General features: G+C 44.0%; 9 protein-coding genes across 24 annotated transcripts; 5 read left to right on the top strand and 4 right to left on the bottom strand.

Moving 5' to 3' along the window:
* Positions 1 to 107,805: 107,805 nt before the first annotated feature.
* On the bottom strand, positions 107,806 to 109,405 carry LOC121565260 (transmembrane protein 182-like). The gene is made up of 3 exons (XM_041876046.2): positions 109,033 to 109,405; positions 108,675 to 108,908; positions 107,806 to 108,279 (listed from the first exon to the last, which is right to left on the bottom strand). Exons 1-3 carry the CDS (start codon positions 109,316 to 109,318, stop codon positions 108,035 to 108,037), a joined length of 765 nt encoding a protein of 254 aa, XP_041731980.2. The 5' UTR covers positions 109,319 to 109,405; the 3' UTR covers positions 107,806 to 108,034.
* A 7,972-nt stretch (positions 109,406 to 117,377) lies between these two features.
* LOC121534223 (inositol polyphosphate-4-phosphatase type I A) lies at positions 117,378 to 162,432 on the top strand. 12 transcript variants are annotated; one of them, XM_045205651.1, is made up of 25 exons: positions 117,378 to 117,507; positions 141,032 to 141,093; positions 141,430 to 141,682; positions 141,932 to 141,976; positions 142,087 to 142,205; positions 143,747 to 143,863; positions 144,180 to 144,259; positions 145,494 to 145,608; positions 145,766 to 145,856; positions 146,485 to 146,632; positions 146,807 to 146,937; positions 147,096 to 147,200; positions 147,289 to 147,397; positions 148,127 to 148,144; positions 148,906 to 149,092; positions 149,897 to 150,115; positions 150,425 to 150,725; positions 151,138 to 151,170; positions 151,458 to 151,630; positions 152,296 to 152,419; positions 152,513 to 152,780; positions 153,625 to 153,722; positions 154,093 to 154,205; positions 154,389 to 154,543; positions 155,791 to 157,564. In XM_045205651.1, exons 3-25 carry the CDS (start codon positions 141,577 to 141,579, stop codon positions 155,969 to 155,971), a joined length of 3,036 nt encoding a protein of 1,011 aa, XP_045061586.1. In that variant the 5' UTR covers positions 117,378 to 117,507; positions 141,032 to 141,093; positions 141,430 to 141,576; the 3' UTR covers positions 155,972 to 157,564. The 12 variants fall into 12 exon arrangements, with proteins under 12 accessions (XP_045061586.1, XP_045061594.1, XP_045061589.1 ...); XM_045205659.1 differs by lacking the exons at positions 141,032 to 141,093; positions 155,791 to 157,564 and adding an exon at positions 161,158 to 162,432 and having other exon boundaries at positions 150,425 to 150,569; XM_045205654.1 differs by lacking the exons at positions 141,032 to 141,093; positions 155,791 to 157,564 and adding an exon at positions 161,158 to 162,432.
* A 1,304-nt stretch (positions 162,433 to 163,736) lies between these two features.
* LOC121534221 (inosine-uridine preferring nucleoside hydrolase-like) lies at positions 163,737 to 170,221 on the top strand. 2 transcript variants are annotated; one of them, XM_041840798.2, is made up of 8 exons: positions 163,737 to 163,904; positions 164,927 to 165,035; positions 165,195 to 165,483; positions 166,218 to 166,417; positions 166,562 to 166,741; positions 166,950 to 167,061; positions 167,373 to 167,509; positions 169,482 to 170,221. In XM_041840798.2, the coding sequence occupies exons 1-8, from the start codon at positions 163,843 to 163,845 to the stop codon at positions 169,830 to 169,832; spliced, it is 1,440 nt and encodes a 479-aa protein (XP_041696732.1). In that variant the 5' UTR covers positions 163,737 to 163,842; the 3' UTR covers positions 169,833 to 170,221. The 2 variants fall into 2 exon arrangements, with proteins under 2 accessions (XP_041696732.1, XP_041696731.1); XM_041840797.2 differs by lacking the exon at positions 163,737 to 163,904 and adding an exon at positions 164,132 to 164,651.
* On the bottom strand, positions 170,130 to 175,446 carry unc50 (unc-50 homolog (C. elegans)). Its single transcript, XM_041840799.2, has 6 exons — positions 175,372 to 175,446; positions 174,451 to 174,719; positions 171,331 to 171,451; positions 170,954 to 171,093; positions 170,753 to 170,860; positions 170,130 to 170,615 (listed from the first exon to the last, which is right to left on the bottom strand). Exons 2-6 carry the CDS (start codon positions 174,713 to 174,715, stop codon positions 170,479 to 170,481), a joined length of 771 nt encoding a protein of 256 aa, XP_041696733.1. The 5' UTR covers positions 174,716 to 174,719; positions 175,372 to 175,446; the 3' UTR covers positions 170,130 to 170,478.
* Positions 175,447 to 176,321: 875 nt separating this feature from the next.
* On the bottom strand, positions 176,322 to 186,023 carry LOC121534220 (CRACD-like protein). Of its 3 annotated transcripts, none has more exons than XM_041840794.2 (11): positions 185,825 to 186,023; positions 182,270 to 182,346; positions 181,897 to 182,053; positions 181,640 to 181,775; positions 181,381 to 181,542; positions 181,063 to 181,131; positions 180,738 to 180,932; positions 179,111 to 180,596; positions 178,780 to 178,824; positions 176,904 to 177,505; positions 176,322 to 176,728 (listed from the first exon to the last, which is right to left on the bottom strand). In XM_041840794.2, exons 2-11 carry the CDS (start codon positions 182,316 to 182,318, stop codon positions 176,564 to 176,566), a joined length of 3,066 nt encoding a protein of 1,021 aa, XP_041696728.2. In that variant the 5' UTR covers positions 182,319 to 182,346; positions 185,825 to 186,023; the 3' UTR covers positions 176,322 to 176,563. The 3 variants fall into 3 exon arrangements, with proteins under 3 accessions (XP_041696728.2, XP_045061795.1, XP_041696729.2); XM_045205860.1 differs by having other exon boundaries at positions 179,258 to 180,596; XM_041840795.2 differs by lacking the exon at positions 178,780 to 178,824.
* Positions 186,024 to 188,893: 2,870 nt separating this feature from the next.
* Positions 188,894 to 195,592, bottom strand: LOC121534218 (testis-specific gene 10 protein). The gene is given in 21 exon segments (XM_041840790.2): positions 188,894 to 189,122; positions 189,239 to 189,391; positions 189,523 to 189,627; positions 189,812 to 190,014; positions 190,124 to 190,291; positions 190,513 to 190,698; positions 190,792 to 190,821; positions 191,116 to 191,226; positions 191,618 to 191,786; positions 191,944 to 191,999; positions 192,184 to 192,338; positions 192,439 to 192,532; positions 192,534 to 192,555; positions 192,722 to 192,873; positions 192,991 to 193,068; positions 193,203 to 193,388; positions 193,511 to 193,666; positions 194,603 to 194,811; positions 194,993 to 195,149; positions 195,271 to 195,336; positions 195,453 to 195,592. Coding segments are annotated over 18 exon segments (2,136 nt in total). The 5' UTR covers positions 194,684 to 194,811; positions 194,993 to 195,149; positions 195,271 to 195,336; positions 195,453 to 195,592; the 3' UTR covers positions 188,894 to 189,091.
* Positions 195,593 to 196,867: 1,275 nt separating this feature from the next.
* On the top strand, positions 196,868 to 198,182 carry lipt1 (lipoyltransferase 1). The gene has a single exon (XM_041840793.2). It carries the CDS (start codon positions 196,999 to 197,001, stop codon positions 198,136 to 198,138), a length of 1,140 nt encoding a protein of 379 aa, XP_041696727.1. The 5' UTR covers positions 196,868 to 196,998; the 3' UTR covers positions 198,139 to 198,182.
* Positions 198,183 to 199,542: 1,360 nt separating this feature from the next.
* On the top strand, positions 199,543 to 219,322 carry eif5b (eukaryotic translation initiation factor 5B). The gene is given in 23 exon segments (XM_045205648.1): positions 199,543 to 199,669; positions 206,549 to 206,671; positions 206,827 to 206,893; positions 209,530 to 210,244; positions 210,377 to 210,406; positions 210,856 to 211,070; positions 211,160 to 211,390; positions 211,392 to 211,526; positions 211,746 to 211,815; positions 211,921 to 212,219; positions 212,305 to 212,523; positions 213,193 to 213,260; positions 213,348 to 213,489; positions 213,723 to 213,854; positions 214,385 to 214,567; positions 214,897 to 215,058; positions 215,587 to 215,718; positions 216,133 to 216,264; positions 216,391 to 216,467; positions 216,596 to 216,760; positions 217,495 to 217,633; positions 217,765 to 217,926; positions 218,123 to 219,322. Coding segments are annotated over 23 exon segments (3,741 nt in total). The 5' UTR covers positions 199,543 to 199,634; the 3' UTR covers positions 218,231 to 219,322.
* Positions 219,323 to 219,987: 665 nt separating this feature from the next.
* Positions 219,988 to 248,597, top strand: arhgef7b (Rho guanine nucleotide exchange factor (GEF) 7b). 2 transcript variants are annotated; one of them, XM_045205646.1, is made up of 21 exons: positions 219,988 to 220,462; positions 222,501 to 222,584; positions 227,552 to 227,636; positions 229,150 to 229,283; positions 229,457 to 229,664; positions 231,751 to 231,839; positions 234,215 to 234,309; positions 234,514 to 234,609; positions 234,968 to 235,090; positions 237,527 to 237,665; positions 239,778 to 239,837; positions 240,266 to 240,412; positions 240,579 to 240,665; positions 242,263 to 242,341; positions 242,662 to 242,816; positions 243,390 to 243,611; positions 243,747 to 243,930; positions 244,646 to 244,831; positions 245,964 to 246,063; positions 246,221 to 246,275; positions 246,509 to 248,597. In XM_045205646.1, exons 1-21 carry the CDS (start codon positions 220,298 to 220,300, stop codon positions 246,629 to 246,631), a joined length of 2,616 nt encoding a protein of 871 aa, XP_045061581.1. In that variant the 5' UTR covers positions 219,988 to 220,297; the 3' UTR covers positions 246,632 to 248,597. The 2 variants fall into 2 exon arrangements, with proteins under 2 accessions (XP_045061581.1, XP_045061582.1); XM_045205647.1 differs by lacking the exon at positions 244,646 to 244,831.
* Positions 248,598 to 270,363: the final 21,766 nt, after the last annotated feature.

Here is a 270,363-nt window from a genome sequence, read left to right as displayed (position 1 = left end):
AAGACAAATATAAAAAAAAATAACTACATAATCTAATCTGTTTTAGAATTGTGATATATTTTATGTCATATACAACTCCAAAATAATGTGATGCAGTAGAATATAACACATTAAAATGTATTTTTTATTCATGAAAATAGTAGCAAAAGTCAGACTTTGTATTAGTCTGCTTTAACATCAAGGATTTCTTCTGACAAGTTTCCAAGATAGTCTAATTTAGGAGAGAAGATTGTCGGTGATGTAGAGATAATCCTAGGTACCATGCTGAGTGATACACAGTGAATGCTCCAATATGTTCTCTGTCCTCGGGCCAAATAAAGAAATTAAATAATGACAAACACAAGTCTATTCTCATACTGTTGCTTGCATGGCAGAAGGTTCACATAATCACATTGGTGTCTCTAATCTACTATAATGACAGTGACCCCTGCCTGTGGTGTGTGTGTGTGCGTGAGTGTGTGTGCACATTGCGTTAGTTGTGTGTGTTTATGTCTGCGTATACAACCTCCTCTCTCTCTCTCTCTTCTCCCACACTGCATGTGTGTGATGTGTTCCCCCCCCCCAGCCCCTTGCCTCCCTCATGCATTTGTAATGAGGTGTGGGCTTTATTGACTAAGAGTGTAGATATGATTATCCCTCTCCCCCCCCCCTCTTCTCTCTCCCCTTCATTAAGAGGGGATAAGGCATGTTTGCTATGTGTATATTGATTTGTGTTGATTGTGAGGAAGGGGCCCCGAGTGAGCCTCATTACTGTTCAAAGATGGAGGTGGAGAATGTAAATCCCTGCAGGTCTGGAGTATAGTGATGTGGAGACTAGAGTCTAACATCAGATCCAGCGTCTGTCCCTGCAGGCCCTAAGGTCTGGAGTATAGAGGTCTGGAGACTAGAGTCTAACATCAGATCCATGTCCTCTGGATGGTGAAGGTACAGACAGACACTACTGTGCCTCAAAGGGCTGGACTGGGGGAGTGTCTGTCTTTCATTTTGTGGCAACGACTGAAGAACTTCAGGCTAGCTCATATAACTCATGTTACCATATATTACCTGTCATTTTCAGAGAGCTAATATCTTCATCTATACTCACAATGTCCAATCTTATTTCCTAACTTAAATGTTATCTTTTGTTCTGCCTTTTATGGTTACAATGCAAAAAATGGTCCATACTTTGCACTTGCGTAAACACTATGTAAATCGATCCCTTTGTCTTGAATAGTGCTCTACTTTCAGTATGATGTGTTTGTCTCAGTGTAGTGATGATGTGTCCCCTGGGCTTGCCCACTCCTCCCAGATATGAAGGAGCTAGTGGACTGGCAGTGTTGGAGAGGCCATCCAGACGATGCCATGTTGTGAGCAATCTGACCCTTGACCCCACACAGAGCTGCACCGCAATACTTCAAAGCTATAATGGCTGTTCTTAACCAGAAGAGCCCTCCAACCATCATGGAGTAGAAGTCCATCAGAACACAGCAGTTGTTGTTAATTGTACATCTATAACTTAGGGGGGACAACGCACTCTGCTAATTTGTTTGCTGGCAACATTGCTTCGTGTCTCTAACAACACTGTTGACATGGTTGATACCTATTCTAGACTGAGGCATCTCGCTTCCTAATGGCCTACGGTGGACGTCCTCTCGGGTACTCGGGGATAGAGCTGGAGAGTGATAGTTTTGGCAGGGCGGCTCCTAACCGCCTGTTACAGTGGCACAGTTTGCAGGACACATCAATTTGTTCCCTGCTATTGTGAGAGGGGATCTTTCTGGCTGGGATCCAACCACGGGTCCCACCTCATCAGTATTTCTTTGTTATCGGGCCGGAGCTGGTTCTGTGAGCGATACTGTAGAGTTATGCGCCATCTGGGTTCCGTTTGCTTCCCCAACTGCCTTCACCACCCACAAATTAAAACTCAACCTGGAAAAAAAATCACAGGCAAAAAGAAAACAATAAACATATTTTTAATCTGTCTCTGCCTTCGCCGGCGGTTTTCAAAAGGCCTCGTTATAAAACAATGTCCCCCCTCTTTATTTTTTCTATCCGTTCTTCTTTAATGACATGAGCACTGATGGAAGCAGCTCTTTGAGGTTGACATTCAAATCATGACATTTGAATGATGTCTGTGTATCAGAGAGATAATAGCCCAGTGGTGCTTTTGTTGTCCTGACTGGCTGTCTGATTGTGCCTGGGCTCAGGTACAGGAGAGGAAAGCCTTCTGTCCGTCAACCCATTTCAAATCACATTGATACGCCTAACGGGACTAAAAAAGCGTTTAACTGTTAATTGTTTGATAAGAAATAATGATGAACTGTTTAAATGTCACTTTACCAGGAAAGTCATCAAATAAAAACATTACTAATGGTGACTAATAACATGAATAAATAAATACCCCATAAATATCCAGTCTATATTGTGTTATAACATACATTTGACCCCTTAAAGAACATCTTGAATGGCTACATCATTAATCATTCATTATAGTGAGATTTACTTAATAATATAATATATCATAGAACATGAAATATCTTAGTTGAGTATCATTTCTAAGCTGTGTATGTATAGTTTGTAGGTTGTTGTTAGGTGTATACTATGCTTTGAGTAATGCATGCAGTGTGTTGCATTTCAATAGAAAACTCCAGAACATGTTAACCTTCAGCTATCATGCACTTATTCTGGATAAAATATGCATTGGGAAGATGTATTGTCTATCAGTAAATGGTTGTAATGTAAAACAAAAAACACCATATAGTAGGAGAATGAGTCCTTTTTTGCTTGTCAAAGTTGGGATCTAAAATCAGAATAATCCATCATGTTGGCATATGAAAAATTATTGAATTCACTTGGAGGAAATGTATTCACGAATGACGCGGAGTAAACTGTGGTTTTACAAAGGCATTCGAAAGTCAGCATTAAGTGAAGGTCTGCAAGGTGTGCAAAACAAGGAGCGGAAATAGGAGTGATGGAGGGGCAGAGAACAAAGAGAGGGAGAGAGAGGTAGAGCTCTGCCCTCCAATTATCAGACCCAACCATCTGAGGGCCTGTTCCAGAGATGCTAGAGCTGCATATTACATACCACACGTTAAATATTTAAACATACACGCTGCATACATATTGAAACCACCAACTAGGCATTAGGGCTATTAAACATAATCTGTAGGTGGACGGCAATCAATAACATTTCGCCATTGATTATTGGGATGTTGGGGATTTTTTAGTAAAGAAGACCAAACAAACTCGTGGCTACGAAACTGAATTTTGTCAAGCAGAAATGTAACCTTTTTTACAGGTCGGTGTTACAGTTTCTGGCTTCTCTATGGTTTGACACAAATAGCTATAGGTACAAAGCACCAGTTAGAAACTACAGTTCAACTCCAACATATGTATGCAAATGACTGACCCCCCCTCAATAATACAGATTGAGGAATGTGAAAGGGAGACGAAGTGGAAAAGGAGATGATTGGTATGTTCGGTATGATAAGCTGAAATTGTGTTTGTCTAAGAAGTCCTCGCAGGCACCATCCATATATATTTCACTATCCTGAACCTCTTTAGAACCGTTGATGATAGGCCCAATACATAGTATTGAGTTTCTTTACCATTATTGTTTTACTTAAAGATATCAGAATTGTACTCTATCGTATATTAAACTTTATAATTCATTTCATTTTCTATTAGAAGACGGCAGCGGAATTAAATGTTTGGAGACTGAGCTGTACATGCTAATCTTTTTAACTCTCCATTTTAAACATGCTGCCATTTTGGACCAGGTCTCTTTTCTAAAATACATTCAACCTCAATAAATTACACTTATAAATAAAGGTTAAATGAAATATAATAAAACATTTAAACCGGTCTGGAGATGCAGAAGTGATGGTGTCGGAGGACCTACTGTAGGCTACCTATCCCAGAAGGCAGTAGACCCAGCGTGCTCTGAGTGCCTCATCATGTTCACAGCATAGGGCCATAGGAAGGCCCTCGTAACAGCAGGGAGCTCTCTTGCTGTTACTGGGTTAGCAAGAACCAGGGGTGTGGAGTGGACAGAAACATAACCACAGAGTACTGTGGTGGGGCAATACTCAAGCATATAGAATAGAATAGAATAGACTAGACTATTATAGAATAGACTATAATAGAATAGAATGGATTAAAATAGATATCCGACAGGGCACAGTTTGGGAGAATCTCAATTGCATACTCATCGCGTCCTCTCTCCTCGCCTCCTCAGAACCCATTGGATGAGAAAGCCAGAGGTCCCTCCCCTCTTCCCTTCTCATCCAATGGGTTCTGAGGAGGAGGCAAGGAGAGAGGATGCGAGGAGTATGCAATTGAGATTCTCCCTTTGTCTTTCTATAGCATCTACGGTAGAGTGGGACAGACACTGAACTTGACCAGTGTTTCTAGGTTCATCCCTCATTATATAGAATGAAATACATCATTTACAATTCTTCAATTCATATTGATTATCATCAAAATGCTAATGAAGTCAAGGAGTCCAGCTGGTCTTGTGGTTGGTTGTAGCTGTGTTCTTTGAAGCGAGGGGCAATGCCACCTCACTAAACTAATAATGTTGTCCTTCAGGTCAAGCCCAAGGTCAAGGCTCTATACACAACTGTGTTACTGAAAACACTAGTGATGGGGAAAAACATTTATACAGTTACATACTGCAATTTTATTTTGGAAGATATATCGATACTTTGACTCCAAGTATCGATTTGTAAAATATATATATATATACAGTATACATACACTGAGTGTACAAACCTTCCTAATATTGAATTACACCCCTCCCTTTTGCCCTCAGAACAGCCTCAGTTCGTCGGGGCATGGACTACAAGGTGTCAAAAGCATTCCACAGGGATGCTGGCCCATGTTGACTATAATGCTGAATGTCCTTTGAGTGGTGGACCATTCTTGATACACATGGGAAACTGTTGAGTGTGAAAAACCCAGCAGCGTTGCAGTTCTTGACACAAACCGGTGCGCCTGGCTCCTAATACCATACCCCATTCAAAGGCACTTAAATCATTTGTCATGCCCATTCACACTCTGAATGGCACACATACACAATCCATGTCTCAATTGTCTCAAGGTTTAAAAATCCTTCTTTAACCTGTCTCCTCCCCTTCATCTACACTGATTGAAGTGGATTTAACAAGTGACATCAATACGGGATCATAGCTTTCACCTGGACAGTCTATGTCATGGAAAGAGCAGGTGTCCTTAATGTTTTGTACACTCAGTGTATATTTATACTGAACAAAAATATAAACGTAAAATGTTGGTCCCATGTTTCATGAGCTGAAATAAAAGATCCCCAACATTTTCCACACGCACAAAAGCTTATTCATCTCAAATGTTGTGTACAACATTTTTTTACATCCCTGTAAGTGAGCATTTCTCCTTTGCCAAGATAATCCATCCACCTGACAGGTGTGGCATATCAAGAAGCTGATTAAACAGCATAATCATTACACAGGTGCACCTTGGGCTGGGGACATTAAGAGGCCACTCTAAAATGTGCAGTTTTGTCACACAACACAATGCCACAGATGTATTGGCATGCTGACTGCAGGAATGTCCACCAGAGCTGTACGGAATGTTCATTTCTCTTCCATAAGCCGCCTCCAATGTCGTTTTAGAGAATATGGCAGTACGTACAAACGGCCTCACAACCGCAGACCACGAACGTGTATGGCATTGCTGATGTCAATGTTGTGAACAGAGTGCCCCATGGTTGCGGTGGAGTTATGGTATGGGCAGGCATAAGCTACAGACAACGAACACAATTGCATTTTATCGATGGCAATTGGAATGCCCAGAGATACCATGGTGAGGTCCTGAGGCCCATTGTCGTGCCATTCATCCGCCGCCATCACCTCCTGTTTCAGCATGATAATGCACGGTCCCATGTCGCAAGGATCTGTACACATTTCCTGGAAGCTGAAACTGTCCCAGTTCTTTCATGGCCTGCATAGTCACCAGCCATGTCACCCATTGAGGAGTGGGACAACATTCCAAAGGCCACAATCAACAGCCTGATCAACTCTATGCAAAGGATATGTGTCAAACTGCATGAGGCAAATGGTGATCCACGCCCCTACCTTGTTTTTAAAGGTATCTGTGACCAACAGATGCATATCTGTATTCTCAGTCACGTGAAATCCATAGATTAGGGCTTAATTAATTTATTTCAATTGACTGATTTCCTTATATGAACTGTAACTCAGTAAAATCTTTGAAATTGCTAGGTAGCGTTAGCTAGCGCTAGCCGGCTGTCCCTGTGCCAAAACTCATCCAATAGCTTGTTCTATGTCTTCTTTTTAAATTGTGAGCCGACATGTTTTCAGCACTTTTTATTTCCATGACTGATCAAAACTCATTTTCTCATGCTCTCTCATGTCTCTGCAGAAGATTTACACAGAGTAAACTGTTTAGAACATCGAATCGCAATAAAATCACAGTATCGAATCGCAATACATATAGAATCGTGAGAATCACAATACATATCGTATCAGCACCAAAGTATCATGATAATATTGTATAGTGAGATCACTGGCGATTCCCAGCCCTAGAAAACACACAACACTCTCTTTGTTCTGCTAACTCTGGGGCCACTGATCAGATTTGTTGAGACAGTTTTGTTGTTGTGAGATGTCATCACCGATTCTCCCAAAGATGATTTTGTGAATGAAACCAAATAAAACAATTGTAGACCTCCACAAGTCTGGTTCATCCTTGGGAGCAATTTCCAAATGCCTGAAGGTACCACGTTAATCTGTACAAACAATAGTACGCAAGTAGGGTTTCGTTGTGCCAGAATCGCTGTTCTTCCCGCGTATCTGTCGATGTCCTTGCAAGCACTTCTATTGCTCATGTAATCGCTCGGATCGTCTCTGTAATGTAAGTATAAACACCATGGGACCACGCAGCCGTCATACCGCTCAGGAAGGAGACGCGTTCTGTCTCCTAGAGATTAACGTACTTTGGTGCGAAAAGTGCAAATCAATCCCAGAATAACAGCGAAGGACCTTGTGAAGATGCTGGAGGAAATAGGTACAAAAGTATCTATATCCACAGTGAAACGAGTCCTATATCGACATTACCTGAAAGGCCGCTCAGCAAGGAAGAAGTCACTGCTCCAAAACCGTCATAAAAAAAGCCAATCTATGGTTTGCAACTGCACATGAGGACAAAGATTGTACTTTTTGGAGAAATGTCCTCTGGTCTGTTGAAACAAAAATAGAACTGTTTGGCCATAATGACCATCGTTATGTTTGGAGGAAAAAGGGGGTTGCTTGCAAGCTGAAGAACACCATCCGAACCGCGAAGCACGGGGGTGGCAGCATCATGCTGTGGGGGTGCTTTGCTGCAGGAGGGACTGGTGCACTTCACAAAATAGATGGCATCATGAGGAAGGAAAATTATGTGGATATATTGAAGCAACATCTCAAGACATCAGTCAGGAAGTTAAAGCTTGGTCGCAAATGGGTCTTCCAAATGGACAATGACCCCAAGCATACTTCCAAAGTTGTGGCAAAATGGCTTAAGGACAACAAAGTCAAGGTATTGGAGTGGCCATCACAAAGCCCTGACCTCAATCCTATAGAAAATGTGTGGGCAGAACTGAAAAAGCGTGTGCGAGCAAGGAGGCCTACAAACCTGACTCAGTTACACCAGCTCTGTCAGGAGGAATGGGCCAAAATTCACACAACTTATTGTGGGAAGCTTTTGGAAGGCTACCCGAAACGTTTGACCCAAGTTAAACAATTTAAAGGCAATGCTACCAAATACTAATTGAGTGTATGTAAACTTCTGACCCACTGGGAATGTGATGAAAGATATAAAATCTGAAATAAATCATTCTCTCTACTATTATTCTGACATTTCACATTCTTAAAATAAAGTGGTGATCCTAACTGACCTAAGACAGGGAATTTTTACTAGGATAAAATGTCAGGAATTGTGAAAAACTGAGTTTAAATGTATTTGGCTAAGGTGTATGTAAACTTCCGACTTCAACTGTAGGATGAAAAATGATGTTGGGACTGGACCTGTTGTATTGTGTTTACTCTGCCTAGTGTGGCCTGCCTTTGAAGGAAGGAACACTTGTCAATAGTCTCACTGTAGAGAAAACAAATGATTATCTCGTCCTTCACTAAAACAAGTGGGACAAATTAAAGGAGAAAAAAAATAAGTTGCATAATTATTTGTATGTTGAAATTGTAGCCACAAAGAGGTATAACAGTTCTGAGAACAGCCATTTTAGCTCCATATAGTTTAAATGTAATATGCATGTGAAATCATTGTACTGTGTAGCTCACTACTACACCATTAGCTATGGCATTGTACTCCCTCTTGACAGACACCTTTTTGAATGGTAGTGTGGTTGTGTCCTGAAGGCTGGTGAATCACACACACAGAGGTGGTCGCAAATTGGAGAGCTGAGGTGGTGGGTTTCCTGCTACTTGATTGTTTCCAGCATGCCGCAGCTTGCACACACACACACACACACACACACACACACACACACACACACACACACACACACACACACTGCTGACTACAGCCCCTCTCTGACCCCCCTGCTCCTGCTTCATGTGCGAGACAAATTTAACATCTCTGATTGAATTTCCATTTATAACAGGCTAGACATGTCTGCAATTCGCAACAAAAACTCAGCTGATGAGATTTGTCTGCCAATTACCTTTGTGGAAACTGTGTTGAAAATACATGAAGCGTATGGACTGTCCCTAGGTTTCAAAATATTCATTTAAAAGAAAGAAAATAGCTTATACTGGCCCTAATACTATATTGTACTCCATTAATTTACAGTGACTATAGAGGTATACCGCAGTGTGTGTGTGTGTGTGTGTGTGTGTGTGTGTGTGTGTGTGTGTGTGTGTGTGTGTGTGTGTGTGTAACCCAGCTGTATCAGAGCCCAAGCCAGAGGACTGTGTAGACAGCTAATCTCTCACAGTAGGTCAACCACTCAAGTCTCTGTGACCATTATTGGCTTCAGGTTAATGTTATTAAACCACTCAGTAGGTCCCTGTTGTGTGGTAATGGGCTAATTTGTACCGACAATATACAAAAAATACAATCAATGATATGGTTTTATAAAGAGGCCTAATCAGATAACAAGTGAAAGGCATCGTGGGTAATTACAACCAGGCATGGGTTTGGAGGGTTGGAAGTGGACCAGTCACACCCTTTCCTCCGTCTGTCTGTCTGTCAGACGGCTAGCCCGAGTGCACCGTGGGAACGCGGGTCGGAGGTCAATTTCAAAATTAGTTAAGCCTGACGGGCTGCCGCTGACCTGTACAGGTGCTCCCACTTCCCCCCGCCGCTCGCCACTTCCTGATGCTAGCCCAGGTCAGGGGTCACACACACAGGGCCCCTGAGGCTCCTGAGTTCCTACACCTTCGCCCCGGCCCAGCTCCCCGCTCCCGTTCCCTCGCTCCAGGAGGAGCCAGAGTCCATTAGTAGAAGCAGTGTAAACCCCAGTCCTGCTGAGACGACACTGGGAGGGAGGGAGGGAGGGAGGGACACACTGGGTCAGAGTAATGGAAAGTTTCCCCTCTCTGAAGAGCTGGAACAGGGGAAGAGGGGAAATAAATATACCTTATAGTCCAGCTACCTTGCCATTGTTGCTTGATCACCAGTTTGGACCACTTAGAACTGTATGTCTCCATCATAGGACCTTCAACAGGAATTTTGACAATACATCAAATAAAATACCCCCCACCCCCCTCAACATACAAACACCAGCTCCTCATCCCAGACCTCTGCCTCCTCTCCCTGGCCGTGTTGTGGATTGGTTTGGGTGTCTGTTGTTCTTGCCAGACCCCATGGAGGCCTTGTTTTCCAGCAGCCTGCTGTATGCAAGGCTGTGGTGTGGTGTGGACCCCCGCTGCTCGGCCTGTCATGTGTAATTAAACATTTGGCCTCCACAATTACTCAGCAGTGTACACATGCCAGTGTTCAGCTCTGCACAATATGCATTTCAAAGAGCACCGATTCCCCCAAAGTGCTGAACTGACAGGAGCAGAGAGGAGCAGCCTGAAGGGAAGGAGGCGAGGAGGGAGGGAGAGGGGGAGGAAGAGGGGGCTGAGGTTGGGATGGAGTGATTAAAAAAGAGAAACTTCAAGCAGAACCTTAAACTGGACCAGACCGGTGGCGGTGGGGAAGGAGGGGTGGAGAAGGAGTGGTGGAGTCCTCAGCCTGCATCATGGCTCCATTGATGTCACCGAGCCTCTGGATCTGGCTGCTGCCACACGGCTGAGGTGGAAAACATTTGGGGAGTGACGCGTCTCCACATCAAAACAATCTTGAACCTGTCACCGCCCTGCTGTTCACCTTGCAGACGGTAATGAAATTCACTGAACCTTCCTCATCTGGCAAGAGCACGCCGCAGAATACCATGCAAATACATACATAAACATTTGACTCTGTGTGTCCATGGGTTAAAAGGTCTTTAATTGCACCCAGCCATCACAAACAGCACACTATTTATCTCCGGGCGCATCCAGACTTTTTCATTTAGTAGTGATTTTCCAACGTTCTAAGTGTGTAATTAAATGTACAATTTAAATTATTGTATCAAATGCAAAATCATAGTTTTCAAGTGGATGAAATAACTGTATATTTTTCCCTTGTCAGGTCATGTGGTCAGGAAAAACTCTGGTCCAGACCAGGAGTCTCTACAGATGGACTGGTGAGGTGCTGTCCCTGTCTGCTTAGTGTCCAGACCAGGTGTGATGAAGTGGTGTGGAAGGAGTCAGGCGCAGGAGGGTAAATCACAGAATAACAGGCTTTAATCCGCAAAATACAGGTTTACGCAGAAATGCGTCAAACACACTCCAGGGCACAAAACAGGCGCACTGGAAAATACAAGGCACACAGGAAATCTCCCGTCGATACAAAATACATGAGCTCCATCGAGCTTCACTAACCTCCACAAATAAACAATCACCCACAAGGACAAGGGGGCAGAGGGAACACTTATACACAGACTAATTAGGGGATTAGAACCAGGTGTGTGTGATTGACAAGACAAGACAATTGTGATGATGATTGGGGCGGCAGTGGTTAGTACTCCGGTGACGACGAACGCGAAGCATGCTCGAACAAGGAGGGGAGGCAGCCTCGGCCGAAGTCGTGACACCAGGAGTCTCTACAGATGGACTGGTGAGGTGCTGTCCCTGTCTGCTTAGTGTCCACACCAGGAGTCTCTACAGATGGACTGGTGAGGTGCTGTCCCTGTCTGCTTAGTGTCCACACCAGGAGTCTCTACAGATGGACTGGTGAGGTGCTGTCCCTGTCTGCTTAGTGTCCTGACCAGGAGTCTCTACAGATGGACTGGTGAGGTGCTGTCCCTGTCTGCTTAGTGTCCACACCAGGAGTCTCTACAGATGAACTGGTGAGAACCTCCACTCTCCACATCCAACAGTGATACCCAGGTGTTATATGACCTCCCGTGACCCCCAGATTACTGACACACACAACTACCTGCCCATCTAACCTACTGAGATGAGACAGTGACACGTCTCATCAGATGACAGGCGAGTCGCTGAAGCCTCTGCATGATAGCTCGCACAAATAACACACCAGAAACTAGCCCCGACAAACATGGTATTATCCCCGGAAACAGTCACACTAGCATCCAACTGTCAGCCGGAGCCTCTGAGAGTTGAGATACCCCAGATCTGTTTATTTTTCCCGGGTGTCACACTGTAATTCCCCCCCAGTTTACCTTGACAAATGCAAAACTGTCACTTCCCTCCACTTGATAAGACGTGTCAAGAGGCAACAGCTCGGCGCAATAAACCAAGGTAAGCAGTAGAACTACTTCACCAGAGACAGGGAGTGTGGAGAGTGTGTGTCTGTGTGTGTGTATGCTTATGCTTGTGTGTGTGTGTGAGCGAGAGAGAGAGAGAGAGAGAGAGCTTTCCATCTCTTCAGCCTCTATAAAAATAGCAGGCGCACAAACCCTCCTTCCTCTGGAGCCCCCTGAACAATGTGGATTAAAAAGAAGAACCCTCTTGCCAGCCCCTTGTCAGCACTGAAAGCTACAGACGCTACAGGGCTGTGGAGATGTTGGCAGCAGCACCTGCCTGTGAGGCCCTGTGTTCTCCTCTCTCCCTCGCTCCACGACAGCCTCTTGTGTGCCATAGAGGTGGCTGTGTCCGTGTCCCTTTATTGTGGCTCGTACTGGAGGGGTTATTGTGAACCTTGTCAACGGCACTGCCATCTCCGTGCCAGCTGGCTCGCCGCAAGTGGTGAAACAATGCAGGGATCTGTGCACAATGGTCTGCTGAGGATCAGGGTATTGTTAGAAGGGAGGAACGTCCATGCCAGCCTCCCCATGTCGCCCGCCTGCTTACTGAAGTCTCTTCTATGATACAGCTACAGTGGTCCGCTGCAGCAGGCTGCTACAGTACCTCTCTGAGGAGAAGCGGAGAAGGACAGGACAGGACAGGACATCCAGGAATATGGAGGTAGTAGAAACAACACTGGTTCTAATATTTTACATTTACATTTTAGTCATTTAACAAACGCTCTTATCCAGAGTGACCTACAGTTAGTGCATTCATCTAATTAAGATAGCTAGGTGGGACAACCACATATCTCAGTCATAGTAAGTACATTTGTCCTCAATAAACTAGCTATCAGCGGGTTTAGAACAGGGAAGAACTTAGTACTAAGATGCAGAGGTGGGTCCAAGTCACTATTATTCGAGTCACAAGCAAGTCTCAAATCACAAGGTCCGAGTCTCAAGTCGAGTCCCAAGTAGAACGGGTCGAGTCTCGAATGAAGTCCAAGTCATGCATTCTATGAGCAAGTCAAGACGAGTCACAAGTTTTTTCAAGTCATGTGTCAAGTAAAAAAAAATCAATACATGCATTGACTACAAATCTTTGTATATTTATTGAGGCCACACAACCCTTTTCATTATTTTGTCTACAATATATTTGATTAAATAATAATACATTTTAACAACAAATTCCAAATGCAAGCTTCACAAGTAAAATATCAATTTCAAGCAAATTTTGACATACCAAAAGACCAGTAGGCATATGCTAGTAGCCTAAGTGTTGCTTGATGCCCCATTGCTGGTGAGTTTGCAAAGTAAACAGTTAATATTCTTGATCACCAAACAATTTCTGGAGCTGCATATTTATTATGGCAATCCTCTTTCCGTACAATTTAGCGTTTGCACTGCACCCGATCCTATAGCTGCACAGAAAATCAGCAATCTCTTCACTAGCTCAACCGACTTGTGTTGATTGACAGTTTGCTGGTCCAACCAGAGGGCCGAGTGTGCATTTCACTAGCCAATCTGTTGCACGCTGCGGCTACGGTCTCTGGCTGCATACAGAGTAATCCACAGAGACTCTGTGTCACGAAATGAGTGACAAAATGTTACAAAACCTGGCCAGATAATTTCAAGTCATCAGTCAAGTAAAAGTCAAGTCCCGAGTCTTGAGGCTCCAAGTCCAAGACAAATCTCAAGTTATTTTATTTTCTATTAAGTCGAGTTTCAAATTTGTGACTCGAGTCAGATTCGAGTCCAAGTCATGTGACTCAAGTCCACACCTCTGATAAGATGACTTGAGATGGTTTCCCCCTCTTCCTTCCTTCCTTCTTTCTCTCTCTCTCTCTTCTTTCTTTCTTTCTTTCTTTCTTTCTTTCTTTCTTTCTTTCTTTCTTTCTTTCTTTCTCCTCTTTCTTTCTTTCTTTCTTTCTCTCTTTCTTTCTTTCTTCTCTCCCTTTTTCTATCCTGATCTCTCTCTTTTTCTCTCTGTTACGCACACACTCTCTCCTCCTCCCTCTCCCCCGCCCGCTCTCTCTAGTTACTTGGTAGAGGGAGGGGGTAAGGAAGGGGAGAGGCAGAAAATGTCTGGAATCCATCTGAAATTGAGAAATCCAAAAATCATCATTGGATCCAATTGAATGCGGCAGGCCTGGGTAACACGCTTGGACATGGACTTTCTCTCCCTTTACCACCACTACGCAGGCCGGGCCATGTGGTGGGAGCTCCATGCCAGGAACGCATGTCACATCTCATCACAGCTTCAGATGAATATTCATGCGCCTGGTTCTGTGGCTTTTTTTTCTTCTGGCTGAGCTGCTTTTCTCTTCCCAGCAACCAGGCAGGCAGGTTCCTGTCGGAGCGAGCTGGCTCTGGAACCTCAGCAGCCGCGGAGGACAAGACTGGGGCCCTCTGTTTCCGACAGACGCAACGCTTGTAACACGCTTCGCGGCGCCCAGATGACGAGACCTGCCGGCCAAACACAGCCTATCCCCGCTGACCCTCTCCCTCCCTGAAGACCAGGAGCTGGGACCTGGACTGGGAAGTTTACACACAAAGCCTTGCTCTGGGTCCACACCAACACAAAACCTGGCCCTGGCCTAGCCTATTCCTGGCATGCCAACCATCCACAGATGTCTTGGCTGTGTCTGCGTGTGAGGCAGCGCAGACCTCCTCGCCTTTGATCGTGTGGTCTGGTGTTGGGAAAGGGCGGGGCATTGAAATGCAAGGCAGGTGTACTGTCACTTTGTGAACCCCAGTACGATTTGAGATCCAATCGGCCCCCTGACCTTTTAAAAGTACATTCAACAATATTCCGTATTGAGAGGGATATTAACGGGACGGTATTGGTACTTTATTGGGATGGTTGGGATAGTTCACCCCATTATAGTTCAGTTGGATGGATATTTGCACGCCTCAATCCCAAATGTATAGGGAACATTGACACAGTGTGATCACATGGAGTTAGACACTGCCAAGCTTTCCCATTCATTTGGGATTGAGGCCTGAGGAACTCCATCATGGGACCGACACAAAAGATGGAGTGGAACATGGACGCTGCTCGACTTTAGGTCACTTTTAGACATGATGACATATGCTGTGTGTCAGGCAAACCTATACTGTCCCTTTAATGACAGGAGAAAGAGGATAAATATACTACCTTAAAGGAAAACAAACCAGATGAATAATATTGTAACGTAAATGACAAGAGAAGTGTTAGCATTGGGGCCTTGATGATTCAAAGCAGCAGTAGTACACTGCAAAAAGTAATTCATTATAATAAATAATCAGACGATTAAGGTAAAATATCTTAAATAAGGTAAATTACTTTTTAGGTTAAAATAAGCAAAATTATCTGCCAATGACATTAGATAATTTAGCTTGCTAAGAAAACAAACACATATTTTAAGTTAATTATCATTCAATATAAGACATTTAGACTTGCTTACATTTCACTTGTTGTAGCGTATCTCAGTATCAGTGTTATAATCATGGCGTCTGTGGTTCTGTAGCTGTATGGATGTAATTAGACTGATATAGTGACACCAGAGCTTCCCTAAGACAATCTGTGCTTTGCCATTACCTCAGGATCTCAATGGGGATCTATTAGCTGGCTTAATGGACTGAGTTATTACACAAACCGCTGGAGAGAAAATTGCCCACTTTTCAGAATTCATATTGTGCTGTCATACTTTATTCACCATTTCCAGTGACATTTTTCATCAAGACGTGAATCACTATAGTATATTGGGTCCAGAGGGAGTCTAGCTAAGTACAGGAGGGATTTCTGGGTAGAAGACAAACTGTCAAGCCATCCAGCAGCCTTCTCTCTCTCAGGATGGTGATACAGAATAATAATGAAAGGTTATCAATTTCTTCTAGTAACAGTATTTGCTGTACTTAAGATACTGTATGATACTGTAATCCACATCCAGTAGTACTCACACACAAGTACTTTTCCACTTGGACTCATATTATATTATTTTTGTGCACTCAGTAATCCACAAATAAATATAAACCGCTTTTAGCAGAAACGAATCCAAAATGACTGAGTGATGCCATTGAATACTATTCCTTCTCTCTCTCTCTCCCCCAATACGTTATTGAGTCAGTAACTTATTGTACAGACTGAAACCCACGGGTTGTTAATAATATCACCACCCATCTGACTCACTGCTTCCCACTGTACTGTATGCAGGAGGTATTGTACTGCTGTATTATTCTGCAACCTCAGCATTCTCCTTTTGAAGTTTCATCTCAGCAAAACACAATGAATTATTCCTATCTGCACATCTTAGATTATTTAATAATAAAGGAATCCCCACTCTATAAATATAAGTGAATTAATGCGCTTGGAGAAATCTGTTAGCATTTAAAGTTATTTTTGCAGGAACTATAAATGTTAATGGAGTGATATGACATTTTTTGATTTTTTATATTGTATTAGGAGGTTGTAAAAGTGATTTGTTTGTTAGGATTATTTAACATATTTAATACATACGTCTACTTACCCTTATTTGCATTCTGTTGTCCTAAACTGTCTTATACGAACATTTAAACAAGAAAGAAAAATACAGTAAGTGAAAGAGGACAACAAATGAACCTATGAAAAAGCCTATGGTACGCTCATATAACATTAAATTAAGGGCCTCAGGTTTCCGTTGATCAATAATCAAATTCTGACATAACTGTTTACCATTTTCATAGGGTTGTTGCTTTTACTTGTTCATATTACTTAAACATGCTATTCTTATATCTAGGCCTATATAAAACATTTTACGATTCAAAATCTACACAAAACGTTTGAAATGTAATCCAGAATAAACATTTGAATAATATGGCATAATATACAGACTGGAATAAACATATTTAATACTAAATGTGCTAGGTTTTACAAAGATTAAGAATGGATATCTAGCTGAAGCCCAGAGTAACCTTGTGTCAAGGTGATTAATGACATCATAGAGCAGAATTAGCATTCAGCTAATCAGGTCGACAAAACAGAGAAGGAATAATATTTGTTTCAAGTGTTCGTTTTACTTACAACCATGTGGCCCCGCATCAGAGGTGGAAACATATTTAATATCTCATAAGAATATCCCTGAGGACCAAATTACCCAGAAGGAAGCTCTGTGTTTGTAAAGTGCAAGCTCTTGTTTTTGTGGGAAGAACTTGTAGCACCTACGATACATAAGCCCTGGAAAACATGCCTCATTTTGCGTTAAAACACGGCAGTACGTTTATTCATTGAATATGTCTGTTTCATGGTGAAATAAGTCCTAAATGGGTCCCATTGAGGTAAAAGCTACGAGGGAACTACTTGAAATTAGAAAATGTCTTAACCCCTAATAAAACCAAAACAAACTCTGGTGCTCCGGCCACACACGGGACAGGAAGTAGAAATCACATCTAATCAGGTGTTGCCATTAATCTTGTTTGCGTTGGAGTTCTACCCTTCATTTAACACGACCCGTCTACCAGCCAGAAAATAACTGCTTAAATGTGACTTCTGACATGAGTTTGATGAATGATAGGAAAACATGGAATCCTAGCCCCGCGGAGACCCAGTGACTTCAGAGTTCACTGTGACAGTTTGGGACTGGAGGTGGGGAGGCTGGGGTCGTAGCTAGGGGGCGAGTCAGTGTGTGACAACATCTGGCTGCGTCGATCGGTGTTGAGGGTGAGTGGATCAGGTTTGGGGGCTCAGATACTTTGGGTCAGAGAGCGGGTTCTTTTCAATGCCCCTGTGTATATCCCCCTCCAGTGGAATATTTAGCTTTCCACTTCCTGTGAGTAGGTTTTCGGGGGTCTGTGAGGTGCAGCCTTCACACCTGCCAGCGCTTTCCTCTCATTTATTAGCGGAGGGTGGACGGAGAGGCACGAACGTGCCCCGAAACCTTTAACCTGCAGGTCCACACCCCTCCCAGGGAAAATACATTAGGAGAACCTCGCCATTTCACTCTACATTTCAATGAGCGCCACAAAGTAGAACTCCTTACAACATACAATACCGCCCCACTAAAGCTAACTGTATAGACGCTCTGGTCAGTAATAAAATTTACTTAATGACCCCATACTTTTTTATTGTAACATTTGAAGAACTAAAGCAGCACAAATAATATCAATGTATTCAAATATTTTCAATATAGAATATGCATGAATTTAATTAAACTTGAACTTACTGGTAGAATACAATAAAGAAGAAAAGCCAACAACTGTAAATCCTCCTTCCTTGTTGTATTTCATTCATTATTATCGAACTGCTAAAAAAGCCAACATTAAATAAGACATACAATTATGGGGAGAGAATTTATTTTTAATTTTTCAAACATGCATCGACAAGCTTGGTAGCCTATGCCTAACCAAAAATACCCATCTTGGTTTGAATCTTTTAAACCATATTGATTGCAGTAGTGCCAAATAGAATTTCGAGCTCCAATCAAATATGTTCAAAGAAACAGATTAGTTGAAAAATGTACAGTCTGTGTTATTGGTGATTTAGCCAAGGTGAGGTTGCAACGACTACTGGACCCAAACAGGAAATTGTGTGTGTGTGTGTGTGTGTGACTGTCAAATCAAAGCAAATCAAATCTTATTCGTCACATGCATCGTAAACAACGGTGAAATTCTTACTTACGGGCCCTTCCCAACAACGCAGAGCGAAAGAAAATAGAGAAATAATAGAAAAGTAAAACACGTAATAATAAATCCATAATGAGTAACGATAACTTGTGCAGGGGTACGAGGTAACTGAGGTAGATATGTACATTTAACTAGGAATTACGTGACAGATAGTAAACAGTAGCAGCAGTGTATGGGATGAGTCAAAAGAGAAAGTGCAAAAAGGGTCAATGCAGATAGTTAAATAGTCCGGGTAGCTAACTACTTAGCAGTCTTATGGCTTGGGGGTAGAAGCTGTTCAGGGTCCTGTTGGTTCCAGACTTGGTGCATCGGTACCGCTTCCCGTACGGTAGCAGAGAGGACAGTCTATGATAGGAGGACAGTTTACCGTGTGTGTGTTTTTCTGATATTAATCTGGGTAGGTTACCTGGGTAGTACACAGCAGTAGAACATAGTTCATCTTAGTTAAATAAGGACTGTCTAATTTCTCTTTCATCAGTGAGCTAAAGGTTTCCTTTCTGTTCTCAGTAAATTCCTTTACACAGTGTTCCAATAGTATCCTAAACACGATGGTGTGATGTCCATCATTCAGACTGACTCACACCATTCACACACAGCACAGGAAGTGAATGAAAGGCCTAAATCTCTTTACTGCTTTTCTGTTTTTCTCCCTCTTCATCATGTCCCTAGTGGATTTCTCCTGCCCCTCCCATCCTGCTCTCTCTCCCTTCATTCTCACCGTCGTTTCATCTCTCTTCCAGCTATTTGTCTGTCTGTTTGAGGAAAATGAAGCCTTTCTGTGGGAGATGGATGGGCGAGGCAAAGGAAAACACATGCATGAGCTGCCCAACCGCCAACCTCCGGCCCGCCAGGCCACCCAAGGCAAAGCCTCTCAACTCAACTTAGAAGCCACTTCAACTGCATTTTCTAGCGCTCCAGATTTTTTTGTGCAGGTAAAGATTAATAAAGAGCATCTTGGCAACAAAGCATTCAATCACTTCCAAGTAGCCTAGTATCAAATGTGTCCACTCCTCTTCCATTTACTTTAGGGAGCGCAAGTCTTTCTTCTCTTCTCTTCTCCTCTCCTCTTTCTTTCCCTCTCTTTGCCTTGGTCAGCCTGGACGGCCTTTGAAAAGGGGGTCTCTCTGTTCCCCTCAGTCTCCTGTCAATCTAAAGCAGCCAGGAAACGAGCCCTCTTTGTAGGATTAATTAATAGCAGGAGCTGGTCACCACGCAAGAGGAGCTGTAATTGCTACTCCGCGGAAGAAGGGGAAAGAAAAAGTTTGGGTTTCATTTTTTTTTAGGTGGGGTGGGGGACAGGGTTCTGAGAGGGGAAGGAGCTTTGAACTGAAGGGCTCCGGTGCAGTGGATTAAAGTGAGATGGGAGAGGGGGGGGGTGCTTTGATGTCTGAGAGGTCTTGGAGAAGAAGTAAAGTTGGGTGGTAAAAATTCTAGCTGGCAACATCAAACACTCTTATCGCCCACTCACCTGTTGACACCCAGGGGTGAGAACACTATAGATACAGACAGGCAGACAGACAGGCAGAGAGACAGACAGGCAGACAGACAGAGACAGACAGCCAGACAGGCAGAGAGACAGACAGGCAGAGACAGACAGACAGGGAGGCAGGCAGAGAGACAGACAGGCAGACAGACAGACAGGGAGGCAGGCAAAGAGACAGACAGGCAGAGACAGACAGAGAGATAGACAGGCAGGCAGACAGGCAGAGACAGACAGACAGAAATACTGTAGCTGCTACTATGGTACGCTCCTCCTTTCTCCTCCTCTATCATCCCTCATCTATCAATATCTCCCCCCCCTCTTTGTAATGTGGGTACCATTTCTTCAATCTTTGTTCTTATCAGTTTTGTTTGAGTTTTTAAAGAAATAAATAGATAAAATATCATGTCAGTCTTTGGTGATTGTGTATGTGCAGATATTGTTGTGTGAGTCATGCCCACAGTGCATTAGGATTTTTTATCAATTCATGTTTTCGGCCCCCTACTCCTACACAGTCACGTATCTGCCAGAAGGTTTTACTTTAAAAGTGCAGTTCACAGAATGATTGGAGAACACCAGCACCTTCTGAATTTCAAATCTGTTAATCAAAACCCAAAGAGTTGAACTCTTCTCCTACTTAACCATTCTCACACATAACTGTCTTTTTAAAACAATGCAACTAACAGCCTAGTAATCACAACATATTATTTTGTTAAGAGACTAGGTATGCATCCGTAACAGCCAATTCATTGTCATGATTATCTGTAGGGTACAATATGTAGATGAGATATCAATTATCAAGTTATTGTCATTTTTGACAATAACATTGTTTATTATTTAACCCTATTTATTGGGTTTTAGGACAGATTATATTTTTTTGGCACCTATAATTATTATGATAATAGATCGCATTTGAAAGTTACAGAATGGCCTCATACTTTACAGTCTTCTTCCTCTCAAAACTAGATTTACTTCCTGTTTTATTGTATTTGCTTTCTGAAAGTGACTCTGTTCTAAACTCATTGAGGCAGTGAGGTGAGTTGGAGTAGAGTAGCGGTATTGAATGCATAACTTTATTTGGAAAATGACTTCCCTTTATTGTATTTTCCATTGTTCTTTAATGGGCCATGAAAACAGAGTATACTTCTTCTCTAGGCTGCTCTCGCTCTCTCTCTCTCTCTCTCTCGCTCTCTCTCTCTCTCTCTCTCTAACAGAAGGGTTTATGTAAATTTGCAAAAACTTGCAACTGGTGATTCTGCTGAGCGGCGAAATTATAGTTAAAACTCCCATGCGAAGAATTTGTTATCAATAGCCTCTTTACTCCCGCATAAATTAGTCATTGTGTTGAGAAACTCTGTGGAAGTGTTCCTTTGGAAATATGAAATGAATGACCTTGGTCGTTGGGGAGACCACGAAGACTATGTGGTTTTTACCAGGCGGTATTCAGATAAGGTTGAATCAGTTGTCTTTCAATATCTAGACAAAAACCTGAAATGCAAGTAAGAAAGCCTGCACGTGGAGTTGAATGCACACTGGGCTGTTTATTATAATAGTAAATATTATTACTAAATGAAGCTGAGTTGACCTGAAATGACCTGAGTTTATGTAATATCACTTTATCGTTGTTATTATTAATAGAAGAAGCAACATGTTACCTTTCCAGCAATTTCATGACATTCACACTGAGAGGCATTGAATAAGAAGAAAATACTTGGGTAAGCGTAGATGAACAACATTGCCCACTATGAGTTTTTATATTATATAGCTCTGAAATCTCCAAATTCCTGAACAACAGTTTCCGTACCCAAGAAGACATGACAACGGCTTCTGTGAATGTCAGCGAATTGAGGTTTCTCACAAACCTCTGATTATCCAGTAAAACACTGGTGGGTCTGCGTTTCAGATCAGTCTCTACCTAACCCTCATCTATACGTCCCCTTTTCTGTGGCCTGTATTCTAGAAATACATATTATTGTTGGAAAGCAACACTTGTGTTATAGCTGGCTCATAAAGTTACAAGTGTATGTTCTAAAAGTCTAAGATTTACACTGATACTGTAGCAGCCCATGCATGCATATCCTGCAACAGAAGACTCAACTTGAACATTCATTTATCCATCCAGCCTGCCATCCGACTGGCTTCACACTTTGGAGATGTATCAAAAACACCAGAGAGAACCTTGATTTTATGCAACGCCTGTTCAAAATTCAACAATCCTTGAGGCGCTTGTGCAACACTTTGCTGATGTCTGGAGGCCTGTAATTGTGCACACACATCAATTATAGATCGGGGCTGTGCTCTCGGTGCTCCAACGTTCCAATCAGAGGCAGCGGCGCCACGCTCCCTGGGTGCTTTTTGGAGCGGTTTGATTACAGGTGTATCACAGACTGCCTTGTTAGGCCCTCTCTCCTTCCACTGGAGGAGGGAATCCTCTCTTTCCTGTCTGTCCGGTTGAGGGCTAGACGATGTGTGTGTGTGTGTGTGTGTCTGGGGTAGGCTGCCTGTGTCGGCCATCACACTCCGTTAACAATTTCTGTCAGGTCTCGAGAGGTTCTTTAATGAGCCCCACCGACACGGCCGAAGGCGAGATCCGTGCACCGGCCCACTGAAGTGAGAAGCCAGATCGGCGCCTAGCAGCCTTGCAATAATTAATCAGACTCTCTCTCTCTCTCTCTTCTTTTACTCAAGTCTATTCATCACTAGTCAAAGTGCTCCCCTCTCTTCAGTAACTAGCTAACCCTCCCATTGTCTCTGATTCCTTTACATCCAGCCTTCAGAACTGAGCCACCCACACACACACACACACACACCACAGCTACACATCCACTCCCTCCTATTGGCAAAGCAGATGTGTTCATAAATCTTTCGGAGTGTGGCACATGTATCCACGAAGCAGTGAGATCGTTAAGCATCTTTTAGGGAGAGATAGAGGAAGTGAGTGGGTGTTCCACTACAGTTACATCTCAAACTGCATCAGAGAGAGAGAGACAGAGAAAGGGAGAGAGAGACAGAAAGGGGGGAGGGAGAGAGACAGAGGGGGGAGGGAGAGAGACAGAGAGGGGGAGGGAAAGAGAGAGAGAGGGGGAGGTAGAGAGAGAGAGAGAGAGAGGGGGGAGAGAGAGAGAGGGAGGGTAGAGAGAGAGAGAGGGGGGAGAGAGAGGGAGGGAGAGAGAGAGGTGGGGGGGAGAGAGCAAAAGAGAGAGAGAGAGAGACGGGGGGAGAGAGGGTGGGGAGAGGAGGGGGGGCGAAAGACAGAGCAGGGGTTCTGGGTGGCACTAATAACAAACCTGACTACTAAGAGTGGTCATTAACACACCAGACAACCTCCAGAGGGTCCATGTTGGTTGGTTGGGACAATATTCTTTTTTCTCTTTCCTCTCTGTGAAAATGGGAAGGTTTTTCCTCCGAGTCTTGGTTGAATTGGCCCAAGGCGAAGACTGACCTTTGCACTGTAAAGGTGAAAAGCTGTGTTCTCATTGGTTTGAGGAAAACTGCCTCCAGAAGCAACATTTTTCTCGCCTCACATCTCATCTTTTCATCCGCTATTGTTTTTTTCTTTGTTTTTTTTTCTTCTTTCTGTTGAGCGTAAATCTCCCTCAGTCCCTGTGCTGCCCAGTATCTGACAAACTCCTGTTATATTTCTATCACCTTCTCTCAGCCGTTCAGTACACACAGGACTACACAGAGGACCGGCTAGCTAACATGTAGTGTGTTGGGTTGAGGGAGAGAGAGGAAGATTGAGTGTAAGTGCTTGACAAAACAATGTTCAGGTATTCCTCAGGGGTCATGGGGTCAGTGTTGTGGCTTAAGGTTGTGACCTTACCAGATGCAGCTAGTTGACCTGTATGAAATTCATTTTTAAAAGAAGGCCCAAAGGTTGACTGAAACACAAAGTCATTATTTGTTGTTAATAATAATTTTTCATACAGAAAAATGCTAATGAGGTAGAACTTTTAGTATGTTTTTCTGAATGATGCAATGATTCATAAATGAATGAGCTCAAACTAATATTGTGACGCAATGATGCCCAGCACAAACCATATGTTAATTCACGCTTGAACTTAATGTAATACAAGTAACATTGGAGAAATGGGGTGAGATCAACAACATTAGACCTCATCCCTTCATCTTTGAAGAGCTCTCTCTCTCTCTCTCGCTCAGGGTTGATTGATGAATGTAGGCTAAAGCCAACAGTAGGTGGTTTTAACGAGAGCAGGGGGCTTCTAATGAGAGGTGAAGACAATACCAGCGTGATGAAAGAAAAACTCTCTCTTCTGGGAGTCAGAATTAGAGGCAGGAATCGATCGCTGGAGTCTAAAAGCAATTGTTAAAATCAAAATGAGGTCACACTCTCTTTATCTCATTCCCAAACTACAGGGTTATATGTACAAAGTAATATTATCAAAGTAATTACTCTGAAACTAACTTGGTGATAAATTGGTTCTATCTATTTTTTTCCCTCTTTGCTATATATTATTTATGTGTACACTTGAATCTGGCTTCTTTGTTACTTTAATTAAAGTTTTTTTCTTACACTTTTAAGAGCAAAGAACACCTTTACTTGTGTGTGTACCGTTGTTGGACATATTCAGCATGTGGCTGGTATTTTCCAAACTATCAATATTGTAAATAATTTATGAGAATTAGTAGTGGAACAGTGCTTTTTGGCATCTGCTGTACTTAAGGTTTAAAATTCAGATGCAAAAAAAAAACTTTTTAAAATTCATAGACATAAACTTTTGTATTTTTTCACCTACAACGTTTCCCCCTAAATGTCTTTCAAGGAGAGTTAGTAAAGAGAAACAGAAAAGGGAGCGAGAGAGCTGAGAGGTAGAGAAAAGGAGAGAGAGAAGACATTGAACAGAATTAAAAGTAGGCCGGGTAAACCCAACTCTTCAGTTTATCAGATGCAGGTTCAGCTGAACATAGGGGATACTCACCGTCAGTGACCAAGACACACTGGCAATGGAGAAATTGTATGGAGGAACATTGTCTTCATGGAGAAACAGATTTAGGATAATAAAGCAGACAACAATAAAACTCTACATTCTTTAACCATGAACGTTCAGTTGGCTCATGAAAGTACATTATATTGGATAAGAGGAATTTCAAGTTATTGTAAGTGAGAAGGTTTGTACTTTTCTTTGTGAATTTTGGAAATAATGTAAAAGAGCGACGGAACATGGCGATGAAGAGAAATAACTGCAAAAAAAAAGAAGAAAAAATGATTTGTATATATTTTTTTACATTGTGGAGTTTGGAGTTTCCCAATGTTCTTGAACTTGGGATTCCATGTGAAGAACAGTTTGTACTTTCTGGTTCAAAACAAAACTACTGTACCTGGTAGCAAACGATGCCTAGTGGTGCTTGATTTAATTCATTCCAAAGAAACAAATTCATAAGTTAGTAGGCTACTGTGTAGTATCTATAACTATAGTATGATCTTGAATATGATCAACTCCCCAGTTATCTGCCCCTGCCCAGTACAGGTACTGACATGTAGCATCCCCAATTAAATGCAATTTATAATGACTCTGATTATTAGTATAGCGGACATGATTTCAGTCATTGGAGAAAGACAGGTTCTGTATTTTTCGATGTCCTTTTCAATAAAAAGAAAATGGTTGGGAACAGGATACAGTTACAGTAAACAGATTATAATAACGCACCGTCAGCCTCATGTGAACACAACATTATGTTAAATCTAGAAATCCAATATTACCATTCCAGTGGAATGGCTACACAGAGAGGATGACAGGTCGGTAAGTTTGTTGACTGTTCTATTGTAATAGATAGGAAGCTGCTGGTTCAACATTTAAACAACGTTAATTAAATGTTGCGAACGCAGTGTGATACCTTGTGAGAAAACGACATTTTATTTTATGTCTGTAAAATATATATATATATATATATATATATATATATATATATATATATAATATTATAGACTCCAGCTACTGTTTTATCCATATAAATACTTGATATAAAAATAGAAAATCAAATTATTTACTTCAACTCTTGCACCATGAGGTTTTAACAACTACTTTGTGATAGCTTAAGAATTTAGTTTGGGGTTTCTATTTGTTTATGTTCATTATAAATAGAAATGACAAAAAATTCAGTCATTGTAATATAATTTAAATATTTGAAAGTTTCATAAAAACATGAATTATACCTATTTGGCCATTTTCGTGTTAGGTATTCTACCATGAAAGGAGAAATGCCAAATGAGTGAATAAACTAATAATTTACTAATTTTGTTTCTAAATCAACACATCACATACCTGTATAATTCATATTGCTCTCATTTTAATCATATAATTAATGAGCTAATCTTAATAGTTGAATATGGTATTCAAAGATAAACAGTGAAAAAAAATGAATCATGTATCTAATATTACCCACACTTCTCTGTCCTGTGGACACGTCCAATAGCCCATGTGCGGTTTTGTGTTTCCAAGAACGAGAGTGTAAAAACGTGTATGTGCGAGGGGTGAGTGTGAGTGTGTGTACGTGTGATGGAGGGTGAGTGACTGCCTGTGTGTCGACTGAGAAGGGCGGGGGGCTGTTGGGTAGGGGGGAGAGGGAGTAGGGGGTGGAGGGGAGTGGGGTGGACGAGAGGCAAGGGGGGGCGGTGGCCCTGCTGTTTGGCCATACGCTCCTGCCTCCCTCCCTGCCTTTCAGCCTGGCTGGCCAGAGCTCATTTGCATGTGTAGATTTTGCTCGGGGCCTGCATGTCTACTCTACTGTTACAGCCAGTGGCTGGGGGTGGCAGGGGGGACCAGGAGGGGAGGGGGGACGAGGGGAGATGACACGCTGGCAGAGAGGACGTGTCACATTCATGTAGCTCTGCTAATCAGCTCGGCTTGAGCCAGGGCCAGGTCCAGCAAGGTCTGGCTAGCTGGCTGCACAGGCTGTGTTCACTGTGTAAAGAAATGTCCATGCTTTATTGGAGAGACTGAGGCTGACAAACGTCACGCTATGTGTTGGATGTGGGGAGAGCGGTGGATGTGTTAGCTAGCCATTGCGTGTGTGAAGGGGAGGGGGGAGTGTGAGGAGGACACATTTGTGCGTCCTTGCTTGTGTGTGTGTGTGTGTGTGTGTTTGTTGTGTGGGTGTGTGTGTGTGTTTGCACGTGTGTGTGTGCTGGTGTGCTCTCTGACAATCCAAAATCCCTTTTTTCCAATGCAAATTCACAGTGATTTGGTGAAGTACTAGTGACCCCTATGGGCCAGATGCTGAGGTAATGGGCTATGGATGGATGTCGATTAATCTGCACAAAAACATACAAACCCAACCCACAAAAACACTGGATGTGATTCTACACCAAATAATCCCAATTTGAAAACCATCCATGTTGTTCTTCCAGAGCTGTTAGCTGAATAACTAAACTCCTGCTCCAACGAAAATCTGTGGCAGTTTGTGGAGAGCAGCAGCCTCCTCTCCACATACACCCAGTCTGGGGTAATGCTGAGGCAGCAGGGTTACAGGGAACCTCTGATAGGTTCCTCACTGCATGAATGCTATCTGGGTCTGATGGAGAAATGGTGATTCACCGTACCTCTGGCCAGCTTCTTCTCTACTGTCTTTAGCACACTAGTAGAGAGAGAGGAAGGCCCTCAAAATTGTCAAAGACTCCAGCCACCCTAGTCATAGACTGTTCTCTCTGCTACCGCACGGCAAGCGGTACCGGAGTGCCAAGTCTAGGTCCAAAAGACTTCTCAACAGCTTCTACCCCCAAGCCATAAGACTCCTGAACAGCTAATCATGGCTACCCAGACTATTTGCACTGCCCCCCCACCACATTCTTTTTACGCTGCTGCTACTCTGTTAATTATTTATGCATAGTCACTTTAACTCTACCCACATGTACATATTACTTCAACTACCTCAACTAGCCGGTGCCCCCGCACATTGACTCTGCACCGGTACCCCCCTGTATATATAGCCTCCCTACTGTTATTTTATTTTACTTCTGCTCTTTTTTTTGTTGTTGTTTTATTTTTACTTTTTTTGTTAAAAATAAATGCACTGTCGGTTAAGGGCTGTAAGTAAGCATTTCACTGTAATGTCTGCACCTGTTGTATTCGGCACATGTGACCAATAAAATTTGATTTGATTTGATTTGAGGTAGAGAAAGCTAGAAGAAAAGAGAGACAGACAGATGTAGAGAGGTGTTGACAGAGAGAGAGAGGTAGAGAGAGAGAGGTAGAGTGAGCGAGAGAGAGGTAGAGTGAGCGAGAGAGAGAGAGAGAGAGAGAGAGAGAGAGAGAGAGAGAGAGAGAGGTGAGCGAGAGAGAGAGAGGTAGAGTGAGCGAGAGAGAGGTAGAGAGAGAGAGAGAGAGAGAGAGAGAGAGAGAGAGAGAGAGAGAGAGAGAGAGAGAGAGAGAGAGAGAGAGAGAGAGAGAGAGTGAGCGAGAGAGAGGTAGAGAGAGAGAGAGAGAGAGAGTGAGCGAGAGAGAGAGAGGTAGAGAGAGAGAGAGAGGAGAGAGAGAGAGAGAGAGAGAGAGAGAGCGAGAGAGAGAGAGAGAGAGAGAGAGAGAGAGAGAGAGAGAGAGAGAGAGAGAGAGAGAGAGAGAGAGAGAGAGAGAGAGAGAGAGAGAGAGAGAGAGAGAGAGAGAGAGAGAGAGAGAGAGAGAGAGAGAGAGAGAGAGAGAGAGAGAGAGAGAGAGAGAGAGAGAGAGAGAGAGATGCAGAGCTGTGACAGCAGCAGTATCAGTTAAGCTCCTCTCCCGTCTTCCTGGTGCAGGTCTTCAAAAGGGGCCTTCGCCAGAGCTGGAACCTGCCTCACTAATCCCATCACACACACCAAACAAAAGCAGGAGAGAGAAGAGAGAGAGAGGAGAGAAAGTGAGTGTGTGGAGAGAGGGTAGAGGGAAGGAGAGAGACAGAGGGTAGAGGAAAGGAGAGAGAGAGGGTAGAAGTGTGTGCGTGAGATAGAGGACGCGAGAGAGAGGAGAAAGAGGGTGCCAGGTAAGAGATATTCATGCTCTCATTCCCGGAGAGCTTTCTGTGTTTTTCTTTTTGTCACACATATCCACCTTGCACTATGTTAGTCATAGTACACAGCCAGACGGGTGAGCAGAGGCAACCGTGGCAACATGTTCCTTCTAACCCAACCCGCCCCCTTTCTTAAGATGAGGATCAGACAGATTTCACTTAAAGAAAAATATAATGTATTCCAAAAAATGATATGACACAAAGGGATGATAAATAGCTGGATGAGGTCTATAATAAGCTAAGGAGCGGGGTAGTGCAGCAGATAATAAGCCAGAGAGGATGGGGAGACCGGGGCCTGCGTCTCCAAGCCTGGCCCGGTCGCTAATCCCGGGCTTTGGGGGGAGCTGAAGTTTGGGTAAGATGCATTACTGTCTTCCACACATGTGCTGCTTTCCTTCCCCTAATCCCTCTCAGCAGCCTTACTGAGCTGCTCAGCTTCTCTCTCTCTCTCTCTCTCTCTCTCTCTCTCTCTCTCTCTCTCTCTCTCTCTCTCTCTCTCTCTCTCTCTCTCTCTCTCTCTCTCTCTCTCTCTCTCTCTCTCTCTCTCTCTCTCTCTCTCTCTCTCTCTCTCTCTCTCTCTCTCTCTCTCTCTCTCTCACCAGTGTTAAATCCCTGTGGGCTGGAGTGACAGGCTCCATTCAGTGGTGAGCAGAGGGGTGACAGCTGGTGAGAGGCCCGTGTGAAACAGCGTCGCCCAGCGAACCTGTCCCCCCCTCTCTTCTCTGTCCAGTCCACCAGGACCACAGGGCCCCAGCTGAGCACCCCTTGCCCATCACCCCTGCCTGTCTTCCCCAGTCCCCAGGCTGGCTGGAGGGGGCTAAGAGGAGTCCTGGAGGGAAATGGACAGAGGACACTGGACAGTCACAGGAACCAAACTGTCACCTAAACACCTGAACACTATTCATGAGGGTTAGAATAGTGGTGTGAGTGATGAGATTTGGTGGCATTGCAGGGCCTGTGTGTGTGTGCGCGCATGTGTGTGTGCGTGCGCATGTGTGTGTTTGGGCGCATTCATGTGTTTCTGTGTGTGCCTTCCTAACGAGGGCGCCAGCTCCCTGGCCCATATGTGACTCCCTCCCTCATTAAGGGGCCATATGACAGGGACAGAGGCTCTGGCCTGGCCCAGGTCCCAGTGAGGGGATGAGGGGTGACATGGTGGCTCACTATCCCCCCAGACGCCAGGAGACACTCTCTGTGATCGGCCACAGAGTTAGGACCTCCTAATTACAGACCTCTCCTCTCTCTCTTTCTCTCTCGCTCTCTCCCCCTCCCCCCTCCCTCCCCTTCTCTCCCTCTGGTTTGAAATGATAATGGATTAATTTGTGTTTTAATTGGACAGGGGTAGCTATAGCAGCGCTACTGAACTATGACTCTTCTGTTACTGTTGTCCGTTGTGTGTCAAACACCTGAAACCAGCCTCTCAGTTTGTGGGCAGGCAGCATCCCAGGCAGTCAGTGTGTGGGTAGGCAGCATCCCAGGCAGTCAGTGTGTGGGCAGGCAGCATCCCAGGCAGTCAGTGTGTGGGTAGACAGCATCCCAGGCAGTCAGTGTGTGGGTAGACAGCATCCCAGGCAGTCAGTGTGTGGGTAGGCAGCATCCCAGGCAGTCAGTGTGTGGGTAGGCAGCATCCCAGGCAGTCAGTGTGTGGGTAGACAGCATCCCAGGTAGTCAGTGTGTGGGTAGACAGCATCCCAGGCAGTCAGTGTGTGGGTAGGCAGCATCCCAGGCAGTCAGTGTGTGGGTAGGCAGCATCCCAGGCAGTCAGTGTGTGGGTAGACAGCATCCCAGGCAGTCAGTGTGTGGGTAGACAGCATCCCAGGCAGTCAGTGTGTGGGTAGACAGCATCCCAGGCAGTCAGTGTGTGGGTATGCAGCATCCCAGGCAGTCAGTGTGTGGGCAGACAGCATCCCAGGCAGTGCAGACAGGCCTGTGAAGCAGATAGCTCTACACCAGCTAGGTCTTTGAGTTAGGAGAGAGAAGTTACTGATGTACTCACTGCACTGCTCTTTAGTGTCTGTCATCCCACAGCCAACACACTCAACATGCTAGCTCCCTCATCATCAGACGATCGCTGCATCACAAACACACACTGTCTCTTGTTCTCATCATGCTCAGAGCAAATGCAGAGGGAAGAGAGAGGGGGGAAAAGAGAGAGAGAGTAAACAGGACTGACAGAAGGGAGAAATATCCTATTTACAATAAAACCTAGTCTTGGTCCTGCACTCTACTGTAAGTCAATCTGTTGTTCTATGTGCTGCTTGTAATGAGTGACACCCAGACAGACATCCAGTCACTTCTCTCCGAGAGACTTGTCAGGTCTGAGACACTAAACTGCCAAGGCGGAGACACAGACAGACATACAGACAGACATACAGTGCCGTGAGAGGCGGTGCATCTGTTTTGGTGTAGACCTCACACTATGTACAGTCAATAGTAGGTGAGAGATGTCAATGCTTTAGGCAACCAGCACAGGCAGCACATCAGATCCCATTCAACCCCCATCACTGGCTTTACTGTAGCAACATGCTAACTTCTGTTGGTCTCCTAACCACGGTATGTGTTTTTGGATACCTGGAGTGTTCTTCATACATTGTTTTCTCACAAGCCCCGGGTGTGATCGCCGCAATTGTTCACCAAGTCCCACGTGCCTGTAGCAGATGGTAGCTGAACCACACCAGGCTAGAGCCTGAAGGACCCAGCGCCATAGAAAAGAACAATAAGAACAGTCAGAGGTTTGGTCTCAGTGTGGGTTGGGGGTGATCACATCATTATCATTATCACAATACACCGCCTCCATATCACAATACATCACCGCCGTATCACAATACACCGCCGCCATATCACAATACACCGCCGCCATATCACAATACACCGCCGCCATATCACAATACACCGCCGCCATATCACAATACATCGCCGCCATATCACAATACACCGCCGCCATATCACAATACATCACTGCCATATCACAATATATCCACCCAACAGTGCAGGCGAATGGAAATTGATAAATCGAATAAATTAAAGGTTGTGTAAACTGTGTTGTTCTTATTAGTTATTATTAATTGTTTGGGGGTGTTTTCCCCAGGCAGAAGGCCCAGTATTTATTTCCCATTGTTGGCATGTTTTTATGTATGTTTTTGAATTGGAATATGTGCAATCATTAGGTATTGTATTGTAAAATGAGTCATTCCAACCTTGTCATTTTTTTGTTTTGTTTAGTAAATTACCATAAATTGGGGATTTTAACCTCTCATAATAATAATGCCAGTTTTAATCAGAGGTTGATTTCACAGAAAGAGGAGAACAATGTTTCTTGATTAGGTATCATGACCATTCATTAAAAAAATTCATTTTTTGAGTTTCGTAGTTTTTTACATCGCATATCGAAATCCATGTAGCCTTTTTTTTGGTCAATAGTGTCATTAAAGACTCTCTAATGAAGATTGATTCAAGATTTTCTAATGATTCTGCCTGTCCATCCATCCAGCCAGACAGACAGCTTGTGTCCAACACAATAGGCAACAGAAAGACAAATGACTGCGTCCCAAGGGGATTTGAACCATCCAAGCTGATATCCTAGTTTCCCTAGCAGGCCTCAAACTGCTTCCTGGTGCTAGAATGATGCCCCTGCCCAGACAGAGTTGACCCCAGACAGCCATTAAACCCCCGGCCGTCCCATTGTCCTGGTGGGTGGTCAAAATGCTACGTGGATAGCTGTTAGCATTTACATACAGCTCCTTCCTATATAGAGCCCATAGAAAACAATGATCTATGACGACTAAGTGAGTGAGTATGTGAGTTTTTGACTACAGTACGTAAGTAAATACATGAGTAGGTACCTGAGCGAAGGACACAGAGGTAGCAGCAGCAGTTAGGGGACTTCCTCTGAAGCTAATCTTCCCTCCTCCAGCTAAACTAAAGACACACAGTGTTAGTGAGGAGTTGGAGCGCAGTGAGTGTCTGACTGGCTGAGCTTTCTTCCCCTTTCTAGACCCAACTCTCCACCCTCTCCCGTGTCTCCCTGGAACCTGAAGGCCTTCAAATGATTAGGTGACGGTCAAAATAAAAGTGAATTTTGTTTTAACTCATTTCCCTCCTAAATGGGTTTTCCGGCAGCTGGTCGGCACGGCGGTGGAGGTAGGGGTGGTGGTAGCAGGCGGGCTGGTCATGATAACGGTTATCAGCTGGTCTGTGATTGCGCTCCAGCCTCGCTCTCTCTCTCTCCCCCATCTCCAGCAGGACACTTAATGGGCGGCGAAATGGAAGTGCAGTCTCCCTCACCGACTGTGTTTGAGGGTCATTTGTGACGCATTCACTTTACTTCCTGTTTTGATTCTTTTTTCTCTCCCCTCCTCCACCTTTTCTTATATTAGTGTGTGTGTGTGTGTGTGTGTGTGTGTGTGTGTGTGTGTAAAGAACAGAGGGAGTACAAACAATTCAATAAAAGAAAGAAGAGACCAATATGGAAATGTGGTGAAAAGACTCAAGGTTGCTGAGCGGTAATGAACCTATACCTGTGTCTTTGTGGCCATTGTTGGCTGTAATTGCAGCGGTGTTCATCTGCGGGTGAGAAACACCAGAGACACACGCTCAGACAAAACACCTGCCTCACTGTTATTTTACCGCAATATTTCCTCCCCGACAGCCCCGCTCGCACGTTGCGTTTTCATCCGTTTCCTTGTGAACGAACGCAGTCCAATGATAGACCATTATACACCTCAGAGAGAGAGAGAGAAAGAGAGAGAAAGGGCTCTTGGGAGACAAAGGGAGAAGATGATGATCATTAACATGGAAGAAAGGGTCTATTCAGTTGTGATTCAGCAACAAATAATACTGGCCCTGTCACACCGCTGAAAACAGTCCTAACCTTTTGTGTGTGTGAAATGTTTATGTCGATTTTTCTTTTATATCTCTATCATGTGTTTTTCCCCTCAATCGTTTGTGTTAATGCTATTTACCTTGTAGATATACAGCACACTATAATGGCTTTTCTACGATTTCATGTAATCGCCCATATATTCAATATAAGGACTACTGCTGTCTATTATGTACAATCCGTAGGTGTTAATCTAACTATATGTGTATTCTACATCATTATTCCTCATATGTTGCAGTTGATTTGAACTCTATTGCAGCATGCCCAGAGAATCCCTTCACTTGTTGTGGGAACAAGGAAATACAATCAGACTACAGTGACACTAATGCAGAGTCTAAAGATAATTATCTTATTCCAGAGCCTTGCCTGATTAGCCTCACTGTAGAAGACCTATGACCACTATGAAGAGTCCATGCAATGCGGGCCTAAAGGCTTTTCATTCAGACATGACTTTTAATTCAGACACACAGCTGTAAGAGCACTGTGAGTGGAGAGAGAGGCCATGAGAGGTTTCTGGAACCCACTTGTTGTTTTTCCATTAGTACTCTGTGTGATTCTGGACCAAAACAAGCATACATGGTGTAGTCAAGCTAAGTGCTCTGGCTAGCAGGCCACAAGACGCTGCTGGGGGTACTGAGATGATGGAGCCACGGACCGTGAGCGGTGGCCAGGTCGTACTAGCAGTGGTGCATTCTGGGAGAGCGACAGGGGGAGCTGGTCGGTCATGCACTCTCCCTCTCCCTGTGCTTCTCTCTGGGTCTCATCACTTCATATAAAAGGTAGAGCTAGAACAGCGACATGCAGAGAAATGTGCTAAACGTTGTTATTCCATGTCCGAATAAATCAATGACCTTAGTTTGACCCTGAGTGGATAGGCTTATAGGTAAAGACAATATCTAATGTTGATTTGTCTGGTGTAGTGCCACTGGAGCTGTTTGTCAGCAATAGCTCCGGCGTTCTCTCTCTTTCTTTCTCTCTCTCTCTCTCTCTCTCTCTCTCTCTCTCTCTCTCTCTCTCTCTCTCTCTCTCTCTCTCTCTCTCTCTCTCTCTCTCTCTCTCTCTCTCTCTCTCTCTCTCTCTCTCTCTCTCTCTCTCTCTCTCTCTCTCTCTCTCTCTCTCTCTCTCTCTCTCTCTCTCTCTCTCTCTCTCTCTCTCTCTCTCTGGAGAAAGCCATGGTCGGTACCATAGTCAGTCTGTTTCTTCTCCACATGCACCTGCTTGTAATTACCATGGAGAAAGAGAAGTGTGTATAGAGTGTAACCCAGCACTAAAGGCCTTTCTCTCTCCCTTCTCCTCTCTTTCCTCCTCTCTCTCCTTCCTCACACCCCGAGGCTGCCCAATTAAAGCTCCGAAAGCTGAGGATCTGTCAGAGTGAATCAGGGGCGGTAAGGAAACACAACGTGGGGAGGCATTTGTTTGCGATGCAAACACTGGCTGGGTACTTAGCTGGTGCTGCAGAGGAGAGAGTATGAGTCTCATTTATTAATGTATGTGTGCAGGTCAGACCACTGCGATTAATTGCAGCGATTCTGTTTAGCGTTTGGATTCGAGGGAACTAATACAAAAGCTGCGAGGGAATAATTTAGGTAAACCGCCTTGTTTGTTCTTCGGCTTATATGAGCATATTTATTCTCTCAGCAACATTGTAATCATGAGAATAAAGCAGCTTTGTGCATTTTTACTAAATTGGGTGCTCTCTAATAAACAGGACAATGAAGCAGCTAGAGTGAAGGTCAAGAAAAGTTACAGAAAAGTTGTCACTCCAAGTTCTACCATCTTTCTTCCTCCTCTTCTATTTCTTCATTTTCCATCTATCCATCCCCAGGACTGGCTTCAGAGGATGGGGCGTCCCCACTCCCATATGCCCTGCCAGCACCCAGCCTCTTTGAGAATCACTTTGTCACTCTCCTCATTCTAGAGTTGCAAGACTTGTAAAGCGATGTGGCGAGATGCAAAGCACTCTGGGAAGGTGTCCCGGGCCCCCGACAGTGATTAATACGCTAGGCTAGTCAGTAATCTCCTTGAAGAGTAGTAGTGACATCATCATTTCAGGACACAACCACACAAATTACTATGGGTTTGGAAAAAAATTGAACAGCACAATAATTATTTGGCTTGCTGTTGCATATGTAATAGGGATAGTTGTAATTAAAATGTTTAGCAAAAACACATTATTCATAACCTTGAACTGTATGGGCGAAACTTGGTACTTTTCCCTTCTGAGAGTGAGTGTGGGACTTTGTCATAGTTTATAGAGAAAGGCTACCATCACTTTTTTGTCATGTAATTTCTCCAAGCAGAGAGAAGCTCCCATATCTTTTTTGTAATGTCATTTCTCCAAGCAGAGAGAAGCTCCCATATATTTTTTGTCATGTCATTTCTCCAAGCAGAGAGAAGCTCCCATATCTTTTTTGTGATGTCATTTCTCCAAGGTTGAGTGACCGGGTGGAGGGAGAGAGAAAAGGAAATGATTAATGATAAGAATAGCTTTTGCACACTTGCTTAATTTCCAGCTAAAAATATCAGACTACAAAAATAATGGAAAAAGGAAACAAATGAATTGGGAAGGGATTTAGGAAGGGGGATTTAAATGTTTCAAAGGTTTTAGGAGCCTTGGCTGAAAGTAGAAGAGTCTGGCTGTGCATTCATTAGATCCAGGGCTGCGTCTGAAATGGCACTCTTATTCCTTATACCCTATGGGCTACTGTCAAACGTAGTGCACTATTTAGTGAATAGGGTGCTATTTCAGACAGAGCCCAGGTTAACCTGCCAGTGGCTGAGGTCCTGGTTAGTCTTTAACAGAAAGCATGGTCACCTTGAGCAGGGCCAGAGATCGTGTGTTTTCAATGGTTGGTTAATATGAGGGAGCGCACTGAGTCACCCTGCCTAATAAGAGGCTAATTAAAACTAATAGGAGGGAATAATAAGCCTGCTCTGGGCGCCCTGCAAGTAACACCTTCTGTCTATTGTTGGGGCTGTGTGTGTGGGGTAGTGGTGTTGGGGAGGGGTGTGTGTGTGTGTGTGGTGGGGAAGTGGGGCCTCCATGGTGTAAACAGTAACAGAAATCACAGGTGCTTCTGATATATTGCTCTCCCTCCCTCTCTCCTCTCTCTTTCTCTCTCGTTCTCTCCCATGGGCTTTATTGGCATGGGAAATATATGTTTACGTTGCCAAAGGAAGTGAAATAGATAATAAACAAAAGTGAAATATCTCTCTCAATAAACACAACTTTACATTCACCCAACAGTTAATTTAAACTGAATATGTATTAGTTATTATTATGACACAAATCAAACCTCTCTTAAGATCTACACTACCGGTCAAAAGTTAAAACACCTCCTCCTCCATGCTTTACGGTGGGAAATACACATGCAGAGATCATCCGTTCACCCATACCACGTCTCACAAAGACATGGCGGTTGGAACCAAAAATCTCAAATTTGGACTCCAGACCTGAACTCTGAAGCATTCATTTGGGCTGCAATTTCTGAAGCTAATGAACTTATCCTCTGCAGCAGAGGTAACTCTGGGTCTTCCATTCCTGTGACGGTCCTCATGAGAGCCAGTTTCATCATAGCGCTTGATGGTTTTTGCAACTGCACTTGAAGAAACTTTAAAAGTTCTTGAAATGTTCCGTATTGACTGACCTTCATGTCTTGAAGTAATGATAATGAAGTAATGATCGTTTCTCTTTGCTTATTTGAGCTGTTTGTGCCATAATACGGACTTGGTCTTTTACCAAATAGGGCTATCTTCTGTATACCCCCCTACCTTGTCACAACACAACTGATTGGCTCAAACACATTAAGAAGGAAATCAATTCCACAAATTAACTTTTAAGAAGGCACATCTGTTAATTGAAATGCATTCCAGGTGAAGCTGGTTGATGAAGCTGGTTGAGAGAATGCCAAGAGTGTGCAAAGCTGTCATCAAGGTAAAGGGTGGCTATTTGAAGAATCTCAAATATAAAATATATTTTGATTTGTTTAACACTTTTTTGGTAACTACATGATTCCATATGTGTTATTTCATAGTTTTGATGTCTTCACTATTATTCAACAATGTAGAAAATTGTAAAAATAAAGAAAAACCCTTCAATGAGTAGGTATTCTAAAACTTTTGACCGGTAGTGTACATAACAGTCCCATGAAAATCCCAGCAACATACGCTACTCCCTTACACATATCATTATCAACCTCAACCCCGCCATCAAAACCCCTGCTACCAACAATCAATCGAACCATATAGAAAAAAATGCAAAGCATTGAATAAACAAGCGGGCGTGACAGGACGATTATTGATTTACTGTCAGTGGCTGGCTTGGGCATAAGTCTCAGTGGTGCACCATTAATACGTCCTAAGTAGAGTTATTGCATTAGACACCTTCTTCTACTATGTGTAGTTAACGACCATGTTATAGGAGGGAGAGAAGAGAGGCTGGGGAAGAGATAGGCTGAGTCAGAGGAGAGGCCTAACACTAATGATGTCATGATGTCTGGGGAACAGAGAAGAAGAGAGGAGAGAAGAGAGAGAGGAGGGGACAAGGGGGAGGGAGAAGAGAGGTGAGAAGAGAGAGGAGGGGACAGGGAGGAGGGAGAAGAGAGAGAGGGGAGGGGACAGGGAGGAGGGAGAAGAGAGAGAGGGGAGGGGACAGGGAGGAGGGAGAAGAGAGAGAGAGGAGGGGTTAGGGAGAAGAGAGAGCGGAGGGGACAGGGAGGAGGGAGAAGAGAGAGAGGAGGGGACAGGGAAGCGGGAGAAGAGAGAGAGGAGAGGACAGGGAAGAGGGAGAAGAGAGAGAGAAGAGGGGACAGGGAAGAGGGAGAGAGGGGACAGGGAAGAGGGGGAAGAGGGAGAAGAGAGAGAGAAGAGGGGACAGGGAGGAGGGAGAAGAGAGAGAGGAGAGGGGACAGGGAGGAGGGAGAAGAGAGAGAGAGGAGGGGTTAGGGAGGAGGGAGAAGAGAGAGAGGAGAGGACAGGGAAGAGGGAGAAGAGAGAGAGAAGAGGGGACAGGGAAGAGGGAGAGAGGGGACAGGGAAGAGGGGGAAGAGGGAGAAGAGAGAGAGGAGGGGACAGGGAAGAGGGAGAAGAGAGAGAGAGAGGGGACAGGGAAGAGGGAGAAGAGAGAGAGGAGGGGACAGGGAAGAGGGAGAAGAGAGAGAGGGGAGGGGACAGGGAAGAGGGAGAAGAGAGAGAGAAGAGGGGACAGGGAGGAGGGAGAAGAGAGGAGAGAAAAGGAGAGAAGGGAACATTCTGAAGGGTCAAGAAGTCAAACAAGTAAGAAGTAGATTTTAGGTTACACCCTACATTTCCTTTGATCAAGGGCATTTACTGTACTGTAATAAACAGAGCTTCCTTGCAGGTTTCCTATCTAAACTGTATAAATGCCTCTGTGCACAGTGTAGTCCAGCCTCAGCTTCACAGTATACTGTTCTCCCGAGTGGCGCAGTGGTCTAAGGCACTGCATCGCAGTGCTAGCTGTTCGAATCCAGGCTCTGTTGTAGCCGGCCGCGACCGGGAGACCCGTGGGGCGGCGCACAATTGGCCAGGGTATGGGAGAGAATGGCCGGCAGAGATGTAGCTCAGTTGGTAGAGCATGGCATTTGCAACGCCAGGGTTGTGGGTTCGATTCCCACGGGGGGCCAGTATGTAAAAATAAAATAATAATGTATGCACTCACTAACTGTAAGTCGCTCTGGATAAGAGCGTCTGCTAAATGACTAAAATGTAAATGTACTGTGCTGCAGAGTACAGAGCTGCTGTTTCATTACAGAACCCCTAGTGGGACCTGGGAGATGGGAAAGATGAGGGGAGAGGGGGAGAGAGGAGGGGTGGCCAGGTGCCAGGTGTGTGCTCTGCCTGTGATGGGACTCCCCGTTGCCATGGTGACAGGGGTCAGGGGGCATGGGGAGGTCAAGCGTCCTGACCAGCATGGTGGCCCATCTTTAAATGCATGAATTACCCGCCTGCAGAGCCCTAGAGTCCCCCATCATGCTGGGACATTAAAGGAGAGGTTACTACCCAGTGGCCCTCACAGCTCTATAGAAAACACTACAGCTCGTATGATTCCTAGCTCCTTCTCTTCAAAACATCCATTCTGCAGAAAGCTTTCAAGGAGGGACTTGGAAAGAGACGGGAAATTAGATCATCTTTTGTGGTCGAACAGAGTTGAGGTGTACCACAAACGAAACACAATGAGTTTGAAAACAGGGGAGGGGAGAGGGAGAGGGAGAGGGAGAGGGAGAGGGAGAGGGAGAGGGAGAGGGAGAGGAGAGAGAGAGGAGAGGAGAGGAGAGGAGAGGAGAGGAGAGGAGAGGAGAGAGGAGAGGAGAGGAGAGGAGAGGAGAGGAGAGGAGAGGAGAGGAGAGGAGAGGAGAGGAGAGGAGAGGGCTGTGGTGTCATTGTCAGCCAGCCTGATGTCACTTCCCTGCCAGAGCCTGCAGTTTGGTTTGGTGTGATCATCATCTGAGAACCTGACTCACTCACCCCCTTCATCTCCCCGCATCTGTCTCCCCCCCACCCACCTAATGAGACAGCTGAGAGAGAGACACACAGCAGTTGATGAGTGACTTTCAGGAGGAGGGCAGAGTTGGTCAACTTCTGGATGTGTACTGAGAGAAGTCATCTAGTAGCCTACTGGTATATGATGTCTGAGGATATCGGGGGTCATTTACTAGGTTAGTCCAGTATTGCATTCATGTGTATTTCAGATGATAATCAACGTGATTGGTAATGATAAATATGTCTTATATTTACCCAAACATAGATGTCAAGCACAAAACTGATGGTGCCACATAAAATGTGGTGATAATGGATTTGTCCTACATCCCAGACCAACAGGCTTTACAGCGTTAATCAGAGCAGCATCCTACCTGTGTGTGTTGACGAGGAGCTGACAATAGAAACATTTGGGGGCTTTAATCACGGTGAGAATAAAACATGATGTGTGATTACACACCAGACCATCATCAACATCCCGCCACCTCCTAATCACACTAAGTAAACAGGGATTTATAACCCTCACTACTCGTCTGGATGAATAAATTACATGACTCAAACACATATACACACACACACCGTATGCACAGGTATACATGCATGCACGCATCTCTCTCTCTCTCTCTCACACTCACTGTCTCTACTCAGTATGCCAATATGGCGCTGTGCTTAAATGTAGCTCTCTGGCTTTATGACCTTGAGTTCCATCATATCGATAAAGTTTTGGTAATAGTTTAAGTCTGTTCTCTTTTTTCTTCCTGTAATTGTAATAACCTTGATTAGTGTTTGTGTTCAACAGTAAAGTTAGAAGGAAGCTCTCATCGGTGTTGTAAGAGACGTTAAAGTCCAATAAGGACCACACACTGCCACTCTATATCAAATATAATATATCAAATATATAATATCCACTCATTATGGCAAGTCTTATTTTGTCTTTTGAAATCCCAGCCCACTCTAGGAATCCATTAGGTTGACGTTGTAGCTGAAACCGCCAGCAAGAAAGACATCCATCACAGTAGAACACACATAAACAATGACATACCCCTTTCCTTTGCTGGTAATAATCTCAACTTTTTTAATCTACTTTCATGTTGGCCCCTTCTATCTTATTTACTTGGACTTCTTTCATTCCATCTTTCCATCTCTTTCTTTCTCTCCCCTCCTTCTCTTTGTAGAGCTCATTACCGTAGGGCCGGAGACTCGCCGTGTTTTCCACACAGGGAAATTCTAACATGACCGGCGACAGCGCTCGTTAGCGCGCTTGTCAATCACGGGCGGGCGTGGGGAGAAGCAATCGAGACGCTGGCGCGGAGGGGTCACCGATGAAGATGTTCATTTTCCATTCATCCATCACATCTCCCCGGAAATCAATTTACAGCACATCAACTGTATATCGCCTTGACAACACTGACTGGTGGTGGGGAGCCTTCAGCAGCTAGGAGAGGAGGAGGGGGAACCTCCAGAAAGAGAGGAGAGGGGTAGAGACATTTTGATCCAACCTCCTTTGTTTCTCCTTACTGAAAATGTACTTCCAGTCCTTTGTAACTTTCTGAACATGAATGATGTTTTGTTGACTAATAAATATACTTACGTTAAATTGTTGGTAAGTGTAATGAATAATTAGAGAAGACTAATAAAGACTATGTAAGTTGCTTAAGCACACACACACACTACCCGTCCTGCATGCCTGCCCGTGGTAGTTAGGTATTCTCTTTGAGATGCTGTGTGTGACTGACAGTGGGAAGGCTGAGATGTGATGTTGCTTCTTGCATTCATTTAGTTGTTGGGTTCCTGCAGATGTCAGCGCACCGCTTCATTAACGGTGTTTGTTTTAAGAAAACCTGAAAAAAGGAGGATAAAAGAGGAGTACAGCTGAAAATAGAGAGAACAAGACGCTCTGAGAATAATTGGCAACGAAAATGAACAAAAATGTCTGTCCAAAGACACACGCCACAAAATAACTACTTTGAACATCCCATGAAAAATTACACGTGGACATGCTTGCTTTGGACACCCTTAGAGAAGAATAGGACAGGAGACAGAGATACCATAGAGACGGAGAGGGAGAGAGAGCGAGAGAGGGGGAGAGAGAGAGAGAGAGAGAGAGAGAGAGAGAGAGAGAGAGAGAGAGAGAGAGAGAGAGAGAGATGGACAGACAGAGAGGGAGAGAGATAGCAACTAGAGATAGCCACAGTGTGTGTGAGAGGGGAGGAGTGAGGGGGAGAGAGCTTTCATTCCAGGAGATGTCATGCTGTTCCGGCAAACGGTTCTCTGTTAGGCCATCCACAGCCTGCTGTTGGTGCCGCCACCCCCGCTGTACCCACCATGCCTTGTGCCAGAGCCCGCGCCGCCACTGTTGCCAAGAGCAGCCAGTCCGTCCCTCTCCCTCTCTCCGGAGCAGATGTCACTCAATCGGCCCCTAACAGACAGACAGCGACTGTCGAGCCAACACACACCCGACGTGTGAAGAGAGGGTGACGGGGTACACGATAGGGGGCACAAGAACACAGAGTGGCCAAATATAGACTGTTCTCACCCCCCACCCCCCACCCCGCACCCCCTTCCCTGCTAAACAGACACTTTCCTCTCTCAAGAAGACACCCCCTGCAGGCCCATGGAATATTCTAATTCTGTATCCTGAGTGTGTGACATCTGAATTGTAATTAGTAGCTCAGGGGTGAACAGAGAGCGAGACCCCTGAAAACATCCAATTCTGCCAGACACACGCACACAAACCTTAACTTACTTCCTTTGTTCCAACCCCACTCCAGAACCAAACCAGGAAGGATCGACTGCAGCTTGGCCATGCAGGCCGGAAGTGATCCCAGCCCCCCCATTGGTCCATTAGAAGCCTGTGGTGGTTCTCTTTCTTCTCTAGCTCCCCAGTCCAGGAGCCCCTTTCGATAACCCTAAAGCCCCCGCCCCCCCTTCCACAAAGGCCTGGGTGACGGAGGCTGGCTTCAGGGACAGAAGATAATGGGATTGAGGTGGTACTTAAATCTCAGTGAACCACAGCAGCTCAAGTCATTAGTGAATAGGATCCATACTGGGGTTGCTAATCATGGCTAATGCAACCCTGGGCTGCTGGAGCAACCACCGAGGATGGGAATCTCTAGCTCTAACTCTCTCTCCATCTCTCTCCTTTCTATCTCTCTTCTCTCAGGCCTTCTCTCTAACTCTCTCTTTGTTCTAACTCTCAAAGAGGAAGAGAAAAGACTGGTTCCTCTCTCAGTCAGTTAGCCCTAAGAAACATACAACTTATGACCGGAGAAAACGAGGGAAGAGAGAAGCGAAGGGGTGAAAGAAAGAGAGGATGGAATTCTAATTTAGCGTTGGTGTCAGAGGACACAGACGAGGCCCTGTCCTTCCATTGAGGGATCATTAGAAGAACAATGGTGTCTCTGCCATCTAATTAGGAAAGGTTAATAAGCAGGAGAGGGCCAACCTGCTACCCAGGATGCACTCTGCTTGGGCCAGAGAGGTGACTAGAGGTCTGGCTACCCACGGATGCTCATCTTACCGGGAAGTAAGAAATTACATGGGTACATGTTTGTAGAACCTTTAGATGCCAATACTTCCTGTAAATCACTATAATCCTGTTTCATGCAATTATCACAATAGCTTATTATGCATATACCTTCAAGTGGACCCCAAAGATTGGACTTGTTTTACCATTAGTCACCACTGTTCCAACTCTGTATCCCCCCACAACCCCATGTAGCCATTACAATTCATTGGTCTAAAGCCATGCTCACTTGATTGGAAAATAACATTGTTTTAGAACTGGCATGGATCACTCTGTAATTCATTTATGGAGCATTAACTGCCTCTGTCAAACAAATAGTGAAGTAGTGTTAGTCCTGGTCGGTCCCTGGTCTGGTCCCCCCCAAAATATCCCAATGCCCCGTGTAGGGTGCCGTCTTTCGGATGGGACGTAAAACGGGTGTCCTGACTCTCTGTGGTCACTAAAGATCCCATGGCACTTATCGTAAGAGTAGGGGTGTTAACCCCAGTGTCCTGGCTAAATTCTCAATCTGGCCCTCATACCATCATGGCCACCTAATCATCCCCAGCTTCCAATTGGCTCATTCATCCCGCCTCCTCTCCCCAGTAACTATTCCCCAGGTCCTTGCTGTAAATGAGAATGTGTTCTCAGTCAACTTACCTGGTAAAATAAGGGTTAAATTAAAGAAAGAAATAAACAACACGCACCCAAAAACACAAGGTTAAGGATCCAGTAATGAATCCAGAAGGTGTGAGACAGAGAGTGTGAATTCACCCTAAACACACATGCCAGGTTAGGGAGCGGCTCTGCTGAGATAAAAACTATGATAATGGTTACATGCTCGCCTCAGAGAAACAGAGGGTGCATTTCTTTAACACCAAAAGCTGTGTTTACAGACAGATGAAAACATCTAGAGTGTTCTGTTAAAGGAGTGAGACACAAAGGATAGGAGAGGCACAGCGATGCTATTGCAGCAACACACACTGGAGTCTCTGAAGGAACAAGATTGCATTATCATACTATGCATTGCATACAGGAAGGAAACTTGCATCGGAATATGGATTTGCATACCTCTGGAAAACATCATACCTTTAATGTTTTTTTTCACTTTAAAGTGATATTGTAGATAGTGGTACAATAGTTATACTCAATGAAGAGTCATCCAATGCTCTAAATATTTCACCAAATACATGCATGAACCATTAGACTATAACCTTTAAACAAGTCAGACAACACCATGACAAAGATGATTTTACAAACAGAACACAAAAAACCTTCTTTAACCTTGACATTCGTTTACTCAGAAAATGGATTCCCATGCTTGCCAAATATGTAATGGTGTACTATTATAGTACATTACCAAATAGGTGCATGCATTTACCGCAGCACAGTCACATAGACTTTCAAATGGCTTATTGTGTGGGTATGTTATGTGATTTTTATACAGTTGTGAACAGAGATGTAATTTTGTTATTTCAGAACAACAGAGTCGCTGAGCATTAGTATAACCCCAGTGGAAAAGGTTATTGCTCTCCCTGTAGCTTCAGTCTTGTGAGCACACACACAAACACACACACACACACACGCATGCACACACGCCGCTCAGCCTGTGATAATGTGCCAGTGATGGTCAGACAGTGCTAATGACAGTAATGACCAGTGTGATTATGGCAGCAGTGTGTTCTGTATGCTTATCTATGCTATTGGCAGCTGTTCACCATCCATTTTTCTGTTCCGTTTACTCCTCAAAGAGAAGCAGACAGACAGACAGACAGACAGACATACAGACAACAACAACAACAACAGACAAAAAAACAAAACAGAGACAGCACGACAGACAGACAGACAGACAGACAGACAGAGCCTTCAGAAAGTATTCATACCCCTTGCCTTATTCCACATTTTGTTGTGTTACAGCCTGAACTCAAAATGAATTAAATATGTATTTTTTTCACCCATCTACACACAATACCCCATAATGACAAAGTGAAAACATGTTTTTAGACATTTTTGCAAATTGAAAATGAAATAGAGAAATATATAATTTAGATAAGTATTCACACCCCTGAGTCAATACATGCTAGGATCACCTTTGGCAGCGATTACAGCTGTGAGTCTTTCTAGGTAAGTCTCTAAGAGCTTTGCACACCTGGATTGTAAAATATTTGCACATTATTCTTTTAAAAAATTCTTCAAGCTCTGTCAAGTTGGTTGTTGACCCATAACATGATGCAGCCACCACCATGCTTAAGAATATGAAGAGTGGTACTCAGTGATGTGTTGTGTTGGATTTTCCCCAAACATAACGCTTTGTATTCAGGACATAAAGTTAATTTCTTTGCCACATTTTTTACAATTTTACTTTAGCGCTTTATTGAAGCAGGATGCATGTTTTGGAATATTTTTTATTTTGTACAGGATTCCTTCTTTTGACTCTGTAATATAGGTTAGTATTGTGGAGTAACTACAATGTTGTTGATCCATCCAAATTTTTCTCCACACAGCCATTAAACTCTGTAACTGTTTTGAAGTCACCATTGGCCTCATGGTGAAATCCCTGAGCGGTTTCCTTCCTCTCCGGCAACTGAGTTAGGAAGGACGCCTGTATCTTTGTAGTTACTGGGTGTATTGATACACTATACAAAGCGTCATGAATAACTTCACCATGCTCAAAGGGATATTCAATGTCTGCTTTTTTTGTTGTTGACCCATCTACCAATAGGTGCCCTTCTTTGCGAGGCATTGGAAAACCTCCCTGGTCTTTGTGGTTGAATCTGTGTTTGAAATTCACTGCTCAACTGAGGACCTTACAGTTAATTATATGTGTGGGGTACAGAGATGAGGTAGTCATTCAAAAATCATGTTCAACACTATTATTACACACAGAGTGAGTCCATGCAACTTATGATGTGACTTGTTAAGAAATTGTTTACTCCTGAACTTATTTAGGCTTGCCATAACAAAGGGGTTGAATAGTTATTGACTGAATACATTTCAGCTTTTCATTTTTTATTAATTTGTAACAATTTCTAACAACACAACTCCACTTTGACATTATAGGGTATTGTGTGTAAGCCAGTGACACAAAATCTCAATTTAATCCATTTTATATTCAGGCTGTAACACAACAAAATGTGGAAAAAGTCAAGGGGTGTGAATACTTTCTGAAGGCACGATCGATTAGATAGATACCGTTTCAAATACATCCCTTTCTGTTGCTTGTCTAGGATGAATTGTTGCAAATGTTCTTGTCAACTCTCCGTCTGACAAAAGAAAAGCAACAGCAATTACATTTGTTGACTGTTTCCTGTGCTACGATTTACATAACCTTACTCTCGCTTCCCCGGAGTTTCACCTTAAAATGACGGCACCAAGAACTAAACTGACATCCCTGAGAGGGTGTTAATCAAACAAAACCATTTCTTCTATCCAACTTTCCTCCATTCAAGTCAAAATGACAACACAACACAAAACAGCAGCAAACGCTGCCTGCCTTTATTCCAGGGACGTCAGCATGCTATTCTGTTGAAATATCAACTTCACAAGTCGGTGGGGAGGAAAGACGTTAGCATTTTGTCTGCCTTTGTTGGTTCGGGTTTGATATGCAGTATGTGCCTTTCAAGACATTTGTTAGACTCAATTTCCCTCTGTGTTACATCGGCAGATTACATTTCAAACCAACAAGCAGCAACATAAAACCCAAGAACATTTATTATAGCGAGAGAATGACAAGACATTCAGATAGAAAGAGAAGAGACATAGACGAAAAGAAAGAATACGGTGGAAAAGAAAAGGAGAGAAGAAGAAGAGATGAGAGAAAGGAGGAGGAATAAGAGGACTGAGAAGACACCTTTATTCTCCAGTGTGGGTTTGTGGCCCTTTGTTGTGTGTCCGTGCATAAGGGCCAGGAAGGCAGGCAAGGACAGGCAGCGATTCATGTGCCCTAAGCTCTCTCTCTCCCTCCCTCCCCCGTCCCTAGGACTCTTGAGCGTGTGAAAAGCCACTGGCCTCTCAAAGCCATGCAGGCACACACACAGAGAGACAGAGAGAGACACAGAGACACACACAGAGAGAGAGAGAGAGAGAGACACAGAGAGAGAGAGAGAGAGAGAGAGAGAGAGAGAGAGAGAGAGAGAGAAAGAGAGAGAGAGAGAGAGAGAGAGAGAGAGAGCAGTGCTTTGTGTCCTAGAAACACTGCAGGAGAGGACAGCTGTACACAGCCTCTCCTCTCCTCTCCTCTCCTCTCCTCTCCTCTCCTCTCCTCTCCTCTCCTCTCCTCTCCTCTCCTCTCCTCTCCTCTCCTCTCCTCTCTGTGTACACACATAGAAAGAAAGGAAAGAATAAATAATGGGAAGTTACACAATAATTCCTAAACACTCACATGTATTTGCTCAGAAAAGTGCCTCTAATTCACACAAAATCTCACACCAGATCTCACACCAAGTCTCACACCAGATCTCACACCAAATCTCACACCCATCTCACACCAGAGATGTAGCCTATAATTCTCCTAGCTGTATAATTCATTTTTCTTCATGGTATGATTCTGCATGTAGCCTGTTATGCAATAAAGAGGAAGGGCTATGTTAGTGTCAATTCCTCTTGTGATAACCCAGTGCTCTGATGTGCTGTAACTACTAGGCCAGGGCTAGGGCCCAGTGTGTATGTAGACGAGGGATTCACTAATCACACACTGCATTAACCTACATCGCCATCTAGTGGCTCCCAGCAGTAAGACGTGTCCTTGACAGCTTTGCCACTGCTCTGTTCCAAACAGTGTTGTTCCTGTACAACTGTCATGCAACTACAGTAACCAGCATCTGATCTGAATAAAGCACATTGCATATGTGGTGACAGAGAAATAGCATGAATACTAGTGTGAAAGGGGTATAATTATACAGCTTTGTGGCTGAATAGGGTGCGGATGAAAAATGTGTAACATCTGTTAGAATAACAGTAAATATTGCATGTTTTTGACGTTGGATGTGTTAGCTAGCATTAGTGTACAATGTCTACATGGTGGATGTCTATGGTAGGTAGGTGTGAGTATGTTTGCTCGTGTGTGTGTGTGTGTGTGTGTGTGTGTGTATGTATTCACCTTACGTGTGTATATGCGTATGTGTTCGAACATGGGCATGTTCATTTATGTGTGTTCGCACATGTTTGTGAATGCGTGTCCGCACGTGTGTGTGTGTGTGTGTGTGTGTGTGTGTGTGTGTGTGTGTGTGTGTGTGTGTGTGAGCGTAGCTGCTAGCTGTAGACGTGCTGTGTTCTGAGGCCGTGCTCCTCACCTCTCTGTAATGAAATCATCCAGGTCAGTGAGGCCAGGCGAGCATGCTGCCCAGGCAGGTCACCCAACGGATCGGAACTAAGCTGCTTTGACCCAGCCTGGTACCGCATGCCAAACACACACACACACACACACCAGTACACACATACTGCTCGCAGCACAATGGGACCACTGTACAGGGGAGTGTGTTAGTGATTAAATACACACCGTGCACCATACAACCACACACACACACGCTGTCAATACACACACACACACACACGGGCAAGCAAACACACACAGCACCCGGCTCAACGGGGCCGGGTACATAACAATAAGAATGGTATCTATCAAAGGTGTCTTTTAACACCTACAGTATCTGTCACTTTTCTGTCCCAGATGCTAAGATATTTCCTCATAAATTCACATTCTCTTCTCTCTTATATACACGGTATATATATATCAAATTATATGCCGGGAAGGGAACAGCTAACTCAAAGTTAACTCCAATATTTGCATAGTGTTGTGAGTTGTTTAATCAGCGCATAGCCAAACCAATGAGAGTATTGTTGTGATTATGAGAGAGAGAGAAAGTTTTAATCATGTGTCTTCTATTAACTAAACGCCTCATGTATTGCCCTGGGACTTCTAGTAGAATTAAATCAAATAATGGAAATGTAAATATTGACAACATGTGCATAATTGTTTATCATACAGGAAAACAATAATTATATATTATGCCTCTGTGTGAATACATAACTACATGCATTGGTCTATTATGGAAATCACAATGTTATTATTGGGAACATAGTGTATATTAATGTTATTATTGTGTATTATCATTGTTTTAATTGTTAATAGTATATTTATCATAATGATTGTTAATTAGAATAATAATTATAATTTGTATTATCATTCATTTATTTATTTAATATAAAAAAACTATCATATCTATATTAAATACACAGTTTCTAAGAGTTTCATTACAAACATAATAATGAAATACAGCACATTCAAATGACAATATTAGATATTTCTAAATGGTTAACCGTATTATAAGGTTCATTCTTGTAATGAATAGTTTGAACTACAGTACACACGATTAACCCCGTCTTGCCTGAGCTCCACTTCCATACGTCTCAAAGAGCCTACAGTACATACACATTCTCTACCCCTATATCCCTCGAAAGGTCAAGAGTCAACAACAGCAACACCGCTGTCTTCTACAATCTGTTCCTCTTTACAAGAGGCTAATCAATTATCATGTGGCTAATTTCATGGACATCCCTGTTCACTGATGTTTCTTCACATCACACTTACATTTGCGTCATTTAGCAGACGCTCGTATCCAGAGCGACTTACAGTAAGTAGTGAGTGTTTACATTTTCGTACTGGTCCCTCATGGGAATCGAACCCACAACCCTAGCGTTGCAAGCGCCATGCTCTAACAACTGAGCCACACGGGACCACGTCACATCACTCCTGGGAGTCCTGGCTCTGGCCTACGTAGCTGTTAACGGTATACAAGTTCACAAGTCCAGAGTTAAGCATCTAATTAGGTGAAGGGCTGGAGCAGCCTTAGTTACTGCTGCTCCTTCACTGTCAGACAATGAGAAGGGAGGCGGGGCAGGGGAGAGAGAGGACATCACACATGCACATATTACAAACGCAATTGTCTTTCCGAATGCGGGCGGTTGTTTGGAAATTTACTTTTTGATTATTCAGTTAGTACAATAATTAAATATTCAATGCCCTGGGTTCCTGGAGTCACTGAACCACAGTGAGGATATTTAACAGGGCCTGACAGATGTTTTAAATCATGTTTATTTATCAATACTAATATAAGGTGCCCTAAACTGACACTCTCCTGTGACCCTGGTGGCTCTCCTTTCTAGGTCTACAGTTTCACATCACAACAACAACATTTACATTTTAGTAATTTAGTAGACGCTTTTATCCAGAGTGACTTACAATTAGTGCATTCATTTTAATATAGCTAGTTGAGACAACCAGATATCACAGTTGTAGCAAGTACATTTTCCCCCAATAAAGTACTATAGAGTTCTACTTGAATTTTGAAGAAGTTTTATTTTATTTTCCAAAGTTTTTCTTGTGCTGAAAATAGCAAAAGAGAATGCGATCAGAGACATCGAGAGAGAGATGGAGGGGTGATGTCACCTCGTTTGATGAAGAACAAATACAATTCAAATACCATTCATTCCTGTGTTTTCGGACACAGTCTAGACCCCTGATTTTGACAAGCTAGATAATTATTAGAATTGTGTGGCATCATAGAATCATCCTTTCACTGAAGTTTTGTTTGTCCAGATAAAATAACCATCCAAATGTATAAATTAATAAATGAATACATGAGCACACACAAATAAATATCTAGTCAGATGTATGAATTAATACATGAATACATGACCATATTTATTCCCAATCTCCATAGCAACACACTCACTGGCCCCAGACGATGTGAGAGCGAAAATATCATTATATTTTAATTAGACTGCCGTTTTCCATCGGCCATTATGAAAATATGAAACATTCTATGCATTAACATTTAAAAATGTCAATCCCATTCAAAATCATAGAACAATTTGCAAGTCATACAATGTAGGAAACACATCAAGTGATGCAATATAAGACAAAAACCAAAGAGTTTTGCGGTCTTTAGAATCCTCATCCCAGCAAGGGAGTACTGTGTACATACTGTAGCAACGCCAAAGTAGGAAAGTAGAGTGGAGAATCATTTCCTAAACTGCAGGATACTTTAGAGGACACGGACTATTGATTTCAACCCAACAGTCTTGGCAAAGGCAGGAAGCAACAGGAGAGTTGCACTATGAGGTTTTCTCTAGCATTCCTGGGTAAGTGTTTCTTCTCTCTCTGGGAGTTTGGTTTTAATATGTATCCAGATAATATCAGTCGATCAGTATTCAACCTTACACACACATCTTTTTAACATATTGTACGTCCGGTTTGAAGTTTGATATAACCCTCACCAGAGGAAGTTGTCCTGGGATAAATATTTGGCTGGCCATTTGAACTAGAAGAAAGACTAGTCTGTTTAAGAGTCTGCTCAGGGTCAGAGAACAAAAGATGCATTGGAAATGTTTGACCAGTTCCCATATTCAGATTTCAGTCATCATTGTTGTTTCAGATAACATGTTTCATTTTGCTTCCCTGAAATAAAGAAGTGTGCTTTCCTCTCCAGTCTCAGATGTTTTTATCTTAATAGAAACTGTGAGCTGTAGCCAATCCATTTGTTATTTTTAACCAAATACTCTAAATAGCTTTACAGTGAGCTGGTTTGGGGTACATGGCTGCACTGGACAAGCATATTAAAAGGAGATCTTTCAACATAATGCAACAACATAAAAAATGCCTCCACTCAATGAACAAACACTGACCAATGAGCCTTTAGAACCACAAATCAGAACAATAGTCTCCTTTAGACTTTTGAGTTTGAATCCGTTTACATGGCAACAGGTAGTGCTTTTCAACAGAGGGCCAAAGTGTCTGGATGGCAGTTCATCTTCTACTCTAGATCAGAGAGTTTCAGTGGGGCTCAAGGAGAACATTGGGAGAAGAGAAGGAACGCTTTTGTTGATGCACTGCAATAACTTCTAGTGATCCTTCATCTGCCTGTGTGATGGACGTTCGAGGGCCACTCGTGAAAGTGTGTGTGGGGGGGGGTTTGGTAGGAAGAGAGTGAAGGGAGGAAGGGGGGTGTCAAAACCATGACCGTTGGGGTGTGTTCTAAAGCACTGTAGTAAAAAATAAACAAATCAAAAAGAATTAAGAGTGATCTTCTCATCAAACATTCAACGGAGTGCGGAGCAGAGCAACCCTTCCGTGACAAGCCATCAGGCCAGCTCCCATCTATTTGACCATGTCCCGAACACATGGAGATGTGTCTGCCACTTAAATCAAATTAGCAAATTGAATCAACAATTAGAGCAAATGAGCTACATGGCATTATCGTCAGTTCAGTCATGTTTGTCATCCCATCACTAAAACAACTCCAGAGTCCTTTTGTTTCCCCCAGTCCTCTCCGAACCGCTCAGCTGAATGTCAAGGCTGCTGCTCAGGGCGTCAACCCCGTCGTACGCCACGGTCATCTCCGGCTACCAGCTGGGGTAAGAGTTGTTTTCGCCAAGCTAAATGTGTTTTGTTTACTCGGATGGCTCCGGTGGTTGCCCCCTCTCTCTCGGTCTACTTTATTTGTATTGACGGTTCTCACTCCATGCCTCTTAGTTGGGCATGTCAAAAACATTGCTGGCGGAAATGGAAGTATCCAAATTATGCAAATGTCGGTTCCACTGATAGGCATGTTCTGTTTTATAAATTACATCCCTTTGTCAGGAGTCAAATTGTATTTGAGTAACTTCAGAGGAATTGTCACCAAGATTTGAATTTGGGTGCCTTCAATGCCATTTTAGATTTAGTCACTAATGTAAAAATTGTTTCTTTCTCTAAAGGGGGTGCATGATTGTGTTGTCAAGAATGTTATTTAAATCAACTGTGTTGCATAAGCATTTATTTTGTGCATTTTTTTAAAGAATAGAATAAAATGGTTAGCATCTGAATAAATACATTTCAATTTCATCGTTTTTAATAAAATATGATAAATAGCAGCAGTTAGTGTATATTTATCAAAGATCTTCCGCTTGCTAAGATACCAGTCACAAAGAAACATGACAGGTCTTCCTCCAAGGATATATTAATAATCATGTTCAATTAAGTCACCAAGAAACACAATGCACAATTAAGAATGTAACTTCATAGGAATAATGGCCTTCAGTATGTCTAAAGGAAAAAGATCATGTTTAGTCTTTTGAGGGAAATAATAACTAACAATATAGAAATATAGGAATAGTCAAATTTTACTTATTTGTTCTTCTACATAAAAAGTACCTTTAAAAAATAAATATACATTAATATTTTTGTGAGATGTCAAATTTGACTTACTTTTACTGGCAAAATTGTCAAAGAATATGGTTGGACCTTCTCTATACCACGGACCACACTGTTCCGACTCACAAGGATTGTGTGGTGTGATCAAATAATGGATCATGTGTTCATGTGTTCACCCTCTAAAATGCCTCCAAACCAAAAGAGTATTATCTATCCCACTTAACGGCTGTCTTCAACAAGATGTACCCTCCAAACAACAATCCAATGCTTATAATGGAAACACCCATAGATCAAAGTGACAAGGAAAACTCCTTTCAATTCTGTCTGGATTGGTTACATGTGCCTCCATAGCTCCATATCTTCCATCACTGTTACTGGAATAAAACGTGGAATAAAACATGGAGCGCCTCAAACATCTGACAGTAACAAATACAAATGGCGCCAACAACCTCCCTATGAAAAAAAAACCCAGAGAAAAGGAGAGAGAGGCTTATTTTAATATTCATGAATTTTTCTACAAGCTCAGTTCAGCAGTTTCGATTAAGCATTAATTAGCAGCCGGAGGGTAAACTAACAAAAATAAGGAGCTGAATCGCTAATTAAGGTGGTTGGTGGTTGGGATGTGGGCAGACTGTGATGCCACTAATGGCTTGGTGTTGGGGAGCAGGGGCAGGCCAGGCCTGCTGAAGGTGTGGGTGGAGGGATCACCTAGTACCAACTCAAACCCCCCACTGATTGTAACATACCTCACACCCTCACCACCTCAGTAGTAATCAAACCAAAACCACACTGAACTGAACCTGAATATCACAGCCACACCAAAACCCACCATAGGAGCAGCTGCCCCCCATTTTTTTTGCCAGAATATTATCATGATCTATTGGGTAATTTGTCATGTTCAATGATTAGTAATGTTTTGAGCTAGTCTGTATTAAAATAAATATATCATTTTTTTCTATATGATATAATAATGAACAGATTGCATTTTACACCCCCTCCCCATCACCACAAGATTAATGGTTTTGACCACTGGACCACGGGAGTTTTGCGTCACTCCCGCGTGCCACTGTTTTGGTTCAGTGCCGTTAGAAAACACTAGTTGCACCACTGGTGTTTAAAATGAATAGGCACCTGCAAAATAACATGTTTTATCCATTTAGTTGTGCTGTTGTTACATTTGTATAGTTGTTTCATGTCCGATGCACTCAGGGTGTGATTACATATCATTTTAGTGGTGTGCACCACGAGCAAATTCATTGTATGATTTCACTTCGCCTGTAAGAACCATGAGGAGCTTGCTGACTACACTTTTGTTATTCCTCATACTTTTCATGATTACTCTGTTTCTTCACGATTTGTATTAAATATTTAGCCTACTCACTGTGGTAGTTGTTCCAAATGCCACTGCAAAACAGAATGCCAAATTACAAATAATTGGAAAATAATTGACCCTAGCCTCGTCCTGCAGGATACAGATCTGTTCAAATGTAAAACCCTTTTATTTTCCCTCATCTTAAAAAGGTAAGATTCTCAAAGTAGGCTACAGTAGAATTATCTTTGTTCAAAATGTGTGGTTTTAAGAACCAAAACGCAAATTACATGATGTATCCAGTGCTGTTCTTAGTTTCTATTCATCAAATTAGACCTACACAATAACTAAATATGCAGGCTGTATATGAGTATAAAGTAGCTCTTATGAAAGAACATGTTGGAGATCCCTGCTCTAGCCCAAACCGTTCAAATATTACCCATATTACCGGAGCTACATTTTAGTATTTTTATTGCAGATTTGGGGCCGCAATTTATCTGCCAAAAAAAAATGAACATTTGATAATGATAGTAAGTCATTAAAACACTTTTTCCAATATAATTTATTGTGGTAAAACCTAAATTGTGCTATGTTCATAAATATGGATTACCCCTGTTAAGAAACAGTGTAGAATTGCAGGACATTTTTAAAATTACAAAAACTAATCTGGGGTAGGTCCCCCAGAACCCATGCTGTGCTACGGTGAAGAGAGGAGTGTTTAGGTTGAGGTCAGAGTGATGTGTGTTGAGGAAATAAACTGGGGGATATAGCTACAGTATCAGATAGACTCACTGTTTGGGGTATGGGCACAAATACAGCTGTGGGGATGCAAGGATATCTGGGCCATTCTGTCTAATGATGGACACGTCTTCTAGTCATTAACTACTGAAGCATCGACACACATTTTAATCCTGGGACCTTGACCAGACATTTCAGTGTCTTCACTAGGGCTATCAAACGATAAAAACATTTAATCGAGTTAATCACAGGATTTGCTGTGATTAATCAGAATTAATGGCAAATTCAGAATTTGCTCAAATTTAGCTGTAATTTATACAAAAAGCATTACAAGAATATTGACGTCTTGATTTTGTCCAAAGTAACGGCAACCAAAATCAGGTAAATTGATGAAGCACACTTTATTTAACCTCACTAACAATGTTTCCATTCACATATCTTTATTTATTTTTTATCACGAAAGCTGTGACGGAGTCAGGAAGTTTCGGTACAATTTTATAAATGATGACAGATCATTTGTTTGTTCGACATGGTGGGAACTTTCTGTGTCTGTAAAATGTATTATGTGAGAAACGGCGGTGGAAACGCTTTTATTAGCAAATATAGATAAAATAACCATCATATTGAAGTAAACATGGAGTCACGTGATGATATGGTGTGCGGTCCTCCCACTACAACTCCATGCAGTTTATTAGGCTACAGATGAAATAAGTTATGATGAAGTTCACAGGGTGGTGAAAGTGCACAGTGATGAGCTTGATGCTTCAGTCCTTTCCAATAAATATCGAGGGTCTTATTCTGGTGACATGTTTATCAATACTTGACTGCCGTTTGACAAATAAAAATATTCTACCTCTTATTCATAAAAATCTCATCATGTAGACTAGCCTTTCCGCTGTATCTGCCAGCTGTTAGCTAGAGCGCAGTGCCAAGACCAGAGTAGGCACATTTGCTATATAACGTAACAGTTTTTGTAACAAAACTATCGGTAGTTTAAATGCGATGGAAACACATTGAACTTTAGATTTTTATTTGGTCAATTAAAACTAAAGCGAAAAAGTATATTTTGTGTGACCTACGTCATCACGCACTGATTTTTATCCCCAACAAGTCAGTTTGGTTGAAACACACCACTGGTGAGAAAATTTGCATTTTTCTTTATGCAAATTTTAGAATATTTCCATGAAAATCTGAACAAATTGGATGAAAATCGAACTATTGTCAACTTGTTTTGATATCGTACATTTCTTTTTAGCTATATAGATTATGTATTTTTGTTGTTTTCAGTGTTATTTGAACGCTTTCAGACAATAAGATTAATAGAGAAAAATAAAAATGTACTACATTTTTAAAAAGTTAACTTGAGTTAAGTGATTAACGCTGACAACACTAGTTTTCACCAAAGCAGCTTTTAAAAGAACCCTATTTATGGTCATGGATAGGTTTGCAAAAGGAGGGTATATTACTGGAAACTTTCTAAGTTAACCAGTAAACTACCAGAATTTTCGTAATTTTCAACCTTTTTTAGGATTGTTTTTAGATGACATCTAGTGGCCTTTTTGGGTACTTCAGATTATCACAGGTGTCTGTAATTTTCTCTGGCCCTCTGTGTGGCCTTATCACATGTAAAATATATAAAATAATCAAATAAGATGATTCACAAATAAAGAAATGTAATGACAAAGCTGTAAAACATCCTAAATATAGACCATCAATTTAGTGAATACCATAGGTGTTAAATATAAGGTTTTCAGCTGAAATATCCTTTATACAGTGGGGGAAAAAAGTATTTAGTCAGCCACCAATTGTGCAAGTTCTCCCACTTAAAAAGATGAGAGAGGCCTGTAATTTTCATCATAGGTACACGTCAACTATGACAGACAAAATGAGGAAAAAAATCCAGAAGATCACATTGTAGGATTTTTAATGAATTTATTTGCAAATTATGGTGGAAAATAAGTATTTGGGCAATAACAAAAGTTTCTCAATACTTTGTTATATACCCTTTGTTGGCAATGACACAGGTCAAACGTTTTCTTTAAGTCTTCACAAGGTTTTCACACACTGTTGCTGGTATTTTGGCCCATTCCTCCATGCAGATCTCCTCTAGAGCAGTGATGTTTTGGGGCTGTCGCTGGGCAACACAGACTTTCAACTCCCTCCAAAGATTTTCTATGGGGTTGAGATCTGGAGACTGGCTAGGCCACTCCAGGACCTTGAAATGCTTCTTACGAAGCCACTCCTTCGTTGCCCGGGTGGTGTGATTGGGATCATTGTCATGCTGAAAGACCCAGCCACGTTTCATCTTCAATGCCCTTGCTGATGGAAGGAGGTTTTCACTCAAAATCTCACGATACATGGCCCCATTCATTCTTTCCTTTACACGGATCAGTCGTCCTGGTCCCTTTGCAGAAAAACAGCCCCAAAGCATGATGTTTCCACCCCCATGCTTCACAGTAGGTATGGTGTTCTTTGGATGCAACTCAGCATTCTTTGTCCTCCAAACACGACAAGTTGAGTTCTTACCAAAAAGTTATATTTTGGTTTCATCTGACCATATGACATTCTCCCAATCCTCTTCTGGATCATCCAAATGCACTCTAGCAAACTTCAAACGGGCCTGGACATGTACTGGCTTAAGCAGGGGGACACGTCTGGCACTGCAGGATTTGAGTCCCTGGTGGCGTAGTGTGTTACTGATGGTAGGCTTTGTTACTTTGGTCCCAGCTCTCTGCGGGTCATTCACTAGGTCCCCCCGTGTGGTTCTGGGATCATTTTGACCCCACGGGGTGAGATCTTGCGTGGAGCCCCAGATCGAGGGAGATTATCAGTGGTCTTGTATGTCTTCCATTTCCTAATAATTGCTCCCACAGTTGATTTCTTCAAACCAAGCTGCTTACCTATTGCAGATTCAGTCTTCCCAGCCTGGTGCAGGTCTACAATTTTGTTTCTGGTGTCCTTTGACAGCTCTTTGGTCTTGGCCATAGTGGAGTTTGGAGTGTGACTGTTTGAGGTTGTGGACAGGTGTCTTTTATACTGATAACAAGTTCAAACAGGTGCCATTAATACAGGTAACGAGTGGAGGACAGAGGAGCCTCTTAAAGAAGAAGTTACAGGTCTGTGAGAGCCAGAAATCTTGCTTGTTTGTAGGTGACCAAATACTTATTTTCCACCATAATTTGCAAATAAATTCATAAAAAATACTACAATGTGATTTTCTGGATTTTTTTTCTCAATTTGTCTGTCATAGTTTACGTGTACCTATGATGAAAATTACATGCCTCTCTCATCTTTTTAAGTGGGAGAACTTGCACAATTGGTGGCTGACTAAATACTTTTTTCCCCCACTGTATATTCTTTTACAACATTTTATTTATTTAACTACGTTAATATGTCTTTGTTGTAAATGTGTTGGCGCCAAACTAGTGGCAGTTGTAAACAAGACAATAGTAGGAAGAGTTGCAGAGTTAATTGAAAATAATGCCATTGTTGATTAGGTGCTTTTTAAATTAAATATGCCTTTTCTCTTGAACCATATGGTCTATCCACAAGGAACTCATGGACACAGATATAACCAATTCATACTATATGTGAATATATATATATTTTAAGTTAATCAACTATAAATTACCAAAGTTAGATAGATTGCCATTGATTACCTGTTAATTACCAAAATTACATAAGATTCTGGTAAATTTAGTAAATTACCGGTAGCTTTGCAACCCTAGTCATGGGAGAAAGTATTGGTCTGTAATTCAGTCTGTTAATCTCTACATCTGAGTCAACAGAGCTGAGATCACTACAGATAGTGATTCAATAAATTATTGCTTAAAATACTCCCTTTTCACCCTACTTCAGAGAAAGATCCCCCGATTTACATATATGTAAATAGATCAAGTTTGTATCGCTATTGTATTCAACAACAAGTCAGAGAATCAAACATATTACAGAATGATGTATAATTTATTCAAATAGATAATGTATTTTTACTGTACTTCTATGTTAATAATGGTAACGTTATTTAAAACACACTTGCCTAAAGGACTACACTAATATAGGTCATCATTAATAGGACGCAAGAGCGCAACATTGTATATGTATGACTTTGTGCTAAAAATGAATATATTCGTCAAATCTAAATAAAATGCATACATATGAATGTAGCCATTTTAATTCATCATTGTAATATCCACATAATGTCAGAAGTAGATGTTAAACCATACAAATTGCTACTCCCATTATTTATTCGCTCATGTCTTAAAACAATGACATGTAGCAACAACAAAAGAAACAAAAACAGACCAATTCAAAATATATATATTTATATTAAAAATCTAATTTCTTGCTTCACAAAAAATAACTGAACACATTTCTAAAGAAATGCTAGAAATTGACAGATAAACCCAGCTGGCAAACAGGGAAAACAACGAACCAGGTTCTATTTGTTTTGATCTGTTTGGTGAAGGCTTTGTGGTCTCCTCTCCCAGTAAGACGTGGATAAAGAGTACATGGAGAAAATAAATGATATTGCTACAGAGGCATTATCCCTAAGCCCCGGTATCATATTTGAATTGTATTGGTGAATTGTAATCAGGTATTTTAGCTTAGCAAAGCTGGGGCCCCACTGTTGAATGCCTGCCATCTGTTTGGAGCCGAGTCTGACAGACATTGGGGGCTTCCATGGGGGCAGGAGGGGGGGAGCAGCCCCAATTCTCTTTCCAGAAAGCCCCATGACATGTTTCAGAATCACTAAATCTACGCATTGTAATGTAAGTCCACAGACTGTAAAGCCAGAGCAAACAGTGTCTGTCCAGCTATAGAGGTCCAGCTTATCCAATGATAACCATCAAGTACAGTGGATGGACCTATATCGGGTGAGTCCAGAGCCCCCAAAAGTTTACGGTCATCTATAGTGAATAAGGATTTTAAGAATAATCCTTAAGTAGCAGTGTCCACTTACAATAAAATGTATGCACTCACTTACTGTAAGTCGCTCTGGATAAGAGTGTCTGCTAAATGACTAAAATGTAAAAGTAAATGTAAAATGTAAAATTATACAATACTCCACAATAATTGAACACCACCACTATTAGTTGGTAACATTTATACTGTTGTTCTGTCCAATGTTTCCTCCCTGTAACAGACGTTTATGTAGAGAGAGGAGGCAGCAAGGGGCCACGGACTCATCAGGACCAGAGCTGACCCCTGACCTGCCCTGTCTGATGACACTCTCGTTTCCAATGACGACCCTCCACAGCAGCGAGTTCTGTCCCCGTTCCCGTCCCTCTCGGCTGAACTGAAGCACTTCAGTCTCTCTCTGTTGGAGCCGCAGCTCGAGTGCCCTTCACCTACTTCACTGACCGACCAGCCGCTTTTCGAGTGACCAACTGCCACCGCTGTCCGACCATTGCCTGCACAGAAGACCACAGGCTACAGTGGCCTTTCAGGCCAAACTGTTTGTTGTTTTGCTGTTCTGTTGTCTGCCATGTTCCCAGGAAAGAGCAGGAGGGATGAATCATAGTGTTGTTGTCCTATACTGATCTGGGGTTTTCACTGGCTCAGAATTCTCTGGAAAAGTTAAGCTGCAAATCGATTCCAAGTGTGTACAGACATTTCACAATGAGCCAGTTCTCTACAATTGGTTGTGTATGTCGGTTCACCCTGTCTCTCATTCAATTTCCCTCTCTTTTGTTCCACGGGGGAATTATACACACAAATGGCGTCTTTGGTAAGTCTGGGTCAAACCGGGAGGCACAAAAGTTTTTTACAATAACAGGAATCTGACAACGGGTGTCGTGACAATTAACAAGGAGGAAGAATCTCTCTTTCTTTCTCCCTCCCTCATCTACCTATCACAATCCATTACCACAAGTTAGGGTTAAATGAAACTGCTATTCAGAGATAATTAGGAGCTGGTTTTGTGTTGGCGAGGGTTGCGTGGTGACCGGGTGGGGGAGGGGGGTCATGGCCGACACCAAGGGTCTGCAGCTGGGGCAAGTGAAGTGTGACACGGGGCACCCCTGAGCCGCCCGCCCGCCCGCCACCAAGCCCCCTCCTCCCAACAACCCCCATATCCCCATCATCACCTGCTGTGAGGGGAGCTGCTCCAAATTAAACAAATTATTTCAACCCTCTCTCTGCTCTATTCTCTCTTTCGGAGGGGCCTGTGCCACAGCAAACCTCTGTTCAATGATTCCACCTAAGGCTGAGGACTAACAAGGCTAGGAGGGAGGGAGGGAGAGAGGGAGGGAGGGAGGGAGAGAGGGAGGGAGGAGGAAAATGTGCACTAAATTGGCTTAGGTTTGTCTTTCATTAATCAACACGTTCCTGCTAGCACAAGCTTCCTATCTTCACGTTCGGGAAGGAGTGAAATATTTGCCGTGGTGACAGGATTTGCCTCTAAGCATTCATATTTAATTGAGAACAAACTTAAATTTTCCTGCTATTCATTCTGTACTATTTCCTCAATTTGACTGGCCTTGGCCTTTAACATTGGGTTTCAGGTCTTCTATTTGGACAATTCAGAGGATAATTTTGACCATCAACATTTTGAAACGGCTCAAATTAGCTGGAACAAAAGAATCTGTCAAGGTTTCGATAAGACACTTCAAGCTTTTTAGACCACTTTATGTATAAATGACCTTCATATTGTTGTTAACTTAATCTGAATTGTTAATATCACAATTAAAGACAGAAATAAAGTAAAATATGATTTTCTACTTAAACCAAATAATAAATATTATCATATCCAACTACAGTAAATATTCATATTCAAATAATTTTGCCGGGCTTCTGTTTAACAACGTAATAAGTAAAAAGGTTTATGTTAAATATAATAACAAACTAAAAGAGTGTGAATCTTCTTCTTCACTTCATTAACAGATGTACAGTGAGGGAAAAAAGTATTTGATCCCCTGCTGATTTTGTACGTTTGCCCACTGACAAAGACATGATCAGTCTATAATTTTAAATGGTAGGTTTATTTGAACAGTGAGAGACAGAATAACAACAAAAAAATCCAGAAAAACGCATGTCAAAAATGTTATGAATTGATTTGCATTTTAATGAGGGAAATATGTATTTGACCCCTCTGCAAAACATGACTTAGTACTTGGTGGCAAAACCCTTGTTGGCAATCACAGAGGTCAGACGTTTCTTGTAGTTGGCCACCAGGTTTGCACACATCTCAGGAGGGATTTTGTCCCACTCCTCTTTGCAGATCTTCTCCAAGTCATTAAGGTTTCGAGGCTGACGTTTGGCAACTCGAACCTTCAGCTCCCTCCACAGATTTTCTATGGGATTAAGGTCTGGAGACTGGCTAGGCCACTCCAGGACCTTAATGTGCTTCTTCTTGAGCCACTCCTTTGTTGCCTTGGCCGTGTGTTTTGGGTCATTGTCATGCTGGAATACCCATCCACGACCCATTTTCAATGCCCTGGCAGAGGGAAGGAGGTTCTCACCCAAGATTTGACGGTACATGGCCCCGTCCATCGTCCCTTTGATGTGATGAAGTTGTCCTGTCCCTTTAAAACACCCCCAAAGCATAATGTTTCCACCTCCATGTTTGACGGTGGGGATGGTGTTCTTGGGGTCATAGGCAGAATTCCTCCTCCTCCAAACACGGCGAGTTGAGTTGATGCCAAAGAGCTCAATTTTGGTCTCATCTGACCACAACACTTTCACCCAGTTCTCCTCTGAATCATTCAGATGTTCATTGGCAAACTTTAGATGGCCCTGTATATGTGCTTTCTTGAGCAGGGAGACCTTGCGGGCGCTGCAGGATTTCAGTCCTTCACGGCGTAGTGTGTTACCAATTGTTTTCTTGGGACTATGGTCCCAGCTGCCTTGAGATCATCGACAAGATCCTCCTGTGTAGTTCTGGGCTGATTCCTCACCGTTCTCATGATCATTGCAACTCCACGAGGTGAGATCTTGCATGGAGCCCTAGGCCGAGGGAGATTGACAGTTCTTTTGTGTTTCTTCCATTTGCGAATAATCGCACCAACTGTTGTCACCTTCTCACCAAGCTGCTTGGCGATGGTCTTGTAGCCCATTCCAGCCTTGTGTAGGTCTACAATCTTGTCCCTGACATCCTTGAAGAGCTCTTTGGTCTTGGCCATGGTGGAGAGTTTCGAATCTGATTGATTGATTGCTTCTGTGGACAGGTGTCTTTTATACAGGTAACAAGCTGAGATTAGGAGCACTCCCTTTAAGAGTGTGCTCCTAATCTCAGCTCGTTACCTGTATAAAAGACACCTGGGAGCCAGAAATCTTTCTGATTGAGAGGGGTCAAATACTTATTTCCCTCATTAAAATGCAAATCAATTTCTGACATTTTTTACATGCATTTTTCTGGATTTTTTTGTTGTTATTCTGTCTCTCACTGTTCAAATAAACCTAGCATTAACATTATAAACTGATCATTTCTTTGTCAGTGGGCAGACGTACAAAATCAGCAGGGGATCAAATAATTTTTCCCCTCACTGTAATTTCCAGTCACATATGATCCCTACTCGTTTAGTGGTGTTAAACACTACGTATAACTATAATTCTGTATACATTTCAAATAGCTATTCCATCTAGGCTTGTATCTCTCTCTCCCTCTTTCTCCATCTGTCTCTCGCTCCTATTGCTTGCATCTCTTTCTATAATTCCATTTTTCCTGTATGACTGATGACTATCTTTGTTGCAGCTCTCTGCTGTTGTCTGTGTGCAGACTTTTATCTCCCTTTGCTCTGTGTCTCTTGTTTTCTTTTGTTATGTATTGTTTATTTAACCAGAGGTCACATTGAGATGACATTTCTTTTTCAAGTGAGCCCTGGCCCAGACTGAGAGCATCATACGTATAGTTCCACATGAGACAGAACAATGATTCTAAGTTAAAACAGTGCAAAGTGCATGAGTGAGCTTGAAGGAGCAGGTTTAAAGACATGTGCAATCTGTGGTCAGCAGCCCTCCAATCCGGGATTTAAAATCAATCAGAATAAAAATGATCTAGTCTTAAAATCCTTCTACAAAGTGTTCCGATATGATGGGGCAGCCAAGCTAAAAGCACTCTTACCAAACTCAGTTCTTGTGTTGGGAACATTCTATAAAATACAGCTGTGTGATCTCAGACAGTAATGTCCATGAGTTAAATATGTTGGCAGCTGCCTTAAGACAGCCTTCTAGACAAACATGTACCAGTGAGTCTGTCGCCTTACAGTTAAGGATGTCCATCCTGTGTCCCCTCCTGTCCCCTGTCCTCTCCAGCCTGCCTGCCTGCCTGCGTCTGGCTCCGGCACAGCTCTACTGGAGGGCAGTTCGTGTGAAACGGTCACTTTGGTCACTCTGCATCAGTGTCCAAGTGGAATGTGGGCCTTGGCCGCACACAGACACCACTCTGGGGGATGGGGGGGTAGCTGGGCAGGTGCACTGTCTGGAGGGGGGTGGAGGGCGATGCAGGGCGATGCTGGATGCCCCTCATTGTGACCAGGGGACAGGGACACCAAGGCCCCCTGGGTAGCCCCTCTCAGAGGTCAGTGTGGCAGGCAGATAGGGATCCCACTGTGTAGTCGGGCCTTTAGTTATTAAGTGGATCTATGTCAGCTCTGCCGGTTAGCGCCACAATGCTACAACCCAACCTGTTCTCCACACAAAGGCCCTGGTAAAGAGACACCACTGCTCCCATTGACTGACCCACTCCGCTGTGTGTCTTCCACTGCTAGCAACCAGCAACCAGCCGCTGTGAACAAATATAGCAAAATGATACCTGAGGTGTAGCGTTCCTTCCTTCTCCCCCTCCCACCATCCGCCACTCTGTGAAAGAAGGCCGTTACACACCAAACAGCCTCTCTGATCAGCAATTATACACTTTAGAGGTATTTAATACAGCTGAAGGGGGCGAGGCGGCCCCCGGAGACCACCGGCAGTCCATGAATACACCACTGCTCTCTGCAAATGGAAGGAGAGACGTGCCATTTGTACACATTATTCATACATTAAACGCCAGCTGAAGTAAAACAATTACAACTCATTTCAGCTGTATTTCCACACGGCTGTGTCTTGTCTGCAGTGTTGTTTATGCATGTGTACAAAGGATGACAACCCTCGTAAGTTATTCAGCCGCGTGTGTATGTGTGTGTGTGTTAAAACTCTCTCTACATCTCTTTTCTCCCTGTATCTATATTTACCACTATAACAGGTCAGAGTTGGCTCATTTCAGAATCATGATCTGGCAAAGGAGATTACCATCAATTAATATTCCATATTACTAGTCCTCGTTCATATTCACAATATGCAGATCTCCATTTGTCTTTTAAAGTAATGTAGTTTGGCAATCCACCGCTCGTTTCTAATGTATGCTAATGTGGGCAAAAACACTTTAGAATGTCTCAGAGGAATAAAAGCCATATCACAATTCAACACAGGCTACACAAGCCATTTTGGGGGTGTCAAGAAAAGTTCAAAAGCCAGCATGTGTCAGAAACACTTTTTTCTCACAATATGGTTTCTGAAGTTCTCATAATGAGCTGAAAAAAGTGTGTGGGTAGCAAGAGAGTCTGTTAGTTGGACCAGGACTCTGTCATCAGTTAATTGCAGCACTACGTTTATTCTATATGACTTTATGTTCGCATTCTTATCTTTTATAATTTCTTATTGTTGTTGCATTGTTGAGAAGGAACCTGCAAGTAAGCATTTAGTTGAGACGGGGTATACCATGTGTATCCTGTACATGGTATCCTGTACAAACATCCAAATCTGCTAAATCAGGCCAAAAGAGTTAGGTTCTACCTCAGCCCCATTCCAGGACAGGACTGTATAGAATGCAGCGCCTATACTTTACCCCAATCTCTAGTCCAGCCAGATCTTCTTAACCACCCCTCTGACCCAGTGGACCACTTAACTAGAACCAGCTAATGTATATATTAGCCTACTGTAAAATGGACACATTTCCTGTTTTGGCATAGTTTTATGTAACGAGAATATAGGATGGATACTAACCGCCTAACAATGTGTTCAGGGTGTCATCTATGACAAAAAAGAAAAGAAAAAGAGGTTTGAAATGTGAAATAGGTGAAAATTCAAATCACACCGCAGGTCATTTCCTTTCACATATATTATCACTTATACCATGAGTGAACGCAAGAGTGAATTCTAGAGAGTTTTAAAGTTTCACTGCTCTAGGTACAGTTAGCCGTAATGTGTAGGAAGCCACATGCCAAGAGTGTGCAAAGCTGTCATCAAGGCAAAGGGTGGCTACTTTGAAGAATCTCAAATAGAAAATATATTTTGATTTGTTTAACACTTTCTTGGTTACTACATGATTCCATATGTGTTATTTCATAGTTTTGATGTCTTCACTATTATTCTACAGTGTAGAAAATAGTAAAACATTTAAGAAAAACCCTTGACTGAGTAGCTGTCCAAACTTTTGACTGGTACTGTATATTATCACTTATACCATTATATGTTTCAAACGCAAGAGTGAATTCTAGAGTGAATTCTAAAATTTCACTGATCTAGGTACAGTTAGCGTACCGTGTAGGAAGCCACAGCCAAAACCATCATTCAGTAGTTTATCCCTGAAAGTCCCATTGTATGCTGATTTTAACCCTTCTCTACAGCCTTCCCATCCAAATCCATGTTAGTAACATGCCGTCTTTCCACCTCGTAACAGTGAAGGACAATGGCGTGTCAGATCCAGAAACATTTTGTATACTTACAGTAGATGGCAATGGGTGCAGCCTGCCTGCCTCTCCACCACAGACGGCTGGTGGCACATTAATTGGGGAGGACGGGCTCATAGTAATGGCTGGAATGGAATAAAAATGGCATTGACACATCAAGCACTTGGTTTCCTTGTGTTTGATCCCGTTCCATTCACTTCTAGTCATTATTATGAGCCGTCCTCCCCGCAGCAGCCTCCTGTGCCTGTTCATGCTAGTGCCACTGTATCCCCTCAGAGAGAGGCCCTCTCTCTCACCCAAGAGAACTTGAAGGACAGGCCTCATGATTCCCTCCGTGTTGGAAGAGGCAGCGAGAGGAGTTAAGTGACAGGAGACAGTGTCTCCGCATTGCGTCAGGCAATAGTGTCACACCTGTCACCCATCAATCTGCTGCCATGGTGCGGAACCAAACACCTCGCTCACTCATATCAATAGCTGACTGCCAAACATGCCCTTAGTGGTGTCACCCCAGCCAAGTGCCTCCGTGTTACACCCCACCCGGCTCCTGTCATGGGGAACGAGAGAGAGGCATCGCCGGTGTATTTACATACTGAAAGGTCACAAATAGCCTCCAGGCGCTGTGCTAATTACACAGTGCAACAACAAAAAAACTCCAAAGATAAATTAAAAAGACAAAAATGGAGTAATATCTAAGTATGTTTAGGTGTTGAAGGTGGAGAAAAAGAGAGATGAAAGTGAATGAAAGTAGTACGGGACACAGAGGATGCTTCTGGTGTTTTGGTTGAGACAAGGGAGACCAAATGCAGGATTGCAGAGTGGGAGTTTGGTTGCGAGATAAGCTTGAGTTGGTCGAGTGAACATGCCGTGACTTTCAGAAGGGTCTCTGTCCGTTTGAGGTTGGCCTAACTTCAGAGGAGCGTCCACTGTAACTCTGGCTATCCCAGTTAGCCTAGCTCTTTCACTGGAGACGTTGACCATATGATGATATTCAGATGACCGGGCGTGTGTGATCGCACTTAGCCAGATAAGCGAATCAACCTTTATAATTCAATGTGACAAGCTGACAAGGAAAATGAGTGTAAAATGATATACTTATATGAATTTGTGTGTCACATCGCCGTCTGTGCACTTGTTTATCTCCGTGGCCATAGCCGAAGGCTCCTTTCTCCACGGTGCGAGAGCACTTTGTTTCCCGGCCTTCAGACTGATCCCCCTTCGCCCTGGTGAATTTGCTGATTAATTTTGGATGCTCTCCTTAATTAACACCCCAAAGGAAGAAGTGTAGATTTCCTAGCCGCGCGTAGCAACCACCCAAAACAAATGAGTCTGAGGGAAGGATGGGAGGACCCTTAGGGAGACAGACGTGCTGATGTCCGAAATGACATTACAGGAGCAATCTAGAGTTCCCCTACCCGATGTGATGACGGAGACCTGGACGCAGGCGATGCCTCGGGAGCTCCATAGACCTTTTAATCAGCGGCTGGCTGGAAACTAGCTTCCTATTAGTCTCATTGCATTTGCTTTACCGTTGATGAAGAGCCGGCCTCACAAGATGCCACCCGACGCTTGAAACATGCTGCACCAGTTCCAGGGAGGGCAGGGCTGGTGGTGCGTGGTGCCGTCGGCCCCCGGTCATTAATTGGTGGCACTCTTTCTTCCAGTGAAATTGGCAGATGATGGACGCGGGCGAAATAAAAATGCGATTTGTTTTAGAAAATCGGAGAGGATTTGGCTAATTGGGGTGAATTGCGCCCATCTCGTCTGTTGACAGCCAAGTTGAAATGCGTGAGGAGCTGCAGGCATGCAGCTTGGAGGGCTCTCACCCCTCTCATGCCAACTTTAAAGACACTGACAGGAGGGGGCTGAAATAACAAAAGGCCAACAGAAATAGCCAAAAGCATACAGAGACATGGCATAGAAGTCTATGAAGCCACGCGACCTTGAAAGGCCAAACCAGCACTGCCTCACAGAGACCAACTGGGTAGAAACTTGATTGGTCAAACATTATGCACCAAGAAAGTACACCAAACTTAAACCATAAGACAGGTCTGAGCTTTGGCCCCAGTATGGTTACACCACAGAGAGTATATGGGTTAGACCTCCATATCAGGAACTGAACAAAGTCAAGCCATGTGAAATGGACTAAACGTTATGACAGGACACAATCTTGAAAAACGTTGTGCCAAACACACTCATTTAGCAAATGCAAAGGACAGAAGTTGCTAAACAGTAGCAGTAATGACAGCATAAACAAGATCCGTGCAGCTAAAGAATCCATGATGCCCAGATCAATAACATTGTACATGATCCACAGCAGCTGTAAAATGTCCGTTTACATAACAGTGGCCTGATAGTGTTCAATTGAGGCCATTAACAGCACATGCGATCCTCTAACTTCCTGTAAAACAGACATGCCTGCTTGAGCACATCGTCTGGGCTACTCCACTGGACAACTGTGTACTTTGTGCTCTTGGTGTACAGAAAAAAAACACACAGGGAGAATTCCTGTTACAAAAGGACAAGAAGTGCGGGTGTAATTGGGATATTTGGGAGCGTCTCGTTTCAGGGCCAGGTGAACTAACGCTGCTGAAATGAAGCCGGTAAGGGTAGAGCCCTGGTCCTGGTCTCACTGATTGGCTGGCTGGAGATCTTGGCCTCCCTCTACCCTCTCTCCCGTCAGTCTCCCCCTTTTCTACCCCCCCTCTCTCTCTCTCTCTCTCCTAGCTGACCGTGACACAGCAGCAGTGCCCGGCCAGGGCTAGGACTCTCTTTGGGACAGGCCAGCAATGATAGCAGCTTGATCGGGGAGGTATAAGTAACAAATTAGATCAATTAAAGTGTCCGAGAGGGGCACCTGCCCCAGAGTCCTGTTACACTAAACAATCCCCTCAGCTTTGTTTCCTCCTGCAGGATTCCATTTGCAACCTCATCACTTCCAAAGGCTCCACAATGGTCCTGTTTGTTCCCTAATGGAGACGGCCCTGGAAAGGACTGACCCCTTTCCCCTGGAACCCCTGTGTACCGTTACTATCAGACCTCCACACTCGGGAACTCGGGACAGAGGCAAGCTTGCAGAAACCAATCCCACCCGCCCCCTTAGCCCTCCTCCACCTCTTTGCACCCCCGTCTCAATTTTAGCGGGATCTCAACAAGCTTGATTTGTAACAAATTTGTAACTCCAACTATCTTTAATTGCCTGAAAGTGGCTCAAACAAGGAGCTGATTGAGACAAATAATGGTACCGCTGAGGATAGCAGAGCTGGGAGTTAGAGAGCGCTCTGGTCTGGTCTGTCCTCAGCTCTTATTCACTACATAGTACTGCAGTGTGTTTATCACTACCCCCAAATGACTGGACAGCAGAGCAGAGGAGTTCAGAAGGAGCAGGTCACAGAATGTCAGGATTGTTTCTCAGACCAGAGGAGTTTAGAAGGAGCAGGTCACAGACTGTCAGGATTGTTTTAGACCAGAGGAGTTTAGAAGGAGCAGGTCACAGACGGTCAGGATTGTTTGTGATAACCTCTGTATTCAACTCTTTGCTAGCGGAGCAGGCTCTAAGGAATCAATTCAATCCAACCGGCACTGCCATGTTCATACAATTGCATTTGATATACCTTTTCCCTGTGGTCAAATACAATTGATGAATGGTAAAAATAGCAGGTAGATCCCGTCCAGTTATCAGAATAAGACCAGTGTGCGTAGGCAGTAGTGTAAACAGAGATAGTGAAGCAGAAGCATTAGTATTAGTTAATGTAATGGACACAGCAAGGCCATACAGTGCATTATAATCCCATGCCACCACAGTCAACCTGTTTGTGCACATCAGTTTCCATTCATTTTCAATACACCGTAAGTCTGCACAGAGTATTATAGACATCATGTGAATGAACCAAGGTGCACCTCAACATCATGATGATCAAATGAGTTGGTTCATATTGTTAATTGGTTATTAGCCCCAAATCCTCACAGGTTGTGTCTATAACCTGGTTATTTATTTGTATTAGGCTTACAACAGTTCTCAAAATCAGCCGGACCATTTGTCAGTCACTCTTCAAGCATCTATTAAAGTGATTTCTCCAGTGATATAGCAGCACAGCTTGATGGTTAGAAGCATGATAACTAGGTAAAGGCCTGCAAAAACCACACCAGAGTAGAATGGCCAATTATCAGGAGAGTTAGAGAAGCGGAGGAGGCTGGGACAGTGGCCCCAACTATTGCACCCAGCCAGGCAGACAGGCAGCGAGTCTGTTTGAATCTGCTGGATGAATGTGATGGGTACTCCTCTCTCTCTCCCCCCGCTCCAATTCATCGGGAGTGAGCAGTTAGAGCGGATTGTTTACTATAACCTTGTAATCAACCTGGCTGACAGCACACTATTACCCATGATAACAGCCCTAGCTGCAATTTGGGGACTGAAAGAAAAGCCCACCTCCTAGATGGAGCCCTTCTGATGCTGTACTGATAGAGCGCTGCCCTGTTCTCTTTCGCCCTAATTTGTTTTCAAGAACTGTGATTTACATTTCAGTTGGATTCCACCTTTTAATGTTGCAGCACAGGGACGAGAAGCAGGCCGGCGTTTCACCGGGGCTGAATGTTATTCCACATCTCCGGTTGCAGGGTTTCAAACGACGGCAGGAGCATTTCCACAGTCCTCAAGTGGAGAGGATTACAATTAAAAATCAAAAGGCGGCGTGTCCATCAAACGATCGCCCATAAACCTTTGTGTACCACTAAATAATGTGGGCTCAGCCAGTGAAGGGGCTGGCAGATGCAAAACGTTTTCCAGCTAATCATAATGTACTAGTGGCTGAGGCCCGCTCTCATTTGAATATTACGCAATGAGTGTTATTTCAGAGAAAAGGGCAGATTGCTAAAGAGCATGCAAATGTAAGTCATTTGGCAGCAGGTAAAAGAAAATCCATGCCCACCACTATTAAAACAATAGAGGGAGGCTTATTGCTAAGTTCAATTATCCTTTGCGGCGGTCCTTTGAAGTAGGGCGGCAGGTTATAGGAGCATCCCCCTTCCATTTGATGCACCCCTTCATGTTGTTACCATAGATTTCAGTTGGTGAACAGGTTTTCTAGACAGGTATGTATTGAAGCATAATGGTCTGTTTTATTCAGTATTCTGGTTTGGAATCCCCAAAACATTACTGTTGAACCAGGGGGGAAACTTGCATGGAGAAGAGATATCGTTTCACTGCCTACAGTAATAGGCCATATTACACAAATAACACACAGTCACCGCAACTACTTATTTACATTGAGACATCAATAGAGAGAGTGCAAGAGTGTGTGTGTTTTCTAAATGTGTTCTAAATAAATTATTAATTGAATGTGTTTCTAAGGTATTAGATTCATATCACTGATGCACAGTATGTTTATCTTGAATGACAAGTTGATTTTTGTTTTAGCTTCTTGTCATACATTATTTCTTTATTTTAATTCAATAGGCATTTGAACATACACAATGTAGGCTATATAAAGTAGTGTAACCTAGTACTGTATTGCCATGATAGTCCCCTTCATAGATCCTTAACATGCGTCTTGATCATGTGCTCTTCTTGTTATGCAATTTAGATTGTGTCATTTTACATAAACCATTGTTTATTCATTTTTTTCAATCGTCACTGAAATTATGTAAAACAACCTCTCAAAGCTTGCTCAGTTGTAATAAAATGCAGACTTCATGTTATTCAAATACCTTCAGTTACTCGAAGGCAAATTATATTCATTTAAATTAGAATTGCACTTAAATGTCACATGGGTTTATCAAAAATTATGAAATGTGTATTTATTGCATTAAACTGGATTGTAAAGCATGTTTGGGGGAAATAAAACGAGGAATATGCTCCTAGCAAGATTCACAGACTAATGAAAATGTAAATTGTAAACGTTTTTTTTATTATTATTATTCTCCCTTAAACAGACATGGCACCTGACGATTTGGTTCTTGAATAGAAACTGCCAACGAGACCGCAAGTAACAATTTACTTTTATTCAAGTGATTATATCAAACTATTAGCCGCAGTCAAAAACCTGTGGGTCATTCAACGGTCTACCAGATAATACAATCTCTTCAATACCTCTTGATAACAGCTCATAATTATATTCCCCAATGAATTAGCTTGTAGGAAGATAATACAACAACCGTTATTCAGGACGGAGAAGTCGAGAAATCACGCCTCGTGCGCCGTGATGGGAGAGGGAAAGAGGAGAAGAGCCTCTTGTAGGTTGTGTTATTCCGGGGCAAACCGTGGAGATTGCAAGGAGAGGGGAGAACAACTCGCCTACCTCATCAGACGCCTTTCTGGGAAGACAGCATTCGTGGTGCAAGTCAACATTGCAAGGACGTGCGTGAAGAAGTTGTTCGAACTCAATCAATGTGATAGGTCTATCTGTCGAGACAGTCGAGTGTTTAGTTAGTTCAGCTTCTCTCACACACAAAGTGAAGTGAAGATGGCTATTAGCAGTTAACTCACCTGACCATCTTTTAATAACATTGCAAGTATTTAGCATCTATAATGGTCAAAATATTGAACACCATCTGCCACAACACAAAAACTGTTTGTCTGTCACTTCCTGTATCAATAAAATTTGTATGCCAATAATGCAATGGCCAATCACAAAACAGATCATTAGTTACCAGGTAAATAGTAGCCTACAAAACACCTGTTTCCATACGCTTTAGAAAATCATAGAGCCCAGTAATAATGCTCATGAAATAATCTTACTGCAACATAAAACATAGCTTGTTTTAAAATGCGTTGTAAAAAGAAAAACATAAGCTGAGTCAATTAAAACGGGCAAGAATACATTCCTTTTCATTTTATATATATAGTCCTATGTCACAATATCAGTGCATGAAACATTAGATTGGTTACCTGTTCCAGATGTTAACTCTCCATTTGCCCAGCAGTTTTGTCCATATGTGTCTGCATTATGGCGATAAACAGAAGCATGTGCGTGTTGATGCTACTCAAGCATATGGGCATTTTACAAAAGGTTACCCCGAATAAATTGGGTTGAATGACAATCTGTTTGGGAGACGTGATCTAGGACCTACTATGGGAACTCACTGTAAGGATGCTACAATAAATATTTAGGTGTTACAACTTTTTGGTCACAGGGTCTTGGATCCCTTTCACAAGGGGCACCGCCAATAGAGTATGATAGAGTAGAGAAGGAGAAGTTATTGCCTGCAGTCAGCCACTCACTAAAACGAATTGTATTGTTGCAATCTCAAACAACATAAACAAGTAACAATTATAATCTAGACCGAGCGAGAGAGAGAGAGAGAGAGAGAGAGAGAGAGAGAGAGAGAGAGAGAGAGAGAGAGAGAGAGAGAGAGAGAGACTTTTGTTGGGTGTGCAATTTGTCTCCCAACTTTCCTTTCTGATGACCGGGAGAGATGGAAAGCTTATCAGCAAGTCATTTCAATGGACTTTATCATTTCTCTGAACTCCAGGGGTTTCTCCCCCCCCCTTCATCTCAACAATGCGCTATTCAATCAGCCACTGCCTATTGTTTATCTAAGCAGATCGTTCGGGATGTTATTTTTTTGGGGGGGGCTCATCAGATCATTGGCCGTAGTTCAGTCTTTCTGATTGATCCTTTGAAACTCAAACTCTTGTAAAGATTATGTTTACGTTTTTTAGAATGTATGTAGGATTCTCAGCATGTCTCCAAAGGATATTATTATATGTCTTCAGTATGAGTCTCAGATAGAAGGAATACGACTCTTAACTACAAGAGAGCAAGTGTTTTGATGAGTTGCTATTTGTTTGGTTTCATAAATATATTCTAATGATATTCTAATGTCAAAGGAATAGATTTGAACACTACAATATTGGTAGACATGATATACGTCTGTTGTATAGGCCTTTGCTCTGTCACTTGCACTTAGATAATGTCGATTTTATTTTTCCCCATGTCTTATAGTGACATCTAGTGGCCAAATAGTGAACTTTCTTCAAAATGTCCAATCAGACATTTGTATTTATTTTATTTATTTAACTAGGCAAGTCAGCTAAGAACAAATTCTTATTTACAATGACGGCCAACCCCGGCCAAATCCTCCCCTAACCCGGACGACGCTGGGCCAATTGTGCGCCGCCCTATGGGACTCCTGATCACTGCAGGTTGTGATACAGCCCCGGATTGAACCAGGATCTGTAGTGACGCCTCTAGCACTGAGATGCAGTGCCTTAGACTGCTGTACCTCTACTTTTTTGTTACTTTATTATTATTATTATTATTATTATTATTAATATTATTTATTTACTCCAGAAGTGGGATACGGCACTTTAGACCCCTTCTTCACTCTAATATTATCTTCTGGACATATGGATGGATGTGCTGTATGGATCTGTATATGGGCCTGGTCTCCTTAACCCCAGCCTCGGCCCCTCTTCATCATCTTTAACCACCATCTCACACACACACATCTTCCTCAATCCTCCAGCACAAATAACACCCTTCCTCTGATCCGCCTGTGTTTGCTCTCATCCAGAAGTTACCTTGATCATGACGCCCAGGGTTTTCAATTGATTAAAAACAACAGCAGCTGACGATGCTGTAATAATTCACCCAAACAAAGCTGCAGCCTGAATCAAGAGGGTCTGTGATGGGGGGGGAGGGAGGATGTGGCTGATGTCGCCGGTGCGTCGTGTTCTGAAGTGGGGCTAATTTATCCTTTGTGGGCCAGATCGGGAGGAGGGGAGGTTCAAAGACAACGTTGGAGCAACAACATTGTGTTTCATTATGAGGACTTGGGGTGCTTTGATGTGAAGCCACTCATGTAGCACCTGTAGCTTTGATAGTGAAGGTCACAGAGAAGGGTCGAGAGGGCTCACGGACCAAGGTACAGTATAGCCTGATGGGATAGCAGGGAGGGACACTGATTAGGCCCAAGAACAGGCCACTGGACAGGCCTGAAGTGGGAAAATCCATATTCATCTCTCCCTTCTTCATCTCTAATGAACATTTGTTTTTGATGCCGCATAATTCTGTGCCAATTTAATTGTTTCATTGGTAATTGGTCAGTCCTAGCAGTTGTACTTGTGATGTCAAATAACTGGCAAACGCCACCTCCAATTTGGTGGTGCTCCTTGAGGACATGATAACTCTTTCCTCGTGGTATTACAGGTGACGTGGTCAGTGATGAACTGAGGTTGAGGGATCCGTAAGGCCCTTTTAACTGGAGATAAAGCACTGCTTAGATAAATGTCTTCACCTTAACAAGGTTCTCTTTTCTCTAAGACTGACACTTTCTCTTAGTGTAAATAACCAGTGACACTTAGTCAAAGCAGCCCTTTGGTTTTGTCTTTACCATCGATGGTCCCTAACTCACCCCTTCGCTGGCCTTTCACTGGTTACGCTTTTGTTCTGCAACATAAAAGGAGAGAAGCAGGAAGGGGAGCTACATGGGGGGACTTTGAATTAACTGCTGATCAATATTATGCCCCATCTAGCAGTACGATAATGGGAAAGACGGATGCTCCATGGATCTGGAGAGCAGGTCATTGTGGTGTCGCTACATGTACAGTTCATGGGCTCTTACTTTTAGTTGACCCTGGAGCTGAGTTCAAGTGCTGTTCTGTTCAGTTGCCCGTCCAATTGTTACAGTCTGAATCTACTGTCTAATGACAACTTGTACCTCATGCTGTTCTATCTGGGCTGGGGATAGTTCTACCTCATGCTGTTCTGTTAGTCTGGCCTGGGGATGGTTTTACATCATGCTGTTCTGTTAGTCTGGCCTGGGGATGGTTCTACCTCAAGCTGTTCTGTTAGTCTGGGCTGGGGCTGGCTCCTGTTGAGATGGCCAAACACAGAGGTCATTAACAAATAAGCATTGAACCTATGTTTAGATCCTTCCATCTTCAGTAGGAGTGTTAGTCTTTACAAACCCAACCAGCAAGGAACAGCTAACATCCTACCCCTACTCCTTTATTACAACACTGTCTAGTCTAGTAGCGTGACTGGAGTGAAGATGTGTGCGGTGTGTGTGTGTGTGTGGCACCATTAGAGAAATATCAGTGTTATGTATCGCTCCTTTCACTCTGATGGGCAGAGCAGTGTGTTGCCTGCTGCAGAGTCTGTTGTTGGCTAAATCCTCCCAACAGCAGTCTGTGTAATCACACACCCCAATTAGCCCTGCTCTCCCTTTCTCCTTTTCTTTCCCCTGTTTCCTCTCCTCCGCCAACACAGCGGCCTCTCCTCTTCTCCTCGCTACACGCCGTAATTAGCTTTCATCAGGCGAAGCGTAGAACAGGAGAATGAAAAAGAGCACCTCAGCGACTCTCCTCCCTCTATCTCTCTCCTCGTATCATAATCACCCGCAATTTCAATCAGATGGATTTTTATCGCTGACACTAAGGAGAATTGGCCTTTGTCCCAGGAAACCCCCTCACAACCCCCTAAACCCCCCCTCTGAGTGGTTGCCTGGTGAAGCCATCACTTAGGGTGCCTGAAGGACACATTGTCTTCGGAATGAAAAGTATATTTTGTCACAGTGACTCACGGACCAACCAAGGTGTACAGTAAGAAATAAAGAATCTTCTTTGAGAGATAATCAGTCGCTTTTGGAGAAAAATGGTGGACACATTTGATTGAAAACCCCCATTTTACTCTGTCTGAATGTCTTTAGTAGATCCTAATGTATGTGCTTAGACAAACTGTCCTGTACTGCTCTGTTCTGTGGCTTAATGCTCTCAATCATCCCACCAGAACAGAGATGGTATTATTCATCAGAGATGTGTAAGACATGTCATCTGCTCCCCCAGATGTTGGATCAGGGAAGAGCTGTACTGTGCTGTACGCGTGCACCTCCTTAACTGTATTTCTCAGGTGCTTGTTAAGACAGCAGATGCTAAGGCAAATCAACCGTGTGTTTATCAGAGGAATTATTTTCTGGTGATCAGTGGAGGCTCCTAGAGGAGGAAGGGGATGACCATCCTACCCAGTGAATTTAATAAAAATAGTGAAACATTAAAAAAGTTTATCCTTTTTAGATAGAACTATAGTAAATATATCCACGTCACCAAATAATTGATTAAAACACACTGTTCAGCAATGAAGGTCTACAGTAGCCTCAACTGCATTCTGTGGGGTAGCACCATGGTGTAGCCAGCGGACAGCTGAATATTTCACTGTTTGTCACCTTGATTACACCAATTTTCTCTCGACCTGTGCACCTACGTTATAAACTATGATTTGTAGGCTAGGTTGTAGCAAGCTCATGATGGGTATAGGGCAAATATCGAGTGTCATGTAGTAGCCTAAACCTATCAATGTTACATTGAGCTGGGTGAATGGAATATGAATGACAATCATCCAATATGCTGTAATAGAAATAAGGCCATGCTCGTTAAAAAAATATAGTCCTCCCTAATCTTAAACGGCACCGACTGCCACTGCTGGTGAGGTACTGTTCAATAGTGTGACTGTTCACACAGGTAATGTTAAATTAGCACCATACTGTATTTTGGCGTTACACAGTGTACAGCTCCAGGAGGATAAGGTAGCAGCTAATCATTGTTCACCCATGCATGCGGACTGATTCTTAATAGTACCACTCTCTGTATTTGGCCGTGGTTGACATTTACTTGATAATGCGTGTTTAATCCTGTTCTGTTTCTGAGGCGATTTGCAGGTGGAACGAACAGAGACCTTCAGTATATAACCATAGAGGAGAAAAGACAGAGGAGAGAGGAGAGAGGAGAGAAGAGAGAGGAGAGATGAGAGGAGAGAGGATAGAAGACAAAGGAAAGAGGAGAGAAGACAGAGAAGAGAGAAGGGAGAGGAGAGAGATGAGAGAAGACAGAGGAGAGAAGACAGAGGAGAGAGGAGATGAGAGAGAAGAGAGAGGAGAGAGGAGAGAAGACAGAGGAGAGAGGAGAGAAGACAGAGGAGAGGAGAGGAGAGGAGAGGAGAGAGAGAGAGAGAGAGAGAGAGAGAGAGAGAGAGAGAGAGAGAGAGAGAGAGAGAGAGGAGAGAGAGGAGAGAGGAGAGAAGACAGAGGGGAGAGGGGAGAGGATAGAAGACGGAGGATAGAGGAGAGAGGAGGGTGAATAGAGAGGAGAGAGGAGAGAGAAGAGAGGAGAGAGAGGAGAGAAGAGAGGATAGAGGATAGAGGAGAGAGAAGAGAGAGGAGAGAGAGGAGAGAGAAGAGAGAGAAGAGAGAGAAGAGAGAGGATAGAGAGGACAGAGGAGAGAGAGGAGAGGAGAGAAGAGAGAAGAGAAGAGAAGAGAGGAGAGAGGACTGCATCTGGATTCCTCTCTCACTGACTCTATCTCTCCTTCTCTCTCTCTCGCTCTCTCTCTTCATCTCTCTCTCTCTCTCTCTCTCTCTCTCTCTCTCTCTCTCTCTCTCTCTCTCTCTCTCTCTCTCTCTCTCTCTCTCTCAATTCAATTAAATTCAATTTAAGGGCTTTAATGGCATGGGAAACATACAGTGGGGGAAAAAAGTATTTAGTCAGCCACCAATTGTGCAAGTTCTCCCACTTAAGAGGCCTGTAATTTTCATCATAGGTACACGTCAACTATGACAGACAAAATGAGAATTTTTTTCTCCAGAAAATCACATTGTAGGATTTTTAATTAATTTATTTGCAAATTATGGTGGAAAATAAGTATTTGGTCAATAACAAACGTTTCTCAGTACTTTGTTATATACTCTTTGTTGGCAATGACACAGGTCAAACGTTTTCTGTAAGTCTTCACAAGGTTTTCACACACTGTTGCTGGTATTTTGGCCCATTCCTCCATGCAGATCTCCTCTAGAGCAGTGATGTTTTGGGGCTGTCGCTGGGCAACACGGACTTTCAACTCCCTCCAAAGATTTTCTATGGGGTTGAGATCTGGAGACTGGCTAGGCCACTCCAAGACCATGAAATGCTTCTTACGAAGCGACTCCTTCGTTGCCCGGGCGGTCTGTTTGGGATCATTGTCATGCTGAAAGACCCAGCCACGTTTCATCTTCAATGCCCTTGCTGATGGAAGGAGGTTTTCACTCAAAATCTCACGATACATGGCCCCACTGATTCTTTCATTTACACGGATCAGTCGTCCTGGTCCCTTTGCAGACAAACAGCCCCAAAGCATGATGTTTCCACCCCCATGCTTCACAGTAGGTATGGTGTTCTTTGGATGCAACTCAGCATTCTTTGTCCTCCAAACACGACGAGTTGAGTTTTTACCAAAAAGTTATATTTTGGTTTCATCTGACCATATGACATTCTCCCAATCCTCTTCTGGATTATCCAAATGCACTCTAGCAAACTTCAGACGGGCCTGGACATGTACTGGCTTAAGCAGGGGGACACATCTGGCACTGCAGGATTTGAGTCCCTGGCGGCGTAGTGTGTTACTGATGGTAGGCTTTGTTACTTTGGTCCCAGCTCTCTGCAGGTCATTCACTAGGTCCCCCCGTGTGGTTCTGGGATTTTTGCTCACCGTTCTTGTGATCATTTTGACCCCACGGGGTGAGATCTTGCGTGGAGCCCCAGATCGAGGGAGATTATCAGTGGTCTTGTATGTCTTCCATTTCCTAATAATTGCTCCCACAGTTGATTTCTTCAAACCAAGCTGCTTACCTATTGCAGATTCAGTCTTCCCAGCCTGGTGCAGGTCTACAATTTTGTTTCTGGTGTCCTTTGACAGCTCTTTGGCCTTGGCCATAGTGGAGTTTGGAGTGTGACTGTTTGAGGTTGTGGACAGGTGTCTTTTATACTGATAACAAGTTCAAACAGGTACCATTAATACAGGTAACGAGTGGAGGACAGAGGAGCCTCTTAAAGAAGAAGTTACAGGTCTGTGAGAGCCAGAAATCTTGCTTGTTTGTAGGTGACCAAATACTTATTTTCTACCATAATTTGCAAATAAATTCATAAAAAATCCTACAATGTGATTTTCTGGATTTTTTTTCTCAATTTGTCTGTCATAGTTGACGTGTACCTATGATGAAAATTACAGGCCTCTCTCATCTTTTTAAGTGGGAGAACTTGCACAATTGGTGGCTGACTAAATACCTTTTTTTTCCCCACTGTATGTTTACATTGCCAAAGCAAGTGAAATCGATAATAAATAAACAATAAAAAAATGAACAGTAAACATTACACTCACAAAAGTTCCAAAAGAATAAAGACATTTCAAATGTCATATTATGTCAATATACAGTGTTGTAACGATGAGTAAATAGTACAAAAGGAAAAATAAATAAACATAAATATAGCGATGTGCAAATAGTTAAAGTACAAAAGGGAAAATAAATAAATATGGGTTGTATTTACAATGGTGTTTGTTCTTCACTGGTTGCCCTTTTCTTGTGGCAACAGACCACACATATTGCTGCTGTGATGGCACACTGTGGTATTTCACCCAATAGATATAGAAGTTTATCAAAATTGGATTTGTTTTCAAATTCTTTGTGGGTCTGTGTAATCTGAGGGAATAATGTGTCTGATATGGTCATACATTTGGCAGGAGGTTAGGAGGTGCAGCTCAGTTTCCACCTCATTTTGTGGGCAGCGTGCACATAGTCTGTCTTCTCTTGAGAGCCAGGTCTGCCTACGGCGGCCTTTCTCAATAGCAAGTACATAGTCAAAGCTTTCCTTAAGTTTGGGTCAGTCACAGTGGTCAGGTATTCTGCCACTGTGTACTCTCTGTTTAGGGCCAAATAGCATTCTAGTTTGCTCTGTTTCTTTGTTAATTCTTTCCAATGTGTCAAGTAATTATCTTTTGTTTTCTCATGATTCGGTTGGGTCTAATTGTGTTGCTGTCCTGGGGCTCTGTGGGGTCTGTTTGTGTTAGTGAACAGAGCCCCAGGACCAGCTTGCTTAGGGGACTCTTCTCCAGGTTTGCGAATCGCTTCCTTTTAGGTGGTTTTAGAATTGAATGGCTCTTTTCTGGATTTTGATAACTAGCGGGTATCGGCCTAATTCTGCCCTGCATGCATTATTTGGTTTTTTACGTTGTACACTGAGGATATTTTTGCAGAATTCTGCATGCAGAGTCTCAATTTGGTGTTTGTCCCATTTTGTGAATCCTTTGTTGGTGAGCGGATCCAAGACCTCACAACCATAAAGGGCAATGGGGTTCTATAACTGATTCAAGTATTTTTAGCCAGATCCTAATTGGTATGTTGAATTTTATGATCCTTTTGATGGCATAGAAGGCCCTTCTTGCCTTGTCTCTCAGATCATTCACAGCTTTGTGGAAGTTACCTGTGGCACTCTTGTTTAGGCCGAGGTATGTATAGTTTTTTGTGTGCTCTAGGATAACGGTGTCTAGATGGAATTTGTATTTGTGGTCCTGGCAACTGGACCTTTTTTGCAACACCATTAGTTTTGTCTTGCTGAGATTTACTGTCAGGGCCCAGGTCTGACAGAATCTGTGCAGAAGATCTAGGTGTTGTTCGAGGCCCTCCTTGGTTGGGGACAGAAGCACCAGATCATCAGCAAATAGTAGACATTTGGCTTCAGATTCTAGTAGGGTGAGGCCGGGTGCTGCAGACTGTTCTAGTGCCCTCACCAATTCGTTGATATATATGTTGAAGAGGATGGGGCTTAAGCTGCATCCCTGTCTCACCCCACGGTCTCTCTCGCTCTCCATCTCTCTCTCTCTCTCTCTCTCTCTCTCTCTCTCTCTCTCTCTCTCTCTCTCTCTCTCTCTCTCTCTCTCTCTCTCTCTCTCTCTCTCTCTCTCTCCATTTCACTTTCTCTTTCTCTCTATCTCTCCCCATCTTTCTCTCACCACCTGTTTGTTCTCTTATCTCTCCTTGTCTTGAATGAATCAATGAAGCCCTCGTTAGGCCTGGGACACTCATCAGTGGCTGCCTGCTCAGCACTGAGGGGATGGGGAGGACAGGTGAAACAGAGGGAAAGAAGGGATGGGGAGGACAGGGGAAACAGAGGGAAAGAAGGGATGGGGAGGACAGGGGAAACAGAGGGAAAGAAGGGATGGGGAGGACAGGGGGAACAGAGGGAAAGAAGGGATGGGGAGGACAGGGGAAACAGAGGGAAAGAAGGGATGGGGAGGACAGGGGGAAAGAAGGGATGGGGAGGACAGGGGGACAGAGGGAAAGAAGGGATGGGGAGGACAGGGGGACAGAGGGAAAGAAGGGATGGGGAGGACAGGGGAAACAGAGGGAAAGAAGGGACGGGGATGACAGGGGAAACAGAGGGAAAGAAGGGACGGGGATGACAGGGGAAACAGAGGGAAAGAAGGGATGGGGAGGACAGGGGGGACAGAGGGAAAGAAGGGATGGGGAGGACAGGGGGACAGAGGGAAAGAAGGGATGGGGATGACAGGGGAACAGAGGGAAAGAAGGGATGGGGAGGACAGGGGGACAGAGGGAAAGACGGGATGTGGAGACAGGGGAGATGGGAGGACAGGGGGGACAGAGGGAAAGAAGGGATGGGGAGGACAGGGGGACAGTGACAAAAAGTGAAAACGCAGCTCTTCTCATACCTGCATGTCCCATGTGGACCTTGCAAGCTGAAACCAATAAGCTTGGAGGTTCACAATGCAGCCGTATCTTAGGTCTGTAAGACACAGAACAGTCAAAACATAACACAAGTCAAAACGGAAAAAACTAAATTAAATACGACTAAAGAAGAATCAAACTTGTCATACAACATTAAGAATAATGTTATTACACTACTATGCAAATGAGCATTGCTTCAGGCTGGTGATCATGGTTGCTTATGTATGAGCAAATCTAAGATGCTTCTCCCGGTGTCTACAGAAGGAAATGATGCAGGATTCATTTGGACTTGTTTCACACCATGAATATGTATTTGAAATCAAGGAAAATATTACTGTTTTCATAATGATTTGTTATTTACACACAATTTCTATGGAATGATTAGCCTATTTTGAATAAGAAAGAGAAATGTCTTGGAAAAGTTTGTCAAAGTAAGGTAAAAAAAAAAGTAATAAGAGTTATTTCCTGCTGATGGTAATGGTGAAGAACAGACATGGATAGATAGACCGTTCAAGTGTTCATGTCTTTTGATGGTATTGCCTTATAGCGGAACAATGTTGGTAAAGAAACCCATAATGGGTTCAGAAACACATTAATAATGACACTTATTTTATGTATTTTAAATGATGATAGAGCACGTCTTGTGCAATTGGCATCCATTGTCTGTGTGGCGATTCAAAAGTGGGTATCTGGTATCTGTGAGACATCTTGCTGATTTTCTGGGTCACCTCTTTTAAAGGGGATACAGAAAGCAGGTAGGTTTTATCGATGGCCCTCCAGTGTACCCACCTCACATTAACCACACACCTGGCTCCTGCTCAGGTCAATGGAGATGAATTAGCCTGGGCCAGAAGCCAATGGCAGGACAGTGTGAGAGCTCTGAGAGAGTGTCGACCCCTTGCATGTGGGAACGGCTTCCGCCCTGCTTCAGACTCCTTTCTGGGCTGGCTACATAGAGCAGCTTATCCTCTTAATAAATAAACCTGGAACAGGGAATCCGAAAACACAGGGATCAGTGGTTGGATCCAGCTGGCATGCAGCTAGCTCTCCTCTACTCGCCGCGTTCCGCTCCTCTGTGGAACGAGGGAGGGATTATCCCTTTCACTTAGCGCCGCCGTTAATTTCTCATGCCAGGTTGAACTCCCAGAATGCACCAGGGGGATTGGCTGGCTGTCGACTCTCTCCCGACTTTCTTTGAGGCAGCTAGAATAGAGCAGGAGATGGAGATATAGAGTTTGCTCCTGTCTTTGATGCTGTTTTATACATTCACCCCACAAAGCCTTGGAGAGAGCGCTCTGAGACCAAGCATTCTCCAGTCTCAGCCCAACAACGTATGTCTCTGTTTTAAGTCATCGTTACAAAAAAAACATTTAAAAAGTGTTGGATCCCTGTTTTAACATATAATGCATCTGTTGTTTTGTTGCTCGAACCCAAGATTTCTTAAATCTGTTTTAAACCTGTCGTTAACAGCATAAAAACTTGTGTTGTGTCTCTAACAACATACTGTAGCGTAGAGACACTGTTGGAACTAGAGATGGCTTGGATGCCAATATACTCTCAAAGGACTAATAAAAGCATCCATGTTGGATCCCATGCTAGAGTTTGTCATCCAGCCCAGGATTGTATTCAGTCAGGAGAATTGTTAAAAACGTTGCAGATAGAGAGTTCTATACCATACAACACACTTCTGTTTGAACACACTGTAACGTTGCACCATGCAGGGCCTCTGTTCTCTTCCTGTTTTGTTGACATAGTGCCATCTTGGGCTCTACAAAGGGCCCAACCTGGCCTCAGGGCAATTCGTATTATTTAGGATGTATCCCTCCATTTAGTATGATATGTTATGTTACGTTACGTTACGAACGGAATAGTGGTCGTACAATATCATACGAATTGGATGACGTAACATATCATACATCTTGCAGGATGTCTAGTATTTTGCATCTTTCTTTGAGACCAGGCTGCTTGTTGCGTCATAACAACAAAGGTTAGGAGAGATTACATTGCAGGTTAGGAGAACTAAAGACAAAGGTTAAGAGAACTAACAACAAAGCAGTGGAAGCTCCTCAGAGGAGGAAGGGGAGGGCCATCCTACTCAATGAATTTCATAAAAATGTAAATAGTGAAACATAAAAAAAGTTTTCCTTTTTAGATAAAACTATACTAAATATATTCACGTCACCAAATAACTGATTAAAATTAAGGTCTAAAGTAGCCTCAACAGCACTCTGTAGGGTACCACCATGATGTAGCCAGAGGGCAGCTATTTTCCGTCCTCCTCTGGGTGCATTGACTTCAATACAAAACCTAGGAGGCTCATGGTTCTCACCCCCTTCCATAGACTTACACAGTAATTATGACGACTTCCAGAGGACGTCCTCCAACCTATCAGAGCTCTTGCAGCATGAACTGACATGTTGTCCATCCAATCAAAGGATCAGAAAATGAATCTAGTACTGAACTAATAAGCTACAGCTAGCTAGCACTGCAGTGTATAAAATGTGGTGAGTAGTTGTTTCAAAGAGAGAGAAAGACAATAGTTGAACAGTTTTGAACAAATTAATGTATTCCTGAATGAAGGAGAAGCAACAGAAAGAGTGAGAGATATTTTGTTGTATATTTATTTATTTCACTTTCGCTTCGTTTCTGTCTTAATTAACCAGACCATTATTCAATTTGTAAAGTAGCGGTACACAAAAATATGTTCCAAAGCTTACGTCTGTTTTAATGTGAAAGGGGTGAAGGGCCATGTTGTTTCTCTGTGAGATGAGACTAACCAGGACAAACCAGGTGAGAGGGGTGTGAGAGGGGAGAGGGAAAGAGGAGCGAGGGGGAATGGGATGGAGGATGAAGAATGAAGAATGAAGAATGGAGAGGGATAGTCAGCCTCTCTAACCTGGAGGTATATGGCACTGTGTTTCCCATCAACTCTAGGGCACGGCAGGAAATTACATTACTGTTCAGAAAGGCAGAAACGTACTACATATATAATATAGAGCCATATTATAAGGGCTATATGTATGATGAAAACCAGATTGTTCGTATCCTTGGCCCATGCTCATCAATAATACAGTCATACTACTGTAATAATGTGTTGTCAGTGATGATACTGTATTTTTATTTTACCTTGATACTTTGTTTCCTGTCTTCGTTTACTCAGCAGACTGGGGTTGTCTCTCAGTTCCCAGTGATTTTTCTCACCTTCCAGATGAAGCTAATGAGACTCAACGCTTTGTACCAGGAAATGGATTAGCCAAAGAATGAAGGTATCATGTTTATAAGCCTATTCAGCAACTTTCAGAGCTATTCACCACTGTCATATGATAATGGAGAGGGAAGATATATATTATTTTTTTCACAGTCTTATTTTTAACGAGTGTATGTTGGAACCATAGAAAAAGAGTTTGGACATCTCAGTGGGACAGCTTGGTTTGGACATCTCAGTGGGACAGCCTGGTTTGGACCTCTCAGTGGGACAGCCTGGTTTGGACATCTCAGTGGGACAGCCTGGTTTGGACCTCTCAGTGGGACAGCCTGGTTTGGACATCTCAGTGGGACAGCCTGGTTTGGACATCTCAGTGGGACAGCCTGGTTTGGACATCTCAGTGGGACAGCCTGGTTTGGACATCTCAGTGGGACAGCCTGGTTTGGACATCTCAGTGGGACAGCCTGGTTTGGACATCTCAGTGGGACAGCCTGGTTTGAATAAAGGCTAAATAAATAAAAACAAGTGTCACAAAAAAATCACACTGCCAAGAATGTACAGCACAAAATGTCTCAACCAATGCAAAAAAATATTATTTGATTTCTGATACTCTTCTCTTAGTCCTTTTCTCTCCTTGTCTGACCCTGCATGCTACCCAGTCCTTCTAGAAGCCTCTGGAAGTGTCTTCTCCTCTCTGTCAACCTTGGCACCTGAACGCAGCCAGCATCACAAGTGCCACGCTCCTTCTGACTCCCGTCTCCCCCCTGCTCGCCACCGCTCTCTCGCTAGCTCGCTGCTGACTGTTTGTTTAGGAATCTGGGCCCGAAAATTTTATTCCATCGACCATGCTCGCTATCAACACACAATTATCTGGGTTAATCATGTGGAACAGTGGCAAATTCACCTGGGGCTTAGGAACTAATGACATTCTCGTCTGGCCTGCTTTAGTGAAATGGCCTAGCACCTGCAGCAGAAACAGGGAGATTGCCAAAGAAAATGTGGTCTCATTTCGTCCTCCCTCCCCTCCCCTCCTCACCCCCAACACCACCAACCTCCCCCTCCCCCTGGCCTCCACCTTCCGATTCTCTTTCTCCTTCTCTCTCTCTCTCTCTTGCTCTATCTTTCTCTATCTCTATCTCTTTCTTTCTCTGTCTCTGTCTCTCTCTCTCTCTCTCTCTCTCTCTCTCTCTCTCTCCTCGCTGGCTCTCTCTCCACACCTATACTATCTGTCTCTCTCTTCCTCTCTCCTGTACATATTAATCTCTTTCAGGTTTCCCTCTATTGTTTTGTTTCTCTTGTCTCGCTTTTCATTCCACAGCTACAGAGACACTCCACTGTTTGTCTTCAAAGGCCAAACTAATGCCAGTCATATCAAATCAAATCAAATCAAATGTTATTTGTCACATGCTTCGGAAACAACAGGTGTAGACTAACAGTGAAATGCCCTTCCCAGCAATGCAGAGAGAAAAAAAGAGAAATAATATACAAATAATAACACAAGGAATAAATAGACAATGAGTAAAAATAACTTGGCTATATACACGGGGTACCAGTATCGAGTCTATGTGCAGTGGTACGACGTAATTGAGGTAGATATGTACATATAGGCAGGGATAAAGTAACTAGGCAACAGGATAAATAATAGACAGTAAGCAGCAGCTTATGTGATGAGTCAAAAGAGAGTGCAAAAAGAGTCAATGCAGATATTATGAGTAGCTATTGGTTAACTATTTAACGAACTATTTAGCAGTCTTATGGCTTGCGGGTAGAAGCTGTTCAGGGTCCTGTTGGTTCCAGACTTGGTGCATTGGTACCGCTTGCCATACGGTAGCAGAGAGAACAGTCTATGACTTGGGTGGCTGGAGTCTTTCACAATTTTTAGGGCCTTCCTCCACCTGGTATAGAGGTCCTGGTTGTCCACGATCAGCTCCTTTGTCTTTCTGATGTTGAAGGAGAGGTTGTTGTCCTGGCACCGCACTGCCAGGTCACTGACCTCCTTCCTATAGGCTGTCTCATCATCGTCGGTGATCAGGCCAACCACCATCCTGTCGTCAACAGCTTTAATGATGGTGTTGGAGTCGTGCTCGGCCACGCAGTCGTGGGTGAACAGGGAGTACAGGAGGGGACTAAGCACGCACCCTTGAGGGGCCCCCATTTTGAGGGTCAGCTTGGCGGATGTGTTGTTGCCTACCCTCACCACCTGGGGGCGGCCCGTCAGGAAGTCCAGGATCCAGTTGTAGAGGGAGATGTTCAGTCCCAGGGTCCTGAGCTTAGTGATGAGCTTTGAGGGCACTATGGTGTTGAACGCTGAGCTCTAGTCAATGAACAGCACTCTGACATAGGTGTTCCTCTTGTCCAGGTGGGAGAGGGCAGTGTGGAGTGCAATAGAGATTGTGTCATCTGTGGATCTGTTGGGGCGGTATGCGAATTAGAGTGGGTCCAGGGTTTCTGGGATGATGGTGTTGATGTGAGCCATGACCAGCCTTTCAAAGCATTTCATGGCTACAGTTGTGACTGCTACGGGTGATGGTCATTTAGACAGATTACCCTGGCGTTCTTGGGCACAGGGACTAGGGTGGTCTGCTTAAAACATGTAGGGATTACAGACTGGGTCATGAAGAGGATGAAAATGTCAGTGAAGACACTTGCCAGCTGGTCAGCGCATGCTCTGAGTACACGTCCTGGTAATCCGTCTGCCTTGTCCGGAACAGCTGGTACTCTCATGCATGGTTCAGTGTTGCTTGCCTCGAAGAGAGCATAGAAGGATTTTAGCTTGTCTGGTAGGCTCGCGTCTTTGGGAAGTGGCTGGGTTTCTCTTTGTAATCCTTGATAGTTTGCAAGCCATGTCACATCTGACGAGCATCAGAGCTGGCGTAATAGTCCTGTAGTGACGTGTTGACTGTTTGATGGCGGAGGTCATAGCGGGATTTCTTATAAGCGTCCGAATTAGTGTCCTGCTCCTTGAAAGCGGCAGCTCTAGCCTATAGCTCAGTGCGGATGTTGCCTGTAATCAATTGCTTCTGGTTGGGAAATTACGTCGTTGATGCACTTATTAATGAAGCTCTTGACTGATGTGGTAAACACCTCAATGTTATCTGATGAATCCCGGAACAAATTCCAGTCTCTGCTAGCGAAACAGTTCTGTAGCTTAGCATCCGCTTCATCAGACCACTTCCGTATTGAGCGCATCACTGGTACTTCCTGTTTTGCTTTTAAGCTGGAATCAGGAGGATAGCGTTATGGTCAGATTTACCAAATGGAGGGTGAGGTAGAGCTTTGCATACGTTTTTGTGTGTGGAGTAAAGGTGATCTAGAGTTTTTTCACCTCTAGTTGCACAGGTGACATGCTGGTAAAAATGAGGTAAGACGGATTTCAGTTTCCCTGCATTTAAATGACCACTAGGAGCACCGCCTCTGAATGTGCATTTTCTTGTTTGCTTATGGGCCTATACAGCTCGTCGAGTGTGGTCTTATTGCCAGCATTGGTTTGTGGTGGTAAATAGACAGCTATGAAAAATATAGAGGAAAACTCTCTTGGTAAATAGTATGGTCTGCAGCTTATCATGTCACGCCCTGGCTCTGGGGACTCTTATATGTTGAGCCAGGGTGTGGATTTTCTATGTGTGATTTTCTATGTTGTGTTCTAGTTCGTGTTTTCTATGTTGGCCAGAGTGGTTCCCAATCAGAGGCAGCTGATTCTTGTTGTCTCTGATTGGGAACCATACTTAGGCAGCCTGTTGGCACTAGTTATTTGTGGGATCTTGTTCTGTATAGGTTTGTGTTGGTGAACCTTTAGACTTCACGTATCGTTTTGTTGTTTGTGTAAAGTACTCATTAAAAGATGTACGCCTATCACGCTGCGCCTTGGTCCGGTTCCTATAACGATCGTGACATATCATGACCTATTCTAACTCAGATGAGCAAAACCTTGAGTCTTAATTAACATTGTTTTAACCACTCCTATGTAAATGGTAGATTATCTGACACTCAAGATGAAGGTCTGATCTCATTATTACTGAAACAGGATACAAGTGGAAAATATAAAGATCCAGTCCATTAAAAAAATTGGAGGCCCCTTACACTTCAGTGTTGTGATGCAAAAATTCTAGCAAAATGTATAGCGCATAGAATTAAAAAGGTATTGTCGGATATTATTCATTCTAATCAGACAAGTTTTTTTACAAGGAAGATACATTGGAGATAATATAAGGCAAGTATTGGAAACAATAGAACATTATGGAAAATTCGGAGAAACCAGGCATGCTATTCATAGCAGACTTCGAAAAGGCATTTGATAAAGTACGACTGGGGTTTGTATATAAATGCCTGGAGCATTTCAATTTTGGTGAATCTCTTATAAAATGGGTCAAAATCATCTATAGTAACCCTAGGTGTAAAATAGTAAATAATGGCTATTTCTCAGAAAATGTTAAACTGTCAAGAGGAGTGAAACAAGGTTGTCCACTATCGGCATATCTATTTATTGTGGCCATCGAGATGTTAGCTATTAAAATCAGATCCAACAATAATATCAGGGGATTAGAAATCCAGGGCTTAAAAACAAAGGTGTCATTGTGCGCTGATGATTCATGTTTTCTTTTAAATCCACAACTATAATCACTCCAGAGCCTCATAGAGGATCTAGATACATTTTCTAACCTCTCTGGATTACAACCAAATTATGACAAATGTACTATATTACGTATTGGATCAATAGAAAGTTTTACATTGCCATGTAGTTTACCAATAAAATGGTTTGATGGTGATGTGGATATACTCGGAATACATATCCCAAAGGAAATAAATGATCTCACTTCAATAAATTATAATAGAAAGTTAGCAAAAATAGATAAGATCTTGCTACCATGGAAAGGTGGGTGCCTGTCAATTTGTGGAAAAATCACCCTGATTAACTCTTTAGTATTATCCCAGTTTACCTATTTGCTTATGGTCTTGCCTACGCCTAGCGAACAGTTTTTAAATATATATGGAAAAAAAATATTCCATTTTATGTTCAAGAATGGCCTTTTTCCCTTTATTCAGATTACAACCACTCACTTTCAGTTATTTGAAAAGGAAATCATCTCCCAGATATCACTATTTCTAAAAAAAGCCATATAAAGTTGGTTGCAATTTCAATTGAATCCTCCAGAAACGACAGAACAAATAATGCAACAAATGTTGTGGTTAAACTCAAATATACTAATTAACAAAAAAACTTTTTTTTTTGACAAAATGTTTAATAAATGTATAATCTTTGTAAATGATATCATCGGTAGGACTGGTGGAGTTATGTCGAACATGCAGCTAACAAAAACATATGGAAATGTCTGCTCTACCCAAAATTACAACCAAATAATTGTAGCCATACCGCAAAAATGGAAGAGGAAAGTGGAAGGAGGAGAAAGTAAGGAACTTGTCTGTCGGCCTTGCATTAAAGAACATAATTGGTTAAGGAAAACTGTGATAAATAAAAAGGTATATCAGTTTCATTTAAGGACCAAAGGATTGACAGCCATCCCATATAGATTGCAAAATAGTTGGGAAGAGATTTTTGACGTACCGATCCCATGGCATAGTGTTTATGAACTGATACGCAAAACGACACCGGATTCAAAACTTAGAATCTTTCAATTTAAATTATTATATAAAATTCTTGCTACCAATAGAATGTTATTTATATGGGGGATACAATCTTCCCAGCTCTGCTGATTTTGCTGCGAAGAGACAGAATCATTAGATAATTTGTTTTGGTACTGTCCATTTGTAGCTTGTTTTTGGACACAGGTCCAGGAATGGCTAAAGGATTGCAATATTTACCTGGAGCTAACCCTGCAGATAGCACTACTGGGTGATCTGAAAAGTCATAGTCAATCGATCAATAACATAATAATACTATTAGCAAAAATGTTTATTTTCAATTCACAATCTGTAGAAACAATGAGAATAGAAAGGTTCAGAACTTTTGTAAGACATCACAGTAGAGTTGAAATATATATGGCAAATAGAAATCCTATATGGATGGTGTTAAAAGATAGATGGGAGGTGTTGAATGGAATTGAAGGATGGGACTAATAACAACTAACAACAAACAATAACAAGATAACTAATAATGTAGGCACGCTGTGTCCATAATAAGTGTATGGGTTGTAGGTTGGGAGCTTTTGTGAAGGAGCACAGTTAGAAAGATATGGCATATAGAAGCAAACCAGATGGACATCATGAAAATTATCATAGAGGTTGAGAGTAGAAGAAGTTCAGGAGAAAGAATAAACAAAATATAATTACTGTAAAATTGACTGTGTCCATAAAATGTAGATAGTGGGTATGGGCTGGAAGTAGAGGCCTAGGCGTTGTTGTTCACTAGTTTACTCCAAGTGGGGAAAGGGTGGCGGGGTTGGAAAGTAATAAAGGGGAATATATATATATTTTTAAAGGATATGTATGTGTATGTGTATGTGTATGTGTATGTGTATATATATATATATATGTATATGTATGTATGTGTGTATGTATGAATGTATATATGTGTATATGTATATGTATGTGTATACATTTACATTTACATTTACGTCATTTAGCAGACGCTCTTATCCAGAGCGACTTACAAATTGGTGCATTCACCCTATAGCCAGTGGGATAACCACTTTACAATATGTTTTTTTTTTTTTTTTTTTAGGGGGCGGGGGGGTAGAAGGATTACTTTATCCTATCCCAGGTATTCCTTAAAGAGGTGGGGTTTCAAATGTCTCCGGAAGGTGGTGAGTGACTCCGCTGTCCTGGCGTCGTGAGGGAGCTTGTTCCACCATTGGGGTGCCAGAGCAGCGAACAGTTTTGACTGGGCTGAGCGGGAACTATGCTTCCGCAGAGGAAGGGAGCCAGCAGGCCAGAGGTGGATGAACGCAATGCCCTCGGTTGGGTGTAGGGACTGATCAGAGCCTGAAGGTACAGAGGTGCCGATCCCCTCACAGCTCCATAGGCAAGCACCATGGTCTTGTAACAGATGCGAGCTTCAACTGGAAGCCAGTGGAGTGTGCGGAGGAGCGGGGTGACGTGAGAGAACTTGGGAAGGTTGAACACCAGACGGGCTGCGGCATTCTGGATGAGTTGTAGGGGTTTAATGGCACAGGCAGGGAGCCCAGCCAACAGCGAGTTGCAGTAATCCAGACGGGGAGATGACAAGTGCCTGGATTAGGACCTGTGCCGCTTCCTGTGTAAGGCAGGGTCGTACTCGCCGAATGTTGTAGAGCATGAACCTGCAGGATCGGGTCACCGCCTTGATGTTAGCGGAGAACGACAGGGTGTTGTCCAGGGTCACGCCAAGGCTCTTCGCACTCTGGGAGGAGGACACAACGGAGTTGTCAACCGTGATGGCGAGATCATGGAACGGGCAGTCCTTCCCCGGGAGGAAGAGCAGCTCCGTCTTGCCAAGGTTCAGCTTGAGGTGGTGATCCGTCATCCATACTGATATGTCTGCCAGACATGCAGAGATGCGATTCGCCACCTGGTTATCAGAAGGGGGAAAGGAGAAGATTAGTTGTGTATCGTCAGCGTAGCAATGATAGGAGAGGCCATGTGAGGATATGACAGAGCCAAGTGACTTGGTGTATAGGGAGAATAGGAGAGGGCCTAGAACTGAGCCCTGGGGGACACCAGTGGTGAGAGCACGTGGTGCGGAGACAGCTTCTCGCCACGCCACTTGGTAGGAGCGACTGGTCAGGTAGGACGCAATCCAGGAGAGAGCCGCGCCGGAGATGCCCAGCTCGGAGAGTATATGTATATGTATGTGTATATATATATATATAAACATGGGGGATTGGAAGTGATGCAGACAATTACATTGATGGAAGTTACAATCTATTTGCAATATTAAGCTGATCTACCCCAAAACAAACAAAAAATAATAATAATAATAACATTAGAGATCGCGCACCAGCTGTTGTTATCAAAGAGTCACACACCTCCCCCTTAACCTTACTCGAAGCTGCTGTTCGGCTGCTGACGATGCATAGAAAAACCAGCTAGATGTACACTACATTTTACATTTACATTTTACATTTAGCAGACGCTCTTATCCAGAGTGACTTACAGTTAGTGAGTGCATACATTTTCATACAGTCAAAAGTTTGGACACCCCTACTCATTCAAGGGTTTTTCTTTATTTGTACTATTTTTTACATTGTAGAATAATAGTGAAGACATCAAAACTATGAAATAACACATATGGAATCATGTAGTAAACAAAGAAGTGATAAACAAATTCAAATATATTTTATATTTGAGATTCTTCAAATAGCCACCCTTTGCCTTAATGACAGCTTTGCACACTCTTGGCATTCTCTCAACCAGCTTCAACTGGAATGCTTTTCCAACAGTCTTGAAGGAGTTCCCACATATGCTGAGCACTTCTTGGCTGCTTTTCCTTAACTCTACGATCCGACTCATCCCAAACCATCTCAATTGTGTTGAGGCCAGGTCATCTGATGCAGCACTTGGTAAAATAGCCCTTACACAGCCTGGAAGTGTGTTGGGTCATTGTCCTGTTGAAAAACAAATGATAGTCCCACTAAGCCCAAACCAGATGGGATGGTGTATCGCTGCAGAATTCTGTGGGAGCCATGCTGGTTAAGTGTGCCTTGAATTCTAAATAAATCACAGACAGTGTCACCAGCAAAGCACCCCCACACCATAACACCTCCTCCTCCATGCTTTACGGTGGGAAATACACATGCGGAGATCATCCGTTCACCCACACCGCATCTCACAATGACACAGCAGTTGGAACCAAAAATCTCCAATTTGGATTCCAGACCAAAGGACAAATTTCCACTGGTCTAATGTCCATTATTCATGTTTCTTGGCCCAAGCAGGTCTCTTCTTCTTATTGGTGTCCTTTAGTAGTGGTTTCTTTGCAGCAATTCGACCATGAAGGCCTGATTCACACAGTTCCCTCTGAACAGTTGATGTTGAGATGTGTCTATTACTTGAACTCTTTGAAGCATGTACACTGCTCAAAAAAATTAAGGGAACACTTAAACAACACATCCTAGATCTGAATGAATGAAATAATCTTATTAAATACTTTTTTCTTTACATAGTTGAATGTGCTGACAACAAAATCACACAAAAATTATCAATGGAAATCAAATTTATCAACCCATGGAGGTCTGGATTTGGAGTCAGCCTCAAAATTAAAGTGGAAAACCACACTACAGGCTGATCCAACTTTGATGTAATGTCCTTAAAACAAGTCAAAATGAGGCTCAGTAGTGTGTGTGGCCTCCACATGCCTGTATGACCTCCCTACAACGCCTGGGCATGCTCCTGATGAGGTGGCGGATGGTCTCCTGAGGGATCTCCTCCCAGACCTGGACTAAAGCATCCGCCAACTCCTGGACAGTCTGTGGTGCAACGTGGCGTTGGTGGATGGAGCGAGACATGATGTCCCAGATGTGCTCAATTGGATTCAGGTCTGGGGAATGGGCGGGCCAGTCCATAGCATCAATGCCTTCCTCTTGCAGGAACTGCTGACACACTCCAGCCACATGAGGTCTAGCATTGTCTTGCATTAGGAGGAACCCAGGGCCAACCGCACCCGCATATGGTCTCACAAGGGGTCTGAGGATCTCATCTCGGTACCTAATGGCAGTCAGGCTACCTCTGGCGAGCACATGGAGGGCTGTGCGGCCCCCCCAAAGAAATGCCACCCCACACCATGACTGACCCACCGCCAAACCGGTCATGCTGGAGGATGTTGCAGGCAGCAGAACGTTCTCCACGGCGTCTCCAGACTCTGTCACGTCTGTCACATGTGCTCAGTGTGAACCTGCTTTCATCTGTGAAGAGCACAGGGCGCCAGTGGTGAATTTGCCAATCTTGGTGTTCTCTGGCAAATGCCAAACGTCCTGCACGGTGTTGGGCTGTAAGCACAACCCCCACATGTGGACGTCGGGCCCTCATACCACCCTTATGGAGTCTGTTTCTGACCGTTTGAGCAGACACATGCACATTTGTGGCCTGCTGGAGGTCATTTTGCAGGGCTCTGGCAGTGCTCCTCCTGCTCCTCCTTGCACAAAGGCGGAGGTAGCGGTCCTGCTAATGGGTTGTTGCCCTCCTACGGCCTCCTCCACGTCTCCTGATGTACTGGCCTGTCTCCTGGTAGCGCCTCCATGCTCTGGACACTACGCTGACAGACACATCAAACCTTCTTGCCACAGCTCGCATTGATGTGCCATCCTGGATGAGCTGCACTACCTGAGCCACTTGTGTGGGTTGTAGACTCAGTCTCATGCTACCACTAGAGTGAAAGCAATGCCAGCATTCAAAAGTGACCAAAACATCAGTCAGGAAGCATAGGAACTGAGAAGTGGTCTGTGGTCACCACCTGCAGAACCACTTCTTTATTGGGGGTGTCTTGCTAATTGCCTATAATTTCCACCTGTTGTCTATTCCATTTGCACAACATCATGTGAAATGTATTGTCAATCAGTGTTGCTTCCTAAGTGGACAGTTTGATTTCACAGAAGTGTGATTGACTTGGAGTTACATTGTGTTGTTTAAGAGTTCCCTTTTTTTTTTAGCAGTGTATTTGGGCTGCAATTTCTGAGGCTGGTAACTCTAATGAACTTATCGTCTGCAGCAGAGGTAACTCTGGGTCTTCCTTTCCTGTGGTGGTCCTCATGAGAGCCAGTTTCATCATAGCGCTTGATGGTTTTTGCGACTGCACTTGAATAAACTTTAAAAGTTCTTGAAATGTTCCGTATTGACTGACCTTCATGTCTTCAAGTAATGACGGACTGTAGTTTCTCTTTGCTTATTTGAGCTGTTCTTGCCATAAAATGGCCTTGGTATTTTACCAAATAGGGCTATCTTCTGTATACCCCCCTACCTTGTCACAACACAACTGATTGGCTGAAACGCATTAAGAAGGAAATAAATTCCACAAATTAACTTTTAAGAAGGCACACCTGTTCATTGAAATGCATTCCAGGTGACTACCTCATGAAGCTGGTTGAGAGAATGCCAAGAGTGTGCAAAGCTGTCATCAAGGCAAAGGGTGGCTATTTGAAGAATCTCAAATATAAAATCTATTTTGATTTGTTTAACACTTTTTTGGTTACTACATGATTCCATATGTGTTATTTCATGGTTGTGATGTCTTCACTATTATTCTACAATGTAGAAAATAGCAAGAAACAAGATGTCACGCTCTGGCTCCGGGACTGTGTATTTTGAGCCAGGGTGTGTTCATTTGGTTGTGTTGTATTTGGTTGTGTTTCATTGTTTGGACGTGTGACTCCCAATCTGCGGTAACCAGTGTCAGCTGTCGGCTCGTTATCTCTGATTGGGAGCCATATTTAAACTGTCAGTGTTCACCTTAGTGTTGTGGGTTTTTGTTCCTTGTCAGTCATTGTAACGGAGGACTTCACGTTTCGTCATTGTTTGTTGTTTTCGTGTTTAGGCTTTAATTTAATAAAGTCATGTTCACCTTCAACGCGTGCGTATTGGTCCTCCTCATTAGACGATCGTGACAGAAAAACCCACCAAGATGGGACCAAGCAGTGTGTCCAGGAGCCGCCGCCAGGGAGATCCCTCACAGATCTCCTTCGCCCTGGACCGGGTCGAGCCGAGTGAGGAGGAGAAGGGCTTGACACTATGGCAGAAGGGCGAGAGGCTGGCGAGGGATATGGAGACCTGGTCCACGGGTAGGAGAGACGCCCCGAAAATTTTTAGGGGGGGGCTCACGACGTCGGACCAGCGGGAGGCCGCGATAGAGCGGTCCAGTGGGTTGCCGGAGAAGGCCGCCGGTTACGGGGGCCACTGGTCGAAGAGGGGATGGAGGAAGTAGAGGGCACGGCAGAGGTACTGGCGTGTGTTGCCAGTCCGGTCCGGCCCGTTCCAGATCCCGGTGTAGGACCAGTGGTGTGTGTCCCCAGTACAGTCCGGCCCATCCAAGCTTCCCGCACCAAGCCAGTGGTGTCAGCGGTGTTCGTCGTCAGTCCGGCACGGCCCGTGCCTGCTCTCCGCATCAAGCCTGTGGTGCGTCTCGTCAGCCCGGCTCTGCCCGTTCCTGCTCTCCGCACCAGGTCTGTGGTGCACGTCGCCAGCCCAGTCCGGCCCATTCCTGCCACTCGCACTCGAAGTCAAGGGTGCGAGTCGCCGGGATTCAGCCCATTCCTGCTACTCGCACCCGCCAAGCGGGTGCGAGTCGTCAGCCGATTCAGCCCATTCCTGCTACTCGCACCGGCCAAGGGGTGCGAGTCGTCAGCCGGATTCAGCCCATTCCTGCTACTCGCACCAAGCCAAGGGTGCGAGTCGTTCAGCCGGATTCAGCCCATTCCTGCTACTCGCACCAAGCCAAGGGTGCGAGTCGTCAGCCGGATTCAGCCCATTCCTGCTACTCGCACCCAAGCCAGGGATGCGAGTCTTCAGCCTGGTGAGGCCTGTTCCGGGCTCCACGCACGCAAGCAAAGGGTGCGTATCGTCTGCCAGGCCCGGTCCATTCCTGCCTCACGCGCCAAGCCAAGGGTGCGCGTCGGCAGTCCTGATCCAGCTAGCTGGGTCAGATTGGACTGGGCGCACTAGGGGATTGTAGAGAGAGGGTGGTGGTCAAGCCCCGGAGCCGGAGCCGCCTCCGAGGAGCAATACCCACCCAGCCCTTCCCTATTTGGGTGTAGGCGCGGTCGGAGTCCGCGCCTTTAGGGGGTACTGTCACGCTCTGGCTCCGGGACTGTGTATTTTGAGCCAGGGTGTGTTCATTTGGTTGTGTTGTATTTGGTTGTGTTTCATTGTTTGGTCTGGTGACTCCCAATCAGTGGTAACGAGTGTCAGCTGTCGGCTCGTTATCTCTGATTGGGAGCCATATTTAAACTGTCAGTGTTCACCTTAGTGTTGTGGGTTTTTGTTCCTTGTCAGTCATTGTAACGGAGGACTTCACGTTTCGTCATTGTTTGTTGTTTTCGTGTTTAGGCTTTAATTTAATAAAGTCATGTTCACCTTCAACGCTGCGCATTGGTCCTCCTCATTAGACGATCGTGACACAAGAAAAACACTGGAATGAGTAGGTGTGTCCAAACTTTTGACTGGTACTGTATATTATCCATGTCCTTGTTCAGCCATGACTCAGAGAAACAGAGGATATTACACTTCTTCAGGTCCCATTGATAGGATAGTCTCAAACGGAGCTCATCCAGTTTGTTCTCTAGTGATTGTACGTTCACCAATAGAACGGAGGGTAGAGGCTGTTTATTAACTCACCAACGTAGTCTCGTCAGGAAGCTCGTTTGCCTCTTTTGCGCCGTCTCTTCCTCTTTCGAGTCCCGGGGATTAGGGCCTGGTCAGGAATGAGCACTACATCCACAGCTGCTGACTCGTTGAAGTAGAAATCTTCATCCACATCGAGGTTAGTGATCACTGTTCTGATGTCCAGAAGCTGTTTTCGGTCATAGGAAATGATAGGGGAAATATTATGTACAAAAAAACACACAAAATAGCAGAATTGGTCAGGGGACCGTAAGTTGTCAGCTATCCACTGCAGCGTCATCTTGTAGATGCCCCAACCCAATACCTTACAGTACCTATTATCTTCATAATCATTATCATCACAGTCACAGAACACGTACACCACTGTACTGTAAGTCTGGAAAAACAGAAAACAGAAAAAGCCAATGTGCAAGAGGAGAGGAAGAGGAAGAGGAAGAGGAGGATGTGTTTGTGATGAAAGGAAGATGAAGAAATGTCTGTTGATGACAACGTGTCTATCACACTCACACACACGGACACACACACACAAACACACAAACACACGGACACACAGACACACAGACACACACACACAAACACACAAACATTGCAGACGGACAGTGAGTGAGCAGTGTGTTCTGTTCTCGCTGCATGATCAGGTGATGATTGAGTGCAGTCAGCAGATCTCTTTCTTTCTCTCTCTCTCTCTCCAACACCATCTTACAGCCTTCTATGATGTCATTTCAGACGACTTACAGGAAGCAGAACTCAATGCTCATAATTATATATCAATACCAACATATGTTTCCCATCACCGCTGCCATCCATGTGTGAAATGGGTGTCTGACTGTTGGGGGTCTCATTATACTGTGGAGGTATGTAGTGTAGCATAATGGATGATAGCTACACTGGTCACACTGACTAACATGGTTATTCTGATAGCTACACCTTTCTCTCTCTCCCTGGTCACACTGACTAACACGGTTATTCTGAAGATAATCTTGGGGCGAGGCACTTGAGATGTCGTAGGATTTTGCATACACCACAGACATTGGTTTTTGGTTGTATTTGAAAATGATTGTATATGATGCTAGGTGAGAATGGAATCCTTCCTTCCATTTGGACTGTGGTAGGTCAATATGGTTTGATTACTTATTCACTGAGCACTGCTCCGGACTGACTTGAATGAGTATCTTGTTGTTTTCCTGCTTTTGGGTCTATTTCATGTCTTTGTCATTAGATAAAGGCCAATACCAGGCAACTGCGAAGACTTGAGCCGTCATGAATACTTGGCTTACTTCCTGGTTAATTTCCTATTATGTCCAAATAAGGGCAAAGGTCAATGGGGGTGACAACCATTAGAGTGTTTAGCTCCGCTGGTGAGAGCCGGTCAATGGAGGGGACAGGGAAGCTAAACCCCACTTAGACAACAGCAGGATGCTCCGTTTAAATGACTGCATCTGCATTTAAGCTTCTGTTCACATACATATGGGTGCATACAGACACACACACACTGACTTGCGCGCGTGCACACACACACACACACACACACACGCTGTCAAAGAGAGAAATAATACGTGAATACCAAGTTTATACAGGGCCATGTCATTCTTCAAGGTAATTGTAACAGGCACCCAAAATAATCGAATTTGGAGCTTAAGGATGCATTTTAGTCCACATAAGGAACAGCTAGAGAACACTATAGGGAGCCCTGTCTTGTTGCTCCAAAGTCCATGACGTGGCTTAATAGTCTCACAGAATTCATAAGACGCCCCTGAAGGCTCCCATAATCTCTGCTTTTTTCCTTCTTAATAGGAGATAATACAAGTGTTGCGCCCGATGAATCAATATGCAACAGCGGCTTCAGTTTGATAATTAATACCGACGTTGGAAATAGATTTGTGTGCAGGTCTCATAGTCTGATGCTGGAGCTGGAGCTCCCTCTCTCTCTCTCTCTCTCTCTCTCTCTCTCTCTCTCTCTCTCTCTCTCTCTCTCTCTCTCTCTCTCTCTCTCTCTCTCTCTCTCTCTCTCTCTCTCTCTCTCTCTCTCTCTCTCTCTCTCTCTCTCTGTCTCTCTCTCTCTCTCTCTCTCTCTCTCTCTCTCTCTCTCTCTCTCTCTCTCTCTCTCCTCCTCCTCCCCGTGCCTCTCCACCCGCCAAGCCCTCGTTCCACGGTTCCAGACCCGTATCCACATCCCATTGAACTAATCTCATTTTTTCAATAGCGTTAATGCTTTGACTAAAGCCTGTTATCTCATTATGGGGCCCACGATGGGATTTGATGGAATCCTGACATCTGTATTCATTTGCCTCGAAATTAGTCTTGACACAAATTTAATGAAAAAACACTTGGAACAGTCAAGATTAGAAGTCAAGCCAAGTAGCTATCACAGAAGAGGGAAATGTCATTTATTTTTTGGTTTTGGTTCCATTTTTGGGAGGGTGGATTAATAATATTCTTTGACAATGTTTTTTATTTTGTCTTGTTTTTTGGGGTTTTGAGTTACTTCAATATTTTTTCATGTAAAAAAAGAGAAGACCTGCCGAGTGCCGACCTATGACCTATGACCTACGCCAATGATCATGTACCCTGTGCCATTCTGTTTTTATTGTATCACAATTCTCGATCCGACATGGACCCCAACCAATACTGAGATGAGAAGAGCGTTCCATCTCTGTATCGACAGCCACCTAAATTACCACCACCTCCTCCCCCCTCACTCCTCCCTCGCTCCTCTCTTCCCCCTAGTAGAGGTTGTATCAGTAGCACCACTGATAATTCCCTCAGTTTGAAAAAAGAGATGAAAGCGTTCATGGATGAAAGATATATTTTTCTCCCACCCTCTCTCTCTCTCTCTCTCTCTCTCTCTCTCTCTCTCTCTCTCTCTCTCACCCGTTCTCTCTTCCAGCACACTGTGTTGATCATTTTCTTTGGAAGAGGAGGAGGAGAGGGAGGAAGAGGGGGAAAAAATGAGAAATGGGAATGAGTGAGAGAGAGAGAGAAAAAAAAGGATCAGGCTTATGCCCATTTTGGTCTCCAAGGAGGAGGTGAGGGTGAAGGAGGTGGCGGTGTTGAAAACTAGCTAAATATAATCAGTTTACCTTCTCTAATCTACACATTGACCTAATGGAATAGTGTCCGATGGAAGAGAGGGATGGGAGCGAGGGAGGAAGAGAGAGAAGGAGGATGAGAGAGGGACAGATGAAGAAAAGCCGTCGTCTCTCAGGCTCATCCTCCCCTCCTAATGATAAGTGCTCCACAGTCAGGTATTTGTCCTCACAAGTCATTCTCCTCCTGGAGAGGTGAAAGGGACTGTCAAAGAAAAGGATGACAAGGGACCCGTGAACACAGACTAGATAGAGGGAGAGAAGAGGGGGAGAAAGAAAAAAGAGCAATGATAGCAATAGGATGAGAAGGTAAAAGGAGAGGTGGTGAGAGAGAGGTGGTGAGAGAGAGAGAGAGAGAGAGAGAGAGAGAGAGAGAAGAGAGAGATATATATATATATATAGAGAGAGAGAGAGATGGTGTGAGAGAGAGAGAGAGAGAGAGAGAGAGAGAGAGGGAGAGATGGGTAATAGGATTTACTGTAGATATCAATTGGCAGGTCAGAGCAGGACAAAAAGGTTCCCATGCCCTTCTCTTTACCCTGCTCCTCTCTTCCTCCTTCTTGGCACAATCCAGCCTACAGCCCCACATCTCTGCCAGGGCCAGTGTCATTTCTAACAGCTGCTTTTTAATCCACAGGATCTTCATTGACCCCCAGGAAAGAAGCAGAGGAGACAGGAAGAAAGGAGGAGAGGAAGAGAGGAGAGAGCAGGGCCAATCGGGGAGAGGGCCACAGAGCAATCCCAGACCTCATTATGAACACTGAAAGACCTGATGAGATAAAGAGGAGAAGAGTGAAGTAGGGGGGAGAAAAGGTGAGAGAGAGAGAGAGAGAGAGAGAGAGAGAGAGAGAGAGAGAGAGAGAGAGAGAGAGAGAGAGAGAGAGATGTAATGTTAGAAACAGAGCTAAATAAGAGGATGTGATCAGGATGAATAGAAAACAGTAATACAGCATGCAAGGGAGCAATGTGAAGAAAGTGCCATGGAAGAAAAATGATAGGACATGCTGTAGTGTAGAGTCCAACAAGTTATAAACATCAGATCTATTCATACACTTATGGATCAATCGCTGAAATCCATGAAGGATTTCTGAAGAGTGTGATTCTCCTCTATTCCTCATATTTATCATCCATCAGTCCAATATTTGTGTCTCTCCAGCTCCTAGACACTTCTATTCTTCCCTAGCCACCCGAGGGACAGTGAAGACATACAGCCTGCAGGCTACAGCTCCACAGACCCACACCAGACAGACAGAGCATGGGCTGTATGAGTACAGTACAACAGGGTCCAGCCGCCCAGCCTCATATTTATGGAAAACACTGGGTCTGGAGACTGGAGGCACGGGGGTCATAATTGTAGCCAAGGCAGGGGGCTTCAGCCTGGGGTCCTGATTCAGGTTAGAAGGTCCTGGATCTGGAGAGAGGGTAATTTCTTCTACTTGGCTGAGCAAAGGGATGAATAATTGTGGCCCCTGGGTGGGCCCTGAGGCCCTGGGCTGAGTGGACCAAACCAACTGGGAGGACAGGGTGTGTTTAGGGAGGATGTGGAGGATAGGAGGGAGGGGAACTATGTCATGATTGTACCCAATAATATGTGAGGGTGATTTACACTCACACACAAAAGCAAATCATGCAAGTATTGATTTGCTGCTTGTACAGGGCCAACCAAAGAGCTAAGGAGTATTTGTAGAAAATACATTTAACTTGAAAACAATCGTCTCCATTTTGTAATCTGTCATGTGACTTACATTTGATCCACCTATTTTCAGGGAGGGAGGGAGGGAGAGAGAGAGAGAGAGAGAGAGAGAGAGAGAGAGAGAGAGAGAGAGAGAGAGAGAGAGAGAGAGAGAGAGAGAGAGAGAGACTCTGCATGCAGAATATCCTCTGTGTACAACATAAACACCAAATAATGCATGCAGAGCAGAATTAGGCCGATACCCGTTAATGATCAAAATCCAGAAAAGAGCCGTTAAATTCTACGACCACCTAAAAGGAAGCGATTCCCAAACTTTCCATAACAAAGACATCACTTACAGAGACATGAACCTGGAGAAGAGTCCCCTAAGCAAGCTGGTCATGGGGCTCTGTTCACAAACACAAACAGACCCCACAGAGCTCCAGGACAGCAACACAATTAGACCCAACCAAATCATGAGAAAACAAAAAGATAATTACTTGACACATTGGAAAGGATTAACAAAAAACAGAGCAAACTAGAATGCTATTTGGCCCTAAACAGAGAGTACACAGTGGCAGAATACCTGACCACTGTGATTGACCCAAAATCAAGGAAAGTTTTAACTATGTACAGACTCAGTGAGCATAGCCTTGCTATTGAGAAAGGCCACCGTAGGCAGACCTGGCTCTCAAGAGATGACAGGCTATGTGCACACTGCCCACAAAATGAGGTGGAAACTGAGCTGCAATTCCTAACCTCCTGCCAAATGTATGACCATATTAGAGACACATATTTCTCTCAGATTACACAGACCCACAAAGAATTCGAAAACAAATCCAATTTTGATAAACTCCCATATCTATTGGGTGAAATACCACAGTGTGCAATCACAGCAGCAAGATTTGTGACCTGTTGCCACAAGAAAAGGGCAACCAGTGAAGAACAAACACCATTGTAAATACAACCAATATTTATTTATTTTCCCTTTTTGTACTTTAACTATTTGCACATCATTACAACACTGTATATAGACATAATGTGACACTTGAAATGTCTCTATTCCTTTGGAACTTTTGTGAGTGTAATTTTTACTGTTCATTTTATATTGTTTATTTCACTTTTGTTTATTGTCTATTTCACTTGCTTTGGCAATGTAAACATATGTTTCCCATGCCAATAAAACCCCTTGAATTGAATTGAACTGATAGAGCAAGACAAGAGAATGAGAGAACGAGAGAGAGAGAGAGAGAGAGAGAGAGAGAGAGACTTTATTGCTCTTGTAGTAATTGTTGTGGACAGTCCCATCTCTCAGGGACAGAGACCCAGGTGACAAGAGGGGACCAACAGCAGTGTGTGAGCAATCCTTGGGTGACAGTGACACATAACACTGAATCTGGAGGATGTTGGATTTTGGGGTGGGTGGGGGTTGGGGGGGCACATACTGGAAATGAATCTGCCAACAGAATCTCTTTTTCTGAAAAATAAAAGATTGAAAGCAAGAGATGACTGAATCAGGCTCTCATTAAAATCTCTCCCTTTTAAAACGAGCAGCTCGTGGCGGTGTGGGTTCAACGCAGGCGGGTGGTGATGGGGGGTGTAGGTAGGGGGTGGGGGGCACAGAAGTGAATGTGACAAGCTCAGGTGTAATTACACTCACCTTGTTCACAGCTCAGATTAGGAAGGGAGGAGGAAAGACATTAAAAGAAAAGAAAAACACACTGATGAGACACTTCACCTCTTCTCCTCTCCTCCTTTCCTCCCCCAGTCAGCCTCATCTCATCATTGTCTTACTGTCTCAGGCCCTAGCCACTGAGAGAGAACTCATAATGTTTGCCTTTTCCAATTATAAAGGTGTGATGGTGGGCTTTCTGTATCAGTTACTTTAATATGGAGTTAACCATACTGTACAGAAGAAGGAAAAAAACTGAAAATATATTATCTTTTGTTTGGTAAAAAAAAAAAAAGGCAATTGAATAAATTATCTCACATATTTCTTCTTTCCCCTTTTTAATCCCTCTGCTGTAATCAAATATGAACGATGCAACTTCACATTCGCTGTGATACGTCTGTTCCCATTGAAACGATATAAGCTCTCTGAGATGGCTTGAAGTATTTGGGTTAGAAATACTGTAAACAGCGTGTCTTTTTCCTACTTTACTACCGTTAAAGCAACACTGCTCTCTAGTGGTGCTAGTGGAACACAGCTATAGTTTCATTCAGATGTGTTACAGTTGATTAGGAACCCGCTGTCCCGTCCATCATGATTATCCCAATAGATAATGACAATCTAATTCATTACCCTCCATGACTGGACTGTCTGATAGAGTCCAGATCTGGTTGCAAAGAAGCAGTGGAATCAAATTTAGTCACAACTCCCAATGAGAGCGACTGATGCTTTTTTATTCAAAGTTAATCACAGTTGATTATTCCAAATGTATTTAATATAGTACATATGTATTACTCTGTGAGTCCCATGAGAGTTGACCACAGTATCAGTCACTACTGGCTCTTGTTATAGACTGAACATAGAGGTCTGGGCCTTTATGGCACAGGAGTCACCGTATGGTTTAATTCCCAACTTCCTCTCTGGCTGTTTCCCCCTCTGTCACTACACTGGCACTTTGTGATGGCACGTCTGCACTGTTCGTCCAATCAGGATGAAGAGCAGTGCAGCCAGCAGGAATAAGAAGACGGAGACGGGAGCAAACAGGAAGGAGAGGCCGTAGTGGACGCTGAGGTGGTAGACTGTTGGACATTGAGAGGAGTGTTGTCGCTGGGCAGCATAGCCCTCCAGAGAGTCCAGTACTTGGGTCCAGACTACATACATAATTACTACAACTAGGAGACATAGGCCTGGAGAGAGGAGAGGGGGAGGGGGGAGAGAGAGGGAGAGGGGGAGGGTGAGGGGGGAGAGAGAGGGGGAGGAAGAGGGGGGAGGGGGGGGGGATAGGGAAACATTTAAACTCAGTTAAACTTCATAGAACTTAAATGTGTCTCCTGATTTAACTTTGAGCTTCATGTAAAGTTGAGTGGACCCAACCATGGCTAGCAACTCATGATGGTCGTGTTCCCCTGCTCTGATCAGACGATGCATACATCAACCAACGGTTGCATGCCACGTCATCAACTGTGCCGCCGGGCACCAGATTGCTATAACATATGATGTGGTTAGCTGATACGTAAAAAGACCTATCCAGGCGTTGTAAGATCTGGCATGCGTCAGCAGTGGAACACCACCGATAACTCACCTCCAGTGAGCAAGAGTGCCCCGCCTACTTTGTAGAGCCTGTGGCTGGCCAATGGAGAGGCACAGATGATGACAAACCCACCAATCATAACATTGACCACACCCACTAGAAGGAAGACGCTCCAGAAGGCCCTGTAAACTGCAGCGTCTGGTGCCTGGTAATCCGTGGTTGGCTCAGAAGCAGAAAATGGGAATAGGTAGGTGGGCACACAGGTCTTTTGGTGTGGTTGATTGGCTTTGGGGAAAAAACCATTGTACTTTTATATTACAGTTCAGGTCATTCTTGGCATGCATCAATTAATATTGTCCGCTACAATATTTATATTTCATAAATCTGTGAAAATACCTCTCCTACTTACTGATCCAGAAGTGCCACACCGTGTCCTCCTCTCTCCTCCCCCTGAAGGAGCACCTCCAGAAGAGGCCCTGGTGGAAGAATGTCACAGTGTCCTGATCCTCCATCTCCTCCTTCTCAGGTCTGAAGGCCCCAGCCTCCCAGGCCTCTGAGGCCCCCCCAGGGCCACAGGTCTCCAAAGCCAGCAGCCAGTAGTCTGTCCCAAAGGAGAGCATCAGGGACAGGGCCCCCAAGCCCCCGAAGAACCCAGCTAGGAAGAGGAGCACACTCAACCTCTCAGCAGGAGACATGCCACTAGTGAGGCCTGTCTGTCTGTCTGTCTGTCTGTCTGTCTGTCTGTCTGTCTGTCTGTCTGTCTGTCTGTCTGTCTGTCTGTCTGTCTGTCTGTCTGTCTGTCTGTCTGTCAGTCGGTCAGTCTACCAGTGTGTCGGGTGGTCGCTCGGTCTGTCCGTCGTACTATCCTGCGTACTGTAGCAGACCTATCCCTGATTTCCATTAGTAGATCCTCACATACTTTGTCATAGGGGTGTGGCCAGGGGCAGAGCAAATTTAACCGTCCAATGACCATCCAATCGGAAGTATCGTGTTTGACATGGAGGCTTCTAAACAGGAGCTGGTTATTTATGCTCCCTGTATTCCCCAGCAACTCCCACTCACCAATCAGATGTTGTGGAGAGACCTGTGTGTGTGTGTGTGTGTGTGTGTGTGAGAGAGAGAGAGAGAGAGAGAGAGAGAGAGAGAGAGAGAGAGAGAGAGAGATGGTATAGAAATAAACACTGTCGTCATGAGTGTGAGACGTCCAGTGATACTGTTACAATGTTTTTATACACATAGAAATAGAAGGGGGTGTGTTGTAGTCAAAAGTGAAACGTCTACCGTCTGGCATTCAGACCTCTGATGGAATCCTTTATCTGAGTTTTGTAGCAACTGCTTTTGTCCCCACAATTCAACAAAAATGAATAAATGTCTTATAAAGCGTTCATTTTTCAAAATAGAAAAAAACATGATGGAGATACATTTACAGTGCATACTGTATACAGTATTCAGCAAATATTCACACCCTTTGATTTATTCCACATTTTGTTGTGTTATAGCCTGAATTCAAAATGGATTCAATCGATTTTTTTTCTCACACAGTACCCCATAATGACAAAGTAACATGTTTTTAGAAATTCTTGCACATTTATTGAAAATGAATTACAGAAATATCAAATGTACGTAAGTATTCACACTCCTGAGTCAATACATGTTAGAAACACCTTTGGCAGTGATTACAGCTGTATTTCTGGGTAAGAGCTTTGCACACCTGGATTGTACAATATTTGCACATTATTCTTTTCAAATTCAGTTGAAACTGTAACTAGGCCACTCAGGAACATTCAATGTCGTCTTGGTAAGCAACTCCAGTGTATATTTGGCCTTGTGTTTTAAGTTATTGTCCTGCTGAAAGGTGAATTTGTCTCCCAGTGTCTGTTGGAAAGCAGACTGAACCAGATTTTCCTCTAGGATTTTGCCTGAGCTTAGCTTTATTCCATGTATTTTTATCCTAAAAAACTCTGTAGTGGTACTCAGTGATGTGTTGTGTTGGATTTCCCCCAAACATAACGCTTTGTATTCAGGACATAAAGTTAATTTCTTTGCCACATTTTTTGCAATTTTACTTTAGTGCCTTATTGAAGCAGGATGCATGTTTTGGAATATTTTTATTCTGTACAGGCGTCCTCCTTTTCACTCTGTCGTTTAGGTTAGTATTGTGGAGTAACTACAATGTTGTTGATCCATCCTCAGTTTTCTCCTCTCACAGCCATTAAACTCTGTAACTGTTTTAAAGACACCATTGGCCTCGGGGTGAAATCCCTGAGCGGTTTCCTTCCTCTCTGGCAACTGTTAGGAAGAACGCCTGTATCTTTGTAGTGACTGGGTGTATTGATATACCATCCAAAGTGTAATTAATAACTTCACCAACCTCAAAGGGATATTCAATGTCTGCTTTTTTTTCACACATCTACCAATAGGTGCCCTTCTTTGCGAGCCATTGGAAAACCTCCCTGGTCTTTGTGGTTGAATCTGTGTTTGTAATTCACTGCACGACTGAAGGACCTTACAGATAATTGCATGTGTTGGGTACAGAGATGAGGTAGTCATTCATAAATCATGTTAAACACAATTATTGCATACAGAGTGAGTCCATGCAACTTATTATGTGACTGGTTAAGCAAATATTTACTCATGAACTTATTTAGGCTTGACATAACAAAGGGGTTGAATACTTAATGACTCAAGACATTTCAGCTTTTCATTTTTAATTCATTTGTAAAGATGTCTATAAACATAACTCCACTTTGACAATACGGGGGTATTACAGTGACACAAAATCTCAATTTAATCCATTTTAAATTCAGGCTGTAACATAGCAAAATGTGGAAAAGGTCAAGGGGTGTGAATACTTTCTGAAGGCACATCTTAAATATCCAATATATTTTCATATTATTATACCCATTACACTAAAAATACAAATATTAATACAAAGATTTTACAGATATTTTAAAGTGGTTTTATAAATGAGAGGATGTCATACTATCTATCATTGAGGTTCATAGTTTCTGACTCACTACGGTCCCTGATCTGTTCAGAGAGCATGTTCATCCTGCACTATAATATGATATGTCCAAACTGTAACACCCTGCCTGGTCAGCTGGCCTGCTCTTCCTTCACCTGGCCCCAGTCTTTCTCCTCCGGTGCTTTGGTTCTCACGGGGTGGGAGGAGTGTGAGAGCCCCTGGAAGACTGCCTTAGGAGGGGGTTCTGTGTCCCTGGCCCCCTGGTGTCCTGATGCTCTGGAACCCAGCCTGGAGGTGGAAGCAGAGGAGTATCCAGAACCTCTTAACCAGGCTCCTGGTCCCTGAGACCAGGGTCACCCCTCTCAGAGAGCTTACAACGTGGGGAAGGGTCTGGATCTTTCCTGGCTCTGGTGATCTGACGACCAGACCCCAGACGCCGAGGTTGCAATATGTATGTCACTGTGTATAATATTTACATACACTGTACATGTGTATTACATTTAGTTCCATACAGTTTAAACAGATCAGGTCATCCATCAGTTGTCTCATATCTCATTGTTAAGGTTTCATAAACAAATGTTTGTGTGTGTTTACAGTACAATAGTTTTCATAATATTTAAAACTAACCTTACACATTTTTACCAATGTTGCAAGCAGCACTAGAGGGTGATTTCAAATGGCCCAAGTATCCGAGGGTAGTCCATGGTGAAAACGGGGAGATTCACTTTCTCTGGATCTAGGAATGCTTGTGGCCCATCGTGGAGGGCTTTGTCAGAAACAACTCAATGATGTACAGTTGAAGTTGGAAGTTTACATAAACCTTAGCCAAATACATTTAAACTCAGTTTTTCACAATTCCTGACATTTAATCCTAGTAAAAAGTCCCTGTCTTAGGTCAGTCAGGTTCACCATTTTATTTTAAGAATGTGAAATAATAGTAGAGAGAATGATTTATTTCAGCTTTTATTTCTTTCATCACATTCCCAGTAGGTCAGAAGTTTACATACACTCAATTAGTATTTGGTATCATTGCCTTTAAATTGTTTAACTTGGGTCAAATGTTTCGGGTAGCCTTCCACAAGCTTCCCACAATAAGTTGGGTGAATTTTGGCCCATTCCTCCTGACAGAGCTGGTGTAACTGAGTCAGATTTCTAGGCCTCCTTGCTCGCACACGCTTTTTCAGTTCTGCCCACAAATGTTCTATAGGATTGAGGTCAGGGCTTTGTGATGGCCACTCCAATACCTTGACTTTGTTGTCCTTAAGGCATTTTGCCACAACTTTGGAAGTATGCTTGGGGTCATTGTGCATTTGGAAGACCAATTTGCGACCAAGCTTTAACTTCCTGACTGATGTCTTGAGATGTTGCTTCAATATATCCACATAATTCTCCTTCCTCATGATGCCATCTATTTTGTGAGGTGCACCAGTCCCTCCTGCAGCAAAGCACCCCCACAGCATGATGCTGCCACCCCCGTGCTTCACGGTTGGGATGGTGTTCTTCGGCTTGCAAGCTACCCCCTTTTTCCTCCAAACATAACGATGGTCATTATGGCCAAACAGTTTCATCAGACCAGAGGACATTTCTCAAAAAAGTACGATCTTTGTCCCCATGTGCAGTTGCAAACCATAGTCTGGTTTTTTTATGGCGGTTTTGGAGCGGTGGCTTCTTCCTTGCTGAGCGGCCTTTCAGGTTATGTCGATATAGGACTCATTTTGAAGGTAGGCCTTGAAATACATCCACAGGTACACCTCCAATTGACTCAAATTATGTCAATTAGCCTATCAGAAGCTTCTAAAGCCATGACATCATTTTCTGGAACTTTCCAAGCTGTTTAAAGGCACAGTCAACTTAGTGTATGTAAACTTCTGACCCACTGGAATTGTGATACAGTGAATTATAAGTGAAATAATCTGTCTGTAAACAATTGTTGGAAAAATTACTTGCGTCATGCACAAAGTAGATGTCCTAACCGACTTGCCAAAACTATAGTTTGTTAACAAGAAATGTGTGGAGTGGTTGAAAAAATAGTTTTAATGACTCCAACCTAAGTGTATGTAAATTTCCGACTTCAACTGTATCAAGGTTCAGTCATTGATAGACCTATCAAATGTTGACATAAGTTATGTCCATCCAATGGAATGTCAATATGAAAATAAATAATGTGCATGACATAATTATGCACAATAAAGTTGCCTTTCTAACATTATCGCTGCCATGTCTGTCACTCCGTATGAAAATATGATAGACTACAAGGTTACTTTAGGAGGTGCTCCCCACCTAAGTTTATTAGCTTTCTAGTGCTGTAGGCTAGCTCAGAAAGCACAGGAGCTTGGCTGAATACAAAAACACCAATTCCTTGAGTTCACTTTGCTGAAGAAAATGTTCATACTATTCAAATCATATTGTTTGTCAGTTTTAAAGGGAAATGATTACAGCATAATACATCATTATCAATCACAGATAAACACAGTACACTCTTAGAAAAAAGGCTTACAAAAGGGTTCTTCAGCTGTCCCCATAGGAGAACCCTTTTTGGTTCCTGGTAGAACCCTTTTGGGCTCCAAAAGGGTTCTACCTGGAACCAAAAGGGTTCTACCTGGAACCAAAAATTGTTATTCAAAGGGCTATTCTATGGGAACAGCCGAAGAAGCCTTTTAGGTTCTAGATAGCACCTTTTCTTCTGAGTGTAGAGACCACAAAATTTGAAAGCTGCAATTGCAAACTGTGGCCACATGTTGGTAGTACAGCTTTACCTAACTGTGAACGGAAGAAGAACGCATATATAGTAATAAGCAGTGATATGCTCAGATAATGACATATGATAACATTTGAAATGACTGTAATAATGACTGTCTATGCAGGGCAGGAACATAATGCTGGACCACGCTGGTAGCCAAGATGTTGCAAAGATAGACTTAAAACCAGGATTTAGCCTTCCTACAGGATTTAGCCAGGATTCATCCCAGGCCTGACTGACCTACAGCATCCCTCAGCCATGAGAGAGTGCAGACATTTTTATTTGAGATAGATCACTTTTATAATAATAATAATAATAATAATAATATATGCCATTTAGCGGACACTTTTATCCATGTAAGTGTATTTGTATAAGTTCAATCATAGCATAGACTCATATCTTCACCTTCCATCAGTAGAGGATGCCTGGTTGTTCTTTCAAAAGTAATTTCCTCTCAATCTTAAATAAACATGCCCCATTCAAAAAATACAGAACTAAGAACAGATATAGCCCCTGGTTCTCCTCAGACTTGACTGCCCTTGACCAGCACAAAAACATCCTGTGGCATACTGCATTAGCATCGAATAGCCCCCGCGATATGCAACTTTTCAGGGAAGTTAGGAACCAATATACACAAGCAGTTAGGAAAGAAAAGGCTAGCTTTTTCAAACAGAAATGTGCATCCTGTAGTACTAACTCCAAAAAAATGGCTTCCTCCTCCCAGCTGCCTACTGCACTGAGGCTAGGAAACACTATCACCACTGATAAATCTACAATAATCGAGAATTTCAACAAGCATTTTGCTACGGATGGCCATGCTTTCCACCTGGCTACCACTACCCCGGCCACCAGCTCTGCACCCTGGACCCTTTCTTTCTAAAACTAGCCGCCGACATTTTCGCAACCCCTATTACTAGCCTGCTCAACCTCTCTTTCGTAACGTCTGAGATCCCCAGAGATTGGAATGCTGCCGTGGTCATCCCCCTCTTCAAAGGGGGTGACACTCTAGATCCAAACTGTTACAGACCTATATCCATCCTGCCCTGCCTTTCGAAAGTTTTTGAAAGCCAAGTTAGCAAACAGATCACCGACCATTTCGAATCCCACCGTACCTTCTCCGCTATGCAATCCGGTTTCCGAGCTGGTCATGGGTGCACCTCAGCCACGCTCAAGGTCCTAAACGATATTATAACCGCGATCGATAATAGACAGTACTGTGCAGCCGTCTTCATCGACCTGGCCAAGGCTTTCGACTCTGTCAACCACTGCATTCTTATTGGCAGACTAAATAGCCTTGGTTTCTCAAATGACTGCCTCGCCTGGTTCACCAACTACTTCTCAGATAGAGTTCAATGTGTCAAATCGAAGGGCCTGTTGTCTAGACCTATGGCAGTCTCTATGGGGGTGCCACAGGGTTCAATTCTTGGGCCGAATCTTTTCTCTGTGTATATCAATGATGTCGCTCTTGCTGCTGGTGACTCTCAGATCCACCTCTACGCAGACGACACCATTTTGTATACATCTGGCCCTTCATTGGACACTGTGTTAACAAACCTCCAAACGAGCTTCAATGCCATACAACGCTCCTTCAGTAGCCTCCAACTGCTCTTAAACACTAGTAAAACAAAATGCATGCTCTTCAATCGAACGCTGCTGGCACCCACCCACCCGACTAGAATCACTACTCTCGAGGGGTCTGACCTAGAGTATGTGGACAACTACAAATACCTAGGTGTCTGGTTAGACTGTAAACTCTCCTTCCAGACTCACATTAAGCATCTCCAATCCAAAGTTAAATCTAGAATTGGCTTCCTATTTCGCAACAATGCCTCCTTCACTCATGCTGCCAAACATGCCCTCGTAAAACTGACTATCCTACCGATCCTTGACTTCGGCGATGTCATTTACAAAATAGCCTCCAACACTCCACTCAGCAAATTGGATGTAGTCTATCACAGTGCCATCCGTTTTGTCACCAAAGCCCCATATACTACCCACCACTGTGACCTGTACGCTCTTGTTGGCTGGTCCTCACTACATATTCGCCGCCAAACCCACTGGCTCCAGGCCATCTATAAATCACTGCTAGGCAAATCCCTGCCTTATCTTAGCTCATTGGTCACCATAGCAACACCCACCCGTAGTATGCACTCCAGCAGGTATATCTCACTGGTCATCCCCAAAGCCAACACCTCCTTTGGCCGCCATTCCTTCCAGTTCTCTGCTGCCAATGACTGGAACGAATTGCAAAAATCTCTGAAGCTGGAGACTCTTATCTCCCTCACTAACTTTAAGCATCAGTTGTCAAAGCACCTTACCGATCACTGCACCTGTACACAGCCCATCTGAAATTAGCCCACCCAACTACCTCATCCCCATATTGTTATTTATTTTGCTCATTTGCACCCCAGTATCTCTATTTGCACATCATATCTTGCACATCTATCATTCCAGTGTTAATACTAATTGTAATTATTTTGCACTATGGCCTATTTATTGCCTTACCTCCATAACTTGCTACATTTGAACACACTGTATATATATTTTCTGTTGTATTTTTGACTTTATGTTTTATTAAACTCTGTGTTGTTGTTTTTATCGCACTGCTTTGCATTATCTTGGCCAGGTCGCAGTTGTAAATGAGAACCTGTTCTCAACTGGCTTACCTGGTTAAATAAAGGTGAAATAAAAAAAATAAATAAAAAAAATTATTGTTCTGTAGCCTGGTTTTCCCCAATCATTGTGACCATCATGTCATTGATTTCTGTTCTGCTCTGAATCTAAATATAGTTCTTCATCATGCCTTTTATTGGTCATTCCAAAATAAAAAATTTCTTAAACCCATTTGGTCTTTTTCCCAGCACACTGTACAAGGAAAGATGTAGCCTATCATGATTTATTGAAAATAGATTTATTTTCAATAAAGTTGTATTTTCCGTTGCATTTATCTTATTTCATTGTAGCGTCCTTCTGAACGTGCCCCAGACTCAAGTAGGGGGAGGTTCCTTTTGATGAAGTTGCAACGTCACATGATACAATGTAGCCGAGAGGCAGCGCGAGATCACACTGCGGAGTGCACAGACAGGCTGGAAACAAACGTAACAAGCGAGCACCCCAACGTCAACACCAACGGCTGTCTCTTTCCCACCAAATGAATTGTCATCAAACGTCGTAGAAAGGTTTGTGTCTTCAACTTGAAATGCAGTTATCTGGTTAGCTGGAGAGGCAGGAAAGGTCGCCATGAGAAGGTTAGCATAGTAGCTAATTTGCTCATTTAATTGTTTACACCTCCTTGAAAAAAGCTTCAACTTCGAAGTTGTCTTTTTCTCTGTATAGTCAGTTATCACCCATATGGTTTTCATTTATTGTGGTCTACAGCTAGTTATTGCCAATGATACGTTTAGGTATAAACACCACCTGCAACTTAGGCTAGTCATCTTATTTTCACACAATGTTTTCATATGCGCACTCTGCCTCCAAAGACCAACACATACGGGTCTTTTAATGTCGCTGGACATTCTATTCTTTCCAAGGTATCCTATGTATTCTTTCCTAGTATTTTATGACTATGTATCTGCAGTCAGGCTGTGAAATGATATCCATAGCCCACTGAGTGCCTGCCTCTGTGTTTATCCACTTAAACACTCTTGGTCCATGATAAACCATATTCTAGTATTTTATTAAATAATCTATTAGCATGAAATGTTCTCAGCTAACATTCATTATCATCATGACTGGTTCTTGGCATTGCCAGGGTAACACTGTAAGTACAAATCTATGACGACTGTGTTTTGTGTTGGCTGATCTTGAATGGTGGAGTAAGGGGGTTCTAGCTACTGAAAGTGGCAGTGGTGGGTTATATAAGCCTGTTGGGAGAGTGGTGGTGCGGTTGACAGCCCTTTCCTAGGAGCCTCAGTTAGTTCCACATGGCTAAAATGACAACAAGCTGTGCCATGTGTCAGCTATACAGGCCAGATGGGTGCATTATTTAACATTCTGTCTATCTCAGCCTCATCATCACCACCTGTGCAGTCTTCTACCAACGCTTTAACTGTAACTCTGTTTTCTTTTAGCTCTGTTTTCTTGTAAGATTACTATTGTTTATTTTATGCATTTGTCCTGTGTGTGTGTGTGTGTGATCAGTATCAACACAGCCACTGTAATTGTATTGTAAATCATCCCGTTGTGACACAGGCTGAACTGGACAGTGAGTGTCCAGAATAGTTAATTATGAACCAGTGAAACCTCATCAAAATTATTTATCACTATTCATCCTCAGCAGTTTTGTCTCTGACCTGGAACTGAGAGTGTAAATGGTGTATATGCAGGGCTCCCTTGTAAAAGAGACCTTGGTCTCAATGGGACTCCCTGCTAAAATAAAGGTGAAATAAAAAAGCACAACACTGGCCTCAGCTACAGGCTTACCCACACAGGCTCTTATCACACAGCTTGTTGAAATTGGGGAGGACGGGCTCATAGTAATGGCTGGAACGGAATAAATGGAATGGTATCAAATTCATCAAACACATGGTTGCCATGTATTTGATACCATTCCATTCACTTTAGCCATTATTATGAGCTGTCCTCCCTTCAGTAGCCTCCTGTGCTGAGAACCCAGTGTCTCTGTCCCATCACAGCACTCAACTATACCCTAGTATGTTTTGCACTACTTTTGACCAGGGCCCATAGTACACTATATAAGGAATAGGGTGCATTTCGGTTCACTAGGGAGTAGGGTGCTGTTTCGGACACAGCCTTTGTAATGCTGGATTAGCTCAGTCTCACATGGACCAAAGTGGAGATACTGTATGTTGGTGGAGATATGAAAGGAAGAATTCATGACCAAGAACATGACCAAGTTGTTAGGGTTGGCAGTGAAAAATGACATCTGTTTGAGAGGCATACTTCAGTGCATGGCCAGAGGTGTTGGTCCTTAGCTGCTTTTGCTGTGTGCTAATTTGCATAAAGAATGACATTAGCATGATTTAATAATAATTCATTCAACTTTTATAGTGCTATTCATTACATAACAAATCTCAAAGTGCTTTAAAGCCCAAAAAAACAAAAGACAAGCAATTTAGAAAAACGACACCATTCATGAGATGGACAGTCATAGCTTGAGTGAGTGGTTATCTGAGTTGATGACTACTACAAACCACTATCTGAGGTCGTAAAGGCAGACTCAGTCAGTAGTTTCCTGGTAGGAGCCATCAGAGCCAAGGTCAAGGGGAGGGGACATGCTCATTGATTGAGAGGAAGCTTACGCGACCAGGCATGTGGAAGATCTGGAAAGACCAGGAACCGTTTCTGAGACTACTCCCAGTTGGCTTGACTAGGCTATTGCTCACAAGATTCTAGTGATTTGGAAACAACTACAGTACTAGATTGTACTAAGTATGGCACTGTAGTTTTGAGATTCAATATAGTAGCTAGCTACCTCTCTCTCGCATGCACACATGCGAGTGCACAGGCAGACCCTGAGGCCACAGTGTATGTATGGGGGAGTGCTGTGACTCAGCAATGGGATTTTTCTCCCACTGGGCTCAGAGGGCAACCAGGAGCCTGTTGATTCATCCTACTCTCTCTATCTCTCTCTGTTTCTCTGTCTATCTCTCTCTCCAACGCTCAACAAACAACACTCACTCTGTAAACAAGCTCAGAGAAGACACTCTTATTAACATTCATATCAGTATTAAACACAGTGAACCTGACACACACACAGCCAGTTGAATGCTCTGCCTACTCTGTTGCTCTTACAAGCCAATAATAGCTTCCCACAGAAACACACATTCAATCAGGCCCATGCATGTTGCATCATACGATGCTCCTGGAACACGCTACACTCAACTCCTCTGCACTCTCATGTTATCATTCACTCTTCTCCAACACAGGTACACACACACATTGACACACCGTTTCTATGTTTGCTATCTTACTAATTACACTGCTATAATAATCATGTTTTTTTTTCCCTCCGGAGCCTTTGTCATAAAAGTCTGATAGTAAAAGTCTCCTTTCGCTTTCATTAATTCACTTATGAGTGACATTGTAAATCTTGCTCCTTGGTGGATCGCCGGTGCCTCAGACAGCAATAGCTACTCTGCCTCGATGCGTTACCTTGCCTGTCTTTGCTGTTTTACACTGCAATCTATTAGACCTGTACCAAAGTTGTTGTTTTGGGGATCTGTGCTGACAGGTCTACAGTCAAGTAGTGGCGGGTGCTTCCCCGAGTCGACTGTCTCTGCCCGTGTCTCAAATGACACCCTATACCCTATGAGGTGCACTACTTTTGACCAGTGCCCATAACGCTCTGGTCAAAAGTAGTGCACTTTATAGGGAATAGGGTGCCATTTGGGACATAAACCTGTGACGCGTTTCCCTCTTATGCAACAGACTGAATTATTGATGATAGCATGTGCAGAAAAGTGAAACCTGTCGTCGGTCGATCGGTCAGGCCCTACACTAAACGATACTAAGGATAGGACCCCTGGAGAGAGGGAGAGCATGACTGCAAACGTGACACAGAGCAGGGAGCAGGGAAATGTTCTCTAGCCACCACAGTTGATTATTTATTGGTCTGGGAATCCACAACATGAATGACAGGCCTACAGTATACTGTAATGTAAAGCTCTTTCACAGTTTCTTCCTGGAAGTTTCCAAAATCACTGAGGTGTTCTGGAGCAGGGTTTTGGATGGGAACAGTGACACCTCTCCCCTTCATCCCCTTCCTCGTCTGGACAAAGCCAGTCTGGGTCCTCTCAGCCCAGTTTGTCACAAAGCATCCACAGTCCCATCTCGCCCTGTTCCTCTCTGTCCCTTCCTGTCTCTCTCCCTGTCTCTGTGTATTACTGCTGGAGAACAGTGTCAGCCAGAGAGAAGACAGGACCTTATCAGTCTGCTTCTCTTAGCTACTGCAGGAATACGAGAGAGAGAGAGGAGGGAGAGGGACAGATGGGGAGGGGGAGAGGGAGGACGAAGGAGGAGGGCAGAAAATACTAGAGCGAGGGAGGGAGGGAGGAAGAGAGCGGGAGGCAGAGAAAGAGAGAGAGATGGGGAGAGTGTAAGCAGTGATGATGATGCTGCCTGCTGCTGCGTGTGGGTTTGTTTACCTGCTGCTCTGCTGTGAGGAGACAGAATCCACCGCCAGGCCCATCACTCGCTACGCAGACTGTCATCTTACCCTATAGACGAGGAACAGAGCTGCGCTGTTAGGATCAGAGATGTACTAGTCTGTCTGTACATCAGTAGCATGCGGCCGGATGTGGATCAGCCCTTCTACAGGCATCCGCTGTGCTGTGTCACTCGCCACCATGCTGCTTCATTTAGTAGCGGCTATGCTAATGCTACTATCTACAGGTTGCCTGTAGCATTCACTGGATAAAGGTAGGGAAATGTTCTGGGATTTTAAGCCTAGTCTATGTATTGTATCTGACTTATGTGCTGACTGGACTGTAGCCATTTTGCGAAGGCTACTACTTAGCATCCCTTCTTATACTCTGTATGTAGAATTAGGCACTGCTCTAACCCCCTATGGTGGTTTTGGCTGGGGTGAGGAGCTCAGATGGGCCGTTGACAGGGAATAAATAATACCCAGCGTCCTCTGCATGCTGTTCTAAACGGCCGCCCTCGTCAGCCATAATGAGTGAGTCCTCTTCAGACTGCCTATGAAGGAGGAATCTAATGGCAGAAACATGCATTTATCATAGCGTGGGTTTATCTATTGATTTAAATAGGAAAACAGCTCCTTGCTGCTCTGTGGCAATGTTTATCTAGTCTTTGTTGCAGTGTTCAGTGTTTGTGTGTTAACTCCCACTAGTGAGATTATAGGACTGGCTTCTCGGCTACGCCAACATTGGGTTGAATCGGATTGGTTAGCGCTGAACAGTAACAAAAGCCTACACTCACTGGGTCCCCACGAACAGGCTTGAAGAACACTGGTCAATGCCAACATTCGATAACGTGACTAATGTCAGCTATCTGAAGACATTTTTGAACTGTCAGTTAAATTGGGGATGTGTTTCTTCCTTAAAGTAGACTCAGCGAAATGACGTTGCAACAAGCAGCACCGGAGATATTGAGTTGGGCGAGATGTAACACCTTTGCTGTCACACACAGTATCACACACAGCGTGGTAGCCAGGGGATCAAAACAGTGGAGAAGTTGAGCCTCGCACTTCAACACTCTTAGTTGTTGCGGAAATAATATAACGGTTATTGTGTTTTCACTTTGTAAATGTTTGTCACGTCCCGCTCACCCCATTGAGTTAGGTATTCAGGATAAAGTCAAAAGTGACACGGACGTTTAATCATAACGGTTCAGAGCATTTCCATGGTAATGGAATTATGCTGAAACTCCGATTTATCACTTTTAGAAAAATGTATACCAAACAAAAAACATTGATTTCAACATTTAATAAACCATAGAATGTTATGCACAAAGACTACTTTAAAACATTTTTACTGAACATTTTACAAAAACACATTTACCGGATGAACTGTGCAGGTACAAAGTTTGGTAACAGAATAAAACTGAGGGAGATTTTACCGTAATTACCAAACCTTGCATCTGCTGTTTTTCATTTTACATTTACATTTTAGTCATTTAGCAGACGCTCTTATCCAGAGCGACTTACAGTTAGTGAGTGCATACATCATTTTTCATACTGGCCCCCCGTGGGAATCGAACCCACAACCCTGGCGTTGCAAACGCCATGCTCTACCAACTGAGCTACATCCCTGCCGGCCATTCCCTCCCCTACCCTGGACGACGCTGGGCCAATTGTGCGCCGCCCCATGGGTCTCCCGGTCGCGGCCGGCAACGACAGAGCCTGGATACGAACCAGGATCTCTAGTGGCACAGCTAGCACAGCTAGCACTTCAGTATTTTATGTATTTATTTACTGTGTAAATTGTTCAAAGTAGTCATTGTGCATAGATTTGTATGGTTTGTTAAACTTTGAAATCAGTGGTTGTTGTTTGGCATTAATTTTAAAGTCTCACCGTGGAATTACCCTTCACTGACTTTGAGTCTCTCTCTGAAGTTCTTCTTTGGGTTCCTATGAAATTATGTAATATTGAAGTCCTCTTAATCTGAACCAAGGAACATGTCTGACCACTTCCCTCAATGTGAACATTTCCTGATTGCAGTTCAGGAAGTGAGGTAAACCGAAGGAAATATGCAAGACGTTACATTTTGCCCAGCTGTGAGACACTGAACGTGAATAAGCTGTTGATGTTCAAAGCTCAGTCAAACATCGTCACACAATAGGCACGTCATTTATCTCATAGGGACTTCCTGGTTTAAATCAATTAGACAAATAATGGCAAAATAAAGCAAAAGATAGAATAAGATCATTCTGTCCAACTCAGGGCCTCTTCCTCAGTTGTGTGTTGATGTGTGAGAACAGTAACAGCACTGACAAGCATGCACCACGTGCCTCAAACACTGAGGACAAACAGTAATCTCAGTCCTCTTTGCCAGCCTAGAATAGTAATGATATTAGGTCAACAGCTTAATTTGGGGAAAGCATGGCTGAGTCGTACGCTTACCTGACTTGACTGATGTGGAGGCTAGATGTGTGGGTAGACTACAGTACTGTAGATGGCAAGTGTTGCTCTCCTCTCACTGGTTATGTCATCATGATAGTTAACCAATCAGCCTGCTAGCTGGTCGTGGCTCCACATGGTTGCAGCCAGTGCTGACTCTCTCACTGGCATACTAATGATGCTACTGCATATTGTAGGCCTATATCATCACATGTTCTAGATTGATTTGTCAAAGCACAGTAGCTGCTTTCAGTGAGTTGTCTCTACACTTTGAAGGTCTGCACCAAAATAATGGTGTCGGTCTATCCGAGTGTACAGTGTATGATGGAAGATGACAAGCAGTTATTTTGAAATGTTACTAGCATGTTTTAGGCTTGTGGCACTGTTAGTTACACGTATAGAATGAGTCACATGGACCATGGTTTAGTTTTCCCCTTGGGCTGGGCTGAGTGGCTGTGTGAGCTTGTGAGAGAGAGCGAGACTCACACAAACAGAAGAAGGAACAGATGATTCAGATTAGAGCATGAATCATTTCTTTAGAAGTTCAGAGCAGCTGTAACCCTTTCATATGAAAATTAGCATCTCCCGACCCCCTACATGTTTTATCTGACACACACGCATACACACACACTAGGGCTGACCCCAATTAGTCGACTGGTTGATTGTTTGGTTGTTAGGCTGTTGGTCGACCAAGATTGTTTTAGTCGAGCAGTAACAAATATATATATATATATATATATAGATATATATGCGCCCATCTCAGTGAGCCATTGTGGAGGCCTAGACTAAAAGCCAATTTATGCTTGATCCGTAAAATTTGGTTGGAGGCTCCATATGGAGGGTGTGACGCAATTGCGGAGCCTCCAGAGGCATGCAGAGGCCAAATCGAGCTCCGTACCGCATTGCCATGCGCCTCCCAAATGTTGTAACAATGCGGAGGGCTCTGTGTAGCTCCGCATTGACATGATTGGTTGACGGTAGGTGGGGGCGGTACATCCTGTAGAAAACACAAACTCACTTCCTTGACAACAGCTCTGCACTGCTCCCCAAAGTGCAAGAAGTATGAATGCCCTGACTTCTGCTGAGGCCATATCACCGTAAATGCTGCATGGCCAATGCAGACGTGGGATTGACCATGCGCCCAGATGCACAATGCACTTCACTCTCCAGAATGCGCTCTCTCCCGCCAATTTGTGCACATTCATTGTTTCATAACTTAATTGTGTAAATTGTTTGCATATGATTGTTAGTGTATATCAATTCCCCATTACATACATCACCAGTAGTACATTTACCGTTAATTCCTATCGTTTCTAATCTACAATGTTTGTTGCTTTGGTTATGGTAATTTCTGTTAATGCATTCAATATTATTATTCCAGCCTTCTCGTTGTCATTGTCGGAGTGGACACATTGTTTGCAGAGTGCGCATCCTATGCTACACTTGTGAGAAACAAGTTTTGGTTTATTTCATTCCATTTATGAGTTTTGTCAAAATAGTCATTGTCTTTTGTTTGGAGCGCTCCTGTCAATGTAGATTATTTTATTTTTTTAACCTTTATTTAACCAGGTAAGCCAGTTGAGAACAAGTTCTCATTTACAACTGCGACCTGGCCAAGATAAAGCAAAGCAGTGCGATTAAAAACAACAACATAGAGTTACATATGGGGTAAAACAAAACATAAAGTCAAAAATACAACAGAAAATATATATACAGTGTGTGCAAATGTAGCAAGTTATGGATGTAAGGCAATAAATAGGCCATAGTACAAAATAATTACAATTAGTATTAACACTGGAATGATAGATGTGCAAGAGATGATGTGCAAATAGAGATACTGGGGTGCAAATGAGCAAAATAAATAACAATATGGGGATGAGGTAGTTGGGTGGGCTAATTTCAGATGGGCTGTGTACAGGTGCAGTGATCGGTAAGGTGCTCTGACAACTGATGCTTAAAGTTAGTGAGGGAGATAAGAGTCTCCAGCTTCAGAGATTTTTGCAGTTCGTTCCAGTCATTGGCAGCAGAGAACTGGAAGGAATGGCGGGCAAAGGAGGTGTTGGCTTTGGGGATGACCAGTGAGATATACCTGCTGGAGCGCATACTACGGGTGGGTGTTGCTATGGTGACCAATGAGCTAAGATAAGGCGGGGATTTGCCTAGCCGTGATTTATTTGTTGGCCTGGAGCCAGTGGGTTTGGCGACGAATATGTAGTGAGGACCAGCCAACAAGAGCGTACAGGTCACAGTGGTGGGTAGTATATGGGGCTTTGGTGACAAAACGGATGGCACTGTGATAGACTACATCCAATTTGCTGAGTAGAGTGTTGGAGGCTATTTTGTAAATGACATAGCTGAAGTCAAGGATCGGTAGGATAGTCATATTTACGAGGGCATGTTTGGCAGCATGAGTGAAGGAGGCTTTGTTGCGAAATAGGAAGCTGATTCTAGATTTAACTTTGGATTGGAGATTCTTAATGTGAGTCTGGAAGGAGAGTTTACAGTCTAACCAGACACCTAGGTATTTGTAGTTGTCCACATACTCTAGGTCAGACCCGTCGAGAGTAGTGATTCTAGTCGGGTGGGCGGGTGCCAGCAGCGTTCGATTGAAGAGCATGCATTTAGTTTTACTAGTGTTTAAGAGCAGTCGGAGGCTACTGAAGGAGTGTTGTATGGCATTGAAGCTCGTTTGGAGGTTTGTTAACACAGTGTCCAATGAAGGGCCAGATGTATACAAAATGGTGTCGTCTGCGTAGAGGTGGATCTGAGAGTCACCAGCAGCAAGAGCGACATCATTGATATACACGGAGAAAAGAGTCGGCCCAAGAATTGAACCCTGTGGCACCCCCATAGAGAATGCCATAGGTCCAGACAACAGGCCCTCCGATTTGACACATTGAACTCTATCTGAGAAGTAGTTGGTGAACCAGGCGAGGCAGTCATTTGAGAAACCAAGACTATTTAGTCTGCCAATAAGAATGCGGTGGTTGACAGAGTCGAAAGCCTTGGCCAGGTCGATGAAGACGGCTGCACAGTACTGTCTATTATCGATTGCGGTTATAATATCGTTTAGGACCTTGAGCGTGGCTGAGGTGCACCCATGACCAGCTCGGAAACCGTATTGCATAGCGGAGAAGGTACGGTGGAATTCGAAATGGTCGGTGATCTGTTTGTTAACTTGGCTTTCAAAAACTTTCGAAAGGCAGGGCAGGATGGATATAGGTCTGTAACAGTTTGGATCTCGAGTGTCACCCCCTTTGAAGAGGGGGATGACCGCGGCAGCTTTCCAATCTCTGGGGATCTCAGACGTTACGAAAGAGAGGTTGAGAAGGCTAGTAATAGGGGTTGCGAAAAATTTCGGCAGCTAGTTTTAGAAAGAAAGGGTCCAGATTGTCTAGCCCAGATGATTTGTAGGGGTCCAGATTTTGCAGCTCTTTCAGAACATCAGCTGTCTGAATTTGTGTGAAGGAGAAGCGGGGGGGGGCATGGGCAAGTTGCAGCGGAGGGTGCAGAGCTGGTGGCCTGGGTAGTGGTAGCCAGGTGGAAAACATGGCCAGCCGTAGCAAAATGCTTGTTGAAATTCTCGATTATTGTAGATTTATCGGTGGTGATAGTGTTTCCTAGCCTCAGTGCAGTGGGCAGCTGGGAGGAGGTGCTCTTATTCTCCATGGACTTTACAGTGTCCCAAAACTTTTTGGAGTTAGTGCTACAGGATGCACATTTCTGTTTGAAAAAGCTAGCCTTTGCTTTCCTAACTGCTTGTGTATATTGGTTCCTAACTTCCCTGAAAAGTTGCATATCGCGGGGGCTATTTGATGCTAATGCCGTACGCCACAGGATGTTTTTGTGCTGGTCAAGGGCAGTCAAGTCTGAGGAGAACCAGGGGCTATATCTGTTCTTAGTTCTGCATTTTTTGAATGGGGCATGTTTATTTAAGATTGAGAGGAAATTACTTTTAAAGAACAACCAGGCATCCTCTACTGACGGAATGAGATCGATATCCATCCAGGATACCTGGGCCAGGTCAATTAGGAAGGCCTGCTCGCTGAAGTGTTTTAGGGAGCATTTGACAGTGATGAGGGGTGGTCGTTTGACCACGGACCCGTTACGGACGCAGGCAATAAGGCAGTGGTTGAAGACAGCAGAGGTGTATTTAGAGGGTAAGTTAGTCAGGATGATATCTATGAGGGTACCCATGTTTACGGATTTAGGGTTGTACCTGGTAGGTTTGTTGATCATTTGTGTGAGATTGAGGGCATCTATTTTGGATTGTAGGATGGCCGAGGTGTTAAGCATATCCCAATTTAGGTCACCAAGCAGTACGAACTCTGAGGATAAATGGGGGGCAATCAATTCACATATGGTGTCCAGGGCACATCTGGGGGCTGAGGGGGGTCTGTAGCAAGCGGCAACAGTGAGATACTTATTTCTGGAAAGGTGTATTTTTAGAAGTAGAAGCTCAAACTGTTTGGGCACAGACCTGGATAGTATGATAGAGCTCTGCAGGCTATCTCTACAGTAGATTGCAACTCCACCCCCTTTTGCAGTTCTATCTAGACGGAAAATTTTGTAGTTGGGGATGGAAATTTCAGAATTTTTGGTGGCCTTCCTAAGCCAGGTTTCAGACAGGGTTGGCGGAGTGTGCTAACGCAGTGAATAACTCAAACTTAGGAAGGAGGCTTCTGATGTTAACGTGCAGAAAACCAAGGCTTTTACGGTTACAGAAGTCAACAAATGATAGCTCCTGGGGAGTAGGAGTGATACTGGGGGCTGCAGGGCCTGGGTTAGCCTCTACATCACCAGAGGAACAGAGGAGGACTTGAATAAAGATACGGCTAAATGCTTTAAGAACTGGTCTTCTAGTGCGTTGGGTACAGAGAATAAAGGGGCCAGATTTCCGGGCGTTGTAGAAAAGATTCAGGGCATTATGTACAGACAAGGATATGGAAGGATATGAGTACAGTGGAGGTAAACCTAAGCGTTGGGTAACAATGAAAGAGAGAGCATCACTGGAGGCACCGATTGAGCCGGTCTCGGCGTGTATGGGGGGTGGAACAAAGGAACTATTTGAGGCAGTTTGAGAGGGACTTGGGGTTCTACAGTGAAATTGTATAATAAGAACTAACTGGAACAGCAATAGGCAAGGCATATTGACATGGGAGAGAGGCATAAAGCAATCACAGGTGTTATTAGAGAGAGCTAGGACAACAATTTTTAATGGCGATAAAGTTTGGGCTGAGGCTAAACAGATAAACAGGACAGGGTACCGTGTAAAGGAACAGTCCAGCAGGCATCAGCTGTGCAGCTGAGTGATCATAAGGTCCAGTGAACAGCAATATGTGAGTCTGAGAGCAGTTCGAATTGGTGCTTCAGCACAGCGAGCCGGAAGCACGGCTGTTTGCGTGTGCTAGCGGGCCGGGGCTAGCAGACGGATCTTCGTGGTCGTCGCAACGGGAAGCCTGTTGAAACCACAGACGATTACGTCGGCAGACCAGTCGTGATGGATTCGGCAGGGCTCCGTGTCGACTCTAGGAGGTCCCGTCCGGTTGACAGAGAGGTAGATAGCCGGGAGATGTGCCTGCCTCAAGGCTAGCTCAAGGCTGATTAGCCAACAACAACGTTCATTTGGTTGCAGCTAGCTAGTTGCGATTATCCAGTGTTAAAGGTCCAGTGATTCAGTGATTCCGGCAGAAAATCCGATGTTCTGGGTGAAAACCGCTAACGGTGGCTAATAGCAAGTAGCTAGTTAGCCGGCTGGCTAGTTTCAACTGGAGATTCTAGATAAAGGTGAGTAAATAATAGAATCCGTTCCACATTGAGTGAGGCGGGTTGCAGGAAAGTATATTTAGTAGAAGGATGAAAAGTGTGATAGGGAAATATATACATAAAATACAAAAAAATACAAAAAACAGGCTATTTACATGGACACACAAGAGAACACGACCGCTCTGCTACGCATTCTTGGATCTGAGTAAGGACGCGCACACATAGAAGTAGGCCTATAGGCTACCTGGCCTGCGCACAAATGTAGGCATATAAATGTGCCCATTTTGGGGATCTGATAGTATTTCTGATTGGCTTAACGCACAACAACTAATGACCTGTGGAGCTTCTCAAAGTAATGTTTTCTTCTCCTAAAACAGTAAGCAAACAAAGTCTGTTTTTACATCCATTGAGAATTACAATTGTTCCTCAATGCATTTGAAAAATCTTTCCAGCGCTCTCCCTTTTGATAACCACTCAGCGTGAAAGGGAAAAATGTAATGCTCTGATCCAGTGGAAACGTCATAAAATAGGCCTTCTTAGATAGATTACTTCTTATCAGTGCTTGACTTGGACAGAAATAGGTTCCGGTATTCATTTCGGGTGCTGGTACTGTTTATATTTAGGTGCAGGAGCTCCACAATACTTTTTAGCTAATATCCTATAAGAGGAACAGGAGCTCAAGCAGTAGAAAATTTGAGGTGCCGATACTCGGCTCCGGTGAGCTTTTGCCCAAGTCAAGCACTGCTTCTTATCCCTTGCGCAAGTAGCCTACAGCTGTGTCTGTCCCGAGCTCCCTGGCGCGGGAAACTCTGAGGGCCCGGAATATTTTATACAATGTTGCTAGCGGCGCAATCTTCGGGCAGGACCCAAGTTGGGTCTCATGGGTCCTCTGTAGCTCAGCTGGTAGAGCACGGCGCTTGTAACGCCAAGGTAGTGGGTTCGATCCCTGGGACCACCCATACACAAAAAAAAATGTATGCACGCATGACTGTAAGTCGCTTTGGATAAAAGCGTCTGCTAAATGGCATATTATTATTATTATTATTAAGTTAATAGTTGATACAATGTTTCAAGTTTGTTGCAGACAGGCCATGTGTAGCCAATGTGATTTATAGGATATTTCTTTTTATCAGGACATTTTCTACCTGCAGGCTGCAATGTTTTTATTTGTTGGCTTTATGTAGGCTATTTTTACATAGTTGGCAATAGCAATAGAAGTTACTTTTTCGGTTTATCATTTTCATTTAGCTTTGGATAGAATTTTGATTAACCACATAAATGATTTTGCGATATGAAGACTGTTTCACGAAAATGTGCATATGAAAACCATAACTGGCACGCAGATCGTTAGAAATGGTAAGATAAATTGGCATTCCACATGAGAAAGGTTGCCGACTCCTCGTGTAGCCTATTACCGGCAACTTCAGGAGAGTAATGGCAGAATCTGCGAAAGCCAGCAGGAGCGGGAGGAGAATAGTTGGGTCAGGTTTTTTTATTCTTGTTATCTAGATCTCTGGTGCCCTCTTGAGGCATTTGTCTTATTTCATCAAACCGTGAGCTTAAAGCATCAGACAAGCTCAATGCATATAGTTGATTTTATAAAAACGCATAGGGTGTGTCTACATATGGAAAAATACACCATTAAAAATGTTGACCAATCGATTGGTCGAAAGAACAGATGACTTTCGGTCAACCAAGATTTTTTTTTGTCGGGGACAGCCCTAACACACACACACACACCGTGACACAAAAACACACACACACTCCTGGTGTGTGTGTGTGTGTGGAGAGGGTGGTCCGGTGGCTCCAGTTGATGGTGGCTCCTGGATTGAGTATATGCAGGACTGCTTCTTAAATAGAATGATGCACAGACACTGCACTGCCTCAGTAGAGCCTCAAACCACACCAGACACTCACACACCTTCAAAAGTGAGTTATCACTGAGAGAAGGCTGGTGACTGGAGAGAGGGAAATAAGATGGGGGGGAGAGAGAGAGAGAGAGGACCAGGTACACCCTGAGCTGTTGAACAGTCCCCTCACGTCTGTCCATCCCTCTCCCTGACATGACTACTGTAGGAACTATGCAGCCAGTCTAGTCTGGAGGACAGCTCTAATTACTGTAGGAACTAGGCAGCCAGTCTAGTCTGGAGGGCAGCTCTAACTACTGTAGGAACTAGGCAGCCAGTCTGGAGGGCAGCTCTAACTACTGTAGGAACTAGGCAGCCAGTCTAGTCTGGAGGGCAGCTCTAACTACTGTAGGAACTAGGCAGCCAGTCTAGTCTGGAGGGCAGCTCTAACTACTGTAGGAACTAGGCAGCCAGTCTAGTCTGGAGGGCAGCTCTAACTACTGTAGGAACTAGGCAGCCAGTCTAGTCTGGAGGACAGCTCTAACTACTGTAGGAACTAGGCAGCCAGTCTAGTCTGGAGGGCAGCTCTAACTACTGTAGGAACTAGGCAGTCAGTCTAGTCTGTTGGGCAGCTCTAACTACTGTATGAACTAGGCAGCCAGTTTAGTCTGGAGGACAGCTCTAACTACTGTAGGAACTAGGCAGCCAGTCTAGTCTGGAGGACAGCTCTAACTACTGTAGGAACTAGGCAGCCAGTCTAGTCTGGAGGACAGCTCTAACTACTCTCCATCAAACAAATGAAAGTGAAGAATATGTAAGACTTGCTGCACCTACAAATTCATCTGGATATTTATTCAGGAAATGAAAATGGCAGTCTGAGATTTTAGAGTCTCTATGATTAATTATTTTTACATTTACATTTTTTGTCATTTAGCAGACGCTCTTATCCAGAGCGACTTACAGTTAGTGAGTGCATACATGTTATTATTCTTTTTTTTTTTTTGTACTGGCCCCCCTTGGGAATCGAACCCACAACCCTGGCGTTACAAGGGCCATGCTCTACAAGCGCCATGCTCTACCAACTGAGCTACACGGGGCCCAGTGCTATTTGACCCTGATACAGGGCTTACTCATAGCACCTCATTTAGACAGATAAAATAAGCGCCTTTAGCGTCAAAAGAGATCAGATTTTTCTAATGAATGTCCTGTTGGTGCTCTCCAACAGTGTTTACCTTCTCCATAGTCATTATGACACAGATACTGGTGTGGTGCAGAGTTGAAGTCTGTTTAGACAAGGCTGGGGCTATAAATATAAATCATGTGGGCTGGGAGTGCAGGAGGAGGACAGTAAGATGGGAACTAGTAACATGAAGGGAGAGCCGTTATCCTGTCTTCTGTATAGGTGTGTTTGAGATGAGAAGTCAAGATCTGAGGGAACTCTGAGACTGTATGCTTTTAGCTCGTTGTGTGTGTGAACCTTGGCAGCCAGTCAACACAGAAACTGTTTTTTGCCTTTTAAGGGCAACAGGACTGAGCTCTCCTCCACACTGCCCTTCTCAGGCTTCGAGACTGAGACTGAGACTGAGAGCAGAGCAGAGAAACCCTTGATACAAACACATCCTCATTTCCAGGTATGGTTGGACAAGACCCCTGTGTGTGATAGTGTTAATCCCACTCAGAGGAGCTCCAGAGGGGCCTGGAACCAGCACGGAGAGGGAAGAAACAGGGAGCCTTGAGATGCTTTCAGAACCAAGGCAAGCTGAGGGTTTTCGATTCAAGACAAATTAAAGAATGATCTTGTTGCTTGGCTGGTAATCCTGACGGAGTCACTGAGTCACACGGCACAATTAGACTCACTAAGGATGGAATTAGCCGGAGTGTAGTCTGCTGGGAGGGAGGAAGGAAAGGAGAGAGAGTAAAGAGGGAGAGAAATCTGTGTTTTCAGTCAGTAGTGTGGACGCCGCACAGGGTCCTCATTGCTCAATGTCTCAAACACACGCACGGACACACACACTCCCCCGGTTCCTCCATAGAGACAGCTTGCCGGTTGCGTGCAGCATTAGACTTAACATAACAGCAGAAGTGAAAGCCACTAAACCCTGCCAGTCAGGTGGACGCCAGTAAGACTAGCTGTCACCATTGGTGTCGGATAATGGGGATCCTAATAAAATCTAAATCTCACTTCCCCTTTTAGGTTAAATCAAGTCAAACATATGCATCCCATTGTAAGTCCTTAGATTCTCTGGTGAGGACAATGTCACAAGTGTCACTTACTCAACTGGTTAACCTACAGTACCAGGTGCCCAGGGTAAAACGAAGACACTGAGAATTCATCGAAACACGTATTTGCAAACCTAGAAACTGGTTTGAACATAGTTGGGTCCCGGCCCACTCTGTGCTGTATTCTCCAGTTGTTACTGGGTGTGAGAAACTATGTCAGAAACCCAGCAGGTATTTCTTAACCTAGCCGTGGAAACTCCAAAAGCCCATGTGTCCCAGTTCATGTGATTTACTAATCATCAGGGTCTCCTCACTCTCGCGCTATAAATCAAATCAGATTGTATTTGTCACATGCTTCGTAAACAACAGGTGTAGACTAACAGTGAAATGCTTACTTACGGGCTCTTCCCAACAATGCAGAGAGAAAAATATAGAACAAATAGTAACACAAGGAATAAATACACAATGAGTAACAATAACGAGGCTATATACAGGGGGTACCAGTACCGAGACGATCAAATCACATTTATTTCTCACATGCGCCGAATACAACAGGTGTAGACCTTACCGTGAAATGCTTACTTACAAGCCCTTAACTTTATTTATTGAACTGCATTGTTGGTTAAGAAAATATTTACTAAATACAAATTTAACACAATAAAATAATAATAACGAGGCTATATACAGGGGGTACCGGTACCGAGTCAATGTGCAGGGGGTACAGGTTAGTCGAGGTAATTTGTACATGTAAGTAGGGGTAAAGTGACTATGCATAGATAATAAACAGCGAGTAGCAGCAGTGTAATAACAAAGGGAGGGGGAGGTGTCAATGTAAATAGTCCGGGTGGCCATTTGATTAATTGTTCAGCAGTCTTATGGCTTGGGGGTAGAAGATGTTAAGGAGCCTTTTGGACCTAGACTTGGCGCTCCGGTACCGCTTGCCGTGGGTGTGCAGGGGTACGAGGTAATTGAGGTAGATATGTACATATAAGTAGGGGTAACGTGACTAGGCAACAAGATAGATAATAAACAGTAGCAGCAGCGTATGTGATGAGTCAAAAGAGTTTGTGCAAAGAGGGTCAATGCAGATAGTCCGGGTAGCTATTTGGTTAACTATGTAGTAGTCTTGGGGGTAAAAGTTGTTCAGGGTCCTGTTTGTTCCAGACTTGGTGCATCAGTACCGCTTGCCGTGCGGTAGCAGAGAGAACAGTCTATGACTTGGGTGGCTGGAGTCTGACAATTTCCAGGGCCTTCCTCTGACACCGCCTGCTATAGAGGTCCTGGATGGCAGGGAGCTCGGCCCCAGTGATGTACTGGGCCATACGCACTACCCTCTGAAGCGCCTTGCGGTCGGATGCCAAGCAGTTGCCATAGCAAGCGGTGATGCAGCCAGTCAAGGTGCTCTCTGGTGCAGCTGTATAACTTTTTGAGGATCTTCGAGCCCATGCCAAATCTTTTCAGCCTCCTGATGGGGAAGAGGCGTTGTCGTGCCTTCTTCACGACTGTGTTAGTGTGTGAGTACCATGTTAATTCCTTAGTGATGTGGACACAGGAACTTGAAGCTCTCAACCTGCTCCACTACAGCCCCGTCGGTGTGGATGGGGGCGTGCTCGGCCCTCCATTTAATGTAGTCCACGATCAGCTCCTTTGTCTTGCTGACGTTGAGGGAGAGGTTGTTGTCCTGGCACCATTGTCGTCGGTGATCAGGCCTGCCACCGTCTGCTACCATTTGGCTCTTACCAATGTGGCCCATATTTCCAGGCAATTACAGAACAGTTGTAGATATTAGCCAAAGAATCTGACAATTCATTCAATCAATGTTAATCCTTCATTGTACAGAGAACACATACAATACATTTGGATTCATTCCCTGAAGTGCACCCTATTGCCTGTGTAGTGCACTTTATTTGACCAGAGCCACATGTGCACTGGCAGGGAAGAAGAGGATCTGTGATGATAGTGCTAACCAGACCTGTATCTGCTGAGCTTTTCACCACCACCAGCAGCATCAGCTAGCTATCGATGGGCTCTCCTCCAGCATTTCTGCCTGATTACACAAGACAGGCCTCCAGCACCCTGTACTCCTGCCAGGAAAGCCCCCAGCCCAGCCTCTGTGGAACGATGCCCAGCTGACTGCACTCTCAGAGGATATGTGTCTCTACAACAGGGTTTCCCCTATGAATGCTTAGGCGGGACGCCCACCCCCTTCCCTAGCTCTGTTGCACACCCCTGCCTAAACATAGTCCAAAAATATTTTGGTCTCTGCAGTTCAGGCATTTACTTCCCTTCCTTTGATACAATCTAGGAGAAACACCCCAGTTGATCAGAGCAGATATCATTAAGCTAGCAGGATGTCCTCATCCTCATGCTCCTACTCATCAGAACACACAGTAATGTGCCTTCCAGTCAAGCTGAGGACTAACCTCTCTGCCATGTCTATGTCCTTACAGTCCAACTAAATAAGGAAACCATTTTCTTTAGGAAACCTGGTTAGTGTGTTTGATTGAGCAAGACCCAGAGTGATACTTTGAATAGCTCACTGTTGTTACCATGGAGACAATCGGGGGCAGATGAAGGGGAGATTGGTTCCATCAGAATCCCTAGAAAAGCATCCTGCTGTTTGCATTATCACGCCACAGCTGAATCTCTGGGATAGTCCACATGAATGCTTGAAAGGCTCTCTGCATAAAGGATGCCCAACATATCAGCCCAACACTTGTCATTAAACCCAGCAGTGGACTGGTGGTATCACAGAGAAACAAAGCGTTCAACGGAACCTTGATGATAAGTGGTTTTGTTTATACGGTACATCCGGTCAGTGTTGATCATTTTGACTAAGCTGGGGTATTGTCAATAGACGTATGTAAAAGCATGCCGCTCTGAGTTTCTCCTCCTGGCCTGCCCTAGTCTCTCTGAGGTATTCTAGCCTTGGTGCTGTGGGCTGTTGCTAGTTACTGTACTCCAGCTGTTAGCAGTGACAGAAATAGAGTGTGGATCTCTATTGAAGCTCTTAAGTAGACCAGGGCTGGTCTATTACCCACAGCCTCCAGCCTCAGTGGAAATGGGCTAATTGTTCCTGTTCGATGAGGAGAGGAGAGGCCTGGTTCCTGGGCTAACTGGCAACTGGCTGAGGACGTGCCCTGGAGGAACCATGTCCCCTGAGGGGGAGGTGGGGGAAGAGGATGAGGAGTGGGAGGGGCATTGGATGGTTTTGTGATGAAGAGCGCATTTCTGCTCTCACTCTATCTTTGGAATACGCATCGATGATGGGAAAAAGTGTCAGTTCAACATTATTAGAGAAAAACATCTGATTATCACCACTCATTGTTATTTTGTTGTGTGAAGGGCACCTGTTGCTCCATTTATGTCTATTCAGACCCTTCTTCAGTTGATGCCAGCATATATGCTGCCATTATTTAAGATTATACGTTTATAACTCTCAGTTCCTCTACGCTATCAATTATCTGATGACACAAGGGTTGAAATATGTGCGATCTCCATTGTTTCTTCTCTCAGAATTAATGTGATAAAGTGCTCCTTGAAGTAATGTGAGAAATTGTAAGCGACAGTTTTGAAATAACAGGAGACCATTGTGTAGACAGAACCGAATGACATTGTCGTATTCAGAGCTTGTTGTTCCTGTCTGCCGGCAGGCTAAAGAACAGTCTGTGTTTACTTCATGTTGTACACTTCCTGCCCAAACAAAGACAAACGCATGCATCCACTGTATCAAAACTCTTATATCTATGAATAATTTAGGGCTCCATGGACAAAAGCCTTACTACACAGTCAGACTCCAGTACACATAGACAGACACACACTGAGGGACAGACGGACGCGTGTGCACACACACACAAAAATATATAAATACACACACACACAAATAAGCAAATTTGTCAGATGCGGTTGAGAGCACATTGAGCATCAGAGGGATAGAGGCAGTGCCCTCAGGGGATGCTGCTGGAGCAGAGTAATGATATCTAACTGCATGTTCACAGACACGTGCCTCTCTCTCTCTCTCTCTCTCTCTCTCTCTCTCTCTCTCTCTCTCTCTCTCTCTCGCTCTCTCTCTCTCTCTCTCTCTCTCTCTCCCTCCCTCTCTCTCTCTGCCTCTCTCTCTCTCTCTCTCTCTCTCTCTCTCTCTCTGCCCTCTCTCTCTCTCTCTCTCTCTCTCTCCCTCCCTTCTCTCTCTCTCTCTCTCTCTCTGCCTCTCTCTCTTCTCTCAATTCAATTTCAATTCAATTTAAGGGCTTTATTGGCATGGGAAACGTGTGTTAACATTGCCAAAGCAAGTGAAGTAGATAGTAAACAAAAGTGAAATAAACAATAAATATTAACAGTAAACATTACACTCAGAAGTTTCAAAAGAATAAAGACATTTCAAATGTCATATTATGTATATACAGGTAAAAGTCAGTAAATTAGAATATTTTGAAAAACTTGATTTATTTCAGTAATTGCATTCAAAAGGTGTAACTTGTACATTATATTTATTCATTGCACACAGACTGATGCATTCAAATGTTTATTTCATTTAATTTTGATGATTTGAAGTGGCAACAAATGAAAATCCAAAATTCCGTGTGTCACAAAATTAGAATATTGTGTAAGGGTTACATTTTGAAGACACCTGGTGCCACAAACTAATCAGCTGATTAACTCAAAACACCTGCAAAGGGCTTTAAATGGTCTCTCAGTCCAGTTCTGAAGCCTACACAAACATGGGGAAGACTTCAGATTTGACAGCTGTCCAAAAGGCGACCATCGACACATTGCACAAGGAGGGAAAGACACAAAAGGTTATTGCAGAAGAGGCTGGCTGTTCTCAGAGCTCTGTGTCCAAACACATTAATAGAGAGGCAAAGGGAAGGAAAAACTGTGGTCAGAAAAAAGTGTACAAGCGATAGGGATCACCGCGCCCTAGTCAAGATTGTGAAAAAAACCCATTCAAAAATGTGGGGGAGATTCACAAGGAGTGGACAGCTGCTGGAGTCAGGGCTTCAAGATCCACCACCAAGAGACGCTTGAAAGACATGGGTTTCAACTGCCACATACCTCGTGTCAAGCCACTGTTGACCAAGAAACAGCGCGAAAAGCGTCTCACCTGGGCTAAGGAAAAAAAGAGCTGGACTGCTGCTGAGTGGTCTAAAGTCATGTTTTCTGACGAAAGCAAATTTTGCATTTCCTTTGGAAATCGAGGTCCCAGAGTCTGGAGGAAGACAGGAGAGGCACAGGATCCACGTTGCCTGAAGTCTAGTGTAAAGTTTCCACCATCAGTGATGGTTTGGGGTGCCATGTCATCTGCTGGTGTCGGTCCACTCTGTTTCCTGAGATCCAGGGTCAACGCAGCCGTCTACCAGCAAGTTTTAGAGCACTTCATGCTTCCTGCTGCTGACCTGCTCTATGGAGATGGAGATTTCAGGTTCCAACAGGACTTGGCGCCTGCACACAGCGCAAAATCTACCCGTGCCTGGTTTACGGACCATGGTATTTCTGTTCTAAATTGGCCAGCCAACTCCCCTGACCTTAGCCCCATAGAAAATCTGTGGGGTATTGTGAAAAGGAAGATGCAGAATGCCAGACCCAACAACGCAGAAGAGTTGAAGGCCACTATCAGAGCAACCTGGGCTCTCATAACACCTGAGCAGTGCCAGAAACTCATCGACTCCATGCCACGCCGCATTAATGCAGTAATTGAGGCAAAAGGAGCTCCAACCAAGTATTGAGTATTGTACATGCTCATATTTTTCATTTTCATACTTTTCAGTTGGCCAACATTTCTAAAAATCCCTTTTTGTATTAGCCTTAAGTAATATTCTAATTTTGTGACACACGGAATTTTGGATTTTCATTTGTTGCCACTTCAAATCATCAAAATTAAATGAAATAAACATTTGAATGCATCAGTCTGTGTGCAATGAATAAATATAATGTACAAGTTACACCTTTTGAATGCAATTACTGAAATAAATCAAGTTTTTCAAAATATTCTAATTTACTGACTTTTACCTGTATACAGTGTTGTAACAATGTGCAAATAGTTAAAGTACAAATGGGAAAATAAATAAACATAAATATGGGTTGTATTTACAATGGTGTTTGTTCTTCACTGGTTGCCCTTTTCTTGTGGCAACAGGTCACAAATCTTGCAGCTGTGATGGCACACTGTGGTTTTTCACCCAGTAGAGAAGGGAGTTTATCAAAATTGGGTTTGTTTTCGAATTCTTTGTGGATCGCTGTAATCTGAGGGAAATATGTGTCTCTAATATGGTCATACATTTGGCAGGAGGTTAGGAAGTGCAGCTCAGTTTCCACCTCATTTTGTTGGCAGTGTGCACATAGCCGGTCTTCTCTTGAGAGCCAGGTCTGCCTACGGCGGCCTTTCTCAATAGCAAGGCTATGCTCACTGAGTCTGTACATAGTCAAAGCTTTCCTTAAGTTTGGGTCAGTCACAGTGGTCAGGTATTCTGCCACTGTGTACTCTCTGTTTAGGGCCAAATAGCATTCTAGTTTGCTCTGTTTTTTTGTTTGTTCTTTCCAATGTGTCAAGCAATTCTCTTTTTTGTTTTCTCATGATTTGGTTGGGTCTAGTTGTGTTGTTGTTGTTGTTGTTGTTGTCCTGGGGCTGTGTGGGGTCTGTTTGTGTTTGTGAACATAGCCCCAGGACAAGCTTACTTAGGGGACTCTTCTCCAAGTTCATCTCTCTGTAGGTGATGGCTTTGTTATGGAAGGTTTGGGAATCGCTTCCTTTTAAGTGGTTATAGAATTTAACGGCTCTTTTCTGGATTTTGATAATTAGCGGGTATTGGCCTAATTCTGCTCTGCATGCATTATTTGGTGTTTTACGTTGTACACGGAGGATGTTTTTGCAGAATTCTGCATGCAGAGTCTCAATTTGGTGTTTGTCCCATTTTGTGAATTCTTGGTTGGTGAGCGGACCCCAGACCTCAGAACCATAAAGGGCAATGGGTTCTATAACTGATTCAAGTATTTTTAGCCAGATCCTAATTGGTATGTCAAATTTTATGTTCCTTTTGATGGCATAGAAGGCCCTTCTTGCCTTGTCTCTCAGATCGTTCACAGCTTTGTCTCTCTCTCTCTCTCTGCCTCTCTCTCTCTCTCATCTCCCTCCCTCTGCCTCTCTCTCTCTCTCTCTCTCTCTCTCTCTCTCTCTCTCTCTCTCTCTCTCTCTCTCTCTCTCTCTCTCTCTCTCTCTCTCTCTCTCTCTCTCTCTCTCTTCTTCCCTCTGCCTCTCTCCCTGTCACTCCATCCGTGTCTCTCTATATATTTCTGTCCATCCCTGTCTCTCCTTGCATGTGGACCAGCCTCTCCTCTGGGAGTCCAGCCACCTCCACAGCCCACAGCGCTCCTGCACCAAAAGCGAAATGTGAGCGGAGAAGGGTGAGGGTGAAGGGGAGGTGCGGAGAGGGTGAAGGGGAGGTGCGGAGAGGGTGAAGGGGAGGTGCGGAGAGGGTGAGAAGGGGAGGTGCGGAGAGGGTGAGAAGGGGAGGTGCGGAGAGGGTGAGAAGGGGAGGTGCGGAGAGGGTGAGAAGGGGAGGTGCGGAGAGGGTGAAGGGGAGGTGCGGAGAGGGAAAAGAGAGAGATAAACAATGGTCAGAGTGGGGATGTGAAAGGACGTATAATTGGTGTGGTCCCTTATGTTTATCATTGTCTCTCTCTCCCTCTCTCTTTCTCCCTCCCTCTCTCCCTCCTTCTCTCTCAGCTCGTAGAGGAAGGCCCAGGCGGGGCCGTGGAGTGGCTCAGTACAAGGGTGTGTGTGTGTGTGTGTGTGTGTGTGTGAGGGTGTGTGTTCTCACCACCACCACCCCGTGCCTCTCCTCCCCCCCTGGAGAAGGCTAGCAGAATCAGGATGTCGGAGGCTAGAGAGCGTAGCCCCCGTCACCAGAGGCCCTGGTCAGTGTACCGGGCCAACACCTTTGACCTCTCCTCTGAGATGATCGGCCTGGCGCTCGCAGGTGAGAATGGGAAAGGGTTGCTTGTTGTGGGTTGGTCACAGACAATATCAAGGAAACAAACAATATGAGAGACCATGTGATGAACAATTGGTAATGGAATTACATCCTGTCTTGTACACATCCTGTCTATCCAGTCTGTATATCATGGTACACCGACACATGTTTTTATCACTTTTGTCCTTTCATTTCCGCCAACTGAATTAGTGGAAAATGACTTGTATGAGTTAATGCTACTTTTCTGTTTTGTAGGGAACAGCCAGGATCCAGATGAGCCTGTTCTAGAGTTCAGTGTGGGTGAGTACAGTAAATTAACTTCAATTAACTTCTATAGGAATTTGTCTTGCATTTATTGTTCCACGCGTTCCAACGTGCTGTGTGTCCCTCCCTCCCTCCCCCCTCCCCAGCCTGTAATGAGTTGGTGACCCCAGCTCTGGAGCGGAAACCCAACAGCTTTGTGGCAGTGAGCTGCACCACCCCTCCCCAGGCCTTCTGGACCAAACACGCCCAGACTGAGATCATCGAGGTGAGACAGACCATCATCCCACTGTTCCCTACTGCCATCATCCCACTGTTCCCTACTGCCGTCATCCCTCTGTCCCTACTGCCGTCATCCCTCTGTTCCCTACTGCCGTCATCCCACTGTTCCCTACTGCCGTCATCCCACTGTCCCTACTGCCGTCATCCCTCTGTCCCCTACTGCCGTCATCCCACTGTTCCCTACTGCCGTCATCCCACTGTCCCCTACTGCCATCATCCCACTGTTCCCTACTGCCATCATCCCACTGTTCCCTACTGCCGTGATCCCTCTGTTCCCTACTGCCGTGATCCCTCTGTTCCCTACTGCCGTCATCCCTCTGTTCCCTACTGCCGTCATCCCTCTGTTCCCTACTGCCGTCATCCCTCTGTTCCCTACTGCCGTCATCCCTCTGTTCCCTACTGCCGTCATCCCTCTGTTCCCTACTGCCCGTCATCCCTCTGTTCCCTACTACTGTCATCCCTCTGTTCCCTACTGCCTGTCATCCCTCTGTTCCCTACTGCCTGTCATCCCTCTGTTCCCTACTACTGTCATCCCTCTGTTCCCTACTGCCTGTCATCCCTCTGTTCCCTACTGCCTGTCATCCCTCTGTTCCCTACTGCCTGTCATCCCTCTGTTCCCTACTGCCGTCATCCCTCTGTTCCCTACTGCCGTCATCCCTCTGTTCCCTACTGCCTGTCATCCCTCTGTTCCCTACTGCCTGTCATCCCTCTGTTCCCTACTGCCTGTCATCCCTCTGTTCCCTACTGCCTGTCATCCCTCTGTTCCCTACTGCCTGTCATCCCTCTGTTCCCTACTGCCTGTCATCCCTCTGTTCCCTACTGCCTGTCATCCCTCTGTTCCCTACTGCCTGTCATCCCTCTGTTCCCTACTGCCTGTCATCCCTCTGTTCCCTACTGCCTGTCATCCCTCTGTTCCCTACTGCCGGTCATCCCTCTGTTCCCTACTGCCGTCATCCCTCTGTTCCCTACTGCCGTCATCCCTCTGTTCCCTACTGCCGTCATCCCTCTGTTCCCTACTGCCGTCATCCCTCTGTTCCCTACTGCCGTCATCCCTCTGTACCCTACTGCCGTCATCCCTCTGTTCCCTACTGCCGTCTGCTACACTGCACTGTTGTGTTCCTATATGATTGTAGAATGTTGTTATCCAAAATGTTTCTGGATGTGTACAGTATGGATGAAGCAAGATGAGAGAGCACTGCTCCCTGGGCGGCAGGTAGCCTAGCGGTTCGAGGTTTGAGCCAGGAACCGAAAGGTCGTTGGTTCGAATACACGAGCGAGCCGACAAGGTGAAAAATCTGTCTGTGCCTTTGAGCAAGGCACTTAACCTTAATTTGCTCCAGGGGCGCCGTACTACTATTGCTGACCGTATAAAACAACACCATTTTCTGCAGCTATCCGGTGTATGTGACAGTAAAACATTATTTAAGAATGTTGTTATCCAATATCTTTCTGGATGTGTACAGTTTGGATGAAACAGCAGTGAGAGCTTTATGGATTGTTTGATTGATTGATTGTTTCCCCCTACAGGGCACCAATAACCCTATATTCCTGAGCAGCATAGCCTTCTTCCAGGACTCTCTGATCAACCAGCAGACGCAGGTCAAGCTGTCTGTGTACGACGTCAAGGACCGCTCTCAGGGCACGGTGAGTAGAATGCTATTAGATAAGATGACATTGAAACACCAAGTAATATGTCAGGGTCCCATCGGATAATAAGCTACTACCACTAGTAGGTCAGTCCCATTCCTCTCATCACCTCCCTTCCCTCACCATCGACCTAGGGAGTGTTGTTATCGTAGATGTCTGTCTCTGTCTCCTTCTCCTTTCTTTCTCTCTCTCTCTCCCTCACTCTTTCCCTCCCTTATTCTCTCCCTCTCTCGTTCTCTCTCTTTCTCCCTGTCCCTGTCTCTCTTTCTTTCTCTCTTTTATTCTCTCGCTTTCTCTCTCTCTCCTGACCTAGATGTATTTATTGGGCTCAGCTCTGTTTCCTGTGAAGGAGCTGCTGCAGGAGAAGAACCACAGGTTACACCTGACCCTGAGGTATGAGAGACAGACAGGTTACACCTGACCCTGAGGTATGAGAGACAGACAGGTTACACCTGACCCTGAGGTATGAGAGACAGACAGGTTACACCTGACCCTGAGGTATGAGAGACAGACAGGTTACACCTGACCCTGAGGTATGAGAGACAGACAGGTTACACCTGACCCTGAGGTATGAGAGACAGACAGGTTACACCTGACCCTGAGGTATGAGAGACAGACAGGTTACACCTGACCCTGAGGTATGAGAGACAGACAGGTTACACCTGACCCTGAGGTATGAGAGACAGACAGGTTACACCTGACCCTGAGGTATGAGAGACAGACAGGTTACACCTGACCCTGAGGTATGAGAGACAGACAGGTTACACCTGACCCTGAGATATGAGAGACAGACAGGTTACACCTGACCCTGAGGTATGAGAGACAGACAGGTTACACCTGACCCTGAGGTATGAGAGACAGACAGGTTACACCTGACCCTGAGGTATGAGAGACAGACAGGTTACACCTGACCCTGAGGTATGAGAGACAGACAGGTTACACCTGACCCTGAGGTATGAGAGACATACAGTCACGTCTACCATAAACACCTCTGATCAGTCACAGCAATGGAATTGAATCAGACAGGTTTCGTACGTCAATATGATTATAATTATCTTCATATGCCATGCCTTTGGTAAGGTGGCAGGTAGCCTAGCGGTTAGAGCGCTGTGCCAGTAACCCGAAAGGTCGCTAGTTCGAATCCCCGAGCCGACAAGGTAAAACAAAATCTATGTGCCCTTGAGCAAGGCACTTAACCCTAATTGCTCCAGGGTTGCTGTTGTATCGGGTGTATCCTGCTTGCTGCCAATGTTCACTAATCTTGTTTAATTCTTTAGTTATCAATGGCTGACCCTGGCCGTGACCCCACTCTCTGAGGGTGTCTCAGGGGGAGTTGGGATATGCAACAACAACAAAAACATTTCCAATTCACACATGCGTTTAATACAAACTTGTACATGTGTGAAATAGGACAAATATAAGCACCTAAATTATTATTATAACAGACAAGAGGATGCTTAAATGTATGGATCCATAGTCATGTAAATGTAAGGCCTATACATTTTTCAGATAGATATTTTGGTCTGTCATATAGTTTGATCGTTGCTGCTGTTTGTCCATTGACTGTAGATTGTGATGCTGGGGGATGCAGTTGACAGCCCTATTGATGTGTGTTATTGATGAACAGATCAGCAGAGAACAAGCAGGTGGGGAACATTACCATCATCGCCTGGCAGATAGAGGAGAAGAGGGACCAGAGGACACTGCCTGTTGCCAGGTTACCAGACACCATCAACGGCAGGGTGAGCTTCCGAGACGTCCGCCGGATCCCTACCGCTGACACCAAATGTCAGACACCTGTGACCTGTGAGACCGTGGCCAGGGTTAGGTGTGTGTGTGTGTGTGTGTGTGTGTGTGTGCATCCTGCATGTGTGACTCTTCTATTCCCGTGTGCCACAGACCGTGCTTCCGGTGGATGAGAGCCTGACAGAATCCATGGGCGTCAGAGCCAAATATGCATCTTTATGCAAAGATACCCTGCTGAGATCAGGTAGGATGGTACTGCTGGGTCGTTTCCCATTATCTCAGCCCACTGACACCACCTCTACCAAAGCCCACTAGAAAAGTCTGTTTCCCCACTGAGCCGCTTTGTAAGCAGGCGCCAATATTTCATAAGTGTCACCTGAGACAAATGCAGTTAGGTATCATTCTCAGTAACATTTCACCTAATGCGATTGTCTGTTCTAAAAATTATTTTGGCGTCTCTAAATGATTTGAGTGGACGTCCATCCGATCCATTCCTCACGGCTGGATGTTAGCAGGTTTTACTGAGAAATGTCATTAGCTGTGAGAGATCGTTGCTTTTCTTAGACACCACTCTGACGTGAGTGTGTATATCTGGCCAGACATCTGTATACAATGGAATGGGTTATTGTCCTCTGGGAAGGAAATACTTTTTCACACGCTCCTCTTACACTTTAAATCATCACAGAGACATAATATGACCTTCGAACTATGCAGGTCCTTTATAATGTAATACTCGACTGTGGAGCCAAAGAAATTATTCAGAGATTGTGTTAGATGATGTTGAGCATTTTTCGGGTGTGTGCACGTGTGTATGTGCGTGCATGCATGTGTGTGTATGTGCATGCATGCGTGTGTGTGTGTGTCTCTTGCAGTGTTTGGAGGCACCATGTCCAGGATGTACCGTTTCCCCACCACGGACGGTAACCACCTGCGGGTGCTAGAGCAGATGGCTGAAAGTGTGTTGTCTCTCAACATCCCCAGACAGTATGTCAAACTGCTGCTGGAGGAGGACGCTGTCAGGTACACTACTACACTACACACACACACACACACACACACACACACACACACACACACACATAAACACACACACATGCACATTTATGACCGTGTCCAGAGATTTTTTAATTGAGAGTGCATTAATAAAATATCACCTAATGCCTAAGTTGCCGAAGTGTGTGTGTGTGTGTTCAGGGTTTGTGAGCTGGAGGAGCTGGGGGAGTTGTCACCATGCTGGGAGAACCTACGGCGACAGATAGTCACTCAGTACCAGACCATCATCCTCACCTACCAGGAGACTCTCTCTGACCTCACCAACTACAAGGGTTAGTACTGTACACACACACACACACACCACCACTACAAGTAACACACTCACTAACTTACTTCAGCCTCAGATAACTATGTCTAAGGTGCTTGGTTTGTTGTGGTTTAACATGATAATCCTACTCTGTCTTTCCCTTTTCTCTGGTCTTTCTTCCAGGTCCGTCGTTCAAAGCCAGTAACCTGAAGGCAGAGAGGAAGCTGGAGTTTATACCCACCAACCTTCATGTCCAGAGGATGAGGGTGCAGGATGAGTCTGGTTTTGGTGAGCTGAGCCCCATTCCCCGTTTTCCCTCCTGGCTGTTCATGCAGCTCCCCACTTTGGCCTTAATAGTTGTATTATGTTCCCCCAGACCACACGTATGACGTGGTGACCATCGGGGCTCCCGCCGCCCACTGCCAGGGCTTCAAGAACAGCGGCCTACGCAAACAAATCACCAAGTTCGAGGAGGCCAAGAAACAGTGAGTACAGAACCTCACAAAGAGGTGGAACCCAGGTGGGACTAGTGTAGAACCTTGGTTAGAATTTTGTATCGGGCATATCCTTCTTGCTGCCAATGCTCACTAATCTTATCACATTTTTCAGCTAACAACCCTACTGACTGACTGATTAGCTGGCTGTGTATAGGCTTGACTTTTTAAGTCTTTGTTTGTTTTTAACTGACACATTTCTAATTAAGTGAATCCTAAGTCTGCTTTTGCTAGAGAAACACCCTTGTACCTCACCCCATCCCTTTTTTAAATGGTATTGGAAAGTTTAACTATATCTAAATATGTTTACAGTGTCTTAACAGGTTTAACCATAAAGCAGAATGGATAACAGCATTAAACACAAACCACTGCTTTCGTCTAAACATTAACGTCATTATATAGTTGAGAATCACATCTTGAGAATGATATTATTTATGTGGTTAATGAATGATAACCCAGAACATACTGTCAAATGCAATGCCTCATTTATCAAATCCATGTACGTCTCTTTTCCCTTGTTCTTGTGCCTGTGCTACTGCATGGTCTGTATTTTGATGGCCGACTTTCTATCTGTTTGTGTTGTCATTTTCTCATTGTACACTACATGATATGCTGCTTTTAGCCTTGGCATTTCCCTATGATTATATTATATATTTCTAAGATGATTTTCCGTTTTCTGGCTTTTTAATTTTTCCAATTGCATCTTTATTTTCTAATCAGCGTTTATGAGGAAGAATGGTGAGTTCCTATGTATTCAGATTCTTTTCTTTAGTCGTTTTATTCTCCCCACTATTTGTTTGGTTCTTTCTGCACGGAAATAATTGTTTGTTTGCTGTCACTGAGTTTGTTGTTTAGCTGTAAGGCTGTCAGTCACCTGCCTGTGTTTCACCACTGTTAGTATGCGTCCACAATGGGCGTCTGTGAGTACCATTGTAAGCTACTGTATATTGATAGAGGGTGATCTACAGTAGAGTGCTTGCTATGGGTTTTCAGAGCCATAGAACCACAGAGTTTGACAGATCCATAACAATAGCATTGTACATTCTACATCTTAAACAGAGTCTGCTGTGGTTCTATGGTGTCTAGATAGTGTTGTCTGTGTTCCAGGTGAGGAACAGGCTTGTGCATGCAGATGTGGATGCTCAGCTCAGTCCCCGACCTGCAGAGTAGAATATTCTAACAGAGTTGAATTATTCAGATATGTATATAATGCAGCTACCTGTGTAATCTGTCAAGCAGTGTGAGAGAACGTTGCAGAAGTACAATCTCCTTCAGTTCCCAGAATGCAGTGCCCATTCAGTCTCACTTTCCTGTGTGTGCTCTTACCATCTTTGTCTACACGTCTGTGCGTGTGTCTGTGCGTGTGTCTGTGTGTGCGTGTGTGTGTGTCTGTGTGTCTCTAGTGTGTCCCTGTATTTACTGTATGTGTGTGTCTATATCTGTGTGTCTCAGGGTAAATGCTGTGTTCTCTTAACACCCCACCCTGTCCGTCCCTGCAGCAGTGCCCTGTCCAGCTGCCAGTCCATAGTGTACATCCCCCAGGACATCGTCCGGGCCAAGGAGATCATCTCCCACATCAACACCCTGAAGACCCAGGTCAGCTACTACGCTGAGAGGCTGTCCCGCGCCGCCAAGGACCGCTCTGCCAACGGTCTGGAGAGGACCCTTACCATCCTGGCTGATAAGGTGAGGGAGAGCCTCTAGCCTGGTACCAGGTCTGTTGGTGAGGGAGAGTCCCTAGCCTGGTACCAGGTCTGTTGGTGAGGGAGAGTCCCTAGTCTGGTACCAGGTCTGTTGGTGAGGGAGAGTCCCTAGTCTGGTACCAGGTCTGTTGGTGAGGGAGAGTCTCTAGTCTGGTACCAGGTCTGTTGGTGAGGGAGAGTCTCTAGCCTGGTACCAGGTCTGTTTGTGAGGGAGAGCCTCTAGCCTGGTACCAGGTCTGTTGGTGAGGGAGAGTCTCTAGCCTGGTACCAGGTCTGTTGGTGAGGGAGAGCCTCTAGCCTGGTACCAGGTCTGTTGGTGAGGGAGAGTCTCTAGCCTGGTACCAGGTCTGTTGGTGAGGGAGAGTCTCTAGCCTGGTACCAGGTCTGTTGGTGAGGGAGAGTATCTAGCCTGGTACCAGGTCTGTTGGTGAGGGAGAGTCTCTAGCCTGGTACCAGGTCTGTTGGTGAGGGAGAGTATCTAGCCTGGTACCAGGTCTGTTGGTGAGGGAGAGTCCCTAGCCTGGTACCAGGTCTGTTGGTGAGGGAGAGTCTCTAGCCTGGTACCAGGTCTGTTGGTGAGGGAGAGTCCCTAGCCTGGTACCAGGTCTGTTGGTGCTATTTTGCCTACGTTTGTGCAGTGTGTATTTTGTCTTCAGTCACCAACACAGAGATCGATAGATTATTTGACCAATTTAATTTGTCATCATGTGGACGGAAGACAATACAGAACGGCCTCTCTTGCTTGGCTCAATTCCCGCTGTGTGGTTCCTATGACCTTTACCCTCAGACTCGCCAGCTGGTGACGGAGTGCGACTGCAAGCTGCTGGCCTCAGCCATCCAGGCACTGAACGCTGCGCGCCCCGAGTACATCGCCTCCAAGGCGTCTCCCACCGCCGACGCCGCCGATCAAGTAGTCCTGCGCAACGACCAGGACACGCTGCTGGCCAAGTGGAGCGTATGCAACAGCCGCTCCTCGCTGCACGACGACTGGCACGAGGAGGAGTGGGTAAGGCAAGGGGTCACCAGGGCTCAGGGGTTCACAGGTCAACTCCAGTTTAGCCTTCGTGGTTTAGGAGCACTTAAATACAGTTACAGTATGTAAGGAAGAAAGCAGTGTGTTTACTGAGGGATTTGTTGTGATTGATGTGGGGTGTGGTTTAGTATGTTGGTCCATCAGATGTCTTGACTGAAACGATATCTTTTGTTTATTCTCTTCTCTTCTCTCCTCCCCCATCTCCTCTCTTCCACTCTTCTATCCCTTCTTCACTGTTCTTCTCTTTTCTTGTCCTCCTCCCCTCTGCACTCCCTCCCCCAGGAGAAGGTGTGGCTAAACGTAGACAAGAGTCTGGAGTGCATCATCCAGCGGGTGGACAAGCTCCTTCAGAAGGACCGTCTGCCTAACGACAGCAGCAAGGGGGACACTACCCCAGGCGACCAGCAGGGCGGCAGCAGTAAGAAAGGTAACCAGAGTACCAGGGCATTCTGGATCAACCCCGACTGCATGACCCAGGAGGAGCCTTCATCACCACCATCCTCACCATCATCATCCTCCCTCCTGCCTGCTCTCACCCTGAGTCTGACTCATGCATGCCCACCCAGCCCTGACAAAAACCCATGTAGGTTTCTTTCCTTCTTTACCTTTCTTTCTTTCTTTCTTTCTTTCACTTCACTTGCTTTTTTGCTTTGTCATGCACATTGTCCTATCATCCCACTGCTATCATATTCATCATATCTCAACTTATTAGAATGGGCCTAACTTGTTTTTGTGCAATATTGTTTTCTTAGACATTCTGAAGATGTATATTTCCTATTTGTGAATGGTTCAGTTTGCTCTGTGTTAGGTAGGTCTGTCAGTGTTCATGTTGTATTCTGGGGGCCAGCCAAAGTCCCATTGCTGTGGCCTTCTATGTGCCAGCTCAGCTCAGCCTATGTACTGTAGCCAGCTAGCTTATTATGTGCTTATTGTACTGTACTGTGTGTGCTATCTGCCATGTTGCTGATGGCATGTGGCACCTCCACCCCTTCCAGATGGCAGCCCCAGTGGCGAGGAGGCTTTCCCAGGTAAGAGCTCTGTCCTCTCCCCTGCTTCTGTCCCCTGTCTCTCTGACTGCTTCTAGCTGCAGCCCAGCTCAGTGCTACGGCTTCTTCTAGCTCTATATATCACAGTCTGTATGACATCTCTGTTTGTTTCTAGTACCTTATCAGAGATGAAGGACATCAAGTCAAATGTGTTGTCACATGTTATTCTCATATTATATGAAGGAGTTACAGCAGCAGTTTAAGGGTCTCTTAGGATGATTTCAATGCAGAAGGGTACATAGTTTATGTTGTGTGTGTGTCTGCCCCAGGGGAGTGGAGCGAGGCGCTGTACCCTCTCCTCACCACGCTGACAGAGTGTGTGGCTATGATGAGTGACAAGGCTAAGAAGTCCATGGTGTTCCTATTGATGCAGGACAGCGCTCCTACCATCGCCATGGACCTCTCCCTGCAGTACAGACGAGACGTGGTCTTCTGCCAGACGGTCAGCACAGTACACATACTGACCTGTGCACACACACACACACACACACACACACACACACATACAAGTAGTGAGGTAGAATAATGTGTGTAAATAAAAATGTATGTGACGTTAAAGTGAATGTTGAGTGTTAATATACACGGAGTATACCAAAATTAGGAACTTCCTAATATTGAAGGGTACATAGTTTATGCATGGACTCTACATGGTGTCAAAAGTGTTCCACAGGGATGCTGGCCCATGTTGACTCCAATGCTTCCCACAGTTGTCAAGTTGGCTGGATGTCCTTTGGGCGGTGGACCATTCTTGATACACAAGGGAAACTGTTGAGCGTGAAAACCCAGCAGCGTTGCAGTTCTTGACACAAACCGGTGCGCCTGGCACCTACTACCATACCACGTTCAAAGGCACTTGAATATTTTGTCTTGCCCATTCACTCTCTGAATGGCACACATACACAATCCATGTCTGAATTGTCTCAAGGCTTAAAAATCTTTCTTTAACCTGTCTCCTCCCCTTCATCTACACTGATTGAAGTGGATTTAACAAGTGACATCAATAAGGGATCATAGCTTTCACCTGGATTCACCTGGTCAGTGTCATGGAAAGAGCAGGTGTTCCTAATGTTTTGTATACTCAGTGTTAATGTTAATATCTGTCTCCAGCTCACTGCTCTCATCTGTGGCTTCATCATCAAGCTGAGGAACTGTCTCCGTGACGATGGCTTCCTAAGGCAGCTCTACACCATCGGCCTGCTGGCCCAGTTTGAGTCTCTGCTCAGCACCTATGGTAAAGTACACATACTCTCCTCTCTCTCACTCACTCACTCACTCACTCACTCACTCACTCACACACACAATTTTGAATGTGTGTGTATTCCAGGTGAGGAGCTGTCCATGTTGGAGGACATGTCGGTTGGCATCATGGACCTACGGAACGTTACCTTCAAGGTGACCCAGGCAACCTCCAGCTCCTCCCCCGACATGCTGCCTGTCATCACCGGCAACCGGGACGGCTTCAACGTCCGCATCCCGTTGCCGGGGACCATGTTTGACGCGTTGCCGCGGGAGATCCAGAACGGCATGCTGCTGCGCGTCCAGCCTGTGCTCTTCAATGTGGGGATCAACGAACAGCAGACGCTGGCAGAGAAGTGAGAGGGGTGAAGGAGTGATGGAGAAGTGAGAGGGGTGAAGGAGTGATGGAGAAGTGAGAGGGGTGAAGGAGTGATGGAGAAGTGAGAGGGGTGAAGGAGTGATGGAGAAGTGAGAGGGGTGAAGGAGTGATGGAGAAGTGAGAGGGGTGAAGGAGTGATGGAGAAGTGAGAGGGGTGAAGGAGTGATAGAGAAGTGAGAGGGGTGAAGGAGTGATGGAGAAGTGAGAGGGGTGAAGGAGTGATGGAGAAGTGAGAGGGGTGAAGGAGTGATGGAGAAGTGAGAGGGGTGAAGGAGTGATGGAGAAGTGAGAGGGGTGAAGGAGTGATGGAGAAGTGAGAGGGGTGAAGGAGTGATGGAGAAGTGAGAGGGGTGAAGGAGTGATAGAGAAGTGAGAGGGGTGAAGGAGTGATAGAGAAGTGAGAGGGGTGAAGGAGTGAGAGAGGGGTGAAGGAGTGATAGAGAAGTGAGAGGGGTGAAGGAGTGATAGAGAAGTGAGAGGGGTGAAGGAGTGATAGAGAAGTGAGAGGGGTGAAGGAGTGAGAGAGGGGTGAAGGAGTGAGAGAGGGGTGAAGGAGTGATAGAGAAGTGAGAGGGGTGAAGGAGTGAGAGAGGGGTGAAGGAGTGATAGAGAAGTGAGAGGGGTGAAGGAGTGAGAGAGGGGTGAAGGAGTGATAGAGAAGCGAGAGGGGTGAAGGAGTGATAGAGAAGTGAGAGGGGTGAAGGAGTGATGGAGAAGTGAGAGGGGTGAAGGAGTGATAGAGAGACAAAGAGGGGTGAAGAGATTGGTGATGTTCCTGTCCCTGTATTGTTGACATGTTTAATGTCTCCTGTTTGTGACAGGTTTGGAGACACGTCTCTGCAGGAGGTCATTAACCTAGAGAGTCTGGCCAGACTCAACTCCTACTATGAACAGTTTAAGGAGGTCCTACCTGAGGACTGTAAGTCACCATAAAGTAAATGTCCCTATATGGTCCTACCTGAGGACTGTAAGTCACCATAAAGTAAATGTCCCTATATGGTCCTACCTGAGGACTGTAAGTCACCATAAAGTAAATGTCCCTATATGGTCCTACCTGAGGACTGTAAGTCACCATAAAGTAAATGTCCCTATATGGTCCTACCTGAGGACTGTAAGTCACCATAAAGTAAATGTCCCTATATGGTCCTACCTGAGGACTGTAAGTCACCATAAAGTAAATGTCCCTATATGGTCCTACCTGAGGACTGTAAGTCACCATAAAGTAAATGTCCCTATATGGAGGATATTGTTAAGATGTAGCCTATAACATCTCCCCCTCCTGGTCTCAGGCCTGCCCAGGTCCCGTTCCCAGACGTGTCTACCAGAGCTTCTGAGGTTCCTGGGACAGAACGTCCACGCCAGGAAGAACAAGAACGTAGACATCCTGTGGCAGGCAGCAGAGGTAGGCAATTTTTTCGATGCAGGGCCATGAATGAATTATTGAAGATGATCCTTTTGGGTCTAGTCCATTTCATTCTGTATGGATGTTACTAATGGGGATCCAGACCAGGCCTAACCACATTTGAAGAATAATTTTGTAGTGGCAGCATGCTGTCTATTATTTCCTGGTATCTCTCCTCCCCAGATCTGTCGTCGTCTGAACGGCGTGCGTTTCACCAGCTGTAAGAGTGCTAAGGACCGCACAGCCATGTCCGTCACCCTGGAGCAGTGTCTGATCCTACAACACGAACACGGCATGGCCCCACAGGTCTTCTCCCAGGCCCTCGACTGCATGCGCAGGTAGGTGTCCATCCCACTGCCTGAACTAAAAATGAAACACACACACACACACACTGCTCGCTCCATATGCTGGGACAGTGCCAACTACAGGGTCTCCTGTCCCCCGTTAAAATATTATAAAGAATACAAGTTATATTTGAATTCTCTGTAATTAGCACTGGTTCCTCATGCATCATCTTTTTTCCTGTTCTCCAGCAGTAACACCTGCTTGTCAGTCTGTCCAGCCAGTTTGCGGAGAATGCTCCCCCATGATGACTGAGCTCGCTTTCCATACCCCCACATCATCCCCCTCTCCTCCAACCCCATCCCCCTGTTCTCTGACACTGCTTGCTGAGAGGACAAGAAGGGTTAGATGAAGTGAAGGAGGGTAGAAGGAACAGAAACCTTGTGTAAGGATGGGATGACTCCCAGAACAGAACAGAAGCTCCTTGTTGTCATAAACAGGACCCTGTAAAGTACAGTAGGTTATGTGAAAGATCTGTTGGGTAGTAATGCAATGCTTTCCTGCAGCTTCCTGCATGGTCTCTCGCTCCTCTCTTCACCTGCCACCTTCCCACTTTTTAAGTGCAAGGCATGCTGGGAAGAGGCACGCTTGTGCTGCATGACTTGAGGCTGGCAGACCTCCCCCTTCTCCTCCTCATCCCGCTATTCAGGAAGTGAATCCAAATTCAATGAATTGACTGAAATGAAATGGATTTGAGCACAAAATCCAGCCCCCCACCCCTCATCAACCCCCCATATCCGTGGTATGAACATGGACAATCATCACTGTCTTCTCTTCTTACCTCTAGATCTTTTCTTTCCTAAAGATGCAGAACATTTCTCTTAATTTTCCTCTCCTCTCTCTCTCTTTGTCTTCCTCTGTTATGACAATGTATTTGTCTCTGATTTCTCATGTTTTGGTTGGAATTATTTCATTTTTCCGTTTTTCATTTTGGGTGTTTCTTATCCTCGTTTGGGATTCGTTTCTGGCTGAATGGGTCTTATTTTCACATTCCATTCCACTGGCTGTGGCCCTAACCCTAATATTATCACACCCCACCTGCACCATCACTGGTATCTCTCTTTGTTATCCATGGCTGATCATGGCCACCACATATCATTCATATCGTGTATTACCGTCTCCTCCACTCTTATTGGCCACTTTATCCCTGTCCCAATGCACGCGTCCATCCATCCATCCATCCATCTATGCCACCTGTACTTTTTGGCCCTGGCTTCTCCTCCCTCCCTCCCCCTCTTCGCAGCATTGGGACCAGGGAGGGGGTCACCCAGAAGAACCTGAGTGGCCTGTTGCCTGTGCGTGACTTCAGGCTGGACCCCAGCCTCCTGTACTCCCTGCCCCTGCTGGCCCTCAGCCCCAACCTGCTGGTCGTCTGGCTGTTCCTCAGCGTCGCCTACTTCCTGGCCAAGCTCCGCTGCAGCTGAACGCACAGCCCCTCTACCCAACTCTGCCCCACAGACCCACCTACTCTCAAACTCCACTCCCCTCTTCTCTCTGCCCGTTCCCCCCAGTGTGTCCAACAGTCAGGAAGAAAGGCAAAAAGTTATTCTGTCAGTCAAGGAGGAAGACAGGGAGTCAGTCAGTCTCTCTCTCTGTCAGTCTGTCTGGAGCTCAGCCGGGAGAACCCTCTGATAGGTCGAGGGCAGACCATGTGTACATGACTGGACTGTATGTGCGTCACTCGGCTAAACTGACAGCTGTTCCACCCAATGGGCAGCCACCTCTCCAGCACTCCTCCCGCCTTGCTCTCTGTCCTAACCAATCCAGTCAGAGCAGGAGGCTGGTCTAAAGGTCTATGTGCAGTACTGTATGAGACTGTTACTGTCAGTGTTCTGACATATTTCTCATTTTAACACCCATTGTTTTACAACAATCAAATACAAACTGAGAGTATGGAGAGAAACTTTGTGAAATATAGCCGCTAAGAAGTTTTAACTGAATTTAAGTTTTGTCACAGTTGTCCTTGAGTATTTATAATGCTGCTTCCCAACTCATGACATGATTATAACCATGCTAATATGATAATATGACATCATGGATCCTTTGGTTTTGCACAGAGCTTATTTTCAGTCATACAAATGTTCTGGCTTGCTTGATGTTTATGTCTTCCATAAGGTTTGCATACAGCATAAGCCAAGGGAAGGCTTGGCTGTGCAATATCAAGCTGCTAATGTTTTGATATGGCAGCCATTTTGTTGTTCTTCCTCAGGTCTTCCTACTCTTACAGCAGGAGAGACTCGTGTCGCTTTCACTTAAACCAATGCACTTTTTATCAACGTTGTCGTCGTCTTAATGAAGATTATTATCTTGTCTTGCCAATTGACACTGTTTAATCTTGCGTCGGAGCAATTTGAATTGGCTAAATCTGATTATGCAGTGTAGATATATATCACTTGCTGGATAGCATTTATTATTGGACAGTATTTTGAGGATTTTTCGCAAGTGTTTATTTTTCAGTTTATCAGATTTCGTGTCGGTACATAGTTCCCTATTTACTACAGAGTTTGTATATATGAATTAGTTATTTGTTTGAGAACCTATAAGGGTTGCAGTTATAGGGAAATGACAGAGAAGATGAAGAGATTGTACATGGGCAAACCTCAAATGGCACCCTACGACCAAATGATGCACTACCTCTGACCAGTAGTGCACTAAATATAGGGGATAGGGGATGATTTGAGACACAGCCCATGCTTGTTGTGCCAAATGCTTTAGCCAGGTCTCAGATAGTAGATACAGGTCTTGGATCTTTATTCCAGGTCAAAGTGGGACTTCCAGAGCTCCCAGCAGCCCAAATCCAACCCGCTTCCACAGAGAAGTGCCCTAGAAAGGGAGATTTGATTGCAAACACTTTGGGTTACTTCCAAGCCTTGCACTTTGGGCTTCCTGGTCTCTGCCGAGAGTCCATCCACCATTATCATATACAGTCGCCGCTATCTACTCCCATAAAAATATGATTAGCCATCTAATTGTATATGCACTCATTAATACAGTGGGGAGAACAAGTATTTGATACACTGCCGATTTCGCAGGTTTTCCTACTTACAAAGCATGTAGAGGTCTGTAATTTTTATCATAGGTACACTTCAACTGTGAGAGACGGAATCTAAAACAAAAATCCAGAAAATCACATTGTATGATTTTTAAGTAATTAATTTGCATTTTATTGCAGGACATAAGTATTTGATACATCAGAAAAGCAGAACTTAATATTTGGTACAGAAACCTTTGTTTGCAATTACAGAGATCATACGTTTCCTGTAGGTCTTGACCAGGTTTGCACACACTGCAGCAGGGATTTTGGCCCACTCCTCCATACAGACCTTCTCCAGATCCTTCAGGTTTCGGGGCTGTCGCTGGGCAATACGGACTTTCAGCTCCCTCCAAAGATTTTCTATTGGGTTCAGGTCTGGAGACTGGCTAGGCCACTCCAAGACCTTGAGATGCTTCTTACGGAGCCACTCCTTAGTTGCCCTGGCTGTGTGTTTCGGGTCGTTGTCATGCTGGAAGACCCAGCAACGACCCATCTTCAATGCTCTTACTGAGAGAAGGAGGTTGTTGGCCAAGATCTCGTGATACATGGCCCCATCCATCCTCCCCTCAATACGGTGCAGTCGTCCTGTCCCCTTTGCAGAAAAGCATCCCCAAAGAATGATGTTTCCACTTCCATGCTTCACGGTTGGGATGGTGTTCTTGGGGTTGTACTCATCCTTCTTCTTCCTCCAAACACGGCGAGTGGAGTTTAGACCAAAAAGCTCTATTTTTGTCTCATCAGACCGCATGACCTTCTCCCATTCCTCCTCTGGATCATCCAGATGGTCATTGGCAAACTTCAGACGGGCCTGGACATGCGCTGGTTTGAGCAGGGGGACCTTGCGTGCGCTGCAGGATTTTAATCCATGACGGCGTAGTGTGTTACTAATGGTTTTCTTTGAGACTGTGGTCCCAGCTCTCTTCAGGTCATTGACCAGGTCCTGCCGTGTAGTTCTGGGCTGATCCCTCACCTTCCTCATGATCATTGATGCCCCACGAGGTGATATCTTGCATGGAGCCCCAGACCGAGGGTGATTGACCGTCATCTTGAACTTCTTCCATTTTCTAATAATTGCGCCAACAGTTGTTGCCTTCTCACCAAGCTGCTTGCCTATTGTCCTGTAGCCCATCCCAGCCTTGTGCAGGTCTACAATTTTATCCCTGATGTCCTTACACAGCTCTCTGGTCTTGGCCATTGTGGAGAGGTTGGAGTCTGTTTGATTGATTGTGTGGACAGGTGTCTTTTATACAGGTAACGAGTTCAAACAGGTGCAGTTAATACAGGTAATGAGTGGAGAACAGGAGGGCTTCTTAAAGAAAAACTAACAGGTCTGTGAGAGCCGGAATTCTTACTGGTTGGTAGGTGATCAAATACTTATGTCATGCAATAAAATGCAAATTAATTACTTAAAAATCATACAATGTATGATTTTTGTTTTAGATTCCGTCTCTCACAGTTGAAGTGTACCTATGATAAAAATTACAGACCTCTACATGCTTTGTAAGTAGGAAAACCTGCAAAATCGGCAGTGTATCAAATACTTGTTCTCCCCACTGTATGTAGACTAGTGGTGTTATCATTTTCCAGCCCCGTAGTCTCTCTCTCCATTTTAATCAGTATAATACCTGTCTTCAGTGCTGTGTTACATCCCAAGACGGCCACACTCAATCCAATCTAAAGTGACCTACTAAAGAAATGGACCATCCGTCCCAAAATAGCCTCCTCTGGGAGATTGTCACGCTTGTCTTACTTCCCCTCCACCCCCCATTTCCAACTTCTAGACCCCCACAATGTAAAACTGGAGGCATTCTCTAGTCTCTGTTGGTTCTGTTGGTTGAGCTATATGCAAGCTGGTTAGGCCTCTCACTGGTATGAGCGCTAGGCTGGGTTTGATAGCTAGGTTAGTTCAATGGTTTGGTTTTGAAATTCAAATATTCTTTTTTTTTTAAACTGATTTTGTGCAATGTTACTGTTTACATTATCGACAAATACTTAAGTATATGCAGTATTTCTTTGTCAGTATTCTACATGATTTACATTTTGAATCTTGTATATCCATATTGTAAATAATAGAAATGTATAAAATCAGATCATCTATTGATAAGTATGCTGTTGTAGAACTACCTCTATTGTCCCATGAAAACACCATCTAAGTGACAGCCAGGGGAGAGAGCTGAGAGGGACCAGAGGAGAGCTGAGAGGGACCAGAGGAAAATGTGTTCCATGAGAGCAGCACCCAGGATCTATCCCAAATGGCACCCTATTCCCTACATGGTGTACAACTTTTGACCAGAGCCCTATAGACCCTGGTCAAAAGTAGTGCACTATATAGGGAATAGGGCGCCATTTAGGATGTAACCCCAGTATGTACAATATTAGGATGGTGTTTGCCTCAGCCAAATGTGAAATAGCGCCTCCTGCTGGTTGGTAATGACACTACAGACACTTGTCCCCCAGTAGCTCCAGTAGGTCCTATGAAAAGAGTTGGATTGCTCCATTCTGGGGATACATGCAATTAGGAGACCATTCTGAAGTTGAAGAGATTTGCAGAATGTGCTGGTGGCAGTTTGTTCTGTTGGTGTATTTAATTCCGATGAAGAAACACACTGTTAAACATGTAACCATAGTGACGCTAAATCCAGGAATATTCCAACTAAAACCAAGTTCCTGACTCAAGTTTTATTTTTCTGTTTCTCTTGAATTCCTTAGAGCTTTTGACTATAGAGAATATATTTATATTGTGTTGCATTATATTTGAATGCTTGTATGTCTAAATGCTTACATGTTTGCTAAATATATGTATTCTTATAGAGAGTTTATGATGTGATTATGATTATTACATCATCGTCATGCAGGTGTCACTTTATAATGAGAGGGAAGAATTCTAGTTGCTGTTCCAGATATCTTTGTGTTAACCCTTGGTCTGGTACTTTGCCCAGTTCCAACCCAGTATCAGGATTGCTTAGATGACCATTTATGAATATGTTCTGAAATAGTATACGTTTCTCCCTCTCTCTCTCTCTAATGCTTCTCTCTGGACAGTGCAATAACAGTCAGTTAGTCAGCAGCCCAAAGAATCAGCTTTAATGTTGTTATGTAATAAATGTCATGCCAAATGTATCACAGAGGCGAAGGTGTATACTTCACTATAGAGTATTTGAATAGTGCAGTTCTCTGTTTGCCCGGGAATGGAACTGTTGCATTGAAATTAGAATGTATAACTTTTTTAGTCTGTGTGTTTGCTATTGCTCTTGTTTCGCTTTATCTGTGATGCTCGTAACTCTATCTAGGAAGCACGTCTTCTGTACACAGTATTAGTGGTCTGTACCCCTCCCTCCAACCCCATCCCGATATTCCCCATTTCCCCCGACCATCCGTCCAACCGTTGGCTTTAGCTGTTGCCCCTATGTTTCTTTGACAGTGGCGTCAGTGTGTTGGTTGGGTTTTTGGGTTTCTCATTGTCTTTTAACACAAGCCCTTTTTTGTTTTGTTTTCTTCACTTTGCTGTCATCCTCTCTATCTGTGCTTGCCCTCCCTCCCTCCCTCCATCCCTCCCTCCCTCCTCCTTTTTCCCAGTGAGGGCTGCAGACGGGAGAATACCATGAAGAACGTGGGATGTCGCAAGTATGCTTTTAACAGTCTGCAGCTCAAGGCCTTCCCCAAACATTACAGGCCACCCGATGGAACGTTTGGGAAGGTCGAGACTTGATTTGGATCATAATCTATTCTACTGTATCTAATAGGGACAGCAACAACAACAACAGTATTTAAAAAATGATGCCTTTTTTTCTGCCAAATCAATGTTTAGATGGTCTTCAACCTACGGTAGTTGCGGAAGTCCTGTGGTAAATACCTGTGCACTGAATCTAGTCATATTTTCAATTTCAAACTGCCAAACCATTACTGGTTGAGAAACTATATACAATGTATTCAGACCTCACATACCTTCTAGATTGTTCTGAAGTTGTAGAGAAGTCAGGTGGGACAAGTAACAACACTGTTTGGTTACATCACGTTTTTAGGGTAGTCAAGATAAAGCGAGGAGGTCGTTTTCCTGAAGAGACGGTCACTGATTCTTTACCTCTATACACAGTGATGACTTTGAGTTATTTTCAGAGGTTCAGGCAATCTATAGGTCACCTAAACGTTCATACTGGGACGATGCTGCTTCATGTTGACTATGTTAACAGTTGTGTGTCTCAACCCATAGTTGACATGTAAACTGTGATTCATACATTTGGTTGGCGTCATTGGCCAGAGTCTATGCATTTCAGAGTTCTTATTTAGTGAGTGTTTTACGTATGGACTACACATTAATGTGGAACTGGGCCCAAGTCACGCTAGTCTGATGGACTTGATGAATGAATCCTTCCCCACGTGGATTTAGCAGTACGCTAATCCTGTAGAGCAGGGTTCTTAAACATTTTCAGCTTGAGAACTGACTAAGAAATTGACCGTCCTCCTGTGACCCAAATGGTCCACCAGATGACCCAAATGAAGAAGAAATAGTGCGTGATTATAGATGTATTCTCATAACTCGTGACCCACCTCTCGCATGCCCAGGGCCCACTTTGGAACCCAACTCATAGTTTAAGAAACCCTGTAGAGGGACGTCCCACAGACTGCAATGGCAACCCAAGACCAACTAGAGCTTTCAGTGTCTGATGCGTACCTCACCTATGTACTGTTTCCATATCTGTAAAGCCTGCTTTTAACTTGTGAATGCATTTAGCTGTGTGGCATTGTCTGGCAGCTCACTGTGAAGTCTTAGCACTGTCTTAAAGGGATAGTTTGAGATTTTGGCAAATGCCCTTTATCTACTTCCTGCGAGTCGGGTGAACTCGTGGATACCATTTTTATGTATCTGTGTCCAGTATGAAGGAAGTTAGAGGTAGTTTCACAAGCCAATGCTAACTAGCTTAGCACAAAGACTAGAGGGCCTCATTGCCAAAATCCTGAACTATTCCTTTAAGACTTAAAGAGGAATATGAAAAAGCTATGAATGTTCTAGAACGATCCACTTCACTCTTTTACCAAGTTCATTTCTGGAAAAAGTTGGGTTTGAGGGTAGCAAATGAAACATAATACATTATATGTAAATGTATATAACATTGGCCAGTAAAGGAAATCGAGTCGAATAGATTATTTTCTGTTCTAATTTTGAACCAAGTAAAGGCCAGTAGTAAACCATTTAAACACCCAAGAAGCACATTTCTTTATCAACTATTTAGGAAAATGTTGTGCATTTGTTGCAATGTTATTTTAGGATTGTCTTGTTGGCAGGAGTTGTTGACCAGGGTAAAAAATAAATAATCAGTAAAATTGTTATCGGTATGGGAGTTACATTGTATGTTAATTTGGAAACTGTACTGCTCAACAACAACATATTTGTAATGTCTATGTTCACCATGAAGCAGCAATGTCAACTTTCTTTTTTACAACATTTAATGAGATTGCAATTGGATACACAATTGAGCCAGAGGAGACTTACAAATGAGTCATATGTTTGTGCATGTATCAAAGTTTCACATATGTTTGTTTTTCAACAGGCACCTCTGTACTGCACACGACAGAATTTACCCATAAGCTCAACTGTGAGATATAGTTTGTGCACATTTATTGTGTTGTGCACTGTAGTGTCTTTCATGCTTATAAATATTTTATTTAGAATTATTGGAAACATATTTTGCTATCTGCAGACTTTATTTTGCATTTATGTACAATACTAAAGGGTATAATTCAATAAGCATTGGGATTGGATTTGTATTTCTTTCTATTGTAATGAGTGCATATCTTGTATCCTACACACAGAGATGGGATATCTGTATAGGCCAGACTATTGCTATAAATGAAGCTTTCATCAATATCTGATGCTAATAAAAAAAGAATGTTCAACATCTTTCTTTTGTCTTTGTAATGGAAGACTTGAAAGTTTACATCAAGATGTTGGAATAGTGGAAAGGGTGTTGGAATGTTCCGTTCTCTCATTGCAATTCGTTCTATTCCAGAATCTTATCTGGGTGACTCTAGCCAGAGTGAAATGTCATCCAGCCAGGCCACAGCCACAGCAAAACAAAAGACCTTGTGTCTGGCTACTAGGATTTTTTGTTCTCTGCAAGATGCCACTTGTTATACAGTAGCAAAGGTGTAGAGATATGATGCCAGTGATGTCTGTGGAGCGATCCAAAGACATAGTCACAACTAGAAAGAAACAAGGTTCAACACGTTTTGATTCCTAAAATACGGTGCTACTTGAAGACAATGGCAGCACTATTGGCATACTGCACGCTATGGAGATCAGCGTCTCATTTCCAGAGGTGGAGGTAATTGGGTTTATTTTTCACTTCTCTTTATACAAAGGAGTGCCGGGTAGAATTCCTTGGACAACTGTGTCAGGCCCATAGTGGTCACACACAGTGAATGCAAATCTACTCAGACTTTAGCCCCAGTTGTAACCCTGTATTATTTGTATTTGATAATTAATATTGGACTAATTTAATTTTGACTAAAACATCTCCAGAATAAATATTTTCTTCCACTGTTCAGGATACGTCCAAAGATTGGTCTTTTAATACATTCACGGCATTAGGAAAAGGTTTTGGAGAACTACGGTCTGCTAAGAATACGACCTTGGCAGACATCAGCAGTCCAGATTTATTCATGTGGTCTAGTACGCTTGATCACACTCCAGTCCAGACGGTGGCAGTAATGCACTCAACATCTGGTTTGCACACTAAAGAACGAACAAAAACGGGGAAGAAGAAGAACTCGATTGTAGTGGCTGCGGTTCCGTGAAAGGACGTCTTTGTTTCTCGAAGAGGAATGGCTTCTCTTGATGTTGGGTCGACATACTCAAATTATACAGACTTTAATAATGCGGTTATCGCATTCGAAAATGAGAATTTTGTACAGTTTTACCGCCGTGACGCAAGAACAATTGAAAAAGTCAAACGATTAAATCCAAGGCACCATTACAATCCTGAGTTGAAGTATGTGAACATACATCTGACTTGTATACACGGTGGCAGAAATTTCTTATCACATTCTAAAGGAGTGCGTCCGAAAACGAGGTAGCTAACTTCCATTTCTAGATTACTTTTTTTGCTTGTATCCATGGTCATGTAGCCTACATATCTGCTAGATCTGCTGACAGGGGGCGCTGTTTTGCAGCCACTGTCCGTCATAATAAGAGTATTTCAATGTAATGTTTCAAGGACAAGATAGCATATTTTTTTGTAGTGGGGGCGGTAAGAGTTTTTTTTTCTCTAAAAAAAGTTTTTATTTAGAATGTATTTCATTTTACATTGTTCGAACCTATGTTAAAGTAGGCTCATTGTCTCTACAGTACCTGCAGGGTTGGATGCCCAGCGTTAATCAAAGTCAAAACTACAGAGGATGGAGAGAGATTAGTTGTGAAGGAAATGGTCAAAATACACAACCATGAAGTCAGTGAGGTGAGTGGTCAACATAATGGGTTCAATTCTAGATGGCAATACCATGATGCATTTTATAGTGTTACTGTTATGATAAACTACAGTAGGACTGTCACATAATAACAATTACTGGTTGATGGTTGTTCACACATTTATTTGAATGAATATGTTCTTGCACAGGCTACATTCAAGCACTACCCCAAGAGGAGACAACTATGTCCGGCTGAACGTGCCAAGTGTTCAGAATTGCTGGCAAAGTACGATGGCAACAAAAGATTGGTGATAGAAGAGCTCACCAAAGTAACTGGAAAGGTCATCCTACCGAAGGACATTCACAACATTGCAGCAACATTGAACTGTCCTCCAAAATGTGAGAGAAAGAAACACGAGGTGATCAAAGGGATTCGAATGGTGATGGACACTGATACAAAGCTAAGAGAACAGGCAAGAAAAAGGCGGCCTGGATCTGGTTAGTATTTCTGACATAATACGTGCTATTATGTTAAGGAGGGAGCATTGCCATTACGTTGCCACAACATTGGGGACGTTACACCCTCACATACAGCGGTGTAGTGGTGCTGTTTATTTTTATTTATTTATTTTATTTATTTTTTATTTTTAACTTTACCTAACCTCATACAACTATCCGGAAGTCTCGCGAGCTTACACATGAATTCCAGCGGTAATCAGCGTGGTAATAACAGGTTACAGTTGACAGTTTACCAAACTTTTGACCTATGACAGGCCGGCAAACTGGTTACCACCTACATGCGCAGGACATTTATCCATGGGTTTCGTGTAACACAACCACAGAACTTTAGCCTGGTCAATTAAAAAAACGCAAATGCAAACCTGGCATGATCGAGAATCTAGTTCCAAAATAAAAAATAATAGCCTGCAGGGTTACAAATGGGGCTTCCATATAGCCAATATCAGATATTCTTTACGGCAGCTATACTCAGCCCGATTATAATTTATGATTAAATTCATATAGTGTGTGTCTTCTCCATGCATTCCGATATAAAGGTGCATGACAAGGTGTAGCAGCCGTGCTTTAGTCTTTCAAAGAAGACACCTCAGCAACGACAGTCAGACTATCGTCAAGCACAATCTTCCGGGTAAAGAAATGTTGACAAACTTTGATTTTGGAGTGTAATGTCCAGATAATGTTACTGCTAATATGTCATTGAATGCACCTCTAAGCTTTCAAGGATCCAAGGAGGTCGGAGAAGAAGCTGGTGCTTGACGTGGACACGGGGCTGGATGATGCTCAGGCCATCATGATGGCTCTCGCAGCCCCCAACGTGGAGGTCCTGGGGATCACCTGCGTAAGCGGCAACACCTCCCTGGAAAACTCCTGCAGGAATACACTGCGCGTTCTCAAGGTCTGCCAGCGACTTGAGGTAGGCCTGGTGGAAAGAATGCTCCCTTCTTGTTACTTAATTAAAATAACGATTGATTTGTAACAATCATACCATTTTGGTGGTAAGCTTATGCTCTATTATAGGCTAATTTCAGTGTGTATTATATCTGCTGTGTTGTGTTAGATCCCAGTGTTCGGTGGAGCTGCGGAGCCTCTGATGGGCCACCTGCTGTCTTCAGGCACCTTCCATGGGCAGGATGGGCTGGGGGACGCCCCTGACCCAGACGCCCCGGGCTTGGAGCTGCTGCAGACAGAAGGAGCTGTGGAAGCCATCATCAGGCTGGTCAATGAGAACCCTGGAGAGGTCGGTAACAAAAGGGTTAGGTTCCTAGGCTAAAACCAACCCCTAGCACCCCTAGATCTATGAGCAATGTGTTTGCATTGGGGCTTCGAATCCAAACAAGGTCTACCGCCTAGCGGACAAGGCGTTAAGGGTATTTTTTCCAAGCCCCAGGGGTATTTTTCCTTCTTAGTAGTTGTCTGGATTGACTCAGTGTTGTTTCTCTGTCTAGGTGTGCCTGGTAGCCACAGCCCCGTTGACCAACCTGGCCCTTGCAGTGAAGATTGACCCCACCCTCCCTCAGAAACTCAAAGGCCTCTTCATTATGGGAGGCAACACTGACTGTAAGGGCTTTATGTATATAATGCAATTTACATAGGCCTAGTGACTTGTTATCAACATACTTTGTCATACAGTCAATTAACACTTTTTTTATTGTACTTTTTTCTTTAAAAAAACAACTGCATTGTTGGTTAAGGGCTAGTAAGTAAGCATTTCACTGTAATGTCTACACCTGTTGTATTTGGCAAAACATTTTTTAACTTGATTTGAACCTGGTAGGATATTTAAAGAGAAATGGCATGGTAGGATGTTATGTATGATAATGACCTAATAATAACATGTTTGTTTCTTGGGTATTGTTATGTGTTTGCAGCTAGGGGGAACACCACCGTGTGTGCAGAGTTCAACTTTGCTGCCGATCCGGAGGCTGCTTACATTGTCCTGAACCGCTTCTTCTGTCCAACCTACATCGCTACCTGGGAGTTCTGCTGTGAGAACAAGCTACCATGGGTAAGACCACAGGTTCTGGTCGTCTACCTACAGTGCCTTATGAACGCCAAGGTAGTGGGTTCGATCCCCGGGACCACCCATACACAAAAAATGTATGCACGCATGACTGTAAGTCGCTTTGGATAAAAGCGTCTGCTAAATGGCATATTATATTATTATAATATTATTATTCAGACCCCTTGACTTTTTCCACATTATGTTACGTTAGTGTTATTCTAAAATGAATTAAATAAATAAAAATCCTCACCAATCTGCACACAATACCCCATAATGACAAAGCGAAAACAGGTTTTTAGAAATGTTAGCAAATGTATTATTCTTATTACTTATTTACATAAGTATTCAGACCCTTTGCTATGAGACTCGAAATTGATCTCAGCTGCATCCTGTTTCCATTGATCATCCTTGAGATGTTTCTACAACTTGATTGCTTTCCACCTGTAGTAAATTCAATTGATTGGACAGGATTTGGAAAGGCACACACCTGTCTATATAAGGTCCCACAGTTGACAGTGCATGTCAGAGTAAAAACCAAGCCATAAGGTCGTAGGAATTGTTTGTAGAGCGCCGAGACAGGATTGTGTCGAGGCACAGATCTGGGGAAAGGTACCCAAAATATGTCTACAGCATTGAAGGTCCCCAAGAACACATTCTTAAATGGAAGAAGTTTGGAACCACCAAGACTCTTCCTAGAGCTGGCCAAACTGAGCAATCGGGGGAGAAGGGCCTTAGTCAGGGAGGTGACCAAGAACCCGATGGTCACTCTGACAGAGCTCTAGAGTTCCTCTGTGGAGATGGGAGAACCTTCCAAAAGGACAACCATCTCTGCAGCACTCCACCAATCAGGCATTGATGGTAGAGTGGCCAGACGGAAGCCACTCCTCAGTAAAAGGCACATGACAGCCCGCTTGGAGTTTGCCAAAAGGCACCTAAAGACTCTCAGACCATGAGAAACAAGATTATCTGGTCTGATTAAACCAAGATTGAACTCTTTGGCCTGAATGCCAAGCGTCACTTCTGGAGGAAACCTGGCACCATCCCTACAGTGAAGCATGGTGGTGGCAGCATCATGCTGTGGGGATGTTTTTCAGCAGCAGGGACTGGGAAACTAGTCAGGATCGAGACAAAGATGAACAGAGCAAAGTACAGAGAGATCCTTGATGAAAAGCTGCTCCAGAGCGCTCAGGACCTCACACTGGGGCGACAACAACCCTAAGCACACAGCCAAGAGAACGCAGGAGTGGCTTCGGGACAAGTCTCTGAATGTCCTTCAGTGGCCCAGCCAGAGCCCGGACTTGAACCCAATCTAACATCTCTGGAGAGACCGGAAATGCTCCCCCATCCAACCTGACAGAGCTTGAGAGGATCTGCAGAGAAGAATGGGAGAAACTCCCCAAATACAGGTGTGCCAAGCTTGTAGCATCATACCCAAGAAGACTCAAGGCTGTAATCACTGCTAAAGGTGCTTCAACAAAGTACTGAGTAAAGGGTCTGAATACCTATGTAAGTGTAATATTTCAGGTTCTTTTTTCAATAAATTAGCAAAAGTTTCTAAAAACCTGTTTTTGCTTTGTCATTATGGGGTATTGTGTGTAGATTGATGAGGGATGAAAAAACTATTATCAATTTTAGAATAAGGCTGTAACGTAACAATATGTGGAAAAGGTCAAGGGGTCTGAATACTTTCTGAATACAATGTACAGACTACATAAAGGCACACACACTACCAGGCTTTATTGTAAGCACTGGTCCAGTTCTCTCACATCCGAGCAGATGGAGGAAATGAGACAAGGAGAGGAGGCCTCTTTCAATTATTGAGATGCAACCACTGGCTCACTTAGACAATTCATTATTATCGAAATATCTCATGCAGTCTTTTTACAAAGATTTTACATACATTTTGTCAGAGCAAATTGATTAGTATTTTCTCCAAACCCACTTGTCCCATCCGTCTCTAATCACCACCCTGCAGTCGTTCTGTGACAAGTGGCTGGCCCAGGACACAGACAAGGCCCGCTTCATGAAGAGCGTCTTCAAACACACCATGGACACCGTGGCCTCCTGCGCTCGCTTCCAGAGGGAGATGACGGCCGGACCGGGCTTTGTGTCGTGCGACTCGTACGCCATGGCAGCGGCCATCGATGACGGTTTCGTGTGGGTGTCTGAGCCGGTGGCGGTTACCGTGGAGCTTCAGGGGACCTACACCCGGGGCATGATGGTCCTGGACAAGCTGGGAGTCCTGGAGAAGGAGCACCAGGTCGTCATCATGAGGACGGTGGACCTGGAGAGCTTCAAGGGGCTGTTGATGGACTCCCTGAAGTAACAAGCACTGGGTTGGGAACCCCACCTAAGCCACTGTCCCATATTGCTTTCAATTGTTTTTTTATCATTATTGATCAAATGGATATGGATATGTCTCCAGTGTCTGTTTTGACTTGCCATTATGTTCTGAATCACCAATCATTTTACTTTAACAGGAAATATATATTCTACAATGTTTCTTTTCTGATATTGTCTTACTATATTACATGAGGTCAGCAGCAAATGTCCATGAGTAATGTTACCAGGCTATCAGTTACTTTTTTTAGATTGCATTTCTTTCCTGTTAATGACAAAGGGATAAAGTAAAACTTATTTATTGAAAGTGCTCGGCAATGTACACTCAGAGAAACGTCCCTTAGTCCAATTGAAATACAAATTCACCACTTTCCATTACTTCTATTTCTCTTCAATAAACAAGATTTTCATTATGTCATATTTAAAAAAAGAAAACAAACCGAGATATAATCTTAGAAACAATCCACGATTTGTGTATCTCACAACCAAAGTATTATTTACATAGTATACAAAAGTGCAACACCCCCATCCAATCACATTCCAAAATGAAAGCATTGTCCTCAGAGCCACCACTGACTCTGTCAGTCTGTCTGTGGGCTCTGGTCCGGGCTCTGGTCCTGACTCCAGGGTGTCTACTGGACGCGGTACTTGTAGAACCAGCAGAGGCCCTTGGTGAAGTTCCATCCCAGAGAGAGAGAGAGGATGTAGAGGAGACCTAGCAGGGCGAAGGGGTAGAGCAGAACCACTGTGTTCTGCAGGTGGGGTAGTGCTGAGGAGAGACAGAGAGGGAGAGGAACTGGAGTAAATATGGAGTTGGTAGATGTAACCATTGTTAGAGGGTCTGATGGTTTCATCCCCCAGTGAACTATCCATTTAAAGGTTAATAAAACTCAATGGGGGCCTCACCATTGTATCCCAGGAATGTAATGTATAGATAGTAGCCGATGGCTATCAGCCACAGACTGTTCCCTACAAAGTACCCCAGGAACCAGTCTGAGTTTATCACTACGATATCTGAAACAAACAGAGCAGAGATCAGACACTTTTACATGTGACAAATAACACCTCTTATAACAAGTTATAAATGTGTAATAAGTTTGCACTCACGGTTCATAAAGAAGAGCTGGAGGAAGTGCAGGATGACAAGCAGGGGGTAGAAGGCATTGAGATGCACATCGAATGCGTAGCCCCACTCCACATCATAGTCCTTACTGGGGGGCTTCAGCAGGTACTTATTGGTGATGAACCTGGGGATACAGGACAGACAGGAAAGGCCCTTTAGAAGAGCATGGGGAAGGACTAGCGTTTCAAAACTGATAGAAGTTAAACATTTGCACGTCCCGAAGACAACCTCTAGCCTCTATCTGAAGGGACCAGATAGACACACACACAATATGATGCTGTGGCTCCTTCCTATAGGCTTCCAGCTATTCCATATATCTTACACCCATCTAGTTCTTTCAGATCTGTACATCTCTACTCACCACATGAGTGTGGAGATGAGCAGGCCCACTCCGATGCAGTCTATGAATACCACCCACAGCAGCAGCTTCAGAGTCTCCACGAAGCCCATGTCCAGCACCAACCCAAAGCCCACCGTGGACACTACACCGAGGACGAGAGACAGGTGTCAACCGCAGCCACAGGGAAACAGTTTTGACTATTGTACTTTAAATTCAAAAAGCATAAAGATTATAATATTGCAATTTGGTATTTATTAGGATCCCCATTAGCCGCTGCAAAAGTAGCAGCTACTCTTCCTGGGGTCCACATGAAACATGATATAATACATGGTACAGAACATTATTAGTCAAGGACTGAAATACATTTAAAATGTCACACATAGCCTACATATCAGTACATACACACAATATCTAGGTCTGAAAAGATAGAACAAATATTACAACAAATATTATGGCTGAACTCAAATGTGCTGGTTGATAAAATACCTGTATTTATGGGAAATATGTTTAAAAAGGGTATTTTGTTTTTAAATGATATTGTACATTTGAATGGTAGAGTTCTGTCTTTCATGGAGTTATCAGAATTGTATGGGAAGGTCTGCTCAATCCAAGATTACAACCAATTGATTACAGCATTACCCCAAAACTGGAGGAGGCAGGAGGCAGTGGGAGGAGGTAGGGAACTGGTCTGTCTGCCCAATATAAAGGATCAAAACTGGCAGAGGAATAAACATAGCATAAATAGGAAAGTATACTAGTTTCATTTGAGGACCAGGATGTTGACAGCTGTGCCATGTAGATTGCAAAATAGTTGGGAAGAGATTTTTGATGTACCGATTCCATGGTATGAGTTGATATATAAAACGACGCAAGATTCAAGACTTTGTGCTTTTCAGCTAAAATTATTATATAGAATTCTTGCCACCAACAAAATGTTGAATATTTTGGGCATACAATCATCGAAGCTCTGCAGATTTTGTTGTGAGGATACAGAATCAATAGACCATTTATTCTGGTATTGCCCTCAGGTAGCCTGGTCTCAGGTTCAGGAATTGCTGAAAATGCATAACATTGATCTAAAATTAACCCTAGAAATAGATCTGGAGAGACCGGGTCAGTCAATTACTAATAATCTTAGTAAAAGTATTTATCTTGAACTCGCAATCTGTGGATTATATTCGATTAGATAGATTGAAATTGTATGTTAAACATCACAGCATAGTTGAAAGATATATGGGGCGTAGGGTGACCAGCAGAGATAGATGGGATGGGCTGAGGGAAGCTGAGGGGTGGGATGTGGAACTGGAGACAAGTGGGAGTGGAATTGCTGGGCGGGGGATAGAAAGACGTTCAAAGATAAAAGTAAAAATAAATAAAGTAAAAATAAAACATAACAAAAAGTATGTTTGAATGACACTGAGGGGCAGTGTTGTTACAGCTAATGCCTGTTTGCCTGAGGCTGATGCCGTGCAGGTGTTTGCACACATGCATATACACACACACTCATTCAAATGCACACGTGCACATACATGGACACACACACACGTAAATAGTTCCATACATGCACTCAAACATATTCAGTTGGCCTTGCTGTTATGATTCTTGTTGTCCTTGATGTCTTTTGTTTTTTGCATTGTTGTTTTCCTTTGTCTTTGTCTTTTGTTCATTTTGTTGGTTGTTGGTGCATTGGGGACGGGGGGCTTGGGGGTGGGGAATGGAATTATTTTATTTATCTGTGGGGGGGATCATGGATCGCTGGTTCAAGTCCCTGTTTTTGACCTTGTGGGAGATCTGTCGACCCATGAGTGTCCAAACTGTGTGCCAACTGCTTGAACAGACAGTTCGGTACCTTCAACACATCAATACCTCGCACAAAGACCAATAGTGATGCAGTCAATCTCTCCTTAACTTTGAGCCAGGAGAGACTTACATGCATGTTACTGACACTTTCCCTCCGTGTACATCTAAGTGCGATACGTGCTGCTTTGTTCTGGACCAACTGAAATGTACCTATGTCCTTCTTTGCCGTACATGACCACACAGCTGGGCAGTCCAGGTGTGGCATAACTAGGGCCTGTAGGACCTGTCTGGTCGACTGAGACGTCAAGAAGGCAGAGCAACGCCCTATCATGGACAGACCTCTTCCCATTTTAGCAACCATTGAGTCTATATGTTTTGACCATGACAGCTTGCTATCTAGGGTTACAGCCAGCAGTTTAGTCTCCTCAACTTGCTCAATAGCCACATTATTTAATAATAGATCTAAATGAGGTTTAGCGTTGAGCTTTTAGTTTGAGATATTTTGCACCAGCCTATTGCTAGTTACCCATTCTAAAACTGACTGGAGCTCTATGTTAAGTGTCTGTTATTTATTTTACTGTTGCAGCCGACGTGTATACTGTTGAGTCGTCAGCGTACATAGACACAGAGGCTTTATTCAAGGCTGCCCTGCAGTACACCACACTCAACTGAGGCTTCCATTAACGAAAACCCTCTGTTCTATTAGATAGGTAACTCTCAATCCATAATCAGGCAGAGGATGCAAATCCATAACACCCACGTTTTTTCAGCAATACGTTATGATCAACGACATCAAAAGCTTCACTGAAGTCTAACAAAACAGCTCCCACAATCTTCTTACTATCAATTTCTTACAGCAAATCATCAGTCATTTGTGTCAGTGCCGAGCATGTGGAGTGCCTGATCATCAAATAATTTCCTTGAGACTGCACAGGCTCATCACAAACTCTATTTATGTCTCTGATCTGTTTTAATCACGTGAGATGAGCCCAAGTCAGTGGAAAGAGGGCCCCATAACCAGACATGAATACTCCAAATGATACATTCATTCCTATTTGATTGCTGGTTATATCCGATACAAAAAAGCCTTATTGCATCCAATTTTGAGTTGGTTTATGATTTCTGTTGCTGCTTTATCATTTTTAATCAAAGCTTTAATATGATGCTTTAAAGGTGCTTTGCTTTTTGTTGGGGTTGTGCATATTTATACTTTCTCTAAATTGCAAAAAGTGATTATAGTGGTCAAACTATTGCTACACAGTTCCCGCATAGCACACTTGTTCAGAAAGGACAGGTGATTGTTATAGATCGACTGCTGTGAAAAAGACCCAAGATACTGACCACAGAGCCAGATGCTGAGTAACACCAGGAAGGCAGGGTCGTCTCTGGCCCACTGGTCCTTGGTCTGCTTCCTGTAGTGGAAGTTGCGGTAGACTCTCTGTGGGGAGGTGAACAGGTAGAGCATCTGCCACACGGCAAACTCAAAATCCATGGCTTTGAAGTGCAACAGCCTCCTCAGGTATTTGTAGCGCTTGGCGCCCGCTGTGTGGCGTGCCGCATCGCGGGCGCTCAGGCTTCCGTTCTGCGGCGAGGTGGTCGGCAACATAGTGCTGGAAAACACAGGAAGCATCATGATGACCAAATCAGAGACATATATATATATATACAGAGTTTGATTTACAGTGGAGGTCCAGTCTCCCCGCATAGGCCTCCCCTGGTGACACAGTACTGTCAGCTTATGTCAACATCCAACAACCTGTACAATATTAACTTTTACCATGCAATTACATCAAGTCACTGCAACAGTCACATCGATTGTTTCCTAAATTACGCCTTGTCCATCCTGTCTGTGGTAGTTATGTTTAGACATCTTGCTACCTATCGGATATGTCTCTCCAGCAGTCACGACAGATAGTGTGATATACAATGCTCAGATCTTTGTTGACAAGTCAGGATAACAGACTAGTAGTAGCTAGCTAGATGACTCTTGAAAGTTAACGTCAGCTGGCAAACTAGTTTGTGGTTTTCCCTGCCAGAAATATTGTTTAAACTAAAGTAATTTGTGCCAGCGAGTGTCAATAGACAAACGTTAGACTAAACAAAGTAGCTAGCTAGCTTATGGCTAGCTAACGTCGTTAGGTCTGTGGCATAGACCCCTTGATGGACATGGAATTGGCTGGCCTTAGTAGCACGTTAGCCAAGACTACAACTGAATGTATGGTTTAGTTGCAAACTGAGATAAGAATGTTGGAATACACGTACCTGCTCAACCTCCTATTTTTAGAAGAAAGTTCCTCTTCCTCAGTGAAAATAGCTCTTCCGGACAACTGAACACGTAGAAACTTCCGGTACGTGACTAAGACGCGCTTCGACATTGAACCTTGGGAATTGTAGTCAAAAAGGAATAAACGATCTTTGTTGTAGTAAAATCTATCATAAAATATCACCACTCCCTCTGACATAGCTAAAAGTATGGATATGGATTTTTGCATGTGTTGTAAATTAAACTGACAGTTTGTAAGATAATTAATATGCGCGTAAAAGCAGTGAATGCATAGGTCATTCAGATTCAGAGTGTTTAGGTGTCCTGTATGGCAGGCAGTGTGCACCCAATGGTGCGTTCGGTTGCACGTATCACCTCTGAACAACTTTGCGGTCCACGGCGGTAGAGTTGCCGTACCAGGCTGGGATGTAGCCTGACAGTATGATCTCGATGGTGCTCCTGTAGAACACTCTGAGGGCCCTCGGGGACAGGACAAATTTCTTCAGCATCCTGAAGTTGAAGAGTCGCTGTCGTGCCTTCTTCACTACGGTGTCCATGTGGTTAGACCATTTCAGCTTCTCTGAGATGTGTAGGCCAAGAAATGTGAAGTTATTGACCGTTTCCACGGCGGCCCAATTGATGAGGCGGCCCCATTGTGGTTGATAATAGCTTGTTGATGGTTAATTGAGCCCACACAATTAAAACTAATCAGAATACAATTGACAATATTTTATTCCAGACAACACTTTGAGACAGTAGATATAAAACTAGAAGGGATCTAGCATGGAGTGATATGTCAAAAGTAGTGAAAAAACTGAAGCAGAGTTTGAACCAGTAACCAACAAGTTACAGGAGTATTCCCTCCTGTGCCATAAAGGTCCAGACCTCTTGGTTGAGGATGTAGTGTTGTTATATGCAGGAGTATAGCATCAGTCTGGCCAACGTGAAATATAATTAGTTTTTTTATTTCATGGTTGAAAGAGTAAGGCACAGAAATGGGAAAGAGGTTTTCAACTCATACTCTGAATCTAGTAGGTTCAAATTATACAGTCAGCACCAAATCATTATTTTATCTTATTCTTACTCTCTTTAGCAACCCCCTTACCTCCCTCACACACACACAGACACGCACGAGCGCACACACACACACACACACACACACACACACACACACACACACGTGCATTTCTCTTAGTCCATAGTCTTGTCACTCCAGGCCAGAGATTTCCTCTTGGCAAGTTCCATCCAGGTTGGCTGACCCCGGTGTGACAATGATGATGACGATGTAGGGGGTGATGAAGAAGATATCTCAGGCTTTGCGATTTGAATCTCAATTTGACCATTGCCAGATTTCCCCTAAGATAAAATACAGAGATGACATATTACTAACTAAACTGGCCACATTACATCTTAGTTACAAAATGAAGACTTACTCTGATTGAGTCAGTCGTTTTTCCTCACCACGTGAGCTGACCAGGAAAAACGTCTGTCCCTAGTGGGGGCACAAAGCACTGACAAGTCAAATATTTACCATAGTCCCAGTCGAGAGTGCTCTGTCTGTCCATTTCTCCACAGGCATCTTCTCGGCTCTCTTTAGAGACGTGGCGGATCTCTCAGACGCTCCTCGTAGAGTTGGTCTGGTTGGCATGTGAGGCTGGGAGGACGGTTGTGTCAGCTGTTGAGCTGTTCCTTGTGGTGTTAGTTGTGATGCTGTTTGTGTGTTAGGCTGTTCTGAAGGTAATGTTTTGAGTTTAGCTGTCAGTTGCAATCCCCGTAGGATTGGTCTAGTCCTTGGTATTGGTTGAGAGGGTAGTTGTACCACTGGGGGTGATGTTTGTTTTTGTGAGGCTGTTTTTGTGCTTGGCTGTGATTGTAATGGAGGTTGTGTTGATGGCTGAGCTGTTGGTTGTAATCTAGGCTGTGGGGCTGGGGTTGGAGCTGGCCGTGGTGATGGGGTGTACTGGGGCGTTGTTGTCCCCCCTGTCCCATGCTCTGTCTCTGGAGTGAGATGCTGTTGGAGACTCCTGGTCTTCTCCCGGGCCATGGACATCCAGACAGGCTCTGATCCAGCTGACCCATTAGACCCAGGGGTCTCAGCCCCTCTCAGAGCAGGTCTGGATGATGGGCCTTTGTCTGAGGAACAATGGGTGACATTATTTAAATCAAATCCAACTTTATTTAAAGTGTATTTAAAAGATACTGTGGTGTTTGAGGACTGGAGTTGTGAATCCATGATTTCATCAGATCATCCTTATTTATATTGTGGTTAATTTGGTTTGCTCGATATTGGCAATATTATGATTGAGGTGAAACAGAGATCTTTTTAGAAGCAGTGTTATACAGTGCCCCTGTAAGTATTGGGACAGTAAAGCATTTTCTTTATTCTTCTTTTGGCTCTATACTTCAAACGTTTGGATTTAAAATCAAACAATGACTATGAAGTGCAGACTATCAGCATTGACTACATCAAGCTTGTGGTTACAAAATTGTACATTTTCGGTTTGTTTTGGTTGTGTTTCAGATTATTTTGTGCCCAATAGAATTGAATGGTAAATATTGTGTCATTTTGGAGTCACTTTTATTGAAAATAAGAATAGAATGTTTCTAAACACTTATACATTCATGTGGATGCTACCATGATTATGGATAATCCTGAATGAATCGTGAATAATGATGAGTGAGAAACTTACAAAAATTGTAATGTTGAGAGGTTAGCATGTCTTGGGGCTATTATATTTGTGCATCTGTAACTTTCTCACTCATCATTATTCACGATTCATTCAGGATTATCCGTAATCATGGTAGCGTCCACATTAATGTAGAAGTTTAGAAACATATTATTTTCTTATTTACAATAAAACTGACTCCAAAATGACACAGTACATTATTTACCATTCATTTCTATTGGGCACAAAATAATCTGAAATACAACCAAAACAAACAGCAAATGCATCCAACAAGTTTGTAGTCACAAGCTTGATGCAGTCATTGCGTGCTAGAAATATGGGACCAAATACTTAACTTTTTATAATAAACATATAAGGGAATTAGTCCCAATACTTTTGCGCCCCTAAAATGGAGGGGCAATGTACAAAAAGTGCTGTAAGTTTTAAACGGTTCACCTGATATGGATGAAAATACCCTCAAATGAAAGCTGAAAGTCTGCACTTTAACCTCATAGTCATTGTATCATTTCAAATCCAAACTTTTGGATTATAGAGCCAAAGGAAGTAAAAAATACTTCACTGTCCCGGTAATTACAGAGGGCACATATAATTATACACATCTGGATCCAGTTTTGATTGGAGTGGAAATTGCCCACTCTGATTCAGAAGTGCTCATTATACTCTACCTACCGGTGGATTATCATTAGAGAAGTGTTAAGTGGTTTTGTAGATATATGTTACCTGGGCTTAAAAAGGCATCTACTACCAGGTCAGTATCATCACCATCTAAGGATAGAACCAAGACAGTGCCTAGAGGTGAGTACATGCTATTGAAGAGAGCCTTCAGTAGACTGACATAGCTGAACCCTTGTGAGCTAGAACACCTTGTTAGTGCAAAGTTAGTTAGTGCATAGTCCAAGGTAATAGTTATTAAATATAGACTCAGCGATATGACGTAGATGCAGAAAGTAAACAGCATAGTGGGTCAATTTCCTCAACAACTCAGAGCGTTGAAGCGCGAGGCTCAACTTCTCCGCTGAACCATCTACGACGTTTTGGAGGACATACGTACCTTGGTTCTCTTTGAGTCTGTTTCTGTCAGGGGTGTATGGGGGGGTGGCAGTGGACGAGGGGGGGCAGTCTGACACTTGTGAGGGGCCCTTCCTCAAAGCCTTATTTGCAAAGTCACCCCTGACCTTTGAACTTGTGTCAATTTCACCTTTGACTGGTTCTGCAGTTGTCATGGCGATGACCTCCACACTATGACTCTCAACCCTGAATTCTTGGTCCCTTTGCAAGCGATACTTCAGAGACTGAGAAGTTGTGCGCAGCTTCACTCCGAAAGCACTCCTCCTCCCCTGCTCCTGATCATTCTCCTCCTTTCTCTCGCTCTGTCCATCCCTTTTCTCTCCTCCCTTCAGTCCTGTCTCCTCCACTACTTCTACCTCTGTTTTTACTTTTCTCTCCTGAGGCGAGGGTTGTGATTGGTTTTCCTCCAGGCCTTTAAATGTGGCCTGCTCTGGTTTTACCCCTTGCCTACGGACAGAGCCCTGATCAGGGTTCTTGGCCACCAAACCCTCCCCTCCCTTTCCTTCTCCATTCATCTCCTCGTCTCTCGTCCCTGTGTGGGCACTGCCAGCGACGCTCTTGGAACGCTGTCTCAAGGAGGAGGTGGAGAAACTGTTTGCTCCAGGCAGTGTGTCTTCTTGGCCAGTAGGTGGCCCTGTAGTCCTCTGCACCAGGTCCAATTTGGAGGTTTCTTCATTAACGCCCGACGGTGGGACTGCTGTAGTTTCTCTGACAGACTCTCTCTCAGAAGCAGGTCTCTGTGTTTGTTTTATAACGCAAGGGGCAGGGGTAGGTCGAGCAGAGTGGTGTGTAGAGCTGCTGGTGTCTGCTAGGCTCAGACCCTGTGTGTTTCTGCTCAACCTGTCTCTTTTGTTAGAGGTGGCTGGGGTCATATTCTCTTCTGGCTTCTCTTTTGAGGGCAGTTGATTTGTGGTGGAAGTGACATTATCTGATCCATACACAGGACTGAGAGGCATGGAGAGGGTCTTTTCAGATGTAGAACCAGGCCGACTTCCCTGGTCTGAATTATCCTGGATGTCTCTCTTGTCTTGACTTGGGTGTGTATGGATGACTGTACTGGGTTGTTTGATCCGGATAGGTTCCTGGGGCTTCTGTGGCTCCTCCACTGCTGCTGAAGGGGAAGAGGACTGGCTGGGGGTCTCCAGGATGTAGTTCTTGGTCATGGGCTCTGGAACAGAGGAGAGGTCTACCACTAATGACATATCCTGGAGGTAGAGAGGGTTGGTGGTGACGCGTCCCTCTGGTTCGGAGGACTTTTGTCTCTGTAATACCGCTTTCTGACCACCAGGGGGTACTGACTGCCAGGGCTTCTCCTCAGAGTCTTCTGGAGATGAAGAGAACGGTCGCTCCCTCTCCTCCTCTTCCTCTCTGTCCTCGTCCTCCGTTCCGTCCTGCTCTTCCTCCCTCCCAGACAGGGGCTGGTCTGGGTCCAGATCACTCAGGCTCTCTGAGCAAGGTCTGCTTGCTCTCTAGTAATGACACAGACAAGATAAGCAGCCCCTTAAACCGTGGTCTTATATTTACACTGTAATTGAAGTATTAGAGATTTAAATGCTGCCCAGTGCCCACTATGTGGTGTTTTGGTGTTACATTATACAGTGAGATCTTACCGGGGGACCTTTCCTTCCCTTGGCGCTGGCCCTCTGGTTCCTGGGTTTGACAGACATGCGGTGACGGGCAGCAGAGCTGTCCAGACTGGGAGTGTACTGGGCTGGGCTGGTGAAGTCCACTGCAGGGGAGGGCTCCGGATCACAGAGGGAAGCAGGATTCGGGGAGAGAGGACGGGACGAGGGCTGGGAGAGGCACTGAGGAGAAAGTAGAAAAGCACATTAACAACTGTAATGGACCCAACAAACATGTTTTCGGTGAAGGTTGTTAGGATGATCAGTATGTTAATGTGGGATGTGGTGTAATACAGACAGGAAGTTGCATCACCTGCTCCTCTTCCTCACTTCCTGTCCCTGCTAAACTCAGAGAGCTATGGTGCCTGTGAGTGTCAGGGAACTGGGGATGGAATGGAGGGAACAGTGTCAATCAGTCAGTCACACTGATGGTGGAAGAGTAATGAAGAAGGATGATGATAATGATGATTACATTGTGTTTTGTTTGTAAATGTACCAATAGACACTCCTGACTACAACAAGGTTTGTTCTCTAAAAAATAGATGTTATCTCAATGAGACTGTCCTGGTTAAATACAAGTTAGATAAATTGTATCTATGTGTGTGCAGTGCATGTGATCAGCCCTAATCACCTTGTAGGAAGGCCCCTGTGCTGTTCTGTCATGGAACACAATATCTGGAGGGCTCTGGGGCAAACCATCATCCTCAGAGGTGGCTCCGGAATCTTCCAGTCTCTTCCCAGGGATCAGCAAGGGGGGAGGGCCCAGACGCATGTTCTGCTGCTGCAGCTTCAGCTGCCCAATCAGAAACAGTCCATGTGTGATGAGCACACTCCTGGACCAATCACAACAGTATTTTAGACTACAAGGACCCTCCCACCTACAGACTCACCTGCAGTTCTCGTATCCTGCCATGTACGTTCTCCTGAGACAGAATCCTTGTCGGTTCAGAGGAGCTCTGTGATTGGTCAGCCAGGAAGATGCTGTCATGTGACAGAGCTCTGGACCCCAGTGTCTTCGGACCGCCCCTGTAAGTGACACAGGTCACAAACATGTTTACTACATATATACAGTATTTCCCAGTGAGCATGCTACTTATAAACTTGATATGGTACTATTTCCAGTGAGTGAAAGAGGTCAGACGCTTACAGACAGTCATCCTCTGAGTCGTCGACCCCCGGAGCTATGACATCAGCAGTGACATCACTTGCGGACTGGCTCTGCTTTATCAGTCCTTCGGTCTCCTTCCACTTCAGACGGCCAAACAGACGACTCTTCAGCTGCTTGAACCGAGACTTCTTCCTCCCTGAAACCACCACAAAGTTACTGTCCTACACTTGGTTTTGTTTGCAGAGTCAGACAAGAGACTTGCTGTGAAGTTCATTCCTGTTTGCATTGCATAATGCAATGTGTATGTATGAATGGTGTATTGTTAATGAATGATTTGCTAGCTACGTATGTCTGTTTACATTGGTTTATGCATGTCAATCCTTTAAAAAGAAAGAAAACAGGTGTGTTCTACCTGTAAGCTCTTCTCCTGATCCCTCCCCTTCCCCAGCGTTAGTATCCATGGCAGAGACTGGATTTAGCTGCTCTTACCTAGGAAGAGAGACAGGGCAAGACAAAAATCATTCAACGACATCGTATTTAGCAACGCCAGAGGGTTCTGTTTGAACAATGGCTATTCTTGTGAGCCATTCAGGAGCCAGTAGACTGCAGGTTACAGCTCACCTCTATCACACCACTCCCTCCCAGGACAAAGTGTGCTTTCAGGACTGGCCTCAGTCTTAATGCCTGAGTACTGTACACACACTGTCAGATATACCTCTATATGCCCCCCTGGTGATGTGGGTTGGAGCCCTGTCTCGGCCACCCTCTGTCTATGCCCCTTCTAGCTGTCTCCCTCTACATTTCCTGCTCTACTGTCAAAAATACAAAACAATCGAACAAATAAATAAATAACAATATATGTTTTAAACATTGTCTGTCAACACAGATTTTGGAGTTGTCCTATTTTAATAACAGATTTATTATCCTATTTAATAATATCACATTTTATTATCCAGCCAACTTTGTCTTTCCAGAGACAAAGACTCTTCATTGATAATAAATAGTTTCACACACCCTTTTCCTTGAACCAGCTGATAACACCTCTAAACTAAGAGCATGTTGGCAACGTTTATGAAACCTAACAAACCTGATAAATGGTTTACTTTATATCAGGCGTTAGATATTAGCTTTGCTATTGTCATTGTTCTAGCTATTTATAGTTAATAAATAAGCTCTTTTAATTTGATGTAACATTTTCTCAAGTCAAGTTTGCCAGTTCAGCGATATTGTGTCAGCAGCTCCAATTAGTTTCAACAGCATTTCTCTTTCGGCAGATATTATGGAGCGTTTGATTAGAACAAGCCGACCAGACAAGAGGCTTTCAGCTCCTGTGTTGACTTTGCGCCTGGAACTGAATAGGAGTTGCCTAGCAGTCCACTGATGACGTGATGTGACATTAAATAACAAGGAGACAAATTAAACATGACCTGAGTTCAACCTTTCCCAGACTCATCATCCACACACACACACACACACACACACACACACACACACACACACACACACACACACACACACACACACACACACACACACACACACACACACACACACACACACACACACACACACACAATGTCTGAAAGAAGACAACAAAAACCAGTGGTTCACCAAGGTTCTAAGCACTCCCAAACTCCTCCAATCCATCTTTCTCCAAGACGTATACAAGCAGGGAGAACTCAGGGAGAAGAGGGATACAAAGGTTAGTGCACTGAACCCAGCCACCAAACCCCATACAGCAACCCAGTCTAATACAGCAACCCTGCTCTGTATCTAGTTGCCAACTGGAAAATAATCGCTCTGCAGAGTAGAAGACTAAAGGTCGGTGCAGCCCACTGAGCAACCCAACTACTGAACCACACATGGCAACCAGGCCTTGTACCCTGGTGCCCAGCAGAATGGATATCTGCAGAGAACAAGCCCAACAATAGAGAACAGCAGGGGTGCTGTCTCTGGTGAAATCCTATCCTGCAGCTACAGGATATTACTGAAGCTGGCTGGCCAGTCCTGATCCAGCTGGCTACAAACAGCACAGTACAGATGCCGTATATTAATCTGTTGTTGCAGGAATTGTAATTTCCACTTAAAAACTTCAGACTTGATTTGCCCTAATGATAAATGTATTAACCCCTACAAAACATGTCCATTAATTATAATCCAAATAACAATTCACATGTCCTGTTGCTGTAGGATTATATTCATGCTGTTTTAACTGGCTCAAATTAAGACACGGCATCTGTATACTATGTAGGAGCTCTGTGGTAGAGTTCAGCTAACTATCCTCCTTGTTGGCACCAAATGTTCCATGATTAAAACATTCTAATTTGCATTGTAACTAGAAGTATCAATGTCTCAGGTGTAACTTTTAGTGTCAACATGGTGTCCACTGAGATTCTAAATCAAGCCAGGACACTGTATAGGATGGCTGGCTATCCATGGCTCTGTTGATCTATGGATCTGGCGAGGATAAGCCTGTGTATTACTGTTTAATGAGATGATGAACTTGTGTAACCTTTTAGACCTCACACACAGCTACGGATGCGACACATCGGGTGCTCTAGTGCCTGTAGTGACGTCAGCATGGCAGGCTGGTCCCCCAAGGCTATAATGGAACCCCACAGCTGAGCTACTGTGTAGATAAGAGGAAACCATTAACTTTTTACAGCACCACGCATTCAATAAAATAATCTCATTAAATGGTTCGGGAGCATAAATGAATTCGGGCCATTTGAATCTAAATAGATTTCGCCCGTAGGCAATGAGTGAATCATTCACTGGAATTGGCTGTGAAAATAGACTTGAATTTCTAAAGAACAATAAACAAAGAAATACATAAATTAATATAAATTATTGTAAAAAGTTCAAATTATAGAATATCTTAACATCTTATGACCTGCTTACCACAGGAGGTTGGTGGTACCTTAATTGGGGAGGACGGGCTCGTGGTAATGGCTGGAGCGGAATCAGTGGAATGGTATCAAATACATCAAACACATGGTTTCTATGCGTTCTATGCCATTCCATTTGCTCCGTTCCACTCAGCAGCCTCCACTGCTGCTTACTTACCATGTAAGTAAATAGAAACCAGGTACCAACATGGTCCCTCCCTGGAAAAAGCCTCTATAAAAAGGAAGTGTGACTGATAAGACCTACGTAACAGCACTGCACAATGAGAGCCAAGGGACTCCTCAGTGAGCCAAATAACACAAGCCCAGGGGACCTGACACTTCAGCAGCCATGCTCCCCACACCACAGCAGTGCAGTGAACACATGGAATAGTACCTGTTGATAATGGAGGGACTAAGGTGGAGAGGTACCCCCTATAATCTATCTCTGTGTACTAGTCAAAAGCAATATGAACCAGAGCTCATTGATTTTGTGCTATCCCTTTGATAAAGGTATTTTAACCAAACAGCCGTTATGAAATCTGATTGTCCTGTGAATGATCAGCGATTACACTGATCATATTCACAACCAGCATTATGCTTTATATACAGAGTAGTGTTGTTTACCAAAGGCAGTTTTATTACATGACAATGAAGGATAACTTATGAAAGGCAAACACTGTAATGGCAATCATCCCTCTTTCTAGATGAGTGCACAGTGGGTTTTTACAGACACAGTTTGAAGTTTATCTGTAAGCTTTTGTTTTGGCAGTGGAATAATCACACAGGATCTGTTTATTTAGGTCGTCAGACACGATTTGATTGTTATCAGTTAATCCCCTTTAGGAATGCAGAACTCGTGCTGAACACACTGTAGTTCAAAGTTCAAAGGTTATGGAACAAGAAACAGTTGAAATACTGTCCAACAGCAGGTCAAAAAAATACCCCAATAATGAAAGATTACGTTGCAAATTATCTTATCAATTAGCATCTTTATCAACAGATACAACTGTTTGGGGGGTGGTTTCTAGGTCAGTTACAGTAAGAGTCAGCTCAAGTTCAGTCGGGTGGAATTGTCTTACCCTGTTACTGAAGAGCAGCTGCTTCTTCCTCTCTCTCTTTCTCTCTTTTTCTGTTTTCTCTTTCTCTCCAAGGGGAGGATGTGTCCTTCCACGCGCACGCACTCACACACATACAAGTCCTCAGCCACCTTACTCCACAACCATCTGCAAACGAACGGAACGAGAGAATGAGAGGTGATAGGAGAGAGGTGATAGGACAGAAAGGGAGAGAGGGAGTGGAGAGAGAGATCAGAGAGAGAGAAAAGAGAGAGAGAGAGAGAGTGCAGCTGCAAGGATAATGTTCATAGGATTAGTGACAATAGTGTCAGTCAGTGGAACGCTGTCTTAAATGAACCGTGTACAGAGAACAAAGAGTTGTGTTGTTCTGCATCATTCATCCCTCCTATACCTTTTAGGGTATTAGGAAACGTCTTTAAAGTTAGAAATGTGCGAAAGTATTCCCATTCAAAAGCATTTGAATGTCTGAATGCAGTTACGTATCTCAGTATGTGTTCATAAAGAGTTAATAATTGGAGTGAATAAGTCACTTTTCTCAAGTACAGTTCATAAGTTGTAATTAGTGACCAGTTCTAGGCATTGGGTCTACCTTATAGCCTCCTGGGTTTACCAGGTTTCTATAGGATGTGATGTTTTCACCCCTCTGTGTACTTTACTGTTCAATCCTGTGACCCGTGTGTTATCTAACATGATTCGGACTACTCCAATTCAAGTACATTGTTACCTGAGTGAAACATTAGCCCTGGGCCTTACAAAAGCAGCCAAGGCAGTCCCACCCACCCAATCAACGATTAGGAGTCAGACAGCCCACCTCTCTGACACCACTACCTCCACTTCCTCCCTCACTGGACAAAGTGTGCTTAATAATAATATCTCTAAGAGCGTTGCCTTATGTTGCCTGTACGGGCAAAGGAGGAACCTGCACACCTCAGCCCAGCAAACATTGGCTACCAGAGTTAGATATGTCCAATATCCTGGGCTTTACTTGGTACAGTGATGCTCCCCTACAAAGAAGGCTAGTGTAAACATTAACCTCACTGTCATGGTTTCTAGGTGAGTGGTGTGGCAAGGGAGAGACTAGCTAGCATCTGTTCGATTATTAACTATTTATACTGAGACCCACTTATTTATTTCATATTCATGAAGAATACCAGATCCAGGTGTTGCAAGGTACAGTATCTTCCCAATGTAATGCTTTTCACATCCACCTCTCAGAGTTCAGTGCATTTCTCAGTGTTCTTCACATACATGGAACAATCAATGGCAACGTCTGTTGATCCGCAATTATGGGATCACCATGAAATTGTTTAATTTTTACAAGTTATGTTTTAGTTATTTATCAGACGCTCTTATCTAGAGCGACTTCCAGTTAGTGTATTCATCTTCAGATAGCTAGGTGGGACAACCACACATCAGTCATAGTAAGTACATGTTTCCTCAATAAAGGAGCTATCAGCAAAGTCAGAGCTAGTAAAGGTTCCTCTTGCTGCTCGGTAGGCAAATACCATGGTCTTGTAGTTGATATCCATTCTACAACTTCTATTTCTATGTAGATGATTTCTGCCATTCTAGAGAACCGCTAGAACAGACATCATCAACTGGATTCAGCCGCTAGACAATTTTTTCCTGAGCATATGGTCAGGGGGCCGGAACACAATTACAAATAATTTGTAGACTGCAAATTGACCGCAAGAAGCCCAAACATATCTAATATTTGACTAAAACATAATCATTTCAAACCTTGCTTACATTTCTATATGATCACATATACTGTGTCTCTCTATTATGCGTAGGAATTCTTCGGAACAGATTTCCAAAATTAATCCAACAATAAAATAAAATACATTTAAAAAATTGTTCAGAAAACTTGGGAGGGACAAATAAAATCACCCACGGGCCAAATTCAGCCAGCGGGCCGCCAGTTGGGGAACCCTGCGCTAGAAACTCTGCTCTCCTGCATCCTGTAGTCAGGCAGCAGCCTGGTAGCAACCTTTGGATAGTCATTACCCTGGGCGGGACCCAGCCATTCAGCCTACCCAACATACCTCTGAGACAGAACAGGAGTGTTATGACATGAACACACCTGGCACACTGCTAGTCACTCCATGAAACTAGACACACATGCATGCACACACACACACACACACACACACACACACACACACACCAATTTCTACAGAACAGCCCCACAAGTATAACTAGCTGGTACACAACACTGTGTATTTTCACTGTTCTCTCTCTCTCTCTCTCTCTCTCTCTCTCTCTCTTTCCGTTCACCTTCCCTCTTCAGGGCTTTCCTATTTTTAGGCTGAAGGTGGCCCTGTTCTCCTACACATTTTGCCATGGGGCGTAGAGAAAATGTTGCAGTTTTAAAGCAAGTTTGCAGCAATTCTACACATTTTTCCATTTGGCAGAGAGAAGATTGTATTAATTTTGCCATAGGGTGGGGAGATATATAGCCCTTTTTAATCTGAAATCTGAGTGAGAGGGAATAACAATATCAATGGGGGCCCCCGGTTGATAATTCGACCATGATTACTATAAGTTTAGATGGCTAGACTAACTTACCAATCAAAAAAATGTTTGGCTGACATGGGCTTATTGAGTGACTGTCAGTGACTGACATAACAAGAGAACAACTGCTGAAGCACAACCAAATTTCTACTTTTTCTAGCTCTCAACATTAAGTTGAGAGCCCGTCTAAAATAAATAAAAATAACACATTTGTCAATTGATCCGCGGTCCTACAAAAGAGGGGCTGTGCGGACCACCAGTTTCCCATCTCTGATTTAGAGAACAAAGCAGCCCAGGGGTAGAGACTGAGTGGCAAGTTGAACATGTAGCCTACCATTCTGCAAGGTTCAACTAACTTATGACTGAAAAGTAAACCAGAACGAAAATTATTATTTTTATTAAAGCACTTGTCTCAGACAATTTACTAAAAATAGAATACATTATGAAATAACATAATTTCCCTCTTTTAGCTGTGTTTCATTTTAATCAAATCTTCATAAAAAATATACTGAACGTTCACTCAATTCACAGATTAATACACACAACCAAACACAGTGATGTCAGTTCATTTGTGAAATTTAATAAAACATACATTTGAGATAACACTTGTTCTATTTTCGGTCTAGGAGTGTTGTTCTGAACCTGAGGTCCTCACGCGGATCATGACATCACAGGGTTTCAGTTGAAGAATGACGTCATAGCATGGTGAGGACTAGAGAGAAGGTTGGGTTGTCTTTCCTCCTGAGGGAGATCTGTTCAGTCGTAGAGGTCCTTGAACCCCAGGCTCCTGTCACCACACACACACACACACACACACACACACACACACACACACACACACGGTGAGATGTAGAAATATATGTGTGTTGTATTCAATGTGAGGTGTTCAGGGAGGGGCCCCACCTCTCTGGGGATCTCTCTCTGGACAGGTGGTCTGGGGTGGACCACAGGGGCCTGCTGGGGCTGAGGGAGCGACGCTGGTGAGGGGAGGAGGGATGCAGACCAGAGGACGATGATGACAGACCCTGACGACGCAGCTCCTGCACTGCCCTCTCCCTACGAGAGAGAGAGAGAGAGAGAGAGAGAGAGAGAGAGAGAGAGAGAGAGAGAGAGAGAGAGAGAGAGAGTAAAGCACAAGCCAAGCCTTTACGACAAGCAACTAGAGACAGACAGACAGGCAGACAGACCTCTCAAACCGCTCAGTGGATAGCTGTCTCTTGGTCATGTCCAGGTCAGCCTCTAGCTGTGCCGAACGAGTACTCAATGTAGCCACCTCCCTACTCTGAGAGCTCCTGAGAGAGAGAGAGAGAGAGAGAGAGAGAGAGAGAGAGAGAGAGAGAGAGAGAGAGCGAGAAATGGAAATTGAGTTGGAGATGGATAGATGAAAGAGAAAGAGGGAGAGAAACAAAGAGGGAAGCTGTCAAAACAGACAAACAAATCAGAAACCCTTCCAACAGCGACCAAGTGTCTGCTTACGCCTTGCTGTCGGCCGCGGTGAGTTTGTCCCTGAGCAGCTGGATCTCGGTGTGTCTCTCCTGGGAGCTGAGCTGTCGGTGTAGCTCCTTCTCCCTGGTGGCCACCAGCATGGACTCCAGGCTCTTCATGCTCAGACGCTCACTGGACAGCTGCTTCCTGAGCAGCTCCAACTCCGAGCGGTACGCATCCAGCTCACACTGCACCTACAAGCACACACACAGTGTACTGTTAGCATACACACACACAAACATAAACATCCTGACATATGCGCACACACACACACACACACACACCATCCCCTCCATGACTCACAGCCTCCTTGCTGGCGTCCAGTTTGACACAGAGCTCCCTGGTCTTCTCCAGGTCAGTCTGAGTGGCGGTGTGTTCCCCCTGGGCCTGTCTCAGCTCCTCCTCGGTGTGCAGCAGACTCCTGTTGAGCTGGGACACCTGGCTGCTGCAGCTCCGCTCTGCAGACAACGCCTAGGATACACACAACTATAGGGGTCCAGGGTCGTGTTCATTACGCACAACATGTTAACATGTTTGCGAAACCTTTTACACATAAAACTAAAATGAGCTTTTGTTATTGGCCAACTTCAGGTTGTCCCACCCTGTTTCAGTCCGTTTGGTGCCTAATGAATAAGACCCAGTGTGTGCCCAGTGATAATCCCTAATGATAGAGACAGTGAGGGTGGACCGACCTCCTGCAGACTGGCCTCCAGAGCCTCCACCTTCTCCCTGAGTCTGCGTCTCTCCGTGTCCGAGGTCATCAGCTCCAGCCTCAGCTCGCTGATGCTCCCCTCCGCCTGCCGCGCCTGCCCCTCCCAGCTCTCGGCCTGGGCCGAGCCACGCCGCCGAGCCTCCTGGTGCTCCCTGCACTCCCGCTCCTGGTGGGCACACACACACACACAATTTGAATTCTTTATTTAGCTCCACAATGAAACAGTACAAGTTAAAAGGTCTTGACTATCAATCCCTACCCAACTCCAGTCTGAAAACGTTGATTGCCGCTTATAGTAAGCACAAGGAGGAAAGAAAAAAATAAAGATTTTCAAATAGGAATCGATCTGAAACTCAAAGGCTGCGTTTACACAGGCAGCCCTATTCTGATTATTTTTTCACTAATAGGTATTTTGACCAATCAGATCAGCTCTTTTGCCAATATTTGGGCTAAATATCAGAATTGGGCTGCCTGTGTAAACGCAGCCATAGCTACTCTGGATGAGTGATCGTTTGTTCGACAAGACATAACTAACAGATCACAGATAGAAATATCATCCATTCACAGTGCCAGCAGAGGTTACCTTGGAGGACAGCAGGTTCTCGATGCGGGAGACGTCAGACACATAGTCCTGTACCTTCCTCTGCAGCTCCTGCACCTCCTGGGCAGAGTCCTCAGACTTCAGCTCCAGGGCCTGGACAGCAAAACAAACTAGATTGTACAAAGTGTTTGTGAGATTCTAAAGAGATAATGGCCATGCGGTTTGGTATATCATGAATAATATGTGTGTTTTCTACTACTGTTTGCCCTAGCCAATCACCTGGGATGAAAAACTATTCTGGACCATGAGCCAATGCCATCTAGTCTGGGTACCAGTCTTTTTAGCTAACATTCCACTCCTTGCCAATCCTGTCATTTGACAAATGACACGGAGTACAAGGAGTGGAATGTAATAGCTGAACAGAGACAGCAACCAGGCTACATACCATCCTCCCTAAATAATAAGAATCCTAAAAGGTTGATCATTTCAAAGTTTTAAAATGATAATCCTGACCCTGGTTTGGTCAGAGAGTGCTGTATCTGACCTGGTTGTTGAGACGGCTCTTGTCCAGTTCCTCTCGGAGCTGAGCATTCTCCCTTAGGGTGGCATCCTTCACCTTGGCCAAAGCCCCCAGCTCCTCCCCCGCATCCCCCAGCCTCCTCCTCAAAGCCTCCAGCTCCCGCTCCCGCCCTGCCAGCGCCTCACGAACACTCCTGGGGAACAGAGAGGTCACAACCAGGGGTCAGAGTTTAGAGGTTAACTTATACAGGTGGTGCAATCCATATGTGTCTCTGAGTGAACCTTGGTAGGGTGACTTGGCATCTGATGCTGCTGTGTGAAGCTTTGTGGTACTGGACAACTCAGACTCACTCTGCTGATGTCTCCAGATCCTCAATGGTCAACCTCAGATTCCTGATGGTTTTCTCCTGAAGAAAAAACATGGCAACAAAGAGACCATCACTCAATAACTGATATTAGACTAATGTGTCACATCTCATGAGGTGATATCCAAGTGGACATTTCAACTTCCTAAACATAGTGGCTGGTAGGTATGCTGGCAGGTATTCTGGTGCAATTGGCTGTGTGTGTTGTTAGTGTTCAGTTGATTACTTTGTCGTCCAGCTGGTTGTGGGCTGAATTGAGGAGGTCAGTCTTGTTCTCCAGCTGCTCCTGCAGAGAGTCTCTCCTCTGGTCCAGGTCAGTGATGGTGGACTGTAGACCGCTCACCTCCTCTCTTAGACCAGACACCTGCCTCAGTAGAGAGTCTGACACAACAGATAAGGCTCAGTGTGGTAAGGTTATCTGGAATAGCGTTATTACACACACACACACACACACACACACAGGCAGACCTTGTCTCCTCACCGTTCTTCTCGTCCAGCCGTTTGTTCCTCTCCTGGGAGTTCTGTAGTTCTCCGATGCGGGAGGTCAGTCTGCGCTGGCTGTCACTCAGGGCGTTTCTGTGTCTCACCGTTGGACAGTCTGAACACACACACACGTGCGCGCACACACTTCAAATGATGCTATAAAAGGGATTAAATGGACGCTATAGAAGTAACAGTTCCCACACATGCCAAGTATGTGGCTGATGCAGGAAGTGACTCCCCAACCACATGACTTCATACATCAGTGCTGGTTCCTGGCTTACCTCAGCATGACACACTCGTTCCTGGTCCTGCTGTGTTCGTCCTCAGCAGCGGTCAGCTTCCTGCCCAGGGTGTGGACCTCCTCCTCAAGCCCCATCATGGACTCCCTCATCAGGGCAAGACGGCTCTTCTGGTCCCCTCGCTCATGCTCCAGCTACAGCAAGGAGCATCGCCATGAATTGCAATTAGCAGCATGAACATTCCATTTCAAACGGAGGACATTTAAAGACTGTGTCTGTTCTAGTCATTGTGGTTTTCTCCTCCTCCTCACAGTGAGAATGGCTGTCTGCAGGTCCTCCACCCTCTGCTCCAGATGAGCCCTCTCACTGATGGCTGTCTCCTGAGAGATCTGACAACACGCAACACACATATAGACACTTTCTCTCAGCAGGACACACACACACACTTTCATTGGTAGTCAATAGATGGCCATGCTGGAACACTCAGAAGTAGATTATTATCCAATCTGGTTAACACACTGACCTTGAGTCTCTCCCTCAGACTGTCCCTCTCTGTGCTCATTCGGTGGAGGTCGACCGTGGCCACGTCTCTCTCCGCCTCCACGCGCTTCAGGATGCTCTGAGCTGACACGGTGACACTGCTCTTAGCTGCGCGCGACGACTTGGATTTCAGCACCTCGCGACGCAGCGACGCTATCTCCTGCTGGGCCTAATGACGAATGGGATTGTTACCCGCAAAATGATTTCCCATTAATTTGGAACTGAGCTAAGAAAACGTCTGACAAAATGTGTTTTATTGGCGTTAACTTTTCCTTTAAGAATGGCACTAGCCTGCTGGTAGTGCATGCTGGTCTTGTCTCTGTCGGCAGTCAGAACTTTCACGTTGGCCTGGATCTCTGACAGGTGGCGCTCATACTTATCAAGCATGTTCTGCATCTCGTCCCGCTCTCTCAAGACCCTCATCAGCTCAGAGTCATAGCTGCCCCCCTGCCCAACACAAGGGAACAAGACATGATGTCAGATTTCAAAAGAGTACATCAGCTGTTACATTAGTATCATGACAAAGGGCTAGCAGTCCAGGAGACATTGGTCAGAAATTCATTTTTTTATTATTAATCCGGAAAAAGTCGTATTTGAAGAGTTTATTTACAAAACGCTTTATCCACCAATTTTTCATATTTGTATTTTTTCTTCAGAAATGATTGATTATGGGTACCTTCATGTGTGTGTAAAATATTACTGTTCTCAGTTGTTTAATTCATAGATTTTAGATGTGTATGAAAATGTTTGTTTTTTTGCTAAACGTTATATTGTTTAGCTGGAATGGAATGTTCGTATCCTGTATTTTTGACTGTGATATGTGGTTGTCTCACCTAGCTATCTTAAGATGAATGCACTTACTGTAATTCACTCTGGATAAGAGCATCTGCTAAATGACTAAAATGTCAAATGTAAATGTTTTACATACAGATCTCATATTACTGAATTACATTATTATTTTTTATATTTGTTTTATATTGATGTCACAAATGTATCATTTCTACAGTTCTTTATTCAAAATGTAGTTATTTATTCCATTTGACTGTTTAAAACCTAGCAGTACTACTTATGTCTCTGAGCGTGAGCTGGATCTATAGCATTTAGCAAAAAAACATTATTATTATCTCTCTGAAATGAAACCATCAAGTAATAGATTTTAAACAAATACATGTCTGTCATTGAACAACCCCATGCCATGATTAGAGAGTGAAAAAACACACCAAACATTTCTTTAAACAATAAAAGCTCATTTACCAACATTTCTGAAAATGGATATATAGCGTTTTGGGAGGAAACGCTTCACTTATACATTTAGAACACTGAAGATGGAGGAACAAATGCCTAATTACATTTCAAGTTAATATTAGACAGACATTCCTTTACCTTGACAGGGGGCTGACGGGTGGGGCTGCGGCTCTGGAGGTGCCCCCGACAGGGGCTACAGGAGCACCTGCCCCTCAGCATCCTCCTCAGGCTGTCTGCTTCCTGTCTGTAGTAGTCCCTCTCCTCCTCCACGCTCCGCAAGAAGCTGTCCAGACGAGAGCCACGCTTCCCCCTGCCGCTTGGCTCTGTGTACAGGACCTGCTCTCTCTCTGTAGAACAGCCAACAATGTTCAATCACATTCTGGCATCACATTCTCCACTACCCTCTAATATTAACTTGAAATGTAATTAGGCATTTGTTCCACCATCTTCAGTGTTCTAAATGTATAAGTGAAGCGTTTCCTCCCAAAACGCTATACATTCACTCAGTCCAGCCCCAGAGTAACTCACCTGTGAGGCTGAGCTTCTGCACCAGTCTGTTCAGACTGTCTCTCTCCTGGTGCAACTGGTCCAGTAAGGCCTGCAGGTCCTGGTCCTGATTCTGCTCTACTGTGGGGTTCAGCTGGGTCTCAAGTTCTATTGGTTCAGTGTCTGCCGACTCGCTATCCTGAGACATAGCCCAGAACCCAGAAGCCAGGTTGGATGGTAAATGTAGGCTATTGATTATACTATTTTCTTTATGCCTGTTGAATTAGTACGCAATTTAGTGGTTTCAGTCGTGGTCTTACAGGTGTCACTTTGGTGATAGCGCCCTCTAGTGAAGTGATCTTCCTCTGCAGGTTTTCGATGATGCTCTACAAAACCAGACCCAAGAAATCTTGCATTGATTCATTCATACATTCACTCATCCATTGTGTTCAGAATTCACATCGCATCCCCTCTTTGGCATACTGTATGGTCTCAAGCCTACCTCTGCCTGCTGTGTGTGGTCCTTTGTTGTCTCCAGTGTAGGGCCCTGCTGGTCCTCCTCTTCCTGCAGCTGAGCTGGTGTATTGATATGGTCTGGCTCCTGCTGGTTCCCCAAAGACAGCTCCTCCACCTCCTCCTCCCCCTCCCCTCACCCTCTGCTGAAGCTGCACCTCCTCAGCCTGCACACCAGCCACACTAACCTCTGCAGCCTGACACAGGAAGGGCAATGGGGATTAGGTGAAAATGAATCAAATAAGATAATGTGTCTGTATCAAGCTGATAGACAAAAAACGAACAACAGTGTCTGATTTATGGCACACTGTTCTAAACAGTAAACGTTGTCATGGTAACCAGGCCTTTTCCAAACTTGACCTTGGTCCTTGCTAACCAAAACATTGCATTAAAGTTCCTTATTTGGCGAACAGGTGATTTTAATCTAGCTACTGATTTATTCATGTAATATAAACAGCACTGCATTGCATTTCAAAAGTTAGCTAGTTTGCAAAGTAGTGTCTTCCAAATCACAGCAACCTTGCTAACGCGCTAGCCTTGAATTGTCGAAAGCTAGACTGATTTTATTATGGCTAGATTGCTCGCTAAACATTTAAATAGAATTTGGCTAAAGCTTCTGCTTGTCTAAGTAACACATCAGATATAAACAAAAACAAAACATGGTTGAGAGCGAGATCTTCGACTTACTTTTATGGGTGTAATAGTTATAGCTTTAGCGAGCAAGCAGTTACGTGTGGTAATCTGGATAAATCACTGGGGTTTGCAGTTGTAAAGCCAGAATGGCTCCTAAACCGCTTTTCATATGAGATAAACGTTCTGACCAATCAGATGTTTGGATTTGATCGGAATTCGAGATGCAAGCCAATCAGCAAAGGCCCTTTCTTCATGGTGTGCGTCCATTACCTTGACAACGCAGCGTACCCGGCACTTCACCACACACTGACAACACGTGCTGATAATGTTAGCAAAATATAATGTTAGCCTAGTGTAAATCCAATTCTAAATGCAAAAGGTAGTAGGCATCAGAATTGTTGATTTGACTGCATTGCTCATTGCACTGTCAATCTGTTTTGTGGGAGCCTACCTTTTGTCCCTCTGCAGTACATTATACTTCCATATAGTGAGCCTTTTGTGGCTGCTTTTGCAGAGGGGCAAGTGTTAGCCTGTGAGTTTGTTGATTTTTGCAAGATCAGCCAAAAAGAATATTTTAAAACCAACCCTGCCCCTCAGGACCTAGTAAATCCTATTTGACTCAAAATACCAAATTATACCGCTGGGTGGCGATGTAAGACCGGCATCTAAAATCACTTGAGCAATAGAGGCGTGGATATCACTCCAGCACAGCAGGTGTCAGTGTTACAACAAGGGTAAATTAATTGTGCCGTCAAGAAAATACGAGGAAAAACAGCGGAAGTGTGTGTGGACAAACTCATTGGATCTGAAAACGTATTCCATTCATTTATTTGAAAAGTTTAATTGCACAAAAGTGATTAACTCTTTTCAGATGCACAGAAGAAACGACAGATAGAGGCGCGATGATTTTAAGGACATTCTCGAATTTGTGCGCAAAATCCCAAGCCTGTTTTCGATGGGCTCGAGACAAGAGCACATTGTCAGCTGTCATTGACGAGACTGGTAAGTCAGGACTGATCCTCAAATCTTTGTCAACAGACATATTTGAAAACTTAGCATTAGAGGACTGGATACACGATCATGTTGATCTCCAAAACCGGAGTATACTATTCTTATGGAGTAATGCCCCAGCGGTGGTGATAGGGAGACATCAGAACCCGTGGCAAGAGTGCAACCTTCAGGTCATGAGACAGAAAGGGATACCGCTCGCCAGGCGACGCAGTGGGGGCGGGACTGTATTCCACGATTTAGGAAATGTCAATTTGACTTTCTTCACGTCTAAGAAAAACTATGACCGTCACATGAATCTCCAAGTCGTGACAAGTGCTTTGAAAGCACTCAGGCCAGACCTGGATGTACGTGCAACAGAGAGGTTTGACATCTTGCTGAATGGCCACCACAAGATTTCAGGAACCGCTGCTAAATTGGGAAGGACAGCAGCTTACCACCACTGCACTCTGCTGTGTTCGGTCGACAGGGCACTGCTGTCCGCGGTGCTGAAACCGACCTGCCAGGGTATCAAGAGCAATGCAACGCAAAGCGTGCCATCCCCTGTGAAAAACCTGCTGGATGAGGACCCGACGTTGGACTGTGACACTATCATGGATTCAGTGGCATCCCAGTACAACACAGAGTTTGGTTTCAGCAGCCCTGTAACACTTGTGGACCCAAGTGATGAGCTGTCCTTGCCTGGTATCCAAAGAATGGCCCATGAACTGCTGGCATGGGAGTGGACATTTGGAAGAACTCCTAAGTTCAGTATCTGTACGACGTTTAAGTTGAAAGATGACATGTCTATCTGCAATGCAACTCTAAACATGGACATCAAGAATGGCATTATAGAATCTTGTGACATTGAGGTTCCATCGGACTGGCTACCTGTGGAGTTGTCTCGAGAGTTCTCCTTACACCTGATAGGTGGGAAATTATGTCCCTACGAGACGTCAGTACTTGCAGCAGAATTGCTGAGGACAATCCCACAAAATAAAGAACTTGAAAGAAAGATGTATAATCTGTGCCGAAGAGTTATCTTCATGATGTGAATAAAGCACTGCTCCATGACATGTATTGTTGTCCAGCGTTTTATTATTGGGATAGTTTCATCACCAATATCTCTGGTCCGAGGGAAGGGGTGCTCTCTGTATAGCAGTTTTAGAAAATTATCTGTAGACCCTGACTTTACATGCACACAAAGTATTTACAATGCATAAATTGTGTATAAACATCTACCTATGATAGTTAAAACTGAACTGGACCATCGTCCTTTAATAAACATGTTATAAACATGATTATGAACCGGGAGTCTTGAATGCTGATTGGCTGAAAGCTGTGGTATAGCAGACCGTATACCACGGGTATGACCAGAAAATTATTTTTTACTATTCTAATTATGCTGGTAAACAGTTTATAATAGCAATAAGGCACCTCAGGGGTTTGTGATATATGGCCAATATACCACGGCTAAGGGCTGTATCCAGGCACTCAGCGCTGCATCGTGCTTAAGAACAGCCCTTAGCCGTTGTATATTGGCCATATACCATACCCCCTCTGGCCATATTTCTTAAATATACCCTTTAGAAAATAGGTTACATCCTTTCCCCCACAATAAAAGCTCCCTCTGTAATGGGGGTCAGTGTGCTGCTAACAACTTAGCTTCCTCCACTGTCCGAGTTCCCCATACTGGGCCTGAACCAGTGATCCTCTGCTTCGAAACACACGTGATGAGAGGAAGCCCAGTGGCCTGCAGTGGGGGAAGATGGAGCGAGATGGATTTTGGCTGACATTCTGCACATTTTCTCATTGATGAAACATTTGATCTCAATACAGTTTTCTGTTCCCAAAAGAAAAATATGTTATGAACAGAGTGGACTAAGTTTTGTCAACTTTACCCTTTGCCAAAGTAAAAAAATAAAAATAGCTTTGTTTAGAAGGAGTGCAAGGGCGAAATGAGAATTGAGTAATTGCACACACGCACTTCACGGAGTAGGCGTTCCCTAACGGAAATATGCAAATACATGCTAGAACGGGCCAATAGCATCTCGTTAGCTCGTGCTTGGCTCTGCCCACCTCCTTGCTTGTTCTGCTCAGTGCCCACTATGATTAATTTGCTCTCATTGTAAACAACATGCTGTGGTCTATCTTGGGTTAATTATACAAATCTTTGGCCTAGTGGTTAGAGTGTTGGACCAGTAACTGAAAGGTCATTAGTTTGAATACCTTAGCCGACAAGATGAGAAATATGTCGATGTGCCCTTGAGCAAGGCACTTAACCCTGATTTGCTCCAGGGACGCCGTACTACTATGGTTGACCCTGTAAAACAACACATTTCTATGCACCTATCCGGTGTATGTGACAATAATGTTTCACTCCATTATACCTGCGCAGTTTGCGCAGTGAAGATGCCCTTTACTTCAGCACTGACAACAGAAAACGCTCTGCAACTGCGCAGGATGTGTGACCAACACTCATTGGATCAACCATATGTGCTGTATCGGCGAACAACGAGGCTGAACATTGTGGATAAAAAAAGCAAGGAGAATGGGGAAGAAACAGAAAAAGTCAGGCGAAGACAGGTAAATGATAGTGTGGCCCGTGTGTCATGAGATTTGAATAAGTTGCGATGTATGCAACAGACTTCTATGAATATAGCTAGCTAGCTAGTCGTACAGGCTGAGCTCGCTAGCATTAGCATGATACTGGAGCCATGAGTTTCATGTGGCGGCAGATTGCTTTGGCTAGGCCTCCTGTCTAGAGCTTATTAATAAGCTAACGTTATCATCGCGCACTTGTTTTATACCTTTCATATTGACAATGAATTAATCAATTTATATCTCGTATAAACCTGCTTGATTTGGCCCAACAGAGACACTAAACCTATTATTCTCGCTATTAGTTAGCATATGTTATGCAGCTACATTGGCACCCTACTACCAGATAGCTACTATAGCTGATTATGCTAGCTAGCCAGGCTCAATGCAGACAGTCAGTCACATTCTAAAGTTCATTTCCATTAGCTCGTGAGCTATCTCTTAGCTAGCTTGCTCACTAACTAATAGGAAAACGCAGATAACTAGCTATCTAGGATGCAATTCTAAGAGGACATTGTCAGCGAACTATTACTGAATCTTTGAGTCACTGATAACATGAGTGAGGACCTCCAGCCTGGCTATGCCCCATGCCTGCAACATCATCCCTTTTCATTGTGCTGTCAGAAAGGGCCCTCATTCATTGTCCCCACTGTCGCCTCTATGGCTTGAGTATCCATCCAATGGCTGTGTCCCCATGTAAGTCAACGGGGTCACTTGCGATTGATACCCCAGTTAGATTTGTTGTTGCCCCCCTCAGTTTGGGGAGCTTCAGAATAAAGCAGTATGCTCATAGTAATGATGATCTCAATGTCTAGAATATATATATTTTCCATTGCCAAGTTTTAGGTATTACTACTAAAAGTCTTAACCAATGTTGTTCATAAATGGATGATACATTCCTGAATACATGTCAACTGACACTGACATGTCTCATTAAGGCATAGGCCTACATTGGATGCTTGTCTGCCAAGTGCACTAATCTACACTGACTACTAGTAGTAGGCACTCAAATCCACCCTTTGTAAGGCATGACCAGGTGTCTGCTTTTGTCTGTGGGAATGAGCCTTGACAGATAATAGACAGAGACACTAGGCCTTAGTGCCGTGCTGGCTTGGCGGCGGAAGCTGCCATTTAAGTTGATTATTGAGGGATATATATTGACTGACCTGCTGTGATGGTGAGCTCTCACCCCTTGTACTGTATACTACTGATCTGCTGCCTGCTCCAGTCAACGCTGCAGTAAGGTCAAGATGATACCAGGCCAGGGCTAAAGATGGCGCAGAACGCCAATGGCGGAAGGATATTCAAGCTTAATTAACTATGGTCCTCTCTGTTCCCCGTAACCAACGACTATTACAGGTCTGGTCCAGAAACAACCCCTAGCCCCTAACCCTAATGGCACTTGTATATAAGCAATATTCATAGTAGTTATTACGGGTAAATAAGTGAAAGGAATAACATTGATAGACAGGATGTTGATAGTTATCCTGTTCTATCAGCTGCTTCTTCATGATTTCATTACACAGAGGCTAGGGTGTGTGCACTGTGCACCCTGTGTATTATACCCGGGGTTGGGCCCTGTCCATTCAAACATAGAGGTGCTTTCCACTGCTGATGCAACAGGCACGCAAGGACGCTAGCCTCTCCGTCTGTATAAAGGCTGAGGATGTGCAGACGTAGGGCTTTTAGCCTCAAAGATCCATGTCCTGCTTCAGGTAAGGTTGTTGTGGTTGGGTTGTGGGTGGTTAGTAGTTGAGATGGTGGTTATCAGTAGGTTCATAATGGTCATTACAGGTTAGGGACTGAAGTTGTTTGGCTTTCATCTTTGGTCTTCATCTTCAACCGTCGGACATAAGACTGAAGGTCTAGAATTAGATATTGCATTTTTTGGACAGTAGGTTTAACAGTGTGCAGCAGGTGTTGTTGTTGGATGCACACTTCCCACAGTCAGGGTTGATTTGTGGCCACTTGTGAGTCATTTTAGGACTGTACAGTCGTGGTCAAAAGTTTTGAGAATGAAAGTATTGGTCTTCACAAAGTTCGCTGCTTCAGTGTTTTTAGATATTTTTGTCAGATGTTACTATGGTATACTGAAGTATAATTACAAGCATTCCATAAGTGTCAAAGGCTTTTATTGACAATTACATTAAGTTTATGCAAAGAGTCAATATTTGCAGTGTTGAACCTTCTTTTTCAAGACCTCTGCAATCCGCCCTGGCATGCTGTCAATTAACTTCTGGGCCACATCCTGACTGATGGCAGCCCATTCTTGCATAATCAATGCTTGGAGTTTGTCAGAATTTGTGGGTTTTTGTTTGTCCACCCGCCTCTTGAGGATTGACCACAGTTCTCAATGGGATTAAGGTCTGGGGAGTTTCCTGGCCATGGACCAAACATTTTGATGTTTTGTTCCCTGAGCCACTTAGTTATCACTTTTGCCTTATGGCAAGGTGCTCCAGCATGCTGGAAAAAGCATTATTCGTCACCAAACTGTTCTTGGATGGTTGGGAGAAGTTGCTCTCGGGGCATGTGTTGGTACCAGTCTTTATTCATGGATTTGTTCTTAGGCAAAATTGGGAGTGAGCCCACTCCCTTGGCTGAGAAGCAATCCCACACATGAATGGTCTCAGGATGCTTTACTGTTGGCATGACACAGGACTGATGGTAGCGCTCACCTTGTCTTCTCCGGACAAGCTTTTTTCCGGATGCCCCAAAAAATCGGAAAGGGGATTCATCAGAGAAAATGACTTTACCCCAGTCCTCAGCAGTCCAATCCCTGTACCTTTTGCAGAATATCAGTCTGTCCCTGATGTTTTTCCCGGAGAGAAGTGGCTTCCTCGCTGCCCTTCTTGACACCAGGCCATCCTCCAAAACTCTTCGCCTCACTGTGCGTGCAGATGCACTCACACCTGCCTGCTGCCATTCCTGAGCAAGCTCTGCACTGGTGGTGCCCCGATCCCGCAGCTGAATCAACTTTAGGAGACGGTCCTGGCGCTTGCTGGACTTTCTTGGGCGCCCTGAAGCCTTCTTCACAACAATTGAACCTCTCTCCTTGAAGTTCTTGATGATCCGATAAATGGTTGATTTAGGTGCAATCTTACTAGCAGCAATATCCTTGCCTGTGAAGCCCTTTTTGTGCAAAGCAATGATGATGGCATGTGTTTCCTTGCAGGTAACCATGGTTAACAGAGGAAGAACAATGATTTCATGCACCACCCTCCTTTTAAAGCTTCCAGTCTGTTATTCTAACTCAATCAGCATGACAGAATGATCTCCACCCTTGTCCTCATCAACACTCTCACCTGTATTAACGAGATAATCACTGACATGATGTCAGCTGGTCCTTTTGTGGCAGGGCTGAAATGCAGTGGAAATGTTTTTTGGGATTAAGTTCATTTTCATGGCAAAGAGGGACTTTGCAATTCATCTGATCACTGTTCATACCATTCTGGAGCATATGCTAATTGCCATCATAAAAACTGAGGCAGCAGACTTTGTGAAAATTTATATTTGTATCATTCTCAACTTTTGACCACGACTGTAGTAAAGCCTTCAAAGCTGTCGACATTTTCTGTTGACAACCTTTTTAGTGTCCTGTGACTGACTGACTCTCTGTCTGGGTCGGACTGACTGTGTCTGCCTGGGTCGGACTGACTGTGTCTGCCTGGGTCGGACTGACTGTGTCTGCCTGGGTCGGACTGACTGTGTCTGCCTGGGTCGGACTGACTGTGTCTGCCTGGGACGGACTGACTGTGTCTGCCTGGGACGGACTGACTGTGTCTGCCTGGGTCGGACTGACTGTGTCTGCCTGGGTCGGACTGACTGTGTCTGCCTGGGTCGGACTGACTGTGTCTGCCTGGGTCGGACTGACTGTGTCTGCCTGGGATCGGACTGACTGTGTCTGCCTGGGTACGGACTGACTGTGTCTGCCTGGGTCGGACTGACTGTGTCTGCCTGGGATCGGACTGACTGTGTCTGCCTGGGACGGACTGACTGTGTCTGCCTGGGACGGACTGACTGTGTCTGCCTGGGACGGACTGACTGTGTCTGCCTGGGACGGACTGACTGTGTCTGCCTGGGACGGACTGACTGTGTCTGCCTGGGACGGACTGACTGTGTCTGCCTGGGACGGACTGACTGTGTCTGCCTGGGACGGACTGACTGTGTCTGCCTGGGTCGGACTGACTGTGTCTGCCTGGGTCGGACTGACTGTGTCTGCCTGGGTCGGACTGACTGTGTCTGCCTGGGACGGACTGACTGTGTCTGCCTGGATCGGACTGACTGACTGTGACTGACTCTGTACCCTCCTTGTCAGCCTGGATATGAAAATCATATTTGCGTGAAATGTGCTAATTTGATCAAGGCTGCAAATATTTTTAATACCACACATGCCTTACTAGTTTGTATAATTTTGCTGCTAAGCCTGTATTTTTTGTTACATAGCATATGGCAGAAATCTGCACTGAGAAGCATGTGGTTCCCAACTACAGTGCCTTGCAAAAGTATTCATCCCCCTTGCCGTTTTTCCTATTTTGTTGCATTACAACCTGTAATTTAAATATATTTTTATTTGGATTTCATGTATTGGACATACACAAAATAGTCCAAATTGGTGAAGTGAAATAAAAAAAAAAACTTGTTTCAAGAAATTATAAAAAATAAATACCGGAAAACTTGTGCGTGCATATGTATTCACCCCCTTTGCAATGAAGCCCCTAAATAAGATCTGGTGCAACCAATTACCTTCAGAAGTCACATAATGAGTTAAATAAAGTCCACCTGTGTGCAATCTGTGTCACATGATCTCAGTATATATAAACCTGTTCTGAAAGGCCCCAGCAAGGGGCACCACCAAGCAAGCGGCACCATGAAGACCAAGGAGCTCTCCAAACAGGTCAGGGACAAAGTTGTGGAGAAGTACAGATCAGGGTTGGGTTATAAAAAAATATCCAGAACTTTTAACATCCCACGGAGCACCATTAAATCCATTATTAAAAAATTGAAAGAATATGGCACCACAACAAACCTGCCAAGAGAGGGCCGCCCACCAGAATTCACAGACCAGGCAAGGAGGGCATTCATCAGAGGCAACAAAGAGACCAAAGATAACCCTGAAGGAGCTGCAAAGCTCCACAGCAGAGATTGGAGTATCTGTCCATAGGACCACTTTAAGCCGTACACTCCACAGAGCTGGGCTTTACGGAAGAGTGGCCAGAAAAATGCCATTGCTTAAAGAAAAAAATAAGCAAACACTTTTGATGTTCGCCAAAAGCCATGTGGGAGACTCCCCAAACATATGGAAGAAGGTACTCTGGTCAGATGAGACTAAAATTGAGCTTTTTGGCCATCAAGTAAAACTCTTTGTCTGGCGCAAACCCATCACCTCTCATCACCCCGAGAACACCATCCATGTTTTTCATCGGCAGGGACTGGGAAACTGGTCAGAATTGAAGGAATGATGGATGGCGCTAAATACAGGGACATTCTTGAAGGAAACCTGTTTCAGTCTTCCAGAGATTTGAGACTGGGACGGAGGTTCACCTTCCAGCAGGACAATGACCCTCAGCATACTGCTAAAGCAACCCTCGTGGTTTAAGGGGAAACATTTAAATGTCTTGGAATGGCCTAGTCAAAGCCCAGACCTCAATCCAATTGAGAATCTGTGGTATGACTTAAAGATTGCTGTACACCAGTGGAACCCATCCAACTTGAAGGAGCTGGAGCAGTTTTGCCTTGAAGAATGGGCAAAAATCCCAGTGAGTAGATGTGCCAAGCTTATAGAGACATACCCCAAGAGACTTGCAGCTGTAATTGCTGCAAAAGGTGGCTCTACAAAGTATTGACTTTGGGGGGTGAATAGTTATGCACGCTCAAGTTTTCTGTTTTTTTGTCTTATTTCTTGTTTGTTTCACAATAAAAAAATTTTGCATCTTCATGCATGTTGTGTAAATCAAATGATGCATACCCCCCAAAAATCCATTTTAATTCCAGGTTGTAAGTCAACAAAATAGGAAAAATGCCAAGGGGGGTGAATACTTTCGTATGCCACTGTATGTATATATATATATATATATATTATTTATTTATTATTATGATAATTTTTTAGGGGGTAGATCAGCTTTAATATTGCCGATAGATTGTAGCTTCCATTAATGTAATTGTCTGCATCATTTCCAATCCCCCATATATATTTTTTGTAAATATATTTATATACAGTACCAGTCAAAAGTTTGGACACACTCATTCCAGGGTTTTTCTTATTTTTACTATTTTCTACATTGTAGAATAATAGTTAAGACATCAAAACTATGAAATAACACACATGGAATCATGTAGTAACCAAAAAAGTGTTAAACAAATCAAAATATATTTTATATTTGAGATTCCTCAAAGTAGCCACCCTTTACCTTGATGACAGCTTTGCACACTCTTGGCATTCTCTCAACCAGCTTCATGAGGTAGTCACCTGGAATGCATTTCAATTAACAGGTGTGCCTTGTTAAAAGTTAATTTGTGTAATTACTTTCCTTCTTAATGTGTTTGAGCCAATCATTTGTGTTAAAATTACATTTTTGGAAAGCAAATATTATTTTAGCAAACAATTATTGTGATTCATCCTATATTGGCCCTAACATCTTTACTCCCTAGTAACAGTTGTGGGATACATACATACACACACAAACACTCATACACACTCAACCCCTTTCCCCCACAAACAACCATCAACTCAGATGCTCAACAGTTGTTCCATCCCAGAGCCCAACTCAAGAAAGGAATTGATTTACGAATGCATATACAGTTCCCAACTATGTTTGACGATGCTGTCTATTGCCAAGTGTAATGCGCATCATATGTGATTTGCAGTGCCAAAGACGATGGCATCGACCTTGATGCCCTAGCAGCAGAAATCGAAGGCGCGGGAGCCTCCAAGGAACAAGGTAAAGGAAAAGCCAAGAAGAAGAAAGACAAAAAGAAAGAGGAATTTGAGTAAGTATTTTATTTCCTGTCTTTGACAGTAATGAACGCTCTATTTCAAATCATTATGGAAATAACAACCAACTGTTGGACGGAAATATTTTCTATACTTGCCTTGGACTTTGCAGTCTACTGTGTACTGATCATAATGATTTGATCTTTGACAGTGAAGATGACATCCTGAAAGAGCTGGAGGAACTGTCTCTTGAAACCACGGGAGCTAAAGGCAGCAAGGTAAAGTATAGCCATATGCTAATCTACATATGTAATGACCCTATACCAGGTTATAGCCCAATGCTAATATGACTATATAATGACCCTATACCAGGTTATAGCCCAATGCTAATATGACTATATAATGACCCTATACCAGGCTATAGCCCAATGCTAATATGACTATATAATGACCCTATACCAGGCTATAGCCCAATGCTAATATGACTATATAATGACCCTATACCAGGCTATAGCCCAATGCTAATATGACTATATAATGACCCTATACCAGGCTATAGCCCAATGCTAATATGACTATATAATGACCCTATACCAGGCTATAGCCCAATGCTAATATGACTATATAATGACCCTATACCAGGCTATAACAGGGTTTCCGTTAGCCGGTAATAGCCGGCTTCAAAAAAATGTATAAAATAGAAAAGCCGATCAATTGTCCGAGAGAAGGAAAGAAATCCCATTGCGAAATAATGCTTTTTAGCGTATTCATTGACGGAAATACCAGTTGATGTAAATACATTTGACTGGTCATGCTTATCAGTCTATGGGTTAATTTGCATAATTTAGTGGAATTATTCATGATGTATCTTATTTATCACACGTGCACAGCATAGAGATACAGAGCCTTTGAGCGGAAAATCTGTCAGACAGTGCTTTTGCGCAACAATTCTAAATGCAATCATGGGTTAACCATTTTTTGGCCACTATTAAAAATGCCTACAATTTTTATTTCTCAAATGGTAATTGAAGTGAGCGTCCCATTCGCCATTCAAATGCATAGGCAATGGAAGGCAGGCTTTATCAGCGCTTCACACACCACTTTGCAATGAGCTGGAAGCCGTATGCATTTTGAAAACATACAGCTACTTAATTGTTTGGAACCTGAACGTTTTACTACATATTATGAGGCATGTTTTACCTTGCTTCAAAGTAGACTAGGCAAAATCCGACCATATCCATGGAGGCAATGATTTTATAAAGACTTCCAGAAGCCATTTAAACCAGTAGCCTATTTAACAAAGAGAGCATGCAGACGAAGCCAACAAGCACGATTCTCTGTTCCTGGATCTGAATCAACTCGTCCCCAAAATAGCAAAAGAAGCAAGAAAAGGACTGATCATGACCAATCCATAAACCGGATAAACATTGGAATTAATTTTGAAAGGTGGAAAAGTGAGGCCGAAATGGCCACCGTTCTCATGGACTGGTAACTTTAGTGCCGACAACCCCCACAGACTTGTCCCTCCATCTCCTGAGTGGCGCAGTGGTCTAAGGCACTGCATTCGCAGTGCTAGCTGTGCCACTAGAGATCCTGGTTTGAATCCAGGCTCTGTCGTAGCCGGCCGCGACGGGGAGACCCATGGGGCGGCGCACAATTGGCCAAGCGTCGTCCAGGGTAGGGGAGGGAATGGCCGGCAGGGATGTAGCTCAGTTGGTAGAGCATGGCGTTTGCAACGCCAGGGTTGTGGGTTCGATTCCCACGGGGGGCCAGTATGAAAAATAAAAAAATAATGTATGCACTCACTAACTGTAAGTCGCTCTGGATAAGAGCGTCTGCTAAATGACTAAAATGTAAAAATGAAAAGACTAATCTGTCTTTTACTTATCAAAATTCTCAACTTAATTGAGCGAACAACAGTAGGCCTACAGCCTGTCTTACTGGCATCAGTGGAGAGCATCGGCCATGTCCCCGGTGAGTGAGCACTGCGCATATTCACTCTTTATCATTGTCGGGTCAGTGCCACTTAAAAGTTAGTTTTTGGACAATAATTTCCTCTTCCAGTTTAGATGGATGTCATGTGCATGTTCTGTTAAGATTAATTACCAAAATCTAAACGCGATTACTGTTATTCTGAGCACCGTGGGTGGACGCCCTAGTCAGGTTACGCACCCAGTGCATAGGCCTATGGGTCCAGTAATTTATTTTCAAATGACCGGTAAATTAAAATGTTGCTGGTCAAATGTCCGGCACCACATTTTCATACAGAAACCCTGGGCTATAGCCCAATGCTAATCTGCATATGTAACGACACTATACGAGGCTATAGCCCAATGCTAATCTGCATATGTAATGACCCTATACGAGGCTATAGCCCAATGCTAATCTGCATATGTAATGACCCTATATGAGGCTATAGCCCAATGCTAATCTGCATATGTAACGACGCTATACGAGGATATAGCCCAATACTAATCTGCATATGTAATGACCCTATACGAGGCTATAGCCCAATGCTAATCTGCATATGTAATTACCCTATACGAGGCTATAACCCAATGCTAATCTGCATATGTAACGACGCTATACGAGGCTATAGCCCAATGCTAATCTGCATATGTAATGACCCTATATGAGGCTATAGCCCAATGCTAATCTGCATATGTAACGACGCTATACGAGGATATAGCCCAATGCTAATCTGCATATGTAATGACCCTATACGAGGCTATAGCCCAATGCTAATCTGCATATGTAATTACCCTATACGAGGCTATAACCCAATGCTAATCTGCATATGTAACGACGCTATACGAGGCTATAGCCCAATGCTAATCTGCATATGTAATGACCCTGTACCAGGCTAGCAAAGCACATGCTCCTATGGAGTACTCATCACTTCCACAATCCACAGAAACCAGACGCCACAGACGAGCCGGAGAGTGCCGCCGAGCCGCCGCCGCCCACCAAAGCAGAGAAGAAGAAGACGCGGAAGGGCAAGCGAGCCAGCCTGGAGGATGACGACGGGGAAGACGAAGAGGTTTCGGGTACGGGTCACGTGGGAAAGGAGGACAAGCAGAAGGACAAGACGACGTCTGCTGCCCCCGCTGCTGCTGCTGCTGGCTCAGACTCCGAGGACGAGGCCTCACGGACCCGGAGGAAACCTAAGGCAGGGAAGAAAGGAGGCCGCAAGGAGGCCTCGGACGAGGAAGAGGAGGATGAGGATGGAGGTGCGAGGAAAGGGGGGGGAGGAGGGGAGGATGATTCAGACGATGACGGCTCGGTGGACGCGTCGCAGGCCGGAAAGAAAGGCAAGAAGAAAGGTAAAGCCAAGGCAGACGATGAAGAGGAGGAAGAGGAGGAGGGAACCTTCAAGATGAAGACGGCCGCTCAGAAGAAAGCAGAGAAGAAGGAGAGAGACCGCAAGAAGAAAGAGGAGGACAGGGCTAAGCTGAAGAAGCAGAAAGAGAAGGAGGAGGAGAAAGAGGGGAGTACTGAGGTGGCAGCAGTGCCTAAGAAAGAGAAAGAGGTAGTGAAGAAGAGTGAGCCAGCGGCCCCAGCTCCAGCAGCAGAGACGGAGGCAGCAGCAGAGATTGAAGATCAGGAAGGGGCTGATCCTCAAGGAGAGGGTGAGATTTATAATTGGTTAATATTGTATCCATTCCACAGCCTAAATGGCAACACTTTACAATGAGTTGCCCCTATACCATGTAGGAACTACTTTGGTTTTAAGAATGTAAATGTTTATCTGTACCCATTAGCTGCCGATGAGGTGCTTGAAACAATTAATGGTAAGGGAAGGAAACTAACAGATTTCTGTTTTAAGGTAGCTTGTTACATGCCTTAATTAATTAATTAATTAATTAATTTTGCTTGACCCCAGGAAGAGTAGCTGCTGCCTTGGCAGGAACTAATGGGGGTCCATAATAAATACAAATACATGTGGTGTTAATGTGTAGTTCCATGCAGCTACAGTAGTAGAAGTCCTGTAGGATCTACTTTGGTAGTATTGTAATTACTCATCTTAATTCTACCCATTAGCAGCTGATGCAGTGGTTGAAACAATGAATGAACCCAATGGTAATGTTTTCAAAGTAGTTAAAGTGGCGTTACTGTGACGCTACATGTAATTAGTTCAAGATGTAGAAATGGCTTGATGTTGCAGTTTCATGGTTACGGTGTGACTGTTTAGGTTAGTGTGCTATGACTGATTTCTGTTGGGGTTTTTGTGTTACTTCAGAAGAGGAAGGGGGAGACAAGAAGGGCAAGAAAGACAAGAAGAAGAAGAAGGGGGACAAGGAGAAAGAGGAGAAGAAGAAGGGACCCAGCAAGGCCACAGTGAAGGCCATGCAGGAGGCTCTGGCTCGCATGAAGGAGGAAGAGGAGCGCGCCCAGAAGGAGGAAGAGGAGAACCTGCGTCGCCTGGAAGAGCAGGAGGCTCAGAGACTGGAGCAGGTTAGACACACACACACACTGTCTACACACACACACACACACACACACTGACCTCTTACCAACTGACCTCTTCAATGTGACACCTACAGGAGCGCTTGGAACAGGAGCGCAAGGAGAAGAAGAAACAGAAGGAGAAGGAGAGGAAGGAGAGGCTGAAGAAGGAGGGCAAACTGCTGACCAAAGCCCAGAAAGAGGCCCGGGCCAGGGCTGAGGCCACACTTGAACTACTGAAGGCCCAGGGTATTGAAGTGCCATCCAAAGACGACTCGGTGCCAAAGAAGAAGCCAGTGTACGGAGACAAGAGGAAAAAAGAAACCCCAGCAAGCACAGACTCCTGAAGGTAACAGCCTCTTCCAATCCACGTCAAATACCTTTCCAACTGCAAAATCATTGATCTATTCATTCGTTTGTGCCTCATCCCTCATTCCTCCTCTTCCCCGGTCAGAGACCTCAGAGGTCATGTCACCCACGTCGGAGACTGCAGAGCCAATCATCTCACCGATGGCGGTGGAAGCTCCCAAAGTAGAAGCAGGTAAAATGGACCATTTATTTTTTAGACTGAGCCTGCCTTTATGTCCTCAGCTTGTTGTCCAGATCTTGGTGTAACGCCAGACAACTTTCATTGCCTCAGTCACATTTTGTATCACGTCTTCCTCTCCCTCCCTCCCCCCAGAGGTAGAGCAGAAAGCTGAGTCTGCAGTTGATGACTGGGAGGCTATCGCTGAGACCATCGACCAGGACAAAGGTAGGACAGGACAGACTTCAGGTTTTAGCAATATGGCACTCTCCCAAAGGCTTGGTGGAATTTTCTCCATGCTTACACCTCATAACGTCTGTTCTCCCTCTACAGAGCTGAAGAAGGTCCACATTGAGGTGAAGCCAGAGACGCCAAAGCAGCCCCAACAGAAACCCTCGTCACAGCCGGAGGAAGAGGAGGACGATGAGGACGAGGAGGAAGAGGATGATGAGGAGGAGGAGGAGAGTGAGGAGGAGGAGGAGAAGGAGAGTCAGCCTCACGCACCGCAGCAGGCCCCAGCCACAAAGAGGAAGGGAGGGAAGGAGAGCTCAGAGTCCAGTAGTGACAGCGACTCAGACGATGATCTCACTAAAGAGGAGCGGATCTACGACAAGGCCAAGAAGCGTATTGAGGTAGTCTCATACATACACACTCCTATCAACACTGTTGAACGGTAGAGAAGTGTGATGTGGTTCCGTCTGTGCTTCTCCTGTGTAGAAACGTCGAGCAGAGAACATAAAGAACATCAACCTGGACAAGCTCCGCTCCCCCGTGGTCTGTGTACTGGGCCACGTAGACACAGGCAAGACCAAGATCCTGGACAAGCTGAGGCATACTCACGTACAGGACGGAGAGGCAGGAGGGATCACCCAACAGATCGGAGCCACTAACGTACCTCTGGAGGCCATCGTGGAGCAGACCAAGATGGTGAAGAACGTGAGTACCGCTGCGCCTCTCCCTTCTGCTCAGACACAGTCATACACTGAACCGTGAGCGTACACTGAGTGTACAAAACATTAGGAACACCTTCCTAATATTGAGTTGCAACCCCTTTGGCCCTCAGAACAGCCTCAATTTGTCGGAGCATGGACTCTACAAGGTGTTGAAAGCTTTCTACAGGGATGCTGGCCCATGTTGAATCCAATGCTTCCCACAGTTCTGTCAAGTTAGCTGGATGTCCTTTGGGTAGTGGACAATTCTTGATACACGGGAAACTGTTGAGGGTGAAAAACCCAGCAGCGTTGCAGTTCTTGACACACTCAAACGGGTGCGCCTGGCACCTACTACCATACCCCGTTCAAAGGCACTTAAATATGTTGTCTTGCCCATTCACTCTCTGAATGGCACACATACACAATCCAAGTCTCAATTGTCTCAAGGCTTAAAATTCCTTCTTTAACCTGTCTCCTCCCCTTCATCTCACTGATTTGAAGTGGATTTAACAAGTGACATCAATAAGGAATCATAGCTTTCACCTGGTCAGTCTGTCATGGAAAGAGCAGGTGTTCCTAATGTTTTGTACACTCAGTGTATGTATGGCATTGGATTTGAATAGATAGTTGGTGTTTAATGGTTATTTTAATCATTTCATTGTTTCCTCATCAGTTCAACAACGAGGCCATTAAAATCCCAGGAATGCTTATCATCGACACCCCAGGCCACGAGTCTTTCAGGTAAGCCCTCATTCAGAAAAGTGTGTGTGGCCACTGCCTGCGTGTGTGTATCTGACAGCATCTCACACCATCTCTCTCTATGTCCAGTAACCTGAGGAACCGGGGCAGCTCTCTGTGTGACATAGCCATCCTGGTGGTGGACATCATGCACGGTCTGGAGCCTCAGACCCTGGAGTCCATCAACCTGCTCAAGGAGAAGAAGTGTCCCTTCATCGTAGCACTTAACAAGGTCAGTCTCTGTCTGATCACCTCCCAGACATGCTCATAGCTTATCTCTGGGATGGATGGATTATATGTCTGGTAGAGGACTTGCATGCATTAAAGGCACTCAATGGCCCACAATTGACTGGGAATAAAGCTACCGGGTTACAATAGCTGGCAGTAGTTAATTGGTTGCCCATCCATGTGACATGATGTGTCTTGTTGTCCCTTCTATTCGTTCCATTTCTATGTCTACTCCAGATTGACCGTCTGTATGACTGGAAGAAGAGTCCGGACACAGACGTGGTGGCCACACTGAAGAAGCAGAAGAAGAACACCAAGGATGAGTTTGACGAGAGGGCCAAAGCTGTCATCGTGGAGTTCGCACAGCAGGTCACTAACTATATGAACAAAGGAGGGAATAGAGTTTCGGAGTTGACAGCACTTTTCACTATTGCGATGCACCGATTGTGTGAACCCTGAGTGACCCTGCACCTTAGAGACTGCTGCCCTATGTACATAGTCATTGAACACTGGTCACTTGAATGTTTACATACTGTTTTACCCACTTCATATGTGTATATACTATGTTCTATTCAAGGCTCATCCTATACAGCTACTGCTGTACACACCTTTTCTATTCATATACTGTCCATACTGTCTATACACACCATTATGTATGTGTGTGTGTGTATATATATATATATATATATTTTATATTCCGGTCTCTGACATTGCTCGTTCTGATATTTCTTAATTTCATTTATTATTATATTTATGTGTATGTTGTTATTGTGTTGCTAGATATTACTGCACTGGTAGAGCTAGAAACATGAGCATTACACTGCACCTGCAATAACATCTACAAATCTGTGTATGCGACCAATAAACTTTTATTTAATCTCTCTTGTGTATTCGTACAGGGTCTGAACGCAGCCCTCTTCCATGAGAACAAGGACCCTAGGACCTTTGTGTCTCTGGTGCCCACGTCGGCCCACTCCGGGGACGGCATGGGCAACCTGATCGCTCTGCTGGTGGAGCTCACCCAGACCATGCTAGCACGCCGCCTGGCTCACTGCGACGAGCTCAGGGCTCAGGTCATGGAGGTGAGGGAGAATTACTACATTACTGTCACAGCTTATTGAGATGAGGAAGAAGAATCCTCCCTGTTGTTACGGTTAGATTGGTGTTATTTTAGGGGCATTTCTGTTACGTCAGTGTCATTACTGTTACATCGGTGTCATTACCGCAGCGTCGGTGTCATTACCGTAGCGTCAGTGTCATTACCGTAGCGTCAGTGTCATTACCGTAGCGTCAGTGTCATTACCGTAGCGTCGGTGTCATTACCGTTGCGTCGGTGTCATTGCCGTTCCATCATCTAACACTTATTATTAATGTTGTATTAAACTCAACATGTGTCCCTGTCAATCCTCAGGTGAAAGCCCTGCCTGGTATGGGCACCACGATAGATGTGATCCTGATCAATGGGGTTCTCCGGGAGGGAATGACCATCATCGTCCCGGGGGTGGAGGGACCCATCGTCACCCAGATCAGGGGGCTGCTGCTGCCTCCACCCATGAAGGAGCTCCGGGTCAAGGTATGAAGGAAATGCTTATGTTGGGCCTTTCTTTATTAAAGAGCACTTGTAGGTGCAGCAAACAGTTATGACCTGATTTCAACAGGAATGTCATGCTGTCCATGACTTGGCTAGGGGTTAATCTTAACTTCCACTTCCAAGTCTCATTTTCACTAAGTAATTCACTGATGTCAATGGCAGACTAAGCGATAATTTGACGGTGGAAGTTAGAATTGGCGGCAGGTTGCCTAGCAGTTAGCGCATTGGGCCAGTAACCGAAAAGTTTCTGGTTCGAATACCCGAGCCGACAAGGTGTAAAATCTGTTGATGTGCCTTTGAACAAGGGGTGCTGTACTACAATGGCTGACCCTGTAAAACAACACATTTCACTGCAACTATCCGGTGTATGTGACAATAATAAAACTATTTTTTAAAGAATTGGCCCTATAATGATGATCTGTGTGCAGTATTAAGGAATGATCTGAACCCCGGTCCTCTTTAGAACCAATATATAGTATTAATGAATGATCTGTCCTCTTGCCCATTTAGAACCAGTATGAGAAACATAAGGAGGTGTCTACAGCCCAGGGAGTGAAGATCCTGGGGAAAGACCTGGAGAAAACCCTGGCAGGGCTCCCCCTGCTGGTGGCCCACAAGGAGGACGAGGTGGCCGTGCTCAGGGTAAGACTGGCACATTGTACTGTATATCAGGGGTTCTTTAAAAAAATCAGCTCTAGACCCAAATGAGAAATTGACCGTCCTCCCGTGACCCAAATCGTCCTCCAACGACCCAAATAAAGAATGAATAGTGTGTGATTTATAGATGTATTCTCATAATTCGCAAACCCACCTCTCACATGCCCAGGGCCCACTTTGAAACCCGACCCATAGTTTAAGAAACACTGCTGTATATGAGAACAGGGCTGTGTCTCAATAGTGTTAGACTGGAACCCTCTGCCACCTACGGCTACATGTCAATAGTTATGAATGGCTCCCTGCTTCCTGTCCTTGTCTTTTTTTCCTTCTCTGAGTGAGTTACTAGTACACACACACACACGGTGTATTGAGATCCTCTGCGTTGTGATTCCCCTGCAGGATGAGTTGGTGCGGGAGCTGAAACAGACGCTGAACTCCATCAAGCTGGAGGAGAAGGGTGTGTACGTCCAGGCCTCCACCCTCGGATCCCTGGAAGCCTTGCTCGAGTTCCTACGAGTGTCCAAAGTGCCTGTGAGTATCACCCACATATGCTTACCGCTCATACACACACACACACACACACACACCGTATCAAACTACAATATAGTATTGAGATAATGTGCTGTAATGTTCATGTTTTTCCGTCTCCTCCAACAGTACGCTGGCATCAACATCGGTCCAGTTCACAAGAAAGACGTGATGAAAGCTTCCACTATGCTGGAGCATGACCCACAGTACGTGACCTTTCTCTTCCTGTTTCCCCTCCTGTTATACATTTGTTTGTTTGGTTACTGTCTCAGCATGATTAACCCTTTCCGTGTAAACTGGACAATAACACAAATGAAATGCTATTCTATTCTAGGTATGCAACGATCCTGGCGTTTGATGTGAAGGTGGAGAGGGACTCCCAGGAGATGGCTGACAGTCTGGGGGTGAGGGTGTTCAGTGCTGAGATCATCTACCACCTGTTTGATGCCTTCACCAAGTACAGAGAGGACTACAAGAAGGCCAAGCAGGACGAGTTCAAGTATGTGAACACACACACCCTTTACATGATACCAACCATGACTTTGTTTTGCTGTCATAGGCCATGGCACAAGTGATACACACTGAGCCCATTGGAAGGCTTCCACCTGTCCTGCCTGGGCTTGGTTTCCAGACAGGACAGTAGGTGTGTGGTATGCCTGGGCTTGGTTTCCAGACAGGACAGTAGGTGTGTGGTATGCCTGGGCTAGGTTTCCAGACAGGACAGTAGGTGTGTGGTATGACTGGGCTAGGTTTCCAGACAGGACAGTAGGTGTGTGGTATGCCTGGGCTAGGTTTCCAGACAGGACAGTAGGTGTGTGGTATGACTGGGCTAGGTTTCCAGACAGGACAGTAGGTGTGTGGTATGACTGGGATAGGTTTCCAGACAGGACAGTAGGTGTGTGGTATGCCTGAGCTAGGTTTCCAGACAGGACAGTAGGTGTGTGGTATGACTGGGATAGGTTTCCAGACAGGACAGTAGGTGTGTGGTATGACTGGGATAGGTTTCCAGACAGGACAGTAGGTGTGTGGTATGACTGGGATAGGTTTCCAGACAGGACAGTAAGTGTGTGGTATGACTGGGATAGGTTTCCAGACAGGACAGTAGGTGTGTGGTATGACTGGGATAGGTTTCCAGACAGGACAGTAGGTGTGTGGTATGCCTGGGCTAGGTTTCCAGACAGGACAGTAAGTGTGTGGTGTAGTAACAGTCGTTTTCTCTGTGTTTCTCAACAGACACATTGCGGTGTTCCCCACTAAGCTGAAGATCCTGCCTCAGTTCATCTTCAACTCTAGAGACCCCATCGTCATGGGAGTCAACGTGGAGGCTGGGGTCCTCAGACAGGGAACCCCACTCTGTGTGCCCAGCAAGGGGGTGAGTGTGTGCGTGCGTGCACCGGTCTGTGTGTGTGTGTGTGTGTGAGATCTGTTTAATCTCAGTGGGGTTTCTATCTTGGTAGAAACGGGTATAATAAAATGATCTCACTCTGATTTACTCCCTGTCAGTTTGTGGACATTGGCATCGTGACCAGCATTGAGATCAACCACAAGATGGTGGACAGTGCCAAGAAGGGCCAGGAGATCTGTATAAAGATCGAACCGATCCCTGGAGAGGCACCCAAGATGTTCGGCCGACACTTTGAGGCCACCGACATCCTCGTCAGCAAGGTACGGTCACAAACAATGTGGTGGGTTTTTCAGGTCAGTACAGTGTATCAAGTGTTGTAAGTACTCACTGTTCCACTGTACTGACAGCAGCTCCCCAAACCCTAACAGCATTGGGTTCTGTACCAAAAGCAGTGGACTATAAACAGAACAGGGAGAATTAGGAGTCCTGAATGTGGTCATTCGTTTTGTTCTCCAGATCACCAGAGCGTCCATCGATGCCCTGAAGAACTGGTTCAGAGACGAGATGGGTAAATCTGACTGGCAGCTTATCATGGAGCTTAAGAAGACTTTTGAAATCATCTGAACGGAAGAACGGAGACACACCTTCATGTCTTCAGGAGGCCGCAGCACATTTACACACACACACACACCACTGATCACGTGACACCTGATCAAAGACACACACACACACTTATTCATCACACCCACGTATGCACACATCCATAAACGGTGAGAGCAGTGCAGTGTCGCACTTTTCCCCTCTCCCCCATCCCCTCTCCTCTTTGGTGGGCGGGGGAGTGTATTGTTAGAGGGAAAGAAAGTGTTTTTCTGTGAGAAACCAAACTATTTCCCGCTGTTAACAGTGACAGTTTAGACAGCGTCGACACACACACTATTCCAACGTGCCTGTTGTTTGGAATCATCTTGAGTTGTATTTTTCATTTCGCCTCTCTCTCGCTCTCCCCATCCGGCTGCTCGAGCCCTGTCCCCTGTAATCACTCTGCTGTTCAGGCTGGGGTGAGTAGGAGTGAAGAGAGCTGGGTCGGGCGTCACCTGCGCCACAGATCTACAGAATTCAGCAAACTGGGTTTGACAAGTTTCCGTGGGTGCCATGTTGGCACCGGAAGTCCCAAGACAATGACATTCCACTGAGAATGCAAATGACAGCCTTATTGTTATGACATGTTGGGTGCCAACATGGAAGCTAGTTTGCTGAACTCTTTATATCTATCATGGCTCAGGGGGAGATGTGAGCCAAAGGCCTGAGCGAATTAGAGGAGGGGGGCAGCATTCTTACCATAAGTTTTAGACTTCTGAATAATATTACCTTGTCAGTGTTTTCTATTTTCTTGAATGCAGTTATTTTATGGTCCTTTTAAAAAGCCCCTCCCTCTCTGACATCACCACCACCCATCACCAGCCCCCCTGCCAATGCAGCTCGACTGGTGCCTACGGACGTTTCTTTACAATGAATGAACTAGGTGACAAAATAGGCAAGCCCTCTCTACTTGAGTTCGATATGTGAAAGATAATACAATTCTACATCAATAAAGAAATGTCATATTTATAAAAGTCGCAAACCCTGCCCCCTCTGCCTTGTATATTTTCGATAATGTTATGAATGGAATATGCATTGAATTCAATTCTATGAAAAATAAAGCTTAAGTGCTACTTCCCCTGGTTTTATATGCTGTTATTAGTGATCGTCGAGTTCCCCTGTTCCTGGTTTTCTTTTTTCAATAACGTTTTAATATACTGTTAAATCGTGAAATTGCATATTTAATTAATTTCTGCAGAATGGGTGGATGGCTGTGTTTTGTTACCCTGTGAAATTTGTTTTACTTTGTTAATGTGAATCTATACATTTATAGTGCACATATGAATGTGGTGTACAAATGGCAACAATTGCTATTTATTTGATCGAAAGAATAATGTAATCACCCTCAAGGTAGTGGAGATTTTATATTTCTGCAGGCAGGGGGCGCTACAGTTCATTCTGACGTGGGATTCGGGAGTCCTATAAATAATAAAGGGTATTTTCTGCAAAGCTGTATATTTGTACACATTTACATTTAAGTCATTTAGCAGATGCTCTTATCCAGACGTTAACACAACAATACCGATTGAATAAGTAAATACAATAATTTGATAATTAAAATGCTGTAGCCCACTCTGAAATCTAATATCATGGATTGTATTATACGGAGCTATTTTTACAGCAACCTTTAATAGTTGATGTAGGCCCAGCTACCTCATGCAAACTCATGCAAATAATTAAGAGTAAAATATTAAACCGCCAACAGGGGGACAGTCTCTAAAAGCAGTTATAGTTTTACATATTTGTGATGTCATTCTCTGTTGGAGCATTTCGCGGCAGCAGCAGGCGACACGGGTTGGGTGAATAACAAGAGATGGGGGGGCAGTTGACAGTTTACCAGGCGTAAAAGACGGGAAAACGAAGCCAATTGACTAGCTACAACCTCCAGGAAGAAAGCAGCTGTGCGTCAACTTCTCCAAAACGCACTCATGTTATCCTTAGCCATTAGGATATGTTTTTATTCTGAATAGGCTCTTATTCTCCAATCACATCGTTCTCTTCTCCCAAAACAGCCCAGGATAGGATAGAGTGGATGTTATTGTAATAATAGCAATGAATTCGGCGGAACAGACGGTAACGTGGCTGATAACGTTGGGGGTCTTGGAGTCACCGAAAAAGACCATTTCGGACCCTGAAGGATTCCTGCAGTGTTCTCTCAAAGATGGGGTTGTCCTGTGCAAGCTGGTGGAGCGATTGCGCCCTGGGTCTGTTGAGAAAGTAAGGTCATATCTTATTGCCTGGATGTCCCACCTCTGCCTTAGACAACTATTATGTGGAACTTGAAGAATTAAACATTGTGTTAGTATTTCTTTTTTGTTGTAGATGTTCTCAAACCGATCCTAGTTTAGATCATTAACAGAGGGGTTATTGTACGAAATACAGTGGAATTTCCGGACAGATGTCCGTGTGTCTCTCTCACACTTCAGCACTGGTTTACATTGACAATGAGATACCTATTCCATTCATTTATTCCAATATAACCTATTCTTAAGTGTGTAATAACGCAATTGTTTTCACATAGGCTACACATGGCATTAAAGTCCCATGTTTTTTTTCTAGATTGAAAACAGACGCTTAAAAAAAAAACATGTTTGATTGTCGGCGTAAGTATGCACATTTGGCCACTGCATTTATTTATATTCCCCCAAAAATGATGTTGCAATAATAAACGGGTGTTTTTGGTTCGGATCAACTGCTATTAATTAGGGGTACACTACAGATAGATTCACATGAGTGGGCCGCCATTGACTGCAAAGGAAGACCACTCCCCCTTTAAAGGAACAGTGTGTTTTAACACAATATTGCCATCAGAGTAGACTACTTATATAGGCTTACATTGTAACACTGGGAAACGCATTTAGCCTACTGATGGAACTCTCCCAATTATTCAATGAAACTCTCATTTAAGGGTTATGGAAACACCATTGTATTAGGGACAATGGGCATTACTTGTTTGTATTTTTTTATTGTAAAGCAATTCAAAATATACAATATAGAAAAACAGAGTATATAATGGAGTATACAAAGAACAGTCAGGGGAATACAGACAATACATTATATAAAGACAGTGATGGCAAAAGTACCCAATTTTCATACTTGAGTAAAAGTAAAGTTACGTTAATAGAAAATGACTCAAGTAAAAGTGAATGTTACCCAGTAAAAGTCTAAAAGTATTTGGTTTTAAATATACTTAAGTATCAAAAGTAAATGTAATTGCTAAAATATACATAAGTATCAAAAGTAAAAGCATAAATTATTTAAAATTCCTTATATTAAGCAAACAAGACATCACGATTTTCTTGTTTTTTATTTTATTTACAGATAGTCAGGGGCACACTCCAACACTCATACATAATTTACAAACGAAGCAGATCAGATGCAGTAGGGATGACCAGGGATTTTCTCTTGATAAGTGTGTGAATAAGACAAGTTTCCTGTCCTGCTAAGCACTCAAAAAGTACTTTTGGGTGTCAGGGAAATGTATGGAGTAAAATGTACATTATTTTCTTTAGGAATATAGTGGAGTAAAAGTAAAAGTTGTCCAAAATATAAATAGTAAAGTAAAGTACAGATACCCTAAAAACGACTTAAGTAGTACTTTAAAGTATTTTTACTTAAGTAATTTACACCACTTTATAAAGACTAATTAATTACAAACATTAAACGTTTTGATTGCTTTTTTGTTATGAGAAAAATAAATCGTCTTTATTTATTGACCTGACATTTTAACTGAGGGGGAAAAAAACGTTATTTCTGTCACACACCCACATAGCAAGAATGTACTTTCCCTTGCACACTTGCAATTTATGCACAATTGGAAAAAGTTAACAGCATAACTACAACAACAACAACAGGGTCAGGGACTTCTAAATAATAGCCAATTGACTATGGGCCTAATAATGAGAGAAATTGCTAGGTTATTAAGGTTATGAACCATGTGATTGCCACTATTGATATAGTCACGGAGGGTTCTGTTTGCACAGGTAGGCACCAAAAGGTGTAGCCACAGGGCTCTGGTTTTCACCCTGGAATATACACAACACGTCATTTCCTCTCCTACTAATCCAATTTCCCGATGGGAGATTGAGAGGCCTTTTAGAAACACCGATTGGAGATTTTAGTTTCACACTGAAATCGTGGAACTGTACAATCTCGTGCAAAACCGAGAACGAAACGGGTTACCTACCGACGGCCGTATGCGTGCACGTACGGCTCAGGATTTGCTTCATAAAACGTTTTCCACCCCTTCACACAGATCTTCCAAGAACCAAGGAATGATAGCGAGTTCCAGAGCAATATCAAGGAGTTTCTGAAAGGCTGCGGTTCCTTCCGAGTGGAGGTGAGTCATGTAACCTGCCTGCTGCTCTGTAACTTTGTTGCAAATATCGACAATACAATGCGCTCTAAACATGACTGAAAACACTGTATCAACATTTCATTTTATCAACACATGAGCATTCCCCATGGGGTGTTAGCACAGCCTAGTTGTATTGCTAGCCTACAAGTAGAAATACTACAGTTGCAGCCGTCGCCATTTGGATACTAGTCTAGGCTATCATTTACAGTCATTTGGTATTTCTAACAGTGTAACAATATTCCAAAATAATACTAGGCTACTCAGTGTGTAAGGTTGAGGTATAAGGATTTGGTCATCATGATTTGGCCGTTTAAAGGAGAAGTTCACTATTTTACAACTTGATGGTGGGTGGTTCCTCACCCTGAAAATAATCTATGGCCGGGAGAAACTGGTTCAGTTTTCTTTACAAGCCATTACAAACTTCGGCTAACATTAGCCACCGTTAGCTAAAAAAGCAAAGGAAGTGATGGGGCATGTGAGCATGTAACAAAAAAAAAGTGTCCAACTCCATATTTTGTTTGATGTTACTTAAAGGTGATTTAGCCCAAAACATTATTTCTTTTTAAATACATGCTCACAAGTTAGCTGAAGTTTGTAATGGCTGTGTAAAGAACTGAACCATGGATTATAGTTTCTCCTGGACCATAGACTATTTCCATCTAACACGAAGTTGTAAAATAGTGAACTTCTCCTTTAATTCAACAACTAATTATTATTCTGCATATTGAGCTGTAAATAGGTCAATATGCAGAACAAGGGAATTTAACTGTGGGCACATCTACTGTCATGAGGAGCCAAGGCTGAGGGCCATATTTAAGTCAGTCAATACCGTGAACCCTATTTCAACATTACAAAACACTTTCAAATGAATAATTATTATATTTCAACTGTGTGAAACCTGAGTTGTTGGAATTCCGTTTAAAGCACAAACTTCATCTATTGGAATACTGTACATCTATCACACAATTTTTCTATTTGTCATAGAAACAAGATTTGCCACAAACTTCTGAGATATTGTGTGATATGGCAGGTGCCAGGTAGACATGTAAACAAAGGTGTGATATGAACAGCCTCCTGATTTCAAATCTGTCTGGGAACTTACAGTCCACTACTCCCGAAAATATTAATTTGTACACCTTGTAGTAAACTACTTACCTTACCAAGGCCTAGTCTCACCTCAACCCTGTCACTGACTGCTTCAAGACCAGGCCTTATGAAAAGACTGTGACAGCTCTGTTGCAGTGTTCACATGGTACCACTGAGAATGAAGCAGTGTATTGGCATGCATCCAAGTGCTATGCTAGTGTGGATATTGGCCTATGACTCATACCCACCAGGAGTGAGAGCTGCTGGACAGTTATATCTCATGGCTGCTCACTGCAGTATTGAGGCTGGGCTGGGAAAGGCAGCGGCAATAGTAACTAGCATGGCCTTTAGCGCCTAACTCAGGGCTCTGGTGTCTGTCATGTCTGTGTCTGTCTATCTGTCTGTGTCTCTGTCTGTCTGTGGTCAGTCATGCCTAACTGAATCAATCAATACAGTTTATACAAGAGGTGGTACTGGGGGGGAGGGGGGAAGTTCATGAGAATGTCAACCAACCAATGGATTTTCCAACGAGGTCGATTAGGTCGGAAGGCTAAATTCCAAAATGACCAGACATGGGCATACACTGTAGTGTGAAGGACCAATAAGATGTCATGGCCATGATTGATTATTGTCCCAAAACAACCCCTACCCTATAGACATTAATTCATGATAGATCTCTCCACTCTAGAGGCCACATTGAGCCCATCCACCATATTGCTTAATACATCCATTTAGTTCTCTGTCAGATCAGGAAGAGGTCATGTAGAAGTGTGTGTATAGGATTAGGGAGTAAGGGGTAGTTAGGAAGAGGTTGGGGGGTGTTAGTTAGAGAACATGATGTTGGGGTTACATGATGTTTTTTAAGAACATGATGTTGGGGGTTTAGAAAATGATTGGGGGTGTTAGTTAGAGAACATGATGTTGGGGGGTGTTAGTTAGAGAACATGATGTGGCAGAGATTAGAGAGATGGCTCAGACTGCTGGTAATCCCCCAGACTGGCCCTGGGTGGTTAAAGGGTAGGATTGAGGGTGTGTGTGTGGTGTGTGTCCAGACTCAGGGGGCAGGGCAGGGGGGTAGAAGGTGGGACTGTGTGTGTGGATGCTTAGCCACAGTGCTGGACCAGACTGGGTGAAAACGGCAAAGCCCTCAGAGCAGAGGCAGCATGTAGGGATGAGGAAACCAATGACACTACTGAATTACCACTCAGCTATGAAAATGACCTAATACTCTTACAGGGAAGTAGACCGGGGTGTTGGCCTGGTTGTGCAACAGAGTGAGTACAGTGAGTAAAGGGGGAAACACTCTAGATCCAAACTGTTACAGACCTATATCCATCCTGCCCTGCCTTTCGAAAGTATTTGAAAGCCAAGTTAACAAACAGATCACCGACCATTTCGAATCCCACCGTACCTTCTCCGCTATGCAATCTGGTTTCCGAGCTGGTCATGGGTGCACGTCAGCCACGCTCAAGGTCCTAAGCGATATTATAACTGCGATCGATAAAAGACAGTACTGCGCAGCCGTCTTCATCGACCTGGCCAAGGCTTTCGACTCTGTCAACCACCGCATTCTTATTGGCAGACTAAATAGCCTTGGTTTCTCAAATGACTGCCTCACCTGGTTCACCAACTACTTCTCAGATAGAGTTCAATGTGTCAAATCGGAGGGCCTGTTGTCTGGACCTCTGGCAGTCTATGGGGGTGCCACAGGGTTCAATTCTCGGGCCGACTCTATTCTCTGTGTATATCAATGATGTCGCTCTTGCTGCTCGTGACGCTCGGATCCACCTCTATGCGGACGACACCATTTTGTATACATCTGGCCCTTCATTGGACACTGTGTTAACAAACCTCCAAACGAGCTTCAACGCCATACAACACTCCTTCCGTAGCCTCCAACTGCTCTTAAACGCTAGTAAAACTAAATGCATGCTCTTCAACCGAACGCTGCTTGCACCCGCCCACCCGACTAGAATCACTACTCTCGGCGGGTCTGACCTAGAGTATGTGGACAACTACAAATACCTAGGTGTCTGGTTAGACTGTAAACTCTCCTTCCAGACTCACATTAAGCATCTCCAATCAAAAGTTAGATCTAGAATCGGCTTCCTATTTCGCAACAATGCCTCCTTCACTCATGCTGCTAAACATGCCCTCGTAAAACTGACTATCCTACCGATCCTTGACTTCGGCGATGTCATTTACAAAATAGCCTCCAACACTCTACTCAGCAAATTGGATGTAGTCTATCACAGTGCCATCCATTTTGTCACCAAAGCCCCATATACTACCCACCATTGTGACCTGTACGCTCTTGTTGGCTGGCCCTCACTACATATTCGTCGCCAAACCCACTGGCTCCAGGTCATCTATAAATCACTGCTAGGCAAATCCCAGTCTTATCTTAGCTCACTGGTCACCATAGCAACACCCACCCGTAGTCTGCGCTCCAGCAGGTATATCTCACTGGTCATCCCCAAAGCCAACACCTCCTTTGGCCGCCATTCCTTCCAGTTCTCTGCTGCCAATGACTGGAACGAACTGCACAAATCTCTGAAGCTGGAGACTCTTATCTCCTTCACTAACTTTAAGCATCAGTTGTCAGAGCAGCTTATCCGCACTCACTGCACCTGTACACAGCCCATCTGTAATTAGCCCACCCAACTACCTCATCCCCATATTGTTATTTATTTTGCTCATTTGCACCCCAGTATCTCTATTTGCACATCATCTTTTGCACATCATTCATTCCACTGTTAATACGAAATTGTAACTATTTTGCACTATGGCCTATTTATTGCCTTACCTCCATAATTTACTACATTCGCACACACTGTATATATATTTTCTGTTGTATTTTTGACTTTATGTTTTGTTTACCCCATATGTAACTCTGTGTTGTTGTTTTTATCGCACTGCTTTGCTTTATCTTGGCCAGGTCGCAGTTGTAAATGAGAACTTGTTCTCAACTGGCTTACCTGGTTAAATAAAGGTGAAATAAAAAAATTCCTGTGTTTGTACTCCAGTGTTAGGTAATTATCTGATAAATACAGTCACACCATATCCTACCAGGCCAGGGTACTCATAGCGTTTCATTTTGGTTGTGTTTGTCTAATGGTCATTTAATGAACTCTGACAATAACATATAGTTTAAAGAGACACCGCAGGCCAAATGAGACGTAAAACTTGGAGGAACACAATGAATAGGGTCAGATGTGTGCTGCCAGACTTAGGTGTGTTTGCACTCCTGTACTAAGGTCAAAGTTCAAATAATAAACGCCCAACATTGCAGGTAGCAATTATTTTGAGAATAATACAGCATGAAGTGTCATGAGTGTATTAGTGGTTTGTCCCCACTTAGACAGAGGGAGCATTTCAACATGACAGTCACATTCCTGACCTGTCTGGACTGAGAACAAAGAGGGTGTAGGGAGAGAGCAGGATGTTCCTAGCCCTGGGGCTTCCTTCCTGTTGTTGTCTGTGGTACTATGCACTGCGCTGTCTAAATCCCAGCGTCTGTACAACGTCTCAGTGATGCTTGGGTAGATTATGGCTGAGTTCTGCTGCCTGTGTCTATCAGTAGCTGTTTTAACTCTGTGATGTTCTCCAGGCCTCAGACCTAGGCCTCCTTACTGTGAGAAATATCTTTACAGGTCACTACAGTATGGGAACACAGCTATGTCTGGAAGTTAATGTGTCAGGTTATTATCACTAGAACCAGATGAAATATGCACATGAGGTCTTTTGACAAGACCTTTACGCCGTTGCAATGTTATGAAACAGTGTTTGGTTTGATTTCAATCAGTTACACAGATGTGTTTTTTTTTAAAAACAAGTATCTCTCCTCTCCCTCCTCTTCTCAGCCATTTGAGGTCAATGACCTTCTCCAGGGACTGAACTTCACCAAGGTGCTCAACTCTCTGGTGGCACTGGCCAAAGCCACCGAGGGTAAGTGGACTAAAACAGAAGCGGGAAGTTTCCTGTTTTCTATGCAAATTCATACCTGTGAAGTCCCACATGTAACCTCTAGTCTAGATATCAGAGAGGGTGTTGTGTGTCATTAGGCCTGTGTTTCTGTGTAGAACGATGGCTGCATGTTGCAGCATGTTGAGTTGTGTTCTTGACTCACATTAATGTGTGTAACCGAAAGTAGCAGGCGTAAAATAACAGCCTGGAACTAGATCCCCCATATTCTGGTCTTGATGAGAATTTAAAAAAGCTGTTGGCGGTGGTTCTCGTCTGCGCTGTTCAACCAATCCAGTAAATGTGGAGGAGTTAAGATGGAGTGTCGCCATGTTAACGTCTGAAAGCGGAATTCACGTCACAGGCTCTCTTCTATTTCCCATGAAAACCGGAACATACGGTTGTTGACGACCCCGCTGAGGCTAATGTGTGTGTGTCTTTATGTCTGTACTCATACCTCTCTCTCCTCCACAGACATAGGTGTGGGCAGTGACTCTGTGTGTGTCTCTGTCTATGTACTCATACCTCTCTCTCTCTCTCCTCCACAGACATAGGAGTGGACAGTGACTCTGTGTGTGTCTCTGTCTATGTACTCATACCTCTCTCTCTCCTCCACAGACATAGGAGTGGGCAGTGACTCTGTGTGTCTGTCTATGTACTCATACCTCTCTCTCTCCTCCACAGACATAGGAGTGGGCAGTGACTCTGTGTGTGTCTCTGTCTATGTACTCATACCTCTCTCTCTCTCTCCTCCACAGACATAGGAGTGGGCAGTGACTCTGTGTGTCTCTGTCTATGTACTCATACCTCTCTCTCCTCCACAGACAGGAGTGGGCAGTGACTCTGTGTGTCTGTCTATGTACTCATACCTCTCTCTCTCCTCCACAGACAGGAGTGGGCAGTGACTCTGTGTGTGTCTCTGTCTATGTACTCATACCTCTCTCTCTCTCTCCTCCACAGACATAGGAGTGGGCAGTGACTCTGTGTGTGTCTCTGTCTATGTACTCATACCTCTCTCTCTCCTCCACAGACATAGGAGTGGACAGTGACTGTGTGTGTCTCTATGTACTCATACCTCTCTCTCCTCCACAGACATAGGAGTGGGCAGTGACTCTGTGTGTGTCTCTGTCTATGTACTCATACCTCTCTCTCTCCTCCACAGACATAGGAGTGGGTAGTGACTCTGTGTGTCTCTATGTACTCATACCTCTCTCTCCTCCACAGACATAGGAGTGGGCAGTGACTCTGTGTGTGTCTCCCTCTATGTACTCATACCTCTCTCTCTCCTCCACAGACATAGGAGTGGGCAGTGACTCTGTGTGTGTCTCTGTCTATGTACTCATACCTCTCTCTCTCCTCCACAGACATAGGAGTGGGCAGTGAATCTGTGTGTGTCTGTCTATGTACTCATACCTCTCTCTCCTCCACAGACATAGGAGTGGGCAGTGACTCTGTGTGTGTCTGTCTATGTACTCATACCTCTCTCTCTCCTCCACAGACATAGGAGTGGGCAGTGACTCTGTGTGTGCGCGTCACTCGTCCTCGTTACGGATCAAGTCGTTTGACTCTCTGAACACTCAGTCTCCCCGCGGACGCTCCTCCAAACTCCTCCACAACCAGTACCGCAGCCTGGTGAGTCACACAACTACATAGAACCCAACAGAACCAGAGAACCCAACAGAACCAGAAGGAACCATTTTGCCCTTGAGGTGGTTCTCACCTGCAGCTTGGGGTTGTTTTTGGTCCATCCTCACTTCCTCCATTTCTCTCTTCTCTCATACTCCTTTGCTCTTCCTCTCCACTAGGACATGTCCGAGAGCGGCGGGCAGCGGGTACTGGTGAAGGCCAAGTTCACCTTCCAGCAGACCAATGAGGATGAGCTGTCCTTCAACAAGGGTGACATCATCAGTGTGTCGCGCCAGGAAGATGGCGGCTGGTGGGAGGGCTCGTTCAACGGCAACAAGGGCTGGTTCCCTAGCAACTACGTCAAGGAGGTCAAAGGCAGCGGTGGGGGTCAGTGATTGGGCGGCTTTGATTTAATATTAAGTAGGGATCATAGTTTGTATTGGCGAGTATAAACATTAGGCATATGCATCTCTATAACAACTTTATAATCATCTATAACAGCTCTATTACAACTGTATATTACCCAGAATAATATCTCCTGTGTTGAAGATGATATCTGATAGTGGCGCCCCCTATAGCTGACTGTACCACTGAGTCATGCTGCTAAACCAGTCTGTTGAGATTTACACCACATATTTAATGTGGGTCTCAAGGGAATATCTGCTGTTTTTAATGGCTATACATCAAAAACACATTTCAGGCAGTCAGCATTTCCCCCGGCTGCTAGAGCTGTAATGTGTAATCCATGATTTTTTTATTTTACCAGGTAAGTTGACTGAGAACACATTCGCATTTACAGCAAAGACCTGGGGAATAGTTACAGAGGAGAGTTGAATGAGCCAATTGGAAGCTGGGGATGATTAGGTGGCCATGATGGTATGAGGGCCAGATTGAGAATTTAGCCAGGACACCGGGGTTAACACCCCTACTCTTACGATAAGTGCCATGGGATCTTTAGTGGACCACAGAGAGTCAGGACACCCGTTTAACGTCTCATCCGAAAGACGGCACCCTACACAGGGCGTTGTACCCAATCACTGCCCTGGGGCATTGGGCTATCTTTTTTTAGACCTGAGGAAAGAGTGCTTCCTACTGGCTGTCCAGCACCACTTCCAGCAGTATCTGGTCTCCCATTCAGTGACTGACCAGGACCAACCCTTCTTAGTGTCTGAGGCAAGCCAGCAGTGGGATGCAGGGTGGTATGCTGCTGGCCAATGAGGATGATCATGAAGAGAATGATTTAAAGCTGCAATATTTAACTTTTTGGGCGACCGGACCAAATTCACATAGAAATGTATTTTATAGATATGTCATTCTCATTGAAAGCAAGTCTAACAAGTGGGAGATCTGTTCTATGTGCGCTATTTCTATGCTTCTTGTTCTTAAGTTTAGTTTTAGCGTCTTCTACTTTAGTTTTTGTACACCAGCTTCAAAGAGCTGAAAATACAATATTTTGTAGTTTAGATGGTACAATGATTCTCTACACTGTACTGGCTTGTTTTGTCACAAACTGAAATTAGGAGAAATATTAGAATTTTAGCAACCAGGAAATAGCGGAGCAATTTTGCATAGTGCACCTTTTTAAAAGAGGAATTACAGAGTGAAGGAACATGTTGCCAATAGTAAACTCACCAGGACATGGCTCTACACCTGCTTATTCAATGGACCGCAATGTGCAAAGCATTACAGATAGAAATAGAATGTATAGAATGTGATGCAGATTAGAGCTCTGTTTGTTCTCTACACTACTTTTCTATCTGCAACACTTTGTGTTCTATCAGATCATATACAGAAATGTCCAGTAGATGTATAAACTGTCTATTTGTGCACGGTGATTGTGCACTTTTAATGTAGCTATTGTGCACTGTAACTGAAAGGAAGGAAACTGCATGGTCAAACAAAGACAGGACGCTCCTTAGCTTAGCCTGTGGATGGGACTTCCCCAAACACACCAAACAGCTCACAGTGCTACCCTCTGTTGGTCTACTACCTACTTACACATGATGAACTATGTATCACACTGCCATAGCTTGGAATCAAAGTGCCATTTCTCTATAAGCTCACAGTGGTAACCCACCCCCTTTCTGTATCCAATCAGTCACAAATGAACATGCCCTCTGTCTCTGGCTGCAGAGAGAGAGAGGGAGAGCTACAGCTTTTTTCTTTGCTGTGTGTCATGTTCACTCTCCATTCAGTATTCTATCTCTGCCCCAAGGGTTAACTACTAAAACACAGCAACATGAATGTGTCCCTATTTCTCTGTAGTGCATAGAAAGCCTCTGGTCTGGTCGTTAGCTAAATGAAGCCAGCATCTTTCCCTGGACCCTGCCGGATAACATTGCTATAAACTCTGTTACAAAATGAATGACTTCATGTTTCAGGGCTCGTCTGGCCTACTTCTACTGTCCCCTGCTTCTCCTCCTCTTTCTCTTCTAATCTCTCTCTCCTTTCTTCTCCTCTCTCTACCACACAGACAAACCAGTGTCTCCTAAGTCTGGCACCCTCCAAAACCCTGGGAAAGGCTTCGACACACCAGCCGTCAGCAAGACCTACTATAACCTGGTGAGAAGCTACACGACCTATTGTCACTGAGATCTGAAATGCCAGGAGGGTGTTTAGACCTTAGGCTTTTGCCAGCCGTGTGTGTGTGCTGTAATGTAGGTTGTTTCTTCCGTCTGACTGGCTGCTGTGCCAGCTGTGCCTCAGGGCCCTGTGACTGGCTGCTCTGTTTCTGTCTAGTGGTAGCACTCTGTCACTATGCTGTGTGTGTATCTGGGTCAGTGATAGTTCACAGGGACTGTGTGTCCTGCTGCCGTGACGGTGATAGGAGCACATTGCAAAGCATCCTGGGAGGCGCACTGTTTGTTTTGGTGCTGAGAGAAGAGAAGCCCAGGGAGGGAGATATCAACTATTCAAGACAAGACACAGAAACTGTCAGGAGAGTAGATTAGAGTAGATCAGAGTAGAGGAGAGGAGATGAGAGGAGAGGAGATCAGAGGAGAGTAGAGGAGATCAGAGGAGAGTAGAGGAGATCAGAGGAGAGTAGAGGAGATCAGAGGAGAGTAGAGGAGATCAGAGGAGAGTAGAGGAGATCAGAGGAGAGTAGAGGAGATCAGAGTAGAGTAGAGGAGATCAGAGTAGAGTAGAGGAGATCAGAGTAGAGTAGAGGAGATCAGAGTAGAGTAGAGGAGATCAGAGGAGAGTAGAGGAGATCAGAGGAGAGGAGAGTAGATCAGAGGAGAGGAGAGGAGATCAGAGGAGAGGAGAGGAGATCAGAGGAGAGGAGAGGAGATCAGAGGAGAGGAGAGGAGATCAGAGGAGAGGAGAGGAGATCAGAGGAGAGGAGAGGAGATCAGAGGAGAGGAGAGGAGATCAGAGGAGAGGAGAGGAGATCAGAGGAGAGGAGATCAGAGGAGAGGAGATCAGAGGAGAGGAGAGGAGAGGAGATCAGAGGAGAGGAGAGGAGATCAGAGGAGAGGAGATCAGAGGATAGGAGAGGAGAGGAGATCAGAGGAGAGGAGAGGAGAGGAGATCAGAGGAGAGGAGAGTAGATGAGAGGAGAGGAGAGTAGAGGAGAGGAGAGGAGAGGAGAGGAGATCAGAGGAGAGGAGAGTAGATCAGAGGAGAGTAGATCAGAGGAGAGTAGATCAGAGGAGAGTAGATCAGAGGAGAGTAGATCAGAGGAGAGTAGATCAGAGGAGAGTAGATCAGAGGAGAGGAGAGTAGATCAGAGGAGAGGAGAGTAGATCAGAGGAGAGGAGAGTAGATCAGAGGAGAGGAGAGTAGATCAGAGGAGAGGAGAGTAGATCAGAGGAGAGGAGAGTAGATCAGAGGAGAGGAGAGTAGATCAGAGGAGAGGAGAGTAGATCAGAGGAGAGGAGAGTAGATCAGAGGAGAGGAGAGTAGATCAGAGGAGAGGGGATCAGAGTAGATCAGAGGAGAGGGGATCAGAGTAGATCAGAGGAGAGGAGAGGAGAGTAGATCAGAGGAGAGGAGAGGCGATCAGAGGAGAGGAGATCAGAGGAGAGGGGATCAGAGTAGATCAGAGGAGAGGAGAGTAGATCAGAGGAGAGGAGAGGAGATCAGAGGAGAGGAGAGGAGAGTAGATCAGAGGAGAGGAGAGGCGATCAGAGGAGATGAGATCAGAGGAGAGGGGATCAGAGTAGATCAGAGGAGAGGAGAGTAGATCAGAGGAGAGTAGATCAGAGGAGAGGAGATCAGAGTAGATCAGAGGAGAGGAGATCTGAGGAGAGGAGAGTATCTGTATTGTCCCAATGGACAAGAATACATTAAGATCCACATGGAGCAATCTCATACAAATCAATACATTATGATATGGGTAAAGAAGTCAATAGTTCAGTACTAGTCTTTATGAAGTGCTTCAAAGTAACCTCATCACAGTGTTAGGTTATCCTGTGTTACAATATCCAAATGAGTCGAGAGTTGAAATATGAGCCCTGACAACATCAGGAGATAATAACTACCTGTCTGTCTGCCATTAGTGGATGCTAGAAGAGTTAAAGCCAACTTAAACCCTCCACCCTCTCCATCTCTGCATCCTGCCTAAAGCCTACTCTGAACCTAGCCAGTAATGACATGGACTAAAGAGGTCAGTATTTGATGAGAAAAGGATAGCACAGTTTATTTCTGTCCTCTGGTTTCTCCCTCTAATTGTCTCCTCATATGAAACTTAAAAAGACAACAGAAAATAAAGTACTTCAAAAAATGAGGTAAAGAAGACCGGATTCAGGAAGCAGAATGGAAGGACTCCCTGGCCCCATTCTGTCAGCGAGGGGGAGGTTAGGAGGAGAAAGGGTGGGTTTCCTCAGCGGGTGTGTGTGAGTTCAGTATCTGTCTGGCTGTCTGTCCGCCTGCCTGTCTGTGTCCATCCGTCAACATCCTCTCCTAACCCCCCTGTTCCGTCTCTCTCCATCCAGGTGCTCCAGAACATTCTAGAGACCGAGACCGAGTATTCCAAGGAGCTCCAAAGCCTTCTGGCCTCTTACCTGCACTCACTGCAACCTACAGACAAGTGAGTGTGTTTGTGTTCACATGACTGTGAGTGTGTCTGGTGTGTGTATTTGTCAGGGGGGTTGTGTGTGTGTGTGCGTGTGTGTGTGGGGGACACACGTGTGAGTGTCTGATTTGAGCATACTATGAACCTTACTGGACCCCCCCCTCTTTTAGTCAACCATATCGCTCCACCTTTCCCCACCCCGTCTCCCTCTGTGTCCAGGTTGAGCAGTGCAGACATCAGTCACATCCTGGGGAATCTGGAGGACATCTCTACCTTCCAGCTGATGTTGGTTCAGTCATACGAGGAATGTACCAAGTGAGTCCCCGAACCCACACACACACACACACACACACACACACCATATGATCCGTCCAGCATTGACCAAATGTATCTCATCAGTACATGGATGTACCAAATGAGTGCCCATAATCTTCATGCAAGTTGAAAATATGAATCAACTCTGAAATAGACTCTGTCCTGTCTGACAATAGGATCTAAAGGCACACCTTAAAACACACTGTGTGGGAGGGTGCACTGTTCCTCACATAGTACATCAACATGCTGTTTATACAGGTCACACTGACACATACTGGCCGTTTTCGGTAGTGCTGTGGTGGTGAGCACAATCTATCAAAGTGAATGCAATCCTCCCTGTGTGTGTGTGTGTGTGCAGGCTTCCAGAGAGCCAGCAGAGAGTAGGGGGCTTCTTCCTCAACCTGCTGCCCCAGATGAAGGGTCTCTATGTGGCCTACTGCTCCAACCACCCCTCGGCTGTCAACGTCCTCACAGAACACAGGTAACAGTGTGTGTACGTCAGCTGGGGGAGGTTAGTATGTTACTGTGTGTTTCAGTGAGGAGCTGGGGGAGGTTAGTATGTTACTGTGTGTTTCAGTGAGGAGCTGGGGGAGTTTAGTATGTTACTGTGTGTTTCAGTGAGGAGCTGGGGGAGGTTAGTATGTTACTGTGTGTTTCAGTGAGGAGCTGGGGGAGTTTAGTATGTTACTGTGTGTTTCAGTGAGGAGCTGGGGGAGGTTAGTATGTTACTGTGTGTTTCAGTGAGGAGCTGGGGGAGGTTAGTATGTTACTGTGTGTTTCAGTGAGGAGCTGGGGGAGGTTAGTATGTTACTGTGTGTTTCAGTGAGGAGCTGGGGGAGGTTAGTATGTTACTGTGTGTTTCAGTGAGGAGCTGGGGGAGTTTAGTATGTTACTGTGTGTTTCAGTGAGGAACTGGGGGAGTTTAGTATGTTACTGTGTGTTTCAGTGAGGAGCTGGGGGAGGTTAGTATGTTACTGTGTGTTTCAGTGAGGAACTGGGGGAGGTTAGTATGTTACTGTGTGTTTCAGTGAGGAGCTGGGGGAGGTTAGTATGTTACTGTGTGTTTCAGTGAGGAACTGGGGGAGTTTAGTATGTTACTGTGTGTTTCAGTGAGGAGCTGGGGGAGGTTAGTATGTTACTGTGTGTTTCAGTGAGGAGCTGGGGGAGGTTAGTATGTTACTGTGTGTTTCAGTGAGGAACTGGGGGAGGTTAGTATGTTACTGTGTGTTTCAGTGAGGAGCTGGGGGAGGTTAGTATGTTACTGTGTGTTTCAGTGAGGAGCTGGGGGAGGTTAGTATGTTACTGTGTGTTTCAGTGAGGAACTGGGGGAGTTTAGTATGTTACTGTGTGTTTCAGTGAGGAGCTGGGGGAGGTTAGTATGTTACTGTGTGTTTCAGTGAGGAGCTGGGGGAGGTTAGTATGTTACTGTGTGTTTCAGTGAGGAGCTGGGGGAGGTTAGTATGTTACTGTGTGTTTCAGTGAGGAGCTGGGGGAGGTTAGTATGTTACTGTGTGTTTCAGTGAGGAGCTGGGGGAGGTTAGTATGTTACTGTGTGTTTCAGTGAGGAGCTGGGGGAGGTTAGTATGTTACTGTGTGTTTCAGTGAGGAGCTGGGGGAGGTTAGTATGTTACTGTGTGTTTCAGTGAGGAGCTGGGGGAGGTTAGTATGTTACTGTGTGTTTCAGTGAGGAGCTGGGGGAGGTTAGTATGTTACTGTGTGTTTCAGTGAGGAGCTGGGGGAGGTTAGTATGTTACTGTGTGTTTCAGTGAGGAGCTGGGGGAGGTTAGTATGTTACTGTGTGTTTCAGTGAGGAGCTGGGGGAGGTTAGTATGTTACTGTGTGTTTCAGTGAGGAGCTGGGGGAGGTTAGTATGTTACTGTGTGTTTCAGTGAGGAGCTGGGGGAGGTTAGTATGTTACTGTGTGTTTCAGTGAGGAGCTGGGGGAGGTTAGTATGTTACTGTGTGTTTCAGTGAGGAGCTGGGGGAGGTTAGTATGTTACTGTGTGTTTCAGTGAGGAGCTGGGGGAGGTTAGTATGTTACTGTGTGTTTCAGTGAGGAGCTGGGGAGGTTAGTATGTTACTGTGTGTTTCAGTGAGGAGCTGGGGGAGGTTAGTATGTTACTGTGTGTTTCAGTGAGGAGCTGGGGGAGGTTAGTATGTTACTGTGTGTTTCAGTGAGGAGCTGGGGGAGGTTAGTATGTTACTGTGTGTTTCAGTGAGGAGCTGGGGGGAGGTTAGTATGTTACTGTGTGTTTCAGTGAGGAGCTGGGGGAGGTTAGTATGTTACTGTGTGTTTCAGTGAGGAGCTGGGGGGAGGTTAGTATGTTACTGTGTGTTTCAGTGAGGAGCTGGGGGGAGGTTAGTATGTTACTGTGTGTTTCAGTGAGGAGCTGGGGGAGGTTAGTATGTTACTGTGTGTTTCAGTGAGGAGCTGGGGGAGGTTAGTATGTTACTGTGTGTTTCAGTGAGGAGCTGGGGGAGGTTAGTATGTTACTGTGTGTTTCAGTGAGGAGCTGGGGGAGGTTAGTATGTTACTGTGTGTTTCAGTGAGGAGCTGGGGGAGGTTAGTATGTTACTGTGTGTTTCAGTGAGGAGCTGGGGGAGGTTAGTATGTTACTGTGTGTTTCAGTGAGGAGCTGGGGGAGGTTAGTATGTTACTGTGTGTTTCAGTGAGGAGCTGGGGGGAGGTTAGTATGTTACTGTGTGTTTCAGTGAGGAGCTGGGGGAGGTTAGTATGTTACTGTGTGTTTCAGTGAGGAGCTGGGGGAGGTTAGTATGTTACTGTGTGTTTCAGTGAGGAGCTGGGGGAGGTTAGTATGTTACTGTGTGTTTCAGTGAGGAGCTGGGGGAGGTTAGTATGTTACTGTGTGTTTCAGTGAGGAGCTGGGGGAGGTTAGTATGTTACTGTGTGTTTCAGTGAGGAGCTGGGGGAGGTTATGGAGGGGAAGGGAGCCAGTAGTCCAGGTATCCTGACCCTCACCACCAGCCTCAGTAAACCCTTCATGAGGCTGGACAAATACCCCACACTACTGAAGGAACTGGAGAGACACATGGAGGTGAGAGGGAGACGGTCTGTGTTTATATTTTTATATATATATATATATATATATATATATATATATATATATATATATATATATATATATATATATATATACCAGTCAAACGTTTGGACACACCTACTCATTCCAGGGTTTTTCTTTATTTTTATTATTTTCTACTACATTGCAGAATAATAGTTAAGACATCAAAACTATGAAATAACACATATGGAATCATGTGGGAAACACAAAAGTGTTAAATCAAAATATATTTAATATTTTAGTTTCTTCAATGTAGCCTCCCTTTGCCTTGATGACGGCTTTGCACACTCTTGGCATTCTCTCAAGCAGCTTCATGAGGAAGTCACCTGGAATCCATTTCAATTAACAGGTGTGCCTTGTTAAAAGTTGTGGAATTTCTTTCCTTAATGCTTTGAGCCAATCAGTTGTGTTGTGACAAGGTAGGCTTGGTATACAGAAGATAGCCCTATTTGGTAAAAGACCAAGTCCATATTATGGCAAGAACAGCTCAAATAAGCAAAGAGAAACAACAGTCCATCATTACTTTAAGACATGAAGGTAAGTAAATCTGGAAAATGTCAAGGACTTTGAAAGTTTCTTCGAGTGCAGTTGCAAAAACCATTAAGCGCTATGATGAAACTGGCTCTAATGAGGACCGCTACAGGAAAGGAAGACCCAGAGTTACCTCTGCTGCAGAGGATAAGTTCATTAGAGTTACCAGCCTCAGAAATCGGTAATTAACTGCACCTCAGATTGCAGCCCAAATAAATGCTTCACAAAGTTCAAATAACAGACACATCTCAACATCAACTGTTCAGAGGAGACTTCGTGAATCAGGCCTTCATGGTCGAATTGCTGCAAAGAAACCACTACTAAAGGACACCAATAAGAAGAAGAGACTTGCTTCGGCCAAGAAACACGAGTAATGGACATTAGACCTGTGGAAATCTGTCCTTTGATCTGATGAGTCCAAATTTGAGGTTTTTGGTTCCAACCGCCGTGTCTTTGTGAGACGCAGAGTAGGTGAAATGATGATCTCCGCATGTGTGGTTCCCACCGTGAAGCATGGAGGAGGAGGTGTGGGGGTGCTTTGCTGGTGACACTGTCTGTGATTTATTTAGAATTCAAGGCACACTTAACCAGCATGGCTACCACAGCATTATGCAGCAATACGCCATCCCATCTGGTTTGAGCTTAGTGGGACTATCATTTGTTTTTCAACAGGACAATGACCCAAAACCCACCTCCAGGCTGTGTAAGGGCTATTTGACCAAGAAGGAGAGTGATGGAGTGCTGCATCAGATGACCTGGCCTCCACAATCACCTGACCTCAACCCAATTGAGATTTGGGATGAGTTGGACCGCAGAGTGAAGGAAAAGCAGCCAACAAGTGCTCAACATATGTGGGAACTCCTTCAAGACTGTTGGAAAAGCATTCCAGGTGACTACCTCATGAAGCTGGTTGAGAGAATGCCAAGAGTGTGCATAGCTGTCATCAAGGCAAAGGGTGGCTACTTTGAAGAATCTAAAATATTAAATATATTTTGATTTGTTTAACACTTTTTTGTTTACGACATGATTCCATATGTGTTATTTCATAGTTTTGATGTCTTCACTATTATTCTGCAATGTAAAAAATTGTAAAAATTAAAAACCCCTGAATGAGTAGGTGTGTCCAAACTTTTGACTGGTCGTGTATATAAAAACAAATTGTGGGTAGATTAGCTTTAATATTGCACATAGATTGTGGCTTCTATCAATGTAATTGTCTGCATCATTTCCAATATATATATATAGATATCTCTTCCATTATTTTCCCCTAACCCTACCACCCCTCCTCTAATTGGAGTAAACTAATGGACATCAACACTTATGCTTCTACTTCCAGCTTATACATACTATATACATTTTACAGACACAGTATATTTTACAATAGCTATCTTTTGTTTGTTATTAGTCCCATCGGTCTGTGTTTCTGTCTGTGTAGTATGAATAAAGGTCATTTGCCTGTGAATGGTTGTTTTTTGTTGTGTAGGTGTAGACTATATTGACTGTGTTAGACCTGTGATCTTCTGATGAATCAAACATCCCTCTTTTCTGTACCAGGAGCATCATCCTGATCGACCAGACATCCAAAAGTGTATGACCACCTTCAAAAGCCTCTCTGTAAGTCGGACATGAGTAGGCCGTATACCGTCCCTGTCTCGGTTTAATGACTTGTGTAGTGTTGAAGGGTTAAATTGACATGTCTCTGTCTCTTGGTGATGATGTATATGGAATCCAGTGTTGTTAAGGGTTAAATTGACATTTTGAATAGTCTTGTTGATGTATGTATGCAGGCAGTGCAGTGTGGCTAATCCTGGGCTGAGGAAAAAGCTTTAGCCTGGCTCTGAGCTCCACGGCTTGGCTCTGCTGTTCTGTGGCTTGGTGCCCTGGCTAGGGCTTCTATGCAGCCTGGATCTTCCTGGCTTGTGTGTGTGTGTGTACATTTGTCTGTTTTTCTCTCTCTGTCTCGCTCTCTCTCACATGGGCTGGGATTCAATACTTTCAAACAACTTCCTTTTATTTATTTGTGTGTGTCTCCATGGCTCCAGGCTCAGTGTCAGGAGGTGAGGAAACGGAAGGAGCTGGAGCTTCAGATTCTATCTGAGACTATCAGACGCTGGGAGGGAGATGACATCAGAACCCTGGGCCCTGTTCTCTACATGTCACACACACTCTGCCACACACACGGATCAGAGGTAAGACACACACACACACACGGATCAGAGGTAAGACACAAACACTCTGCCACACACACGGATCAGAGGTAAGACACAAACACGGATCCGAGCTAAGACACACACACACATCTAAAATCTACACCCATGAACGTCTTAACAGTGTGTTTGTGTGTGTGTTCTTTAGGAGAAGAATGAACGCTACCTCCTGCTGTTTCCAAATGTTCTCCTAATGCTGTCTGCCAGCTCCAGAATGAGTGGATTCATCTACCAGGTCAGTATCTCTCCATCTATCCCTTTCTCTCTCTCTCCATCTATCACTTTATCTCTCTCTCATCTATCCCTTTATCTCTGTCTCTCTTTCTCCATCTGTCCCTTTATCTCTCTATCTCTCTGTCCTTTGTTAGTATGTAGGGCCCTGTAAAATCAGGTTTGTGGAGAACATGACGGAATCCTGGAATCCAGACATTCAAACGGAATTAAACAATATTCAAAAATGTATTAAATTTAGTAGGAAATCAACTAAATGTATTGAACTTATTAGAAAAGTCATTAATTTGCCCAAGATTATCATAAGACATGAACAAAATGCATCAGTGATTTGTATTTTCCTTCAACTCTCTGAAGAGACAACTGCACAGGAATGCCCGTCTGTGTGTGCACGTTTGTCTACCACTTATTGTAGCCGTTAGCGATTATGCTAATGTGTTGCCAACTGTCTTCTGGTGGATGGTAAGGCTTTCCCAAAAACCTTTTCAATTAAATGTTAAAGCTGCAATATGTAACTTGTTGGGCGACCCGACAAAATTCACATAGAAATGTGACTAATAGATCTGTAATTCTCATTGAAAACAATTCTAAGAAGCAGTAGATCTGTTCTATGTGCGCTATTTCTATTCTTCCCGTTCTTAAGTTTCGTTTTTGTATCTTTTACTTTCGGTTTTGTACACCAGCTTCAAACAGCTGAAAATACAATATTTTTGGTTATTGAAAATATATTTCACAGCTGTTTTTAAATGATATAAGGAAGGCCCAAAAAATGGTCAAAGACTCCAGTCAACAAAGTCATAGACTGTTCTCTCTAATACCGCACGGCAAGCGGTACCGGAGTGCTAAGTCTAGGTCCAAAAGGCTCCTTAACAGCTTCTACCCCAAGCCATAAGACTGCTGAACAATTATTAAAATGGCCACCCGGACTATTTGCATTGACCCCCCCCAAATAAATGCTTCACAGAGTTCAAATAACAGACACATCTCAACATCAACTGTTCAGAGGAGACTTTGTGAATCAGGCCTTCATGGTCGAATTGCTGCAAAGAAACCACTACTAAAGGACACCAATAAGAAGAAGAGACTTGCTTGGGCCAAGAAACACGAGTAATGGACATTAGACCAGTGGAAATCTTTGATCTGATGAGTCCAAATTTAGGTTTTTGGTTCCAACCGCCGTGTCTTTGTGAGACGCAGAGTAAGTGAAATGATGATCTCCGCAATTGTGGTTCCCACCGTGAAGCATGGAGGAGGAGGTGTGGGGGTGCTTTGCAAACTTTGAGTAGTACAGAAACATCCTAACCAAACAACGGTCTCTGGCTAGTGAGCAGTTCAATTAATGGGTAATTACACCCAAAAATCAAAATGTCTTAGATTTTTCCCAGACCTCAAAAGTGGTCTCCTGATGTGGTTTAAGCATTGTTATGGACTTAGAACATCAAATGTTGTTATTTTTTCTATTTAAAAAAGTGTGATTTTGAGAGTGAAAAAACGGGGAAGAAATGGAATCAGGCCTAAAATCGAACTGATTTTATAGTGCCCTAAATATGTAAACACTAAAGGTTTCTGTAATTCTTATTTGTCGTTGATTTGTTTTAAAGGGTAAGCTGCCATTGACAGGAATGCTAATCTCAAGGATAGAAGATTGTGAGATGGTCAAAAACGCTTTTGAAATATCAGGTACGTTTACAGTTTACGTTTATTGGTTGAGTTTAAACAGCTCAAATTAAGGGTAATGTCTGTAATTACGTGTGTGTTTGTGTGTGGATGTGTTTAACTATACTTGTGTGGACCCGAAGTCCCCACAAGAATAGTAAACAAACAAAATGTGACCAACATTTTTAGTCCCCACAAGGAAAAAGGCTATTTCTAGGGGGTTAGGGGTTAAAGGTTAGGAGTTGGGGTTAAGGTTAGGGGTTAGGCAAAATAGGATTTTGAATGGGAATCAATTGTGTCCCTACAAGGTTAGTTAAACAAGACTATTTGTGTGTGTGTTACAGGCAGTACGTGTGAGCGGATGCAGGTGGTGTGTAACAACCAGCAGGATCTGCAGGAGTGGGTGGAGCATCTGTCGAGACACACCCAGATCAGAAACACCCCCTCCATGATCATGACCACAGCCACCGCCAAGCCCCAGTCTGTCCCGTGCCACACGGTAACACCCCCAACCTCACCAGTCTGACTGTCAGCTAAATGGATAGTTATCAAAGTTTGTCTGACATTTTTATTGTGTAGATCCAGGTACTGTACATGCATTAGGATATCTGTAGGTTTAAATCCCAAATGAATGGGAAAGATAATGCTGCGTTCATAACATCTCGTAAATTCGTAAATGCGACCATACCACTGGGAAAGATCCATTTGAACGCTCCTCCAACTGGTAATTACCAGTGGGGAAACTCATCTATCATCACTGACTTCTCCCACATGCTGAACTCTGATGTCACATACTAAGGAAATGACCTTGATAACAGCATTTTCGGCAGTTAAATGCAACAATAAAACATTATTTATAAAAAGCAATCTATTAATATAGTTTTTGAACACTATAATGTTTTGACAAGCTAGCTAGCTGTACTTTTAGTTTGTTTGAAGCAGCTTGTTTGCACCATCTAATTCCAAGAGATGCTACTTTATATAATTTATGATATACTCTCTCTTTGTTGTACCTGTATCTTAAACTTATCCCCTCTCTTCTCTTTCCCCCTCTCTTCTCCCTCTCCCCCAGCTCCCGTCCCATCCCCTGACCCCCTCCAGACACTCAGAGAGTAGGGTTGTATCTGGGGGCCCTGCCTACCACACCCTACCCCACCCCTCCTCCCACGGGGCCCCTCACACCTCCCCCATGTGGGGACCCCTAGAGCCCCCCAGCACCCCCAAACCCTGGAGCCTCAGCTGCCTCCGCCCCGCGCCCCCACTCAAGCCCTCGGCAGCACTCTGCTATAAAGAGGTATGGTCCTGGGCCTTTGGTCTAAGAGGGAATAGGTTCCAAGCAGTAATAGCCAGCACAGTTTCCAGAGATGATTTTCCACTAGGGTCCTAAGAGAGCCTCTCTCTTCCTCTCTTTTCCCTCTCCTCTCTCTAGGATCTGAGTAAAAGTCCTAAGAGTATGAAGAAGCTGCTGCCTAAGCGTAAGCCTGAGAGGAAACCTTCAGAAGAGGACTTTGCTACCAGGAAGAGTACTGCAGCTCTGGAGGAGGATGCCCAGATCCTGAAGGTGATCGAGGCCTACTGCACCAGCGCCAAAACACGACAGACACTCAACTCAAGTAAGACTGCACCGCAAACACACAACCTGTCAGAGCCTCAGGACTTCAACCAATACCAGCTAGTCTTTGGTGTCATTTGACTTCTCCTCCGAAGCCTGTCTTTCATTTCTGTACTAACATGAACCATGTCCAGATTAGTTATAAGACTTCACTGGTTCTGGATAAATGCTCTTTAGAGTATAGCTCTTTAGATGTTCTATTCACTGTGACAGTGGCTAGTCTAATGCTATTCATAGTTCAGTGTTGTCTCCTCTCTCTTTAACTGTGTTCTCTCCTGTTTCTTTTCTTTGCATTCTGTTATTCTCTGTTACTCCTCCTTTTGGTTTGTCTATTTTGTTTCCTCTATATTCCCCCCTTTTTTTAAACAAATATAATCATCCATAACCCCACACATCCCATTCCTCCTCGTTTTAAATACACCTGTATATTATTTATCCTATTATTATGGATCCCTCTCTCCACAACCATTATTTATAATTCCTCCCCACATCGCTTTATTATGGTTTGATCCACTCCCCCCTCGTTCCATATGGTTTGATCCACACCCCCCTCCTCGTTCCGTATGGTTTGATCCACTCCCCCTTCCTCGTTCCGTATGGTTTGATCCACACCCCCCTCCTCGTTCCGTATGGTTTGATCCACTCCCCCTTCCTCGTTCCGTATGGTTTGATCCACTCCCCCTTCCTCGTTCCGTATGATTTGTCCCGTCCCTCAGCGTGGCAGGGTACTGATTTGATGCATAACCACGTGCTGGCCGAGCCAGTTGACCGATCCAGTGTGGACGCTATAGGTTGCCGTAGCAGCCTGTCCAGAGGGACCGAGCCCTGGTCTGACCTATCAGAGGACTCGGATTATGACAGTATTTGGACCGCCAGTAGTTGCAGGACCGCCTCCGTTTCTCGTAAGAGCTACTGTCGCTCCTCCCATATATCCCACTCCCTGCACTCCTTTTTAATATTTTTCTTTATTTAGAAAGAAAAATATGAGTTTCTTTCCTCATAGTTTGTTTTGGAATCTCATTCTAACTGCTGCCTTGGCCACGTTCAGTACGCAAACATTGTAGAACGTTGCAGATAGAAATGCCATGAATAGAACTGACGTGATTCCTTATTCTACATGCCCGAGAGCTATGTTTGTTCAATATAATACATTTCTATCTGAACGTTGGCCAACGTTGTGTCCTGCTGAATGCTACCCTGGTTTTCCTTCAGCCACCTTTTGTAGCGTCTCTCCCCCTCCCTTAGTCATGGTTAGTTGTGTATGGTTTACAGTAGCTCTGTCTGCTGTTTCTGTGAAATGTCTATCATGCAAACCTCTCAGAAACTGAATATAGGAGGAACCTAACATGAACTCTCTGCCCCGTCTACAAACACACACACACACACACACACACACCCCTTCTCCCCTCAAAAGACCTCGGTGGACAAAGGGAATAACTGCTCCACAGCTCCCTTCTGTCCTCCTCTGTTCTCAACTACTAACATCTTCAAAGGACCTGGTGTCACGTTACAATCATTAAAATGATGAGTTAATATGCTGCTGTCATGGCTTAGATCTCCCTTGGAGAACAGAGATATTGAATCTCAATGGGATCTCCTGAATGAATAAAGGATAAATGGTAGATGAGAGGGAGACTTGATTTGCCAGATCAAGTTCTCCTCCTCTATCACACCTGTCCTGATCCTGCCACAGGCCCCCTGCCACAGGCCCCCTGCCACAGGCCCCTTCCTCAGGCCCCTTTCACAGCCCCCTCATCTGAATCTGGTTTGGGCTGTGTCCTAATACTCTAAAATGGCCTCCTTTCCTTGTCTTCTTTCCTTCATTGCCGCTGATAAATGAAAGGGCTACTATAAAGGACTGTCATCAGGGAGGACAGGACACAAGGAGAGGAGGCTAGTTTGAACTATTGAGCTACAGCCTTAGTGTGTCAAACCTCTACTGAAAGGTCATCCACCCTCAGTCAACAATCAGTCAATGGGTCATCCCGTCCATCGACCAATGTGCTCTGCTGACTGTCTTGTTCTACCAATCAGGATCCAGGGAGAAGTCAGGTCTGCACATGCTCTTCCCTGAGGAGGAGAAGATCATCGTGGAGGAGACCAAGAGCAACGGACAGACTGTCATCGAAGAGAAGTAAGAACTACATTCCTCCCAATGCATTAGATTGGGAGAATATGCTTACAGCTTCAAGTCTTCAATTCACACGTTCAGAAATTGATATGTTCCTTAATGGGGTTTATTGATAATGGTGTGCTGTGGTTGGGTTGGCTAACTAACATGTCTGTCTTAGGACTCTAGTAGACGCAGTGTATGGGCTGAAGGATGAAGTACAGGAGCTGAAACAGGTGAGCGTTCAGGAGCGTTAGCACGGTTAGCATTCACTAAACCGTCACATCAAATAGCATGTCACAGTACAGTCATACAGCACCAGAATCATAATTCATCAATTAGAGGATCTCTATGACAAGAATTCTCTTAAGCATATACATTCCAGAGCCATTTCTGCTCTGTTCATTCCAGTCATGTGCGATTAGAGCCTTTTCTAAGATCCAGCGGCCATCTTTGTTCCCCCCAACAGGACAACAAGAAGATGAGGAGGACCCTGGAGGAAGAGCAGAAAGCCAGGAAGGAGCTGGAGAAGATCCTGAGGAGAGTCCTGAAGAACATGAACGACCCCACCTGGGACGAGACCAACCTGTGAGTGCTCAGGTGACATCACATCAACATGGTTGGGTTTGGGTTCCACCGTGACTGGACCAAAATTGTTAACCACAAAGCCATCTGACGTAACGCTGTGAACTGACACACTGTGGAACACTGATCTGTCACTGTTGTAAGAATACTGGGTGTGGTCCAAAGTCGAAACAGCCAATGAAAATGAAACATAGCATCCCTGAATCCCTCTGGAAGACCATTGGCTGCAGCATGGACCTCAAACCTCTTCTCTGTGTTGATCTGGGATTGGAAAAAGGCTGGAACAATCACAGTAGTGAAGATACGACTGACGTCACTGATTCTCTGCCTCCTTCTGGGTGATTCTCAAAGAGGGATTCCTCTCTACCTCTCCCCTTCTGCATTGATCTGAAAGCAGGGGAAAACAACATGGGAATTTTCTGTCACTTGTGTAGTACTTTAACATCCGTGATGAGGAAAGGAAGTAAGTTCAGACTATTGAGATCCATCCTCTGCATGTAGAGCAGTAGTCTCAGGGAATAAATACTAGACAGTGGCTGCGTCTCAATAGTGGTTTGCTCTTCTCATCTTTGCTGATCTGCACTGATAGATGCAGTAGGTCCCTAGTGCCTACAAGGGGATTTCCTTTCACCTGTCCAGTTTTATGCAGATGAGAGATGAGGAACGGTAGCCACTGTAGACTATTGAGATGCAACCCAGACGATTTTGACAGATTATGATTTTGTCACTGCCTGCATACCCTGCTGCCAAGCTCCTCTCAACACCCCCACCCTCCTCTTACCCCCCTCTGGAGCATCTACCCACACATTCCTCTGAGCCTTGTAGGAACCTATGGCCAACACACAGAACAGGATAACCTCTAGCTCATTCCGGATGTTTCCATGGAAACCTCAGCAATACAATACTGGAATGTTTTCAGGTGATAAAAAAAAAAAAACTTTTGATTATGATTCTTTGAAGTATTCTTTGGGTATGGATGACCTATTTCTTGTTTGTTGCTTTTATTTTACCTGATAATGGACTCTCTATTTGAATGCTTTCCTGAAAACGATGTATTTCTACTTTTGTCTTCCTACTTTTTTGTCACCTATGATTTGTACAGAAACGAACCGTAGCGTCTCAAATTAATATCATGAAATGTGCCTTGGGGAAATGATTCCATGATATTAGCTTACATTTCTGGAAGGCTCTTCAGTTTAAAATGCTTCAAATATTCCAATGCAATATTGACTCCAATGATGAACACTACTTATCTGTTTCAGATTCTATATTATGTCTGTAATTTATGTATTTAAATGAAATTGACTGATGAGAAATGTATTGTGCATTCCTTAAGTCTATTGTTCACTGAAAACCTCCCTCCCATACCCCTCTCTATATTTATTTCACCTCTTTCTCTCTCTATCACTCTTCACAACTTGTCTCTGTGAATTAAACCAGTAAACTGAATATCTTGTTTATCTGAATACTTGCAATGACTGATATGTTGTTTTACCTACCTTAGATAAAATAACTGACTGTAAGTTGCTCTGCATAAGAGCGTCTGCTAAATGACCAAAATGTAAATGTGATGTATCCTTCGTCCTGCAAAGTGCTGTCACTTTAACTTCAAATGAATCAGACGGTTATCATTGGATACCTGTCAGTGGTAGATTCAGGTGGAAATGTACTATAAACAGGCCAGGATTGGTGTCCGTGACCACGTTTACATGCCCACAGTATTCCAGATAGTAGCTCATATCTCGCTTAAGGTCTTATTCGGGATAAGCTGTTTACATGCACCTTTTGATATCCCGCTCACGAGTATCCCTGCATCCGTGAATAAACAGAATATTCCTAATTTAAGTTAAATGGAATAGTAACTGAAATCTGGACACTGACTGTAGGCCTATAACCTCTCACATGTAGCCTAATATAATATTAACTCCTGCAGAATTATACATTTCTTGCAATAAAATAATACAACACATTTTCATTTTGTCTCTGGAACAGGAGTGGTATGATTTCTTTCTTTCAGCATCTCTTGAGAGAATGTGAGTGTAACATGTTATCTTTGACACTGTTATGCAAGCAGACAGTATTTCAACCATATAAAATGTGCAGCCAAGATCAACTGAAGTCTTATCGGAAACGTGATTCATTGTTTTCTCAGCTTTTCATTTCCTTAAAACCGGTCAAACTGATAACATTTGAACATTTCGCACAGGAACAGTCTTTCCATTATTTTTGGAGTTAGTGCATTTTCTCCCGGTCCCTAAACGAAAGACAACTTTACCGGTGTTAACTACAGTGCCTTGCAAAAGTATTCATCCCCCTTGGCGTTTTTCCTATTTTGTTGCATTACGACCTGTAATTTGAATTGATTTTTATTTGGATTTCATGTAATGGACATACACAAAATAGTCCAAATTTGGTGAAGTAAAATGAAAAAAATAACTTGTTTCAAAAAATTCTAAATAAAAAATAACGGAAAAGTGGTGCATGCATATGTATTCACCCCCTTTGCTATGAAGCCCCTAAATAAGATCTGGTGCAACCAATTACCTTCAGAAGTCACATAATGAGTTAAATAAAGTCCACCTGTGTGCAATCTAAGTGTCACATGATCTCAGTATATATACACCTGTTCTGAAAGGCCCCAGAGTCTGCAACACCACTAAGCAAGGGGCACCACCAAGCAAGCGGCACCACCAAGACCAAGGAGCTCTCCAAACAGGTCCGGGACAAAGTTGTGGAGAAGTACAGATCAGGGTTGGGTTATAAAAAAAGATCGGACTTTGAACATCCCACGGAGCACCATTAAATCCATTATAAAAAAATTAAAAGAATATGGCACCACAACAAACCTGCCAAGAGAGGGCTGCCCACCAAAACTCATGGACCAGGCAAGGAGGGCATTAATCAGAGAGGCCAAAGATAACCCTGAAGGAGCTGCAAAGCTCCACAGCGGAGATTGGAGTATCTGTCCATAGGACCACTTTAAGCCGTACACTCCACAGAGCTGGGCTTTACGGAAGAGTGGCCAGAAAAAAGCCATTGCTTAAAGAAAAAAATAAGCAAACACGTTTGGTGTTCGCCAAAAGCCATGTGGGAGACTCCCCAAACATATGGAAGAAGGTACTCTGGTCAGATGAGACTAAAATTGAACTTTTTGGCCATCAAGGAAAACGCTATGTCTGGCGCAAACCCAACACCTCTCATCACCCCAAGAACACTATCCCCACAGTGAAGCATGGTGGTGGCAGCATCATGCTATGGGGATGTTTTTCATCGGCAGGGACTGGGAAACTGGTCAGAATTGAAGGAATGATGGATGGCACTAAATACAGGGAAATCCTTGAAGGAAACCTGTTTCAGTCTTCCAGAGATTTGAGACTGGGATGTAGGTTCACCTTCCAGCAGGACAATGACCCTAAGCATACTGCTAAAGCAACACTTGAGTGGTTTAAAGGGAAACATTTAAATGTCTTGGAATGGCCTAGTCAAAGCCCAGACCTCAATCCAATTGAGAATCTGTGGTATGACTTAAAGATTGCTGAAAACCAGCGGAACCCATCCAACTTGAAGGAGCTGGAGCAGTTTTGCCTAGAAGAATGGACAAAAATCCCAGTGGCTAGATGTGCCAAGCTTATAGAGACATACCCCAAGAGACTTGCAGCTATAATTGCTGCAAAAGGTGGCTCTACAAAGTATTGACTTTTTTTTTTGGGGGGGGTGAATAGCTATGCACGCTCAAGTTTTCTGTTTTTCTGTCTTATTTCTTGTTTGTTTCACCCCCAAAAATATTTTGCATCGTCAAAGTGGTAGGCATGTTGTGTAAATCAAATGATACAAACCCCTAAAAAATCAATTTTAATTCCAGGTTGAAAGGCAACAAAATAGGAAAAATGCCAAGGGGGTGAATACTTTCGCAAGCCACTGTAGATTACTGCATTCATTCTATCTATGTAAGACATTATTCTGGTGAGCACTGCTTTATTTAGTATTCTGGGGCAACAAGTTATGACAGAAGAGAAGCTGCATGTACCTAACTATAGTTGACAAACAATGGCCTACTAAATGTCAGAAATTATCATCAGAAATGTATCTAAATCAGGGGTGAAAGTAGCCTAAACCAGTAGGCTATAAGGTCCAGTACAGAGTATCAGCAAAACAAATTATTATGGAATTATTATGGTGTATCGAACTGCGCAGGTAGCCTACTTTTTACATTACATTTACATTTACGTCATTTAGCAGACGCTCTTATCTAGAGCGACTTACAGATTGGTGCATTCACCTTATGATAGCCAGTGGGACAACCACTTTACAAATGTTTGTTTTGTTTTTTAATTATCATTATTATTTTATATATTTTGTGGGGGTGTGTGGGAGGGGTGTATGATTACTTTTATACTATCCCAGGTATTCCTTAAAGAGGTAGGGTTTCAAGTGTCTCCGGAAGGTGGTAAGTGACTCCGCTGTCCTGGCGTCGTGAGGGAGCTTGTTCCACCATTGGGGTGCCAGAGCAGCGAACAGTTTTGACTGGGCTGAGCGGGAACTGTGCTTCCGCAGAGGTAGGGGGACCAGCAGGCCAGAGGTGGAAGAACGCAATGTCCTCGTTTGGGTGTAGGGATCAGAGCCTGAAGGTAAGGAGGTGCCGTTCCCCTCACAGCTCCATAGGCAAGCACCATGGTCTTGTAGCAGATGCGAGCTTCAACTGGAAGTGATTTGTTTGACAATCAGTTGAAAAAAATATCACACAACACCCATGATATGCGAAACGGAGCCTGCGCAGAACGCGAAAAACAACAGTAAACAGGATAAGATGTTTACATGCCATAGTCTAAGATCAGCATATCCCAGGCTTCTTATCCGGGTTTCTCATAACCGGGATACAAACTTTTTTGTGTTATTGTAAACGGGATATTATGTTTATTTGCATCAACTCAAAAACAGAATACTTGAGTATCCCGAATAATAATGGCATATTGGTGTGCATGTGAACGTGGTCAGTGACTCTAAAGTGACGTAAATTCAGAACCCTATAACCAATGTTCCCTCTAAACTGCAGCTAGCAGAATAAATATCAGCCCGTGCAGAGAAGCACGAGATTGAACTTCACTCAACTTTCTAGTTTTCCCCTTTAACACTATCAACGGAATTGTGATCGAATTAACGCAATATTAGCCACTTTCAATGTAACATACCGAAACAAAACAAACTATGCAAGACTATGCAAAACTAACTGTGCAAGAGATTTTCTTGTAGGCAGAGCGCATTGGAGTAGGACTGTATTGCATTGACAGGCAGGACTCAGGCCATACTCTACACAGACCGGTGCAGCATAACCAATCAGAGCTGCAGTAGGCCTATATGCCAATAGCCATTGCCATTATTTGGATATGTGCCATTTACTTTGAACTGGACTGTGTTTACAGCATGAGCGGTGGTGAGTAGATGCGCTTGTTTTGAGATCAAAGCGAGAGCTGCATGTAGCCACCTGTGCATATTTGTTCATATTATTTGCTAGTTAGTGAGTTATTATCCCAGTTATAGCTAATTTCTAGTCAACAATGTGGGAGTGGTTGCTTCCTACAAGAGCACAAAATGTGTGCATTTCAAGCCATCTTTGAAAAGCGAGTCAGGTAGAGCTTTTTTTTTGTCTTAAAGGGGCAGTTTGTATTTTTAGACAGTCTTGAATAAGCTAAGTAGCCAATAGGCAGAACATAGCATAATTGGTCTGATTCTCTGTAATAATGGTATGGGAATAATAATGCATTTTATTTTGTAAAGTGGTTTCTTGCATCAAACACATTTTCAGTCACCTCCTTGTCTGAAGGACAAGTGGATAAACAGGTTAATGTCAAGCCCTGCATGTTCTTTTCAAAAGTCTCATGGAATGTAGGCCAACATTGATCACCACACATTGGCTGCTACTGTAGGCTGAATAATAGAACAGCTATTTCCATTTTAAAATGTTATGGGATGCATGTTTCTCCATTGTTTTTGATGGTAGGCCACTCTGGTAGGCCTACATTATGATCAAATAGCCACAGTAGCAGTTGACCACTGTTAAAAGTGTAACCTAAAGCGGGTACAGCCTCAGTGTTCACAGTAAACGTGCCGGAATTTGCACTGAATCTTCCCAACGTTCAAGTTTGCACTCAGCAGACCTGAAATTTGCTCAGTGCCCAAAAAAATGAGAGGGAACGTTGCCTATAAACCCTGTCATTGCACCTCTCAATGCAGCTACCAACTGTGTAGGTACAACTGGCCCTGTTGTTCCACAGGTTTCAGCACTGTACCAGCAGGTGAGGTTGTATTCCAGTGTTGCATGCCTTCTGTTGGCAATGTGGCGTATCTGGCATGAGCGAAGCCCGTTCTATTGTGGAGGGTCCATGTGACAAAGCTTCCTTTATGTGGAGAGAGGGATGGGGGTATTCAAACGGCTGAAAACCTTTGACGGCTGTGCCCACCTTTGTCTTGGCATAAGCCAGCGGTAAGTCCCCCCACGTTAATGCCACTATTGTGACTGTCCTCCTGCCCACTGCCTCTGACCATTGTTTCACAGTAATCCAGGTTTGGGCTGGAGAGCGGGGTGGAGGAGAGAGAAAGAGAGAGAGAGAGGATGATGAAGGTTTTGGCTGTGATTGAAGCCATAGTGGAGGAGTACTGTAAGTCTCAATGTAGAATGGGAGCATCATTTAACCCTTTGATGGTTTGATACTCAGTTGGGATATTTTTGTTCCAACCCTGCACTGACTGGCACACCTGATTCAAATATATAATCTAATCATGGTTGCCAGTTTAGAGCAGGTTTAGTTTGGTCAGGTGCATTAGAGCTGGGCTGGAATAAAACCCTGCGCACACTGCGTCCCTCCAAGACTGGAGTTGCCTGTCCCTGTAAGTGAAATCTATTCAATCATCTCTCAGTCATCATAATTGAAAAAAGAGAGGAGAAGGTGCCATTTAAGAGCAGTGAAAACAGTGAAACGGATACAACTCGGGTGTAACAATGAATCTATTCAGCTCACAGACAGGCTAGTCCCACTGTTTCCCCAAAAGCACAACACCACAGCAGCCTCTACTCCAACACCATTATAACAAACAAAGTGGTCTGAATCATAAAGCCTCATAAAGCCTCACAGGTCCACAGAGACAACGGCATTGTGGGAGATTTAATCGCCGGGCGGACGCCCAGTCAGAGCGGAGCGCGGGGATGCGTAGTCGGACGGATGGGGACGAACGCTTCTTCCTTCCTTCCTTTTGTTTGTGCAGAAGCGAGGGATGACATTTAGAGAGAGAATGACATCTAGTAGACATTTCCATGAGGACAAAGCTCGGGAGCAGCCAGTGGTGGTGGCCTGCCCACTAGACAGAGACAGCAGAGGCTAAATGTTACCTGTCTGCCCTTGATTAGAATAGCACTGGATCTCCAGACTGAGGGTGTGGAACACAATGGCTTGTTGATGTCTGTTCTATTCTGCATAAAGAACTGATGAGGATCTAGACTAGTAGTCTGTCTCTATGGTTTCACTAAAGCAGAGACTGTGGCCAAGGTTCAATGGGGGTGGTTTCTGCATTAAAGTTTCTTACAGTGGCGTTGTGCTATTCTCCTGGATGGTGATCAATCCAGACAGGCTCTGTTTTCTATACATGGGAGGTGAATAATACCCCATGTCTTGAACTGACAGAATATACTGATTTCAAGACATGTTTTCACCTCAGCAAGAAGTGATAGCAGAGTTGTCTCGGAATAAGACAAAGTTTCCGTTCTTCAGAAAGTAGCCAAATGACACTCCCAATGTTGGCTCCCATATCTAGACTCCTTCCTGGTTTCTCTGTGTAGTGCTTCTTTCTGTCATTCTAAAAGACATGCATAGGCAAGCCAAAGAAAGACAAAAGCAAAGCAGATAGTGAATTGAAAAGCGACAGTGCTGCATATTCAGTTCCTTCATAACAGCAGCAGCAGGCAGCAGAGAGAGTGAAGGTTGTATAAAGATGGCCTTATTAAAGTGACAAGGCAATTTACTGCCTTTATGGGGGCGATGACTCTACTTCATTGACTTACAATGGAAAGGATATAATTTTGCAGATGTTGGTGGAAGGTCTCAAATGTCAGCTTTCAGAATGCCAGCCTGGGCCTTGATGGTGAATGAATAATTGATAAGTCACCTTTGTCTACCGTTAAATATTCTTACACAAACACAAAAGCGCTGCAGAAAAATGGAAAAGAGCATCTAATGTATCTTTTTAGTCGGCAGATCAAACACGGTGATAGCTTGGATGTGCCAGGAGGGGTTTATAATGAGTATGGGAACAAGGGGGTTGACTAGCCTACTGTACCTGGTGCCTTAGAGCTAGGACATCTGGATGATCTTAAGTGAGCTGAAGCCTGTTTTTGTTTAAGCCTTGGGTGAAGATTAGGGCAAAGATCACAGAGAGCCAAGAGCTCCGAACTAAGGTGTCCACTAGTCTAAAGTGTCTGCCTCTCCTTGTGTCCTTTCATATTTTATGTGAAAACAAAGAATAGGTGAAGGCACTATCATGGAAGATTACCAGGAATTAGCTTTCACCTGTCCAGTTTGTTTTATCTCAGTGCAGATGGAGAGGATGAGACATTAGGGAGCTATTATAGAATATTGGATTTGGGACACACTCCTCACTCCACTGAATGCCAGGCGGTGAAACAGGTGAGGTAGCTGGCAAAGGGAGAGTATATTTCTCACATGCATTCAACACTCATATGGCAAAGATCAGTAGTTGGTATTCCTGCCATTTCAACCCTTTCAGCCCATTCTGAGTTCTGCCCACCATAGAGCCCATGTAACGTCCATTCATGGCAATACATGTGAAAAAACTGTTATTATACAGTAATTGTGGAAACTGCTAGGTGAGGTAGTTACAGTCGGTAGTTACATGTTCTTAACAACATCTGTTATATCATCCTCATGACACCTTAGGCCTTTGGGTCAAGTCAAGTGTTCAAGTCTTGCAATGATAGTCTTGCCAGCTCCCTCCATCCACCTATACAGCCCCATAGTCCTAAGGCAATAGGGGGTATTGTCTAGGTTGAGAGCAGCAGATTGTCTGCAATCAATAGTTCTGTACAGAATGAAAGTGACAGCAAGTCACTGCAGCCATCTTACAATGGGCCTCAGCCAATTGTACAGCTCTGAAACCATCAAGGTGTCTTTATTTTTAGAGGCCTGAATAAATCAGCTGGTTACACCCCCCATGTGCATGCGCACACACACACACACACACACACACACACACACACACACACACACCACCTCCTCGCCTTGTTCCTGGCTTCTTTATACTGGCTCTGTTCAATGGCTAGTGATCATTTAGATTTGACATGTATTGTAAAACCCAGAGCTAGTCCCTCTCTCTGTCCCTCTCTCTTTCTCCACAGCCCTGTCATTAATTTCCAGCCTTTGCAATTTTCAACCCAAAAAAAGAGAGAGAAGAGGAAAGAAGACAAAGGCCAGGCAGACTGGATGCTCTTCTCTCAGGCTCTGTTATTGTACAAAATAGCAGAGCAATAATTTTTAGTCAATGGTTTACTCTAAAAGCTTTCCACGTCAGCTCTGTAAAGAAAAGCAATAAAGCCCAATTCAATGGGCATGAATAAAAAAGAAAAATCCTTTGGGGGTTCGACCAAAGGGCGCCTTTTCTTTAGCTGGTAATCAAATTGGAGCTGAAATGAAATGGAGTTTTCTTATGAAAATAGCCTTTGTTGCCAGGAAGGCTGGTAATTCATAAACAATAAGCAGGCCTTTGTGTTGATAATAATATATTCATGCTGGTGCTCCCGGGGAAGGGAAGGGTAAAAGCCAGAGCGTCAGGACTGTATGAGGAACAGGATATAAAAGGCAACAGAGGCTTGAGGAGACATATCAGTCCTACTGCCACAACTCTCAGAGATGGTTGCTGCTACTGGGCTCTCTCTCTCTCTCTCTCTCTCTCTCTCTCTCTCTCTCTCTCTCTCTCTCTCTCTCTCTCTCTCTCTCTCTCTCTCTCTCTCTCTGTGCTCTCTGATCTGCTCTCTCTCTCTCTCCCTCCACGCACTCACCATCTCTCTTTTCTGCTCTTTCTCTCTCTCTCTGTGCTCTCTGATCTGCTCTCTCTCTCTCCCTCCCTCCACGCACTCACCATCTCTCTTTTCTGCTCTTTCTCTCTCTCTCTGTGCTCTCTGATCTGCTCTCTCTCTCTCTCCCTCCACGCACTCACCATCTCTCTTTTCTGCTCTTTCTCTCTCTCTCTGTGCTCTCTGATCTGCTCTCTCTCTCTCTCCCTCCACGCACTCACCATCTCTCTTTCCTGCTCTCTCTCCACTCTCTCCGGTCTTTCTCTTTCAGTTTCTTCTTCCTCTCTCCTCTCCCCTGGCACTTGTCTTCTCTCTTCTCCCCTGGCACTTGTCCTCTCTCTTCTCCCCTGGCACTTGTCCTCTCTCCTCTCCCCTGGCACTTGTCCTCTCTCCTCTCCCCTGGCACTTGTCCTCTCTCCTCTCCCCTGGCACTTGTCCTCTCTCCTCTCCCCTGGCACTTGTCCTCTCTCCTCTCCCCTGGCACTTGTCCTCTCTCCTCTCCCCTGGCACTTGTCTTCTCTCCTCTCCCCGGGCACTTGTCTATCTTGTTCCTTCTTCCCCAGCTGCAGCAGAAGAACACATTTACTCTAACAGAACTTCACTTCTGCTCAGAAGCTTGGACCTGTACAGAGAGGGAGGTGTATGGATAACAACAGGTGTGTCTGGATTCCCTGTGGGGCGACCGAACAGACATAGAACACGTGTGGTGGAACACTTGTGTGGATGGTGGGAGGGGCCCCACCAGAGCGTGTGTGTGTGTTCCTGGAAGCTGCAGGTGTGTGTTACTGGAAGACTGAGAAGGACCTGCCGACAATTCTTGAAATTGTGGACACTTGCCGCATACACACACACACGTGTACACACACATTCACCGTTGACAGGACTGTGGCTGTCAGAGCAGAAAGAAAAGATGGTTGGTGTTGAACGGGACATGCTGTTACAGCATCAGGACCAGGAAGAGTCTAGAAGAAGTGGTGGAGGGACTAGAAGATTTAAACACACCTTCCCGGGAGAACGGAGATGGGACTGACAGGAAGTGAGTGTTCATTTTAACCTTTGTTTAATCATGCTGCTGGTTTGACATATTTGTTATCAGAAAATGTTCTTGTGGTCCTGAACCTCTTTTACGAGGGTTAGGGAGATTGTAACCTTATTTTCCAGATTCCTAGATGTGTGTGTGTTTGTGGTGAGTGATGCTGTTGAGTTCAGGTGCGTTCAAAGTTACGCACCTTTTTGGATTTACCATGCATTGAATATAATCACTTCATAAGGGAAAAAGTTCAACAATGATTTGGAAGGTTGTGTTTCTAAATCACTTACGTTTTCTATGTGGACTTGAGTCTTATTATGATCTAGAGCATTGATTCTCAGCTGGCGGGGTCAAATTTGGGTCGCGGAAGGTTTCCTTTTTAAAAATATAATTTAGTCTCTAAAAAAATAAATTTAGTATTTTGAATATAGAGCTATTAACAGCACTATTTAGCAGATTTGGTTGATTCTATGGTCTCAAACCAGTGAGCTTACTACCATTCTTCATCAATATAGCATTAAAAATAGCTTTCCAGGTGGCATTTTGGCAAAAAGAAAATCACTGTGTGAATATTGGGTTGCGAATGAGACAACATGGTCCAATTTGGGTCCAGAGGCAAAACCAGTTGAGAACCACCGATCTAGAGGACATGTCATGTAGATGGTAGTGGTGCTGAATGGTGATGACAATATAGGACAGTATAGGATCATATTGCCGAGGACAGGGACGATCTATTCACTTGGGGATTGTTTCTGATCAAATCAGACACTTTTAGAGATTGTTGTCTTGACAACCAAACAGCCTTTCAGGAAGTGAAATATACAGTACTTTTGTCCTGTATATTATACTATAGATGTGAACAGGTGAAGCTTCCATCATACAGTACTTTAGTCCTGTATATTATACTATTGTTTACAATATCATAAAAGACTGGCAACCAGGAAGTCTTTAACATCAACACCAAAGACAGTTTCCTAAACCTCAGTGTGTTGTCAGTGGCGAATTATACACCTTGTCTGGGCTATGTAACTCTCTCAGGTGTCTGTAACTCACTCTAGGTTGTCCATGTGTGACTAAACTAAGTTGAGCAGTTAGGAAATCTCTTGCTGCTGTTGCTAAGTTACCAAACAGTAAAATTAAATAAAAAACAGACACATCAGTACTGCAGTAGCTACAGCTGTATTATGTAGCCTAATTAGAAACAAAATAATATTTTCTCAGAATACACTCACAGACTTGCAGGTGAATTGTCAGTTGAAAGCTATAGGACACCAAGGACAGATCATTGAGCAAAGTAGCCAGAGCCAGGCAGAAAGAGAAAGGGAGAGTGATATTGATTCTGAGACTATCCTGATAGATCTCAGCCTTCTACATGGGTTCAGAGGAAGAATGGAGGGATATACTGTAGATGGAGGAGGAGCGGAAAGGAGAGAAACGGGTGCTGGGATGAGAGCAGGTAAAGCAGTTTAGGGAGGTCATCTTTGTCTGAAGAGAGAGGTCATCTTTGTCTTGAGGGAGAAAAACAAATCAAAGAGATAACATGAAACTATGCTAGGGATAAAACCTGGCCTGAGTGAATGAACATCCAGACATAGGATCAAATAAAAATCAAAGAGAAGACTAGAGTGAGGTTGGCCCACTCACATGATGATGCTTCCATATGCTCTGAGAAGGTATCCCTGGATAGTAGTCTCAGTGAGGTAGGTTTGTGTGTGTTCACTTCCATAAAAGTCTATTAACCTGTGCCCAGTTGTTTTCCCTTCACCAAAGCCTTTCTGATATCCGGCAGGTAGTTGTGACTATGTCTCAAAGTGAATCATGGAGTGGTTGCGACCAGAAGCTCTTGGTTGCCATCAGCTGGCGAGACAGGGAGAGTCCTGCCTTCCTGTCAATACTGTGAAGCCTACTGTCAATAATAATAATAATAATATGCCATTTAGCAGACGCTTTTATCCAAAGCGACTTACAGTCATGCGTGCATACATTTTTTTTGTGTATGGGTGGTCCCGGGGATCGAACCCACTACCTTGGCGTTACAAGCGCCGTGCTCTACCAGCTGAGCTACAGAGGACCACAACTCATGCATGAACTCATGCAACTCATGCAACTCATGCAACGGCTTCAGAAATTCCCACTGAATGTCCACCATATGTTTTTCACACCCTGATCCATTAGCCTACATCTTCCTAATCAACTACGCTCTTTGATTTGTCTGACTTGGTATTTTTGGAGTTGATATCTGAGTTGATAATGTTTAGGCAGTGCTTTCAGCTTCTCGTCACTAGATGGCAGTGTTGCCTAAGGAATCTCAGCTTCCTTTGCGTCCTGCTGAAACCTACACATCCAGTAGTGTTTTAATCAAAAAATTCCAGGATTCTAGAAAAAAAGATGCACCTGTGACTAGTGGCCTCTAGATGTCACCTGAGCTCTGTGAGAAAACAGCACGCATCAACCTTCCATTGGTGGGCAAGGCTTCACTGTTGTTTATTTTATTTATTTATTTATTTCACCTTTATTTAACCAGGTAAACCAGTTGAGAACAAGTTCTCATTTACAACTGCGACCTGGCCAAGATAAAGCAAAGCAGTGCGATAAAAACAACAACACAGAGTTACATATGGGGTAAAACAAAACAAAATCAAAAATACAACAGAAATACAATTAATATACAGTGTGTAAATTTAGCAAGTTATGGAGGTAAGGCAATAAAATAGGCTATAGTGCAAAATAATTACAATAGTATTAACACTGTAGACAGATGAAGGCCCAATGTTGACGAAAATACACTGTTAGTAGCCTAGACTGTAGTTCAGTGTTTTTAAAATAGGTATATTTGACGGAAAATCTTAACATTCTGGCTACCCCATAATGAACTATTTGAATAGATATTATAACAAATGATTTGTAAACAAATTATATATTTGAAATGTAGCAAACAGGCCAGGGTTGGGTTCAATTCCATTTCAATTCCAGTCAATTCAGAAAGTAAACCAAATTCCAAATGTTCATCATTGAAGAGAATTGGAATTGAAATGTCATTTTCTGAATTGACTGGAATTGAAATGGAATTGACCCCAACTCTGAAACAGGCCTTAGTTAGCAAAATATAAAAAATACCTTTGTAAAAAGGTACTATGTGTTTAGAACTCTTAGGGTTACTTCATTTTAGCCTTGTCAATAACTTCAGAAATACTTTTACTTCTCCCTCTGCAATGAATAAAGTTATTAGCCTTCCCTCTCTGTCTCTAATGATTTAACTGATAGTGCCATTAAAGAGCTTCAGTTGTATCCTTCAATATCAGCAACAACTTAAAAAACACAAGCAACATGGTGCCTTTAGTATCAAAGTGCTTCTCATGCTAACAGTGTGAACAAAAATCTATTTTCAGAATTCAACCAGAATTGCCTGCTATCAATGCAGGTAAGCAATGTTTGTGGCCGTCGAGTGCGACATTCATTCATTGTGCATAAATGTATAACCGGGCTTGGCGATTACAGGCAACAAGGTTCACAACAGGTTTTGGGTGCTTTTTGCAGCCACAAGCTGTACACAAAGATCCACATTTTCCTCCACCTCCATTTAACTCTGACCCCAAGACATGAGGGGTGCTCGGAGTCCGCCGTTATATTTTTGAATAGCCATTCCGTGACGCATTTACCAAACCACTGGCTCTCTAATGGTGGACCCCAGCGGGAATAAATGGTGCATTTCTTTTAGTGCAATTATCCCTGTGGATTTACCTCCTACTCCTCTCCTCCGGGGCCACGCAGGCCTGTTCTCCACTCCTCTCCTCCACTCCTCCTCACACAATCAGCTTGTCCTGGGGCCTGCAGGCAGCCTGGGCTTTTTATGTACAGTCCCTACTCTCCAGCCCTACTTCCTCCAGGTCTGTGAAAAAGTCACCAAAACAAAGATGTACTGGCTTGAAGCTTGAGTGCGGTTCCTCTGCCACTTGGGAGTTTTCTGAGCTGACGGCCCGCCTTTCTGTCTTTTGGCCTGGTTGTTGAGTGCCCTGGCTAAACCTGGCAGCTACAAAGAGAAGGGGAGAAACAGAGAAAGTTGTTTCTCTAAAAGTTGTGTCCAACCGCTGGGCAGCTCTGACTTCCTGTCACTCAGGGAGATGGAAGGTGACTCATCAGGGTTAGAGCTCAAAGCCTGTTGCCATGGCAGCCCCCCACCCCACCCCACCCCAGCAGGTGCCCAAATGTAAATTACTTTCTTACTCACTCTAGAAGACTGGCAAAGCAGGGAGTATTAGATTGTTTGCATTTTGGGGAGACATTGCATAATCTTGTACACGGTCTTGTGTACACTTTTAAGTCATTTTAAACCACATAATTTAATTTCTTTAATCCTATGGTCTTTAAAATAAAATCTCAGATAATTCTTATACTTTTAGACAGGTGGAGTATAGAGAGAATGTACATCAGGAAGATTGACTGTAATTCCAAACCATCAACATTAATTTGGATATTTAGTCTATTACTTAAGCTCCCCTGTATGAGGAAACTAAGTAGCTAGGTCTTCGGATGTAAGTGCATTAAAGAAGATATTTAATCAGGGTAATGGTCAGCCCTATTATATGGATTTGGAGGAAACGTATATTGTTTGCATTAGCGAAGGAATATTGAGTGCCATTTCCTATTTGCCACAATCTATTTGACATTGAGAATTGAGCTGTGCAGGTGATGGACAGAATGTAAATGACATATGGGAATAGTAGCAGGGATTACAACTGAAATGAATCCATATGCTTGTCTGTCTTGCACTTAATATGAATGAAGTCAGATTGGGGCTGGTTTGAGGCAAACGTTTAGCTGTTGTTAGGGTTGGTAATGGGGAACCTCTGCACTTGACTTAATATGCTGCTATTTGTAACTTCTAAATTATTACTTCTGGACCTAGCAATATGAACATTTTATATATGTTTTATTCATTTTGTTGCCTAAATGTCATATATACACAACTAACAATTTTGCTGTTCACCAAGCACAATTTTGACAATTTACCCCATGCTGTGGCTGGTCTCTCTTTTTCTCTCTCTCTCTCTTGCACACGCACACACACACACACACACACACACACACACACACACACACACACACACACACACACACACACACACACACACACACACAGCAAAGGCTGAACAAAACAGAAATGAAAAAAGGAATTGACTGTTTACTGGTCCTACTGTAGTTATTATTATCAACATGTCAACAGAGAGTTTCTAACCATTTCTCTCCCCTCTATGATTAGACATTGTGACAGGGAATTTGTTAATCCATTAATTGGGATGTAAAAGCATTTTCAACATCTAAGTTGTGCACCATATATTTTCTAAAAGATGCATGTAAATCGTATAAAGTAAACCCTTTTGTTTGCCATTGATGGTAGGGCTTTCAGTATACACCCGCTAAAGCCTGTCTGGAGCAGCCGATGGCATACAGCTGTATTATTATCCCTGAAGAGTGTTATTTCCCTGTCATGCCCTGATGGCAACTTGCCAACAAATGTGACAGAATAAGATCTTCCTCCAGCACTGGGTTGTCTGAGAGGGAGCAGGGAGAAGCCTGGGTTCTACAATCAACAATTAAGTGATATTCTATCGACATCCACTCACAGAGACACAACCAAAAACCATCTGAAATGTTACTATATAATGCTACTGTATTTTATCATGTATTTGTATTTTTAGGTATTCATATTTTGTATTATATATGATATATTATGTATGTTAGGCAGTGACTTGGGGCCAATTCTATAGTGTTTACACCTATGAAACGTTTAGCTTCTATTGTCCAGAGCCAATTAAACATATTATTAATAAAAAAGAGTCACATATACGATGAGACAACTAAATGAGATGTTATAATTAATATTATGAGTAGGCCTGTGTTTAATCTTTTGTCTTTGGATCAAATTAACACTTGTATGAATGGCATGGTTAGTGAATCTGTCCCTTCTGGTGGTAAATTGAGTCCTTCTCCCACCTAATGTAGTATCTTCATTTACTCCTAGCAAGAAGAAACCAAACAAAACCCAGTCATTGTGTGCTTGGTTCTGCAGCAGTACAATCCTCCAATGACTTATTCCTTCAAATTGGAGATGTTGGAGATGGGGAAAGTGCAGCATTGAGATGCAAGTTTAATTAAGATAATCATCTAAACAAATTAAACACAAACTCCTCCGCTCTAAATTACCTGTCCTTTAACTTGGTGCCGCACAACATCACAAGAAAGCCAACACTTCTTTGTGGAATTCAGGGAGCTATACATTCTTTGTGTCCACAGAAAGGCCTGATAACCAGTTCACAACAACCACTAAGGCATTTGATAGGCTAATGGGGAATAGTGTTCGCTGTACACCTTTGTAATTGGACATCATAAATCCTGAGAAGGTGAAGGGACGGAACAAAAGCCTGTTTTTGTCTGTGTGTCTCAGCCACTGCACTCCTCGTATATCCTGTTGCCTGTGAATAGGGGCTATCTGAATGGGCCATATATATGTTACAATGTGAGATGCATGGTCATTGGCCCCTGGGCATTGATCGTCGCGTTCCTCGCTGCCCTGGCTCTTGACCAGGAAATAGGCAAAGCAATCGGCGTGGCGATAACATAAGGCTCGGGTCTTATCATGATCCTTCATGTAGGTTATGCTGTCAGCCACCATTAACCTTGCCTTTGTTATCTGCACACTGGTGATTAGCTCAAAGCCCTTAAAGATCCATTGATGGGGTGGGGCCCATAGAAATAGAATGGCTAGAGAGGACAATAGCTAGAATATCCACATGATTTTTCACGATATAACTCAAGATGGCGGCACGATAGAATTAGTCACTGGAGTCTCATTCTGCAAATGCCAATTGGGAAAAAAATAATTGAGAATCGCACTCTTTTGTTTTGGTTGTCTTCAGCCAGTCTTATTGCTATGAACATTGTTAGCAAATGACCAGACCCTTTAGTAATAGCATATTGCTTTGAATTGGACTGTCTGTTCTAGGGTTACACAATTCTGATAACGTTCCCAAAGTTCCCAGGTTTTCCAGAAATTCTCTTTGGAGGATTCCGGATATCCTGCTTATTCCCTTCTGATTCCGGGAATGTACAAACAGGAATTTCTGGAAAACCTGGGAATTTGGGGAAAGTTACCAGCATTTTGCAACCCTAGACTGTGAAGTCTATTTCTATGGTGTGACGCTCCCTTTTCAAAGCCAGATGGGGTATGATGGGGTCTGCTGTACGTTATTGGACAGGAGCAGGGAGGTCTGCTGAGGTGAAGATGCAGGGAGATAGTGTTATAAAGCAGGTCATAAAACTGCCCGTTTGTCATTTCTTTCAGAGGGATGTCAATGTGCTGACACTAATTAATGTAGAACCCCAGCTTTACTCCACAGAAACTGATGGAATAGAACCCCAGCTTTACTTTACTCTACAGTAACTGATGGAATAGAACCCCAGCTTTACTTTACTCTACAGTAACTGATGGAATAGAACCCCAGCTTTACTTTACTCTACAGTAACTGATGGAATAGAACCCCAGCTTTACTTTACTCTACAGTAACTGATGGAATAGAACCCCAGCTTTACTTTACTCTACAGTAACTGATGGAATAGAACCCCAGCTTTACTTTACTCTACAGTAACTGATGGAATAGAACCCCAGCTTTACTTTACTCTACAGTAACTGATGGAATAGAACCCCAGCTTTACTTTTACTCTACAGTAACTGATGGAATAGAACCCCAGCTTTACTTTACTCTACAGAAACTGATGGAATAGAACCCCAGCTTTACTTTATTCTACAGTAACTGATGGAATAGAACCCCAGCTTTACTTTTACTCTACAGTAACTGATGGAATAGAACCCCAGCTTTACTTTACTCTACAGTAACTGATGGGATACAAAGACCTCACTCGCTTACTATTGTAGTTTCTAAAACCTCATTCACATAATTGTAAATGACCCAATGTTTTAACTTGTAACCATTCACACTGTACTATTCTGATGTGTGAATAGCAGTTTGTGTTTTTTTTTTAATACTCAGTACAACAAGGTCACTTTGACAGTCTTTGGAAAGGGTTTTACATGGAACCCAAAATGGTTCTACCTGGAACCAAAAGGGTTCTACCTGGAACCAAAAAGGGTTATTCAAAGGGTTCTCCAATGGGGACAGCCGAATAACCCTTTTTGGTTCTAGATAGCACCTTTTTTCTAAGAGTGTAGACCGACACACCAGTGGAGGCTGCTGAGGGGAGGACGGCTCATAATAATGGCTGGAACGGAGCAAATGGAAACCATGTGTTTAATGTATTTGATACCGTTCCACTAATTCCGCTCCAGCCATTACCATGAGCCCGTCCTCCCCAATTAAGGTGCCACCAACCTCCTGTGCTACACACATGTACACATGCACACACACACACACACACACAAACACTCCCACGCGATTGCTAGGCCAGGCAGAAAAAGTAATCCACAACAACCTCATACACTCTCCCTCTCACTCTAACTCTCACTCTCCCTCTCACTCTAACTCTCACCTAAGCTGTACCAATATTTGTGTAGCGCCCATCAGGTATTTGAGCAAGTCCTTCTGGGCCCCTCCACAGATGGATAAGCACTCGCGGTGAACAGCTCTCATAGTAAGTGGGAAATGCCCTGTTATCACCTGACCTGAGAAGGGATCAATAGTAGTTAGTGTGGGTTTGATAATTGCAGCTGTTAGACACAAGTGCTAGTCCACCTCTCCATCGAGTGACTCCTATCACCTTGTGACTAGTCATTAGTGAATGGACCACGCCTGGGGCTTTGGGAGAGGGTTGTGGATTGGGCAGTGGTGGAAAAAGTATCCAATTGTCATACTTGAGTAAAAGTAAAGATATCTTAATAGAAAATGACTAAAGTAAAAGTGAAAGTCACTCAGTAAAATATTACTTGAGTAAAAGTCTAAAAGTATTTGGTTTTAAATATACTTAAGTATGAAAAGTAGATGTAATTGCAAAAATATACTTAAGTATCAAAAGTAAAAGTACAAGTATAAATAATTTTAAATTGTTTATACTAAGCAAACCAGAAGGCACAATTTATTTTATTTTTTACGGATAACCAGGGGCATACTCCAACACTCAGAAATAATTTACAAACAAAGCATTTGCATTTAGTGAGTCTGCCAGATCAGAGGCAGTAGGGATGACCAAGGATGTTCTCTTGATACATTTGTGAATTGGACCATTTACCTTTTATCATAGGTACACTTCAACTGTGAGAGGCGGAATCTAAAACAAAAATCCAGAAAATCACATTGTATGATTTTTAAGTAATTAATTAGCATTTTATTGCATGACATAAGTATTTGATCACCTACCAACCAGTAAGAATTCCGGCTCTCACAGACCTGTTAGTTTTTCTTTAAGAAGCCCTCCTGTTCTCCACTCATTACCTGTATTAACTGCACCTGTTTGAACTCGTTACCTGTATAAAAGACACATGTCCACACACTCAATCAAACAGACTCCAACCTCTCCACAATGGCCAAGACCAGAGAGCTGTGTAAGGACATCAGGGATAAAATGGTAGACCTGCACAAGGCTGGGATGGGCTACAGGACAATAGGCAAGCAGCTTGGTGAGAAGGCAACAACTGTTGGTGCAATTATTAGAAAATGGAAGAAGTTCAAGATGACGGTCAATCACCCTCGGTCTGGGGCTCCATGCAAGATCTCACCTCGTGGGGCATCAATGATCATGAGGAAGGTGAGGGATCAGCCCAGAACTACATGGCAGGACCTGGTCAATGACCTGAAGAGAGCTGGGACCACAGTCTCAAAGAAAACCTATAGTAACACACTACGCCGTCATGGATTAAAATCCTGCAGCGCACGCAAGGTCCCCCTGCTCAAGCCAGCGCATGTCCAGGCCCGTCTGAAGTTTGCCAATGACCATCTGGATGATCCAGAGGAGGAATGGGAGAAGGTCATGTGGTCTGATGAGACAAAAATAGAGCTTTTTGGTCTAAACTCCACTCGCCGTGTTTGGAGGAAGAAGAAGGATGAGTACAACCCCAAGAACACCATCCCAACCGTGAAGCATGGAGGTGGAAACATCATTCTTTGGGGATGCTTTTCTGCAAAGGGGACAGGACGACTGCACCGTATTGAGGGGAGGATGGATGGGGCCATGTATCGCGAGATCTTGGCCAACAACCTCCTTCCCTCAGTAAGAGCATTGAAGATGGGTCGTGGCTGGGTCTTCCAGCATGACAACAACCTGAAACACACAGCCAGGGCAACTAAGGAGTGGCTCCGTAAGAAGCATCTCCAGTGGCGCAGTGGTCTAAGGCACTGAGTGTCTAAGGCACTGAGTGGTGCAGTGGTCTAAGGCACTGCATCGCAGTGCTAACTGTGCCACTAGAGATCCTGGTTCGAATCCAGGCTCTGTCGCAGCCGGCCGCGACCGGGAGACTCATGGGCGGCGCACAATTGGCCCAGCGTCGTCCAGGGTAGGGGAGGGAATGGCCGGCAGGGATGTAGCTCAGTTGATAGAGCATGGCGTTTGCAACGCCAGGGTTGTGGGTTCGATTCCCACGGGGGGCCAGTATAAAAAAATATGTATTCACTAACTGTAAGTCGCTCTGGATAAGAGTGTCTGCTAAATGACTAAAATGTAAATGTAAAATGTCCTGGAGTGGCCTAGCCAGTCTCCAGACCTGAACCCAATAGAAAATCTTTGGAGGGAGCTGAAAGTCCGTATTGCCCAGCGACAGCCCCGAAACCTGAAGGTCTGTATGGAGGAGTGGGCCAAAATCCCCGCTGCAGTGTGTGCAAACCTGGTCAAGACCTACAGGAAATGTATGATCTCTGTAATTGCAAACAAAGGTTTCTGTACCAAATATTAAGTTATTTATTATTTATTATTTATTTTTTATTTTTTATTTTTTTGGTCATTTAGCAGACGCTCTTATCCAGAGCGACTTACAGGAGCAATTAGGGTTAAGTGCCTTGCTCAAGGGCACATCGACAGATTTTTCACCTCTGCTTTTCTGATGTATCAAATACTTATGTCATGCAATAAAATGCAAATTAATTACTTAAAAATCATACAATGTGATTTTCTGGATTTTTGTTTTAGATTCCTTCTCTCACAGTTGAAGTGTACCTATGATAACAATTACAGACCTCTACATGCTTTGTAAGTAGGAAAACCTGCAAAATCGGCAGTGTATCAAATACTTGTTCTCCCCACTGTATTTATATCTGGGGTTCCAGAAGTGATACAGTCTAACCAAGGTAGGGAGTTTGTCTCCCCCAGAATCCCCATGCTTCAAGATACTTTAATACATCCAGCTCAGGGAGTCAAGAAAATCCACAGTGTCTTTTTAGAAACAGCTAGCTGAAAACATGTACTGTGTTTCTGTGTCTGTGTGTATGTATAGTTGGGGTGATTTGGTGACGCTTGTGAGAGGAGTTGTCAGACAGAAGAAGGAGATCACAGCGTTTGAGGGAGGGATTACACATCTGAAAAGACCTGTTTTAATAGTATTTCACCCATGGCAGGTTTTATTTGAATGCGGATGAATTTGGATTAACGTTGGATAAGGAAGTGATTGTGTGCGTGTGTGTGTGTGGCCTGAGGGCTTGAGGAGAAGCTGTATAATGAAACAGTTCATCTGAATGCTTATAGGTAGCGCTTCAGTTATGCCTTCAATAATGTTTCCTACTGGTCTATAATGATTATGTATTCATTGTTGGACTATCCTACACAGTATATGGAAGTAGCCATGTGTTTTACTTCATAGGAATCACTGTCTGTCACTACTCTGACTTCTTGATGGTGTATGCAAGTGTGTGTGTGCATGGCTGTGTGCAGTGTGTGCATATTTGTTTTTGTGTGTGTGCAGATGTAGAGGAAGACACATTTGTGTTTAAAAAGGGTGTTGGCAAATTAGGCTTCCTTGTGTGTTTTCTTTAAATCAGGAAACAGGATGAATATGGCTTTGATTGGCAGGATCTGGTAAGATAACATATCATACACCATAGTGTCAGCTGTCTTTCCAAGATCACGGCAGGGGGCAAAGTGTGTATGTGTGTGATTGTGGCATGTGTGTGTGTGTGTTAGATGAATCAGAACCCCATGATGGCGCTTCCGTCCTCTGAAAGGCTTTTGGGTTCACTCTGTAAATGATTCTGAAGAGTGACATTACCAACGTATCATGTCCCATGATAATCAGACAGGATATCACAAACGCTGAAATGTTTGCACGTCTTCCCCAGCAGCTCTCTCAGGTGAAATGCCAAATCTCTCTCACACACACACACACACACACACACACACACACACACACACACACACACACACACACACACACACACACACACACACACCAGATTTAGTCTTGTTTTCTCTCTAAAAACTCCCCCTCTCTCCTCCTCTCCTCTCCTCGCCTCTCCTCTCCTCTCCTCTCCTCTGCTACCTAAATTCTCACTCTGCAATTAAAAAGGGAAAGAAAAACAACTCTGCCTGCCTTGCAAGTGTTACTTATCATATTAATTAAAATCTGGTGACACAATGACGAGAGCAGCTGTGGAGGAAAGCGAGGGAAATTAACAAACGTTTGATATGTTGTGTTGCT

The sequence above is a fragment of the Coregonus clupeaformis genome, chromosome 20 (assembly GCF_020615455.1).
Source record: "Coregonus clupeaformis isolate EN_2021a chromosome 20, ASM2061545v1, whole genome shotgun sequence".
Classification (NCBI taxonomy): Eukaryota; Metazoa; Chordata; class Actinopteri; order Salmoniformes; family Salmonidae; genus Coregonus; species Coregonus clupeaformis.
The sequence above is the reverse complement of the archived record's forward strand: the minus strand, read 5'-3'. Positions and strand labels throughout refer to the sequence as shown.

Excerpts from the sequence above, each read along its gene's own strand:
- LOC121565260 (XM_041876046.2), bottom strand. The coding sequence starts at position 109,318 with ATGTCTCCTGCTGAGAGGTTGAGTGTGCTCCTCTTCCTAGCTGGGTTC. Across the intron at positions 108,909-109,032 it reads GGTGTGGCACTTCTGGATCA|CCAATCAACCACACCAAAAG; the intron begins GTAAGTAGGAGA and ends TTTTCCCCAAAG. Across the intron at positions 108,280-108,674 it reads GGCACTCTTGCTCACTGGAG|GCCTATGTCTCCTAGTTGTA; the intron begins GTGAGTTATCGG and ends TCCTCTCTCCAG.
- LOC121534223 (XM_045205649.1), top strand. The coding sequence starts at position 141,577 with ATGTCGGAGGCTAGAGAGCGTAGCCCCCGTCACCAGAGGCCCTGGTCA. Across the intron at positions 145,609-145,765 it reads CAGACACCATCAACGGCAGG|ACCGTGCTTCCGGTGGATGA; the intron begins GTGAGCTTCCGA and ends CGTGTGCCACAG. Across the intron at positions 151,631-152,295 it reads ACGTGGTCTTCTGCCAGACG|CTCACTGCTCTCATCTGTGG; the intron begins GTCAGCACAGTA and ends ATCTGTCTCCAG.
- LOC121534221 (XM_041840797.2), top strand. The coding sequence starts at position 164,404 with ATGGCTTCTCTTGATGTTGGGTCGACATACTCAAATTATACAGACTTT. Across the intron at positions 165,484-166,217 it reads AAAAAGGCGGCCTGGATCTG|CTTTCAAGGATCCAAGGAGG; the intron begins GTTAGTATTTCT and ends TGCACCTCTAAG. Across the intron at positions 167,062-167,372 it reads TATGGGAGGCAACACTGACT|CTAGGGGGAACACCACCGTG; the intron begins GTAAGGGCTTTA and ends ATGTGTTTGCAG.
- unc50 (XM_041840799.2), bottom strand. The coding sequence starts at position 174,715 with ATGTTGCCGACCACCTCGCCGCAGAACGGAAGCCTGAGCGCCCGCGAT. Across the intron at positions 171,452-174,450 it reads ACTCAGCATCTGGCTCTGTG|TGTCCACGGTGGGCTTTGGG; the intron begins GTCAGTATCTTG and ends TCCTCGGTGTAG. Across the intron at positions 170,616-170,752 it reads TACATTCCTGGGATACAATG|CACTACCCCACCTGCAGAAC; the intron begins GTGAGGCCCCCA and ends GTCTCTCCTCAG.
- LOC121534220 (XM_041840794.2), bottom strand. The coding sequence starts at position 182,318 with ATGGATACTAACGCTGGGGAAGGGGAGGGATCAGGAGAAGAGCTTACA. Across the intron at positions 181,776-181,896 it reads GACTCAGAGGATGACTGTCT|GGGCGGTCCGAAGACACTGG; the intron begins GTAAGCGTCTGA and ends TGTCACTTACAG. Across the intron at positions 180,933-181,062 it reads GAAGTGAGGAAGAGGAGCAG|TGCCTCTCCCAGCCCTCGTC; the intron begins GTGATGCAACTT and ends CTTTCTCCTCAG.
- lipt1 (XM_041840793.2), top strand. The coding sequence starts at position 196,999 with ATGATTTTAAGGACATTCTCGAATTTGTGCGCAAAATCCCAAGCCTGT.
- arhgef7b (XM_045205646.1), top strand. The coding sequence starts at position 220,298 with ATGAATTCGGCGGAACAGACGGTAACGTGGCTGATAACGTTGGGGGTC. Across the intron at positions 227,637-229,149 it reads ACTGGCCAAAGCCACCGAGG|ACATAGGAGTGGGCAGTGAC; the intron begins GTAAGTGGACTA and ends TCTCCTCCACAG. Across the intron at positions 244,832-245,963 it reads CAGGACCGCCTCCGTTTCTC|GATCCAGGGAGAAGTCAGGT; the intron begins GTAAGAGCTACT and ends TCTACCAATCAG.